This window comes from Mesoplodon bidens, assembly GCF_964165515.1.
Source record: "Mesoplodon bidens genome assembly, chromosome: 3".
Lineage (NCBI taxonomy): Eukaryota > Metazoa > Chordata > Mammalia > Artiodactyla > Ziphiidae > Mesoplodon > Mesoplodon bidens.
In genome coordinates this window covers 35,775,566-36,051,160 of record NC_138178.1, presented here as the reverse complement: position 1 = coordinate 36,051,160, position 275,595 = coordinate 35,775,566, and the positions used below count along the sequence as shown (strand labels likewise).

The 275,595-nt window shown below is 45.0% G+C and overlaps 6 protein-coding genes and 3 pseudogenes across 16 annotated transcripts; 5 read left to right on the top strand and 4 right to left on the bottom strand.

The window, feature by feature from the left end:
- The first annotated feature begins 32,278 nt into the window (after positions 1 to 32,278).
- Positions 32,279 to 58,597, top strand: LOC308613613 (uncharacterized protein). 5 transcript variants are annotated; one of them, XM_081227345.1, is made up of 6 exons: positions 32,279 to 32,451; positions 36,124 to 36,282; positions 39,246 to 39,281; positions 52,600 to 52,735; positions 56,861 to 56,968; positions 57,324 to 58,597. In XM_081227345.1, the coding sequence occupies exons 2-6, from the start codon at positions 36,184 to 36,186 to the stop codon at positions 57,326 to 57,328; spliced, it is 384 nt and encodes a 127-aa protein (XP_081083471.1). In that variant the 5' UTR covers positions 32,279 to 32,451; positions 36,124 to 36,183; the 3' UTR covers positions 57,329 to 58,597. The 5 variants fall into 5 exon arrangements, 1 of the variants encoding a protein (XP_081083471.1); XR_014015275.1 differs by lacking the exons at positions 52,600 to 52,735; positions 56,861 to 56,968 and adding an exon at positions 40,809 to 41,003 and having other exon boundaries at positions 32,281 to 32,451; XR_014015276.1 differs by lacking the exons at positions 56,861 to 56,968; positions 57,324 to 58,597 and adding an exon at positions 40,809 to 41,003 and having other exon boundaries at positions 32,281 to 32,451; positions 52,600 to 53,141.
- On the bottom strand, positions 40,997 to 64,961 carry FSD2 (fibronectin type III and SPRY domain containing 2). Its single transcript, XM_081227349.1, has 12 exons — positions 63,906 to 64,961; positions 63,662 to 63,757; positions 61,745 to 61,975; positions 60,368 to 60,390; positions 58,998 to 59,119; positions 56,630 to 56,785; positions 54,064 to 54,198; positions 53,172 to 53,322; positions 50,345 to 50,482; positions 47,601 to 47,729; positions 43,848 to 44,024; positions 40,997 to 41,840 (listed from the first exon to the last, which is right to left on the bottom strand). The coding sequence occupies exons 1-12, from the start codon at positions 64,548 to 64,550 to the stop codon at positions 41,588 to 41,590; spliced, it is 2,256 nt and encodes a 751-aa protein (XP_081083475.1). The 5' UTR covers positions 64,551 to 64,961; the 3' UTR covers positions 40,997 to 41,587.
- Positions 64,962 to 84,717: 19,756 nt separating this feature from the next.
- Positions 84,718 to 103,068, top strand: WHAMM (WASP homolog associated with actin, golgi membranes and microtubules). Its single transcript, XM_081227025.1, has 10 exons — positions 84,718 to 85,443; positions 86,707 to 86,880; positions 89,414 to 89,564; positions 92,215 to 92,384; positions 93,385 to 93,550; positions 95,930 to 96,117; positions 97,077 to 97,163; positions 97,399 to 97,494; positions 99,943 to 100,459; positions 102,291 to 103,068. The coding sequence occupies exons 1-10, from the start codon at positions 84,832 to 84,834 to the stop codon at positions 102,584 to 102,586; spliced, it is 2,457 nt and encodes an 818-aa protein (XP_081083151.1). The 5' UTR covers positions 84,718 to 84,831; the 3' UTR covers positions 102,587 to 103,068.
- An 11,713-nt stretch (positions 103,069 to 114,781) lies between these two features.
- HOMER2 (homer scaffold protein 2) lies at positions 114,782 to 221,937 on the bottom strand. Of its 2 annotated transcripts, none has more exons than XM_081227342.1 (9): positions 221,794 to 221,937; positions 171,825 to 171,981; positions 156,788 to 156,919; positions 131,813 to 131,905; positions 127,313 to 127,419; positions 123,936 to 124,092; positions 121,801 to 121,911; positions 120,540 to 120,620; positions 114,782 to 119,348 (listed from the first exon to the last, which is right to left on the bottom strand). In XM_081227342.1, the coding sequence occupies exons 1-9, from the start codon at positions 221,796 to 221,798 to the stop codon at positions 119,160 to 119,162; spliced, it is 1,032 nt and encodes a 343-aa protein (XP_081083468.1). In that variant the 5' UTR covers positions 221,799 to 221,937; the 3' UTR covers positions 114,782 to 119,159. The 2 variants fall into 2 exon arrangements, with proteins under 2 accessions (XP_081083468.1, XP_081083467.1); XM_081227341.1 differs by lacking the exon at positions 221,794 to 221,937 and adding an exon at positions 191,510 to 191,674.
- LOC308614645 (NADH dehydrogenase (ubiquinone) complex I, assembly factor 6-like) lies at positions 152,893 to 155,443 on the top strand (annotated as a pseudogene). Its single transcript has one exon. The product of its transcript is annotated as an NADH dehydrogenase (ubiquinone) complex I, assembly factor 6-like (transcript).
- LOC308614225 (adiponectin receptor protein 2-like) lies at positions 160,211 to 162,783 on the bottom strand (annotated as a pseudogene). Its single transcript has one exon. The product of its transcript is annotated as an adiponectin receptor protein 2-like (transcript).
- On the top strand, positions 200,669 to 201,267 carry LOC308614952 (small ribosomal subunit protein eS27-like; annotated as a pseudogene). Its single transcript has 2 exons — positions 200,669 to 200,680; positions 201,012 to 201,267. The product of its transcript is annotated as a small ribosomal subunit protein eS27-like (transcript).
- A 29,067-nt stretch (positions 221,938 to 251,004) lies between the features above and the next one.
- Positions 251,005 to 255,463, top strand: RAMAC (RNA guanine-7 methyltransferase activating subunit). 2 transcript variants are annotated; one of them, XM_081227347.1, is made up of 4 exons: positions 251,005 to 251,113; positions 251,880 to 251,931; positions 254,340 to 254,518; positions 255,234 to 255,463. In XM_081227347.1, the coding sequence occupies exons 3-4, from the start codon at positions 254,349 to 254,351 to the stop codon at positions 255,418 to 255,420; spliced, it is 357 nt and encodes a 118-aa protein (XP_081083473.1). In that variant the 5' UTR covers positions 251,005 to 251,113; positions 251,880 to 251,931; positions 254,340 to 254,348; the 3' UTR covers positions 255,421 to 255,463. The 2 variants fall into 2 exon arrangements, with proteins under 2 accessions (XP_081083473.1, XP_081083474.1); XM_081227348.1 differs by lacking the exons at positions 251,005 to 251,113; positions 251,880 to 251,931 and adding an exon at positions 252,134 to 252,268.
- A 9,690-nt stretch (positions 255,464 to 265,153) lies between these two features.
- On the bottom strand, positions 265,154 to 272,133 carry LOC308613612 (UPF0235 protein C15orf40 homolog). Of its 2 annotated transcripts, XM_081227344.1 has the most exons (5): positions 271,976 to 272,133; positions 270,707 to 270,833; positions 267,564 to 267,691; positions 266,929 to 266,980; positions 266,132 to 266,228 (listed from the first exon to the last, which is right to left on the bottom strand). In XM_081227344.1, the coding sequence occupies exons 1-4, from the start codon at positions 272,087 to 272,089 to the stop codon at positions 266,966 to 266,968; spliced, it is 384 nt and encodes a 127-aa protein (XP_081083470.1). In that variant the 5' UTR covers positions 272,090 to 272,133; the 3' UTR covers positions 266,132 to 266,228; positions 266,929 to 266,965. The 2 variants fall into 2 exon arrangements, with proteins under 2 accessions (XP_081083469.1, XP_081083470.1); XM_081227343.1 differs by lacking the exon at positions 266,929 to 266,980 and having other exon boundaries at positions 265,154 to 266,228.
- Positions 272,134 to 275,595: the final 3,462 nt, after the last annotated feature.

Sequence of the window (275,595 nt, the reverse complement as noted above, 5' to 3'; positions counted from 1 at the left end):
GCGTGTCCGCGGAGAGAGCAGGAGGGGAGGAGGGTCTGGCCCCGCCCCAATCCCTCGGAAATCCCTCCACCCCCCAGTAAAGAAGGTTCCTGCCCTTTAAAGGGACTGATGCAGCTCCAGGTTTGGGGGTGGGTGGAGGTTGCTGGACTGATTATTGGACAGCCTTCTGGGGATGCAGAACGTCTTTACCTACCACCGACCACCGGGTGTCGGTGGAACGGCCTCTAGGGGCTCCACTCATCCCAGATACTAGCGCGGATGCTCACTCACGCTGTGGAAGGAAAGGGCGGGGGTGGGGGAGGGGTAAGAGAAAGCTGTGCACAAGGGTTTCCTGGAGATGTTGGAATTTAAGGAAGGTTGGTCCAAGAGCGCCAAGGAGCCTACAGCATGCTGCTGTAGATGTAGATGCAGATGTAGAGAGATGGGGACCGAATAGAGGGGAATGCGAACCCCGAATTCAGCTTTGGAAAATAGTTTAATAACCATTTCTGAAGCCCTCATGCCCACCCAGGAGTGCCTGAGGTCATGGCTAGTCCATGGTCAAGTCCACATCCACCGAAACCTAGGAAAGAAGGGGAAGGGAAGAGGGTGGGTTAGGGTCTTGTGTGACTGCCAAGACTCTTGGATCATGTGAGGCCTTCAGCTCCTCCCCCAAGGCCCAAGGTACCCCAAGGAAAGATCTGGATCCAGAGGGAAAGTGGTGACTGGGTTGGGGGAAGGGGTGGGTTCTAGTTGACTTTGGGGCATCAGGTTGAATAGCTGGGGTCTTTTGGCTGGACTTCAGGGAGAAGCCCTGGATATGGAGTGTGGAAGAGTCCATAGGGCTGAGTCTTGATCTATAGACTAGGATACAGGTGTCTCCAGAACCAGAATTGGTAGGCCTGGGTGGAAATGGGCGGGGCCGGAAATGAAGAATTTGTCTCCGTAGGTGGGTTCCATTGGAAAATGGGAATAGGGACTGACCAGGACCACGGCAGCACCTGGCTGAAGTAGGCTGAAGTAAATAGATGTGCCCAGTATCTGTGAGCTGGGATCTTCCTGGAGTGGGCCCAAAAGGGTTTCAGAGGAGTAGAACCTTGATGAGTTAGCAGGCCTAGTTTGCTTCTGGGGGCTTTGGGTCTGCCAGAGGAAAGTGGATCTTGAGTTTGAAGAACGTGGCCTGGGTGGGGAGGGAGGGCCTGAATTTTCCAGGAACGCATTGGTTAGCTGCATTTGTTAACTGGCTCTGGAGGTGACGTGGGGTCCTGCGTGGGTAGCTGGGCTGTGCGCACTGAACTAATGGGACTCCGGGCTATTTGTAGGGGGTCCAGGTTGGGCTCTAGGCCGAGCAGTGCAGTGCAGAGTGCACGCAGTTGCTGCCCGTGGGGTGATAGGGAGGTGGGTCAGCGTCCATGGCTTTGCATATGCGGTGCTCCAGCCGCCCTGTCTACGCAGCACCCTCCAAAGCAAGCGGGAGCGCAGCAGCAGTCGCTGCTGTTGTTTGGACACAAATGCCTTCGCAGGAGCCGAGAAACATGAGCGGCCCGTGGCCACAAGGATTCTTGCATGCAAGGATCAACAGACAAGTGCAGATTAGAGCCAGGTCAGGTCCTGTGACTCCAGCCCCAAGATCCAGCCTGCACCCCTATCTCCCAGGATCCCACAGCCCTGAGCCCCATACCCTGGGTGCCCAAGTGCCTGTCTTCAGAGACTCACACCATGAGCTCGGGACCTGCAGTCTTCATCCCTGTGAGGCCCACCCACTGGTGGAGCTGGGCTTGATGGGCAGCGTCTGTTCGAAGACTAAGGTCTGTGTTCCAGATGAGATACTCACCCTCAAAGTGGATGCTCTCTCTGTGGCTGCAGTACACGCCCACGTGGGCCCCGCACCAGCATCCAGTGGGTGACATCAACCTGACCAGGGAGAGGTCTCCTGGCTCAGATGTTCCATGGCCTCTAAGTGTTGACCCAGGAAAGCCTCAGACAGGAAGAACTTAATGGTGCTGACTGCCCCAGTCAGGGCCTGGGAGGAGAAATGGACCAGACCACCGGGTGTTCGCAGGCTGGGATGAGGAGAAGCCACTGATCATTGGGTCAGATGGGCCACCCAGGGCTCAGGAGACTTGGCTTGGGGCTAAGCCTGAGGTGAATGTCTTCGCTACCCCACACATGCCTCCCTGTGCTGAGGAACTTCAGAGGCCTGGATATCATGGGTAAATTCTGCCATGAGCCACCCTTCAATTTCCAGCAGTTGAGACCTCCTCCTTATGCAACGTTTTCTTCTCATCTCAAATTCCAGCCTCACCATTCCCCTCCCCTCCTCCTCCTTTAGGACCCCCTTTCCCAGTCATCTCCCATCTTGCCATTCCCTGGAGGCAACACCAGGGGCATGTGAACCTGAGATGAGCAGAAGTCCTGAAGAAACAGAAACCTGGGGGACTTCCCTGGTGGTCCAGTGGTAAAGAATCTGCCTTCCAATGCAGGGGACACGGGTTCGATCCCTGGTTGGGGAACTAAGATCCCACATGCCATGGGGCAGCTAAGCTCACACGCCACAACTACTGAGCTCACACGCCTCAACTACAGAGTCCACGTGCTCTGGAGCCCGCATGCCACAACTAGAGAGAAGCCCGTGTGCCACAATGTGTGCCACAATGAAGAGCCCTTGCCACAATGAAAGATCCCACATGCTGCAACTAAGACCCGACGCAGCCAAAAAATAAATAAAAATAAAATAAATAAAATAAAATAAATATTTTTTTAAAAAGAAAGAAACAGAAACCTGGGTGAGATCTAGACCCAAGACAGGCATCTCCTGCCAAGTCTGAGAGGAGAAAGACCCTCCCACAATCTCAGCCACCAACATCTATTAAGCTGCTGCTCATTGATGCTTAATACAATTCCACAAGATGGGTACATATCTGCATTTTCAGGATAAAGAAACAGGTTTCCAAAAGCTACACGTTGCTGGAGTGCACACAGCTTAATGTATGTCTGCATGACTCTTTCGTGTGCCCTTTGACCTAAACATCAGTCACCTCCCTTACCTCTTCCTCTATAAGGAAGTGAGAAATACATTTAGTTCAGGTTTCTCCTATCTTTACTGGGAACAAAGGGCTTTTGGGACCTGGGAGGATGGCCTGCATGGTTGTGCCTGAGCTTTGGTCTCAGAGAGAGCCTGGGAAAGGGGGTGAAACTAGGTCCTGCCCCCCCGTCCCTGACCCTTCCCTTCCCTCCTGGCCCCAGTCCATAGTATCCTCTACATGTTCCAGAGTGAATCTCAATTTTCCCAAACTGGGTGCTGTGGAAGACTCAGGGGACCGACCACCTCATCCCAGTTTGCCTGGGGCTTTCCAGGTTTTAAAATAAAAAACCCTACATCCCAAGAACCCAGGAAAACTTGGACAGTTGGTTACCTTAGGCTCAGGTCTCCCCTCTCCCATCTCTCTTGACCTCAAGAGACCACAGGGAGGACCCAGTCATGTGAACAGCCCTTTGGACTTTGGTCACACTCTCCTGAAATCCACCAGCAGCATCTCTTGCTTTCCACTCCCCCCATACCCACTGGGCCAAGCAGAGGTCACAGCTGTGGAAGAGAGTGGACTGTCCTGGCCCCTACTGGGGCAGCAGGAACCCCACCTGGAGAAAAGATAAGCTGAGGATTTCTGCTCCAGTTACCTGGGATGTGAAGCTTATCTAGGGAGGGGAAAAAACCCAAACAGCTGTCACCACCTGGCTCCTGAGGAGTGAGGGTCCAAACCACTGCCCCTCTGGCCTCTCCCCACTCAGGCTATGCACGGTGCATGTGGGACTGTCTGTCTGTGCGTCAGTGTGTGGCTATGCATTTGGCATGCCCATGAGTCTGTTGCAATACTGGATACAGGACTGGGAGACCAAGTCCGGGCTGTGCCACTTCTCTGTATGGGACATCAAATAAGCCATTACTTCCCTCTGGGCCTCAACTTCCTCATCTGTGAATTGGGGATAATAAGCCTGGAAGGCTGGGCATCACAGGACCATTGGGAGGCACTGAGAGCTCTTTGTGAGCAAGACAAGGAGAGACGGGCAGCGTTTGTTTATCTTTGGCCTGCACCTGAGCATGCAGAGCTGGGCGTCAAGGGAGGAGGGGTGGGGAGAAAGTGTCTTTCTCATCTCACAGGAGAAAAACAATGGGCCCTCAGAAACTGGCTGCCTCTTTGTGAGCCCTGCCCCAGAGCTCTTAGGAAATCACACAGCTGGAAAGGCTCTGGAGAGCAGGGCCCCACCCCTGACTCTCCCTCTGAAAAGTTCCCCAGTGGTGAATACTTTGGCCACCATCAGCTGGGTCCCTGGACTTTGAGTCAGGGTCTGGATGAGGAGGTAACCCTTCAGATAGGGGATCTAGGCCTACGTGTGGGGCTCCATCCATAATGATAATATTTATTGCCAGAAACTGTACTAAAACCCCACTTAGCCCTAACAGTAATGTCATGAAATAGATACTGTTGTTATCCATCCAATTTAACAGAAAGGGAAACAGGCTTGGAGAGGTTGCCAAGGTTACAAACTAGTAAGTGGGGGAACCAGGATTCAAGCCCAGGCAGTCTGGTTCCAGTGCCCATGACCTTAACCACTGTATAGTACTGCCTCCCTCATGCTGCTGGCACACGAGCACCCCGTTCCCCAGACCCCACCACCAGGAATTACTGACCCCCTGTATGCTTCCTGACCTTCCCCTTGGCTTTCATTGAGCCAAGCTGCCATTTTCTTTGTAAGAAAGGAGAAGGAGCAAGGTCCTGGAGCTGTGAGCAGGAGCCCAGGGGACAGAGCATCCCATTCTCTGGGCACCTGGCCTGAAATGCTGCCCATCCCACTGGGGGTCCTCACTGGGGGCCTGATCTCTTTCTCCTTTCACTCTGATGGAGAATTTCAGAGGAACAGCGGTGAGGGTGGCCCTGCAACTGGGTGTGGGGTGACAGGCAGTCTCCTTGGGGCCCTGGGCCCTGCCCTTCCCCCAGAGATCCCTGAAGGACCTCACCCAGTAGGTTCCTACCACTGAGCACAGGGCTTGTGGGGTCACTGTGGTGGCCCTTGGTGGTGTGGCTATGGCCTAGCCCCTCCTGTCCCCCTTCAGTCTAGCCCTGGACAAAGGGTTCTTCTGTGGGAAGCAAGGTTTTGGGGTCACTGCCCTCAGCCAGCCATCTCCAGCCAGAACAAGGGTTGGGGCTCCCCACTGGGGCAGAGCAGACCCTTCCTTTGAGCCCCCAGCACACCCTGGGCTGGCCCTTCCCTTACAAAACCTTTGGTCCCCACCCCCCCCACCCTCGGCCCAGTGATCCCACCTGCATCCTAGCCCCGAGCCCAAGCAGCTCACCTTGCCGTCGTCACCTCCGTACCTTGCTAGGTGCTCTCCTCCTGTGGCCAGAGCAGGGAAGACTAGCTGTCTGCCCCTGAGGCAGACAAAGGAGCCAAGCAGGAAGCCCAGGGGCCCTGTTCCAAGCATCACCACCTGGGCCATTCTGATTGCAGCACTCCCTCCTCCTGGCAGCTCTGGGGACAGGTGGCAGCCAGAGACCGTAAGGCTGGGGCCTGGGGTAGGTAACTGGTGCCCTCACCCAGCTCTCTCCCCTCCTCCTGGTGTTCAGCCCCTACCCCATATCCACTTGTGCTTGCAGTGCCACTTGTGCCTGCAATCTGAAACTACCTTTCTCCCCTTACTGGCCTCCAGGGTACACCGATGCCCCATCTTCACCTTATTGTGGTCAGAGAGCAAACTTCGTATGATTTCAGTTCCTTTTAATTTGTTGAGACTTATTTTATTGACTAACCTATGGTCTATATTAGTGAATATACTATGTGCACTTGAAAATGTTCGTTTTGCACGTTTAGGGTGCAGTATTCTATAAATATTAGTTAGATCAAGGTGGTTGATAATGTTGCTCAGATCATCTATGTCTTTACTGATTTCTTGTGTAGTTTTTCAATGAATTAATAGAGGGATTAATTGTCCATTTCTCCCTTCAATTCTGTCAAATTTTGCCTTGTGGATTTTGAAATTCTATTATTAGATACATAAACATTTGATTATTGTTATGTCTTTCTGATGAATTGAACCTTTATGGTTATGGATGTCACTCCTCATCTCTGCTAATAATTTTTGCTTTGAAGTCTATTTTATCTGATATTATGCTATTTGTAGCTATATCTTTTACCATTCATTTACTTTTGATCTATCTGTGTCTTTATATTTAAAGTGCATCTCTTGTAGACAGATATAGTTGAGTCTTGCTTTTTTATTCATTTTGGCAATATCTGCCCTTAAATTGAACCATTTGTTGTTCCATAGATATTTAATGTAATAATTGATATGGTTGGATTTTGAGCTACTATTTTTTTCCCTTCTGACTTTTGTTCCTTTCTTCTCCTTTCCTGTCTTCTTTGGGCGTATTCAATTTTTTTTTTAAGAATTTCACCCAGTTAAAAAAAAAAAGAATTTCATTTTACATATTGACAGTTAGCTGTACCTCTTTGTATATATTTTAGTAGTTTCTCTAGTACTGCAATGTAACTATGTACTTAAGTTTTCACAATCTACTTAGTGATGATGTTGTACTATGTCACATAAAATGTAGAAGTCTCGTAACCAAATAGGTCCATTTACTACAATCCTTGCCCCATCCTTTATGCTTTGTTATACGTATCATATCTACACACATTAGAAACTCCACAAGATGATGTCATAATTTTTGCTTTAAACTGTCCTGCATTTTAAATAAAGTAGGAAGAAAAGAGTCTTTCATATTTACCCAGATATTTACCATTTCTGATCCCTTCATTCATTCATGCAGGTCTAAGATTTTCCCTGATATCATTCCCATTTAGCCTGAAGAATTTCTTTCAGCATTTCTTGTGGTGCAGATCTGCTGGTGGATGAATTCTTTTATCTGAAAATAACTTTATTTCAACTTCATTCATCCTATTGGATGTAGAATTCTGTATTAACAATCTTTTTCTTTCAGCAGTTTAAAGATTTTCCTCCACTGTCATCTGACCTTCATAGTTCCAGGTGAAAAATAAAAGATAACTCAAATTATCGTTCTCCAGTATGTCATGTATTGTTTATCTTCACTATTCAGATTTTATATTTGTTTTCAGCAGTTTGACTATGACATACCTAGGAGCAGTTATCTTCATGTATATCTTATTGTGGTGCCCTGAGAATTTTGAATATATACATTTTTGTCTACCAAATTCGGGGATTTTTGCCATTATTTCTTCACATTTTTCTGCCTTGGTTTCTCTCTCCTCTCATTCTCTAACTCCAGTTAATACCATCACCTTAATATTGTTTGATATGTCATTTTTTTTTCAGTCTTTATTCTCAGTCTTTGGACTGAGATATGTCCTGGTATTTCTTTACTTTCACTGACCCTTTCTTCTGACAACTTCTACTTGCTGTTAAAATCAGTCATTTTTTAAAATATTTATTTATTTATTTATTTTTGGCTGCGTTGGGTCTTCGTTGCTGTGCGCAGGCTTTCTCTAGTTGCGGTGAGCGGGGGCTACTCTTCGTTGTGGTGTGCGGGCTTCTCATTGCAGTGGCTTTTCTTGTTGCCGAGCACAGGCTCTAGGCGCACGGGCTTCAGTAGCTGTGGCACGCGGGCTCAGTAGTTGTGGCTTGCAGGCTCTAGAGTGCAGGCTTAGCTGTGGCGCACGGGCTCAGTTGCTCCGCAGCATGTGGGATCTTCCCGGACCAGGGCTCAAACCCATGTCCCCTGCATTGGCAGGTGGATTCTTAACCACTGTGCCACCAGGGAAGTCCCAAAATCAGTCATTTATTTGTTTACTTATTTTAAGTTTTAGAATTTCTATTTTTAAATATAATTTTCTTTTCTTAAGATTCTCCATCTATTTATTTGTTATGACTATCTTTTGCATAAAGTTTTTTGTAGATATTTATAATAAATGCTTAAAGGTTTTTTTCTCCCCCCAGCACTTGGGTGGTGTAGGTATCTACTGTCATTGTCTGACTTTTCTAATGATTTTGAGCTACATTTTCCTTTTTTGCATGTCTAGGATTTTAAAAATTTGTATAATGGACATTGGAGATGATACATTGTACAGATTATGGATTCTTTTATTTCTCCTGAAGAACATTGATTTTTGTATTAGCAAGCAGTCAAATTAATAGCTTGAACTTGACCTGAAGCTTGTGGAGTTATGGTTCAACCCTTTGTTACGGTGAGTCTGTTTAAGTTTCACCATTATTATTAGGGTGAATTCCTTAGTCCTGCCCCATAGTCTTCTAAGGCATAGCCCCTACGGAATTTCAGTGGGCAGTCTAAAGGCATTTACCAAGACCCTTTAAATTTGTGGAAATCAAACTACAAATTTTGTCTCCCTTGCAGTACACAGCAGCAGAAATATCTCCCCTTCAGCTGTTGTTTTCCACTAGGCTCCTTGGCGTCTCACCCAGTGGATGTGCAGTAAGGAGTTATCCAAGGATTTGTGGGATTTTTTAAAAATAAATTTATTTATTTTATTTATTTTTCGCTGTGTTGGGTCTTCGTTGCTGTGTGCAGGCTTTCTCTAGTTGTGGTGAGCGGGGGCTACTCTTTGTTGTGGTGCGCATGCTTCTCACTGCGGTGGCTTCTCTTGTTGCAGAACATGGGCTCTAGGCACACGGGCTTCAGTAGTTGTGGCACAAGGGCTCAGTAGTTGTGGCACACAGGCTTAGTTGCTCCGTGGCATGTGGGATTTTCCTGGATCAGGGATCAAACCCATGTCCCCTGCATTGGCTGGTGGATTCTTAACCACTGTGCCACCAGGGAAGTCCCTTGTCGGAATTTTATGTGCAGATTTAGGGGATCCCCTCTCTGTAGATACCTCCTTTCTGGGGTATTCCCCCCTCAGTTTCCAGCTGCTCCACCCTGAAATTTATCCACTGATGTCTTAAGCCAAGAAGTTCTGTGGCTTTCTGCATGAGGTTTAGCCACACCACACTGTACAGATGGGGGAGGGCCCTAAGGGGAAAGCTTTGGAAAGACAGAGCTCATTCAGTGTGGTTCTCTTCACTCCAGGGTCAAATCGCCAGGTTCTGTTGGCTCTAGATTGCTCCAAATAATTTTTTTGTTGTTGTTGTTTTTGTTTTTGGCGGTATGTGGGCCTCTCACTGTTGTGGCCTCTCCCATTGCGGAGCACAGGCTCTGGATGCACAGGCTAAGCAGCCATGGCTCACGGGCCCAGCCGCTCCGTGGCATGTGGGATCCTCCCGGACCGGGGCACGAACCTGTGTCCCCTGCATCGGCAGGCAGACTTCCAACCACTGCACCACCAGGGAAGCCCCCAAATAATTTTTAATTTTTTCTTTAAAATTAACATTTAGGGACTTCCCTGGTGGTGCAGTGGTTAAGAATCTGCCTGACAATGCAGGGGACATGAGTTTGATCCCTGGTCTGGGAAGATCCCACATGCCGCAGAGCAACCAAGCCCATGTGCCACAACTACTGAGCCTGCACTCTAGAGCCCGCGAGCCACAACTACTGAGCCCACGAGCCACAACTACTGAGCCCACGTGCCACAACTACTGAAGCCCGTGTACCTAGAGCCCATGCTGCACAACAAGAGAAGCCACCGCAGTGAGAAGCCTGCACACCGCAACAAAGAGTAGCCCCGCTCGCCACAACTAGAGAAAGCCCGTGTGCAGCAATGAAACCCAATGCAGCCAAAAATAAATAAATAAATAGATAAATTTTTTTTTTTTAATTAACATTTAGGGGCTTCCCTGGTGGCTCAGTGGTTGAGAGTCCGCCTGCAGATGCAGGGGACACGGGTTCATGCCCTGGTCCGGGAGGATCCCACATGCCGCGGAGCAGCTGGGCCCGTGAGCCATGGCCACTGAGCCTGCGCATCCGGAGCCTGTGCTCCGCAACGTGAGAGGCCACAACAGTGAGAGGCCCGCGTACCACAAAAACAAAAACAAAAAATTAACATTTAGTAGAATTGGCGGGCTTCCCTGGTGGCGCAGTGGTTAAGAATCCGCCTGCCAGGGCTTCCCTGGTGGCGCAGTGGTTGAGAGTCCACCTGCCGATGCAGGGGACACGGGTTTGTGCCCCGGTCCGGGAAGATCCCACATGCCACGGAGCTGCTAGGCCCGTGAGTCATGGCCGCTGAGCCTGCGCGTCCGGAGCCTGTGCTCTGCAATGGGAGAGGCCACAACAGTGAGAGGTCCGCGTACGGCAAAAAAAAAAAAAAGAATCTGCCTGCCAATGCAGGGGACACAGGTTTGATCCCTGGTCCGGGAAGATCCCATATGCCACGGAGCAACTAAGCCCATGGGCCACAACTACTAGAGCCCACACAACTAGAGCCCATGCTCCGCAACAAGAGAAGCCACCACAATGGGAAGCCTGCGTACCATAACGAAGAGTAGCCCCCGCTCTCTGCAACTAGAGAAAGACTGCAAGCAGCAACGAAGACCCAATGCAGCCATAAATAAATAAATAAATAAATAAATAAGAATTGGCTATTTTTGTTGTACATTTATATGAATTTTAACACACTAGTAGATTCATCACAATCAACATAGAACAGTTACACCATCCCAAAAAACTAACCCTTTTAACATCTCATATTAGTATGATCCACATGGAACAATTAATGAGCCAATATTGATACATTATTATTAACCAGAGTCCATCCTTTATTCAGATTTCCTTACTTTTTTTTGCTGAGGTCCTTTTTCTGTTCCAGGATTCCGTGCTAGATGCCATATTACATACATACATCCTAAATACCAAATTAACGTTACCAATTACATATACATATATATAATATCTCCATGGGCTTCTCTGGTCACAATAGTTTTAATTTGCATTTCCTTAATATGTTGAACATATTTTCATGTGCTTACTTGTTTTCTGTATAATCCCTCTGGTGAAGTGTTTGTTCAAGTCTTGTACCTTTTTTATTGAGATAGAATTCACATACAGTACAATTCACCATTTAAAAGTGTACAGTTCAATGGTTTTCAGTATGTTCATAAGTTTGTGCAACCATCACCACTATCTAATTCCAGAACATTTTCACCATCCCCCCAAAACATCCCATATCCACCGAGCAGTCACTCCTCATTCTCCTCTCTACCTTCCCCCAGCTCCTAGTAACCACTAATCTTTTTGTCTCTGGATTTGCCTAGCCTGGACATTTCATATAAATGGAATTATATATTCTGTGGCCTTTTGTGTCTGGCTTCTTTCACTTAGCATAATGTTTTCAAGATTCATCCATATTGTAGTATATATCAGTACTTCGTTTATTTTTATGGTCAAATAATATTCCATTGTTTGAATATACCATGTTTCGTTTATCCATTCATCAGTTGATGGACATTTGGGTTGTTTCCACTGTTTGAATATTATGAATAATGCTTCTATAAACATTCATGTACTGGTTTTTATTTGAACTTATGTTTTCACTACTATTGAGTATATACCTAGGAGTGTACTTGCTGGGTCATATGGTAAATCCATGTTTAACTTTTTGAAGAACTATCCAGCTGCTTTCCAAAGCAAATGCACCATTTTATATTGCTATCAGCACTGTTCCAGTTTCTCCACATTCTTCCCAACACTTGTTGTCTTTTTGATTAAAGTCATCCTAATAGGTGTAAAGTGGTATCTCATTGTGGTTTTGATCTGCATTTCTCTAATGACTAATGATGGTGGCATTTTTCATGTGCTTATTGGCCATTTGTATATCTTCTTTGGACAAATGTCTTCAATACCTTTGTGCATTTTTAATTAGGTTGTGTTTTTATTATTAAGTTGTAAGAATTCTTTGTATATTATGGACACTAGACCTTTATCAAATATATGGTTTACAAATATTTTCTCCCATTCTGTGGATTGTCTTTTCACTCTTTTGATAGTATCCATTGACACACACGTTTTTTGCTTTGATGTAGTTCATCTATTTTTTCTTTTGTTGCTTGTGTTTTTGGTGTCTTATCTAAGAAACTATTGCCTAATACAAGGTCACAAAGATTTATATCTATGTATTCTTCTAAGAGTTTTTAGTTTTAGCTTTTGCATTTAGGCCTCTTATTCACTTTGTGCTAATTCTTGTTTATGGTATGAGGTAGAGGTCCAAACGCATTCTTTTGCATGTGGATATCTAGTCATCCTAGCACCATTTGTGAAAATAGTCTTTTTCCCACTGAATGATCTTAGACTCCTATTGAAAATCAATTGACCATAGCTGTATGGTTTGATTTCTGGATTCTCAATTCTATTTCATTGATCTATATCTTATGCTAGTACCACATTGTCTTAAATGTTGTAGATTTATAGTAGGTTTGAAACTGGGAAATGTGAATCCTTCAATTTTATTCTTGTTATATAAGATTGTTTTGGCTATTTAAGGTCCTTTACAATTCCATATGAATATTAGGATCAGCTTTTCTGTTTCTTTTTTAAAAGGTAGTTGGGATTTTGATAGGGATTGTGTTGAACTTGTAGATCAGTTTAGGGAGAACTACCATCTTAATATTAAATTTTCCAATCCACGAACATTGGATATCTTTCCAGTTATTTAATTCTTAATTTCTTTCAACAATGTTTTGTGGTTTTCAGTATACAATTCTTGCACTTCCCTGTATAAAATGAATCCTATGTATTATTTTTGATACTACTGTAAATTGAATTGTTTCTTGAATTTCATTCTAAGATTGTTCATTGTTAACGTATAGAAATACAACTGATTTTTGTGTATTGATCTTGTATCCTGCAACTTTGCTGAACTTGTTTATTAGCTCTATTTAGTTTTTTGTGGATATTCTTTAGTATTTTCTAAATATAAGATCACATTACCTTTAAATGGGACAGTTTTACTTTTTCTTTTCCAATCTAGATGCTTTTTATTTATTTTTCTTTCCTAACTGCCCTGGCCTGAACCTCCAGTACTATGTTAAATATAGTTGGCAAGATCATACATCCTTGTCCTGTTCCTGATCTTAGAGAGATTTTAGTCTTTCATCATTAAGTATGATGTTAGCTGTGGGTTTGGTTTTGTGTGTATGTGTGTGGGGGGGTAAATTATACATAATGTAACATTTACCACTTTAACCATTTTTAAGTGTATAGTTCTGTGTCATTTAGTATATTCACACTGTTGTGCGACAATTATCACCATCCATCTCCAGAACTTTATCATCCCAAACTGAAACAACTAGTAATATCTGCCAGAGTCCCCACTTCATTTTATGAGGCTATTGTAACAATATATAAAGCAGACAAAGACAGTACCAAAAAACAAACAAAACCTTATGGGTCAATCTTTCCTATGAACATAGATGTGAAAAGCTATCTTCTAAAACATTAGCAAACTGAATCAAGAAATGGATTAAAAATTATGACCAAGTTGGGTTTATTCTCAAAATTCAGCCATGGGTTAATATTAGGAAATCTATCAGTATAAATCATTGCATTACTAGATTAAAGAATAAAAGCCATATATTAAATCTTGTTAATTATGTAAAAACATTGAACAAAATTTAACATCTGCTTACGATAAAAACCTTTAGCAAATTGGGAATGGAAGAGAACTTACTTAATAAAGGTTATCATGGCAAATATATTTAATGGTAAAATGTTAGAGCTTCTGTTATAGGTTGAATTGTGTCCCACAAAAATTCATATGATGAAGTCCTAACCAGTATTTCAGAATGTGACCTTATTTAAAGAGGGTCATTGCAGATGTAATTAGTTAAATTAATAATAGGTCATCAGTGCTCGCTTCAGCAGCACATATACTAAAATTGGAACTATACAGATTAGCATGGCCCCTGCGTAAGGATGACATGCAAATTCGTGAAGCGTTCCATATTTTAAAAAAATAAAAAAAAAATAGGTCATCAGGGTGAGTCCTAATCCAATATAACTGGTGTCCTTATAAAAAGAGGAAATTTGGACACAGAGGCAGATACAGACACAGAAAGAACACTCTCTGAACATGAAGGCAGAGACTAAGGTGATGTGTCTACAATGCTAGGAACACCAAGATTGCCAGTAAACCACCAGAAGCTAGGGAAGAGGCATGGGACAGATTTCCCCTCACAGTCTCAGAAAGAACCAACCCTGCTGATGCCTTGATCTGACTTCCAGCCTCCAAAACTGTGTGGCAATAAATTTCTATTGTTTAAGCCACCCAGTTTGTGGTACTTTGTTATAGCAGCCTTCAGAAATTAATACAGCTGGCTTTCAAAATTAGAACAAGACAAAGACGTCTGCTATTACTGTTTCTATTCAACATTGTACTGAAGGTATTAGCTAGTAGAAGGGAGGAAAAAATTCTCTACCCTTTTAGGGTCCCTGGCTGGGCCTAAGAATTAAACGGACATAGGACAGATTAACAGGAGAAAAGTGTGCACATTTTATTAAATCTTCACATGTACATGGGAGCCTTCACAAGAGAATGAAAACCCAAAGAAGTGACCAGAGCAGGAAGCTTTTATACCTTTTAGACAAAGAAACAATAAATTTGTGAAAAATTGATAAGACAAAGAGGTTTGAGCTCAGGATAGTAAATGGTGAAGAAGTCTGATATAATAGTAAATACATAAATTGATCTCCGCCCCTGGTTCCTGGCACAGAACTCCTAAAACCCTTGTAATTTCCTATGTGATAATAGCACTAGGAGCATCTTTTGTTCTAATATTTGGTCTTTGGCTCCAGTTCCTAAATGTCTTGGGATTTCTTGGGTGCTGGCAGTGTCTTTTGCTCTGAGGTGACTCTGGGTGGGCTCCTGGATGGAGGCTGGTTACCAGAAAGATCAAGCCATGGTTAGAAGCTTGAAATTTTCAGCCTCACTTCCCATTCTCCAGAGGGGGGAGAGGGGCTGGAAATGGAGTTAATGATACATCATACCTACATGATGAAGCCTACCTAAAAATCCTCAAAGTATACAGTTCAGAGAGCTTACAGGTTGGTGAACACATGGAGGTGTTGAGAGAGTGGCATGCCCAGAGATGGCATGGAAGCTCCGAACCCCTTCCCATATACCTTGCCCTATGCATCTTTTTCATCTGGATGTTCATCTGTATCTTTTATCATATCCTTTTATAACAAACGGTGTTGACTTGAAACAAATAGACTGACAGATATTTCTCAGGCAAAGATGGGTTTATTTAGGATCTGCAGAGAACTTCAATTCAAGGTCTGCAATCCTGGGAGAGCCACATGCATGTTCTCAAAAGGCAAGGGAAGGAGGATGCTTTTATTGGGAGGGAGGAAAAGGAAGTTGGGAAGGCTATAGTAAACAGAGTCCATGGCTTTTCATTGGCTGAGTCCTTGCCAGGAAAGAAGAGTCAGCTTTCTTCCTGTTGGGCTCAGCTACCATTACAGGGCATGAGAGCTCCCCCTTCTGTTTATTAACTTTTTACAGTAGTAAGTAAACTGTTTTCCTGAGTTTTATGAGCCATTCTAAAAATTAAATGAACCCAAGGTGGAGACAGGGGAGATCGTGGGAAGCTCCAATTTATAGCCAAGTCAGACAGAAGTTGTAGGTAACCTGGGGACCTAGTACTTGAGGTTGGCATCTAACATGGGGGCAGTCTTGTGGGACTAAGCCCTTAACCTGTGAGATCTGAAGCTATCTCCAGTTAGATAGTGTCAGAATTGAGTTAAATTGTAGGATACCCAGCTGGTTTCAAAGAATTGCTTGGTGTGGGCAAAATCCCACACAATCTGTTGTCAGAAGTTTTGTGACTGTGGTACTAGTGTGAGAGTAAAGGAGAATCACACAGGAGGAAAAGCAAATTTTTCCATTCAAGAAGTAACTAGGAAGATAAGGGTTAGTTTAACAAGGTTTGTTTGTATAGATTTCCCATCCCCAGATTCCGTATCTCTGGTGACAAGAATGTCTTCCTTCCTTCTGGTACAGGGAAAGTACTTTTCACATGGGAGTTTTAGCTCCTGCTTTCAGAAAGAAAAGGAGGGTCAGAGTGTCCTTCTTACACCTACTATTTCTTCTTGCCTTTAATTCAAAATCATCAATATACCAAAGTGGCATGTTTTGAGGTGACATAGTCTGGTTTCCTTCACTAGTACAGTAGGAGAAGAAAAAGAAGTAGAAGGCAAAACAAATAAAAGGCATGGTCCAACCTCCCTTGGAGGTTACAGTCTGGGACTGTATCAGCACTTCATGGAGAAAAGGAAAGGAAACAAAGTGAAAGATGTGTCTTGACTCCTGCTCCATTCACCAAGGCTGCCTTCAAGAGAGTGGTTTCTCAGGTTTATAAGAATGGTCTTTCTCTGTAGGTATTTTCTTTTAGATACTGAAACCTAAGGTCCTCAGTCTAGGAAATGTTTCAGTGAATTTTTAGCCTACAGCTACTGTTGTTGTTATTATTATTTCACTATACCAGATATATTGAATTCTATGTGTCAGACATTATATAAACTTAATGTTTAAAACAACCCTGAAGGGGCTTCCCTGGTGGCATAGTGGTTAAGAATCTGCCTGCCAATGCAGGGAACACGGGTTTGAGCCCTGGTCCGGGAAGATCCCATATGCCGCGGAGCAACTAAGCCCGTGCACCACAACTACTGAGCCTGTGCTCTAGAGCCAGTGCTCTGCAACAAGAGAAGCCACTGCCAATGAGAAGCCCGCGCACCACAATGAAGAGTAGCCCCCACTCGCCACAACTAGAGAAAGCCTGCACGCAGCAACAAAGACCCAACACAGCCAAAACAAACAAACAAACAAAAACCTGAAAAGTGGATTGCAAGAGACCTCATATACTGTGGAAAGAATCTGATCCATCCTGTAGTCCCCTGAGGAGCTACTGAAGGTTTCTAAGCCATAGGAATTTTGTAATTAGGTAAATTTTAGAGAATAACTAGTGGTCAGTGAGAAGGATAATGCAGACAGGGTAAGCAGGTTTTTTGGGGTGGCTGGGTGAGAGCACAAGAATAATTAAGAGATGAATGTGAGCTAAGGTGGTAGCAGGCAGAATAAAAAGTTGGGGACATAAAAAGAGATCGAGGTAACTGATACTTGAGAATCCTTTTAAGTGGGTTGTCCCCAGGCATCCTTTCAAATCTCCTTTCCTAACTGAAGTAGGTTGAGAGTTAAGATTTCTTCCACCCTAGTACTTTATTCGTGTTCACTTTATACTCTTTCGAAATGCTCTAACAATTTATTTGATGCTCTCAAAACAAGTACAGATAAGCATTATAGACAGAATGATTTTAAGTGGTCTTTTTCAAGGTTCAAAAGGCACACAATCAAGACCAGACCCCTGATGTTCTGACAGTTGAACCCCATGAGTAAAATATGGAGGAACTGCAGTTTGTTTGGCTGATAGGCTATTGAGAGAATGATTTATTACAGGTAAAGCTCCTTCTCTCATCTTTATTCAGGGTCATCCCGAGGGAATACATTTAGAGGTCTTCACATCAGGAAAATCATCACCAATGTCTTTCTTGTCTATCTTGTCTATCACCTATCTTCCCCAGTGGCCAGGTGGGACTTCTCTCATAGTATCCAGACAAGATGGTGGTGTTTCACCAACTGACCCTTCCCACAGCCTAAGAAAAGCATAGTGGACCTGTTTATCCCTTGCTCTTGATTATGTTACTCTCCCCACCCCACAGCTGGTTCCTGCCTGCAGTGGAATGCTAAATTGGTTGGTTGCCCAACCAATAGGCTGTAACAAATAAGAACCACTTTTCCTCTAAAATAGTGTTTTATCACAGATTATTGCCATAAATTGGTTTCTTCAAAAGATAATGAGTTTCTATCTGTATGTAACCATAAATGAAACATTCAATGTTTCAAACATACAATGAAGACACATATAGGTGAGAAACAACCAAACTGAAGTTTGGAAAGTAAGCAATAAAGCTATATGTGAGCCTGAAATGGAGAAGCCTATGAAAATCTCAAAAAAGACAAACCTAGGATCAATAAAGGAGCTTATAGTACATGTACACAATTTATTTGCTCCTAAGTGGTAGTTTAAACAGAATATTTTGCTTTTAATTCCAATACTTATACAATTCACAAATTCACCTTTATTTTTAAAACTTTTGGTGAACCAAAGTTTTAAATTTTGTATCTCAGAGTGAAGAGAGAATCTGTTCATTTCATAACCACAGAAACAAATGAGGTGAAACATTGAAAACAAATTAAGAAAACAATCTGCCTCCTACTGCTATGTACACTCCAGGTTAGTGAAGAAATGGATAATGACTAACAAACTGTTGGCTAAAGTCACAGAAATGACTTTCCAGATGTTTTTGCTCAGTCAAGGGAGTTATACCACAGGAGGGAATGATCCATATCTAATTCCAAGCAGAAACTGGAAAAACATAGTATCTTAACTCTTTCTTTGTTTCAGTTATGTAGTGTCATAAGAACAGGATAGCTCTTCCTAGGAACAGGTTGTTCTGTTTGAGAAAACATATACCCATCCATGTAATTATCATTGCTGATGTGCTTCATTTCTTTGAGTAGATCTAGGTTTCCATCTGGTGCTATTTTCCTCCTGCCTGAATGGTTTCCTTTAATATTTCTTGTAGGGAGGGTCTGCTGCTGCTGAATTCTTTTAGCTTTAATAGGTCTGAGAAAGTCTTTACTTCACTTTTGCTTTTGAAAGAGGGTATAGAATTGGTATACCATTTGTTTTGAAAGAAGGTATAGAATTGGTAAAGAATTCTAGCTTGACAGTTTTTTCTTTCAGTATTTAAGGCTAGAAGTCTGAGATCAGGGTGCCAACACAGTGGAGGCCTGCTGAGGGCTCTCTTCCTGGCTTTTAGACGACTGTTGTCTTGCTATTTCATAACATTAGGGGGGTGGGGGGAGAACTCTTTGGTCTCTCTTCTTATAAGGGCACTAATCCCATCATGAGGGCCCCACTTTCATGATCTCATCTAAACCTAATTATCTCCCAATGACCCCACCTCCAAATACCATCATATTGAGGGTTACGGCTTCATATATAAATTTGGTGGGGGGGCACAATTCAGTCCATAGCATTATACCTATCCAGGAGTATTCCTTCTTATAATTGTCGCAATGATAGTAATAAACATAACTTAAGAGCTTTTTATGTACCAGCACTGTGTCACATGCTTATATGGATAGTTTCACATAGTCCTTATTACACAGATGAGGGAAATGAGTCTAGTTCATTAACTAGACTAAGGTTACAGATGTTGTTGTAGAGCTAGGAGTTGAGCTCAGGCAGTCTGACTTGAAGTCCTGAACTCCTAATTCCCTCCCTATACTGACTCAACCAGAGGAAAAATCATTTTGGAATCTGATGAATTCAGGAATTTGTTTTAGTTGTAAGATTTTTATGGACTCAGTAGAGAAGGGATCCAAACATTTAAGTGGTTCTTTTGATAACTACTCATAAGAAAATAGACCAGACAGACCAAAAAAAAAAAAAAAAGTTGACATAGAAAGAGTTAAAAGCAAAGAAAAACTATGGAGAGTGTACAAATACCAGTTTGAAAAGGTTAACTCCTTGAGTGCTATTCATATGAGGTGTGCCTTGTAGAAAGCACCAGAAGTGATAACCTATTTAATTGGCTAACAAGGAAAAAATGAGTGATGACCTATCATTCCTTGGCTCCAATAGGGTCTAGGAAACTAGTACTGTCAAATACTGCTGGTAAATATATATTTGCATTCTTTCTGGAGAGGAAATTTGAAAATATGGATTTAAAACTTCAAATAATATATTCTCCTGAACAAATAATTTAAATATGGGCACTTGGCTTAGAGAAATCAAGACATACACAAAATTTTATGTATACAGATAGTCATTACTTCAAAAATAGATTTATATATATTCTGGTTATTGAAAAAACACTGGGGCTTCCCTGGTGGCGCAGTGGTTGAGAGTCCGCCTGCTGATGCAGGGGACACGGGTTCATGCCCCGGTCCGGGAAGATCCCACATGCCGCAGAGCGGCTGGGCCCGTGAGCCATGGCCGCTGAGCCTGCGCGTCCGGAGCCTGTTGCTCCGCAACGGGAGAGGCCACAACAGTGAGAGGCCCACGTACTGCAAAAAAAATAAATAAATAAAAACACACTAATTGTTAAAAAATTCAGAAAATACAGAGATGTCTAAAGAAATAAAAACATATAATTTTGGATATTACCTCTCAGATTTTACCATTGTTAATGGTAACAATGAAACATTATTCACTAAATAAATTTGATGGCTCCATAGAAAATACCCTGCCTTCTTCCATTCAGAATGTCAGCATTCCTGTCCCATCATCTTGGCCCAATGACACATCTCACCAAAGTACAGAGAGCTCATAACTAGCTCATTCTTAAATATGTACAGTCAAGATTCCCCCAGACAATGAAGAAGCTTCCAATATAAAGACTGAAAACAACAACTCAGGGAACAGGAGAGAACATGCATGCATATGCACACACACATGCACATATACACACACGGAGTGAGAAAATTGCACCCTTAAAACAGTAACAGGGGCTTCCCTGGTGGCGCAGTGGTTGAGAGTCCGCCTGCCGATGCAGGGGACACGAGTTCGTGCCCCGGTCCGGGAAGATCCCACATGCCGTGGAGCGGCTGGGCCCGTGAGCCGTGGCCGCTGAGCCTGTGCGTCTGGAGCCTGTGCTCCGCAAAGGGAGAGGCCACAACAGTGAGAGGCCTGCGTAACAAAAAAAAAAAAAAAAAAAAAACAGTAACAGGATGTTATGAAAGAGTAACAGAGGACAAAACCTCCTGAAAGTTAAAACTAGTGCTGAAATTAAATCAGTAGAATGGGAGAAGATATTTGCAAATGATATATCTGATAAGGGGTTAATATCCAAAATATACAAAGAACTCATACACATCAAATCAAAAAAACAAACAACCTGATTAAAAAATGGGCAGAGGACCTGAATAGACATTTTTCCAAAGACGACATACAGATGTCCAACAGACACATGAAAAGATGCTCAACATCGCGAATCTCCATGGAAATGCAAATCAAGACCACAGTGAGATACCACCTCACGCCTGCTAGAATGGCTGTTATCAAAAAGACAAGAGACAAGTGTTGGCGAGGATGTGGTGAAAAGGGAACGCTCATGCACTGTTGGTGGGAATGTAAATTAGTGCAGCCACTATGGAGAACATTATGGAGGTTCCTCAAAAAAACTAAAAATAGAACTACCATATGATCTAGCAGGGTATTTATCTGAAGAAAAAGAAAACTAATTAGAAAAGATATATGTTCCCCAATGTTCACTGCAGCATTATTACTGTCCAGGTGAGGTGAGGCAGGAGGAGGCACTTGCCGAGGATTGTACATCCCTTTCTTTAACATCACGCATTTAAGTGATTCACCCAAGAATGCTCTTCCAATGACAGCACCTGCTGTCAAAGTGGGTCTCCTTTCTCTTGTCTCCCTAACGCCCTTATGTTTACACAGGTGTCTTGAATTGATTTAAAAACCATCACACACCAAGCATCCAGGAGTTGTCCCCTGTATTCGTCACACGGGAAACCTGTTATCACCTCCTCTTCTCGTCAAGGTGTCACCCTTGCTCTCAGATTCAGTTTAGCATTGAGAGAAATCAGAGTCCAAACACTGACTAAAATGTACAGATAACGAATCATGGGAGTTTCCACGAAGCTGAGCCTGCGCGTCCGGAGCCTGTGCTCCGCAACGGGAGAGGCCACAACAGTGAGAGGCCCGCGTACCGCCAAAAAAAAAAAAAAAAGATGGCAGGATGAACTCATCTGGAAATGAAATCTCCCTTTTCTTACATACTGAAATGCTAGATACAATACTTTTTAAAAACTAGGGACTTCCCTGGTGGTCCAGGGGCTAAGACTCCACTCTCTCAATGCAGGGAGCGCGGGTTCGATCCCTGGTCAGGGAACTAGATCCCACATGCCACAACTAAGAGACCACATGCCGCAACTAAAGATCTTGCATGCCACAACTAAAGATCCCACGTGCCACAACTAAAAATATCCCACATGTGGCAACTAAGAGCCGGTGCAGCCAAATAAGTAAATAAATACATAAATATTAAAAAAAAAAACCAGGGCTTCCCTGGTGGCACAGTGGTTAAGAATCCACCTGCCAACGCAAGGTACACGGGTTCAAGCCCTGGTCTGGGAAGATCCCACATGCCGCGAACAACTAAGCCTGTGTGCCACAACTACTGAGCCTGTGCTCTAGAGCCCGCATGCCACAACTACTGAGCCCACGTGCCACAACTACTGAAGCCTGTGCACCTAGAGCCTGTGCTCTGCAACAAGAGAAGCCACTGCAATGAGAAGCCTGCACACTGCAAGGAAGAGTAGCCCCCCACTCACTGCAACTAGAGAAAGCCCGCGCGCAGCAACGAAGACCCAGCGAAGCCAAAAATAAATAAATAATTTTAAAAAAAAGTAATATAGTAAAAAAAAAAACCCCAAAACTAAACACATAGTTCAGCCTGAAAGCAGAAGGCTTTAAATATATATAGAGTTGGTTCTCTTTCTCTCCCTCTCTATCCTGATTGCTTCCAATATATACATATATATATATATATATCCCGACTGCTTCTCTTTTATATAAATATAAATAAATATATATTAAAACATGTGTGTATATGTATGTGTGTATGTATATATAATGTATATGTTACCAAACCAAACTTGGATCTGCTGGCCAGAACGCAGTAAAGCCAATCTATCACACCAGATTGCGATGAAGGAAAAATGTAGCATTTATTGCAGGGCACCAAGCAAGGTGTCCAGGTAGCTAATGCTCAAAAGACCCAAACTCCCCGATGGCTTTCAGGGAGGTTTTTAAAGACAGGGTGAGGGAGGGGGGTTGCAGGGTGTGTGATCAATTGTGGACATTCTTCTGATTGGTTGATGGTGAGGTAATTGGGAGTCAACATCATCAACCTTCTGGTTCCAACCAGTCTGGGGTCTATGTGCTTGTGTTCAGCATACAGTTAACTTCTTCCACCTGGTGGGGGTTTCAGTATTTGCAAAGCAGCTCAAAGGATTTGGCTCAGAATATTATCTATAGACCTTGAGGAAGAACTAAAGGTCCTTGACTTTGTTTAATGGCTAAACTATTATTATTTTGTCTTGCTTGACTGTTTTCTTTTGTTTCTGCATTTTCTCACTTCTCTGATTAAATTTATTTTTTGGAACTTGGGGAAGGTGTAGGACGCTAAAGTTTTTCTACAAACAAGAGGCAGCTGGAATACATGGGGGGTGTCTGTCCCCTCTTATGGGGGAAAGCCCCATAAGGTCCTGCTCAGAGAGAATATTCAGGTGCCCTAAATAAAGAGGCTACAACAATGAGAATTGAAGCCCTGGGATCCACAAAGTAACTGAACCAAATATATGCCTTAGGGATTGTGTTTTAACACCTGAGGCACAGGCTTGTGCCAGTGGGAAAGCTGAGACTGAGGGAGGAGCCAGGAACAGGCAGCCCCTTCCATGAACTAAAACAATAAAAGCTCCAGAAAAGGCAGATTTAGCAAATAAAAATACAAGACATCCAGTATGATTTGAACTTCAGATAACAAATATTCAAAACATACATACTAAGTTTATCTGAAATTCAAATGTAACTGAGCATCCTGTATTGTATCTGGTAACCCTACCTCAGAATGAAGTGAGGGGGCAAGTCACACATACATTTTAGGGGGTGGTAGTTCCAGGCAAAGAGAATAGCAAGTACAAAGGCACCGAGGTAGGAACACAGTTGGCATATTTGAGGAATAAGAAAGCTAGAATGGCTGAAGTGGTGAGAGCAAAGGGGACAGTAGTAGGAGATGAGTTGGAGAAGCAGACTGGGGCAGAGATCTCATTGGGCCTTGCAGCCCATGGTAGGGACATAGGATTTTATTTTAAAGTGTGATGAATAGTCACTGGGCAGTTTGGGACAGGAGAATGACTGGTGATTCAGTAGGATTATTCTGGTTTCTGTGTGGTAGAGAGAGATGAGGGTAGAAACAGAGTCCAGTTAGGATGTTCAGCTAGCAATCCAGGCAAAGAGGTTGGTAGCTAGGACTAGGTTAGTAATTACATTGGGGGAAAAAAGTGATCAGATTCAGTATATATATTTTAAAGTAGAACTCATTTGCTCATAGGTTTGATGTAGAATGTGTCTGAAAAAGAGGCATCAAAGATGACTCCAAAGTTTCTGGCCTGAGTGACTGGGTGAATGCTGGTATCATAAGAGGAGGAATACTATGGGAAGAGCAGGTTTGAGAGTGGTGGAAGTCAAGAGTTTAATTTTAGACCTGTTAAGTTTGAGATATGTATTAAACATCAATCAGAGGGACTTCCCTGGTGGTGCAGTGGTTAAGACTCCACACTCCCAATGCAGGGGGCCCAGGTTCAATCCCTGGTCAGGGAACTAGATCCCACATGCATGCCACAACTAAGGAGTCCATGTGCTGCAACTAAGGAGCCCTCAAGCCACAACTAAGAAGCCTGCCTGCCGCAACTAAGGAGGCCACGAGCCGCAACTAAGACCAAATAAAAAAATAAATATTTTTTTAAAAACCCATCAATCGGAGAAGTGAGGTTAATGTCTGGATGTATGAGTGTGGAGTTCTAGGGAACTGCCAAGACTAAAGAGTTAATTTGAGGTGCACTAAAATAGAGATGATTAAAGTCATTACATGGGAGGAAACCAACTGGAATGTCAGTGTAGAAAGGAAAAAGGACTGTACCCTGGGGTATTCTAAGATTAAGGGTTGGGAGGAAAAGGAGGAGGAGAATTAAGCAAAGGAAACTGAGAAAGGTCAGCCAGCAAGGTAGGAGAAAAACGAGGAGAGTGTGGTGCCCTGGGAACAACTGAAGAGAATGTCAGGAAGTGGGTGAGAGATTAGCTGTTTCAAATGCTGCTGGGAAAAGGAATAAGATGAAGACCATGAATTGTCTGACATTTTTCAATGTCAAGATTAAGAGATTATGGGAGCCGGACTTCCCTGGTGGCACAGTGGTTAAGAATCTGCCTGTCAATGCAGGGGACACAGGTTCAAGCTCTGGTCTGGGAAGATCCCATATGCCACGGAGCAACTAAGCTCGTGCACCACAACTACTGAGCCCGTGTGCTACAACTACTGAAGTCTGCGCGCCTAGAGCCCGTGCTCCGCAACAAGAGAAGCCACTGCAATAAGAAGCCCGTGCACCACAATGAAGAGTAGCCCCCGCTTGCCGCAACTAGAGAAAGCCCGTGCACAGCAACGAAGACCCAATGCAGCCAAAAATAAATAAATAATTTAAAAACAAACAAAAAAAGAGATTATGGGAGGCATAACAAGAATGGTTTGCTATGGTGGGGATGAAAATCAGATGGGAGGGGGTTAAGGACAATAGAAGATGAGAAAATAAATACAATGAACTATAATTTCAAGGAGTATTGCTGTAAATGAAAGCAGAGAAATGGAGTAGGGGCTGCAATACGATATTGGGTCAAGGGAGGGGTATCTTTGTAAATGAAAGCAGTTATTATAATCTATCTGTAAACTAACAGGAATCATCCAGTAGAGAGGGAAAAGTGGACAATTCAGAGAAGAGAGGAATAATGGCAGGATCACAGTCTCCTTAGAGTGGTTGAGAGGAGACGGAATCTAGTTCGCAGATGGAGGGACTGGGTGTAAATAAGAGCCCAGACTGATCCATACTAACGGGAGAGATTATATGGGACAGATTTGGGAAGGTAGGCAAATGGGGGCAGAGGGAGGACTGAGTGTGGAGTTATCTCCTGATTGCTTCTATATTATCAATAAGAAATCGAGGAGGTGGGGAGAGTTCTGAAGAGAGAGGGGAAAGTGTGAAATGTTCTCCTGGAAAATTGATATAAGCATAATGACAGTAATTAATAAAATGAGAGTAACTGATAGAAAAAATATTGCAGTATCTTCAGGAGAAATCACATCTTTATAGTATTGAATCCTCATGTTCAAGGCCTTGATGCACCTTTCCATCATTTAGGCCTTCCTTTTTGTTTTTGAGGACTTTCAACAAGTTTTCTTCATGTAACTCTGTTCTTTCAAATTCAGCAACAATGTCTGGGTGATGGCTTTTCAAAGCTAAGTGATATGGAGGGTACAGAGTTTTTTTTAAAAAGCCAGATTTTTGTCTTCAGGGGTCATAGCATCTGTGAGTGAGTCTAGGTGTGTCCATTTATGTGGACAATTGGAAAGGAATAGAATACAGGGGGCCGATTAGTTTACTATGAGAGTTCACAGTGGGCAACAGCCACTCAAGAAGAAGAAAAAGATGTCCAGTCACTTTATCAGGAGCATCTATGCTCCTGCAGTCCTGCTCATTTACCTAGCACTAGAGGACACACATGTGCAGCTGTTGGAGTCACAAGGAAGTTCTAACTGGTTAGCAATTCTGTTTGATTTGGCTGTTCTACTTGAGACTTTTCTTGATGTCCCCTTTCCCTTTCAGAAACATATCTAAAAGGAGTTAGCTGGGTGTTTTTTTTTAATAGCATCAAGCTACCAAATGTATTGAGATAAAGGGGAGGGGGTTGTGAGCATTGGTACACTGTTTCTAGCTAAGGAGATGACAGGCTTTTGGTCCTTGGTTAATTCCATATAGCATGTAAATAATCCTAACAATAGTTCATTTGTTTTTTATTACTGAGCAGCCTGAGAAGTCTGTTGTCAAGATTTTGATGGCTATATTTCTAGGCTATTTTTTGTACTTAATGATATTTTACAATAGTGATATCACAAGCTAAACTGTAAACTACTGTTTATCTTAATATAAATTTTTTTTTGCAACAGAAAAGTATCCCAGCTCTAAGCCACCATGGATCTGATGATCTGCTCATCACAATAGCTGGCTTCGGCATGGTACCTTAACTCTCTAGGTGAAAAAGAAAATTCAAATTGCTCATTTGTTATATCTATAAATTTTTTTACTAGAAATGAAATAAAGTAAAATGAAAGACTGAAAATAAAGAGGTAAGCCAAGAGAAATCAGACAGAGGTAAAGAGAACCAAGAAGGAACAGTAACATTAACATCAGATAAGGGTATATTGGTTATATATAAATTGCAAGCACTAAATAGGATAAAAATTAATTTATAAAAGGCACAATTTACAAAAAGGATAGAGCAGTCATAGTCCTGTACAAACCAAAGACATAGCAATTGAATACATAAACCTACCTTTTGGAAATGCAAGAAAAACTAGTTTAAAATACATTTAAGTTGGAATTTTCAATCACACCTCTTTTAGAATTAGACTGATTTAGGAAATATATCAGAGAATTGAATTCTGCAATCAATAAATTTGAATACTAAAACCAATACACTGATATAATAGAAACACAGAATTTTCCAAATATAAGTAGAAAATATGCATATTTTAAGTATCCATGGAATATGTAAACATTGACTATGTTCTTGACAAAGAAGAAAACCTTAATTTAAAAAGTACAGAACCGGGCTTCCCTGGTGGCGCAGTGGTTGAGAGTCCGCCTGCCGATGCAGGGGACACGGGTTCGTGCCCCGGTCCGGGAAGATCCCACATGCCGCGGAGCGGCTGCGCCCGTGAGCCATGGCCACTGAGCCTGCATGTCCGGAGTCTGTGCTCCGCAACGGGAGAGGCCACAACAGTGAGAGGCCTGCATACCGCAAAAAAAAAAAAAAAAAAAGTACAGAACCTAATTCTCTGATCATAATAAAACTAGAAAAAATAAAAAGATTTAAAAAATTTTTTAATGATACCAAGTCCTGGATAAACCTTGGATCAAAGAGAAAATTACAAGCAAAATTACAACATATGTAAAGAGGAATGAAAAAGAGAATACTTTAAAAGCTATAGAACACAACACAAGCTGTATTCAGATTTATGTATTCACATTTATGGCCTTAAGATGTCTTCATTAAAAACAAAAGATTAAAGGGACTTCCCTGGTGTTCCAATGGGTAAGACTCCACGCTCCCAATGCAGGGGGCCCGGGTTCGAGCCCTGGTCAGGGAACTAGATCCCACATGCGTGACACAACTAAGAGTCAGCATGTCACAACTAAGACCCAGAGCAGCCAAAATAAATAAATACATATAAAAAACAATACCAACAAAACCAAAAAACAAAAGATTAAAAATCTTAGATCCATATTTAGAAGTTAGAAAAGAACAACAAAAGAGAGTAGGAAGAAGAATTATCACAAAAACTAAAATTGAAAAATAGAATAGCAGAAAAACAAACTCCAAAGCTCGTTCTTTGACAAGTGCAACAAAATAGACAAATCCCTTGTGAGCCTGACTTAGAAAAAAAGAAAGCAAAATTATGTAAGGTTAGGAATGAGAAAAGTAAACAGCCACATGTGCAGAACAGATTTTTTAAATCATAAGAGAATTCTATGTCTAGCACAATGACAACTAATTTGAAAAACCTTCTGGAAATGGATGACTTCCAAGCAAATTATAATTGATCCAGAAAAAGTAGAAAAGATGAGTAATTCAATTATCATAGAAGAGAGTAGACACCTTGTTTAAAATTCACATATAATAATGCTTCATGTAACACAGTTTCACAACGAAGTTCTCTATTCAGTCTTAAAAGAGCAGATAATTCTAAAGTTGCTTAAATTATTTCAGACCATAGAAAAATGTGAAATGCTCCCTAATTTATTTTAAGGGATCTCATATAATTTTAAATACCAACATACAATTAACATAGTACCAAAAAAACCTACATACCAATCTCACTAATAAGAGATATATTCTAAATAAAATATCAATAAATGGCACTTGGGAGTGTATCAAAAGAATAATATACTTTGACCAAATAAAGTTATTTGAAGAGCCTATCAGTATTTTGATAGGCACTGTTTCAAAAATTTTTGTCATAAACTTTTATCTTTAATACACTGAATTTTCTCATCCTGGAACATGAAAATCTCCATTTACTTAAGTCTTTCATGTCTTTCAATAATATTTCATATTTCCCATAAAATTCTTGTACATCTTTTGCTCAGTGTATTCTGATAGGTTCCTTTTTTTTCTATTTTATTACTGGTATATAAGACAATTTTAAGTTTTTATATGTTGATTTAGCCACTTTGCTGAACCATTTAATTAGTTCTAATAGTTTGTCATTTCATTCTCTTGCATTTTCTAGAGAGAAAATCACATCATCTGAAAATAATATTTTTGCTTCTTCCTTTCCTAATCTTTTTTATCTTTTTCTTGTTTTGTTGCATTGGCTAGAAAATCTAACACCATGTTGAAATTAGCAGTGAAAGTGGGTATCTATTTTTCCCTGACTTTAATGGGAATTTCTCTAATGTTTCATCGTTCTGTACAATATTTACTATAGATTTATGGTGCCTTTTATCAACTGTTATTTATCCATTCCCATTTTGCTGAAAGTGTTTTAAGTAGATACTGAATTTTTTCAGAAAACATTTTATCAGTTGAGATGATCATACAATTTTTAAACCTCTAAACTATACAAATGATTTATAGCAACAGATTTTTTTTTCTTTCTTTCTTTTTCTTGTTTTTTTCAGGTTTTGGCCGCACCCTGCAGCATGTGGGATCTTAGTTCCCCGACCAGGGATCAAACCCGTGCCTCCTGCATTGGAAGGCAGAGTCTTAACCACTGGACCACCAGGGAAGTCCCAGATTTTCTAATATTAAATCATTTCATAAGTGCTTTCTTGTTCCAAATGAAGTGCAGGATTGAATTTGCTAATATTTTACTTTAGAGCTTTGTATCTATGTGAGTTTGGTCTCTAGCATTTTTTTTTTCTTCCCCTTGTGCTGTATTTATCAGGTTTTTCTATCAGGGGGATGCTAACAATACAAAATAAGTTGAACTACAATGAGGTATCACTTCACACAGGTCAGAATGGCCATCATCAAAAAGTCTACAAATCATAAATGCTGGAGAGGGTGTGGAGAAAAGGGAACCCTCCTATACTGTTAGAGGGAATGTAAATTGGTGAAGCCACTATGGAGAACAGTCTGGAGGTTCCTTAAAAAACTAAAAATAGAGTTACCATATGATCCAGCAATCCCACTCCTGGGCATATATCCAGAAAAGTCAAAAACTCTGATTCTAAAAGATACATGCACACCAATGTTCACAGCAGCACTATTTATAATAGCCAAGACATGGAAGCAACCTAAATGCCTGTTGACAGATGAATGGATAAAGAAGATGTGGCATATATATATATACATACATATATCTATGGAATATTACTCAGCCATAAAAAAGAAAGAAATAACGCCATGTGTGGCAGCAACATGGATAGACTTAGAGATTATCATACTAAGTGAAGTTAGTCAGACAGAGAAAGACAAATATCATATGATATCACTTATATGTAGAATCTAAAAAACTGATACAAATGAACTTATTTACAAAAGAGAAATAGACACAAACATAGAAAACAAATTTATGATTACCAAAGGGGAAAGGTGGGGGAAGGATACATTAGGAGGTTGGGATTAACATACACACTGCTACTATATATAAAATAGGTAAACAACAAGGACCTACTGTATAGCACAGAGAACTACATTCAATAACTTGTAATAACCTACAGTGGAAAAGAATCTGAAAAAGAATACATGAATATATATATTAATCACTTTGCTGTACACCTGAAACTAACAGAACATTGTAAATCAACTATACTTCAATTTAAAAAAATGTTTTAAAGTTGAACAACTCTCCTCTCCCACCTCATTTCACACCACAATTTCCATGACAAAAAAAATCAACAAGTAAAAATCATGCAGCTTGAAAGCAGCATTCCAGGAATAAAGGACAGCATGATCAGGGACACCAGGATGAAAAAGCACAGGGTATGCTCAGACGATAGGGTTTACGACTTCTTAAACTGGAATAAGTAACACAAAGTAAGTCTGGCCCAAGCTGCTAATTAATCTTCAAAGCACAACCCCCCTGCACTCAATTTATTCATTTTATATACAATACAGACTCCAAACTCCAGCCTGCATTCAAGATCCCTCCTGCTTTAACCTAACTTCTTTTTACATTCCAACCTGTGCTTGTCTGTGATGTCTGTTTGCCTAACATGCTGTCTATGATGGCACATCCAAATCATACCCACCTATCAAGGGGATAGCCCAAATGTCCATGAAAACTTCTCAGATCCAATGAAATTATATTTGAATTCACTTGTACTACAGCTATTTACTGTCAGCGTTTGGCTTGACTACTTCTTAAGCTCTTTGACAGCTATACTGGGTTGTACAGTGTCACATTCCCCCCACCCCCACCCCATTCATGTCCTTCCTGGACCTTAGAATGTGGCTTTATCTGGAAATAGTGTCACTGCAGATGTAGTTAGTTAAGATCAGGTCATACTAGAGTAGGATGGGCCCTTTATCTAACGGGACTAGTGTTCCTTTAAGAGATGAGACACAGAGCACCACATGAGAACAGAGTTAAGAGACTGGAGGAAGGCAGGTACAAGCCAAAGAACACCAAGGATTGCTGGACAGCACCAGAAACTAAGAAGGGGCAAGGAAGGGTTTTACCTAGTCTCAGAGGAAACATGATCCTGCTGACACCTTTATTTCGGACTTCCAGCCTCCAGAACTGTGAGAAAATACCTGTTGTTTTAAGGCACCCAATGTGTGTCACTCCGTTATGACAGCCCTAGGAAACTAAGACAACAGCAATTTTAATTTCTAATTTACCTTCCCAACCCAAAGACTGCCATATCCATAGACCAGCCCAGGACTACGTAGGCGCTCAATCCCGGCGGTGGTAAAGGAATGAGTGAGCTTCAACAGTCCTACTAATCAAGAATTACCAGGCGCTTATGAGCTACTGCTGTGAGATGCACAGCCAACGTTCAGCAAATGGTAGCCATTATTGCGGCAAGATATGGGGCTACAGAGATAAACGAAAGACAGTAATAAACTAAATACAGCAACGGGCAGGTGGAGCAATGCCAGAAACACGGGCAGCTGGGGTGGGTAGCGGGCCTTGATTCCCCGGAGGATCCCCGTGGGAGAAGTGGGTTGTTTTCCGAATAGATGGAGTCTCCAAGCCGCTCTCTCAAGCCCCACTGAACGACTCCCAGGCCTCTCCGGCCGTGGACCCAACAACAAACACACCCCTCCCCCAACCCGCGTCCCTAGCTCCTCTAGACCACCCTACCCGGCGTACAGCAGACCTCCCAGAAAGCGTCAAGCACTTAATTCTCCCCGCGCCTGTCCGCGGCGCCTCGACGCGACCCGCCACCTCACGCTACTGCGCGGGGCGGGACTTCCTCCCGGCGCCCCGGGAAGCGGAAAGAACTCTTTTCCGCCGGAAGGAGAAAGGAGTTGCCACCGAGATCGGACACCGGAGAGTAGGCATCTTCTGTCGCGTAAAGTAAGGCCGATCTCCGGCCACCCGGCGAGGTGGATGACAACAGCATCCTTGTAGGCAGGCTGGCTGGAGTGTCGGGCTTCAGGAGACGCGGAGGGGAACCGGAGTAGAGGTGAGGAGTCGGTGTATCTGTCGCCGTGTCAGCGCCACCGGCGACCTAGGTCTCATTACTAACTCATTGTCCTCCGCTTTCTGGACCTCGTCTGAAAAACGAGCTTGGTAGCTCACGGAGCTGTCGTGGGGATAGATGTGGAAGGGAGAAATCCACACTCAGAATGCAGTTTAAGAAAAAAACTCAGTAGGTGAAATTTCCCATGGGCGCTATCCTGTGTTGCGTAAGGTATGCAACGTGAAGGTCTATACAAACCCAGACTTTCATAATCGAGGATTCTTGCTTGAGGCAGCAGCGCCTGTTGCTTTAATTTGAAAAAGTACACTCACAGTTGGTAATTTTTAAGCTTCCTGAATCGGCCAAGCAGAGTCACTTGGTATTAGAGGTGGAACATAACCGTCTAGGTCATACCCCTCCTTTCATCTTTTTTTAAAATTTATTTTTTTGTTTTTGGCTGCATTAGGTCCTTCCTGCTGTGCACGGGCTCCCTCTAGTTGGGCGAGCGGGGGCCACTCCTCCCTGCGGTGCGTGGGCTACTCAGTGCGGCGGCCTCTCTTGCTGCGGAGCATCGGCTCCAGGCCCGCGGGCGTAAGTAGTTGTGTCTCACAGGCTCCGGAGAGCAGGCTCAGTAGCTGTGGCTCACGGACCCAGCTGCCCCGCAGCATGTGGGGTCTTCCCGGACCAGGGCTCGAACCCGCGTCCACCGCACCGATAGGCTGATTCCCAACCACTGCACCACCAGGGAAGTCCCCCCTCCTTTCATCTTAAATTGAAGCTCAGTCTTTGAGAGGAGACAGGCTGAAAGTAACACAGGTTGTTAGTGATAGAGATGGGACTAGAAGTGAGATTTCTTCATTTCCAACCCATAATTCTTTCCTCCACACCATACCATCTCTTTGGATTGCTGAACAAGTCTTTTTGGGGGGAAGTGAGCAGGAGTGAAGAGGGTGGTGGTGTACATTTAGGTGCAGTATGAATCCATCAAAGGCAAAGTCACTATGTGTCAGGAGTTAGAACTGTCATTTATTTACATTTTAGATACTCTATAGATGTAGATGCATCTATCATTTCCTATTCAGGAACGTATGTGTAGTAACAAAACGTGAAGATGAAACTTTGTGTACCTCTTACATACCTTTACACAGAAAGGCCTGGTGTTCATAGGTATATGCTCACCTTGGAAGACTTATCACTAACTATTTATTATTTGAGTTCTCACTATGAATATTTACTGTAACAATCTGTGGAAATGTTTACTCAAAACACTGTCTGAATCAGAAACTAGCTATAAAGAACCCCTAAGTTGCTGTAGAGGGCATTGCAGTCACACCTCAGCTGTCTGCGTAAGTAATACTGCACTTAGTGCTCATGCTGTTTAAAACTATTGTGCATTATCTATCTCATCTTTCCCATATTATTAGGTGGAAATGTCTTGTAGGAACGTGGGCAAGCCTAAGAGGTCTAGAAAACAACCTGAACATGAGCAAATATTGAAAACTGTTAGCATCACACAGGGGAAGTCTTTCCACTGAGGAACTCATTCAACTAGATGTTCATTGTGAGGGACCCACTGTTACTCTATATAAATTATTTTCCAACTTTTTGCTCTCAGGACTCCCTTAAAAATTACTGAGGATTCCAAAGAGCTCTCATTTATGTGTGTTATATATATCAATATTTATGGTATTAGAAATTAAAACTGAGAGGTGTCTTTAAACACAAGAATATACAAGCACACATTCTGTTGTTAAAGTGAAAGGATCTCAGGGGCCCTCACAGGGACCAGACTTTTAAGAATAACTGCTCTGTACAAATGTTTCAAAAAATTTTTAGATGATGTAGACAGATGATTGCTGTAGCAAGTGATTGTGACATGAACAGAAGTATCACCTTAAAAATGGAATAACAGGGCTTCCCTGGTGGCGCAGTGGTTGAGAATCTGCCTGCTAATGCAGGGGACACGGGTTTGAACCCTGGTCTGGGAAGATCCCACATGCCGCGGAGCAACTAGGCCCGTGAGCCACAACTACTGAGCCTGCACGTCTGGAGCCCGTGCTCTGCAACAAGAGAGGCCGCGATAGCGAGAGGCCCGCACACCGTGATGAAGAGTGGCCCCCGCTTGCCACAACTAGAGAAAGCCCTCGCACAGAAACAAAGACCCAACACAGAAAAAATAAATAAATTTTTTAAAAAATGGAATAACAGGGACAGTCTTATATTTCTATAATTTCTACTGGAATTATACTGAATTCATAGTTATCACATAAGTAGGTAATTGGTGTTTAACACGCCTTCTCTTTTGCAGAAATCTTTGACAGTTATATGTGGTTATTTTGGGGAAATTGGCTTGAAGTTCTTTGAAGAGCTGGGAACATATTTTTCTGCTTTAAAGTAGTGAAACATGGGGCTTCCCTGGTGGCGCAGTGGTTGAGAATCTGCCTGCCAATGCAGGGGACACGGGTTCAAGCCCTGGTCTGGGAAGATCCCACATGCCGCGGAGCAACTGGGCCCGTGAGCCACAACTACTGAGCCTGCGCATCTGGAGCCTGTGCTCCGCAGCAAGAGAGGCCGTGACAGTGAGAGGCCCGCGCACTGCGATGAAGAGTGGCCCCCGCTTGCCACAACTAGAGAAAGCCCTCGCACAGAAACGAAGACCCAACACAGCCAAAAATAAATAAATAAATAAATTTAAAAAAATAAAGTAGTGAAACATAGGATCCCACTCTCTGAAAATTCTAGCCAGCCATCAACTTTTTAGGAAAGGATGAGATTTCAGTAGTGAGGAGTGCCTCCTTCTGATTTTTCACCCTTGAGGGTATTACATAAATTTGGCCAAGGTTGTCTGGGGAGTGGAGCTGTTGTTTGGCATTGAGCTACTGTAATTGTTACTTTGTATCACTTGTAAGGACATCTTTCCCATAAAATGGTTTTTTAAAGACACTTGAAGGAATTTCCTGGCTGTCCAGTGGTTAGGGCTCCATGCTTCCACTGCAGGGGGCACGGGTTTGATCCCTGGTCGAGGAACTAAGATCTCACAGGCCGTGCTGCATAGCCAAAAAAAGTATTAAAAAAAAAAAAAAAAAGGACACAACATTTGAGAAGGAATCGCCTGTGATCTTTGTAAGTCCCTAAATTTTTCATTACCTCAACGGCATATAACTTCCTCGATCAAAGTCTTAGATTCTAAGACCAGCAGAGAGCCAGAGTCCTGTTGTGCTGTGATATCAGAACATCTGTCAAGCTCAGGGCCAAGGGGGTAACTTCCACTAACCAGTCTCCAGAGGATATGAACCAAATTTATGTTTCAGAGCATTTTAAGTAAACATATTGTAGACCTTTGGGCTCTCTTAATTAAGAGTAGTCAAAACTATAATATTAAATGTGTCAAAGACGTCTTGCAGTGATGGGGAGGAGCTTTCTAGGCCACACACATCTTCCCCACCCCCTAGATTCTTCTAAGCCCCTCCCACTCTGCCCATATTACAGGTCACCATGGCGCACTGCTAACTAATGGGATTATGTATTAGATCCCTCAGGTGTATTGGAACAGAAGAAAGGTTGAGAAGTACTCCCCCTGCTCCTACCAGTACACACAGATTTGAAAGCTACTTTCTAATAAAGAGGCTTTTCTTTTAATTTGGAAGACAATTTGATGTCTCCTTTTCTTTTCAGATATATGAGCTCTCTGAAAGCAGAACACTGTTGTTTCCATGTTTTGATCATTCAGAGATTATGAAGGCACAGTTCCTGCCTTTGATTTGCTTACAGTCAAGCGGAGTAGACACAGGTCATGGTGGCAGTATAGCCAGCCACTTAAGTATTCTGAAGGAGGTGAGTATGTGGAACCTAGCCTGGGAGAGGGAGGAATTAGGCAATGCTTCTAAGAAGTAACTTTTATACAGGCATTACTTGGGTGGGCAAGGAGCCAGGGGTGGGGGGTGGCGTCCAATGCAGGTTCCCAGGAATCTGTGGCTGGTTTATAAATTATAAATTGTACAAAAGACACTATCAAGTGTCTTTTCCAGAGCTCTATCCTTATTTTTGGATCATGCTTCTCTTGTTTTCCTTCTCTCTCACTGCCTCCTCCCCCTTAATTGGATAGGTATTTGGGATATGAAGGGAAGTCAGAGGGTAAAAACTTTCTGTATGGCCGAATAATAGGATGGCTTTACCAAGAAGTGATGTGTGTACTCAGTAAATCCATTTGTAAAAAGTAAGTTCCTGCTTTGTTTAGATGCGTAGCTGGGAAATCTCAATTTTGTTGGTTGGATTTTTTCCCAATGAATAGATTATATTCTTGTCTCCAGTCCAGTCTATTTGAATATAAGGACATGTCATAAGCTGCTTTCAAAGAAGAGACCCACATTTAGGCTTAGGAATGAGCACAGGGGAGACAGCAAGGTTAGAATCCAAGTTCATTCTATAAAAACATTTTTATCGGTTATATCTGAATGACTGCATGTTGTTTTAATCAGCTGCAAACTGTTTAGTTGAATTTGCATAACTCAAATAAATGATAGTTTAATTCTACCAGGATTTGAGTGAGGTGGAAATAGAGCAGAAAAACCTGAATCTATCAAAGTGTGGGAAAAATGAAGAAAAAGCAATTAATTAGTCAGGCTTAACTTTTTTCTGGGATTGGGGAATAGCAGAAAACAAGCCCTGAAGTAGAAAGACATGAACTAGCCCCTGTTCAGTAGCATTTCTAAAATATTTGGGACATTTTACTAACTTGGGGCATAGCTGTGCCCAACTCATGGTTACGCCCCTTCCGGGAGACTTCCTAACTGACAGAAAAGATGCTGACTGGGTGCAGTCTTTCCAAATCACAAACTGTTATCTTTTTTTTTTTTTTTGGCTGCGTTGGGTCTTCGCTGCATGCAGGCTTTCTCCAGCTGTGGCAAGCGGGGGCTACTCTTTGTTGCGGTGCACGGGCTTCTCATTGTAGTGGCTTCTCTTGTTGCGGAGCACGGACTCTAGGCACGCAGTCTTAGTAGTTGTGGCTCACAGACTCTAGAGCGCAGGCTCAGTAGCTGTGGCGCACGGGCTTAGTTGCTCCGTGGCATGTGGGATTTTCCTGGACCAGGGCTCGAACCCGTGTCCTTTCATTGGCAGATGGATTCTCAACCACTGTGCCACCAGGGAAGCCCACAAACTGTTATCTTGCATTTAGATTCATTAAGCGTTGGTTGCCATGAAGCAAGCATATGTAAGAGTTCAAATCTCTTAAAGCTTGAAGTTATAAAAGTAATAGATTACCATTCCCTCAATATCTTGACATGCTAGAGGACAGTGTTTTAAAAGGTGGACTTGTCATGTTCTTCTGGAGACTAAGAAAATGGAGTCCTTGAAGTCATGCTGACTCTGCTTTTAGCCTCCTAAATGAAAAGGTAGATAGAACAGGTCTTGTTTGCAAACTGAATTCAAGACCTACTTATCTACCAACAGCAATTATACACTTTCCATTGTCTTACTATAGAAAATAGGAGTAGTGAATTTATAGATGAGTCAGGGTGAAGAAAGACATAGTGAACCCATGAGAATCTTACTCTAATTGATAGGAAGGTGACCAGAAGTTGGAGAAGTTGGTTAGGGAAGTGGAGGAGAGGACCTTTCCTGTAGTACAGTCTTCATAGGGTCCAGGAAGTTTTTTTTTTTTTTTTTTTAATTAATTAATTTTTGGCTGCATTGGGTCTTCATTGCTGTGTGCAGGCTTTCTCTAGTTGCGGCGAGCGGGGGCTACTCTTTGTTGTGGTGCATGGGCTTCTCATTGCGGTGGGTTCTCTTGTTGAGGAGCACGGGCTCTAGGTGCACGAGCTTCAGTAATTGTGGCACGTGGGCTCAGTTGCGCACGGGCTCAGTTGCTCCGCGGCACGTGGGATCTTCCCAGACCAGGGCTCAAACCCGTGTCCCCTGCATTGGCAGGCAGATTCTTAACCACTGTGCCACCAGGGAAGCCCCAGGAAGTCTTCTGATAGCTAAACCTTGGATAGAGACCAACCTAGTCTCATTTACAGAATGCCACATCATGGTGAATTGTGCTGGGGGCAGCTGCCACTGTGTGAGCCACGTAAGATTTTAACACATTTTGGAGGATGAGAAGAGCAAATTGATGACCAAGCACATGCTTCAGAAATTACTTTATTGCATGTGTACAAGTGATTGCATATTGTTTGAATCAGCAGGAAGTCAATTATTAAACATACACTTTTCCAAATAAAAGGCAGTTTAATTTTACCAGAAACCAGTGTCATTTTGTATCCCAAGTCTCTAACCAGCTTTACAATCTCATCTAACAAAGGTGCCTTAAATTCTGAGTATTTTGAATTATTAAACCCGTGTTAGTTTACACCAGGATTCTGTGGTGGTTTTACATATTCTCTTTCCCCTTTGTTAAGGTGGGGAAGCCAAAGATTATGTTAATAATGTGCTCAAGAGTTATAAAGTGATATAGGTAAAGCTAAGAAAAGAACAGATTTTGGTATCTTTTGCCCAGTATGAGGGATTGTGGCTACAATGGTCTGATTTTTTTTTTTTTATCTTTTTCTGTTTTGTTTTGTTTTTTTTTTTTTTTTCTTTTTGTGGTATGCGGGCCTCTCACTGTTGTGGCCTCTCCCGTTGCGGAGCACAGGCTCCGGACGCGCAGGCCCAGCGGCCATGGCTCACGGGCCCAGCCGCTCCGCGGCATATGGGATCCTCCCAGACCGGGGCACGAACCCGTATCCCCTGCATCGGCAGGCGGACTCTCAACCACTGCGCCACCAGGGAGGCCCCTCTGTTTTGTTTTTTAACAGATTCATCAGCAGGTTGCAGGTGAACATGGCCTTGAGGTAAATCCTGCCCCTTATTGAAATTTAGTTCCAGCAGATTGTTCTTGGCATTTTAAGGAACTAGAATATTTTACAAAAAACAAAAGTTTTGTTTTGGTTTTTTTCTAGACTTTTTTTTTCTTGTGGAAGATGAGAAACATGTTTAAAGAAAGGTTCTTTATGCTGAATAATTGTGATGCTTGAAGTTGGTCATCTGCCTTATTTAGATTAAGTGGATTTTAAAAATCAAAGCTATTTCTACACCATTTTTTTCTTGATCAAATAAAATTTTATTAGAACCTTTTAGGTGCCTAGTTTTTATCCATGTTATATTACATGTGAAATAAAGCCTATTAGAATCCTGAATTCAAACTTACTTTATCTGTGATGTCCTACTTCCTACTCAGTAGTTTCTTTTTTAGTAGCTGATAACATTTTTGATAATACACACATATATATTTTAATTGTTTGTAACTTGAACCATCTCTGTGCTTGCTTTGGTTGTATCTTCCTTATATAAGGGTAGTGATCCAGGTTGGCAAGGCAGAGGGTGTGTGTGTGTGTGTGTGTAACGAGCTTTAAGATTTTCAAGTTGAGTTGTGAATTCAAGAATCTGAACTTCTGCTTATACCAATAGGCAGAGTTTTGAGATAGGAGATAAGAGGTGCTCCTTTGTGTCAGACTTTGAGTGTACTGGGAAACATGAAAGTGAAAATCTTTAAAGTGAAAGATTTTTCAGTTAACATAAAACTTTAAATGATGAGATCAGGGGCATGTATGTTTCGAGAAGCATCCACAGGGCACGATACTAAATTGTCCCTGAGAATTGCTTCACAGGTGGAGTCATTTACTCTGCATCTTGACTGGTAAGCATGAAAATGCTGTGTGTGCAGAGCTTTAAGTGGCAACTGGAAACTTGAACTGGAGAACCAGAAATGCAGCCAAGGGAGCTGGGCATCGAGGTCACAAAGGTGGCATGAGAACAGTGAGGCAGGATGCCCAAAGGTGCTGGCTGGAGACCACCTCTCCTACCAGGGCTCAGCTTTGCACTTGGTGGACTGATATTTTCTCTTAAAAGATTGTTGTGCATTTGCTATATGTCATACACTGTTATGCATTCTCATGTGTGTCATTAAATCTCCCATCCTATAAGACAAGTATTATTTTTCTCTTCGTTTAAAGAGAAACAGAAGCTCAGGGAGATAATGTGACTTTTCAGTGGTCATCAGGCAGAGTCGCTACAAAATAGCAATCAAACTCAGGTCTTCTGATTTCAAATCTGGTTCTCTTTACATTATAGGACAGTTCCTAGAATCAGTTGCAACTAATGTTGTCTATTTGTTACCAGACCTTAGCCCCCCTTACCCCAAACGTGCACATAGTGAAAGCAACACGTTTATTATTATTTATGTGTAGGCTGCTGTGTGACACCAGGAAGCACATAGTAGTAGGTAATGTTGCATTTTTACCAGTCTTGCCATCTAGCCACAGCTGCCCCTCTCTTCCTTCATACTGCCTCCCCTCAGGTTTGTCCCTCTCCTGCCATAGGTTTTCTGCTCTAGTTTGAACAAGTCCTGCCAGCCCTCACATGGAGAGCAGTGAGAGCCCGAAGAGCAGTGGCTGGATGAAACAAGTATTTGGTGTGCACGTGTTAGCCCTTGGGGATTGAGTGATGAACAAGACAGATACTGTCCTGCCTTCATGGAATTAGGTGTTACAAAGATCATTTCAAAATTAAAGAGGGTAAGTACCATGAAGGAGAGGAGCAGGTTTTTAGAAACAGTGTTCGGTGGGAGAAACCTCACCGGAGTGCCACTGACTACTGGGAAAACAGGAGAGGAGAAGGCTGCTGAGCATGGCACGTGGCTACCCTGGTTCTCTTTGTGGGTGGCCTCCTGCCTTCTTACGCCTGTTCTTGGCTGACTAATGAAATGTCACAAGTGCTGGGGCGCCTGGAGCCACTAACACTTATGTATCTCTTCCCTCCTTCTCCCCCAAGCTCTGTAGGCCTTGGGGACTCAGATACTTTGCATATACACAGATAGACCAATACAGTTTGACAACCTGAAAGACCTTTGAGTTCATTTAGTCTGAGCCTTCATTTTACAGCCAGAACTGACTAACCTAGCAGCACACAGGTGGCAGCACACAGGATCCAAGTCAGGTGAAATGAATGCCAGCACACCAGTCTGGCAGATAACAACATGAACCATAAATGATGAGCTGGGTGCATGGTGCTTGAACGCCAGGTTCAGGCAGCTGAGGCGTGAGTGGCTGGGAGAAGGGTAGGTACAGAAGAGAGACAGGAAGCTGGGCATCAGAATGGTCTAATAGAAAGTGACGTGCTTTGGCATTGAAATGCCATTGTGTATCTTTAGACATCCAGGCTTTTCCAAAGAAAAACAGGGATGCACAAATTGGTGAAGCTGACCACTGAACGTGTACAGATGCTGAGAAATGTCCACGTTGAAAAATGACAATTTTGAATTTTCATAGTCTAATAGAACGCCAATCTTCCTTGGGGAAACCGTTATCCTTATATCTGGAGTCATCTTGTTGTGTAGAAATTCATACTTATGCCTAAAGATTAAACGTTGATATAACAAAGCTTCAGAAATTCTATAGATGGGCTATTTACAGAACATTTTCAATTTTCAAATACTCCTATGATTATATCATTTTCTTTTATTAAATGACTATCAAAGTAACAGGCCATTTCTCAAACTATATATCTTTTCTAAAACGTGTCCTAAGAAACTTATATTTCAAAACTCTGTTTTTGAGTAGCCACTTAACCGCAGAAACTTAACATACAGTATCATAAACTCATATTGCATCAAAATTTGTATAGAAATACGTTTAAAAATGTGGATTTCAAGGTTCAGATGTGTAAATCCCTTGTAATAAAGACATTTGAAACAGGAAACCTCATGATCTTTCATGTAATAAGTGGGGCCTTTTGGTATAATCTGTGCACAAGTACTCTGAGGCATCCCTTTCCTAAACTTTCAAACTAAGCGGGGCACCTGGGGGCCTGTCACCACTCAGTATTGTATAGCACCAGCACCCTCTCATGAAGGGAGCGTACTTCTCCTTTGTGCTTTGAAAATGGCTGAAACCAAAGGCAGCCACAGGAATTTCCTAACTCTGCCCCCTATGGATGTTTGAAGTTCTGTGTGCCAGCATGCTGGTCCACATGGCTGGGATGAACGCTTAGAATACGATCCAGATGTGTCAGAACAAACCAGCCTCTTTCCATCCCAGTTCACCTTGTTTTTTTCTTAACTGAGCAGCCAACAGAAACTGAATGAGCCCTTCCCTCTACTTTCCCTCTCACCACCAATAGAGTCTAAGACTATGAACCAAAAAATACGAGTCCTCCACTGTTAAGAGACACATACACATACCACCACCCACCCCCCTTCCCCGGACATATTTCCAAGGTGGGACTACAAACTTCTGCTCTAGCACTGGGCTTTTTGCCCTTCCTTTTTCACTGTGTCTTGTGTTCCCACCCTTCTGTCTTTTAACCTCACCTCTCCCACTCCACACAGACTCCTCCTCGTCCTTTATGCGCCTTCAGTTCTCTGCCCCTTGTTCTTAACCGACTAGGAGAGGAGACTGGTTTTTTTAGTCTTACTTCAGGCAGAATATCCAAAAACAGTATGTGGCTCAGTGAACGGGATTTCTTTCGTTCCTCAAGCTGGGTCTGAGGTTTAGCAGAGCTGATTTTAGTCTTAATATCTTACATGAGGAAAGTTGCTCTTCTCACCTTTGCTTAGGCATGACAACATTTAACTAACCACGATGGAGGCTCCTGGGCACAAAACATTGGATGAAACATTAATAGGATTCAGCAAGTCGAGGATCAGAGGCCCCATAGTACCCACGGTACTGGGAAACTGGTGTGGTAAAAATTTTTGCAATTTTTGAGATGGAGAGTGGTTGCACCCATGGCCTTCTAAGTCTGAAATGTCTGAAAATGGCCTGGGCCTCATGGATTTTCCCAGCTTTATGGAACTACTCCAGTAGAGGACAGGATGCATAGCGACAAAAGCAAACCAGAATTAACCATAACCGTTAAGCCTCTGCCCACATCTACTAAAAAAGATGGAATTGGGGCTTCAAATCAAACTATTCATTTAGTAACAATGAAGTTGAACATAAATGCAAAACCAGTCACTTAGTGGTGAAGAATGCTGTCTTTGGAGCCAGACTGCCTGGGTTTGAATCCAAGCTCTGAATCCATGTTGGGTGGATTATTGAACTGCTGTGGGGCATAGCTTTCTTATATTTAAAATGGGATAATACAGTTGTGGGAAGTAAACGAGATAGTATGTGTAAGAGTGTAGAACAGTGCTTAGCGTAGAATAAGTACTCCATGAATTTTAGGTATTTTATTGGAAGTACCCAGAGCTGCTTTCTCTTTCCATCTGGACTTTAAGGAAGGGGGCTGGAAATGAGTCCTGAAATATCTTAGCATATTTTAGAAAACATAACGTGGGCCTTAGTTACTACTAGTGGAAACCTCTCACTCTGTTCTTATCAAAGCACCTTTTAATCTTGGGTATCCAGATTTCACCTTACCTTGATGATGCAAATGTGTGCCTCATGCACCAGGAGAGGCGGTTTGCTCCCAGGTCTTCCTGTTTAGGGACATCTTCAAAGGCCACACCCACCGTGTAATCCAAACACTCGTCCACCTCCACCTCCCAGTAATGGCGCCCTCGGACTGGAATTAGGTTTCCCATGACAGCAACACACCTGGTTTTAGAAAGTAGAAGCATCTGTGATTTGGGGTGACCCAAGCCCAGCTGTGCAGGTGAGTGACACCAACTGCTGGGGTCAGTCAGTAGGTGGTCTAGAAGTGTGGAGGCAGGTGTTTGAACACCCACTTGTAAAGCAGCACAGCCCTAACTCTCAAAGCTCACTTGACTGATGCTGAAAATTAGAAGAGGATTATTACACTGCTGGTCATAGGTGAGGAGGAAACAAGCCAATAGAAAAGGCTCTGTTTGCTTTTTCAGTGATTGGGCTTTTATAATAACAAAAAGGTTTAGTTCACTTGTTCATGAAGAAAGAAAGGGATTGAGGACTTCCCTGGTGGTCCAGAGGTTAAGACTCCGTGCTTCTACTGCAGGGGGTGTGGGTTCGATCCCTGATTGGAGAACTAACATTCCACATGCCACAAGGCATGGCCAAAAAAAAAAAAAGGGGACTGAAACCTAACAGAACACAGCACAGTCAATGGAACCATATGCTTGAGGTTCATGAGCTGGCCAGCACTTGCTTCTGGTCTCCTTGTTCCCCATCTGCCTCTCCCCCTCCCTCCCCAGTTCACACTTCTTTTTTTTTTTTTGTGGTACGCGGGCCTCTCACTGTTGTGGCCTCTCCCATTGCGGAGCACAGGCTCCAGACGCGCAGGCTCAGCGGCCATGGCTCACGGGCCCAGCCGCTTCGCGGCATGTGGGATCTTCCTGGACCAGGCCACAAACCCGTGTCCCCTGCATCGGCAGGCGGACTCTCAACCACTGCGCCACCAGGGAAGCCCCACACTTCTTTTCGAAATATAAATCTGATCATATCTTTCTACCAATAATTTCTACCACCTAAAGGGTAAAATCTAATTTTTTTTTTGCACTGGACCATATCCATGTTTCTTGCCTCATCTTTGACCTCTTCCCATTAGGGACCCCATATTGCAGACACACTAAACTGCTTGTAGTTCTCCACACATGATCTTTCTGGCTTCCATTGTTGGTACAGGTACAAGGCACTTTTCGCCTTGCTGTTCTGGAGAACTCCTCTTTATACTTAAAGAACTTGTGCCTCCCAGAAGCCCTTCTTGGGGCTCCTACAGTGCCTTGTCCATGCTTCTTTTTTTATATATATATAAATTTATTTATTTTATTTATTTTGGGCTGTGTCGGATCTTCATTGCTGTGTGCGGGCTTTCTCTAGTTGCAGCAAGCGGGGGCTACTCTTTGAGGTGCACGGGCTACTCATTGTGGTGGCTTCTCTTGTGGAGCACGGGCTCTAGGCACATGGGCTTCAGTAGTTGTGGCACATGGGCTCAGTAGTTGTAGCTCCTGGGCTCTAGAGCGCAGGCTCAGTAGTTGTGGCACACGGGCTTCATTGCTCTGCGGCATGTGGGATCTTCCCGGTCTAGGGCTCGAACTCGTGTCCCCTGCATTGGCAGGCAGATTCTTAACCACTGCGCCACCAGGGAAGCCCTATCTTATCTTTTATATGTGTGTTTTTACATATGTGTCTCCCCCACTTGCCTGAGTCTCAGATGGGCAGGGACTATATCTTTGTGTGGTTTTTTTGTTTTTATTTATTTTTGGCTGCATTGGGTCTTCGTTGCTGTGCGCGGGCTTTCTCTAGTTGAGGCGAGCAGGGGCTGCTTTTCCTTGTGGTATGCGGGCGCTAGGCATGTGGGCTTCAGTAATTGTGGCACGTGGGCTTAGTAGTTGTGGCTTGCAGGCTCTAGAGCACAGGCTTAGTAGTTGTGGTGTGTGGGCTTAGTTGCTCCGTGGCATGTGGGATCTTCCCGGACCAGGGCTCGAACCCGTGTCCCCTGCATTAGCAGGCGGATTCCTAACCACTGCGCCAGTAGGGAAACCCAGGGACTATCTTTGTCTCTTTACCCCCAGCACACAGCACATTGTTTCATGGGTCAACAGATGTACTGGTAACAGGATATTAAAATGGGACTCTAACTCAGCTTGGCTGGAACCACAAAAGCCAAGACCAGAACAGTAGGTGGTAAGTACTCCCATATTACAATATGAGATGCTGGACCACCTACACAGGACTTGCAAAAGACATGACCAAAAACTGGTTTTGCAACTTTTAGTGCAACACCAAAGGGTTGAAGCTGAAGATGCTTGAGGCTGTGTCTACCCAGAGAGCTGTCTTATAATCCACACAAAGAGTGAAGTAGCAGTGGCCTGGTCAAAGGTGTGCATTTTCAGAGGCCCACATATGAAGGAGACCCACCATAGAAATGCTGTAGATTAGAGGCTGCCCAACTCATGAATTATTGAAAAAAAGCCAATAAGATCTTTAAGATTTGATCAGTTGCATTCTGTTTTTTTAACGCAGGTAAGGACGTTATTGCTTCTTAATCCTCTCTGTGCCCCCCAACCCTGGGTTGAGTGGGCAGAGGCAGGAAAGGACAGAGTTGTGTTCCACTGTACTCTGTGCTGTTCTGTCACACGCTAACACTTACATATAGTAGGTATGTAACACACATGCAGTAAGAAGGCCAGCAGGGAGCGAGTGTCAGAGGAAGTGTCGGCTGCAGGACAGTCCAGGACCCAGGCAGGGAGGCTGGAGCAGTTTTCCATCGGTGGCCCCTCTGGCACCCCCCTAAGAGAGTCCTTTTCTTCCTTATAAGATCCTCCTGACTCTAAGACCAACCCACCGAGAATTCTTTTCATCCTGATTACCAGGAAGCTAAGAGCTGTGTTTAATGTTTAATTTTGGAAACAGAAATTAGCCCTTGAAGTTAAGCTGTGTTCTTTTTTTTTTTCATCTATCGCTGTGATTTTTCTATTTCAGTAGGGCATATTTGCCCCCTGTATTTTTTTTTTTTTTAGATTTTTTATATGGACCATTTTTAAAGTCTTTCTTGAATTTGTTACAATATTTTTTTTCTGTTTTCTTTATTTCTTTTGGGTTTTTTTTTTTTGGTCACGAGGCATGTGGGATCTTAGCTCTCCAATCAGGGATCAAACACGCACCCCCTGCATTGTAAGGTGAAGTCTTAACCACTGGACCGCCAGGAAAGTCCCTTGCCCCCTATTTTAAGTCTTCTTTAAGCATTCGGAAAGAAATGAGTTACAAATACATCATTTTGACCTTGAGTACTGAGCTCTGGAGATAGCGCAGATCCAGACAGACAAGGCGCATCTTTGACGGACAGCCCTCTCTCAGGTCGTGCACTAGCGCAACCACCATTCCCTCCACCAGCTTTGGGCTGGTTTTTCACCAGGGCTTTTGTTAGATAGTATCACAGTGTGGAAGAGAGAGCTCTGGGCCAAGCACTGGGGGACCTGGGTCCTTGCTGCTCTCCCACAGCCTGACGGTGTGACCTTCCAGCCCTGGGAGCCCAGGACTCCACAACACGTCTCCTCTGCCGGCACCAGCCAGACCCCTACTCCCCTCTCCTCAGCCTTCCCTCCCCACCATCCCCTCCCCCTCACTCATTTCTAGGAGTGAGAGCCTGAAGCCCCCTTCAAGGCTGCATCTGTCATAATCCAACTTTACCCGAATAACAGCGTGTATTAGGCTTGTTCACAGACTGTTCAGGTGGGTGAGGGGCTGATACAGTACCTGGTAAAGCGGGTGTCGCTGGGGAGTGGCTCCCTGGCGGGGGCTTTCCTCTCACTTCGTACCATCGTAAGCCCATCTTCAGAAACGGTCAGCCAGGGATGGCAGGTGTGCTCGTTCAGGCGAAAGTAGCTGCCTGCGAGGAGAGGAATCACACAGACACACACACCCCCAACAGCCAGTCACTCCTCTGCTTTCTCCACATTGTGCTCCATGCGGGCCGAGGCTTCACCACGCGTGGCCGGCTTAGCTTCCTGCACGATACACGTGAGCCTGGACTTTGCGTGGTAGTGACCCTCATGCTAATAATGGTGGCAGTTAACGTGCTGGGGGTTACCGTGAGTCTAGTACTGAGCTAAGCGGTAACTCTTATCTCATTCACTCCTTACAAGTACCCAGGGGTTAGTATTTCCATCTTGTAGAGAAGAAAACTGATGTACAGGGTGGTTGAGAAGTCAGCTGGCAGATGACAGAACTCATATTCGAACCCCAAGCCCCTCTGATTCCAGTGGCTGCGCCCTTAAATGGGAGACTGTAAATACCTGCTGGTGAACAGGAATTTCTAACCTACTTGCCAAGGGGAATAGCAATTGAGGAAATTCTTAAGGATCAATTTGACAAAGGTTAGCAAAATTCCACATTCAACTTTCAATTAGGGCAGCCGGGGAGAAGGAAGGAGATTGTAACCCTCTCCAAATCATGGTTAAAACAAAGCACACGAAAAAAAAAAAAAAAAAGTACCGGGCTGCCCGGGTGGCTCAGTGGTTGAGAATCCGCCTGCCGATGCAGGGGACATGGGTTCTGTGCCCCAGTCGGGGAAGATCCCACATGCCGCGGAGCGGCTGGGCCCGTGAGCCATGGCCGCTGGGCCTGTGCGTCCGGAGCCTGTGCTCCGCAACGGGAGAGGCCACAACAGTGAGAGGCCCGCGTACCGCAAAAAAAAAAAAAAGGTACCGAATGGGTTTAATAAATTAGTTTTTTTAAAAATCCTTTGTTTAGGGACATAGTAACTCATTCTCCATCATTGTCTCTTAGTCTAGCTCCTCGGTTCGCATTCTGTCATGTTCATTGCTTTAAATTCTACTTCAGGCCTCACCATCAAGCTGTTCACATTTTTTTTTCTTTTTTGGCTGCGTTGGGTCTTGGTTGCTGTGCGCAGGCTTTTTCTGGTTGCAACGAGCGGGGGCTACTCTTTGTTGCGGTGCGCGGGCTTCTCATCGCAGTGGCTTCTCTTGTTGCAGAGCACAGGGTCTAGGCGCGTGGTCTTCAGTAGTTGTGGCTCACGGGCTCTAGAGCGCAGGCTCAGTAGTTGTGGTGCACGGGCTTAGTTGCTCCGTGGCATGTGGGATCTTCCCGGATCAGGGATCGAACCTGTGTCCCCTGCATTGGCGGGCAGATTCTTAACCACTGCACCACCAGGGAAGCCCCAAGCTGTCCACATTTATTTCCACAATTCGATGCTGCTGGAAATTTCATTTGCTATCTGAGCGGACAGACCAGGGGGAGGCAGGTTCCCACCTTGCAGCTGACAGGCATGGCGCTTACTGGCTGCTCTCTAGGCCCAAACAAGGATCATTTTTTGAACGGATAGATATGTCTTTTGCCGATTCATGTTTATTTAAGTTTTTTGTAAATACACTCTTAACAAATTATTTGAACAAAGGAATTCAGAGAGAATAATAACCAAGGGCTGGCTGTACCTTTTGCTCTGTTCTCTTTTATCGAAACAGCCAGAATTTGACATTTCAAAACACCAAGTCAGCACAAGAAATTAGAAATGCCAGTCAACCAAAGGAAAGTTCCATCACAATATAAAAGAAAAACCTGAGTCCTAATCCCAGCCCTAACCCCTACCGCCTTTGGCAGCCATGTAACTTGTTTTTTGCATCTCTGTGGAAGGAGCATAAGTGGGGACTAATCGCATACCTTTCCTCCTGGTATTGGAAATGAGGACAAAATGACCCTACATCCCTCAGTGGAAGATCCCAGCCACAGGAACGGTGTCCCCTGAGCCCTGGGCCCAGGCTCCCTCCTTCTGCTTCTTACCTGCCTCTCACCCAATCTGCAGCTGGCCTGAGCTGGGCTTGCTCTGTGAGGTGTGGGAAGAGCCGCCTGGCTTTAGCGTACCTTAGCAAAGCTCAGAACCCAGAGCCGTGGCAGTGCTGGGATAGCAGGAGATGCATGGAATGTTTCTAGTGATATCTCTGCTGACTCAGGACTTGAACATGAGATGTGACAATTCTATGACGTGCTGATGGCAAGTGCGGGGGGGCGAGGGGGAGCTGGACGTGGATGTGGGCCCCCACTAAGGCATCCGGAGCTACGTTGGGCCTGTGGGTAAGGAGATGTTTGGGCTGATAGCAGGGAGATAATCCATGGCCCATGGCTCCTCCTGGGAATTTCATAAAGACCACGTCCCAGGGGTGGTGTTCAGCCTGTGTGAAACGTGGTTTCTGGGCCACCCAGGTTCAGTGTGACAAGCCTCTAGCCCACCTGAAGGTCATGGAGAAAAACCCTGAGTTCTAATGCTTGCTCAGCCACCCCATTGCTGTATGACTTGGGCCTTCGGTCTCCCCTTCTGTAAAATGGGACCCCAGGGCTTTGATCACCCCTGAGCCCCTTCCCAGCCTGATTTGCCATGTGTTCATATCAGAGAACATTTATCGATTTTACAATGAAGTCATAGCAGCCCTGGGTCTGCCACAAGGGGGTCACTTTGGGCCCAGAGAGTATGCGGCGGGGGTCACAGACCTGTGGTGTGGACTGTAACAGGCTCGCTCCTTGCGCTGGGGCCCCCCACGTTGAGGGCTCGCACGTAGATGGTGTAGCTCTGCCAGGGCTGTAGCTGCACCAGGCACTCGCAGGTGGGGATGCCTACAACAGACCTGGGCAAGGAGGCAGCTGAAGTCACCCTGGGGCCGGGGCAGCCAGGCCCAAGCACCAGGCCCTCCTTTCAAAGCAGGGATTTTTAACTCCCCCCGCCGCCACCCCTGTCCTCTGACCTCCAGCAGCGGTGCAGGCAGGAGTGTTGAGCCCCTCAGTGCTCCCTCCCACTCAGGTCCACTTTTCTCATTTCTTTGTATCCCTTCTGTCTGTGGCTCTCTCCCCTCCAAGCTCCCCACCCCATGTCCCAGGCACCTTGTCTAACGCATGGCGGGGGCATGCGTGCAGTTGAATCCAGTGTGTCTCAGTCTGTCTGGTAGGGACACACCCTCTCTGAGGGCAGGGGTCAAGTACCACTTACATAAGCACAACGCTGGGCCCCTAGCAGTCTCTCAGTCTGCGTTTATGAACAAATGATCTGGCTAGAGCTGAAAGGCCCACAGAAGCCCACTGCTATTAACCTCTTTGAGGGCAGCTACCTACTGGGAATAATTCAATTTATGTAAGTGGTACAGTACAGGATTACAAGCCCATGGTTGCCACTGTCTGTACTCCTGCAGCTGCCAACCCCATTTCAGTTCAGTAGGAAAGAGAAGCCTTCAGGGTGATGCCCATTTACAGATACAACACCCACACCTGGCGAGGCCGGGATGTCCAGGTCACTGAGGCTACAGCTCTGGCCAGAGGGGCACTTTTACATATTCATTCCATAAGTATTTTTTATTTTATTTATTTATTTGGTTATGCCGGGTCTTAGTTGCGACAGGTGGGCTCCTTAGTTGCAGCTCACTGGCTCCTTAGTTGCGGCTCAAGGGCTCCTTACTTGTGACATGCAAACTCTGAATTGCGGCATGCAAGTGGGATCTAGTTCCCTGACCAGGGGTCGAACTCTGGTCCCTGCATTGGGAGTGCAAAGTCTTAACCACTGCGCCACCAGGGAAGTCCCTTCATTCAATAAGTATTAACTAAACACCTTAGGTTTCAGAGACTGTGTGGGGAGGCCCTAGGGAAAATTAATGTAGTCCCTGCCCTCATAGAGCTTACAGTCTAGAAGAGAGGCATTTCCCAAGCCATCACTGGAAGAAACATAAGATGGTAACCATGACAAGTTGACAGTGTATACCTTCTATAGAAGGTATAATAGGGGAGAGGTGACTTTTGAGCTGAACTCTGAAGAATGAGGAGGTAATTGGATAAAAAGAGAGTAGAAGAGTCTCCTACATAGAAGAAGCATGCGCAAAGGCCCTGTGGCAGGAAGAAGCATGGAAAGTAGGAGGAACTAAAATATGACCAATGTGGTTGGGGCCAGAGAGGGAGGGAGAGCTGGTGTGGTTAACCTGGAGAGGCAGGAAGGGGCCAGAGCCTGTGAAGGAATTTTGTCTTTTCTCCAGAGCAACAGGATGCCATGATTAGGTTTATACTAGGAGAGTCAGCACCATCCCAGATCACCTAGGTCACTGACCAGCCTTCTGATGACCCCAATCATAATGGGCTGGTCCCAGGTATCAGGTGCCCTTAAAGTATCAGCACAAGTTGCAAAGGAAATCCAAACCATTCAGGTGGCCAGACCACTGGACTCACTGCCCTGCTTCTGAGGATCCCCAGAAGTAGATCAGCGGCCAAGGTCAGCAACCAAGGTCAGCAGCCCTGATGTTCCTGTGGACACATGGATTCTACCTGGGGCAAATGGGTGGGTGGGATAGATGGCCACGGCCCAAACCCTGAATTTAGCATGGAAGAATCTGTTGACACCAAACCCCTCTCTTCCATTTCTCCAGAGCTGGGTAGGTACACAGCAGAGCAGCCCCTGGGACTCGGTGGCTGGTACCAGGCTGCCTGGTTCATTCCCCTTCCACCAGTTTCTGCACTGCCTGGTTGTAACCCAGAGGTACATCTATGTTTCCTCCACTGTACACAGCTGTAGATTCATAGGATCTGCAAGCCCTTGTGGACACTGAGTCCAGCCCTCTTTTACCTGTGAACCCCTCCAGATCTCTGCCAACCAAAGGGGAGTGTGAGCCTCCAGACAGCCTTCTACCATGGACATGTTCTTTGTACATTGGAATCTAATCTCTTTCACTTCTGCCTCTCACAGTTCTCTCTACTTCTTAAATTCCAGCCAGGCGGGTCTCCTGGTTCCTCCAGTACAGGAAGCTCACGCCTGCCCAGGGGCCAGGTGCTGCCTCCATCCACTGTCTCAGGCCTCAGCCCTTCCCATGCATCAGGTCTCAGTTCAGACGTCTACTCTATCCAAAGTAAGCCCCCACCTCCACCGCATTCCCTATTTCATTGAGTTTCTTTTCCCTTCATAGCACTGTGTATTTTAAGCATTTGTTTTCTTGGTTTTGGTTTATTTCCCCCCACTCGACTGTCAGCTCTGGAAGGGTGGGGAATTTGTCTGTCTGGTTCACCAACGCCCAGGCACCACCTGTGCACTCAATACTTGTTGAATGAATGATGGTAAACCTTGGTTGGGCTAAGAAAGCAAACCTGAGGTTTACCATTTATTCACTCATCCATCATTCACCTTCAATGGTAGCATTCCAGCTATTTCTCACAAAACTAAGCAACCTAAAATTAAGGTTCCTGTGTGTCACAAATTCTGACCTTCTCTCCAGACTCCACACATTTCCTAAGCTCTGTCACTGTGTCAAGGCCTCTCGTGCCTAGCCAGTGCCCCTCATGACTCACTCAGTTACGCCCGAGGCTCCTGGCACTTCTGCCTGGGTCAACTCCACCGTGTATGAGTCCACAGGATTCAGGTTCCCAGACTCCCAGCAGATCAGCGCAGCCTCTTCACAGCTCCTTATCTCTTTGCTTTTCATAATGGGGGGACAAGGCGCTAAATGCAGGGGAAAGGGAGAGATGAACAAACCTGTTCACATCCAGCCCTGTGGTCCAGAGCATGGGCAGACATCGCAAGCACTCTCTTCCTACAAGAGATTCAGTGCAATAGAAAGCTATAGACTGAACATTTGTGTCCCCATCCAAATTCATATGTTGAAACCTATTCCCCAATGTGATGGTATCTGGAGTCTTTGAGAAGTGATTAGGTCATGAGGGTCAAAGGGGTTTATTATACAAGAAAACCCAATGAGCTCCCTTGCCCCTTTCTGCCATGTGAGGACACAGCAAAAAAGACAGTTGACTCTGAACCAGGAAGGGTCCTCACCAGACACTGAATCTGCTGGCACCTTGATCTTGGACTTCCCAGCCTCCAGAACCATGAGAAATAAATTTCTGTTGTTTATAAGCCACCCAATCTGTAGTATTCTGTTATAACAGCCCAAATGGACTGAGACACCAGGGAATCCCTTTCAGATGTTCCTGGAATGGAGGATGGTTGCAAGGTTCAAATGGTACTGTGTCCAAGAGCAGTACTTTTTGATATTTTGAGACCAACTGTGAGAAAATGTCCCTGCCATATCAGGCATATAGATTTGGTGTATTAAATGAAAGAAAAAAATGCAAAGCTATTCCTGCCCTTCTAAGTGAAATCAAGAGCCCTGCCACATCAAGAAAGCCGTGACTCTTGTGTCGCCTTCAGTGAAGGTCCTGCTACAGAAATAAATGGCCCCCTTACCTGTCATGTACACTGCACACTCACTGGCAGGGCTGAGGCCAGCCCTGTTCTGAGCTGTGACCAAAAATTCATACTGGGTATTTGGCACAAGGTTTGTCACTGAGCAATATGTTTCTTTGACCATCATCGTAAACTCTGGGGAAAAAATAAAGACAAGAATTCAACCCTAAAATAGGCCAACTGGCTCTAAGTTCATTGCGCTGTAATCTATTTCCCTGTAATGGATACAGAACTGGCCACCAATTCCTCCCATCTGTATATGCATGCCCTTCGGCAGCGTGACTTGGCTGATCCTTCCATTGAGAGGTCTGGTCTTTCCCACTGTGCCTTGAAGCTGGGCTTAACCATGTGACTTGCTTTGGCCAATGGGACTATAGCAAACATGGTACAGAGATTTGGGAGGTACTGGTGCACAGGGGCCTTGTCCTCTTCCTGCCAGGCCTTGTCCTCTTCCTGCCTCCCTTCCACTTTCATGGGAACAACCTTCAGCCAGCCTCCTGGAGGATGAGATCACATGGACAGAGGCCTCAGCTGTTGCAGCTGAGGCCCTAGACATATAAGCAAGGCCATCCTAGCCCATCCAGCCCTACCAAGCTGACCCAGACCAGAAGAACTGTCCAGCCAACTCATAGAATTATAATAAATCATAAATGCCATTTTATTTTATTTTTAAATTTTATTTATTTATTTTGGCTGCGCTGGGTCTTAGCTGCAGCACACAGGATCGTCGTGGTCGCACACGGGCTTCTTAGTTGTGGCATGCAAACTCTTGGATAAATGTCATTTTAAAAATTGAAGTACCTTTGATTTACAATGTTAGTTTCAGGTGTACAACATAATGATTCAATACTTTTATAGATCATACTCCAGTTAAAGTTATTATAAAATATTGGATATATTCCCTGTGCTGTACAATATAGCCTTGTAGCTTATTTATTTTATACGTAGTAGTTTGTACCTCTGAATTTCCTACCCCTGTTCTGCCCCTCCCAACAAATGAATGAATATAAATATTTGTCATTTTTAGCCAATATGTTGTGTACATGTGTGTGTTTGGGGGTGTTGTTACACAGCAAAAGCTAACTGATACACGTCCAAACATCCCCAGACTCTTGAAAGGCAGTAATAAGTCATTAATCCACTCTCTGATATCAGTTCCTTTATAACAAAGTGATCCATTAAAGATCTTTATTGATCCCCAGGACAAAGCCCCAACACAATGGCCTCTTCTGCAGAGGGTGCCAACAGGGTTGATTTGTGGCAAAAACTGACGGATCGATCAGATCTGACTTTTTGGTCCACAATCTCCCTTTTCAAATCTCCCCTTCCCGCGGCCCCCCCCCAATGCCCTCATTAGTCCTTATTCTGACCACCCTCACTCTCCCTCATCATTGCTTAAACTAACTTTTCTCAAGGATTCCCCTTCCTTCCAAATCCCTGGGCAGATAAACCATCCTCACCTTCGGCACATAGAACGCTCCACCTGCATGACCCGGTACAAGGAGAAGAGCTCTGGGCAGGGAGCCTGCAGACTTGATTCTCATCCTGGTTCTGCCATAAATCACGGTGTCCCCACAGACAGCTCATTTCTCTCTAGGTCCCAGATTCCTCATCCATAAAATGGAGATCTCTAAATCCCTTTCCAGCAGTCTCACTCTGACCCCATGCACACAGAACAGGCCCTGCCAGGCTGGCCCTAATCCCTGATTCCTTCGGATGCTCAATGTGGGCTCCTTTGCTCTCTCTCTCTCTTATTTTTTTTTTGGCTGCACCATGCAGTCTGTGGGATCTTAGTTCCCCGACCAGGGATCAAACCCATGCCCCCCTGCATTGGGAGCATGGAGTCTTAACCACTGGCCTGCCAGGGAAGTCCCCTCCTCTGCTCTCTGGACTCTCCCTTCTCAATAGGACACTGGCTTATCTATTATGGGAGGTAGGCAGGTATCTCAGCCCTAACCCCGGGCCTGCCAGCTCCGTTCCCCTGGGAAGAGAATGGGCCAAGAGCTGCCCACAGTGGAGGCTGGGGGCCATTCCCAGCAGCTGGCTCCATCTGGGAATGTGGATCAGATCAGGAGCAGCCCTCCCAGGCTGAAGAACCCCCCTCAGCCCCCATGGGGGTCTGCAGACTAACCTTCCAGATTCTCCCAACACAGGGTTGCTCTGAGGAGAGCCAGCCCGCGCTCACATGCCAGGACCTGCTAGAACCCAGCCAGTCCAGCTGGGCCTCTTCAAGGAGGGGTGTCCCCACCCCTCTTGCACACAGTGCAGCCAGAGACTTATCCCAAGGACAACTCTGACCCAACAGTGGTAGATACAGTCCATATACCTTAGCCTGGCCTTGTGATCCTCCCCAGTCAGGCCCCAACTTGCCTTCCTATTCCTTTCTGCCATGCTCACCTGCCTGCATCCCATCCTCTGTGTAGTTCCCAGATTGTGACAGCTCCAAGGAGCCAGGTGTGCAGGTTCATCCCATCTCTACCTTCCCAACCTCCAGGAAGGCAGGGCCCTGGCCTCTGAGGGGCCTTAGCTCTTCTGGAGCGTGGTTCTGTTCCTGGCAGAGCCTCACCTGCTCGGTCCTTCCCAGGCGAGCTGTCCTGCACTGGCCAGTAAGATAGATGATAGCTCTCCACGGTGTCATCGGAGTATAAGCTCCAGCACACTCGGACTGAGGAATCTGTGGCTGAGTTGGGGGCCTGTGGGTTTATCACTGGAGCAGAAGGAGCTAGAAAAGGAAAACAGAGAAAAACAAAAAGGAGGAGACTTTAGAGGTATGGATTGGGAATGGCCCCTTTTACAGGACAACCAATCCCTCAATGCATCCTTGGACTTTGGAGATGGAAGAGGCAGCCCAGAGTGGACAGGGATGGGAAGGCCAAACCCCCCAACTGTGAGCCTGAAGCAACCGGTATGTCCATTCCTGCTTTGACCAATCCACACAAGCTAGAGGAGGTGGGGTTGGTGACAGCAATTCAAGCTGGGGTATGGTTTGTAAGTCCTGACCTAGGGATGGGTCCTCTGACCCTTCCACGCCATCCAAAGAGGCAGGACAGCCAGGACCACAGCCCTGCTGACCTCAGCCCTGGAGTGAAGAGAGGAGTGAAAGAAGCCTTCAACAGGGATGCCTTGCTTTTTCTGGGGGACCCATCCAACAACCATCTCCTTCATTATGATGAGAGAAGATTGGGTTTGGCCAAATTGTGCTTTTCAGAACCAACTTCTTTAGAGTCCATCTACTGAGTTAATTCTTTTCTTCTTTGTAGGTTAATATTTCTGCCTCCCCCAGCCCCACACAGGCTCACCCACAACCAAGAAACACTCCTTGTTTTTCTTCCATAATTCTCCAACGGCAGCACCTCCCTCCATCCCAACAAGCTTTTAAGAACATCCTTATTTTCAAATTCTGAAATTGTTCAGTCCAGGTAAGACCTAAAAGAATGAACTCAGCCTTTCCTTGCTGGTTAGGGGCTGGAAGACCCTAACATGACAAAGATGAGAAGAGAAAGAACATGTATCCCCACGTGATGGAGTTCAGGATGCACAGAAGATGCCTTCTATACCCTGCAGAGAACAGCCCCATCAGGGGATGCAGTAAGAAGAAGGATGGCTCCAGATGGAAGCAGGAGGGTGATGGTCTGCATGGGACCTGGACACAGGAGGGTGAGGAAGAATCTCCATGTTTCTCAAGCGCTGACTTGGGCAATAGTGCCTTTCCTTCCAAAAGACTGGGCCTGATTACTTGGGCAACACCATCCCTAGACCATCCAAAGGACTTCATAGCTCAGTGAAATCTCCCCTTGACCCAGTAAGTCTAAGAATGGCCTCCAAGATTTATAATTAAGGACATTCATTTCAGTATGGTTTATAAAGGTGAAAAACCTAGAAACAGCATCCAACAGTTGAGGATTAAGTAAACAGATTAAGGTATATAGCCATCAGGGTGATGTTGTAGAAGAATTTATCAGTGCAAGAAAATATTCATCACAATTGTTTTGCTACAAAAAGCAGATTACAAAACAGTAATTCCATTTTTATTTTTTAAAAATCTGTATAAAGGAAAAACCAAAATGATATACAAAACATTGTTCAGAATGTTGCTGGGTGTTGGTGAGAAAGGAAAGGTGAGCAATCAATAAAAGCTAAATTGTAGTACCATTCTTAAAAATAAGTTATCACAATAAGATTTTTTTTTTTTTTTTTTTTGCGGTATGCGGGCCTCTCACTGTTGTGGCCTCTCCCGTTGCGGAGCACAGGCTCCGGACGCGCAGGCTCAGCGGCCATGGCTCACGGGCCCAGCTGCTCCACGGCATGTGGGATCTTCCCGGACCGGGGCACGAACCCGTGTCCCCTGCATCGGCAGGTGGACTCCCAACCACTGCGCCACCAGGGAAGCCCCACAATAAGATTTTTAAGAGCTACCTGGCACCATGTGACGTGCTGTACATACATTACTGTATTTATTTCCTACCATGTCCCCATGAGTCATGATTATGTCCATTTTACAGACAAGGAAACCAAGGCTCAGGTTAGGTGAGTTGTCCAGGGTCACACAGCTAGGAAGTAACAGGGCTGGGATTCTCACCAGCTCCATAGGATTCTAAAGCCCATCTCTTAACCCTATGCTAAAAACAGCCACCTGGGAGGAACATAAATACAACAGTCGAGGAAATAAAATTTGGGATACTTGCTTGGAGTAAATTAGGCTTTCTGGGGCCAGATGTTGGCACCCTGGAAAGTGAGGGTGGGTATTTACCCCGGGAAGGTCAGCTTCTGTTTTCACCCTTACAAGTCATAAAGACAAAACCATGAAGCTTATGCAGCTGGTGGGGGGAAAATGCCTGTTTCTAAATCTTTATGATTTTTTTTTAGCCATCAAAGTTTCTAACTCAAAGCTCAGGGAAACCGGTGTGAAGTATGCACACAAGTGAGATACGCACCTGGGATGGTGTTAATGGAGCCCATAAGCTCCTCCACCTCAGAGAAGTCCAAGGTCTGGTCTTCAAATTCAGGCTGCGCCGAGATTTCCACATCTGTTTTTGTTTTCAGGAATTTTCCGAGTCTGTGAGTATAAAAAGACACACTAACAAGAATGGAGGGGCATTCTCCTCGGGGGTCACTGGTGATAAGCAATGAGGGCCTCTTGGCTGAACTTTTATTTCCTTATTTTAACGTGCTGCGGGCTGCCTTCTGGCATCTGCTTCAGTGGCTGACCTACGAGGTCACCCACGGGGATGGGCAGGTTGGTTTCCGCCTTTGAGGAGAAGAGAAGGGGTGGGGTCATGTCAGAGGGTAGGGGGCAGGAGGATGTCCACCTATGAGCCCCAGATCCACACCTTCTGGAAGATCCTCTGATGCGGACCTGGGAGTTCCCACCCCACATCACCCCAGGCCCCAGAGACATACAGCCCCTCTGGGGCTCCCTCTCCACATGGTCAAGTGCCCTCAAGTCGATGACCATGGACCGGGGCTCTGGGTCTCCTGCACATGCTCCTGGCCATCACAGGGTTTGTAAGTAGCAGAGGCACAATTTGTAACCATGTCTGTCTTTTGCCAAAACTCACGCTCTTAACCCTTATATTATTAAGCTTCAGTGTTCGTGTTGCTTTACAGACATTGTCTGAATTTATTCCCATAAAGCTATCCCTGTTGGTAGGTAAGGAAGGTGGGTCCTAGACTGGTTGGACTTGCCCAAGGTCATGGGGGTAGCAGGATTTAAACTCCAGTCTGACTCTATAAGGTGCATGCTTTCCGCAGCACACGGTCTGGGCCCTGGCCCAGCTGGGGGATGCTGGGGATGATCTCTGTTCCTCCTGCTGAAAGGAGGGGCTCAGAGAGGAAATCTGACCCTGGGCTTGCAGGCTGGGCCTCATAATATGCTCCCTTCCAGCTCTGAGGTTCTAAGATTTGGTACTAGCGGGTCCTTGTGATCCCATACCGTCCTTCCAAAGCCAGTGCTATTTACTCGTAGGGGCAGACACAAAATCTGAAACTGGGAGCATATAACCAAGTGGAACTGATACCTAGTTGGATATGTAGAGGTAAAAGGAACAGAAGAAATACATGTCAGGGCTTCCCTGGTGGCGCGGTGGTTGAGAGTCCGCCTGCCGACGCAAGGGACACGGGTTCGTGCCCCGGTCCGGGAAGATCCCACGTGCCGTGGAGCGGCTGGGCCCGTGAGCCATGGCCGCTGAGCCTGCGCGTCCGGAGCCTGTGCTCCGCAACGGGAGAGGCCACAACAGTGAGAGGCCCGCGTACCGCAAAAAACAAAAAAAAAACAAGAAAATACATGTCACAACAAAAGTATTACCTCTCAGCCATAGCCACAGCATCCTAAAAAGGAGGAGAAAGAGAAAAAATATTGAATTGAATTTGGAAATAAATTTCTTTTTCAAACTATATAATAATATAAACATATGTTAAAACTTGGAAATGAGTAAAAGAGAAAAATCAGCCATGTCCCATGCCCTAACAAAAATGACTCTTATGACACCTGTATAGTTTCTTCCCATTAACATTATGTGAGCGCTTTCCAGGTTACGAATGGTCTTCTGGATCATCAATTTGAAAGACTGTGTAACAGTTCATTGAATAGAAACTCCATCGTTCACTCTACTGTTGGACATTTTGGTTGTTTCCAATTTGTCACCATCATAACGTCTTCATATATATCACTTTCTCCACAATCTGGATTATGTCACTAAGCTACAGTGATATTGAGGAACCATTGGTTCAAAAGGTCTGAGTAGTACTGAGGGCTCTGATGGTGCCTGCCCACCTACTGTCCAGCTTGGGTCACAGCTCCCTGGCCACCCCAAGCACGGCAGGAAGGAGGTGCTGTTGGGCTTGGAAGGACCACTGTGGCGTGGCCAATGTAAAGGCTGTATTTGGTAACTAGGAAGTTCTGGAGACTGAGGGCCCCTCCCTCACATACTGGGACCCCACTGCTGCCCCATATTCCTGTGGGACCTTGTAAAGAAAGGAGACCCCAGCTCTGAGCTTGAAATTCCCACAGTCTGGCTACATGGGGACTTGGGGTCAAATTGAAGTAGATTTCAAGGGTATCAAGAGATGGATTTTTTTTTTGTATGTCTGAGCTTATGAAGTGAGATGTATAATGGCTGCACTAGTAACTGGGAAACAGGAGGTGCCTTTTTAGCCTGGAGATCTTTCTCCCCAGACCTCCAGGAGGCTGTCTGAGATGGCTAGAAAAGTCTCAGAGCACTGTTTTTTGTTTGTTTTGTTTTTTGTTTTTGTTTGTTTTAATTTTTGGCTGCGGCATGTGGGATCATAGTTCCCCAAGCAGGGATGGAACCCGTGCCCCCTGCATTGGAAGGTGGAGTCTTAACCACTGGACCGCTGGGGAAGTCCCCTCAGAGCACTGTTTTTGCCCCACTTCATGATGAGGGCACAGATCTCTGGGTAACCAGGACAGAGGAACAAAGACTCTGGTGTTAGCTGAGCAATGGTGGAGGGAAGGGTCAGCTGTGTATGAGCCTGCTCAGCCACTCATGGCGAAGCTGTGCAGAGAGACGAAGGATGTATCATCATGGTGATACATCCAGTGGAATCGAATGCTGACCGTGAAAGTTGGTTCCAACATCTCCAGGTAGAGAGGGGACAATCTAACCTACTCTAATCATAATTGTCATTTCAGTTCCTTATTTCATTTCACTTCATTACTGACCTTAATGAAATCAACTTTCTCTTCATGACACATCTCCTCTATTGTTTCCATCAGTTCTTTGCAGGTTTCAAGATTTTCTCCACAGCTGACCAGCTGTCCATACAAGGCTTCCAGCTTCTCTTTCTTTTTCTCCTCTAGAGCTTGTATTTTTTCTTCATATTTTTGAGCAAGTGTTTCCAAGATCTCATTGTAATGTGACTCAAAGTTTTTTTCTTGTCTTCCAAAATTCTCCTGCAAGATATAGTTGATCTCAGCCATCATTTCACTGCATTTATGTTGACTACAGAGTTATTTGGGGCATGAAAATGTATCTATCCAGAGATGTTTTAGTCCCTCCCTGTTGTCTTAACATCGCTTGCCAGGGTGCTGAGGTGGACAAAAGGGTAGCTAGGACCAGGAGTCTCCAGCTAGAACCCCAGCAATAATCTTAACAAGAATTACTGCTTTCTCTGCTGGCCGCATTTTGCAATCCTCTTCCCCATACCCCACCCACTTCTGTTTTAGCCACCTCCCATCACCATGACAACCGACCAGGAAGACTTCCAGTGATGAGTCAGCCTGACACTGGAACTTTGGACCTTAACATGGAGATGTCTGCCCTGGGAGAATCCCACCTATCTTTCCCTCCTGAGCTCTCAACATCTGGTAACACTCACCTCCACTCCCTGATGCTTGGATTATAATACAAACATCAGGATCACACAGATTCTCATATCAACTAAGAAAAAGGTGCAGGGGAAGGGGAACAAGCCAGATGGTGCTGCCTAATAGATGAGAAAAGGCAGGAAGACAGAGAGAGGGTTGTGCCAGTACTTAATCCTGGAACGCAGTGGATGAGAAACATTAATTAAAGCATATCAAATCCTGGTCCCCCTAAATTAGATTGGAAGCCCAGGAGAGCTCTGTGGGTTCTGATTTATACCATCCTTATTAGATAACAGAGACATTTCCAAAGAAGAGGCTCTTATCAATCATTCAGGGAGTATTTACTGAGCACCTACTGTGTACACATTCTAAGACTTGCTCAGAATGGTGAAAGAGAGGGAAAAGCAGTAGGTGACCCCCACCAGTGTTGAGTGTAAAAGGAAGAGCTTAGAGTCCTCACTGAGGGTGAAGCTGCTCTGAACAGAGAGTGAGCTGGCAGTACAGAGGGTAGGGGGTTCTGTCCTGGCTGTTGTATACTTGCCCTCCTACCACCCACCACCCTATGCTTAGATGTGGAAGGGCTTCTTGTCCCTTCTCTGTGCCTTCTATAGGGAAAGAGTGGAATAGCCGCCCTCCCTTTTAAGATCGGGGGTGGGGAGGAAAGTCTAGCTTCACGGGAAGGGGGCCCAGGGCTTAGTTCATTCATATGAGTTGCTCCTGTTGATACAATCTGAGGCTGCCTTAATAGAAGAAGAGCATCCACATGAAGAGAGGGGACACAGGAAGTCCTCTGGTCCTTATTTCTGGGCTACCTCATTTGGATGGCTAGGCTGCATGCTGGCATCACAGCAGTGGACTTCACACCTACTAGGCACACCCAGGGGACCGTGACATGTTTGGTGACAGGCACAGAAACTTATTGATCTTGTGAGAAATAGGTAACAGCCGAGGAACACTTATCAATGACAGGATGGGTGTCTTGCAATGCCTTATCAGGCTGGCCCATGAAAGAGTCCTACCTTGTAGTAGGACCAGAGCTATAAAGACACCGAAGACTCAGCCCATGAGAGCTAATAGTTCAGTAGGGAGTGCTGCCAGGTAATCATTTCCACAGGTACATGCCCACTGTGCTATGGGAGGGCAGAAAGAGGGATGAGGGAAGAGGAGCACTACTGACACCATATGTTCCAAGAAAACAGGTTCCCTAACTCATACCAGACACAGCTGATGGAAGCAATGTGTATCTGACTGGGTCAGCAAGCGTGCTCTTACCTCCACAGTGATGAAAACCTCCTCCAAGTGACTTGCAAAATTTTCCATCTCAATAATCTGCTTTTCCAACTTGTACATGTTTTTGTGAATTTCATCCTATCAAACAAAGGATCCCAAGAAGGCATTAATGCTATGTTTTCTCTCTCTCTCTTTTGTAGAAGGCATTTTAGATTTATTCCCTGCCTACATACTTGAGATTCAAATGCAATATCCAGAGAAAGGAGGATGAGGGCGATCTATTTACCTTGGCACTTTCCAGTGCTTTACCGAGTGGGGTCACCTCATGCTCCTTGTGCTCATCAAAAACCTTCTCCGACACTCTTACTGGAGTTTTGCAAGTGACACAGAAGACATTGGCAGCTTCTTCCTCATCCTCCTCCTCTGGGATAACGTAGCACTCATACTCCTCACTGGCATGGCCGTGGGTGTACCTATAGGCTTCCCGCAAGTCCTGGCACTGGCCTGCTGAGCCCCATGCCCCGAAGCCCAGGTCCTCAGCCTTCGCAGCCTCGTCACTAAGTCTCCAGTCTCTCTGCTCCCTCAGTGGCTCTCTCCCCATCATCATATAAGGAGGATACTCTGAAACCTCTATTCTGGGCATGCTTTTGTCAATAAACTCATCCCCTAATTCGTGATCATCTTCAAGTCCATATAGATGGACAAGTTCATCCACTTCCTCTCCAAGGTCTCTCTGAGCCTTCCCTTTCATGGGCTGTCTTGGCTCATTGGTCATTTCGGCTTGAACTACTTCTCTTCTCATCTGAGTGTCTTCTTCTGGGAAGATCTGCAGTCTGTCGTCAGAGTCATACAGATCCATGTGATGAAAGTGGAAGTCCTTGGAAGCAGCGGGCCTGCCCAGCCCTGGTGCCTCCCCCGCCTCCCCCTCCATCGTAGCTCTGGGCAGCACTTCTGCACAAGCAGGATTCTTCCTGGACAGTTCCTAGTGGATACCCTGGATCCTAGAACACAAAACCCCATTTATGAGAAGGTCGTTGCAGTAGATAGTCATTAGATTGGGCTCAACTTATTCACAATTAAAAAAAACAAATCATCTGAACAGCTCAGTTGTAGTTTCACTTTAAACAATCTGTAAAGAAATGTTTGCTTTCTACAGGAGGATGGGCTTCCTAAGCTTAAAAGAGACAGGAGAAATTATGAAAAAAAAACCACATAAATTGATTTGACTAACAAATGACCACTATACTTTGAAAAAACCTAAAAATCTCAAAAGGCAAAATAATAGGAAGTGTTTCAGGCAATTATTATTAAACAAATTATATGAATTAATTGAAAAGAAAAATCTCAGGTTACTGAGCAATGAGAATTTACAAAATAATTTCTTTTACATATAATATTACCTGTACAAAAACATTTGGAAAATAGTTCATCCTTATGAGTAACAGAGAACAAATAAGTCGATGCCATTTTGCCTTTTGATACCCAAGGCTGGGTAAGGGTCCAGTGAAGTGAGTACTCTTACATGTTGTTGGTTAGAATATGCATGGCCCCACCTTTCTGGAAAACAAGTGTGACAGCATGGATCAAGAGCCTTAAAAATGTTCACACTCTTTAACCTAACAGTCCTCTTCCAGGACCCTAAGGAAAAAATCTCAAATACAGCGGAAAAAATTAGTTCTATATAAAAATGTCCACCAAAACCTTTGTTTATAATAGCCAAAATTGTAAAGCGCTAATGATTAGGAGAATGGTTAAGTAAAGTAGGATATGTTCACCCTGTAGAATATAATGTAGCCTTTAAAATATTAGGGAGAGCAAATGATAGCTTGGAAAAAGACTTACTATATGATACTAAGTAAAATAAACAGAGTACTCATTGTGTATAGACTATGAGGTCCACTATTTTAATGGAGGTACACAAAATCTAGAAAGAATAATAGTAACAGTAAATACAATATTAGTAGTAGCTACTACATATTGAGCACTTACTGTATGCTTTTTCTGTGATAGGCAGTTTATTTTACTTTATTTTATTTTTTAGGTTTTTTTTTTTTTTTGGCCACGCAGCATGTGGGATCTTAGTTCCCAGACCAGGGTTCGCACCTGCACCCCATGCATTTAACCCCTGGACCACCAGGGAAGTCCCTGTGCTAGGCAATTTATATACATTCTTCTATATGGTAGGCACTACTGTTATCCCCATTTTACAGATGAGGAAAGAGTGGCTCCGAGAGGGTATCTTATGCAAGGTCAATGGCTAGTTAGTTGTTGAACTGGGCTTTGAGCCTTAGTGTGTGTGGCAGCCATAAGACTGTGCTTCGCAGATATCCAACTATAGAGGCCATAGATATCCAACTGACCAGAGGCTTTGGCTACACTCTGAAAGCCATCGTCGCATTTGCACGGAGGACATGCTTCCCGTGGACGTCTTCCATCCAACGACAAAGTGTAGCAGAGACACTAAGGCAGATCCATTTCGGATAGACACAGAACTACTCTGGAGGCAAATCTTGGCTGGAGGACTGCTTGACAGTCTTGTCAAACCTTTCGTAGAGGACATGGCAGGTTAGGATGATTCATCAAAACCCTCCTTCCTTCTCTCCTTCACTCGGGGGTCAGACTTGCATCATGACCTGACAGCTCTCTCGGCCTTTCCCATCTTCCTCCCCTTTTTATCTCATGCAAGAGTTTCCCCTAATCAAATTATTGCATATCTAATCTCCTCTGGTACCTGCTTCTTGGAGGACCTTGATGAACACTATCCGTTGGACTATAAAGTCCTTGCTTGCTTCTCGGCACAGAACTGCCATTATGTTACATTATTTTTTTGGTAATAGTTCAACTGATACATAACTCACATACCATACAAATCACCTGTTTAAAGTGTATAAATCAAAGGTTTTTTAGTATAGTCACAAAAATGAGCAATGATCACCACAGTCAATTATAGACCATTTTCATCACCTCAAAAAGAAACTGCATCCGTTAGCTATCACCACCCACACTCTCTCATTTCCACTAGCCCTAAGCAACCACGAATCTATTTTCTGTCTCTACTGATTTTCCTATTTGGACATTTCATATAAATGGAATTGTATGATATGTGGTCTTTTGTGACCAGCTTCTTTCTTAGCGTAATGTTTTCAAGGTTCATCCAGGTTGTAGCGTATGTCAGTACTTCATTTCTTCTTAGGGCTGAATAATATTCTATTGTATGGATATATCATATTTTGTTTATTCATCAGGTGATTTGCACTGTTTCCCATTTCATTTAGGTTGATTTCACCTTTTGGCTATTATAAATAATGCTGCTAAAATATTTGTGTACAAGTTTTTGTGTGCATATATGTTTTCATCTCCCTTGGGTATATACCTAGGAGTGGGATTGCTGGGTCAAATGGTAACTCTGTTTAACATTCTGAGGAATTGCCAAACTGTTTTCCAATGTGGCTGTACCATTTTACATTCCTACCAGCATTGTATGAAGGCTGTGACTTCTCCACATCCCTGTCCACACTCATTATCGATTTTTTTTATTATATCATGAAGGCACAGGTGAGCCATGTTGGCGAGCAGGTTAGCAAAGAGAGTTGGAAGCATTATGCAGGCATAAGGAGGACCAACGGAACGTGGTCACCAGGCCTCATGAGAGACCCTCAGCCAGAATCATCCAGATGAGCTGCTCTCAGATTCTTGACCCTCAGAAACCATGCAAGACAATAAATGTTTATTGTTTTAAGCTACTAAATTTTGGAATAAATTGTTATGCAGCAATAGACAACCAATACACTGTCCCAGCCTAAAATAACCTTTTTTCCCTCTTGATACCATTCTCTCCCTCCTTTTTTTTTTTTTTTTTTTCCCACATTTGGGCTTCTCCAAAGGGTAGCAGTTAAACTATTGATCTTCAGACTATGGCATCTGTACATAAAAACTTTCCAAGGGTTACACGGACATGGATAGTTTTAAGAGTATCAGTTTCCAGATGTCCAGCATAATATTTAATCTTTCCCAGAGCTGCTCTGCCTGGAAATAAGCCAGCAGTCGAGGCTTCCTGCAGGTTATCTTTTCACAATAGTCCTTTTTTTTTAAATAAAATTTTTTATTTAGTTATTTTTGGCTGCGTTGGGTCTTCGTTGCTGCACACAGGCTTTCTCTAGTTGCAGCGAGCGGGGGCTACTCTTCGTTGCGGTGCGTGGGCTTCTCATTGCGGTGGCTTCTCTTGTTGCGGAGCACGGGCTTGAGGCACGCGGGCTTCAGTAGTTGTGGCTCATGGGCTCTAGAGCACAGGCTCAGTAGTTGTGGCGCACAGGCTCAGTTGCTCCGCGGCATGTGGGATCTTCCCGGACCAGGGCTGGAACCCGTGTCCCTTGCATTGACAGGCGGATTCTTAGCCACTGCGCCACCAGGGAAGCCCCGAACATATTCTTTTAATACCTGAATAGTATTCCATTGTAGGAATATACCATAGTTTGTTTATCCATTCATCAATTGATGGATACATGGGTTGTTTCCACTTTTCTGGCAATTATGAAAAATGCTGCTCTTAACATCCATGTACAAGTTTTTGTGTGGACATATGTTTTCATTTCTCTTGGGTATATTCTGAGGAGTGGAATTGCTGGGTAATATGGTAACTCTATGATTAACCTTTTGAGAAACTGCCAAAGTCTTGTCCAAAGTGGCTGCACCATTTTTGCATTCTTATCACCAGTGTATGAGGGTTTCAGTTTCTCCATGTCCTCATCAATACTTGTTTTGTCTATCTTTTGGATTACGCCATTCTAGTAGACATAAAGTAATATCTCATTGTGGTTTTGATCTGCATTTCCCAGATGCCTAATCATGTAGGGCATTTTTCGTGCATATACTGCCATTTGTATATCTTCTTTGGAGAAATGTCTATTTAAATCCATTGTCCATTGTGATGGGTGATTTTATGTGTCAGCTTGGCTGAGCCACCATGTCTAGATACTTGGTCAAACATTAATATTACTAAAATCTTCCAACATAACACATATGCAATAAGGTTTGAGGAAAAGAACAAAAGCAAAAACTTTTTTTTAAAAGGAATCTGATTCACTTTGTTATAAAGCAGAAACACACCATTGTAAAGCAATTATACTCCAATAAAGATGTTATAAAAAAACCATAATGGAAATGAATATGAAAAAGAATATATATGTATAACTGAATCATTCTGCTGTACAGTAGAAATTAACACATTGTAAATCAACTATACTTCAATAAAATAAAAATTTTAAATTACTTATTTATTTATTTTTGGCTGCATTGGGTCTTCGTTGCTGCTTGCGGTCTTTCTCTAGTTGCAGAGAGCGGGGGCTACTCTTCGTTGTGGTACGCAGGCTTCTCATTGCGGTGGCTTCTCGTTGTGGAGCATGGGCTCTAGTAGTTGTGGCCCACGGGCTTAGTTGCTCCGCGGCATGTGGGATCTTCCCGGACCAGGGATTGAACCTGTGTCCCCTGCATTGGCAGGGGGATTCTTAACCACTGCACCACCAGGGAAGCCCAGCAAAAACATTTTTAGAGTTACAGTTCAGCACTTTTTCTCCCTAGCCTTAACTTTTATGATCCAAACAGCTTCTCTTAATTTCCATTTCTGGGGTCAAAGCCAGCAGCCAGCTGTTTGTCTAACTACTCGCTCTGCAGTTGTGCACAGAAGTCAGGTTCAGTGGCTGCCCCTAGTGACTTTGCTTGTCTTTCTGCAGTGAGGGACTTTGTGACCTTCACTGACAGACTGTCCTTTCAATAACCATTCTAAAGCTATATAATTAAAAAATGCCATTCATTTTTCTTTCCACTATTTCCACTTTTGATTACCTTTTATTTATTTATTTATTTATTTCTACGTTCTGGGTTTTGATTATTTATTTATTTAGTCCGTGCCGTGCAGCATGTATCTTATTTCCCCGACCAGGGATCAAACCTGTGCCCCCAGCACTGGAAGCGTGGAGTCTTAACTACTGTACTGCCATGATAATCCTGATTGCCTTTTCAATATAACATTTTCTGACAGCCTAATTGTGAAATCCATGGACACTGCCCTGAGCTCTCTTGACTGCTCTGTGCCATTCAATCCTATCTGCCCTCCCTTCTCCCCTGGCTCAGCTGTGATCTCCTCCCAGGCCACTGCCTGCTGGAATCTTTGCTGACTCTCTCCCTCAGCTGCTCCTCATACACTGACGTTCCCCAGGCTTCCATCTAGTTCCTCCCCTCACTCTCCACCTGTTCCGGGTGATCTCCGCCATGCTCACAGCTTCCACGTCCCCTTCTCTGAAAATGGCTCCAAACCCTTGTCTCTGGCCCTCATCTCTCCCCAGGTGGAGGCAGAGCTCTAGAGGAGCAGCTGCCTTCCTTTTTTTGTTGGGGGGGGGGCGGCGTGCAGCATGTGGGATTTTAGTCCCCGACTCGGGATTGAGCCTGCACCCCCTGTATTGGAAGCGTGGAGTCTGAACCACTGGACCGCCAGGGAAGTCCTGAACAGCCCTTGTCACCTCAAACTCGACACCTCCAGGTATTGTTGCCTGTCACGTTCTCTTCTTTCTACTTTGACGTGTGGTGTGATATCCACCCTCTCAAGCCACACACCTGTGGCCATCTCTATAGACCACTCTAGAAGACGTCTGGAGGCCCCGTTGCCTTGGTAGACGTCCAGAGAGCCCACTTTCTTCAGCCTCTCTGCACACTGGCCTTTAGTGTCTGTGAGGTCCTGAACTGATTCTCTGGGTCCCAGTCCCCTCCTTAGACATTCCTGCTATAGGCCTTCAGTTTCATCCTTGTTTCTCAGCCTCTGTCTGCAGAGACTCAGCTTTTCTACCCACACCCTTAGGGAAATGAACTTGGCCGTGCATCCAAGGCTGGTCAGAAATGACACTTTGCCCTGTTGGCCCAGACCTCCGTCCTCACTCGTGGAGACGGCCAGCCAGGTTCCTCTTGCTGCCTGCCCCCCGGCACTCCGAGTTCTGTCCTGTGAGCCACAAGGAAAGGCTAAGGGTGGTGATGAGGAGAGCAGAGGACTGACCAGTCCCACACCTGGCTCCATTTTAGGAAGGCTTAACCCAAGAATAGGAGTTTCTGGATCCCAGTGGTGGAGACCTGCACAGCCCTTAACTTGGAGGAGTCCCCGGCCATATCTCTTCTTCTGGGGCTCTGCACCAAATATCACTCCCCCAGTTTAATCATGGCCATGACCCTCCTTGGAAGCCCCTCACACATCCCTCAGTGGGCTCATCCTGGCTCTTGCCAATGGCAAGACAAAAACGCAAGAACTGAATGGCTTTCTCTGACCATGGCAGGGACAGTGGGCAAGTGACTACACAGACCTGGCCCTGCTGAGCTCCCATGGATCTTATCTCTTCCCTCCTTCACTCTGAAGTTCCCACAGGATGCTGTTTTTCCATTTCCCCCATTACCACCACACAGAGAGGCAGACTTCCAGCAGCTATTAGGGGACAAAAACGATGCTACCCTAACCCCATCCTGCATGAAACTGGTTTCCTGCATGAAACTGGTTTCTGGGGTCTGGATCTCCATAAGGAAACTTTTGTCCTGAAACTCCAAGACGAGCACATCCCACTTGGAGTTCCAAAAAACTTCAGTCCCATTCTCTAATGCCCCCAAACTCTTCATATGGAAGAGAACGATAAACATCGCTTCAGCCATGTCTGCTGAGGCCGAGTATGATGATGATGCAGGACTGATGCACAAGATACTAGCTCCACTGTGTCCTGGACCACCACTACGTCCATGGACACCTGGCCACTTCCTGGGAGAGGGAAGGGATGAATGAAGCTTGCTCCCAGAGGCAGCATCACAAAGCAAGAGGCTCTGGGACTAGTGCTTTGTCCCCTACCCCCCCCCCGGCATCCAGGACTTATGACGAAGGCTAGAGCCTGGATGTTTTTTGGGGTAAGAACCCTGCTCACCACTAGACCCTGGCTGGGTGGTCCTGGAATGTCCTCACCAACATAGACTGTTTTAGGGATGCTTCAAGTGAAGTAGGACACATCTCCTTCCTATGAGTCTGTATCCAAATAAAACAAACTAGTACTGAGCTAGACCAAGAAGCCCCTCTATACACACACACACACACACACACACACAAATACACACAACAGACCCAAAGGATCCTTAATTCTTTGTGGGTAGCATGTACATTGCCCTTACTGTAGCCAAGGTCTCCCTTAAATGGTTCCCAAGGCCAAAGGGGCGGTACAACTATGGAAGCACCACTTTGCCTTCTCCCCGATTATGATCCATCCTAGGCCCTTACATCCTTTATTGGTCAATCAGAGCCTACTGTCCAAAAGTGCTCCGAATACTGCCTCTACTCTCCTGTGTGTCTGATTGTGTAACTAATCAGAATTACTCCATTGTGGGAAAGGATAGTCTCTTCAATAGATAGCGCTGGGAAAACTGGATAATCACATGCAAAAGAATGATCTTGGACCTCTATCTTATGCCACTCATCAAAATTAACTCAAAATGGATTAAAGACTTAAATGTAAGAACTGAAACCGTAAAAGTCCTAGAAGGAAACATAGGGAAAAACTCCATATAACACCAAAAGCACAGGCAACAAAAGCAAAAATAAACAAGTAGGACTACACCAAACTAAAAAGCTTTTGCACAGCAAAAGAAACAATCAATAAAATGAAAAGGTAACCTATTTGCAAACTATCTATATGATAAGATATTAATCTCCAAAATATATAAGGAACTCACACATCCCAATAGCAAAAACCCCCAATAATCTGATTTTAAAATGGGCAGAGGACCTGAATAGACTTCTTTTTTCTAAAGAAGAGATTGAGATGGCCAAGAGGTGCATGGAAAGATGCTCAACATCACTAATCATTTGGGAAATGCAAATCAAACCCACAATGAGCTATTATCTCACACCTGTTAGCATGGTTATTATAAAAAAGACAAGAGGGCCTCCCTGGTGGCGCAGTGGTTGAGAGTCCGCCTGCCGATGCAGGGGATACGGGTTCGTGCCCCGGTCTGGGAGGATCCCATATGCCGCGGAGCGGCTGGGCCCGTGAACCATGGCCGCTGGGCCTGCGCATCCGGAGCCTGTGCTCCGCAACGGGAGAGGCCACAACAGTGAGAGGCCCGCATACCGCAAAAAGAAAAAAAAAAAAAAAAGACAAGAGATAAGTGTGGATAAGGATGTGGAAAGGGAAACCCTTGTGCACTGTTGGTCTGAATGTACATTGGTGCAGCCACTATGGAAAAAATTATGGAGGTTCCTCAAAAAATTAAATATAGAACTATCATATGATCCAGCAATCCCACTTCTGGGTACATATCTGAAGGAAATGAAATCATTATCTTGAAGAGATATCTGTACTCCTATGTTCATTTCAGCTTTAGTCACAATAGTCAAGATATGTCCATCAATGGATGAACATGTAAAGAAATACACACACACGCAATGGAATATCATTCAGCCTTAAAAAGAAGGCAACCCTGCCATTTCCAAGAACATAGATGAACTTTGAGGGCATTATGCTAAGTGAGACGAATCAGACAGAGAAAGATAAATACTGTATGAACTCACTTATGTGTGAAACCTGAAAAAGCTGAACTCATAGAAACAGAAAGTAAACTGGTGGTTGCCAGGGTCTGGGAGATGGGAGGGAATGGGGACATATTGGCCAAAGGATACAAACTACCAGTTATACGATGAATAAGTTCTGGGGATCTAATATACAGCATGGTAACTATAGTTAACAATACTGTACTATACCCTCTAAAGTTGCTAAGAGAGTAGATCTTTTATTTTTTTTAACATCTTTATTGGAGTATAATTGCTTTACAATGGTGTATTAGTTTCTGCTTTATAACAAAGTGAATCAGCCATACATATACATATATCCCCATATTTCCTCCCTCTTGCATCTCCTTCCCACCCTCCCTATCCCACCCCTCTAGGTGGTCACAAAGCACTGAGCTGATCTCCCTGTGCTATGCGGCTGCTTCCCACTAGCTATCTGTTTTACATTTGGTAGTGTATGTATGTCCATGCCACTCTCTCACTTCGTCCCAGCTTACCCTTCCCCCTCCCCGTGTCCTCAAGTCCATTCTCTACGTCTGCATCTTTATTCTTGTCCTGCCCCTAGGTTCTTCAGATCCATTTTTTTTTCTTAGATTCCATATATATGTGTTAGCATACGGTATTTGTTTTTCTCTTTCTGACTTACTTCACTCTGTATGACAGACTCTAGGTCCATCCACCTCACTACAAATAACTCAATTTCATTTCGTTTTATGGCTGAGTAATATTCCATTGTATATATGTGCCACATCTTCTTTATCCATTCATTTGTCGATGGACACTTAGGTTGCTTCCATGTCCTGACTATTGTAAATAGAGCTGCAGTGAACATTGTGGTATATGACTCTTTTTTTTTTTAATTTTTTAATTAGTTTCTGCTTTATAACAAAGTGAATCAGTCATACATATACATCTGTTCCCACATCCCTTCCCTCATGCATCTCCCTCCCTCCCACCCTCCCCATCCCACCCCTCCAGGTGGTCACAAAGCACCGAGCTGATCTCCCTGTGCTCTGTGGCTGCTTCCCACTATCTATCTACCTTACGTTTGGTAGTGTATATATGTCCATGCCTCTCTTTCGCTTTGTCACAGCTTACCCTTCCCCCTCCCCATATCCTCAAGTCCATTCTCAAGTAGGTCTGTGTCTTTATTCCCGTTTTGCCCCTAGGTCCTTCATGACTTTTTTTTTTTTTTTAAATTCCGTATATATGTGTTAGCATACGGTATTTGTCTTTCTCTTTCTGACTTACTTCACTCTGTATGACAGACTCTAGGTCTATCCACCTCATTACAAATAGCTCAGTTTCGTTTCTTTTTATGGCTGAGTAATATTCCATTGTATATATGTGCCACATCTTCTTTATCCATTCATCCGACGATGGACACCTAGGTTGTTTCCAGCTCCGGGCTATTGTGAACAGAGCTGCAATGAACATTTTGGTACATGTCTCTTTTGGAATTATGGTTTTCTCAGGGTATATGCCTAGTAGTGGGATTGCTGGGTCGTATGGTAGTTCTATTTTTAGTTTTTTTAAGGAACCTCCATACTGTTCTCCATAGTAGCTGTATCAATTTACATACCCACCAACAGTGCAAGAGGGTTCCCTTTTTTCCACACCCTCTCCAACATTTATTATTTGTAGATTTTTTGATGATGGCCATTCTGACTGGTGTGAGGTGATACCTCATTGTAGTTTTGATTTGCATTTCTCTAATGATTAGTGATGTTGAGCATTCTTTCATGTGTTTGTTGGCAATCTGTATATCTTCTTTGGAGAAACGTCTATTTAGGTCTTCTGCCCTTTTTTTTTTTTTTTTTGTGGTATGCGGGCCTCTCACTGTTGTGGCCTCTCCCGTTGCGGAGCACAGGCTCCGGACGCGCAGGCTCAGCGGCCATGGCTCACAGGCCCAGCCGCTCCGCGGCATGTGGGATCTTCCCGGACCGGGGCACGAACTCGTGTCCCCTGCATCGGCAGGCGGACTCTCAACCACTGCGCCACCAGGGAAGCCCTTCTGCCCATTTTTGGATTGGGTTGTTTGTTTTTTTGATATTGAGCTGCATGAGCTGCTTGTAAATTTTGGAGATTAATCCTTTGTCAGTTGCTTCATTTGTAAATATTTTCTCCCATTCTGAGGGGTGTCTTTTCATCTTGTTTATGGTTTCCTTTGCTGTGCAAAAGCTTTTAAGTTTCATCAGGTCCCATTTGTTTATAAAGGGAGTAGATCTTAAACATTCTCGCCACACACATAAAAGAAAGGTAATTATGTGAGGTGATGGAGGCTGTAACTAACCTTATTGTGGTAATCATTTTGCAATAAATATGTGCATCACATCATCACATGTACACCTTAATCTTACTTAAAGTTATATGTCAACTGTATCTCAATAAAGCTGGGGGTAGGGGAAGAAGAACCCCATTGCACAGAAGTAGTGTCTCACCACAAACATTTGATTTGAGCTCTGGTACAGCATCATGGGGGCAGGGGAGGGGAATGAGGTGGAGGGCAATTAGATCTGTAAATAGAAGCTGAGAGGATGAGAGGGTCACGCTTCCAGGGGCTTCTTACAGGCCTGCAGCAGCAGCAGGTCTTCCGAGCTTAGGAGCACTTCTCCTGTATTCACTCCTGGCTCCTGGCTGCTCTCTCTGCTCCAGGGGTGTTACAGGTCCCACCTGGTCAGACCAGAGTCTCAGAAGTCCTGCCCCAGCATGCTGTGGGGCAACACGGAGTGACCTGGGAGTCTGCACTCACACAGAGATCACAGGTGACCCCACCATGTTTAGAGGCTGTGGCGCTGGGCATCATCCTTGACACCGGCCCTGACTCTTCATGGGCCTGGAGGGGTGTGGATTCAGGTGGATTCAAGAGAACAGGACTGGAACTTCCCTGGTGGTCCAATGGTAAAGAATCCACCTTCCAATGCAGGGGATGCGGGTTTGATCCCTGGTCAGGGAACTAAGATCCCACACACCGTGGAGCAACTAAGCCTACACTCCACAACTACTGAGCTTGCACGCCTCAATTAGAGAGCCCGCATGCAGCAAACTACAGAGCCCACATGCTCTGGAGCCCACGTGCCACAACTAGAGAGAGAAAAGATCCTGCATGCCTCAACAAAGATCCTGTGTGCCTCACCTAAGAGCTGATGCAGCCAAAAATAAATTAAATAAATAAATAAATAAATAATAAATAAAATAAATCTTTTTTTTTAAAAAAAGAGAGAACAGGACTGCTGGGTGCTGGGGGTCCAATGAACGAGACATGATTCCTGGTGGAAAGGAGGCCCTGGACAAGTGAATAAGTGATTGACCCATCTGGGCTGGTGCACAGCTTCTCAGAGACACCACTTCCCTCTGTCCTGGGACCCCAGGATACCTCCCCCTCTTAAAGCACAGGCTCTGGTCACATGGACCAAAATCACACAGTTTCCCTCTGTGGTTCCAGTATCACACCTGAGTGTCACCTTGTAGGCAGGAATCCTCCTTGAAACCATTTTTTCTCTATGGTCCACTGGCTGTGCACCCCATGGCTCTCCTCAGGAGAGTCCCTGCCTAGTGTAAGCACAGCATCATGTTGCTTTGCCCAGGAGGATGGGGAACGCCTACACGTCCTGCATTCTGAGGGCCCCACTGCTGGCAAGTCCCAGCTCCCCTGGGTATCAGGGAAGTTATCCCCCACCCCTCATATCCTAGCTCTACCTCCCCACACAGCCTGGCCTTCTCCAGCGGACATTGCTGTTCCTTCTGACCTCTCTCAGTATCCTTTCATGTAAGTCCCACACAAGGCCCTGGCTCAGGCTGTTCTTCCTGCTGAGAGCTCCCTGCCCATCCACCATGGCCCATGCCTGTCACAGCCTCACAAGGACCACTGCTTTCCTAATAGCCATTAGTAACCCACTCCCGTCAGCACCCAAATCAGAGACTGGGAGCTCATCCTTGACATCCCGAAATCTAACTAATGTCCAGTTAACTCTGATTCTGGTTCTGTCTCCTCAATCTCCAGGTAACATCCCTCTAACCCCTCCTCTTACCTCTCCTTGAGGTCACTTTGCTCTGGATTCAGAAAGTCCTGTGTTTGCATTGTCTCTGCTACTTCTAGCAGTGTAACCCTGGGAAAATCCTTTCTCTAGGCCTTGCTTTCATGAGTCCATGAAATGGGTTTATTAATAGCTTCTACCTCATAAAGTTGACATTCAGAGGAAATAACATGTGTGTACAGTGCTCAGCACAGTACATGGCTCAAAGTAAGTCTTCAATAAATGTTAGCTGCTGTTATTGTTGTTACTGTTACTATTATTGTTTTTATTACTAGGACCTCAGTGTCTCCCACCTGGGCTAGGTTAGAAGTCTCCCACCTGGCACTCATGGAGGGGGAGGGCTGGGGTCAGAAAGGGAAAACCCACAGCGACCAGAGCAGTGTAGAAACACCTGTGGCCACAGTGGGATCATTCTGCCCCTTGAAGACAGCTGAAAATGGGAGAAGGCACCAAAGCAGAGCAGCCTCACATCCAGACACGGGCACTAGCTATGAGATCACCCCTTCTTACAGCAAGAGCTTCCAAGGAACCTGGGCAGAGATGTGAATTCTAAGGATGGAGGGTCCCTTGGAAAGCATATAACTCAATTTCCTGACTTTACGATGGCAAAACTGAGTCCCTGTGAGGAAAAATGGCTTACTGTGGCCGATGTCATTTAACAAAGATTGATCTGGGGCTACTCAGTATCCAGCACCGTTCTGAGTGCTGGACTCAACCCAGGCAGGTAAAGAGTTGCATCTGGACCCATTTTCCCACAAAGCCATACCACCTGTGGGCTGAGGAGCAGCCCAGCTAAAAATAACACTTACATTTCCATGTGCTTCCAAAAGGGGAGAAAACCAGAATTCTGTGTTAGCAATAAATCATCCTGAGAAACTCTTTCAGCCTGTTGCTGCAATGTGAAACACTAAATCGAAGCGTTAAACAGGCAAGAAGACTGGAAACCACTGAGCACAGATGCTAATAAGAACAAATTCTTCCACGCCAGCATTTGCCCTGTGAATAAACCAACACAAACTGGTCTGGGACCTGGGTAGCAAAGGAGGAGTATTGCAGCATACTCCACAGTTGACACTCCATTTTCCCCTCAACATCCAGACTCTTTCCATGTCTTAACAAAATGGTCAAAATTGGGGGAGAAAGGAATATTAACAATAAATTGTCATTTTATAAATGTAAAACCAAGGCTTAGAGAAATACAGTAATAAATCACAGTCTATAATGAATATATTAGCTGGGTAGCTTCTACTCTATGCAATTGACCCACAGTTAAAAAAAAAAAGACCTTTGCCTAAGTCTTATATGGGAGGTGTGTTCCTGTGCTTTAATTAGAAAAGTCCCCCCCAAAAATGTTTTTTAACCTTTTATGGGTCATGGATATCCCTGAGAATCTACTGAAAGCTGTGAATTCTCTCCCCAAAAGTGAGCCCATAAGGGCACAAACATAATTTTGCTTACGATTTTAGAAGCTCACCAATGTAGCCCCTGGCAATTTTTGAGCCACAGCTAAAGAAGCTTGCTTTAAAGTGTTAGCTGTATAGTTTTGCAAGATGGTTCAAATCAGCACAGCCCACACCTGAAAACTTTCTATAGGAGGAGGGGGTATGCATAACAAATGAAAAATGATTACAAAGCTGTTTTTCAGTATTTGAATCAAAGCATAAAATTCATTTGTCAGCATGCACATGCAGATTAAAATAAAAGGTATTAATCAACCCAATACCATAGCCAAATGGTATCAACATTTAGGGTTCCAAACTGTTCTAACAAATGGACCCCTGCACTAAAAATACCCTAAAGACACACTGCAAGAATCACCAGCCTCTCTCTATGTGCATCTGAGGCTTTCACGTCCCGTACCAACACCACATTCTTGAATCCTTGCTCTAAGAAGCACAGGAAATGTTCGCACTGTTTATCGCAATGTACACATCTGTAATTTAAGATGATATCTCTTCCCACCTAAAGGAAAGATACTGCATTGACACTCTGGTACTAAGTTACTGAGCTTTTAATATACAATTTGCATTCAAAGAATGCCTATCCAAAAACTTGCCTGTTAATTTAAGGATCCATAAATTCTTCTTTTAACTCGGAGGCTCTGGATAACTGCTAGAAAACTGCATCCGCGTTCAGCAGGCTTTCCCTCCCTGTGACCTCTGCGTGCCCCATGGGCTACCCCTGCCTGTTTTAGCCCAGGGTTCTACAAGTGGGGCAGCAAAGGCAAGGGTAACACGAGCTGGCTCCGGCTGCAAATAGCAACAGGTCTTTCATGAGTGAAAGTCCAAATATAGACCTGCCCACTGCTGACTGCTCAAGTGTCACCAGGAGAGGTTACATGCTGTCCCCTGAGTTACTTCATTTACTGTGGGGATTGGAGTCCGGTGGCTCCACCGAGGGCCTGATGTATGGTCATGAATAGAGGGCTGGGGGCTGTCACAACAAGGGCAGGAGGGTGGCTGCAGGCCACGCAGAGAAGGAGGACTTCTGAGAGTCCCCAGGCTGTGCACCTTCCACCTGGCCTGAGGGGCTTTTCCCAGAGTCTTTTTTTTTTTTTTTTTTTTTTGCGGTAGGCGGGCCTCTCACTGTTGTGGCCTCTCCCCTTGCAGAGCACAGGCTCCGGACGCGCAGGCTCAGCAGCCATGGCTCACGGGCCTAGCCGCTCTGCGGCATGTGGGATCTTCCCAGACCGGGGCACGAACCCGTGTCCCCTGCATCGGCAGGCGGACTCTCAACCACTGCGCCACCAGGGAAGCCCCTACCAGAGTCTTTTGAAGAAGCACAACTCTTAAGGTAATCAAATGCAACTTAATTTTTTTTCTCCCACTATTCCTTAAACGTTTACTCATTTATTCCCCTCTCTGGATAAAAATCAAGCATACCCATGACTTTCTGCTCCCTCTTAGGTAACACAGAGTCCTGGGGTCACTTGAAGGCATAGTCTCCATTCAGTAAGGGAATGTACAGTCCAATACGTTAATTAAAAAGTCAAACGTAGAGGACTTCCCTGGTGGTGCAGCGGTTAAGTATCCACCTGCCAATGCAGGGGACACGGGTTCCAGCCCTGGTCCAGGATGATCCCACATGCCGCGGAGCAACTGGGCCCGTGCACCACAACTACTGAAACCTGTGCGCCTAGAGCCCATGCTCCGCAACAAGAGAAGCCACTGCATTGAGAAGCCCGTGCACCGCAACAAAGAGTAGCCCCCGCTCGCCGCAACTAGAGAAAGCGCACACGCACAGCAACAAAGACCCAACGCAGCCGAAAATATATAAATAAATAAATAAAAAAGTCAAACTTAGTTTATCCAGCATCAAAATCTTCTCCCCTCCCCAGCTGAGGCCTCTGTAGCTGGAAGTCTGCCCTGGGAAAGGAGGGGATGAGGTCGGCCTCTTGTTCCCACACCTCCTCCCTTAGCTGCTGGTTTGTTTGCCAGGGGCAGGAGGCGCTAAGGTGATAAGACAGCTCCTATCTGAGTTGATGCCACAGAGGGTGGGCGCTAGCTTCTGGCTCTTTGGGGCAGGCAGATGCTTAGAGCACTCGCTGTCTCTCTGAGCTTTTGTATATCTCTGGGGTTTACCATGATGAGCCCTTTCCCCTGGAGTTCCCATGACCAGGCTGAGAACCCCTCTATTCCAGGGGGTCCCTTGCACTCCTCCTCCAGGCCCTGGTGGGCCACCTCCAAGATTTCTCAAATGAGGTCTCCTCACCCATGCAGCTGGTTCTCTCAGGCAGGATCTAGGTGACTCCTTGCTGGCTCTGTCGTCCTGCTGGCCCACATCTGGATATTGGGATGTAGGCTCCATCCTTGGTCCTGGCAAACTCTGGGGTGCAGACAATTCCAATGCAACCACTCCCCCTGGCTCGGCCACCAAAGCAGCCAAATCTTTCTCCTCAGGTCACCATTGACCCACTTGCAGGAAATACAGCGAGCTACCTGAAGGGTCCCTTTGAAGACCCCACACTGGGCTTGGGGATAGAGGGTGGGGCTTCCAACTCTCCCCCACCCCAGTCCAACAACAGCTCTCTCCAGAAAAATCGCTCCACCGGTCTCCCTCTCAAACACCCTCTTTTCTTCACTCTGATCCCTTTTTATTTTCTTTCACTGGTGGAGGGTATGAATTGGGTTCTGGACCATTTCCTTTAAAAGTCTGCATGTGGTGATTTGATCTCAGAATTTTACAACTATTGCTTTTTGAAACCTTAATCAAAATTTCATTTTTAAAATACTGTTACTGGGGCTTCCCTGGTGGCGCAGTGTTTGAGAATCTGCCTGCTAATGCAGGGGACACAGGTTCGATCCCTGGTCTGGGAGGATCCCACATGCCGCAGAGCAACTAGGCCTGTGAGCCACAACTACTGAGCCTGCGCGTCTGGAGCTTGTGCTCTGCAACAAGAGAGGCCACGATAGTGAGAGGCCTGCGCACCGCGATGAAGAGTGGCCCCCGCTTGCCACAACTAGAGAAAGCCCTCGCACAGAAACGAAGACCCAACACAGCAAAAATAAATAAATTAATTAAACTCCTACCCCCAACATTTAAAAATAAATAAATAAATAAAATAAAATAAAATAAAATACTGTTACTGCCAGGTATCTATACAATAAAAATATTGAAAGCCAAATAAAATATCAAAAGCAAAAAATTTGAAAGCATAAATTATGCAAAGATATATGTACAAGAATGTTCACCACAGCATTATCTATATTGGCAGAAAATTGAAATTAATCTATTCCTACCAATATAGAATTCTTTAATTTTTTTAATTTTTTTTTTTTTTTTTTTTTTTTTTTTGCGGTACGCGGGCCTCTCACCGCTGTGGCCTCCCCTGTTGTGGAGCACAGGCTCCGGACGCGCAGGCTCAGCGGCCATGGCTCACAGGCCCAGCCGCTCCGCGGCATGTGGGATCTTCCCAGACCGGGGCACGAACCCGTGTCCCCTGCATCGGCAAGCGGACTCTCGACCACTGCGCCACCAGGGAAGCCCTAGGATTCTTTAAATAAATCACAATACTGTCAACTCAGTTTTGGCAAGTATTAAAAATAATGATGTAGATACCTTTATTTATTTATTTATTTATTTATTTTTGGCTGCGTTGGGTCTTTGTTGCTGTGCGTGGGCTTTCTCCAGTTGTGGTGAGCGGGGGCTATCCTTTGTTGTGGTGCGCGGGCTTCTTATTGGGGTGGCTTCTCTTGTTGCAGAGTGTAGGCTCTAGACGCGTGAGCTTCAGTAGTTGTGGCACGCAGGCTTCAGTAATTGTGGCTCGCGGGCTCTAGAGCACAGGCTCAGTAGTTGGGGCGCACGGGCTTAGTTGCTCCGCAGCATGTGGGATCTTCCCAGCCCAGGGCTGGAACCCGTGCCCCCTGTATTGGCAGGAGGATTCTCAACCACTGCGCCACCAGGGAGGCCCAATGCCTATTTTTATTTTATTTTTTTTTTTGCGGTACGCGGGCCTCTTACTGTTGTGGCCTCTCCCGTTGCGGAGCACAGGCTCCGGACGCGCAGGCTCACGAACCCAGCCGCTCCGCGGCATGTGGGATCCTCTCGGACCAGGGCACGAATCCGTGTCCCCTGCATCGGCAGGCGGACTCTCAACCACTGTGCCACCAGGGAAGCCCCAATGCCTATATTTTTAATGTGGAAAACGTCCACAATATATTTGTAAGTAGAAAGAGTATGCAAAATATTATTACAGTATAATTATATATATATATATACACATATATATACACACACACAAAATGAAAGCAGGGTTTATCTTTTTTGAGTTATTTTACTTATATATTTATATCTTTGATATGTCCATTTTATAATAATTATATATACCTTTATTACTTTTTAAAATTATTTTTTATTGTAAAATAGTGTATAATACTTGGCTGAGAAAAAACCAAATACTACAAAAGAACCACAAAGTGAATGTAAACCAGTCATGCATCCTGGTAACAACAATTATTAGGTTTGGTGTATACTTTTCCATATTTTTTTCTAAGAATATATACATTTATTCCCCTTTCACAAGAAATAAAAATTTCTTTTATAATTAGAAAGCCTGCTAGTTTCATTTTGAAAAAGCAAATAATTTAGAAAGAATAATAGAAATGATAAGATTATAAAACAAAACCAGTAAAGACATACTGTAAAGAATATTCAAAGATATTAAAATAGACTATTAAAGAATTATAAGAAATCATATTAGATAAAATGATATATTAAAAAATAGCTTGAGGAAAAATAAATCACTTCAGCTAGAAGGTTATCTCTCCAAGAGGACTGGGTGACAGCCAGAGTAGCTATTGGGAATCCAAGAACCCATAGCCCCACCTCTCCTCGACATTAAATGGAGGGACCTTCAGATAGAGGCACCTGTAGACCTTCAAGCTACATTCCACAGAGGCTGCTAGATGCCTTGGGATTATCTTCGGGGCGGAGTGGGGGGAGTGGAGATGCCCCTAACCAAAGCTTCAGCCTGGCCCTGTTTTTTTTCTTTTGGCGGGGGGCGAGGAGGGTTGTTGTTGTTTTACCTTGGGCATAATAGCAAGTACAAATCTGATTCCTGGCGTTCCCAGCTCAAAAACTTCAAAAGCCCTTTCACTAGTTCCTGAATCAAGCCCTCACAAACCGTGTTTTGATGAAGGGCTCCTTCCCCGCTCCTTGGGCTTCTCGCTCCTCCCCCTCGGTCCTCCAACCCCACTACCCTTCTAGCAGTGCTCTCACAGGACGGGAGCTGACATGTACTGTATTTCTCAGTCTACACTGTACATTTCCTGGGTAGAGGCCAGTGCTGTCTTATACCCTGTTGTATGAACAGGTTCAGCTCCAACCCACACTCCATCCCTACCTGCAAACTACATCTCCTGATCCCCGTAAACAGGTCTTCAATAGCCAGGTGGTCTGAATTGCCTAAGTGTCTGTGTATCTTAAGAAACGTTTCTTTTCTGGGTCTCAGTTTCCTTATCTCTAAAATGACGTGTTAGAACACAGATTTTATTTAACCATGTTGGTTGGGAGCTGGGATGCTTTGAAGACGGAGGGACTGTACGTTTTTTGTATGCCCCCTCCGCGCCTAGCCTCCCAAAACAGGCACACAGCATACCTTCCATAAAAGCTTGTTGAATTGATACCAATAAGCTTGTGGCTTCTACCCAGTAATAAAAGACCAAGTCAGCTAGCTGGGTTTGCGTTCTCAAGAGGTTCACAGTTTAGTGTAGGAGGCTAAAACAATAACTCGTTCATTTAACAAATATTTTTTTCAACGTCAGTATGTACACAGGTGGAAAAGGTGAGGCAAGAGTGATCATTCCGGGCTCCAGACGAGGTTGCGACATTGATTGATTCGGAGCGGCGACCTTCTGACCTTTTCATTGGTTGTCGCGAACCCTCCCTTCTATCACCCAACCAATCCCGGAAGCGTGCTGGAAGCCTCCCAGGCCGCTGTCAGCCAATCAAAAGTGCCGAGGGTGGCGGCAGTGGGGGTGCTGACGCCGATTTCAGTTCAGCGAAAAATGACGCGGTCCGGACTGTCCAGTGGCTGGGGGTGCAGGGAGAGCAGGCTCCGGTGAGCCGAGCCCTCCGGGCGCTGACCGCCTGCGGTCATGGAGGACGAGCAACCCGACAGCTTGGAGGGCTGGGTGCCGGTCCGCGAGGACCTCTTCGCCGAGCCCGAGCGGCACCAGCTGCGCTTCCTCGTGGCCTGGAACGACGTGGAGGGCAAGTTCGCTGTGACTTGTCACGACCGCACGGCGCAGCGGCGGCGGCGCGAGGGGAGCCAGCCCGGGCCCGAGCTGGTGTCCGAGCCCGTGTCCGAGGCCGCCGCGCCCCCGCCCAGCTGGGCAGGCCTGCTCTCGGCCGCCGGGCTCCGCGGCGCGCACCAGCAGCTGGCGGCGCTGTGGCCGCCGCTGGAGCGCTGCTTCCCGCTGCTGCCGCCGGAGCTGGACGCGGGCGGCGGCGGGGCCTGGGGCCTGGGGCTCGGGCTGTGGACGCTGGTATGGCCGGCGCGCACGGACCCCGGCGAGGCGGCGCTGCAGGAGCTGTGCGGGCAGCTGGAGCGCTACCTGGGCCAGGCGGCCGACGGCTGCGGCGGCGCCGCGGTGCGCGACGCGCTCTTCCCCGCCGAGGGATGCGCGGCCGACTGCGAGAGCCCGCGCGAGTTCCGGGAGCGGGTCCTGCGCGCTCGGCGGGACGAGGCGGGGGCGCGGCTGCGCCAGGTACGCGCCCGCCGGGCCGTCGCCCGGTCCTTTTGCCTCTCGGCTGAGCCTCGGGCCCTTTTCCAGGGTTGGACGAGTGCGAGAGGGGGGTTCTTCCGCAGACCAGTGCGGGGAAGGAGCAGGTTAACAGCGTGATGCGCGAAAGGGCCACGCAGCCTCGCAGGTGCTCTTCACCTGTCGGGGAGCAGCGAGGGGAATTCCGCGGAAGCTCCGTGGGGCCTATAGCGAGTGGACTAAGTTAAATCAAAGTTTAATCACAGTTGGGAGTCAGGGTAGGCCCTTAAACCTTTCCCCTGAAGATACTGGTGGAGCTGGCTGTTGTGACAGGAAGTGCCAGAGAATACTGAAAGCAAAACTAGAAATAGCCCATCCGTGTAGGAAATGACAACAGAGACTGAAGGTAAACAGTGACAGGTTCTGTGTATGAGGGAAGACCGATAATGAAGACAAAATGTTTTAGAGGATGAAGGTGCTTCTAGGACACAGGTTTTTTAGGTGATAAAGACTCGGTCAAGTGGACAGCTGACAGGATGTGAGCTGTCTTCATCTGTGTGGAACAGCAGCAACATGAGTGCAATTTTAAGCTTGAAAGAGGTAATGAGCGAGATGGAACAATTCAGTTTTTGAATGGTAAGCTTACAGAACTGAAGGGGATTCACAAATTCACAAAAGGGTTTAATAGAAAAATATGGCTCATATATCCACAACCAGCTGACTCTCCTGAGTCAAGATTTAGTGTTCTATCCCACACCCTGACATGCCTCTTGCTTGCCCTTTCTCATTATACGCCGTACTTAATCTGAATGATTTTTCTCCGCCTTCATTTGTGGAAGGGGGGGTGTAAGAGAACAATCCAGCCACATTTCAAAATCTTAATTATGTCCTCTCAAGCTAAATATAGAATGAGCTTTTTATACACCCACTTCTCATGGGTTAATTTCACTTTTTTTTTTTTTTTTTTTGCGGTACGCGGGCCTCTCACTGTTGTGGCCTCTCCCACTGTGGAGCGCAGGCTCAGAGGCCATGGCTCACGGGCCTAGCCGCTCCGCGGCATGTGGGATCTTCCCGGACCGGGGCACGAACCCGTGTACGCTGCATCAGCAGGCGGACTCTCAACCACTGCACCACCAGGGAAGCCCTTAATCAGTATTTTAAATTGACGCATTAAAGTTTAAAACATTCAGGTTTCTTTAGCTTTGTTGGTTTGGTATGATCTTATAAATACTGTCCATACGTGAGCTTTATTTACATTTTGCCTTCTAGGTGCTTCAAGGGCATGAAAACGCCAACACCATGGTAGCGTTAATGAAAGTGTATCGAGAGGAAGATGAAGCATACCAGGAATTAGCTACTGCGGCAACCGTGTTCTTCCAGTATTTACTGCAGCCATTCAGGGATATGCGAGAACTTGCAACTTCATGTAAGCTTGCTATTTTGGTACGTTTTCTTTATATTTTTACTTTATGAGATGTACTCTTTATCGTATACTATTTCTTCAGTTGCATTTAAGATTCAATCTGTGTTTCCACTTTGGGTTTACCCTATATTTAGATATATTGTAGATATATCGAATTTATTATTTTTTAAATTGATTTCAGATGAAGACATTTTACATCGGTCATCTTAATACATTAAGATTTCTGCAGATTTTCAAGGGTTACACACTTTCTTTGCTGATGACTTTTTTTTTAATTTAATTTTTTTTATTTTAATTTTTTTTTTTGCGTTACACGGGCCTCTCACTGTTGTGGCCTCTCCCGTTGTGGAGCACAGGCTCCGGACGCGCAGGCTCAGTGACCATGGCTCACGGGCCCAGCCGCTCTGCGGCATGTGGGATCTTCCCGGACCGGGGCACGAACCCGTGTCCCCTGCATTGGCAGGTGGACTCTCAACCACTGCGCCACCAGGGAAGCCCTTTAATTTTAATTTTAATTTTTTGGCTGCGTTGGGTCTTCATTGTTGCACGCAGGCTTTCTGTAGTTGCAGCGAGTGGGGGCTACTCTTCGTTGCGGTGTGCAGGCTTCTCAATGCGATGGCTTCTCTTGTTGCGGAGCACCGGCTCTAGGCACGCGGCCTTCAGTAGTTGTGGCACATGGGCTTATTTGCTCTGCGGCATGTGGGATCTTCCCGGACCAGGGATCAAACCTGTGTCTCCTGCACTTGGCAGGCGGATTCTTAACCACTGTGCCACCAGGGAAGTGATGACTTGTTTTTGATGTGTTGCTTATTTACTTTAGCTTATTTTCAGCCTCTAAGGACACATGCAGACTTCTGAGAAATAGGATGAAAATTTAATAGCAAGGCCCTGGATTGTAATTCAGTAAATTAAACTTTAGTAAATGCTGTCATTGCTCTTATTTCATTGAGTCATGGAGCACTAGTTAGAATAAGCATTATCATTCCAGTGTTATAAATGAATCTGGAACCAAAGTGGGTGGGGAGGTTCAGTAGCTTTCTCTGGTTCTAAACCAGCTGGAATCAGAAGACAACAGAGAGATCTCTTGATCTCTGCCCCCTGCACTGGACCATCCTTCCACACATGCACTCATGGCCACTGCCAGGCTACCGTAAAAATGGTATCATGTTCAGATGAAACTCATTCCAGCCTAACCTGTGGAGAAAGTTGTTCTGTTCATTATTTTGCAAATCTATTATTTGGATTGTCTTTACTTCCTATGTATATTTTTTCTTTCTCTAAATGACAGCTGTACTGAGATATAATTCATAGACCATATAATTCACCTATTTAAAGTGTACAATTCAGTGGTTTTTAGTATATTCAGAGTTTTGTAACCATCAGCACTAATTCCAGAACATTTTCATCTCCCTGAAAAGAAACCCCATATGCATTCCCCATTCCCCCACAACTCCAGGCAACCACCCATCTGCTTTCTGCCTCTAGATCTCCCTGTTCTTGACATTTCATATCGTATGGAATGATTTGTGTCTGGCTCCTTTCATGTAGCATCAGGTTTTCAAGTTCCATCCATGTTGTAGTGTATATTAGAACTTCATTTTTTTCATTGCCAAATAATGTTCATTATATGCACATAGCACATTTACATATCCATTTAGCAACTGATGGACATTTGTAACTTTCCACTTTTGGGCCATTATGAATGTTGCTATGAATATTTGTGTACAAGTTTCTATATGGACATACGTATTCATTTTTCTTGGATATATGGATATGCTGGACCCTACAGTAACTCTGTTTAACCTTTGAAGAAATGCCAGACTATTTTCCATAAATGCACCATTTTACACTCCTACCAGCAGTAAATGAGGGTTCCGATTTGACCACATCATCGTCAACACTTGTTATTGTCTGTCTTTTTGATTATAGCCATCCTAGTAGATGTGAAGTGGTATCTCACTGTGGTTTTAATTTACATTTCCCTGATGGCTAATCTGGGTATATTTCTTATGTCACTAAATCATGCTTGGTAGAAGAATTGGATACTAGATGACATAGTATATGTCACAATCATTCATGTTTTAGGTTATTGTATTACTTTTGCCCTTCAGAAAAGAATCTCACTATTGAAAAGCTTCCTGCCATGTCCCTAAAAGAAACCACAGCAACAGCTAACACTTGAGTGTCATGTACCAGGCTCTTTGCTGAGTGCTTAACAATACAGATCTCATTCAAACAATCGAGTATTATTATTAATAGAGAAACATAACTTGACAGCATTCCCTTCTAGAAAAAGTTATTCGAGTAATACAAGATAAAAGTAGGTTTTTTTTTCCTTTATACTCCAGAGTATCCCTTTGTCATCCAAAGGATGCACCACTTAGAGCCTTATTCATACTCAGTAAGGAACTGATGAATGAATGAAATTTAATTGACTATGTAGTAGTAATAAAAGTAGCTGAAATAATCCATGTGACCAATTTCTTTTCGATTTCCTAATGGCTCTACATTACTATTCTCTTTTACTAATACAACTTTCCCTTCTTTCTATAGAAGTCCTTGGATGAGGATGGTCTGGGTCCTAAAAGGATAGTTGCCCTGCAGAAGGAAGCCCAAGAATGGACCAGACAGGCTGAAGAAGCTATAGTCTCAATTCAAGATATTACAGTGAATTATTTTGAAAAAACAGTAGAAGCATTAGCAGGTAATAATTTAAAATGCTATACTAAGATACATGTAATTTTCATTTTATTCAGAAAACATTTGAGTGCCTCTTAAGCACCAGGGTCTGTATTTTTTAGGTACTGGGGATTCAATATAAGGATAAGCATAAACAGCCACTGTACAGTCAGGTGAAGGGAGAGAAATCTTAATTATATTAATTATATATTCATTCAAACACATGGAAAATGGCAGTGGCAACAAACCACATGAAGACGAGAAACATGGGGCTCTGAGAGCTTAGATTAGGCCCAATCAAAGTGGCCAATGAAGGCCTCTGAGAAGTGGCACTTGCCCTGATATCTGAAGGGTAAATGGAAGTGGAGAAAGCAAAAAAGTGAGGGAAGAGTGTTCCAGGCAGGAGTAGCATTTGCAAAGGCCCTCTGGTTTTTGGGAGCTTGACAAGTCTGAGGAACTTGGGAAGTATGCCAAGTATGGGGAAGCCATGGGCTGGAGCACAGTCCAGGCACACCTCATGTCATAGCTCATTTCACTGCACTGCACTTTACTGCACTTCACAGATATTATGTTTTGTACGGATTGAAGGTCTGTGACAGTCCTGCATTGAGCAAGTCTATTGTAAAATAGCAAGTACTGTTTTTCCAACAGCAGTTGCTCACTTCATGTCTCTGTCACGTTTTGGTAATTCTGATATTTCAAACTTTTTCATTATTGTTATATTTTTTATGGTGATCTGTGATTAGTGATATTTGATGTTATTATTCCAAAAAGATTACAACTCACTGAAGGCTTAGATGATGGTTAGTATTTTTTAGTAATAAAGTATTTTTAAATTAAGGTATGTATGTGATCTCGGATGGCCTCAGCCTGCAGCAGCTTGAAACAGGATTTCAGTTCCCCAGCCAGAGATTGAGATCAGGCCGTGGCAGTGAGGATGCTGAATCCTAGCCACAAGACCACCAGGGACCAGTGGCCAGTGACAAGGCCCTGGCCTGTCAGCTGTGTAGAAATGAATTTCCACATAGAGACAGAAAGTAGTGAAGCAAGTAAAAGTGTTTATTAGGAGGAAAAAGGGGACAGTGACTGTGGATAGACACACGGGTGGGCTCAGAGAGAGTCACACCCTCGTGGTAGTCTGAATCACTTTTACGGGGCATTTCTTCTGGGTTTCCTTTGACCAGTCATCTTGCTTTGCCTGGTTCTGAGTCCGTATTTGGTATATCTCAGGATCCTCCCATGTGTGTGCGCATCTCTTAGACAAGATGGATTCTAGAGGCCTAGGGTAGGTTGACATCACTTACTATGAGGTGGCGCCCCCTCCCTTTTTGACCTCCAAGGAGCCTTTCTGTGCATGTGTAGTCAGGAAGTTCTCCTTGACTTCGAGAATGAGGAATATGTGGTCTTTTATCTCTTATCTGGGCAGGGCCCAGCCTCCTCCATCATCCTGCTTTTTTTTTTAATTTAATTTTTTTATTTTTGGCTGTGTTGGGCCTTTGTTGCTATGCATGGGCTTTCTCTAGTTGCCCCAAATGGGGGCTACTCTTAGCTGTGGTGCACAGGCTTCTCATTGCAGTGGCTTCTCTTGTTGCGGAGCATGGGCTCTAGGCATGTGGGCTTCAGCAGTTGTGGCACACGGGCTTAGTAGTTGTAGCGCACGGGCTTAGTTGCTCCGTGGCATGTGGGATCTTCCTGGACTAGGGATCGAACCCATGTCCCCTGCATTGGCAGGTGGATTCTTAAGCACTGTGCCACCAGGGAAGTCACCATTATCCTGCTTTTATGGAGTTTCTGCTATTACAGAGTTTCTGTCCACAGGGGAGAAACTGTTTAGCCTGGGGCCCATCTATCTCCTGCCTCAAATATACATTGTTTTTTTAGACATAATGCTACTGTACACTTAATAAACCACAGTACAGTGTAAACATAACTTTTATATGCAATGGGAAATCAAAAAATTCATGTGATTCACTTTATTGTGATATTCGCTTTATTGTGGTGGTCTGGAACTGAACCTGCATTATCTCTGAGGTATGCCTGAATGGAGAATGTGGTGTGAGAGAATGCCAGCAAGACAGGCAGGAATGAGACCATATGATCTTGTGGGCTGGGTGAAGGACTTTTATCTTAAATCATTGTTGATAGTACCCCCAAATAGCAACAACTTATTGTCTGTCAGTTTGTTAAACTATAGTACATTTATAAAATGGAACGCCATGTAGCAGTAAGCATGATTCTCTATAACTATTTTTATGAATAGCAAGAGTTCCCTGATATATTAAGTGAAATAAAAAAGATATAAAGCAGAATGATGATCCTGTGGGGTGTTTTTTTGTTTGTTTGTTTTGGTCAAACTATACATCTTCCTGTCTGTCTAGCTAAACGTAGAAATAGTCTAGAAGTATATGCACCAAAATGTAAGAAGCAATTGCTTTAAGTAAGTAAGATTCATGATTATTTTCTTTTTTTAAATGAAGTTATCTAAAATTTTATACCAGTAACCATGCATTATTTTTGTGACAATAAAAAGTCACTAAAACACAAGAATTTTTCTTTTAAAAGGGATGTTTTGCAGGTATCATGGGAGGCAGTAAACAAAGAATTAGTTCAGGGTAAATTTTTCTGTTTTTAATGAGCTGTAATTTTATTTTATTTTATTAATTACAATACAACAGGAATGCAGAAACAAATGGCACAGGATGAGAAGAGATTTGGCCAGGCTGCCTGGGCCACAGCAACTCCCAGGTTAGAAAAACTCAAGCTGATGTTAGCTCGGGAGACTCTGCAACTCATGAGAGCCAAAGAGTTGTGTTTAAATCACAAAAGAGCTGAAATTCAGGGAAAGGTGAGACAAAGATAAGTGAAACTTTGTTTTAAAAATACACTTTTATTTTAGGTAGAATCTTTCTTTCCAGGCATTGTGAAAGAGCTTCCTTTCTTTGCTTATTCCAACACCATCTTCCAGTAGATAAGAATTTGCAGACTGTGGAAAGTTGGCTGTGAAGTTTCCCTTTGGTCAAAATGTTTGTGAAATATTATTTTTTTAAAATTGTTTATTTATTTATTTGTTTTTGGCTTTGTTGGGTCTTCGTTGGTACGTGCGGGCTTTTTCTAGCGGTGGCGAGCGGGGGCTACTCTTCCTTGAGGTGTGCGGGCTTCTCACTGCAGTGGCTTCTCTTGTTGCGGAGCACGGGCTCTAGGCACGTGGGCTCAGTAGTTGTGGCTCACCGGCTCTAGAGCGCAGGCTCAGTAGTTGTGGGGCACGGGCTTAGTTGCTCCGCGGCATGTGGGATCTTCCTGGACCAGGGATCGAACCTGTGTCCCCTGCACTGGCAGGCGTATTCTTAACCACTGCGCCACCAGGGAAGTCCCTGTTTGTGAAATATTATATTGTAGGATTCACTTGATGATAACATCAAGCTCAGTACTGATGTAGTACTTTAAAATCAATCAAGTAATCAGTATTTAAAATCAATCAAGCCGTGTTTTCAGCACAATTTTAGAATAATCAAAGAGGTGCTTCATCCTAGAAGCGTAGTCACCTAATTTTTTTCCTGTAACATTATGACTTTAAAGCAGAAAACATTTGTAAATACCTCATTGCCATTTATTTTTCTCAAAACCTAAATGTTTTCATATGTTTCAGGGATGAGATAAAGTATTTGTGACAAACATTGAAGAAGGCATTTTTATCCCATTAAATGAAATGGAAAAGTGTTTCTTCTCTGTTTGCTTTTTTATATTTGATATTGAGCAAGGAATAGAAAATAACTTGAATGCTTGTAAAGTTTGCCTTTAATGTACTAATTATTTTAACTTGCTCTTATTTTTTTCATGAAAACAAGATGGAAGATCTTCCAGAACAAGAAAAAAAAAAAAATGTTGTAGACGAATTAGAAATACAGTATTATGAAGTTCAGTTAGAACTATACGAGGTTAAATTTGAGATATTAAAATATGAAGAAATACTGCTTGTTACACAGTTGGACTCTATTAAAAGACTTATAAAAGGTAAAATATATATTTAAATGTATATATGTTTAAATTACACATTCAAGGAAATACAGATCATATTATCATTTCTTGTATATTGTCTAATATACCTGAAATTTTCTAACAAAGTTTCCCTTTAGTACTTTATTATTCAAATAATATATTCATTGGTAAACACACAGCAAAACAAAGGGAAACTATTATTACCCCAGTTAAATCATTTAGAGATACTTAGGCTCTATAGCTTTGTAGCTTTTTTTGTATGCTGATGTTTATAAATCTTTCAATTTCTTAAACCAGAACTATGTACCCTGTTCAGTAACCTCTTTTTCACTTCATACATAATAATCATTCTTCCATTTCAGTAAGTAATAAAACCATCAAAAATTTTAATGGCTGCATAGTATTCCATTGTATAGACATGCTGGGATTTCCAGTTTTTCACTGTTGTGAACAGCATTGTAGTGAAGAACCTTCCTTTACACGTCTTTGTGTATAAGACAGATTATTTCCTTGGAATAAATTTCTAAAGATGGAATCAGGTCAAGGACAATGCATATTGTACATTTTGACACATACTTGTTAAAAAAAACACTACAAGAATCATTTGATACGCATTTTTCTGCACCTCTATTACTTTCTAAATTTCTAAATTTCATTCTACATAATGGCCCTCTAGATAGGTTGTACAAAATGTTGCTCCCATCAGCTGATTATGAAAATAGCTGTTTCCCCATACTTATTCATTTAAATTCTCGCGTACTTAAGAGCAAAAAATGGCATCTTCTAATTTTCATGTATTTAATCACAAGTGATGTTGAACACAATTTTGTATGTTTACTGGCCATTTGTATTTCTTTTATTCACAGCCTATTCATGGCCTTTGTCCATTTTTCTTTGGAACATTCCCTTTCTATATTAGAGATGTTATTCTATTATCTGTCATATGTTGCAAATAATTTCTCTGTCATTTGCTTTTTCTTGCCTTGTAGGAATATTTAATGAAGTCACCTCTATCCGTCTTCTGCTTTGGTGTTATACCTCCTTATCCCAAAATAATATCAGTATTTACTTATGTTTTGTTTCAGTATTCTTATGATTTTGTTTTTAAAAACATTTGGCTCTTTAATCCAGGTGAAATTTATTTTGATGTGGGGTAGGAATCTAACTTTTTCCCCCAAATTGTTAGCAGTCCCAATCACTAGTTTTTAAAAACATTCTCCCCTGTTGCTTTGACTTTTACCTGTCTCATATCCAGAATTATCATATTTGTTTTGATCTATTTATGAATTATTTTCTTTCACTGATGTGTGAGTGGCTTCTGGTGCCAGTACCATGCTGTTTCTATTATTGTACCTTGGAGGTACATTTTAGTGTCAGGTAAAGCAAGTACTTCCCTCATTACTTTTCCAAAAATTTTCTGACTTTTCTCACTCCTTTATTCTTCCAGATGAACTTTAGAATAATTTTGGCAAGTTCAAAACAAAAAACCCCCAAAACTCGGAATTTTTATTGGGATTGCACTTAACATTAGAGATAATTTGGGGAGAATTGTCATCTTTTCAATTTTGTATCTTCCCATCCAAGAACATGGTATGTCTCTCCATTTACTTAAGTCTTTTTTTCCCTAAAGTTCCTCCAAGTTTAGTTATTTTCTTCATATGGATCCTGAACATTTAATTTAATCCTAGGTATTCAAAAAACTTTACAGTAGCTTCACGTTATAAGCATTTTACATATTTAGGAAAAACTTCTATTAGAAAAAAGTTAATCTGGAAGGATACAAGCCAAACTGTTCATGTTTTCCTCTGGGAATAAGATGCCAAAGAGTTGGTGAAGGAAGAGGAAAATTTCACTTTTTATTTTGTGTACTTCTGTAGGGTTTGAATTTGTTACAGTTAGCATGTATTTTAAAAAAATCAATATGTAATTAAGATTAAATATCATTAAGGCACCTTAATGATATACTGCTGGTAGAATATAAGTTGCCTTTCTGGAGGAGGGTGATTTGACAAGAGTCATCAAGAGCCTTAAATATTCATCTGCTAAGGAAGTAATAAAAAATGTACACAAAGATTTATATTCAAATGTTCATCACAGTGAAATTGATAATAATAGAACATTGGAACATTCTAAAAACAGAGTGCTTAAATTTGAGAATACTGTGTTGCCATTAAAATTATATTTCCATCACATGGAAAAGTTTCTCTAAGAATTCGGTTTATTGATATGTGTAGCTATATAAGTTGTGTGTGTGTATGTGTGTACACATAGACATATATATACATAAATGTTAATCATAATTACAAGGATATTTAACTTTCCTTACATTAAAAAAAGTATGCATTATTTTTAATAATAAGACATGTTTTTAAAAAATCATTAATATGTTTCTAGATAAACAGGATGAAGTTATCTATTACAATCCGTGTGAAAATCCAGAGGAACTTAAAGTCATGGATCATGTAATGGGGCTGCAGGATGATAAGAATTTGGAGGTGAAGGAACTCAGCCGGCAGTGCCAGCAGCTGGAATCTAAACGGGGCAGGATCTGTGCCAGAAGAGCCCGTCTCAGGAACAGAAAGGTAGGAGCGCCCAGGGCAGCTTTCTTTTCTTACCCCTTCTGGGGGTTTCTTCTTTTATGAAAGATAAAGAGGTATTGAAAATAAGGCTTTTATCAATGATTAATTTTGTGTGTGTTTATGTAGCTATCAGTGGCTACAACTAAAGTACATTTAAAATGTTTTTCTTAAAAAGATTCTTTTTCCTTTTGGACTTAAGCATTTGCCATCATCTTTAGATTTTAATTAAGTCTTTCAACAACTACTTATTGAATGCCTATTACTTACACAGGTATTTTAAAAACCACAATAGGTAGAAACTTCTAATCAGCTATAATAAATGCTAAAATGAATTTTATTGTGAATTGATTATAAAATATCAGTCAGATAATATTCAGCTCATTTCAATCCTTATATGCGGTGAGTGATTTTTTTTCTTAATTTTTAAACACTCCGTGATTACATAAAAAGGTAACATACTAAGAATGGCTAAGCATAATTGAGATGTAGTTTTAATATAATTTTTCAGGTATTGTAGGTTGGATGTGTTATGTAGGTATATTTGGAGATATTACTTAGAACATTATGGGGAAATGTGTTTAAAATAATTGCATTGAAGCAGATCCTTAGGACACATCCCACTTAGGAATGTGGGACTGCCCTGTATGTCCTCTCATTTCCACTTGGTTGGAGGATTTGCTTTTTCATCTCTCAAAGCACTAAATCCCAGCCGTGGCCCTCCTACCAGGAAGGAGGGATTCCCGTAAGCAGCCCATCGCCCCGTATCACGTGACCGAGGAGAAGGCAGAAGCACTGAGCCACACCATAACTCCTATTAATAAATGCCTTATACTGCAGCCCAAATGCAGTGCTTTTTTCTTTTAACCTTTTATGCTATAGCCCATGGTAATATTAAAAACCATGTGGCGTTCAATTTATAACCAGGTGAAAAACAGATCTATGAAATTATATTATTCCCCCAGGATCAATGCAAAGAAAATCATCGACTCAGATTGCAACAGGCTGAAGAAAGCATAAAATATTTTCATCAGCATCATAGCGTTCAGAGGGTGAGTGGTTGAAGAAAAATGTTTTATATTTGCATAACATGACACACAGGCTTAAGTTTGTGCAAAGTGGAGCTCCACTGCCCCATCAGCCTTGATCCTGAGGGGACAGCGCAGTCTGGCCCTGCAGCGTGGGGGGCAGACTTGGGGGCCGGAGGAGGCAATAATGTCAGGTGACAGTCCCTCTCTTTCTCAGGACTTCTGAGAAGTTTACAAATATGTGTTTGTTTAAATACAGAAAAGAGACCAGAAAAAAGAGGAGGCGCAAAAGAAAAAAGAATGGATAAACCAAGAACGCCAAAAAACACTCCAACGATTGAGAGCATTTAAAGAGGTGAGTTCTAGAAATAATCACTTCGCCTGCATTGTCTGGAGAAATAAACGAAGATCACCCATCCTAGGAGAAAAGTATAAAGTATTAGGAACAGATAACTTGGGACATAAAATGTTTCCCAAATGCCATTATTTGTAGTCTGTAAATAAAAATCAAAAATATTAGAAACATCAAGATGTTTTTGACCTTGCTGCACACTAGGGTTCCTGCTCTCCCCTCTGACCAGATGGTGTGACTCTGCTCACCATGGTGTCAGCTGGCAGGGAAAACTGAAAATAGTTAAATTGCCCTTAGATTTAGCTGGCTGTTTCCTCATTTGTAATAAAGAAGTCTTTAAAATTTGGTCAAGGAAACATTGTGATATAAGTATAATTTGGCACCCTATTGAAAGTGAATAGGTTTAAAAAAAAAAAAGTAAATACTTATTTTAAAGTAACATTAAACTTGTTGAATGTAGAACATAAACCTGTTCTCATCACACACCTGCAACACACACCTTCATAATGACCCAAAAGAGAAAACTACCCACTCCCAGACATAATTCTGGGATGAGGTACTGAAGGTGCACTGTGTGATACCAACAAGAAAAATAGGGGCCACCAGAGTGAATCAATCATGTCCTACAACTTCATCTTGTTTCCTGATATGCTTTCTACTCTGATCACTGCCATATACCAGGCTTGTGCTAGGCACTTACATTCATTCTCATTTAATTCTTAAAACAACCTTGTGTGATATCATCACCACTTTAAAGATGAGTAACTGATGCTCAGGGTGATTACACAACTTAGATCAGGGATATACAGAGTCAGAGCCACAGCAGAGATTCTCCAACCCGGGCAGCACATCAGAAGCACCTCTGGAGCTTATAAAGAATACTCATGCCCAGACCCCACCTCCAGAGAGTCTAATTGTTCTGGGTGAGAGCCTGGGCATGAATGCGGGGGGCTACATGAATACAGATGAGCCAGGTGGACAGTAACTTGCTGGTCAGCTGTCACCAGAGGGTATTGATCAGTGTGGAGGAAGGGATTCCAGGGATGCAAGTCCAGCTCTGTAGCCCTGAACTAGTCAGAGCAGTCATGAACTTTCAAATGTAGACAGTATGAAGATGGTATGAAGGTGACAGAAATCAGGCTGCCGAAGCTCTCAACTGGAACAAGTTGACCTCAAATTGGTAAAAGTTGCAGTTTTTTTGGTCCATGGAGGTATACATCCCTCAAGATTAGGTCTTTGTAAGGTTAGGTTTTTCTTTAGTAAACTATACCTGCGAGACCGGAATTTCTTTATTTTTTTTATTTTTTTTATTTTTTATTTTTTTGTGGTATGTGGGCCTCTCACTGTTGTGGCCCCTCCCGTTGTGGAGCACGGGATCCGGACGCACAGGCTCAACGGCCATGGCTCACGGGCCCAGCTGCTCCGCGGCATGTGGGATCTTCCCAGACCGGGGCACGAACCCGTGTCCCCTGCATTGGCAGGCGGACTCTCAACCACTGCGCCACCAGGGAAGCCCTCTTTATTTTTTTTATTAATTAATTTTTATTGGAGTATAGTTGCTTTACAATGTTGTGTTAGCTTCCCCTGCCCAGCAAAATGAATCAGCCATACATATACATATATCCCCTCCCTTTTGGATTTCCCTCCCATTTAGGTCACCACAGTGAATTAAAGAGTTCCCTGCGCTATACAGTATGTTCCCATCAGTTGTCTATTTTATACATAGCATCAATAGTGCATATGTGTCAGTCCCAATCTCCCAATTCCTCCCACCCCACCCCTTTCCCCTTTGGTATCCATACATTTGTTCTCTGTTTCTGCTTTGTCTGTGTCTCTATTTCTGCTTTGCAAATAAAGTCAACTATACCATTTGTCTAGATTTTACATATATGTGTTAATCAGAACTTCTTTAATTCACATTTTTAAATTATAAAATTTACTCTAAACATAAAAATTAGAGAAACGTCCATAATTCCTGTTTTAAGTGTTACTTTGAGGTCCACCCTGCTGGTATTTTTCATACCTCTGTTTTTTACCTGGTTATACATTTAACACCAGATCATCTGCATTTTTTAAGGATGTTTTGGACTTTGCACTACTTATGATTTTTCATGGCTGCCTAATACTTTAAATTCACCGTAATTTTTTCACCTATCTATTGTTGATACTAAGTTTCTGATTTTTCATACTAAATATATGATGAATGTTTTCATCTGTATATATCCTTTCATATCTTTATTACAGAGAAAGTATTCTATGAAAGGATATAAATGCTTATTCCTTAATAGATAGATTTAGTAGCAAGGGTGGCTGTACACAGTGAGAAGGAGCCACTTTGTGAATTAGAATAATCTACGCACAGAAATGCTTCAGTGTTCACTTATAGAAAGCTTCAGCATTTTGACAGTTTGCATTTGTAGCAAGTTTCTCACAACAGTTTTTCATTTTCAGAGATGTCCAGGTCGCTCTGTCCTAAAGAGCTCTCGCTCACAACCTGTGGCTCCACACCTGCTGAGTGGACTTCCCCAGCAGACATCCCCGCCGACTTCTCAGATGACGGCAGTGATCCATCCGTCCTCTAGGAAAACCAGAAGCACTCCCTTATCTGAAGTTAGTAACGTGATAACCCCTGAGCATGAAGACTATGCTAGAAACATCCCTGTTCAGACTTTTGTTCCAGTTGGTGCCCATACACACTGCAGATCAAGTGAGGAGTTGTCACTGCCACCACCTCCTCCACCACCACCACCACCCCCGTCACTGCCACCACCTCCTCCACCGCCGCCGCCACCGCCACCACCACCACCACCACCGCCGCCCCTCCCTGCTCTGCCCTTTTCTTCTCAATCTGCAAATCATCGGAATTTACACTTCAGGACTTCAGCAAAAGATGATCAGCCGCTTCCTCCAGTGTGTGAATCGCCCGCTGAGAGCCCGTGTGGTTCCTCAGACAGTTTTAGCTGCCCAGGTAATCTGAAGTGCCCCTGCTCACCAGGGGTGGTTAGGTGGTTGGAGCGTTCTAGCTTTAGAAGCCTTCATCTTCAAATCAAAATCTTTTTTAGAACTCTCTACAATCTTAAAATATTTCAGTATTTTTTTTGCCTTATCACTCTTTTATTGCAAAGTTAGCATAGCCTAAATCTGAGTTTGATAAATGCTGTGGGAAATCTTTCTAAAATGAAGTGGTCAAAAAAATAGTAGACCACTTTTTTGCATTTGCAAGTATAGCACGCTGAATACACTTGAATATTTCTCTGTCTAATGAGGGCTATAGTTCTACTCATTATTCTAATTATGATTTAGACATTGACTATGGAGGAGACGGGCTGAAATCTGCCCAGACTCGGAGCCCACTGCTCTGGAGTGTACTTGTGTCTGTGTTTAAATTCTATCGAAATGCTGTGTACACTTGTTTTAAAGATTATGCCTGAGTACCTATGCCTAGAACATACAAGGGAACTGTGATAGGTGATGTGAATTATACAAATAGAACAGTTCCAAACTGTGGTTCTGGTTAATGCGTATTCTGGTTATTCTGAGTTCAAGGTTTCTTTGCACCTGGAGCCAGGTACAAGTGAAAATGTGCACACTCTTAGGTAGAGACCAGAGGCCCATTTCCATGAGGTCTGTGGCAACATCGTGTAAGTGAAAGCGAGAGCTCACGTGCCTGGGTCTAGACGAGAGATGGGACGTGGTAGGGCTTTCGGGGGGGCGCCCTGTTCCCGGCCTGGTGTAGCCCACAGTGTGGGAAGCCCTGATCAGCTCACACACACTGCCTCAGTTCACTGGAAAGAATAATAAAATGCACTCGTTGGTGAAACTTTGTCTTCTTACTCCTAGAAAGGAAATGTAGTAACAAATTATAGGTTAAAATCCAAAGTGTTTTGTTAGCCACGGCATGGCCTTTCAATTCTGAACTAGAAATGACTATTCACCTTGAAGTCTCATATGGAAGATCCCTAGATGAGTGGCTACAGTCATGCCCCAGTCTCCAGCAGGTGGTAAAAGATTTTAGCCCCGCAGGGGTCTCAAGGTGCCAGAGTGAAAAATAGCTTCTCTTCACCAAGGCCTTGAAACTCTGATCTAATCTGTGTTTTGACAGCATTTCACACCCTCATAAGTAGAGCACGTAAGTTACGTCAGGGTAATGTAGGTGGAATTAAACACACTATATACAGAGAAATGTGCCAGTGCCACCCACTCTGGGTTCATTGAGCTACTGATTAAAGTTTTGCTTTAAGCCTTTTCATGTGTGGAAACCTACTCGCTTCATTATCACAGAACGAGTCATCACTGACTAATATCCAAGATGGAAGTTGGGGAAATACAGTGGGGTACATTAAAAAAAAATTTTAAGTGGGAAGGGAAATAGAGGAGATACAATTTTAGAGCTGTCAATGCACATTGGGTTGGATTACTTAACACCCCAGGAATTCATAACTATCTTCAGGGTTACACAAAAGGATAACACCTGTGTCTTGAGAAATAGCCACCCTAACAGAAGGTGTGTTGACTTTTGACTGCCTGGGAGTTGCTATGGATTTGAAGAAGTACTGGAAAATAAGTGGTCAAGGTAAAATATTAGCAATTAGACTATCCTGGATTCAGAAAGGGAGCTGATGGTCGACCTCTCTAGCAGATAATCAAAGCATTTGTTTAATGGAATGATGATTATTTGTTTACATCATCGCATTAACTGATGGGTGACGTAACCCTGTTAACGAGTACAAACATGTCTCGGCATCTCAGGGAGAAAGAGTATGATTTCGTGACTCCTTGCTCTGTTTACTCAATTTCAGGGTCGATGGACGAAGTGCTGGCCTCCTTAAGGCATGACAGGGCCCCTCTCCAGAAGGTGCAAGCGCCCACTTTGTCCCCTCCCCGTGCCTCAGTCAATGAGCACATTCTGGCCGCCATAAGGCAAGGAGTCAAACTGAAGAAAGTTCACCCTGACCTTGGCCCGAGCCCCAGCAATAAACTCACCAGCGACCTGGAGAGGAGCATCAAGGCGGCGCTTCAGAGAATTAAGAGAGTATCTGCTGACTCGGAGGAGGACGATCGTGATGAGCAGAACCCTGGCGAGTGGGACCATTAGCCTCTTCGCCAAGGCCCAAGGCTTGTTCTGGAAAAGCATGTGGATGGGGTGCTGGTAGACTGGCCACATAACACCCCGAAAGATCAGCAGGGCTGGGTGTGTGATGTCGCAGCTTTATTTAACGCTGCAACTCTTCAAGTCAGGGAAGGAAGGAGAGACGTGGTGCCTTTCACGCATCTAAGAACACACGGTGAGCGCTGCTGGCATAAGAAAATGGTAGTTATTGTTCACCACGGATAATCTAGAATCATTCCCTTATTCTGAAAAACGTTTACACTGCTATGGTAAACAGCACTACTGACCGTTCCTCCCGAGTGTGTGTAGTGGTTTCCTGGGATTGAAAGGTTTGAATGTGAACATTATTTCAACAATAATCTGAATAAGTTGCTTATAAGCAGGAATTATTTTAAATATTTTAAAGGAAATGTATTTCATGTATCAGGCAGTATATAAATTCATAATAAAGAACTATTTATAATGCATCAGTGTCACTCATGAGGAAATGAAACATAATATCTTAACACAGCCTTCCCTCCCTTGGCTGGGTTTAGCTGAAATCTTATTAAAAACATTAAATGGGACTTCCCTGGTGGCACAGCAGTTAAGAATCCACCTGCCAACGCAGGGGACACGGGTTCGAGCCCTGGTCCAGGAAGATCCCACATGCCACGGAGCAACTAAGCCCGTGCGTCACAACTACTGAGCCTGCGCTCTAGAGCCCACGAGCCACAACTACTGAAGCCCGCGCACTCTAGGGCCTGCGTGCCACAATTACTGAGCCCAGGAGCTGCAACTACTGAAGCCTGCGCGCCTAGAGCCCGTGCTCTGCAACAAGACAAGCCACTGCAGTGAGAAGCCCGTGCACTGCAACGAAGAGTAGCCCCTGCTCGCCTGAACTAGAGAAAGCCCGTGCGCAGCAACGAAGACCCAACTCAGCCAAAAACACCACCACCACCAACAAAATCCCCAAAACGTCAAACATTTATTTAAGCAAATACTAAGGGCGGGGGAAGAGTGTTGTTCCCCTCAGGCACTCATGCTGGAATCATTTCTCCTCCTTGCTTTGTGTTAAAATTAGGAAAGGGGAAGAGACCCATACAAGGCGGTCTCCTCATTTCTCAAATTGTCCAAAGCATCCCCTCACTCTTGCCATGGCAATCCTGGGTTTCCACAGAACAAGATGAATCGACCCTCCTTATCCAAAGTAAAGTTGTTAAAGACCAAAACCCTTCCTACGTAGAGTTTCTTCGTAGCTAACTCCGAGGGGCCTCAGCTGGCATAGCTGGGAGGGGTCTGGGTCCTTCTTCAGCAGCTGCAGCCTGGACCTCCGTGCATGGCTGGAGATCCTTCAGCGTGGCCACTGCCAGGTCACCCGTGGGTCCGTCAGGTGTCCTACTTTCCCTGACCTGAAGTGATGCAGACCCAGATCCAGCTCCTGTACACGAAGGTGCCTCACTCTGCTCCCGGGGCCCAGGCCTTGGTGCCGTGACCCGGCATTAGCCTCTGTTCCCACTGTTCCCTTTCCTTTTTGCAGGTTCCCAGTGTGTGTGTGTGGGGGGGGGTAGTGCTGCAGCACGGGGGACAGTCCCTGCTGTCTACTTGCCGGGCCTCAGTCGCAAATCCCAGCAGCAGGCCAAGTGGCAGCCTCCCAGGCCTCTTTCTCCACCATAGACAGGCCAAGCTCAGCACAAAAAGTTTCTCTAGAAAGAATCTGGTATTTTTAAAAATGGCAACATCAGAGCTTTGCTGGACTTTCTTATGCTTATTATGCAATTTGGTATTTTTATTTTAATTCTTGTAATTTCAGTATTTTGAGACACCAGTGAGCTTACTCAGACTTGGATAATTCTCAGAATTTGCTTTCTAAGGCCTGCCAAAGATGAGAAGACTCAAAAAAAAAAAAAGATCCTTTCCCAGAGAGTTCTCCAATTGAAACCCCTCGCCCAACTGTCTAATGTGCATCCAAGCTTCTCTGGAATCCTCTCTCCCTCATTTCTCCATTTCCCCCCTTCTTCCAGCCAAGGCTTAAGTCCAGACTCTGGCCTCGGGATCCAGAGCCACGGGGAGGGTCGAGTATTGTCTCCTATTGTCCAGCTTCAAACCTGTGCTGTCAATCCATCCCCCCCTCCCCCCTCGATGTCCCTCTCCACTCTCCAACCCACCCGGTAAAGGCCTGCCCCTCAGAAACCTGGCCGCTGCCTCTCCGCCCCTTCCCCACCACAGGTTTTACTCCAGCAATACCAAGCAGGCTGCCCTCAAATGGACCTGCTCTCCTAAGCCTCAGTGCCTGGGGCATCCCGGCCTTCTGCCACCTGTCCGGCAAATCCACACCCACCTCTCAGTCTCAACTCCATCGCGTCCTCCTCTCCAATGTCTTCCCGGGCCCTCCCCCACTCTAGGACCACTGCCCCTTGTCCTGGACACCAGTCACAACGCCTCCCCCAACCCACAGCCCTGGCTACAAGGGCAGCCCACTTTGGCCACGTTTTAGAGCCTGAGTTGGGCCCTCTGGCTAAAGCTGATGCTAGGACAGCCAATTCATAACTGGAAGCCTCCTATGGATTGTCCCGGAGTGAAAAACCATGAGCCGGGCTGATCAGACTGACTTATTCATTTGTTCATTCGTTTCCTCTCCCGCATTTGAATTGGTGAATCAAGCAGGTAGTAGCAGGAGCCAGAATCAAGAGGTTTTTGATTAATGACCACCCATCATGTGAAACCATGTAGCTGAGTGAATTTATACAGTAAGTCCCCTACATACGAACCTTCAAGTTGCAAACTTTCAAAGATGGGAACATGCGTTTGCAGGTCCAATCATGTAAGTTAGTTAGTTCACGCGTCTGGCGTACATTTTCATGTGCATGCATCTGCTACAAGTGGTTGTGCTTTTGTGTACTTTATCGTACAGTACTATTTTTTTGTGTGTGTGTTTGTTTTTTATGTATTATTTGTGTGAAAAGTATTATAAACCCATTACAGTACGGTACAATATAGCCGATTGTGTTAGTTGGGTACCTAGGCTAACTTTGCTGGACTTAACGAACAAATTGGTCTTATGAACGCACTCTCGGAATGGAACTCGTTTGCATGTCGGGGACTCACTGTACAGCAGAGTTTCTCAACTCTTAGATATGTAAACTCATGGGAGGAGCGTATCAGGTTTCTATTGCTGCCAGAACTAACTACCACAATTATAGGGGCTTAAAACAACACAGATTTATTATCTTACCGTTCCATAGGTCCGAAGTCCTACATGGGTCTCACTGGGCTAGTATCAAGGTGTCAGCAAGGCTGTGTTCCTTTTTGAAGCTCTAGGGGAGAAGCTAGAAGCTTTTCCAGTTTCTAGAGGCTGCCTGCATTCCTTGACTTGTGGCCCCTTCATTGATCTTCAAAGCCAGCAACATGGTATCTCTTTGACTCTTCTTCCATCACCATCTCTTTCTGACCCCAGCCAGGAAAGGTTCTCTGCTTTTAAGAACTCATGTGATTAGATTGCCTCCCCCACCAGATAATCCAGGATAATCTCCCCATCTGAAGGTCTATCTGCAAGGTCCCTTCTGGCATGTAAGGTAACACATTCATAGGTTCTGGGGATTAGGATGTGGACATCTTTGGGGAGCCATCACCTTGTTGTCTAGCACAAGGAACTTCTAGAATGCATACTGCAAGGCCTGGCCTGCAAAAATGCTAATCCAGGAGGTTTTTCTGGGAAACCCAAGATAGCTCTGAAGCAGCTGGTCTGCAGACCATCCTTAGAAAAACACGAATATATACAAGTCAGACAGGAAATGAGGGGGCTGTGACAGGGAAGAGTGAGGCAGGCATACTTAGAGTCATTGCAGGTTCCTTCCAAGATGAAGAGCCTTGGAGCTGGATGTCTCACAGTCTTCAGAGTGGCCCAGGGTCACCCCAGCTCTGGAGAAGCAGGATGTACGCTGACTCCTGTTCTTGAACCCCTGTGAGAACCCTGCTTGAGGGGGAGTCTCACATATCCTCCATCAGCTGAGTTCCATTTGCACCTGCAACATATCACCTCACGGCTCCACTGGAACGTAATAGATTTGCGGAAAATATCTGTGTCTTTTCACCTTTGTGTTCCCAGGGCCTGGGGCATAAAGGCGCTCAAGAAATATTTGTTAAACGAATACATGAATTAATGATTTAAGAGCTGTATGTGTGTAGGGAGGGTGGGAGGGAGATGCAAGAGGGAGGAGATATGGAGATGTATGTATATGTATAGCTGATTCACTTTGTTATAAAGCAGAAACACACCATTGTAAAGCAATTATACTCCAATAAAGATGCTAAAAAAAAAAAAAAAGCTGTAAGTGTGAAAAGAGCTCTCTAAGAAGCATGAGAGAAGTCCCCTAGAGTGGCTGATTTTAATCTGGAGGGCCTAGGCCTTTGAGCTGGGTCTAAGAAGAGAAATGGGGTTGGAAACGGGAAAGGATTCCGGGCAGGGGGAAGAGCAAGAACTAGAGCACAGAGAGGACGCACCAGCAAGGCCTGGGCAGGACCAGGGAAGGCGGCTAGTGTGACCTCATGGGGGGAGGGTGGAGAGAGGGGGCTAGAACCTGATGACTCAAGCTTTAGGAAGAGGCCTCTGGCAGCTTTACCTAAAAGGAACCAGACGATGGAGGAGATCCTAGAGTGAGGGGATCAGGAACAGGATAGGGACTGTCTGGTGAGAGAAGCAGTGATGGAGTGAAGAGACTGAGATAACCAGAGGAAGAAGCATAATATGGTGACTCATTGTGCAGGAAGCAAGGGCAAGGACATAGATGGTGCCAACACCTGGAGGGGGGAGGTGCCACGGTCGGGGATCAGGAGGTGGGTATGGGGCAGCACTGGACAAAAGGGAGCTGACTCCAGGAGGCTGGGACAAGGTGGAGTGGGGAAGCCTTGGAACTGCCAGGGGAGAGTGTCACAGGAAGGTGGCCCAGGCCGGATCCTTGGAGACCCCAACACTACAGGGCAGGAGGAGGAGGGTAAGGAAAAGGAGTAGTCAGGAGCAAGACAAGAATTGGGAAGGAAAGCTTCATTCATGGGACGATTATTGCAAAAGAGCGAGGTCAACTTTCCCAAGCGCCCCGGAGAAGTAAAGCCTAGGACCCGATTGGCGTAAGGAGGCCCCTCTGGGAGGTGGTTGATGTGGGGATCTGGGCCAGAGCCCCACCCCCGCAAGTGAGCTGCAGGGGCCTGCAAAGCAAGCGGGCATGGGTGGCCACAGAATCACTTCCGCTCACTAGCATGCTCTCTTGTGCAAACACGCAGTGGTTTATCTAGCAGTCCCTCTAAGTTAAATCACCCTCTACCCGAAACCTTTGCTGCCAAACATGGGATGGCTGTGTAGAGAGAGGGCCTAGGACAGCCTCACGGAGATTTCTGCAGCACAGGAACCTGTGAGGAATTCTTGTGACACAACGGTAGTGGAGTGAGACGGCAGGAACAGGGGACATCTCAACAGACATAGACCCCCTGACCCCCACCACCCTGGGAATATGCAAGCCCTCAGCCTTCGAAAACTCACATCTGGAGAAAAGGGAGTCCTGGGATTGACTGAGATCCAATTGCATGAGCCTGGTAGAACGAGGGCCCAAAACAGAAACTTACTTGAATGAAGGGAAAATAGAGAAGGTGGCATATCTTTCACTCCTGAGCTGTGGGTTGAGATTCACACCTCCTCCACGTGTTTTGGAAAAGTTGGTTCGCTGCCGGGCACAGACTTTGCCGTGTGAATAATCTGCTTGAATAGCTCTGGAAAAATCTTTTCTGGTAGAATGAGTCTCCGAGATTAGCTTTTCCCCCAACAGCCAGGAACATAAGCATATACCCTCTGCTGCCTTCTGCTCAGAAGGCCAGCCCTGCAGAAGAAAAGTGCCTCTTGGGTTAAGAAAAGCTTCAATATTGACCCCATCGAGGCAGAAGGTGACCAGCTGGAGGGCAGGTGACCCTTAACCATACCAAGCATGGGGCTGCCCTGAAGCAGGAACTGGAAATGTTGGCAAACCCCCCAAACCCTAATTCTGTTCCAAAGGCTTACGTGCCTTAACCCACACTGCCTTCCTTGCTTTGGCTCAGGAAGTCACCCTAGAGAACATCAACCTACCCTTGGGGAGATCCAGAGTTTCCAAAATATCTTAAGACACAAAGGGCTTCTGAAAGATTTTTGTTAACTTAAAAACAGACACAAACATTTTACTGAACTATGTATTTCTACATAAACAACTCTGTTACAACAAAATCAGGTAAAATCCACAAAGGTAGACAAGTCTTTAAAGGAAAATACTTTTTCCCTTAAGTATAAAAAGATAATTTGCCAAATAACGTCATACTGAAACACATAAAGCAAGAACTGTTAGAAACACAAGAGAAATAGACAGAAATACAATAGTAGTCTGAGACTAACACACTTTCCTTAGTCTTTAATGAATCAGGTAAGCAAAAATTAAAGGTCCATAAGATTATAATTAATAAGGTCAAATTAATACATATAGATTTAATTTTGTTCCCTTCCGAGAATATATCTTCTTTTCCAGTTTCCTGGGAATATTGATTAAAATTAACAATTTATTAGGTCCCAAGAAAACATCAATAAAGTCCAAAATGCAGAAATTGTACAGGCCATACCCTCTTTGACAACACTTGTAACAAATGTTAATAACAACAACAAAAAGTATCAAACTATCTAGAAATTTTAAAGTTAATTTCAAATAACTCTTAAGTAAAAAATAAAGTCAAATATGAAATTACAAGTTATTTATAACTTAGAACACCATAGCTAAAAATTTAACAGAAATGGATAAAGAAATATTCAGAAGAAAAGTCAGGTAGCCTTATGAGTGCGAGTAACTATATCTACTATTAAACAGGAAAAAGTTTAAATGGCATTCAACTTGAGAAGGTGGAAAAAAAACAAAATAAAGGAAGAAAATTAATAAGAACAAAAACAAACCAAAAAAATCATAAAATGGTAAAACAGTAAATTAAGATTTAAAGTCCCAGAATAAAAAGGGAAAGCACAGACACAGAACGTTATGAATGAGAAAAGAAAATACGACAGCTCCAGGCTAGCAAAGTTGAAAATATTAACAGAATCATTAATTAGGAAGTTTAAGTTGCCAGAAACTTACAGAATAGGAAGAAAGTTTAAAGAGACTAATGAGCATGGAAAAACATTGAAAAAATTGTCAAAGAATTATTTCCTAAAAAGGCACTAGACTTAGACAGCTTTATACATGTTATAAAAACTTCAAGGAGCAAAAAATTCTAAATATTATTTAAACTGTTCAAGGGCATAGAAAAAAAGAGATAGAGCTTCCCAAGTTCTTTTTTTTTTTTAAAGAAGTTAACACAAACCCAACATCAATACCTGACAAAGACAGCAGAAAAAAAAATTATACAACTATCCACCTAAAATTTTGAAAAATTCCAAAATAATAAGAGCAAACCAAATCCAGAGTAATTTTCTTATTTTAAAGCTCTTACTATTATTATACAAGTAATATGAGAGCCATGTAGAAAAATCAGAAAATACAGATAAGAACAAAAAATAAAAGTCTACCATAAACCAATCCATCATAAATAACCACTGTTAACATTGAGTGGGGACATATATTGAAAGAATAATATACCATGACTAAATCAGATTTTTCTAGAAATGCAGAGAGGGTCTGACATTAGCAAATCTATTTAAATGATTCATATTAAGTTATGATAAAGAAAAACCATTTGATCATCTTGACAGATGTGAAAAAAAGGCATTTAATAAAATTCCAACAACCATTACTGATAAAACTTTCAGCAAACTAGAAAGAGGAGGGCATAACTTTAATATATAAATTCAAATATTAAGAATATCTCATACTAAGAGTCAAATTTGTACTTTTGGAGAAACACTAGAGGTATTCTCGCCAAGTAAAAATATATATATAAAGAAGAATGTAAAATATCGGCACAATTTATATAGGTGTTATTTACCATTGTTCTAAAAGTGCTGGTCAGTGTGATAAGGATGTGAAATAAGATTATTAAAAATATGGAGGTAAAGTTATCATCACTACTCAGAACTATTAACTACATGAAAAAGGCAAAAGAATTAACAATAACAACAACAAAACTATTAAAATGAAAGGAAATTCAGTAATTGGCTAGCTACAAAATAAACAAATAACCAATTGCCAAGTTAAACAAACTAGTAAACAACCACAGAACTCTCTATGCAGAGTTAAGAAGAATGAGGTAGATTGATATGGTACTGACAGGAAGATGTCTAAGATCTATTGCCAAGTGAAAAATACAAGCAGCAGAAGAGTTCTATCATATGGTCAAAATGATAAAACATACTTTAGGAAAAGAAGATTTGAGGACTATGAGTCAACTGTTGACTGTTTATCTTGGGGGCAGAAGGATTTTAATTATGGGGGACTTTCAGTTTCCATATTATGTTTTTTCATAATGCTTCCATTTACACAGCTTTTGTTTAATATTTTAAATTAAAAAATCAGGGGCTTCCCTGGTGGCGCAGTGGTTGAAAGTCCGCCTGCCGATGCAGGGGACACGGGTTCGTGACCCGGTCCAGGAAGATCCCACATGCTGCAGAGTGGCTGGGCCCGTGAGCCATGGCCTCTGAGCCTGCGCGTCCGGAGCCTGTGCTCCGCAACGGGAGAGGCCACACAACAGTGAGAGGCCCACGTACCGCCAAAAAAAAAAAAAAAAAAAAAAATCAATGGATTTAATTTTCATTAGAAAAAAAGTAGTCATGTACCTTTATACTAACAATAAGCAGCTGGAAAATATAATGGACAAAAGAGCTCATTTACCATAGTAACCACAACTACAAAAAATTACCTGTACTAGAAAAAATATACTGAGGAACATAATACTTTATAAATTTACTGAAATGAAAGGTTAAATATTATGAAGATGTTAATTCTCTCTATAGTTACCTATAAATTTTACACAATCCAATTTCCAGTTCTTCTAAATGCTACAAAATGATCCTGAATTTCTTTTGGAACTGTCAATATACAAAAAGTACTAGGACATTTTTGAAGACGTTTAATTAATGGGGACATTTAGTCTAAATCTGAGATGATCAAACTATGTGGTACCAGTGCCAGAATGTACACAATAGAAAGTTCAGAAGTACGCTTAAAGAAATATAAGGATTGAGGGCTTCCCTGGTGGCGCAGTGGTTAAGAATCCTCCTGCCAATGCAGGGGACACGGGTTCAAGCCCTGGCCTGGGAAGATCTCACATGTCACAGAGCAACTAAGCCCGTGTGCCACAACTACTGAGCTTGTGCTCTAGAGCCCACGAGCCACAACTACTGAAGCCCGTGCGCCTAGAGCCCATGCTCCACAACAAGAGAAGCCACTGCAATGAGAAGCCCGTGCACCGCAAGGAAGAGTAGCCCCTGCTTGCCGCAACTAGAGAAAGCCTGCATGCAGCAATGCAGCCAAAAATAAATAAAATAAATAATTTTTTAAAAAAAGAAAATGCTTTCTAAAAAAAAAAAGAGGGGCTTCCCTGGTGGCGCAGTGGTTGAGAGTCCGCCTGCCGATGCAGGGGACACGGGTTCGTGCCCCAGTCTGGGAAGATCCCACATGCCGCGGAGCGGCTGGGCCCGTGAGCCATGGCCGCTGAGCCTGCGCGTCCGGAGCCTGTGCTCCGCAATGGGAAAGGCCACAACAGTGAGAGGCCTGAGTACCGAAAAAAAAAAAAGTATATATATATATATATACATATATGGATTGGGTATATAGTGAAAATGGGATTTTGTATCAGTAGAGAAAGGATAGATTTCCCAGTAAGTGATGTTGGGGTAATTTAAAAAATAAATTCCACATGGATCATAGATTTAATTGCTTAAACAAACAATAAAAGTACAAGAATAAAATACTGGTGAAAATTCATACAACCTTGGAATCAGAATTGCAAAGATCTTCAAAAGCATGACAGCAAAGGCAGCAACCATAAAGGAAAAGGTAGATTTGACTAAAAAAAATTTTTTAATCTAAGCCATATATTGAACTTTTAAAAAATAAATTTATTAATTTAATTTATTTATTTCTGGCTGTGTTGGGTCTTCGTTGCTGTGTGTGGGCTTTCTCTAGTTGAGGTGAGCAGGGGTTACTCTTCCTTGTGGTGTGTAGGCTTCTCATTGTGGTGGCTTCTCTTGTTGTGGAGCACGGGCTCTAGGTGTGCGGGCTTCAGTAGTTGTGGCACACAGGCTCAGTAGTTGTGGCACACAGGCTTAGCTGTTCCGCAGTATGTGTGATCTTCCCAGACCAGGGCTCGAACCTGTGTCCCCTGCATTGGCAAGTGGATTCTTAACCACTGCACTACAGGGAAGCCCCAAATACATGCAACTTTTAAAAAATAATATTTATAGGGAGAAAAAAAAACTTCTTAGAAATCAATGAGAAACACAAACACCTTGTGAGAAAATTGGCCAGAGAAGACGAATAGGTAAATGACAAAAGAATATAGTCTAATAAATATGTTGGCTAGGAGGGTCACACTATCATCAAAATATGCATATCAAAACTAGCCCCCCCAGTCCCCATGGGAACACCAGTGTGAAAGAGGGGAATCGGACATTCTCACACATTGCTGGTGGGAGCATAATTTGGTATCATCTTTCTGGAAGGCAATTAGAGGCAAGATATATTAAAAGTCCCCAACATGTGCATACCTTTTTGTTAGTCAGGATATGTTACACTGCAGTAACAAAATAACCCTGACATCCCAATAGTGTAACACTTAAAGTTTATTCTTTCTTCACAGTACACGTCCACACAGGTGGGGAGGGGGATGTCATGATGGGAGAAGGGGAGCTCTCCACACAGTCACTCAGGGACCCAGGCTGACAAAGGCTCCAGCTGACATAGGCTCCAGCCCTGGGACATCACCACCTGTGGGGCAAGGCAACAGAAAGACTGGAGACCTGCACGGGGGCATCTCACAGTCTCAGCCTGGACGTTGCACATGTCACTTCTGCTCACACCTTATTGGCCAGCATTAGCACCAGGACCCTGAGTGACTATAGGGGATGGTAAGTGGCATCTCCTGTGTGCCCAGGAGGGAGAGGAGGAGACGGAGCAGTGCTTGTAGCACCCATTACACTTTTGAGCCAGCAAGTCCAATTTTAGAAAGTTATCCTAAGTAAATATTCTAAAAAGTTCATGAAGGTGTTAGAAGAAAGGATTTCCATCGTATCCTTGAGTACAACAGTATAAAACTGGAAACAAGTACCCAAGGTACAACTTACACAGATGTTAAAAATGATGCTGTTACATATTTCTGACATAGAAATATATTCACTATAGTGTTAAAAGGGAAAAAAGCAAGTTATAAAACAGTATATGTATAATAATGTATAATATGATTGTATCTCATGAAAAAAGTAATAAAACAGCTATAGATGCATAGAAAAGAAGTCTGAAAAGATATATACCAAAATGTTAACAGTGGTTATAATCAGATGGTGTAATAACAGGTGATTTTTTTCATTTCTTCTTAGAAAAGTATATATTATTTATGTACCAAAAAGGCATTTGAAAAGGGAAAAGAAAAAAACAACAGTATTCTTGGGAGAGTCCACTTATCCACCTCATGCTAATCGTTAAATTCTTACATTTGATGCAAGAAATGCCTAATTGTCTGTCACACCATAAGCATTGCTACAACAATTTATTTAAAGTCAGGATTTTATATTAAAAGTGGTCCATAGGGTAAGAACAGTGACACATTCCCCACAGCTGCATATCATCGGACCTGTCAGTCATCCGCCAAAATGTCCCACAGTCTGGACTCCACCGTGGTTTCTCTGGGCTCCTGGCAGGTGCACCGGGGGTCTGTGTGGCCTGGGGAGGGCCACTCTTCACAAGGCTCTGCATTCGTCAAAGAGAGTAGGGCACTGTACAATTCCGCTCAAAACAAAAGACCCACAAGCTCTTCTTCTCAAAGATGGATTCCAGAACATATAACATCACCGCCAGGATTACTAAAGACTCCTCTTAGCTATACATATATTTTTAAATTGAAAACCCTTCCTTGTCGTTTCTCCTGCTTCCCCCTGCTGCTTCCTCCCCCAATACACACACACACACACACACACACACACACACACTCCAAAGTTCACTAGACCATATCATCTGGCTGCCAAATTCTTACCATAATCACCTTCTTCCTGGCTGGTGTTTAAAGAGGAACTGGAAAAACCCATATGCTTGAGATAGGTGTATGAAAAAGACACGTAAAACAACACACATTTTTATACAGCATTCCCTCTCCATGCCGTCACCCCCACCATCCCAAGAATATATATTTATTTTGGGGAAACTATGTATGCAGAAATTGGAATTCTTTTAAACCATGCATGTCATTTAAGAATATGTATGGATGTTGATTTGCAGGCTTCTAGTTTAAATCGCCAGCGCTTCAAAATCCAGTGATCTTTCGAGTGAATAAAAGAACCCATAGCTTTTAGATGGACACATGGCACAAGAGCCACTTTCAGCGATGAGCTGAATGCAGCGGCTGGCTCTGTCTTAAAGGGCAACCTCTGTCAAGCACCTCTGCTAAGTCCCATCCAGGCTGCCTGCCTTCTAAGGGAGCACCTGGCCACACCTGACGTCCCTGGCACACCCTGTGGTTGGCTTTGGCTCTCACCCAAAGTTGCCCCCGATTTCTATAGAAAAGCAGTCTTGCCTATAGAAAAGGAGTCCTTTTACAACAGGCCGATCGTGACGCCTCTGAGTAGCACTGTATCCCACCCTTTATTTGATGTTTTATGTCAAATGTAGTAAATACTGGCCAGGCGTTAGCTAACCACCGTCCAGGCTGTGCCCGCGGGCCGCCCAAGTCTAGAGGTGTCCATGAGGAGACTGCAGGATGGAGACCAACTGCCCGCTGTGGACAGTCCTCCCGGGGGCCGGTCAGGCACCACTCAACCTGCTCTAACCACTGGCTGGTCTACTCCCTCCCCAGTGCTGGCTCCTGTCTGGGAAGGGGCTGGGCAGTGATGGGCAATCCCCCCACACCCCACCTGCCCCACCATCACTCTGTTTACTGCTCTGCCATTTTGGGGCCTCCTGCTTGTTTTGAACAAACTGCTTTGCCTCCACGAAAGCCATCAACGAAGAACTCAAAATGTGTCTCATCGTTCTGGCCTCTCAAAGCACCAACATCATTTTAACCAACAATCTCTTGGAAAGATCCCTACAAAAGCAGAATCATTCAAAAGTGGAACTTATTGCTGTAATGAATGTAAATGTAATTCTGATTCATTCATTTATAAGTTATCATTTGCTGTGGACATATGTTAAAACAGTATAACTGCAATGTGCTCTTATCAGGACACGAGAGTGTTTTTTTCTTGGCACCCAAAGGTCACTAAAGGGAGAAGAGAGCATGACTCGTAGCAAGACACTGGACCAGGGTTCAGGAGACCCAGATGCAGCCCACGCTGCTGCTCACTAGCTGGGTGACTCAGGGTGAGTCACCTGTCTCTGCTTCCTCTGCAAAATGGGGAATGATCTCTGCCCCATTCTCTCACTCAGCTGAGGTCTAAAGTGACGGCATGCAGGGGAGTGTGGAAGGGAGGGAGTGTACAAGTTCTGGGTCTCATGTGGACGTTGGCTCTCTTTCAAGGCCTGACCACACTGTCCCAGCCTGTCACTCAGGTGGTTTTCCATTCCCGAGGCACTAGGAAGACTTTATCTCCCCTTGCCGCTCTCAGCTGTATCACGCATCCAGTGGGTCTTTACTTGGAATGAAAATTATTTTTAAGGATCATTATGGTTAAAGGATTCCAAATTTTCCATTGCTTTTTTTAGGCCCCAGGTTTCACAGATGCAAAGGAAAAAAAAAAAAAAGCTAATTGAGGTTCAGGCAGGCAGTCTTGGAGATGTCCAATCAGGAGACATCACTCGGAAACAAAGACGCAGTCCTAGCTCTAAATCCTCCAGCAGCATGACAGGGCTGGGGTGTTTGTGAGGCAAGGGTTATGCCCTGCCTGCACTTGGCTTCAGATCACGACAACCAAAGGGCATCAGTGCTGAGACTGGAGCTGGATGTCCTAACAAATGAGGGCTTGGCTCAAGGGAAACTGGGATGAATTCAGCGGGTCATTCTCCTTATATCCCGAGGCTGTTAGACAGGGCTAGCCTCTCGACAGACTGTCTAGGTTGTCCCCAGGCCTTTTTTTTTTTTTTTTTTTTTTAAAGAAAGTAAATGAAGAAACATTAAGACCTTTAGAGAAAAGCAGAAGGAACTGAAAGTCCAGGGCTTTTGTAAAGGTGTGCTTTCCCTGCTGAGCCCAACTTAGCTTCTCCTTTAGAGGAACCCCTGCTGCTCTTAGCTCCTGGGCTGCATGGTGTAAAGCTGGCTGGGGCCACATAGTGTGGGGCTCTCAGCTCCTCACCTACTGCCTACAAGGGCTCACCAAACTCTTCCACGGTCGGTGAGCAGGGGTCATGGGTCTCAACTGCACAGGGACACAGCAGCCCACCGTGGTAATGGCTCTACCGCTGCCACCGGTTTCTCCCGTCACTGCCCAGAATGTGCAAGTGGCTTTAGCAACTCTATCCTCCAATGAATACGTCATCTGAGCATGCTCCAGTCAGTCAAGATGGCTCCCTCTGGATGAATAAGCTGCCTCATAGACAGGGGTAGTGGGCATCAGAAGACCCAAGCTGAGGTTTCAGAATCCCGGTGTCTGCTGCTCCTGGGCAGGTGGACTGGCCTAGCCTGAGAAGAATCCTCTTTAGCCCACTGCTGGGCCACAAGGCCAACTCACGGTCAGCCCAGCTCTCTGATCTCCAGGTCAGTAGAGCGGCTACCACTGTCCTGAGAGCCATCTGGAGCTCCAGGGAAAGGGCAGGGCCAGCAGCGCCCAGTCACACACCAGCAGGAGGGCTGACCACGCTTTCCATTTCCATCTGCCACCAGCCCAGTGAACTCCACCAGAGCTGCCCCACTCAGCCTGCGGGTCTCCCCTACATGTCCTGGTGCTTTCCCCATCCCAAATAAGACCTCCCTGCTCAGGGAGATGGTCTCAGCTACATGAAAGAGAGCAGCAGGACTTGTAAAGTCACCCTGGGGCCTGGGTCACATCCTTGTGTACCCTACCCACCTCCTCAGGCTATTTTATTGTTTATCTAAACAATTCAGCAGGGAGCAATTCTAATGTGTGAGAAAATCCTTCTAGAGGGGGAAGTTCTCTTAGTGGTTCTCAAAGTAGGTAAGGGGGCAGCAAAGCCTCCCCCTCCCTCAAAGGGATTTAGAAATGCCGTCGGCCAGGGATTCAGACCATCTTGCCATGCATGGGGCAAATGAAATGGCCACTGGCCCCACTGAGAAACTCAGTAAGAGAGGAGAGGTCCATGGCTCTGGTCCCTTCCTTAGCAGGAACAGGGGGAGGCAGACCTGGGCAGAACTCCTCTAAGGCCAAGGCTCAGCCACTTTGAGCCCACTCTTTCCCTCATGGGCCTGTGTGATTTCTTTTTCAATTGTCTAAACCCAACAGAGGATCCCACCCTAGATCCCAAGCCCTGGGCAGCCCCTATACCAGGGACAGTCAGTGGTCCTAGAATCCCTAGGCCACAGGCCTCACCCCTGGAAAGGAAGGGTGGTCTCAGTGTCAGAGGCCCCCAGGGGCAGAGCATCATGGATGGGCTGCTGGGGGCGGGGGGGCCTCAGACCAGCTCCTGCTGCTTCCACCGCCACCCTCCCGGCCCCAGGGCCACCTGAGCCAACCCACGAGTCTGTCCACAAAGTCACATACATGCCTGATAATGACCCAGTGCACCAGGATGGTGGACTGTCCAACAGGGGCTTGATGGGGGATGTGATGAAAACACTAAATTCTGTTTATGCGTTTAATTGAACAAATATTTATTAAGCACCTACTCTGTGCCAGGCACTGTGCTAGGCACCCTCGCTGCGTGCTGTCCCCACAGCACAGTAACCTGCTCAGAAATTAAAACCAAGAAAAGGAACATTGTCGCAACCCTACAAACTGGGAAGTGGGCGGAGTGGATGCAGGCGATTCCCCTGCCAGAAAACGCCTCCACCAGAAGCGTGTTTTCTCTCTTGGGACAAGTCTCTACTAAGTGGTTGCTTTAAAGCACCTCTGTATATACTGAGAGGAAAGCTGCTATCACCACGCCCCACGCATTGGTGCCTGGTGGACATTCGAATACTCTGAACGCTACTCAAAAAAAAGGAGTTGGAAAGGGTATTCATATTTGAATTAGAAAATTTTTTTTTCCAGTTCATATGGTTGCAACAGCCCTTAAGAAAGATATAAACATCCCTGCCCTGACTGCGTAAATGTTTAAGGTAGACCTAGTTCTGGATTCCTGAGTCAGAATCGTCCAGTTGTCCATGACCCCGCAAGGCCAGAGGAGCAAGGGGAGGTTTCTATTCTGGAGAGGAGAGAGTGGACGGCACCCCTGGTTTGGAAACATGACGAACCGCGCCTGCATTTACAGAAGCCACGCGAACGGGAGGACGTCCTAGTGCTACTCCGTGTCACACACACCCTGGGGACTCACGCGCAGCCCTAGTTGTCGGTGCCCAGCTTGGAGAGGCCCCGGCGGAAGTTGTGCAGGTCATCGATCTTCCCGTCCAGCACCTCCAAGAAGCTCTTCAGCTCCACCTTCAGGTGGCGCTGGCGGTACTTGCTCTCCTCGATGTCCGTCTTCAGGGAGCGCACTTTGTCTTCCAGGTTCTGATTGTCTTTCTCTGCCGCCTGAAGCAAAGAGAGAGAGAAAGGAGGGTCTGGGGACAGAGCGGGAGGAGCCCCGCTGAGACCTGCGACAGCCAGACTGTCCGTCCCCCTCGGGCGGGCCTGCCTTCCTGGAGGTGTTAAGTGTCCTGCCCCCACCCCCCTAGCATCAGGTGTGTGCCCCTCCTTCCTGCTGTTCTCTGGCAGAGGTGCCAACGGCCAGCATCTCGCCTTAAAATGATGCCCCCACAGAGAACACAGAACTCAGCCTCCTGCCCAAGGGAGCCTGGTGCTAAGTGATCCTTTCACAAAGTGCCCAGCAGAGGAAGCCTGAAATCCCAGCACATGGAGTTTTCAGCCCCAAGCCCAGGGTGGTCAGCAGAGGCCCCCTTCGGGTTCCATTCTGGGAGAGAGTGAGAAATAGCACAAATGGAAGAGTGACTTGTTTCTCCCAGTTCCACTGAGAAGGCGAGGCCTCCTCGGCCCCAGGCCAGCCTCTGGCCGTCAGCGAGGGAGGACTGGCCATGCCAGACACAGGGACAGTGGGTCTGTGCTCTGTCCATCCCGTGGTGTTGCCATGGAGACGCTGAAGCTCCCAATGGCGGGACCACTGTGAGTCCAAATAAGAGCTTTCATCTTACAGGCATAAAATGAGAATTTTTGAATGGGTGTACAAGAACCAGTTACTAATACCAAGGTTGTGTATCTGAACAAAGTGCTCTCGAAGTGAGGAGAACCTCGGAGGTGAAGGAGGACCTGAAAATGCTCCTTCAGAAATGGAGCAGGTGGATCAGAAATCCGAAGCCAGCAGGGTGGGGGGGCGGAGGGGGGGGAGCCTTCCAAGGTCATGTTCAAGGTCACTGGCTGGGGAGGTACAATAGCCCCTGGGTCTTAGGCTCTCAGCCCTCCTTTCCATCCCCTGCCCCGCACCCTTCTGTGGTTCTGTAGGGACTTCTGTGGGCAGGAAACAGTCACCTACACTATGGTTATGCACAGGACACCTTCATATAAGTGGAAAAAACAGAAGACAAACACTGCTGAGTCTGCACCCGGGAGCAAAGCTGGCATCTGGCATGTAGTTACGCTGGCTTTTTAGGAATACAAAGTCTCTCTTCTTTACCAAGCCAGGCGTGAAAGGGAGAGGCCTCGGAGAAATGGGTAACACAGTGGATGCCTTCTCATCTGAGCCCAGGTGGACATGCTCCCCGTCCTTACCTCTAACTTCTCAGAGACGTATTCACACTCTGACATGAGCTGAGGTATGATTTCACTTTGTTTTCGGAGGTCTATCAACTCCTACAGGAGACAGAAATTGGAAAAAGAATGTGAAAGCAAGTCAGATAAAATGTATCCTTGAAAATCCCCAACTGCTGCATAAAATAATGGAAGCAGCTTTTGGAACCTGTGTTGTCTGCGTAAAAAATAAAGGCGATGATGTTATACTTAACACACATGAGGTAATTCTAAAGGCTGAGTATGTTCCATGAATTAATGCATGAAGGCTGAACACCACCATGAAAAGAGAAGTATGATTCCTGTTTTGTAGATGGGGAAACCGAGGCTGAGAGAGGATTGGTAACTTGCCCATGGTCTCCACCCTCTGTATACAGTAAGTCCCCTACATATGAACATTCAAGTTGCGAACTTTCAAAGATGCAAATGTGTGTTCACATGTCCAATCACGTAAGTCAGTTAACGTGTCTGGCGTACATTGTCACGTGCATGCATCCTCTACAAGTGATTGTGCGTTTGTGTACTTTACTGTACAGTACTGTATAGAGTACAGTACTACAGTATCTTTATTTCATGCCCAGGATGTCTGGAAGCAAGCGTAAAAGCAGCAGTGATGTAGCTGGTACTACAGTACTTTTCAAAGTACTGTGCTGCAAGGTTAAAAATGTTTTCTTTGGTTTTTGTGTCTGTTTTTACGTATTATTTGTGTGAAAAGTATGATAAACCTATTACAGTACAGTAGGATACAGCCGATTGTGTTAGTTGCATACCTAGGATAACTTTGTTGGACTTACGAACAAATTGGACTTACAAGTGCACTCTTGGAATGGAACTCGTTCGTGGGTAGGGGACTTGCTGTACTTAGCTGTCCTGTCCCCCAGAAAATAAATGACTGTGTGACAGGGGGTTCTCGCTGCATTAATTTGACAGCAGAACACAACTTCTGATAAAAGACCACCTATGAAAGTTTCCGGTGCTTTTGTGAATGTTCAGCTCCCTCTTGCATCTGAGTGACTAACTACAGAATAAGTACAACAAGGAGGCTGCAGAGGGTAATGGTCAGGCCTTTGCTCTGGACTATCTGTGCCTTGGTGTAGCTTTTGGCTCTGTCTCTGTGCTGAGGTCCAGGCAGCTGCCAGGGCTGGTCACATGCCCCACAGCTGCCTGCCGTGTCCCTGGGTGGAGATCACCCGCCAAGGCCTAGGGGACGCCGAGCAGCACTGCTCAGAGCCCCACTACCCACCGTCTCCTTTTCTCGGAGTTCCAACTCCAGCTCCTCAATTCTTCTCTTCAACTGGGTATTCTTCTCCTTCTCTCTGTTTATCTCGCTGCACTGCTCTTCCAGCTCGTCAATCTTTAATTAATATCACATGTTAAAGCAGGGATGACAGTTTACTTTAGTCATTAAACAAAAGATCACCACAGCTCTTTTAAAGTAAACCATAAATTAACCCACTTATACATTTTTCCTTGTGGCTACAAACAAACTCCATGGGGCTCCCCCTGGGGTGTTTGCTCCTGCTAGCACAGGATGCCCTCATTTAATACCAACAAAGCCACAGAAGTCACAAAACCTGGCTTCAGTATGCTCTGGGCCTCTGGTTTTCTCTCACAGTCACAGGACGGTAGCTTTAGGCTTGCTTTAAGGATCTGTCACAAGTCGGGGCCAGACGTCCCATGAATCCATCTGCTGCTTCGCAGAATGATTGTCACATCAGCTTAATCATGCCCTGAATGATTCTGTTGCATTTCAAGGGGTTAAGCGAGCAGGGTAGAGAACCGAGCAACTCTGTGGGACAGTGGCTACCAACTGGGACTCGATGACATTTCAAACGTTTTAAATCAAGATGACCGTTCCCCACTGATGCACGCAGAAGGGGCCTGGCCCGTGGGCCTCTTCCTGGAGAGATGACAAGTGCAGGCTGAGGTACATCCCCAGAGTGCATCTTTCTCTCCTTCCCAAGCCTGACACCTCTGACACCGGGCATTTCCCAGGGGCCAAAGCATGGGTGCAGAGTGGACGGCAGGGGTGTAACCAGCAAGTAACACAAGAGCACCATGTTGATGGGGTTCCCCACGAGCAGGCAGCGGCAGTCCTCAGGGTGCAGGGCACTAAGGGGTCAACATGAGGACAATTCTCAGAGATGACCTGCACCAGCCCTCAGGATCTGAACCTCCAGCCACAGGAGCTGCCGGAGATCCCACCAACGTCCACATCCCGCCCTGGGAATCAAGTTCCCAGTGCTTCCCACCCAGGGAAGCTGACGCTCCGCGCGGGGAGTAGGTTCCACTGCACGCACTTCCTCCACGCCCCGCCCGCCCGCACGGCTCTTTGGTTCTTACACTCAGACGCGAAGCGAGAAACTCAGCTCTTCGCTTGGAAAAAGAAAGAAAGGGCGATCAATCCCTCGGGCAGGCAGATCAGCCCAGCCTCAGAAGGGAAGGTGGAGAGTCAGAACTTGGCCCGCACCCCTCACCATCAGCACTTCATGAAAAAATGACACGAGGCAGTGTCACGTGCCACCTGCTCCGAAGTAAGATGTGAAATAGGGGAGTGGTTTCCAGGGGCTCCACTCAGAACGGATGGGCGGGTTATAAACGGGGGCAAGGGGAGCCAGTACCAATCTCAATGCGACCCGTGCCCTGAAATCCTGCATTTACGGATCAGACTGTGTTCACCGACTGTGGATAAAAGTGCTGACCAGCAAAACAGCACAGCAACCCAGGACCTCACCTGGGAACCCTAAAACAACCGCATCAACTCAGCCCAACTCCAGAGCATGAGCGACTAATTACAGGGAAGGGCGTGGGTGAATTCTGAAAAAAATCGAAAAGCTCCGATGTCAGGGTAGGAGGGTAGAGGGCACACGAGGGCCGTCCGCATCCGCCCACCTCACACGTCAAGGGCCGTATTCCTTTCCTTGCTGCCTATCTCACATTTTTAGAAAGAGCGGTTTGCAGGGAAGCAGGGTTTCTGAGCAATCACGCCTCACCATCTCCTGAATCTATTTTCTTCACTCACCCTCTGGATCCCTTTTCTCTACCGAAGATCACGGAACCACAGAAAATGCCAGAGGGAGGCCACCCATGAAAGGCCAACCCACAGCTCGCATCAGAGGGTGATCTTTGTGAGAGACAAAGCTGCAATCTCCCATTGATTTCTCTTCTCCTTTGCGATTGCAATTTTAAAACTCGGTTCAGGAAAGGTAATCAGTCAGTTCTGTACGTAGTAGCATTCCCACTAAGGCAGGCAGGGAGGCGGAGGGGAGGACAAAGGGAGAAGCAGCGGGTCTTCCTCCTGCCCCTGGGACATGGGACCGAGGGCCAAGTGGGAGGCAGTGGGGAGAGGAAGGTCACGGCCGCCCCGGCCCTCCCCACCTTGTTCCGGAGCCGGTCATTCTCGTCACGACAGAGGGAGAACTGCCTCCTCCACTGATCCACGCTGGCCGCCGAGTCCTGCAGTGCCGTGGTCAGCCGGGCGTTGCTCTCCCGCAGGGTCTGCAGCTCGATCTCCCATTTCTTCACGTTGGCGGCGCTGCAGGGCGGGGGCCAGGCGGTGACCGCGAGGGTGGGCGCCGTCCACCCAGCTGTCCTGGGGAGGGGGCACCCGGCCACCCCCTCAGCCCATGCCTCGGGGCCACACCCTCTCCCGCCGGTGGCCTGGCGGCAAGAACCACGTGCTGAGCGGGTCTGGCACCTCCCTTTAGTGGGAACATGCTGCCTTGATGGGTGATTTTCTCAAGGCATCACTTTAGAAGAGAACAGAATTCTCAGAGAAGGAAGAGATGAAACTTAGAATGAACTCAGCCATAAACAAGAATGAAATCATGCCATTTGCAGCAACATGGATGCAACGAGAGATTATCATACTAAGTGAAGTAAATCAGAGACAAATGCCATATGATATCACTCTTATGTGGAGTCTAAAATATGACACAAATGAACTTATCTATGAAGCAGAAACAGGCTCACAAACATAAGAGAACCGGCTTGTGGCTGCCAAGGGGAAAGGGGCTGAGGGAGAGATGGATTGGGAGTTTGGGGTTAGTAGATGCAACCTATTATATACAGAATGGATAAACAACAAGGTCCTACTGTATAGCACGTGGAACTATATTCAACGTCCTGGGATAAACCATAATGGAAAAGAATATAAAAAAGAATTATATGTATATATGTATAACTGAGTCACTTTGCTGTACAGCAGAAATTAACGCAACACTGTGAATCAACTCTACTTCAATTAAAAAAAAAAAAGAAACTAAGAATGAAGCCACAGACTGTGGTAGAGACCCCTCCCCCGTCTGCTCCCTACTGACCCCTGGCCACAGGACTGTTCTCTCCTGCCCCATGTCCATTCCTTCCTGAAATGAGCCTCAGGGATGTAGGTTCTGAAGTGCTGGGGTGGACCCCGGGCCCTCTGACACTCTCATGAAAGCTGCGGACCCTTTCAACAAGCTCCTGACACCCCGTCTCTGGAGCCCAACAACCCCAGGTTTAAACAAACAGCCTGGGTCCAGATTTGAGAGCTGAGGACTTGAGGACATAGGAGACAGGGGCTGGGAGTCCCCTGAGGGCAGAACTGGGGTTCCAACCGCAGCATGTGTGAGGGAGCCCTGGCCGACCCTAGGTCACCTCAGGTCCGAGGGACGCCTCCACGTTATCACCAAACCACATGATAATCCTCTGTGATCAGTGAAGTTTGAAAAAACAAACTGGAATCAGGTTGCCCTCAGTTGCCGCTCCCATTCAACGCTTCTTTTGTTTCCTTGTTTTAGAGACCAGTGTTCACTGCAGCACTATTTACAATAGCCAGGACATGGAAGCAACCTACATGTCCGTCAACAGAGGAATGGATAAAGAAGATGTGGTACATACAGACAATGGAATATTAGCCATTAAAAGGAACAAAACTGGATCATTTGTAGAGACGAGGATGGACCTTGAGACTGTCATACAGAGTGAAATAAGTCAGAACGAGAAAAACAAATATCACATAATATCGCTTATATGTGGAATCTAGAAAAATGGTAGAGATGAACTTATTTGCAAAGCAGAAATAGAGACACAGACGTAGAGAACAAAGGTATGGTTATCAGGGGGTGAGGGTAGCCGGGTGGGATGAATTGGGAGATTGGGACTGACACATATACACTACTACGTATAAAATAGATAACTAATAAAAACCTGCTGTATAGCACAGGGAACACTACTTAATGCTGTATGGTGACCTAAATGGGAAGGAAATCTAAAAAAGAGGAGATATATGTATAGTTGATTCACTGTGCTATACAGCAGAAACTAACACAACATTGTAAAGCAACTAAACTCCAATAAAAATTAATTAACAAAAAAAAAACCACCTCAGACTTAGCCACTCTGAAAAAAAAAAAAAAAGAAAGTTTTTGGCTTCTAATCAATACTGCCTGGCTGAGGAGAGTTCTGTCTCTAAAGGCTTTTTTTTTTTAAATTTTTTAAAAAGTAAATACAACTGTATTTTAATAATCTGCATTATCTTTCATCCACCTCAAGGTCCTAGAACTGTGATTGGAAAATATATACTTTTGGTTTCAAACACCACAGACTGAAAACATAGCAAAATATTATTATATGATTAATTTCAGAGTTAATGATTGAGCTGATTTCGGGAAATGGCTTCACACCCATTCCTGTAATTCACTCGTCCATTCAACTGGGATTTAAAGACATTTATTTTTAGGGGTGGAATGTTTTCATCCAGGCAGCCCACTGTGACTCAACCAAAAAGAGGCTGGTCACAATTTTGTCCTTTGAAGTATCTGACAAAACCCAGGGTCCAAAGAAGGTGGCTGAATCTAAGGGTCCTATGTTCTTTCTGGAATTCCTAGGTCAGATCACAGGAATTAAGCTCCACGCACTGGTCAGGCTGGCTGGGTTGCAGAGGTGGGTGCCTCTGGGAAGAGTTACCAGCCATGTGACTTTGGGCAAGGACTCACTGTACCACCTGGGACTCAGTTTCCTTACCTGTAAAATGGGGGAATTAATATGATAGAGTTCTTAAACGGGGCAGGTCTGAGGAAAGCAGCTTCTCAGCCACAGAGAGGCTGGGGGGAGCCAGCCGAGTCCCCTGCCAGGTGAGCAGAATGACCCCCAAAGACAGCAGTTCTGAAGGTGCTCATGGGGCCAAGATAGTTTCTTAGGTTTTAATATGTTTTTCAGTGTTATCATATATGAATAAATGATAAATTTGGCTTCTCAAAAACCAAAACAGGGACTTCCCTGGTTGTCCAGTGGTTAGGACTCCATACTCCCAATGCAGGGGGGCAGGGGTTTGACCCCTGGTTGGAGAACTAAGATCCCATATGCCGCATGGCACGGGCCACACCCCCCAAAAAAAATGAAACGTAAGCACTGGGACAGGGACTTCCCTGGAGGTCCAGTGGTTAGGACTCCACGCTTCCACTGCAGGGGACCCGGGTTCCATCCTTGGCTGGGGAATTAAGATCTCACAAGTCTTGCAGCACAGCAAAAAAAAAAAAAAAAAAAAAAAAGAGCACAGGGACACCTCTCTCTTTCTTACACACACACATAGATGCTGATGTGCACAGAGAACAGCCATGAAGGCAGCTGGTCTTCCTTTGGCCAGGAGATAAGACCGGACGCTCTGAGCAGGACCCAGTCTCCTTTCCCAACTTCCTGAAACCCTGCCCAGTGGGAAAGGCTGCAGGGAAGTGCTGACCTGGGAGACAACAGCACCTGGATTTGAACATGCTCACCTCTGTGTCAGAGCGATCTTCAGCTTGTCGTTCTCAGACTTGAGGTGTGTGCTGGCAGGACCCGCACAAGACGCCTTTTCATCGTCCGTTCCGTTGATGCTGGATGCCTGAGTGGAGGATGGGGTTTCACATCCAGATTCCTGGCCAGAGTGAATCACCTGCACACCTTATCGCTTGTCCTCACAGTGGAAGCAAATCAGGCATGATGAGGAACTGTGTGGTTATGAGTGTGGGAGAACCAACGCATCCAACCAGAATGCAGCAAAGACTGACAAGTCCACAGACTAATAACAAGACTATCTGTGGAGACTCCACTTGAAGTCCAGACAGTCTGTGCATTTTACCCACAAGACAGCATACAGGGCCGTTATGCAGAACCTTTTCACTCAAACTTTACAGGTAAACCTAACAAGCCCGGATACCTGATCTCCTTAAATAACACAGGACAGAAGCCACAGATTAAAAGAGGGGGACAGTTTTAGGGACTTCCCTGGCGGTCCAGTGGTTAAGACACCGTGCTTCCAATTCAGGGGGCGCGGGTTCAATCCCTTCTTGGGGAACTAAGATTCCACATGCTGCAGGGCATGGCCAAAAGAAAAAAAAAAAAAGAAAAAGAAAGGGGGGAGGAGGGTTTTATAATAAGAAACAGTGAATGAGTTAAGAGAAAAAGTATAAGAAGCTGAGATGACTTAAAAATCCCGGGGCTACAGAGAGATGAACACACTCATTTGAAAAAAAAAAACAGGAGTCAGATATGGGTGTCTGCAACTATTTAGCAATGTTATGAATATTCTGAAATGTTTTCTGTAATAAGCCATACTACATGGAGGTGAAACCTCATCTGGTCTTGGAGATCTTAGAACGATTTTATTTGGCCTCCAAGAAGAATAAAGGCGAAGGGAATGACATATGACTAAATTTCTACATCGCAAAAAAGTGCCAAAAACTATATCAGAATGTAAGCAACAATGTGGGGGAAATATTTGCAATGCATACTAAAAACAAAAATGCTAATACCTTTCCTATACTAAAAAACTCTTAAGAGTCCTCAACTTTTAGAGTGACGCTCTGAAATATTTATGGATGAAATGATGTCTGGGACTGGCTTTAAAATAAAGACGGAGGGAGAGAGGGGTGTAGATCAAACCATTGGTCATAGAGTCCTAATTGTTAAAGCTGACCTATGGGTCCATGGGGGTTCATTTACCCAGTTCTGCCTAGTTTTGTATATATTCAGAACTAGCCATGTTAAAAATAAAGTTCTTGGAAATGAACACAAAAAAGCAGAAAGGATATGCAATTGACATTTACAGAAGAAGAAATACATAGAATTAATAAACAAAAAAATTTAATCTCACTAGTGAAGAAATACAAAATGAAAAAAGCCAATAAAACACATTTTTCTTCTGTCAAATCAACAAAGCTTTGTTGGGGAGGGAAAAATGCTCTCATTCACTGCTGGTGGGAGTCACAATTGTACATTTCTGTAGGGATGTTTTTGCAGTGTGTGTCAAAAGCTCTCAAAACATCCTACCCCTTGCTGGGAAAACTGGACATCCACATGTAAAAGAATGAAATTAGAACACTCGCTAACACCATACACAAAAATAAACTCAAAATGGATAAAAGACCTAACTGTAAGACCAGACACTATAAAACTCTTAGAGGAAAACATAGGAAGAACACTCTGTGACATAAATCACAGCAAGATCTTTTTTGATCCACCTCCTAGAATAATGGAAATAAAAACAAAAATAAACAAATCGGACCTAATGAAACTTAAAAGCTTTTGCAAAGCAAAGGAAACTACAAAACAAGACAAAAAGACAACCCTCAGAATGGAAGAAAATATTTGCAAACGAAATCAATGGACAAAGGATTAATCTCCAAAATATATAAACAGCTCATGCAGCTCAATATCAGAAACAAACAAACAACCCAATCAAACAATGGGCAGAAGACCTAAATAGACATTTCTCCAAAGAAGACATACAGATGGCCAAGAAGCACATGAAAAGCTGCTCAACATCTCTAATCATTAGAGAAATGCAAATCAAAACAACAATGAGGTATCACCTCACACCAGTTAGAATGCGCATCATCAGAAAAGCTACAAACAACAAATGCCGGGGAGGGTGTGGAGAAAATGGAACCCTCTTGCACTGTTGGTGGGAATGTAAATTGATACAACCACTATGGAGAACAGTATGGAGGTTCCTTAAAAAACTAAAAATAGAACTACCATACGACCCAGCAATCCCGCTACTGGGCATATACCCAGAGAAAACCATAATTCAAAAAGACACATGCACCCCAATGTTCACTGCAGCACTATTTACAGTAGCCAGGTCATGGAAGCAACCTAAATGCCCATCGACAGACGAATGGATAAAGAAGATGTGGTACATATATACAATGGAATATTACTCAGCCATAAAAAGGAACGCAATTGGGTCATTTGTAGAGACGTGGATGGATCTAGAGACTGTCATACAGAGTGAAGTAAGTCAGAAAGAGAAAAACAAGTATCGTATATTAACGCATATATGTGGAACCTAGAAAAATGGTACAGATGAACCAGTTTGCAGGGCAGAAATAGAGACACAGATGTGGAGAACAAACGTATGGACACCAAGGGGGGAAAGTGGCAGGGGTGGTGGTGGTGGGATGAACTGGGAGATTGGGATTGACATGTATACACTTATATGTATAGAATGGATAACTAATAAGAACCTGCTGTATAAAAAATAAATAAAATAAAATCCCCCCAAAAAACTTGTTGACCAGAAAAAAAAAAAAGTCCTACCCTTAACCCAATACTTCAAGAATTTATCCTGCAGAAACCATCAAATGCACAAAAGGTGTGCAAGAATGCTTAGCATGGTGTTATTTATATTAATGAAAAATTAGAAACAACACAGATGTCCCAAATTATAGGAGGTTAATGGAATAAGTTGTGATACAAACAAACACTGGAATACTATCTAGCCATTAAAATAGTTTTGAAAAGGGATATTTGAAAACACAAGGAAAGGATCATAACAAATAAGTTTTTTTAAAAAAGTTTACAAAGAATAACACAAAAATATACTGGAAAGCTATATTAGGAAGAAACACACAAAAACATTAACAAAATATCTTTGGTAACTCTTATTGTATAATAATCTTAGCATTCCAAAAAAAAAAAAAAGACACAGAGAAAGTCCTTAGACTATGGACCATTTCAAGTGCCCAATTTTACAGATCCTCAGCGATTACTCAGTACAATAATTAGTATACTAAATTAACAGTATCATTTAGATGTTATTAAAGATTATTTACAAAGATTCAGGAAAGTTCCTGTCCACTTGAAGTCTAATACACATTCATTTCCATATATCCATAGGGGCATCTTTTATAGGATTCAGCTTCAGCTATTGCTGACGGCCAAGTCTAGGGTGTTGATCTTGACCGCTCAGGATGCCCATGCCTCCTGTTCTCTTTCCACAAGCTGCCCCGACATCCATCCAAGGCTGTCCTGGCCTGGCCATTCTCCACCCCACAGCCTCCTCTCCGATCTTCCTGCCCTCAGCTCCTCCCTGACTTCCTCACCACCCTCATGCAACCTTCATGTCAATTCCTGATCAGTAGCCATAAAACATCTCCAATGTCTTCCCATTATGCAACAATAAATAATTAAGTAAGAATGATCCACTAATGAAGAATTCCAGGTCCTCCACAGTACCTCCAAGTGCATCTCTGTTCCTCCCACTGTGCACCTCACGCCCAGGCAGGCAGACCCCTGGCTGCCTTGCATTTACATCATGCTTATCCCTAATCCCAGACCCCAGCTCCTACGTCTCGTCAGATCTCCCTTTCCCCGTCTCTCTACACATAACTCTGTCACTAGGTCAAGGTTTCCACCTACCACTACACACCCCAATCTAGACGTCAAGAAGGCAGGTATTTTTATTTCAGGTTAAAATAGGTCCCTTTTAGTCAATTATCACACTTTTAAGTAGACAGATAACTCAGTTCCTGGCAAAGCCACATTTACGTTGGCTAAACCAGAGCTGTTGGAATACCACCTCCCACCTGACTTTGTTATAATAGGGAGACAGACGAGGACTCTCTGGCATCGATCAAGTTTTCTCTGTTATGGGCACAGGTACCTGCATTTGTCCATGAGCATCCTTCATGCAGACCTCACCTCCCAACACAGAAAGAAAACACTTCACCTTGGCATTGGTTTTTAAACCGTGACCAGAGGACATCCCAGACCAGGGACATGCATTAACTCTAATCTCATCAAACGTTTTCCATCCAAAATATATCACCACATCCTGAAAAATTCAAGAGTCTCTTACATGTCACATTCATCTCACTGTGAGCAGGCTAATAGCTGAAAAAGTTTTCAAAATGCCCTACTGCGAAAATTTCCTATTTCTTGTCAAAAGTGACAAGGAACAAAGAGTCTCAATCCCTGATCACACTCATTCATTTTACAGACAAATTACTTACTTGGGAATGATTGCTCGAGGTCTCAATTTTCTCCTGGGATTTGTCTCTGGCTAGTCTGGCAGCTTCTTTCACCTCCTGGAATTTCTCTGCAAACTGAACGTGAAGAAGAATTGTTAGGGATTTCCTTAACCTTACACATGGCTGATATTCAGAACCTACCTTTATTATTTTGCATTCATTTTAAGCCAATAAATTCTGTATAAATCCAGAAGAAGGATTTTATTTGAGATTAAAAAGAAATGAATATAATGAATGTTTTTTCCAAAAAAACCCACTATTGGCCAAGGTCAGATCTGAACGAATTTCTAAGATACTGAAGCTAGATTTGATGGCAGAATATTAAAAACACATACCTCTGACTAACAGCACCTAATACAAATGCAACAAAAGAAATTTAGCTATAGTGCAAAAGGAATCCATGAAAAACTTCATAATCCCTATTGAAAGATCCAAGAACTCTTACAAGTCAATGTCATGAAAAACAAAAACATCCAAAAAGTTGAGAAGGAACAGTCCTAGATTTTTTTTTTTCTTTTTTTTTTTGCAGTACGCGGGTCTCTCACTGTTGTGGCCTCTCCCGTTGCAGAGCACAGGCTCCGGACGCGCAGGCTCAGCGGCCATGGCTCACAGGCCCAGCCACTCCGCAGCATGTGGGATCTTCCCAGACTGGGGCACGAACCCGTGTCCCCTGCATTGGCAGGCGGACTCTCAACCACTGCGCCACCAGGGAATCCCAGTCCTAGATTTTAAAAGCCTAAGATATAAAATAGCAAAATGCAACGTGTAGCCTAGGACTGAGTCCTCTTTTGAACAGACCAAGTAGAAGACTTCTGGGCAACAAGGAGGGAAATGTGAGCATGGACTGGAAAAGATGACACCAAGGAGTTACTTTATATATATATATATATATATATATAAATATATATAATATATATATATATATATATTTTTTTTTAATTTATTTATTTATTTATTTATTTATTTATGGCTGCTTTGGGTTTTCGTTGCTGCGCACGGGCTTTCTCTAGCTGCAGCGAGCGGGGGCTACTCTTCGTTGTGGTGCGCCGGCTTCTCAATGCAGTGGCTTCTCTTGCTGTGAGCACGGGCTCTAGGCGCATGGGCTCAGTAGTTGTGGCGCATGGGCTCAGTAGTTGTGGCTTGCGGGCCCTAGGGCACGCAGGCTTCAGTAATTACAGCGCTCAGGCTCAGTAGTTGTGGCTCGCGGGCTCTAGAGCACAGGCTCAGTAGTTGTGGCACACGGGCTTCATTGCTCCGCGGCATGTGGGAGCTTCCCGGACCAGGACTCCAACCCGTGTCCCCCACATTGGCAGGTGGATTCTTTTTTTTTTTTTTTTTTTTTTTTTTTTTTTTTTTTTTTTACTTTTTATTTTATATTGGAGTATAGCCGATTAACAATGTTGTGATAGTTTCAGATGCACAGCAAAGGGACTCGGCTATACATATGCATGTACCCATTCTCCCCCAAACTCCCCTCCCATCCAGGCTGCCACATAACATTGAGCAGAGTCCCCTGTGCTATATAGTAGGTCCACTGGTTATCCATTTTTTTTTAAGTTTATTTATTTATTTTTTTAATTAGTTTCTGCTTTATAACAAAGTGAATCAGTCATACATATACATCTGTTCCCACATCCCTTCCCTCATGCATCTCCCTCCCTCCCACCCTCCCCATCCCACCCCTCCAGGCGGTCACAAAGCACCGAGCTGATCTCCCTGTGCTCTGCGGCTGCTTCCCACTATCTATCTACCTGACGTTTGGTAGTGTATACACGTCCATGCCTCTCTTTCGCCTTGTCACAGCCCACCCTTCCCCCTCCCCATATCCTCAAGTCCATTCTCAAGTAGGTCTGCGTCTTCATTCCCGTTTTGCCCCTAGGTTCTTCATGACATTTTTTTTTTAAATTCCGTATATATGTGTTAGCATACGGTATTTGTCTTTCTCTTTCTGACTAACTTCACTCTGTATGACAGACTCTAGGTCTATCCACCTCATTACAAATAGCTCAGTTTCGTTTCTTTTTATGGCTGAGTAATATTCCATTGTATATATGTGCCACATCTTCTTTATCCATTCATCCGATGATGGACACTTAGGTTGTTTCCAGCTCCGGGCTATTGTGAATAGAGCTGCAATGAACATTTTGGTACATGTCTCTTTTGGAATTATGGTTTTCTCAGGGTATATGCCCAGTAGTGGGATTGCTGGGTCATATGGTAGTTCTATTTGTAGTTTTTTAAGGAACCTCCATACCGTTCTCCATAGTGGCTGTACCAATTCACATTCCCACCAGCAGTGCAAGAGTGTTCCCTTTTCTCCACACCCTCTCCAGCATTTATTGTTTCTAGATTTCTCTTTTTTTTTTTTTTAATTAGTTTCTGCTTTATAACAAAGTGAATCAGTCATACATATACATCTGTTCCCACATCCCTTCCCTCATGCATCTCCCTCCCTCCCACCCTTCCCATCCCACCCCTCCAGGCGGTCACAAAGCACCGAGCTGATCTCCCTGTGCTCTGCGGCTGCTTCCCACTATCTATCTACCTTACGTTTGGTAGTGTATATATGTCCATGCCTCTCTTTCGCTTTGTCACAGCTTACCCTTCCCCCTCCCCATATCCTCAAGTCCATTCTCAAGTAGGTCTGTGTCTTTATTCTCGTTTTGCCCCTAGGTTCTTCATGACATTTTTTTTTTAAATTCCGTATATATGTGTTAGCATACGGTATTTGTCTTTCTCTTTCTGACTAACTTCACTCTGTATGACAGACTCTAGGTCTATCCACCTCATTACAAATAGCTCAGTTTCGTTTCTTTTTATGGCTGAGTAATATTCCATTGTATATATGTGCCACATCTTCTTTATCCATTCATCCGATGATGGACACTTAGGTTGTTTCCAGCTCCGGGCTATTGTGAATAGAGCTGCAATGAACATTTTGGTACATGTCTCTTTTGGAATTATGGTTTTCTCAGGGTATATGCCCAGTAGTGGGATTGCTGGGTCATATGGTAGTTCTATTTGTAGTTTTTTAAGGAACCTCCATACCGTTCTCCATAGTGGCTGTACCAATTCACATTCCCACCAGCAGTGCAAGAGTGTTCCCTTTTCTCCACACCCTCTCCAGCATTTATTGTTTCTAGATTCCTTGATGATGGCCATTCTGACTGGTGTGAGATGATATCTCATTGTAGTTTTGATTTGCATTTCTCTAATGATTAATGATGTTGAGCATTCTTTCATGTGTTTGTTGGCAGTCTGTATATCTTCTTTGGAGAAATGCCTATTTAAGTCTTCTGCCCATTTTTGGATTGGGTTGTCTGTTTTTTTGCTATTGAGCTGCATGAGCTGTTTATAAATTTTGGAGATTAATCCTTTGTCAGTTGCTTCATTTGCAAATATTTTCTCCCATTCTGAGGGTTGTCTTTTGGTCTTCTTTATGGTTTCCTTTGCTGTGCAAAAGCTTTGAAGTTTCATTAGGTCCCATTTGTTTATCTTTGTTTTTATTTCCATTTCTCTAGGAGGTGGGTCCAAAAGGATCTTGCTGTGATTTATGTCATAGAGTGTTCTACCTATGTTTTCCTCTAAGAGTTTGATAGTTTCTGGCCTTACATTTAAGTCTTTAATCCATTTTGAGCTTATTTTTGTGTATGGTGCTAGGGAATGATCTAATCTCAAACTTTTACATGTCCCTGTCCAGTTTTCCCAGCACCACTTATTGAAGAGGCTGTCCTTTCTCCACTGTACATTCCTGCCTCCTTTATCAAAGATAAGTTGGCCATATGTGCGTGGGTTTATCTCTGGGCTTTCTATCCTGATCCACTGATCTATCTTTCTGTTTTTATGCCAGTACCAGACTGTCTTAATTACTGTAGCTTTGTAGTATAGTCTGAAGTCAGGGAGCCTGATTCCTCCAGCTCCGTTTTTCGTTCTCAAGATTGCTTTAGCTATTCGGGGCCTTTTGTTTTTCCAAACAAATTTTGAAATTTTTTGTTCTAGTTCTGTGAAAAATGCCATTGGTAGTTTGATAGGGATTGCATTGAATCTGTAGATTGCTTTCGGTAGTAGAGTCATTTTCACAATATTGATTCTTCCAATCCAGGAGCATGGTATATCTCTCCATCTATTTGTATCATCTTTAATTTCTTTCATCAGTGTCTTATAGTTTTCTGCATACAGGTCTTTTGTCTCCTTAGGTAGGTTTATTCCTAGATATTTTATTCTTTTTGTTGCAATGGTAAATGGGAGTGTTTTCTTGATTTCATTTTCAGATTTTTCATCATTAGTGTATAGGAATGCCAGAGATTTCTGTACATTAATTTTATATCCTGCTACTTTACCAAATTCATTGATTAGCTCTAGTAGTTTTTCGGTAGCATCTTTAGGATTCTCTATGTATAGTATCATGTCATCTGCAAACAGTGACAGCTTTACTTCTTCTTTTCCAATTTGGATTCCTTTTATTTCCTTTTCTTCTCTGATTGCTGTGGCTAAAACTTCCAAAACTATGTTGAATAAGAGTGGTGAGAGTGGGCAGCCTTGTCTTGTTCCTGATCTTAGTGGAAATGGTTTCAGTTTTTCACCATTGAGGACAATGTTGGCTGTGGGTTTGTCATATATGGCCTTTATTATGTTGAGGAAAGATCCCTCTATACCTACTTTCTGCAGGGTTTTTATCATAAATGGGTGTTGAATTTTGTCGAAAGCTTTCTCTGCATCTATTGAGATGATCATATGGTTTTTCTCCTTCAACTTGTTAATATGGTGTATTACATTGATTGATTTGCGTATATTGAAGAATCCTTGCATTCCTGGGATAAACCCCACTTGATCATGGTGTATGATCCTTTTAATGTGCTGTTGGATTCTGTTTGCTAGTATTTTGTTGAGGATTTTTGCATCTATGTTCATCAGTGATATTGGCCTGTAGTTTTCTTTCTTTGTGACATCCTTGCCTGGTTTTGGTATCAAGGTGATGTCGGCCTCGTAGAATGAGTTTGGGAGTGTTCCTCCCTCTGCTATATTTTGGAAGAGTTTGAGAAGGATAGGTGTTAGCTCTTCTCTAAATGTTTGATAGAATTCACCTGTGAAGCCATCTGGTCCTGGGCTTTTGTTTGATGGAAGATTTTTAATCACAGTTTCAATTTCAGTGCTTGTGATTGGTCTATTCATATTTTCTATTTCTTCCTGAGTCAGTCTTGGCAGGTTGTGCATTTCTAAGAATGTGTCCATTTCTTCCAGGTTGTCCATTTTATTGGAATAGAGTTGCTTATAGTAATCTCTCATAATCTTTTGTATTTCTGCAGTGTCAGTTGTTACTTCTCCTTTTTCATTTCTAATTCTATTGATTTGAGTCTTCTCCCTTTTTTTCTTGATGAGTCTGGCTAATGGTTTGTCAATTTTGTTTATCTTCTCAAAGAACCAGCTTTTAGTTTGGTTGATCTTTGCTATCGTTTCCTTCATTTCTTTTTCATTTATTTCTGATCTGATCTTTATGATTTCTTTCCTTCTGCTAGCTTTGGGGTATTTTTGTTCTTCTTTCTCTAATTGCTTTAGGTGCAGGGTCAGGTTGTTTACTCGAAATGCTTCCTGTTTCTTAAGGTGGGATTGTATTGCTATAAACTTCCCCCTTAGAACTGCTTTTGCTGCGTCCCATAGGTTTTGGGTCGTCGTGTCTCCATTGTCATTTGTTTCTAGGTATTTTTTAATTTCCTCTTTGATTTCTTCAGTGATCACTTCGTTATTGAGTAGTGTATTGTTTAGCCTCCATGTGTTTGTATTTTTTACACATCTTTTCCTGTAATTGATGTCTAGTCTCATAGCATTGTGGTCGGAGAAGATACTTGATACAATTTCAATTTTCTTAAAATTACCGAGGCTTGATTTGTGACCCAAGATATGATCTATCCTGGAGAATGTTCCATGAGCACTTGAGAAAAATGTGTATTCTGTTGTTTTTGGATGGAATGTCCTATAAATATCAACTAAGTCCATCTCGTTTAATGTATCATTTAAAGCTTGTGTTTCCTTATTTATTTTCATTTTGGATGATCTGTCCATTGGTGAAAGTGGAGTGTTAAAGTCCCCTACTATGAGTGTGTTACTGTTGATTTCCCCTTTTATGGCTGTTAGTATTTGCCTTATGTATTGAGGTGCTCCTATGTTGGGTGCATAAATATTTACAATTGTTATATCTTCTTCTTGGATCGATCCCTTTATCGTTATGTAGTGTCCTTCCTTGTCTCTTCTAATAGTCTTTATTTTAAAGTCTATTTTGTCTGATATAAGAATTGCTACTCCAGCTTTCTTTTGATTTCCATTTGCATGGAATATCTTTTTCCATCCCTTTACTTTCAATCTGTATGTGTCTCTAGGTCTGAAGTGGGTCTCTTGTAGACAGCATATATATGGGTCTTGTTTTTGTATCCATTCAGCCACTCTGTGTCTTTTGGTGGGAGCATTTAGTCCATTTACATTTAAGGTAATTATTGATATGTATGTTCCTATTCCCATTTCCTTAATTGCTTTGGGTTCGTTATTGTAGGTATATTCCTTCTGTTGTGTTTCTTGCCTAGAGAAGTTCCTTTAGCATTTGTTGTAAAGCTGGTTTGGTGGTGCTGAACTCTCTCAGCTTTTGCTTGTCTGTAAAGGTTTTAATTTCTCCATCAAATCTGAATGAGATCCTTGCTGGGTAGAGTAATCTAGGTTGCAGGTTTCTCTCCTTCATCACTTTAATTATGTCCTGCCACTCCCTTCTGGCTTGTAGGGTTTCTGCTGAGAGATCAGCTGTTAACCTTATGGGGATTCCCTTGTGTGTTATTTGTTGTTTTTGCCTTGCTGCTTTTAATATGATTTCTTTGTGTTTAATTTTTGACAGTTTGATTAATATGTGTCTTGGTGTATTTCTCCTTGGATTTATTCTGTATGGGACTCTCTGTGCCTCCTGGACTTGATTAACTATTTCCTTTCCCAAATTAGGGAAGTTTTCAACTATAATCTCTTCAAATATTTTCTCAGTCCCTTTCTTTTTCTCTTCTTCTTCTGGAACCCCTATAATTCGAATGTTGGTGCGTTTAATGTTGTCCCAGAGATCTCTGAGACTCTCCTCTGTTCTTTTCATTCTTTTTTCTTTATTTTGCTCTGCATCAGTTATTTCCACTATTTTATCTTCCACCTCACTTATCCGTTCTTCTGCCTCAGTTATTCTGCTATTGATCCCATCTAGAGTATTTTTCATTTCATTTATTGTGTTTTTAATCGATGCTTGATTCATCTTTAGTTCTTCTAGGTCCTTGTTAACTGTTTCTTGCATGTTGTCTATTCTATTTCCAAGATTATGGATCATGGAAATAGAATCTTGGATCAGCTTTACTATCATTATTCTGAATTCTTTTTCAGGTAGACTGCCTATTACCTCTTCATTTGTTAGGTCTGGTAGGTGTTTATCTTGCTCCTTCACCTGCTGTGTGTTTTTCTGCCTTCTCATTTTGCTTATGTTACTGTGTTTGGGGTCTCCTTTTTGCCGGCTGCAGATTCGTAGTTCCCGTTGTTTTTGGTGTCTGACCCCAGTGGCTAAGGTTGTTTCAGTAGGTTGGGTAGGCTTCCTGGTGGGGGGGACTAATTCCTGTGCTCTGGTGGTTGAGGCTCGATCTTGTCTTTCTGGTGGACAGGTCCACGTCTGGTGGTGTGTTTTGGGGTGCCTATGGCCTTATTATGTTTTTAGGTAGCCTCTCTGCTAATGGGTGGGGTTGTGTTCCTGCCTTGCTAGTTGCTTGGCATAGGGTGACCTGCACTGTAGCTTGCTGGTCGTTGACTGAAGCTGGGTGCTGGTGTTGGGATGGAGATCTCTGGGAGATTTTCGCTGCTTGATATTATGTGGAGCTGGGAGGTCTGTTGTGGACCCGTGTCCTGAAGTTGGCTCTCCCACTTCAGAGGCACAGCACTGGCTCCTGGCTGCAGCACCAAGAGCCTTTCATCCACCCGGCTCAGAGTAACAGGGAGAAAAAGTAGAAAGAAAGAATTAGTAGAAGAAAGAAAGAGAGAGGGAAAGAAAGGAAGAAGGGAAGAAAGGAAGGAAGGAAGGAAGGAAGAAAGAAAGGAGGGAGGGAGGGAGGGAGGAAGGATGGAAAGAAAGGAGGGAGGGAGGGAGAAAGGAAAGGAAGAAAGACAGGAGGGAGGGAGGAAGGAAAGAAAAAGAAAGTGGAAAGAAGAAGGGTGGGAGGGAGGAAAGAAAAAGAAAGAAGGAAAGGAGGAGCGGAGGGAGGGAGGGAGGAAGGGAGAGTAGGAAAAAAAGAAAGAGCAGGTAAAGTAAAATAGAATAAAGTATGAAATATAGTAGCGTTATTAAAATTAGAAAGTAATTATTGAAAAAAAAAAAAAAACCGGACCGATAGAACCCTGAGACATATGGTGGAAGCAAAGCTATACAGAGAGAATCTTACACAGAAGATTACACATACACATTCACAAAAAGAGAGCAGGGGGAAAAATCAAAAATCTTGCTCTCCAAGTCCACCTCCTCAATTTGGGATAATTCGTTGTAAAAAGAGGAAAAGGGCGAGAAGTCTGAAATCTTGCTCTCTAAGTCCACCTCCTTAATTTGGAATAATTCGTTGTAAAAAGAGGAAAAGGGGGGAAAGTCTTAAATCTTGTCCTCAAAGTCCACTTCCTCAATTTGGGATGATTCGCTGTCCATTCATGCACTCCACAGACGCAGGGCACATCAAATGGACCGTGGAGCTTTAATCCGCTGCCTCCGAGGCTGCACAGAGAGATTTCCCTGCCTCTGCTCTCACAGCTCCCGGGTCTCAGCCTTGGACCTGGCCCCGCCTCTGCGCGTAGGTCGCCGGAGGGCGTCCGTTCTTCGCTCAGACAGGACGGGTTTAAAGGAGCCGCTGATTCGGGGGCTCTGGCTCACTCAGGCAGAGGGGAGGGAGGGGCGCGCAGTGTGGGGCGGGCCTGCGGCGGCAGAGGCCGGCGTGACGTTGCAGCAGCCCGTGGCGCTCCGTGCGCTTTCCCGGGAAAGCCGTCCCCGGGTCTCGGGGACCCCAGCAGTGGCGGGGTGCACAGGCCCCCCGGAAGGCGGGGCGGACAGTGACCCGCGCTCGCACACAGGCCCCGCGGCGGCGGCGGCGGCGGCGGCGGCGGCGGGCCGCGGCGGGCGGGCGGCGGCGGCGGCGGCGGCCCACGCCCGTCTCCGAGGTCCGTGCCTTACCCGCGGCTCGTGCCTGTCACCGGCGCTTCCCCAAGCAGCCCTCTTAATGCCCTCTCCTCGCGCACCAGGAAACAAAAGGGAAAAAAGTCTCTTGCCTCTTCAGCAGCTCCAGACCCTTTCCCCGGACTCCCTCCGGGCTAGCCGTGGTGCACTAACTCCTTCAGGCTCTCTTCCTGCCGCCAGCCCCAGTCCTCTCCCTGCGCTCCGACTGAAAGCCGATACCCGAACCTCAGCTCCCAGCCCCGCCCGCCACGGCGGCCGAGCAGACAAGCCTCTCGGGCTGGTGTGTGCCTGAGGGCACCGGTCCTCTGTGCCAGAATCTCTCCGCTTTGCCCTCCGCACCCCTGTTGCTGTGCTCTCCTCCGCTACTCCGAAGCTTTCCCCCTCCGCCACCTGCAGTCTCCGCCCGCGAAGGGGCTTGTAGTGTGTAGAAACCTTCCCCCCTTCACGGCTCCCTCCCACTGGTGCAGGTCCCGTCCCTATCCTATTGTCTCTGTTTATTCTTTTTTTCTTTTGCCCTACCCAGGTATGTGGGGAGCTTCTTGCCTTTTGGGGGGTCTGAGGTCTTCTGTCAGCGTTCAGTAGGTGTTCTGTAGGAGTTGTTCCACGTGTAGATGAATTTCTGATGTATCTGTGGGGAGGAAGGTGATCTCCGCGTCTTACTCTTCCGCCATCTTCCTCCGGGGTCCTGAAGCATGTCCTTGCCTCCTATCACACTGGAATCCCATCAAGCCTTCAGGCTTCCTACCAGCTTACAGGATGGAATCTGCTGGCGTCTCCCCGCTTTTCCCCTCCATTAATGGCAGGGTCCCAATGTGTACTTGCGACCCATGCTTTTCTCAAACCAGTGCTTCTCCCGTTTAGCGCGCGCCAACCCCCCTCGCGGGCTCCTTGCAAAAGACTCGGCAGGTGGATTCTTAACCACTGCACCACCAGGGAAGTCCAGGAGTTATTATTAATTTTGTTAGAAGTGCTGATGACGTTGTGGTTGTTGGGGAATGTGATTCTTTAGAGATCAACACTGAAGTATTTAGGCGTGAAATGTCTCGATGTCTGTAATTTACTTTAAAGTACTTCAGCAGCAATAAAAACAGATGAAGCAATGTGGCACAGTGTTCACTGTTAAATCTACGTGATGCGCATATGGGTGCCCATTATACTATGCTGTCTACTTTCAAAAATGTTTTAATATTTTCTTAAAAGAAAAATTCTTAAAATCCCAGGGCAATCATATCAATCACTGCTTTATAGTCACTGACAAGGCAACTGATTTTAATCAGCCAATACGTTGTTTGAACAGAGAACATTCTGTGATAGCTAATGCTGACATCACACAGCAAGAGAGAGCCAAATGTTGCTGAGAAATGAAAAACAGCTGGCCAAGTGGCAAGGCCACCAACAATTCTGTGGCTTTTGCTGAGAACTCTATTTCTGAGCACAGGCCGCCCTCTGAGTGCTTCACAAAGCCAACAGCGGTCTGCTTTGGGAAACCTTGCCGGGTGATAGCCGTTGGTCAACCAAGCACCCAGTGGAGGCAGAGAAGGTCAGTGTGGCAACGCTGGCCTGTGTTGCTCCCACAGGCCTGTAAATAAAGCCATAGCTACAGGGCTTCATTTAACCAACCCAGAGCTGTCAGAGAAAAATCACATTACCTGTTGCTTAAAAGACGTGAGGTCTAGCAAGGATGGACAAAGCACCCGCCTTCCTTTTAGGGGCCCCGTAAGTAAAAACATCATGTCATGAACTCCTTGATGGCAGGGTCCACGCTTTTCCTCTTTGCACCCTCCCCTGACACCTGGCAGAGAGCAGGCACAAATAAGTTTGTTCAGTGAATGAATGAGCTCTGGGTTCCAGATTTGCACCCCTCCGCCCACTTGAAAAAAAAAATCATGTCAAAGTACAGGCCAAACCTAAGGACCTAGGAAGGTACTGTGGTAGGTGTCTTGGGAGTATTCTGCCTCATCTTTCTGCTTCCTAAGCTTAACTGATTGGATCAACCTAGGAACTAGATAGAGCATCACTTGGAATATGAACATTATCCCAGAAGAGATTTTGTGCAGGCACTATAAAGGCCTTTCAATCTTATTAAGACATTAAAAGATGCAACTTTTAAAAGGTATGATCTTAAATGTTTTTATGCCCCACTATCAACTAAAAGTCAAACGTGATTTGAAGAAAACGGTAATGCATGTGGTTCTCAGTAGACACACCTGCTAATGGAGTCTCCCCATGCTGTGCGTAGGAAGGTGGGGCTGGCTGTCTCCCACAAGCATCTCAATTCACCAGGCTCCCAAACCAAAAGCATTCTTCTTTACAGACTGCCCTTGTGCCTGTCAGGGTCTCCTTCTCTCAGGGTCTTATTCGAAGTTGCTTGTAAACTAGATTGGACATGTCATCAGCCAGGGTCATGATTATTCAGTCAACAAACATGGTCTGAGCACCACTCACACCTTCAGCAAACAAAAATTTTCACCGTGAGCTGGGCCATGCCCTAAGTTAGGTGCTGCGGTGTGAACACTGTGTAAGTATCAGAGAGAGGGTGAGACTTGGGTAGCAGGAGATAGTGGCAAAGAAGTCAGTAAATAAAGCCCTGCCGGGCTTTGATAGAACAAGCTGCCTCTGGATGGAGCTTGGGGGCCTCCATTCTGTATGTCTCCTCCTACCTGACCCTGAACATCTGGGATGACCCTCAGCTCAACTCTTGGAGACTCAGCCCAGAGCACAAACCTTCAGTTCCAATGGGCCCTTCTCTCTTTGTCCCCTGACACCCATCATGGTGGCCCCTCCAGGTGTCCCACAGTTTTGTCTTGGGTGGGCCTACTTAGTACCCTCTTCCCCTAGACCCTCAGCATAGGCATATCTACAAGGTAAGGAGTTTAATGGCTTCTTAACACACATTCTCTTGTTTGCCTCTCTCCATCCTCTGTAGGACAGGAATTCTTTTTTTTTCTTAATATTTATTTCATTTATTTATTTGGTTGTGCCGGGTCTTAGTTGTGGCAGCCGGGCTCCTTAGTTGCGGCAGGCAGGCTCCTTAGTTGTGGCATGCTCACTCTTAGTTGCGGCACGCATGTGGGATCTAGTTCCCTGACCAGGGATCGAACACTGCATTGGGAGTGCGGAGTCTTAACCACTGCACCACCAGGGAAGTCCCTAGGATGGGAATTCTTTTTTTTTTTTTGCTGTATGCGGGCCTCTCACCGCTGCGGCCTCTCCCGCTGCGGAGCACAGGCTCCGGACGCGCAGGCCCAGCAGCCATGGCCCACGGGCCCAGCCGCTCCGTGGCACGTGGGATCCTCCCGGACCGGGGCACGAACCCGTGTCCCCCGCATCGGCAGGCGGACCCTCAACCACTGCGCCACCAGGGAAGCCCCGGGAATTCTTATGTATAGTTTCCTGAAAAGAAAATGGAGTCTTAGAGAGGTTAAAATTTGCCCATGGTCACGTGGCTAGTAAATAATAAACCTGAACTTGAGCCCAGATCTGATTTCCACACAATCATCCACACATCCAGTTACTTTCGTGTGCTTATAAGAATGCCAAGAGTCTTATCCACAGCAGTTGCTAAACATTTATTGATTGGATTTTCCATTTGCAAAGAGATGCCCTTACCTTAAAATAGAATTGTACTCACTTCCCCTTTAAAAGAAAATTCTAAAAGCTTTAACTCCAAAACAGGCCATGGGAACCTTTAAGGCAAAGACAAGGCCTGAGGATTAGAATAGCAGATACAGAATGAGGGGCCCGGGCGACAAGTTCTGATTTTACAGCTCTCCTCAGCTTCACTATTTAGCTGTTCTCTTTCTCAGTTACAAAAGAGGGGCAAGGAACAACTGTCACACATACGTCAAAACACACATCCTTATAGGACCTCAAGGTGACAGTGCTACTACACAGGCAGACCTCACTTTATCACATTTCACAGATACTGTGTTTTTTACAAATTGAAGGCTGGTGGCAACCCTGCATCAAGCAAGTCTATCGGCACCATTTTTCCAACAGTATTTGCTCACTTTGTGTCTCTGTGTCACTAATTCTCACAATGTTTCAAACTTTCATGGTGATCTGCCATCAGTGATCTTTGCTGTTACTAAAATTCAGTGAAGGCTTAGATAATGGTTAGCAATTATTAGCCACAACGTATTTTTTTAATTTAGGTATGCACATTGTTATTTTAGACATAATGCTAGTGCACATTTAATGGACTACAGTATAATGTAAACATAACTTTTACATGTACTGCAAAGCCAAAAAATGTGTGTGACTTGCTTTATTGCAAGATTTGCTTTATTGCGGTGGTCTGGAACCAAAGTCACAATATCTCCAAGGCACGCCTGTGAACAGTAACAGCCTAGAACATCTCAAAAAAGGGGAAAAAAGGACATGTATTCTCGACTCCTAGGGATGAGATAAGACACTCGGTTAGAATGTACAGTCTTACTATGCGCTCACAGCTACCCTGAGGTCCTCTTACTACTGTCAGTATACAAATGGGGCACAGATGGGTTTTGAAACTGGCCAAGGTCACACTGGGACTGAACACAGGCCATCTGAAGCCAGTGCTGGACACTCCGGGGTCCTATGATTTACCTGCTTAACTGCTACCTTAGCTAAGATGCCCAACTCTGACACTTATCAGCCTCTCAAATGCAGGCAAATGAACTGTTCTGCACCTTGGTTTCTTTATCTATGAAATGTGGATACTAATACAACCTCCATGGATCACTGGAGGATGAGAGATGGGGCTTTGCTGGGTGTATGATAGGGGTTCAACAGAGAGAAGCACAGCTTCTCTGGCCTTGATTGGACTTAAAACCACGAACTTTAGTAAAAGAATGCCACAAAAGGGTGAATTCATTCATTCAAAAGTATTAACTAGTTATTTCTATGTGCTAGGGACTGTGCTGGGTACACTGAAATACCCAAGAAAGACTTAGTTCCTGTCCTCAAAGGAATTCTGAGTCTGTAGGGGATTTCGTTTTATATTCAAATGGGTGAGAATCAAAAGAATTTTTATCAGAAAATAAGCTTAAAATGTAATGAAGTAGGATAAGCCCTATCAGATACATTTTAGGTAAATAAATAATCATTTAAAAAGAGGTGGCATTATGGGAATAGGCCCTACCATTTATATAAAAATTAGCTATGACAAAGGAGGAATCATAAACTAATGGAGAAAATTATTCAAAAATATGATTGAGATAATTTTGGTAAACTGAGGGGAAATTAATTTAAATCCTTACGCATGGAGAAAATTATTCAAAAATATGATTGAGATAATTTTGGTAAACTGAGGGGAAATTAATTTAAATCCTTACGCGAACCAGTAGCATGATAAATCAATGATGGGTTAAAGGGGTAAGTATTTTTTTTTAAATCTGGATGCAAGCAGAGTTGAACATTCATCAGACTTCTGCTTGAGGGGTGAGAGGGTAATTTTCTAAACTTGTAAGAAACAAAAGAAAATCACAAAAGTGACAGACTTGACTGCTTAACAATTCAAAGCTTTTGAATATAAAAAGAAAGAAAAAAAAACTAAATCAGAAGGGAAACAACAGCCTGGGGGAAATATCTATAGATAGGTCAGTACAACAGAAAAAGGGCCATTATCTTTAGTCTAGAAAGAGTTTGTACAAATTGAAAAGGAAAATGTGAAAACCCCAATAGATAAATGGCAAAATTCAGGAATAAAAAATACAACAAGTAAACAATTTATAGAGAAGATCGTTCAGCCTTGCTGGAAATGCAAAGCAAAATAATGAGGCACCATTCTTTGCCTGCTGAATTAGCAAACGCTAAAAACAATTATAATATCCTGTGCTGGCAAAGGTATTCCTGGCAGCATTGTGACTGGTACAGCCCCACTGAGAAGCAATTTGGAAATATGTATCGTTAAGTGAGAAAAAAATGTTCCTACCCACTGACCTAGTGAAATCACTTTTGGGAAACTATTCTTCAAAAATAATTGGGAATATGGAAAATAAAAGGCCTTCAATATAAAGATGTTAATCCTAGCATTATCTATAATCATGAAAAACTGGAAGCAATCCAGGGCGCCCTGGGAGAAGGATGGGAGGTTTCCACTCACAGCCTCCAACGGTTGGAATGAAAGCAGTCCTCACTGAGCGAGGTGCCAAGATGACTGTCCTTTGGTGAAAAAGCCCCTCTCTCCAAGTCTTAAGCTTTCTCATATTTCCCCCCTTATTATAAAAAAAGCACACATGCTTGTACATTTAGTAAGTATAATTTAGGAAAAAATATCTTTTTAAAACCTATAGTCCCATCACCCAGAGATAAGCACTAACCACATAAGCTTTTGATTTTTTCCTATCTGTATACATGCATCCACTATACATATTCGTTAAAAAATAGAATATTGTAGGGCTTCCCTGGTGGTGCAGTGGTTGAGAGTCTGCCTGCCGATGAAGGGGACACGGGTTCACGCCCCGGTCGGGGAAGATCCCACATGCCGCAGAGAGGCTGGGCCCATGAGCCATGGCCGCTGAGCCTGCGCATCCGGAGCCTGTGCTCCGCAACGGGAGAGGCCACAACAGTGAGAGGCCCGTGTACCACACACACACACAAAAAAAGAAAGACTATTGTACATCTGCTTTTATAGCTACTTTTGATATTAACGATATAACAATATTTTCATGCACTTATATGATCTTCTATTACATTACCTGAATTGCTGCATAACATCACCCTGAAGGATATACTGGAGTTTATTTAATTAATTTCCTATGGCTGGACATTTAGGCTGGTGTTTTTGTCTTTTTGTTTTTGCTATTATAAATGATGCTGCAAGGAAAATTCTTGTAGCTAATTCTCTGGACGCAGTTACAATTATTTCCTTAGAATAGATTCCTATAAATAAAACTCATGGATCAAAGGACATTCAAACCACAAATGTTTCTTAATATATGCCAAATTCTCATGTCTTTACTTATTAGGATCATTTTCTATAGTTGTTAAATGTGTGGTAATAATTTTATAATCAAAATCAAAATCATCATCATCATCATATTATGATAGAAAATGAAAGACTATTGCTTTATTTCATTTGTGGCTTTTTTTGGCCTTGGTCTTTGAAGACCCTAGGGCAGACACTACCTATTTGCTTATTCAAAATCCATTTCTTCTTTTCCCTTAGCTTAACAGAATCTCAATTTGTCTAGAGCAGGACATTTCCCAGGTGGTAGAGAATGAGAACTGATCTAAGCTGACCATGGTAAGACATTTGTCTGCCTCTTTTTTTTTTTCCTGAAGTTGGGTGTGGGAGGGTGGCCTAGGGACCCAAGACTGATAACAGTATCCCAAAAAGAAATCTGCCAAGGGAGTTTACAGGGAGGGTTGTGGTACCACCCTCCTGCCACAAATGCCGATGTGATGGATAGAGCTTAAGAAGCCATTTTATCTTCATGAGGAAAAGGACAAGTCAAAGAAACAAAACACACAGAGCCCTACACCCAGTATCATGGAGCCACATGCTGGCAACTGCCTGCCTTAGGACTTCTCTTTTGTATGAAAAGCATAAGCCCTCTTTGTTACTTGCAGCCAAAAACATTCTAACTAAAACATATCAAAAGAATGATCAATATCCCCCACTGAAAGAAAAATTAGTCTTTTAAATCACAGAGGTAAGAGATAGAGCAATGCTCTCACAACTACACTGAGTTAATGAAGTGAGCATAAGAACACAAATTTGAATTTGAAATGACATAACTGAAAAGGGTCAAAAGCAAATGCCACGTATGGGTCAGGGTTTAGATGGATCAATCACAGAGCACTAGCAACTCCACCCTGGATCACTCCCCTTTGTGGCAGAATGTGTTTCCTTCTGCCTGCAATGAATGAGATGGAGACAAACATCCCAAGGTCATATGCCAGAAATCATCTAAACTTTAACAACTGCTTCATTCTTACACTTGGTTCTGCTTCCTTTGGTCTCTTCAGAAGCCCTTCCTTTTGTCAGAACACGTAAGTCCCTTTTCAACATTCTTCAGTAGGCTGAGGCGTTATGCCCTCTTCAGCGGGTGGACAGAGTCCCAGCTTACCTCTGGGAAAATGCAGCTCCTGTTATTTTGGAAAGCCTATATAAAGAGCAGAAAGTGTCCCTGTAATACTTTCTGGATTTTGGTGTGAAGTGGTCCTCATAAAGGGAGCCGTAAAGACAAAGGTATCTATCTATTTTCCTCCTGGGGGGGTAAAAAGAGAAGTGTGTATAAAGTGTTCTTAAATGAAAACATCCACACTGGTGTCCCTTTTTCTAGCCTAGTTATAGTGTTTGATTACCAATTCCCCTTTCAGGTCTGTGGGTGGCTGCTCTGTGAAGTCGAGAATATTCAGCCACAGCTGTCCTCTCAGCAACACACCTCGGGAACCCGTTAGGCCCAAGTTCCTCTGTGCTAACTAATTGCCACTTGTCGAGACTGCCAGCCTCACATCATGGTAATTTACCAGTGTGTGGTTAATCATTCCCTTCAAAGGGAAGGGGAGAAGTTGATTTGAAACATTCTGAACAAAGGAGACATCTGAGGGCTTCTTTGATACGGCTTTGTGACCACGGCAGGTCACAGTCACAAAGCGGGACTCCAGTGCCGCTGGAGGAGATGGGGTAACTCGGGAAGACAGGGCACTCCCCTTTAATGATAGGACATCTTCTTCCGTCTGGAAAAAATTAGAAGTGGCCACACCTGGAAGCAGGCGCGGCCCAAGGTCTCTTCAGTTCTCAGGGGCACAAAGAATGGAACTTTAACAGCTTGTTCTCATTTTTGTTCTGAGTTCTCCCTCTTTTCAATTCTTTTCATTGATACGTTACCCCTTTATCCTTCCTACCTACTTTGAGTCCTCCAAAGATTGAAGAAATTGTTCCAGGCAGCTGAGAGTAACCCTCAAACCATCCTAGGCTTCCGTGAAGAACTCCAGCCCTGGATGGGATCAGGGGCAGTTGAGCCAAGGTGGGCCCAGCCAGGACCCCGCCACTGACAGAAGCCCCCCATCTGACCCTGCCCAGCAGTCTGAGGCTTCCAGGCCTATCAGTCTGGATAGGAGACACTTGGCAGGGGAGGCATTGCTCCCACCACCCCTCTTCTCCCCACCAGGCACTTCAGAGGGAAAAGGCATGCAATCCCCAAGAGCCACTTCAGACAGAGGTTCTGGTTAATTCTTCTTTCAACAAATCACCATCATACTTGCTTCCACTTTATAGAAATTCACTCTGATCCTCACAGCACCTATTCCTCTTCCTCATTTCAGACAATGGCATCACATCATCCATCCACCACCACCCCAGTCTTTGCCTCCCACATCGACTCACTGAGTGCCACCAGTTTAGCTCCTCAGTATTTCTTAAATCTCTCCAACTCTTACACAAGCCCTCATCATCTCTGATCTGGACTAACACAAGCTAATCTGTCTTGATGCCAGAAAAAAAATCCACCTAAAATGAAAATCTGATCATTTTCTTTCTTGGCTTAAAATCTTTCACAGGCCATAGGATAAAGTCCAGAAACTCTGGCATGACACAGAAGGCGTTCTGACAGCTGGCCTCTATCAGCCTTACCCACCCCCAACACCTGGGCACCCTGTTAACAGTGAACCGTTTGCAGCTTCCCTCACACAGTGTCAGGATTTTGCTCGTGCTCCTCCCGTTGTCCGGAGGATGATGGAAAAGGGAAATCCTCCCTGTGGCACGACGTGGAACATCTCATTGTCCGGTGTGCACAGGAGAGGTGACCTGGAGCTGGAGTCTACACTGAACCCTGGGGAAATGGCTAAGGGCCTAGCTGCACGGGAGGGACTGGGAAGAAATCAAGCTGGAGGGGTAGTGATAAAGAGTTCTGGGAAATGGCTACAACAATGGGCCCAAATCAAACCAGAGCCTGGAGATGTTCACGTTCCCCATGAATGCTTGCAATGGACTGAAAGTCTGTGTCTCCCTCAAATTCATATGAGGCAATCCTAACCCTCAGTGGGAGGGACTAGGAGGTGGAGCCTTTGGGAGGTGACTGGGTCATAAGGATGGAGCCCTCATGGCTGGGAACAAGGCCCTTATAAAAGAGACCGCAGGGCTTCCCTGGTGGCGCAGTGGTTGAGAGTCCACCTGCCGATGCAGGGGACACGGGTTCGTGCCCCGGTCCGGGAAGATCCCACATGCCACGGAGTGGCTGGGCCCGTGAGCCATGGCTGCTGAGTCTGCGCGTCCGGAGACTGTGCTCCGCAACGGGAGAGGCCACAACAGTGAGAGGCCCGTGTACCGCAAAAAAAAAAAAAAAAAGAGAGACCGCAGAGAGCATTCTTGCCCTCTTTTCATCATGTGAGAACACAGTGAAAAGCTGACAGTCTGCAATTTGGAAGAGCGCCTTCACCTGACTTCACCATGCTGGCTCCCTGATCTCAGACTCCAGCCTCCAGAACTATGAGAGGCTGTCCACAGCAAAGGAATCCATAAACAAGACAAAAAGACAACCCTGAGAATGGGAGAAAATATTTGCAAACAAAGCAACTGACAAAGGATTAATCTCCAAAATATATAAACAGCTCATGCAGCTCAATATCAAAAAAAAAAATGGGCAGAAGATGAAAATAGACGTTTCTCCAAAGAAGACATACAGATGGCAAAGAGGCACATGAAAAGATGCTCAACATCACTAATTATCAGAGAAATGCAAATCAAAACTACAGTGACGTATCACCTCACACCGGTCAGAATGGCCATCATCAAAAAATCTACAAACAATAAATGCTGGAAAGTGTATGGAGAAAAGGGAACCCTCTTGCACTGTTGGTGGGAATGTAAATTGATACAGCCACTATGGAGAACAGTATGGAGGTTCCTTAAAAAACTAAAAATAGAATTACCATATGACCCAGCAATCCCACTACTGGGCATATACCCTGAGAAAACCATAATTCAAAAAGACCCATGCACCCTAATGTTCATTGCAGCACTATTTACAATAGCCAGGACATGGAAGCAACCTAAATGTCCATCAACAGAGGAATGGATAAAGAAGATGTGGTACATATATACAATGCAACATTACTCAGTCATAAAAAGGAATGAAATTGGGTCATTTGTAGAGACGTGGATGGACCTAGAGACTGTCATACAGAGTGAAGTAAGAAAGAGAAAGACAAATATCATATATTAACGCATATATGTGGAATCTGGAAAAATGGTATAGATGATCTTATACCATTTTTATGCAAAGCAGAAACCGAGGCACAGACGTAGAGAACAAATGTATGGATACCAAGGGGGAAAGTGGGGGTGAGAGGAACTGAGAGATTGGGATTGACATATATACACTATTGATACTATGTATAAAATAGATAACTAATGAGAACCTACTGTATAGCACAGGGAACTCTATTCAGTGCTCTGTGGTGACCTAAATGGGAAGGAAATCCAAAAAAGAGGGGATATATGTATACGTATAGCTGATTCACTTTGCTGTACAGTAGAAACTAACACAACATTGTAAAGCAACTATACTCCAATAAAAATTAATTATAAAATAAAAAGAACTGTGAGAGGCTGTTGTTTAAATACCCAGTCTATGGTATTTTGTTATAATAGCCTGAACAGACCAAGACAATGCTCTTCTGAAGCCTCCACCCTCCAGCAAAAAGAGGGCAGGAAGGCTGCTCTATGGATACCCAGTTATTCTCTTCCCCAGGCAGCCTGGCACTTGCTCAAAAGGCTTATGGACACACTGGCCTTGGTGCCGGGGAGAGAATGTAGTGTGGCCTTGACAATACTTACTCCTGTCATGGCCACCCTGACTTCTGGCCCCGTTGAGTATCAACTGCCAACAGCGGTGACCCACCCTGAGGCCCTGATTCTGCATCACACTTCTAAGTGACCAGCCAGCTCCCTGGTGGAAAGCTGATTACGCTGGGCCCTTCCTCCAGAGCACACAGTAATTTACCCTCACCGGGACAGACGTATACTACGAACTGTCAGGCCTCCCGGCCCCCCGACCCACAAACTTACTTAATGCCTTCTGTACCACACAGCACCACCTCCAACCAACCAACCAACTTCTCTGCAAATGAAATGAAGCAAGGTCTACTTGCCGCAGGATTCTTGATCCTCCCACAAACCTTATCAGCAGAAGCAGCAGGCCTTCCAGAACTCTGCTGTGCTGCCTGCTAGAACACCACATCTTGCAGAGTTGTGGGACGTGATGCTTCTCCTCAGAGCTGCAGTCCAGGGACTGAGGGATCAGGGATGGAGATGACATCTCCCATGTTTATACCCCGCGAGCTACCCTTAAGATTTTTGCTTCCTGCCCCATGTTGCTGAGCCCTGGCGATCTGGAGATTTCAGTACCCAGGAAAGGATGCTTCTATGAGTGGGTGGCATAGGAGGATGTGTGGCGCGCCAGCAGGTCATTTTGGGTTTCTTGGGCTTCTAGGGAACAGCATCCTCATAGGTGGGGATGCAGAGGAGGACAGGCTGTGGGGTACCCTTCCTTAGGGGCCTTGTTTGTGGCTGGGTCTGTGGGCTGGAGGCCTCTTAGAAATGTGCATGTGTCCCGGCCTGTGCTGCTGCCGGCAGCCCAGGGGCCTGTGGGCGCACGCACGGCGGCTCCCGGAGCCCGCAGCGTCCGGGCGGAGCGTGGCCGTGGTCAGCGGACCTGGCGCCTCGGGCACTGACTACTGCGGAAACGAGATTATGAAGGCTAGTCATGCTCCCTGCTACTCCCTGCAGAATCCAGAAGCTCTGCCTCTGCACTGAGAGCTTCCCATGTGGAACTGGCTCAGGCTGGTTAAGGACTCTGTCTCTGAGAAAACAACTGGACTGACGAGAATGCAGTTTTGGAAAAAAACTGTGGATGATATATCTTGTGACAGTCCACCACATCAGCCTGCGGCCATTGAACTATGGAAGGCTGTCAAAAGACATAATCTGACTAAAAGATGGCTTATGAAAATCATTGATGAAAGAGAAAAAAATTTGGATGACAAAGCATATCATAATATCCAGGAACTGGAAAATTATGCTGAAAACACACAGAGCTCTCTTCTTTATCTAACACTAGAAATATTGGGTATAAAGGACCTTCATGCAGATCATGCCACAAGTCACATTGGAAAAGCACAAGGCATTGTAACTTGCTTGAGAGCAACGCCGTATCATGGTAGTAGAAGAAGAGTATTCCTTCCCATGGACATTTGTATGCTGCACGGTGTTTCACAAGAGGATTTTCTATGGAAGAGCCAAGATAAAAATGTGAGAGATGTGGTATATGACATGGCCAGCCAGGCACACTTGCACCTAAAGCATGCTAGGTCCTTCCACAAAAGTGTTCCTGTGAAACCATTTCCTGCTTTCCTTCAGACAGTTGCTCTGGAGGACTATTTAAAGAAAATTCAACAAGTGGATTTTGATATATTCCACCCATCTTTACAGCAGAAGAATACTTTACTTCCATTATCTTTGTATATTCAGTCATGGAGAAAAAGATATTAAAATAATTTCATGGCAAAAAAAAAAAAAAGAAATGTGCATGTGTGTGTATGTGGTGTACAAACACACATGCACACACACTGGACAAATAAAAGGTGCATTTAGCAAGTTCCTGCCAGGGTGGCTTCCTGATTCAGCTTAATCCCCCTGTGAAAATAGTCCTTAGTGTACACAGGGAACCCAAGCAACCAAGTCTGTACTAAGCAGCTCTGTCAATTCCCCAGGCGTCTGGAATTCTGTAAGGCCCTCTGGGGACGGGACCACAGCTCTGCATCCTTGGTGCCCAGCACGGTGTCGGCACAGCAGGAGCTCAATAAACACCTGCCCAGCAGTCAGTGGGACGGTCAAGGCTGGACCGTCTAGAACTCCTTTAGCCAAGATTCCCAAAGCCAGCCTGGCTCCAGCCCTTCCTGGATTTTCAACTCTCTCTTGGATTCCTTGAGATACTCTGATAGGCTTCCAATAAGTTCTTGTGTCACATAAACTAGGCAGTCTTGCTTTTTGTTTTTGTTTTGTTGTTTTGGCTGCGTCGAGACACGAGGGATCTTAGTTCCCCGACCAGGGATTGAACCCGGGTCCCCTGCAGTGGAAGCATGGAGTCCTAACCACTGGACTGCCAGGCAAGTCCCTAGTCAGTCTTGCTTTTAACCAGTACATTTTCAATACCTACACAGGACTCTCCACCATCCTAAAAGGAAGCCTATTCTCCTAAAATAAGCTTCTGGCCCCTTCAGTCGGCTAGGCGAGGCCTCTCAGAGGTGGTCAGTTCGTTTCCTCGGTCCTTGGGCTTCTCCAAGTCTGTGGTCAGTCATGCCCTGCTCCTCAACACCTTTTTAACTATCCACAGAGTGTGTCCCAGACCCCCTGGAAATCAAAGCAAAGCTATAAACGCTCTCCCTAGAAAAAGAGCAACACACACACAAAACACTGTGTGACATTTTAAGGGTTGTGGGGACTCCAAGTTAAGAACTTATGATCCTATGACATATAAGAAATATATATCTTGTCTTCCTCCATGGTTCCTGGCTCACAGTTCCTGAGCGCTAAGAGCAATGCGAGCATCTTTTGTCACAATATTTGGTCTCTTGTCCTCAGTTCTGAGTTCGGAGCCATAAAGGAGAAATGGGTATCTTATCATTCATAACAAGCCCCTTTCCGTCAAAACTGGGTTTATGTCAATGAGGTGACTTTTGCAAAGGACCTAAGGATGGGGGCTGGTTGCCAGGGGAACCAATCATGAATAGAGGGGTGAAACTTTCAGTCCCTCTGGGGAGGGGAGAGGGCTGGAGGCTGAATCAGTCACCAGTGGTCAGTGATGGCATCAATCATGCCTAATTAATAAAGCCCCCATAAAACCCTAAAAGGATGGGTTTGGAGAGCTTCCGTGTGGGTGAACATGTAGAGATTTGGGGAGAGTGGCAGACTTCAGAAGGGGCGTGGAAGCTCCGTCCTTTCCACATACCTTGCCCTATGTCTCTTCCATCCAGCTGTTCCTGAGTTACACCCCTTTACAATAAACTGGTAACCTAGTAAGTAAAATGTTTCTCTGAGTTCTATAAGCAGCTCTAGCAAATTAACTGAACCTTAGGAGGGGGTCATTGGAACCTCTGATCTATAGCCGGTCAGTCAGAAGCACAGGTGACACCCTGGGCTTACAACTGAAGTCTGAAGTTGGGGGGGGTCCTGCAGGACTGAGCCCTTCACCTGAGGGATTGGATGCTTCCTCCAGGTAGGCAGTGTCAGAATCGAGTTGCATTGCAGGACACCCATCTGGGGTCTGAGAAGTGCTTGGTGCTTCGGGGAACCCCTCCACCCTCCACCCACATGCATGTTGGAAATTGGGAGCAGAAACCTTTTAAAACTCTTACTGAGCATCACCTTACTCCCCCTCTCTGAGGGCTCCAACCACAGTCAGTGACACTGATGGCTGTCAGACACACCCTGGGTGCAGGGGCCCGGTGGACACCTGGGGAAGGAACAGCTGGCAAAGCTGCGTCCTGAGGCTACACCTCAGGCTGTGAGGCAGCATTGTTAGAGATGTTTTCCTTCTCTAAACAACATTTCCATTTTCAAGGAAACTGATGTTTCTAAAAGGTCATCTGGTTTGGCAGCCCTGCAGCGCCAGAGGGGAGAAAACTGAAGGCCAGAGAGGAATCTGCTCAACCAGTAGTAGCAGCACTGGATCCCTCAGCAGGCAATTACCTACTGAATGAGAAGAGCATTGGACATGGCACCCACGGCGTTGCAGGAAGGACCACATTACCTTTGTCAGCTGCTGCTCCGAGGAAAACCCCAAACCAAACACCGTGTTGGCTCTGCTGTCGGCCCACTGCCCAAATTTCTGCGATGTTTTGGTGAAAGTCATATTGGGTGTGATTGTGCTGTTTATGATCACCTGCAGCGAAACAGCCCAAAGAGTCGACATTTAAACACTGAATTAGACACCAAAGTAACTCCTTAAAAACTCCTCTGTTGGCAAAGCTAGTAGGTAAAGCCTGCATCCCCACTGTTATATCTGGTCCTGAGTTCTTCCTCTCCTGGCACATCCCACGCTGAGTCATATACACACAGCCATGATAACAGGCAATTTCAGAGATTTAAAAACAGAGAGTCAGCCTAAAATAAGATTTCACAGGTTATCAGTGGGAGAAAGTCTCTCCTAAGTAGAGAACAGTTTCCAAAACTGCTACTTATTTCCCCAAAGCTGTCGCACATCCGATTGCCCTTAACGGCCAGCCATGTCACACATCCTCTGAAGAACCACGCTGCCTACCTTTTTAAGTGCCTAGAGCCCCCGGGGTCCAGCTCAAACCATTTAAAATTTCCACGAGCAATGGGGGCTTGCTGCTTCCCCACGGGAAAGAAAAGGTACAGTCTAATTGGGATAATTTGTGGAGGGTTAATTTACTGACTAATTAGACAGGTGTGAGCTGGGTGTACGGACAGTGCAGCGACCTGGTGCTAGCTGCTGCTGCCTCTCCTTGGCTTTAAAGGATGAGGGGGTGAAGAGGCTATGGGACGTGGAAGGAGAGAGTCATGGAGCACAGGCTGCCTTAACGAGAGAGAAGACCTTCTGTTGAGGGACACACCAGCACATGGGGACCTCACAAGAGGGGGAGCCAGTGGGACAAATGCCCTCGCCTGGGCCATTCTGATTTCCCGCCACTGGCCAAACCCAACCAGAAGCCAGAGGCCCCGCAAGCCCACTGATGTCATGTGCGGGTCGGCCCCTCAGGGACCAGAGCAGGGTGAAGAAGAGTAGAGGATGAATGTGGAGGTAAAAGGATGATATCCAGCACACAGTACATTCATTCATTCAACGAACATTCACTGAACATTCATTATATGCCTGATAGTCTACTAACCAAAGGCACAAAGGGGAAGGAGTCAAGAGTCCTGGTCTTCAAGTTGCAGGTAGTCAGGAAGAGGGTAGAGACATGTAAGTAATCACTAAACAACTGATCAGTGTTATAAAGTATCAATAACAGGCTCACTTGGCAGAAATCCTTGGCAGCCTGAATACTAAATTACTGAAGACTAAAAAACTACTTATATCAGCTCTTAAGCCTTACAACAAGCCTATGAGGTATGACTACCACCTTCATTTCACAGGAGAAACTGAGTTGGCAAGTAGCAAAGCCTAGAGGTAAAACCCAGATGGTCTGACTCAAAGTCCTGTATTCTGAACTTCTGCATGACGTGCTTCTCATGTTATACATGATGGCTCCTGTTCTTGCCCCAGCTATGAAGTACTGATGCCTTCACCGCACTCCAGGTTGCTTTTCCTTCCTGTGCTAGTTCCTCTAATTCCCAAGACTGTGTGAGCTAAGACACTTTTATCACATGTTCTTCAGATAACTGAACGCAACAGTTAGTAAAGAGCTCTGCCTGCTGTCACCAGACACTATCAAGAAATGGGGGCAGGGCTTCCCTGGTGGCGCAGTGGTTGAGAGTCTGCCTGCCAATGCAGGGGACACAGGTTCGTGGCCCGGTCTGAGAAGATCCCACATGCCGCGGAGCGGCTGGGCCCGTGAGTCATGGCCGCTGAGCCTGAGCGTCCAGAGCCTGTGCTCCACAACGGGAGAGGCCACAACAGTGAGAGGCCCGCGTACCGCAAAAAAAAAAAAAAAGAAAAAAAAAGAAATGGGGGCAGCGGAGGGAGGTGTGGAAAATGCAGATCTAAACCAGAGGCAAGTACAAAGTAAGGCGTCTGGGACCTCGAAGGCTGGCTGGGTTCTGGCTCAGCCCCAGGCAGGACCGATGGAGTGGAACCAAGGCAGGCCAAGGGAAGGCATGTGGCTGGGAGCTGGATCAGAGTGGATCATGTGATCCCAGGAAGCCAACCCTGATCACCTCTCAATTACCAGAATCCTGGGAGGGCAAAGCAATGACCACACCCATTCTAAATCTTTCTGCTCCTCACAACAGACCTCTGCCCCTAGGTCAGCTTCCACACCCTCTCCCTGAAGCCCCCTTGAAAGGCAGAGGACAGAGGCTGATACTCCTCTGAAGCCTGTCCCAAACAGGCTGTCCCACTGTCAGTCAAGCTGGAATAAGAATGGTGATGCCCACTGGTCATCTTTAGATTGCTTTAGAACTTAACAGTTCCTAAGGTAGTTTTTCAGTCTTTCATCTGATCCCCATTTTTACAGATGGGGAAACTGATGCTCAACAAGCTCCAATGACTTGTTCAAGGTCATAAAACTAGTAACTGGTTAAAAAGAATATAATGTATGTATTGCTTACATAAGGCAATGATTAACTAAATCTATATTTATGCTTCTTGGGGGTTCATTCAACTTACTTACTTACTTACTTATTTAGGCTGTGTTGGGTCTTCGTTGCTGCTTGCGGGCTTTTCTCTGGTTATGGCAAGCGGGGGCTACTCTTTGCTGCGGCATGCGGGTTTCTCACCAAGGTGGCTTCTCTTTGTTGCGGAGCACGGGCTCCAGGCACTTGGGCTTCAGTAGTTGTGGCCTGCGGGCTTCAGTAGTTGTGGTTCGTGGGCTCTAGAGCGCAGGCTCAGTAGTTGTGGCGCACAGGCTTAGTCGTTCCGCGGCATGTGGGATCTTCCTGGACTAGGGATCTAACCCATGTCCCCTGTATTGGCAGGCGGATTCTATCTATCTATCTATCTATCTATCTATCTATCTATCTATCTATCTATCTATTTATGGCTGCGTTGGGTCTTTGTTGTTGCGCATGGGCTTTCTCCAGTTGCGGTGGGGTGGGCTACTCTTCGTTGCAGTGCATGGGCTTCTCATTGCAGTGGCTTCTCTTGTTGCAGAGCATGGGCTCTAGGCACGTGGGCTTCAGTAGTTGTGGCTCGTGGGCTCTAGAACACAGGCTCAGCAGTTGTGGCACACGGGCTTAGTCGCTCTGCAGCATGTGGGATCTTCCAGGACCAGGGTTTGAACCTGTGTCCCCTACATTGGCAGGTGGGCTCTTAACCACTGTGCCACCAGGGAAGTCCTGGCAGGTGGATTCTTAACCACTGTGCCACCAGGGAAGTCCCATTCAACTTCTTAAATCTGTAGACTCATCAATTTTGGAAAATTCATCAGTTTTTGGAAAATTCTCAACCATTCTCTCTATGAATATTACTTCTGCTCCATTCTCCCTCCTCTCCTTCTGGGATTCCCATTACATGTGTGCCAGATCTTTTGAGCGTGTCCAACATGGTTTATATTCTTTTTTTAAAAAACATTTATATAAATTTTTATTTAAACAGTAAGTCAGAAATCTTATTTACATTAATTTCTTTGTTCTCCCAAAAGCACACCCCCACCCCTTATAGGATATAAATGTTCATCGAAACTGGTTTGCGTATTGTTTTAAGGAGAGAAGAGGGAAAAGAATGAGCCTCCAGCTAAACTGTCCCGGCATCTACAAAGAAGCAGGACTGGGATCAGAAGCCAGTTTGCCAGGGTCTTGCAGTGCCCTCACTCAGCAGACTGAAGAACAAGGCAGGGTTTGGGCCACCTCTCCTCTTCTCCACCTCTGAGGTGGGATTTATTTTTGTTTTCTCTTCCCAGTCGCGGACCACCTGGAGCCCTGGGGCGTCACAAAGCCCACGAGGCTGCCAGGGTTTGGGGTTCCTCTGCTACTGGTGTCACCGGCCAGTGAGGGAGGCCTGCAGGCACCGCAGGCCCTGGTTAAAGGTCACAGTCCCCGGCCACCAGCAGGTATCACAGTGCATCTTCTTCACTGCAGCCTCCGCCGATCATGAAGCGGAACTCCTGGAGGTTCGAGACACGGTGGAAGTGAACGAAAGCGCCAGCCACCATGAAGAGGTGGAAGAGCTGATGGGAGTGAAACCAGATGTCATCCTTGCCGGGAAAGAAGTGCTCGGGGATGCGGGCAGCGTACAGGGCTGCTCCTGTGACATACAGGCTGGCCATCAGCATCAACCAGCCGATCTGCCTTAGGGTGGCGGCCTTCAGGAAGCCCTCTGAGATGATATAATGCAAGGTGGGAATGATGCCACTCAGGCCAAGGTCCAAGAACACTCCTGCTCCCACCCCCCGATACTGCGGGGTAGCAAACATGTCCCACTGGGAGACGATAATGGCTGTGATGTCCAGCACACAGATGACAATCAAGTAGATGAAGCATGGTGTGGGTTACAGTAGAAAGAATAATAAAACCAAGGGACAAAGCTTCCCATAATCAGAAGAGCAATACCAGAGTAATCCAGTTTAGAGAAGAGACAGGAGACCCCTTCTGAGTGGCAGTAGACTGTGTGGAACAGCCATGAAAAAGAAAGGCAGAGAATGGCCCCCAAGAAGAATAATCCAAAGACCACCTTCTCTTGCAGGGGGGCCACCAAGGAGATGTCTGGACGAAACATATAAAAGATCCCCAGGCACAGGAAGAATACACAACCTAAGAGATGTGGCCAGATGTTGCCTGTCTCAGTGTGTATTCTGAAAATGCTCTTAAAACAGGCCTGGAAAGAAGGCACAGGGGGCCAGTGTCCATGCAAGAGGAAGTCGTTATCCTTGAGCCAGTCGGTAGCACATCATGAGGCATTACTTGCCACCGACCTCCCCAGACCTTACACACAAACTCTTCCAGTCTCTCCATGGCGTGGTGGGCTTGTAAGAGGAGGGACGTGCCCATAAGCCCCTCTTCCTCCTGAGATGTTCCATCATTGCAGTGACCTTTCTCCAAGCTTTTTTTATGATAGGAAGAAAGGACAGATGCCTCTACAAGAGGCTCCAAATCTCCTTGGTGGATGCCATTGTCACCTCTCCTTGTACCATCAAGTTGGTGCCCTTTTCTGAGCCTTATATCTGGCTCTGGAGTCCTGCTGTACTCGCCGGTTTTCTGCTGTCTTGTTCATGGGATACCTGCACCTTTCTTACAAAGAGGTCTTTCTGTTCCTTCTTCTTGGGAGGATAGACTTTTAGGATAGTGAGTGGACCCAGAGCTCGCCGCCGCCTTGCCACGCGTCTCAGGCTCCTCGGAACCACGGCTGCCAGGACCCCAAACGAGCAGAGGGGCTGCACGCCGCTACCGCCGCGACCCAGCGTCACAGCGTATATTCTTATCAGTTTTCATCCCCTGATTCTTGGGTCTCTCCATTTCAATTTGGGTATTTTCTATTGATCTGTCTTCTAGTTTACGCATCTTGGCTATTGATATATCCAAACTGCTGTTAAACCTATCCACTGAGTTCTAAATTTCAGACTTTGTATTATTTTAGTTCTAGAATGTCCTTGTGATTCTTTTAAAAAATATATAAATCTCTGGGAATATCCTCCTTCCTTTCAACTATTTTGTTCATTTTTTCCTACATGTCCTTGAATATATTACTCATAGTTATTTTATTAATTTTATTTTTTTTCATAGTTATTTTTAAATCCTCAAACGTCTGGATTATCTTTGAATCTGTTTCTATTATCTGATTTTTGCCCTCTTGATTCTAGGCATGCAGGAATTTTTTCACTGTATGGTAGAAAATGGGTATAAAAGAACTGTTAGGGCTTCACACGATGTTACCATCTACAGATAGAGTTTTCTCTCTCCTCTGCTAGGCAAGTAGGCTAGATCGGTAATCCCTAACTCAGTGACTAAGGGTCAGGGCTCGGTTTCAGTTCTGGTAATGCTCAGTTTGCCACCGGTTTGCCCCTGTTTTTAGGGCAGGCCCTCTAAAGCTTTCAGCTGAGAACCTGGCAGGTCTTTATCTGCTCTTCCGTGAAAGAGAGCAGGAGATTCACTTCTGTCTATCACAGGTTTTCAGCTTCTGTAGCCTTCCAAAACCATGCATCTTCAAAATCTGGCAAACCTTGAAGGAGAAACTAGCCATGTATTTGGGCCACTCAAGTCTCCAATTTTGTCACTCAAGTTCCAAAATCTCTGCTGGTTTCTCTGTTCCCTAGGTGTCACCTTTCCCAGGAGCCAAACCTGGCTTTTCAGCACCTAGCTACTTCTAGAATCAGTGAGTGCCCCAGGTGAAAAGGGTATGCAGATGCCCAGTGTCCATTCCCTATCCCTCTGGGGCTTTCATGTCTTTACTGTTCTCTTCTCAGACCCCTTGGCAGGTCTTTGCTTTCTAAGCACTGTAAATCTGAGGAAAATTTTACTCTGCCTTTCAGAAATGTCCAGTTTAACTCATTATGCTGGCACAGACTTGGAATTCAGCAAATGTCCTGTGGGGAAAACTAGCCATGGGTTTGAAGCCCCTCAAATCTCCACCTTTGTCACTCTAGCCCTGTGCACTGCTAAATGTTTCCTTAGTGTCTCTTTGTCCCAGCGGCATCCCTATACATGGGCCAAGCCCCAGTCTTCAGGCCGCACCCAGGATTGACAAATGCTCCCAAGAGAGAAAAGACCTTCTGATTGTCATCCCTGAGTGGTCCTCACCTCTCTGGAATTTTAGTCCCTCTAGTCCTCATTGTTTCTACAGTTCTCTGTTGTCTTTAAACTGTGTTTATCCAGCTTTTTCTAGTTGCCATCAGAAGAAACACTGGCCTGCTGCATCTATATACCTTACTCAAAAGCAGAAGTGCTGAATTATGGAGATGCAATTTACTATGTGTCTCAAGTGACATTTTTCTATAATGTTTATGGGAAGCATGCAACCTCTCATAAGGTTGCTGTTTACAACAAGAAGCAAAATTGAACTTCAACATGCCAATACAGTTGATTAGTATGACTTCAAATGGGTAGCTAAGATTAGCTGCAGATATTCCTCAAGTGCTCAGATCCCACAGTGCTCACTCTAAGCAGTGATTCCAGACCTCTCACTAACTGCCCATCTCTTTCCTCCCCTCCTGTATCATGTGTGTGTTGGCAGGGAGTGGAGGGTACAGAGGTGTATTAGAACTCCCAGCCTATAATTTAGTCCATCAAACCCACCCTACTTCATTTTCTCCAGTCTCACAAGAGCAGGGTCCATTCACCTGCCCAGAACTAAGCCTCAGTCCCCTAGGTCCCACCTCCTCACTTCCACCCCCAAGATGTCCCTCCTACCCATACAAATGCACTAGGTGCTCACCACCACAGACCCAGTGTAGACGAAAGGTCTGCTCACTCCTGGAACACAAACTCCCAGTCTTGCAGGACGTCTTCATCAAAACTTTGCAGTGGGAGTGCCTCTGTCCTCTTCATTCCCTACTGACATGTCTGCTCTACTGGGGGATTGCTTTGATCCCAGTTCAGCACGGCTACCTTTCATTCTGTCACTGGCATCAAGGTACCCAGGCATTTACCAAACACAACCTATAAGATCCCACAAACTGGAGGTCAGCCAGGAGGGCGAAAAAGGAAAGCCTCCTCCCTTCACCGTGCTGCTCTTGCAATCCGTCAGGCTGCTTCTCTGCGGACTTTGCAATGACCTGGCTGTCTCCTAATGATTCACCAAAGGCTCTGGGACTTCTGGAACTTCCAAGATCCAGAAGGGAGGAAGTAAGGGGACGAGAGAGAAGAAGGGAAGGAAAGCCATCATTTACTTCTACAATATCCTTTACACTGCCATGACTCACCAGAGGTAGCTGGTCTGAACAATCTCAAGGTCATAACAGTAAACTCATCTCTACAATTAGTGAGGCAACTGGCTGGCCATTCTCCCAGGAAATCCAGTGAACTGACCTCAAAAGCAGCAAGATGGACAGCTGGGGCAATCAAGCCATTAAAAAGTGGTCAATCCCAGGACCCTCTTCTTTCATTTCCCACTAACATGGAAACTCCATCCTGTGCTACCCCTGGCTCAGCCCACCAACACCAAGTCCTCCTGAGAAGTTGGGCAGATCGAAGCTTCTAAGGACACATTCCTTCTGTGCATGTTCCTCTTGGGTTCCCAAATCATTGCTGGCTAACTGCACTTGCACCTGAAATCCACCTTATTGCCTGTTTCTCTTTGAGGCTCTGACTCATTTCTGACTTTCACCCTCCTCAAGCATGCATGAAGAAGTGAAAGGAAGTGGACACATATGACCTTTTGTCTATTCTGGGTCTGCTACAGTTGAGTGCCCAGTGCAGCTGTGTGAATGTGAGGGATATTCTGGGGGTGGGGGTGAGGAGATGGGACCTGAGGGAGGCTTAGTTCTGGGCAGGTGAATGGACCCCTCTCTTGTGAGACTGGAGAGAATGAGGTAGGTTGAGTTTGACGGACATAAGCTACAAGCTCAATGTCACTAGGAATGTGGAAACTGCATTACCATTACTACTATATACTCACCAAATTCAAAATATGTCTGATGATACCAAGGGTGGGGGTGAGGATGTGGGGCAATGGGTGCTCTCATAGATTGGCAAAATCACTTTGAAAACTAATGTGGCTTTCTCTGATAAAGTTTAAAATGCACATTCCCTACCACCCAGCAATTCCACTCCTAAGTATATATCTGAGAGAAACCTTTGCATAGGTACACCAGGAGAAACGCACAAGGATGTTCACAGTAGCAGTGTTTGCAAACATAAATGTCCACCATCAGCAGAATGGATAAATTATGGTATATTCATACAACGAAATACTACCTAGCAGTGAAAATTAATCAAAGCTATAGGTATCAGCATGGATGATAACAAAAACTTAAGTAAAAAAAAAAAAGTCACAAAAGAAGACATACAGTATAGGTCTCCGGTATGATTCTATTTATGTAAAAATCAAAAACAGGCATAACTAAATAATATATTTAGGGCAAGGGTCAACAATTATAGCCCTCAGGCCAAATCCAGCCTGTTTTTGTAAATAAAGTTTTATTGGTACGCAGCTTCACCCATTCATGTACATATTGGCCTCTGGCCATTTCCTTGCTATTGATACAAAAGAAAAGTTGAAGAGCTGGGAAAGAGATTGTACAGCTTATAAGAAAATTACTATCAGGCCCTTTAGAGAAAAAGTTTGCCAACCTCTGGCTTAGGGATGTACACACTGGTGGCAAAACTATAAAGAAAGGCAAGGGAATGTTTAATACGAATTTCAAGAAAGTAGTAACCTCTTGCAGGGTGGACGGCAGGTGCCTATATTAGGGAGAGGTCCAGAAAGAGACTTCTGAAGGACTAGTAAAAGACAGACTTCCTCAATTGGGTGTTGGGTACATGAGTATTTGCTTTGTTATCAGACATTAAATGGCACAGATAAACAGTTAAAAATAAAGCACATGCAAAGCTATAACAAAGCTGTCAGGGAGACGAATTCCCCGTGTGAGCAGAAGCTTGTGAAAAGGGAAGGCGGTGCCCTGTGCATGGGGACACCGGAAAACTGTGTTGGGGGCAGAGGAAGTGGCTGGACCTGTGGGTTCTGGCCTCAGGTAAGCGGGGGGAGGCTCAGCAGACTCTGGGGTCACAGGAGTGGAGGATGTCACCCAGCAAGAGGGGACAGAGTTTCAAGGGAAGAGGCCTGGGTAGAAAATGACTTTAGAAGCACCAAGGCAGGGCCTGAGGAGTGAAGGCATGCAGAAGGCAGCCAGGACAGTCAGGAGGCAACAAGGAAGAATAAGGCCTTGGGTGTGGAGAGAAAGGGCACGCATGGGTGTTCGATGAAGCAGATGGACTCAGCAGGACCAGAACTGGGGCCTCCCTGGGGACTTGGGAAGGCCAGTGGGGGGTGGGGGTGGGGGTGGGCGGGGCAGGGGAGCACCCTTAGAAAGTGAAGCCCAGAAGGATGAAGGGGCTGCTTTAAAGCACAACCTTTAATATGGGCTCCCGACCCCTATGCCCACCCCCTTCCTCTTTTTTGTGAATTCTCTCTGAAACGTTCATGGAGAAAAAAAAAAAAAGAGACTCCCCAGTAAAAGACTCAGTTCCTGCAGATCACTGGAACCCACTTCTCAGACAATGCACAGAGCACATGCAACCAAGAGGTACCTGGAAGAAGCAAAAAGCTAAGCTCCTCCAGTCCCTAGTGCAGCTCCGGCTTCAGAGGAAGCTGGAGGCAGGCCTCCTGGTTCCTATTCAGGGCGAGTCCCCAAATCCACGGAGACGGAAGTCAGAACACAGAAGAGGCTGGGGATGAGTTACAGCAATTAAAAGACTTGTTGCCTGCTTCCAGAAAAGGTATTAATCGATGCTTTTATTCTTTTTTTTTTTAAACCATAGTCAGGGAAAAAGAGAAACCAACATTCATTGAAAATCCTACTGTGTGCTGAGAACCTTCCATATGTCTGCTCCCTTAACAGAAGGTGCTCTGTATTTATCCAAAAGGGGAAACTAAGGACTTCGCTGGAGGTCCAGTGGTTAGGACATCGCCTTCCAATGCAGGGTTTTATCCCTGGTTGGGGAGCTAAGATCCCACATGCCTCATGGCCAAGAAACCAAAACATAAAAGAGAAGCGATATTGTAACAAATTCAATAAAGACTTTAAAAATGGTCCACATCAATGAAGTGAGAGAGTGGCATGACATTTACACACCACCAAACCAATGTAAAATAGATAGCTAGTGGGAAGCAGCCACATAACACCGGGAGACCAGCTCAGTGCTTTGTGACCACCCAGAGGGGTGGGATAGGGAGGGTGGGAGGGAGAGGCAAGAGGGAGGATATATGTGGATATATGTATGCATATAGCTGATTCACTTTGTTATACAGCAGAGACTAACACAACATTGTAAAGCAATTATACTCCAATAAAGATGTTTAAAAAAAGGTCCACATCAAAAAACAAAAACAAAAAACAGAAACAAAACAATGACCAAAAAAAAAAAAAAAAAAAAGAGGAAACTATACTGATGGGTGGAGGAGGGGACCCTGACTGTGTTCTTGAAAGCAATTCACATTCCCAGACAAAACACCAAACAAGTCAGAGTTTCAGAGGCTTATATCCTCCAAACCGTTGTGATTAGGCAGAACACAGCGGGTGCTGCTAAATATTTGTAGAAGGGATGACCTCTAAGGTCTCTTCCAATATAGGCTTCTGTGATCCTATAAATAACTGAGAACCCAGGGCGGGGAGCCATCCAGAGCACCCGGGAGAAACACCTGCTCCAGGCAGGTCTTGTCCACAGGTGCAGGCAATTCCTCATAAGGATGGCAATGATTAACTCAGTCTGTAAAGAGTGCCAACAGCACAATGAAATCAACTGCTGCGACGGCTCAATTAACAAATCCTCTGGAAATGGAGTCCCTTTATAACGGAGTTGGCTGTTCCACACAAAAACTCCCCATCAGTCACACGGCTGTTGGTTGCGGCTGTCGGTGATGTGGTGGCTCACAGCAGCGCTCTGGGGAGCTGGGAGACGGGATGTGCCCTCATGTGGCTCCCATCTGTCCATGCACAGGGCTGACCCTGGGTGACATTCTGAGGTTTTGGTCCTGGTTCCCTCTTGGCGGTGATCCTACTCTTGCCCACTGTCCTGCTGTGGACACGGCACACCTCCTGCAGGCCTGGAGAGGATGTGGCCAGGCCTGACCTCGTCACCGACCCATGTCTATGGCGTGGCCCACTCTAGCTTGATGCTGAGACTCCAGAGATGAGCCAGGCCTGTTCCTCAAAGAGCACAGTCTCCTGGTAGCCCCCCACGCCCAGACATGGATCCACAGAACCCCCAGGCAATGCTGGAGCTACGCACCACGGTACTCCCACCCACGTATGTCTTCAGCAGCAGCTGCGACTGACACATGAAATACCTTCCTTGGAAGAAGGAAGAAAAGGTCTGCGCACAGATTTTTCCTGCGATGAACAGCACCAAAGGCTCTCAGGGGAAGGAGAGGGCTTCCCCACATCGTTCCCCAAGTAGAGCACGACCAATGCTCGGACAGGGCAGAGGAGCTTGCTATGCCTGGTGCGGAACGACAGCTGCTAAAGCAGCTGGCTGCCCCTCCTCACTTCACGGGGGGCCCATGCTCTGTGGGCTGCCCGCGGTTGACTCAGCGGCTGAGTCCACCGTGGTCTTTGCTCACAACCACCTCCAAGTCCCTTCCACACCAGCAACCTGTTCCTGAAGCACATCGACTCCTTCATTTGGGAGGGCAGAGCAGGCTTCCCCTTCCAGGCTGCAGCAGCCTCCTGCCTTGGGAGGGACAGCTGGCCCAGAAGCACCAAGCAGAAGACGTGACATGGCCAGGCCAGGAGAGAGTGGCAGGACCGGGGGCCCTAGAACTGCCCAAGGTCAGAGGTGTAGCCCATGGGCCAAGACACCACCCCAAAGGCTAAAAGCATCTGACCATCTGTCATCTTAGTTCTGATAACATTTGGAATCAAAGGCCTAAAACAGAGTGGGGTTGTCCCAACGTGGTGGAACACAAGGATGAGGAGCCAGGGGCAGGGGTGGGATGCAGAGGGGCAGCGGACAAGAGCCCTGGAACAGCGCGGCACTGGCATCAGGTCAGCATACTGCGCCCTACTCCAGCCCCTAGGGAGGAAGGAGACCCATCTGGATTATTGGGGCAGGGCAGGAGCTGGGGCTGGGGGGATCAGGAACTCAGCCATGGGTGGGGAGGAGGAAGGTACAGAAGACCGGGCAGTGTCAAGAGCTGCTACCACTCTGGGGAAATCACCAGCCGGAGGTCCTCCTCCATGTCTCACCTGACCTGTGGAGCAGCTGGAGGAACGGGATCTGACCTAGACCTGGCCTGCTGGTTTTGCACATTGTTGCTGAGCAGCTCCAGGCAAGGTCCAGCTGAGCTGAGGAGGCCTGGGGACCACTGTCTGGTATTCTGTGCTCCAGTTCTCAGAGCAGGACAGTTCCCGCCCACCCGCGGCCCCAAGTGCCAGGCACAGGTACTAAACAACTAAGGATGGTCCCTACCCACTCCCCTGGGCCTTATGCTCTGTCACAGGACACTCCCTTTCGCAGAACAAGGCCCCATCACAGAGCCTGTGCCCCACTAGTAAGGCAGGAACTCTGGGTGGGCTCCTGGAATGCCAGGTGGTGTGGCGCTTAGGAGGCGTGGCCAGAGGGCCGTGGGCTCCATTGCTGGATTCCAGTGGCACCCCACAGCCTGGGTTCCCAATTCCCACTTTTTAAGTGACTCCATAACTTGATGGACCCCCCGCACTGAGCCGGAACTAGCTCTATTCTTCAGCCGGGGGATAGCCCACCCTCCTCCACCCACCTGATTTCTCAGAGCCGGCTCGTTTGGCTCGGACCCCACCACTGTCACAGCCTTCAGGAGCTGCAGACCGGTACAACGCAGTGGCTGACACACTGACAAATTACTCAAAGCCCAGCTAATAGGACTAAAGCGCTTTCTCTAAGAAAGTGCATTTTATCTGTATTTAAATACAGATAAAATGCACTTTATCTGTATTTAAGCCCACTCTGTCCTGGGATAACTCAACTGACAAAAGTGCAAACCCATCTCAAAGGATGGCGGATGGACTGACAGAATCTACAGATAAAAGAAAGCAAGTCAGCTTGATTCACCACTGCTAGCAGAACATCCTGGCAAGAGTTGAGAAGATTCCAGCTCAAAAGCACAGAGAAGGAAAGTGGTAATACAACCGCTGTATCACCATGTCTCCCAGAAGAAAAGAAATAACAAAGGCATCTTTCAGATAGTCAATCTTCAAACACAAGGTGCCTACCTACTATGCGCCAGGCACTTCTACACTTCCTGAGCGCTCATCAGAACCCTGGTCAGTGGAGGCTTCCCGTGCCTCCTGCTCTGTGGTTGTGGGGTTGTGGAGGGAGAAGCCCACAGCCAGGCCCTATTCTACTACCCAGCCCTGACCCAACTCCCCAGGAACGCTGACCTAGAGGCAGATTGCAGGCGAGAGGAGGCCAGTCAGAAGGCTACTGCAATAGTCTGAGCAAGACTGAACCAGGACAAGAGTTATGGCCTTGAAACAAAGCATTCGGTATAAACGTGAGACACTTGAAAGGCAGGTTCATTTTACCGACTAAAAAGGGAATGACTGTGCTTTTCCATTTCCTTCCTTCCTTCCTTCCTTCCTCCTTCCCTCCCTCCCTCCGTTCCTTCTTTCCTTCCAGCAACAAGTGACTGGGAAGTGAAAATGGAGAGGTGGTTTAGAGGGCAAATAGGGGAATTCAGCTTCAGATACACTGAATTTCAGGTGATAGCAGATTATCCATGTAAAAAGGTCCATCAGGATGAACACAGATTAAACACAGAAAAGAAACTATAAAGCGTCAAGTCTACTTTTTTTTTCTTTTGTAAACTTGGTGATACGTCTACTGATAATCCTTCTTTATTCTGCTCCCATCATAATGTGGCAAAAATATTGAGGAAGACAGCAGAATAATGAAAACAACAGGAAAAGAATTATCTCAAGAAATACTCCAAAACCATTTAATAAAATTCAACTCCCATGCCGAATAACACCAAAACCAGACTAGTGACAATACCCAATGCTGTCGGGGGTGCAATAAACTGGCATTCTCATACATGCTGGAAGACAGAACTCTTCGGAAAGCCATTTGGTAATAACCATCAAGAGCCATACATCATTAATATCTTGACCTATAACATTTCTTCCATGAATCTATCCTAAGGAAATATCCAAAAAGAAATAGGCATGATGACCAAATGAGGTTATCTGTTTCATGAAGATGCTCATTATCTATAATAGTAAAAAGCTGGAAGCCACTTCAGTATCTAACCGTAAGGGGAGAGATTAAGGACATTATAGGCCCTTGGTGGAATTATTAAAACAGCATTAAAATGCTAGTTATGAAGACAGCATGCTAACAGGGAAATTTTTTTTTAATTGGCCATAATTTTAAGTGAAAAAAGAAAAAAAGCGGGATCTGTGATTATAAAGACAGGATAACAATAACATCTCTGTTAAGGTGGCAGGTTTTGGGGTGCACCATTTTCCCTCCACTTTTCAAATGTATCCTATGGCTTTTGATGAAAATAAGTGACTTCAAGTGAGCCGGCGAGATGGTACCTTGGCTCCATCCACACTGATGATCCGATAGCTGTTCCTTGTGACATCGTAGAAGTAGGAGACTGTGACGGCCTGCTTGCTCGCGGGCACCCAGTTCTTCTTGGTGCTGGGGTCGATCTGGAAAACGTGGGCTCGGGTGGTGAAGATGGGCTGTTCTCTGCAAGAGGAAAGATGGGCGAATGAGTTGATGGGACTTCATGTATCATTTATGATTTCTAAGCCACCTAAGATTTTAATCATTTATGGAGAAAGATACATACGCATGAGAACAATTAAAATAAGAAAAGGGAAGAGAGGAGAAGAAAAGACACCAGCGGAGTAGTTACTGAAACGCAACACCCTGAGGCTGTGGGGCAATTGGCCTAATGAGAAATGTGCTTAAAAGGCAGCTCCCAATCCAAGAACATGGTATACCTCTCCATCTATTTGTATCATCTTTAATTTATTTCTTTCATCAGTGCCTTATAATTTTCTGCATACAGGTCTTTTGTCTCCTTAGGTAGGTTTATTCCTAGATATTTTATTCTTTTTGTTGCAAGGGTAAATGGGAGTGTTTTCTTAATTTCACTTTCAGATTTTTCATCATTAGTGTATAGGAATGCCAGAGATTTCTGTGCATTAATTTTGTATCCTGCTACTTTACCAAATCCATTGATTAGCTCTAGTAGTTTTCTGGTAGCATCTTTAGGATTCTCTATGTATAGTATCATGTCATCTGCAAACAGTGACAGCTTTACTTCTTCTTTTCCGATTTGGATTCCTTTTACCATAATTCAAAAAGAGTCATGTACCAAAATGTTCATTGCAGCTCTATTTACAATAGCCAGGACATGGAAGCAACCTAAGTGTCTACTGACGGATGAATGGATAAAGAAGATGTGGCACATATACACAATGGAATATTACTCAGCCATAAAAAGAAATGAAATTGAGTTATTTGTAGTCAGGTGGATGTACCTAGAGTCTGTCATATAGAGTGAAGTAAGTCAGAAAGAGAAAGACAAATACCGTATGCTAACACATATATATGGAATCTAAGAAAAAAAAAAAAGGTCATGAAGAACCTAGGGGTAAGACGGGAATAAAGACACAGACCTACTAGAGAATGGACTTGAGGATATGGGGAGGGGGAAGGGTAAGCTGTGACAAAGTGAGAGAGTGGCATGGACATATACACACTACCAAATGTAAAATAGATAGCTATTGGGAAGCAGCTGCATAGCACAGGGAGATCAGCTTGGTGGTTTGTGACCACCTAGAGGGGTGGGATAGGGAGGGTGGGAGGGAGGGAGACGCAAGAGGGAAGAGATATGGGAACATATGTATATGTATAACTGATTCACTTTGTTATAAAGCAGAAACTAACACACCATTGTAAAGCAATTATACTCCAATAAAGATGTTAAAAAAAAAAAAAAGGCAACTCCCAGTGCGGTGTTTTTGCATCTCCGTCAAGTGTCCTATTCTTTTTCTGACATCCTGTTGGCATTTTTAGGATTTTGCAACAAATTCACTGGGGAGCGGGGATGATTACGCAACAGTTTTAGGATTTTGCAAACCATTTGTGACTTCATATTATATTTCTACTAAATACTTCTCAGATTTGCAGCATTTTATGAATGATGCATTCATTTATAACTGACCAAGCCTTAAAGTTTTATGTTTCCAACTTATAAATCTTTGGGTTTTATGTAATGTTCATCAAATCTATCTCTGTTGTTATTCTTGCCTCTGTATTATTGTTGCTTTTTCACTCACATGCCTGTAAATTCTTCATGTGATTATTAACCGAATTAGCACAGTACCTATGTTTCTTTCTGTTGAGTGAGGAATTAATTAGATCTTGACAATAAGCATTAATAAGGTAGATGGATAAAAATTGTAATGGATTTCACTGTATTTCATATTTTAAGGTATCTACTTCACAGAGTAACACAAAATAAATCATAGACTCATTACAAAATATAATTTGTTTAAATATAATTATTTTTGAAGAAAAGGTCTTCAGGCAAACTGGCTCGAAAATCCTTTTAAGTGGTCCAAAATAAGACAAAATGGCGGTGGGGGGGAAGCCAGCAGGATGTAAAAATAATCCCATCATTCATAAAATACTATAGATTTAATAAGCAGTTATTAGAGGTATAAAATTAAATCAAAATCAGAAAAATTAAATTTTTTTAATCCTCACAATGTCAAAGAGATGACATAAAAGGACACCCAAGCGGAAACAAAAAATAAAATCAAAAGGAAAAGTGAATTTTAAGTGTTCCAGTCTCTCGATGGAGTGGTTTTAGGTAAAGCTGTCTTTGAACCCATCCTGGCTATAGAAGGCTCATTATTGGAAAGGAAGCTCTTTCTTAAGAGAGAACCTTTTTCCTAGAAAAGCAAATTCCTATGTATTTGAGCCTCATGCAAGGAATACTGAATAACACCATGAATACTGGCATTAACCATCAATTGTGGATGTAGATAAATGCAGAAACGTTTTCATGACTATTTCTCTGAATCAATAAAAGCCAAGGGCACGCTCTTCCTGCTACCTCAATGCAGCTGTTTCTAGAATCCAGCCTTCCAGAACGGACACAGCCCAGCATTCCTAGCCCCCTGAAGCTTCCCTTCTAGGTCCCAGGAGCTGGGCAAGAGCCTCTGGGGTGTGGATCACTAGGCCGTTTGTCTTCCCTCAACAGTGACCAAGTTCACCCACCCACTCAATCCTAAATCAACACCCTTCCAGCCGCAGGGTGACAGCTGTAGAAACAAAAGGAATATTCTCACTGTAATTTCCTGCATCTGTTGTCGAGAGGGGCCAGCCTGTGGAGGAACGTGTGTGCCTGTGAATACCAGCCCTCCTAATCAATCCACGTGGGGAAGCCTGACATCTGCATCCCCCAGCTGTGCTACTGCAGCCCCGGCACCACGTCTTGCTAATCATCCAAGTACAACACCATAAAAGAAAATACTTGCTCACGTGGAATTCTTCTGCATATTTAAGAGGAAGGAGCAATTGAAAGGGCAGGAATACAGAAGAGGTTTTTAAAAGAACCGTATTATGCAATGTGTACAAATATTGAATCATTACGTAGTGCACTTGAAACTAAAATAATGTTAATATGTCAATTATACCTCAATTAAAAAAAAGAACTGAATTATGCTAAAATCTCTGCCTCTCCTTTACAGAGCACTACGAGCTGGGCAGGGACCCAGGGCCACGCAGGAGCCCTCCCAGGGGAAGGGGCCAGACTTTCGGTTCTTCCCTTGTGTCCTCCACACCAGGGAAGAGGGACTGGGTCTAGGTTTTAGGACCTTTAGACCAGTGTTTCCTAAACCTCTGATAGGAATTAGCTGGGGCATTTAGTAAAAATACAAATTCCTGGGCCCCAGTCTATCCCCACAGGAACCTGGCTGTCCAGGGATGGGGCCTGGGTAGCTCTATTTTTAACAAGAGCTACAGGTGATTTTTACCCTCTAGGAAGCTGGGGAGATATTCACATTAGACATTATCAGATAATCTAGAAATAATGGAAGAAGTCACCCCTACAGCTGTCATCTCTCCTCCAGAATGACAGAAACGACTCCAAGACATCCTTCCACAGCGTGAAGGGGACAACAGAGGGACAGAGAACAGGATCTTTGGGTGCAAAGGCTGGGGGAGGGTCATGGAGAGGCAGAGGTGCTCTGGTCAGGACAGACAGCAGCCTGTGGTGGTCGAGCAGCGACCTTCTGAAAGTGCTCTGTGTGCCTGAGGCCTACAGGAGCGAGGGAGTGAGGAAAGCAAGGTGGAGAGGGATGGTGGGGGAGGGACAGGGAGACAAGAGAAGCTGGTAGAGATTTCTGACCACGGATAAGCCAAAGCCACAAGTCATCTGCTTGGCATGATTCAGGTCAAGGGGAGCATGCAGACAAGAAGGACCCCGTCTCCAAATCTGTCCGCTCAGCTCTGGGGATGCAGTGACGCCGTGGCAGGACCCCAACCAGAAACGCAAGGACGTTGGGAGACACGTTTGGCTCAGCTGGCCATACCCTCAGTGGCTGCAGCCCTGGTCCCGTGGTCAGGCCTCTTCAGGGGAAGTGGCTGCTCCAGCGTGGAGAGAGCACAGTGACCCAGGAAGGGAGCTGCAGGGAGACCCACAGACCCCATGCTGAGTGTGGGCACCATGGGAGGAGCCACAGCCCTTCTGAGGTCAAAGACCTGCGATCCTCAGGCCTGGGGACCTGGAGGTCAGCTTGGCACAGCTTTGAGTCCAGAAAACTACCCACAGTACTGGGATTTCCATGTGAATAACCAAGTCCTTGGCCACTGGAGAGTTCTATTTTATTCTTCTAAAATTCAAAAATCGAATTTTTAAAGAATTTTTAAAGAAAAAGAAAAGAAAAAGGGGGATGGAAAGAAAAGCCAGTTAATATTTAGCTGATATTTAGTTTAAAGCCAACTAATATTTACTGAGTATTTACCATCTGCCAGGCTTCACATATGAGCTCTCATTTAAGATCCCAATGATCCTGTGGGGATCCAGGTAGGGAAACGGGGCTCAGAGAGGCCAAGGACCTGCCTTGGGTTACACAGTTAGTAAGTGGCAGATCTGAGCTTTGAAGTCAGTTCTAAGTGACATGGACAACCCCCTCCCCTTAGCCATTATACTCTCTTCCTAAAATAATACCTGTCTGTAGTAGGCAGTTCTGATGTGACTCCTGTGATCCCCTGTGTAATCCCCTCCCTGTAAGCATGGGTGGGACCTGTGACTTGCTTTTAACCAACAGAATATGGTGAAGGTGACAGGAGGTCACTTTGAGCAAGTGACAGAGGACTGTGACTTCTGTCTTGCTAGCAGACTCCCTTGATTGACTCTCTTGCTGGCTTTGCTGAAGCAAGTTGCCATGTTGGGGAGGACCATCCCGCAGCAACTCCAGCCAGAGAGAGTGACCTTCAGCCAGAGAAGAACGGAGGCCCTTAGTCCAATATCCTTGAGGAACTGAAATTCTGCCAACAACTGCTTAGAAGCTTATCTGTCCACACTCGAGCCTTCAGATGAGACCCCACTCCTGGCTGACACCTTGATGACACCTCCTAAGAGACCCTGAAGCAGAGGCCCAAGCTAAGCCATTCCCAGACTCCTGACTCACAGAAATGTGTGTGTGTTTTTTTGTTTGTTTTTGTTTTTCTGTGAATAGGAATCAGGTCTCCTATTTTTTTATTAACAGTTTTTCAATAGATAATATGTGAACATGGTACAAAATTTCGATGACACCAAAGGGCATACAGTGAAAGGCACAACTCTCTCCTGTCTCTAGGCCTTCAGTTCTCTCCAGAGGAAACACTTATGTAGTTTTTGAATATATCTTTCTAGATGTACTCTATAAATATCTACTGGCACTTATGAGAAGTGCTTGAAGTAACCTACCTTTGTCTCTGAAATCTTGGCCTTCAGCCTGCTTTCAAACCCACTGCCTATAAATTCCCTTTCAGGTCATAACCACTCTGCTTTCAAAACCAGGTAAAGGCAATGCAGATATATTTTATCCTTTTTCTTTTATTGCCAAAAGGGGTTATAATGATGAGAGCAGACCCACACATTTTGATTTAGCCTCCAGCCATCTAACCCGTTAATTCTTTGTTTCAACAACTGTCAAGCATATACACAGAAATGTGTTTTGTTTTAAGCTACTAAATTTGTAGCACTTGATTACACAGTGATAGGTAACTAACATATTGACCTTCACAGAAAGTTTATTGCGCCCCAAGCAGACTGTATATGTTCTCAGAGGGTCAAAACCCTCTGGACAGAGCTGTGAGTGGGCAGCATTCTCCACGTAGAAAACTGAAGGTCACAGGGTGATTTCAGGCAATGTGGACAGCAAATCTTTACATCTTTATGAGCAAAATCAGAGAACAAACCTCACCACAAAATCCAGAAAAGCAGACCCCAACTCTGAAAGAGCACCTTGCCCTACCTGAGAAACTAAAAGAGCTGGAACTAGGACACAGAAGTCAGTTCTTGGAAGTGTGCAAATCAGTATAAATAGAAAAATTCAAGAGAAGCAGAACTTTCCAAGCCAGGAGGCCACCCTTCCTTTCCAGCAGGGAAAAGCTGAAGAGAGTGTGTATCAGAGAACAGAAATTACCTTCATACCCAATTTTATTCTCCTTTCTTTGGTGTTTGATGCTTAGGGAGTATATTTCAAATATACTCCCATTCCTTCTTCAGTGCTTTAAATAGAAAGCAGATGTTTCCGGATGGCAGAACGCTTCTTTAGGCAGACAATAACAACCTACTGTTCCCTTGCATAGTCTTTTTAGAGCTGAATAAACACCAATTGTTGCTCATTGAACACATTTTGGAACCTGACAGTAATGGTCCCCAAGAATAATTAGACACTGTGAAATATACGTATGCCTGGAATATGAAAACCACTCGGCAGAGAGACCACTCCCGCTTTGAACGATTTCTGGCTCCATGTGAAATGATTCTGCAAAGAACTGGCATGACTACTTTTTGCAGAAAAAAAAAAAAGAAAGATGATATTTTAATTTATTATAATCCCTCACTTGCCATGTTCACCAGGCTTTTCCTGATAGGAACCTGTAAAACCTCATGATTCTTATTATTCCTGCTTCTATCTGCTTTGAATTAAAACAAACCATTCAGACATTACCCTACAGCCATTTAAACATGTTTCAAAGTCTCAAAGGATGCCCTGATGAGTTTACCTGGCTTGACTCTTGAATCCTTCCACACATCATTCATACAGCAGCAAGAGAAAGGTGCAGCCCCAAGCTCGATGGGCATGGCACTGCCCACCCAGCTTCAAAGACCTTCCCTGGCTCTATGCCCCATAGGACCAGCTCCAAGTGCATCAGAATGATTCACAGACCCCTGAGCACCTGTCCCTGTCCCCTCACCAGACAGGCTCTGCCGCTTTTCTGCTAACACTTCCAAAGCACCTGCATTTTCACATGACCATGCACATGCCCTTCACTGGGGCTAAAATATCTTTCCCCCTTGACTGGCCAGAAAGGCTCCCACTAGTCCTTTGAGTTCTACCATAGCATCTTTTTTTCTTTTTTTTAAAAACTTGGGCAAGGTAGTTATCTTTCTCTCTCTCTCTCTCTCTCTCTCTCTCTCTCTCTTTTTAAATATTTATTTATGTTTTTATTTGGCTGTGCTAGTTCTTAGCTGCAGCACATGGGATCTTCACTGCCTCACGTGGGATCTTTAGTTGCAGGGGGGTGCTTGATCTTTTAGTTGCGGCATATGGGATCTAGTTCCCTGACCAGGGATCAAACCCAGGCCCCCTGCATTGGGACGACGGAGTCTTAGCCACTGGACCACCAGGGAAGTCCCCTACCATAGCATCTTGAGACGTCTAATTTGTGCTCTCATGATACAGGCCCTAGACTGAGCGCCTGTCATGAGGGAACAGAAGCATGGGCTCATCAGGCTCTCAGCCCTCGTTCTAGATGGTCAACAGGCCCCTAGCTGGCAGGGTCAAATCCCTGAGCCTAGGAAAAAGATCTGGGGGAAAAAGGAGATAATGGACAAAAGGTTCTAGCACAATTCTTCCATGCAAAGAATTCTTTCATGCAAACTCACAAGTATATTGTAGTTCTACTTTCACACAAAATCCCCATAATAAAGTTACCATTATTTGCAGATAATAGGATCACACATCTAGAACACCCAAGAAAATCAATTGAAAAAGTGAATATGAATAATGAAATCCAGTAAGGTGATTAGGTGTAAAATTACTAATAAAAAATAACATCAGTAGCCTTTCTATATATACAAACAACCAGATAGACAATATAATAGATTTTAAAAGATCCCATCTAGAGTAGCAGCCAAAAAGATACAATTTCTAGGAATATATTTAAGAAGTAAGCAAGATCTGCACGAAAAAAGCAAAGATAACTTCTCAGGCATACAAAAGAAAACTTTAATAAATAAGACATCCTGTTCTTAAATGAGAAAAGTCAATACGAAGATGTCAATTACCCCTAAATTAATACATACATTTAACAAAATACAAATATCAACAGAATTATTTTTAGAACTAGACAGGGTTATTCATGTGGAAAACTTAACATGAGAGGACAGTCAAGAAAATTCTGAAGATGAAGAGCAATGAGGAGGTTTAGCCATAATGTAGCCAGATATTGAAATGTATTATTATAAAGTTACAGCAAATGAAATGAAGAGCCATGAGCAAAGAAATAGACAGACTAATGGAACAGAACAGAATCTAGAAACAGGAGTCCAAGGAATTAAGAATTTGATGTAGGCAGTATTACACATCAGTGGGGACACAGAAACCATTCCATAAACCCTGTTAGAACAATGGACCAGCAACTCCCTGGGGAAAACCTGCACCTGCTGGACCTTAGCCAGAAGTCCATCTCCTTGTCTGGTCTGAGCCCCTTGAAGGGGGTCACAGCAGACCCATTCTACTGAAGTGATTTCCATCTGCCCCAAAACTGCCCAGATTAACAAAGCTGATAAATGAGAGATATCACATAAGTCACATTTGTCACAAATCTTCCTACTCCACTGACTAGGGATTCTCTTTTTGGGTCACATTTACATCACGGAACAGAATGAGGAAAGTACCCCTGATGAACACTGACAGGCTTTCTTGATGACACTACCTTTATCGTAGAGGGCTTGACAGTTTTTCAGGAGCTCTCAGCCCACGTTCTCCTGCGGGTCTCCTGTGATGTGGGTTTGACGAAGTTCTGGGACTGGTTCACAGGCTGAGGGCTGCCCCAGAGGGCCCATGAGGTCCATTGCCATGTGCTTTGGAAAAGGGTCCGTACTCTCCAAAAGGGGTGGTGGGTCCAGAGCAGTGGGTGAGGATCCCAGTGGTTGGGATGGGGAGAGGCAGAATTTCAGAAAAGCAAATCTGTGATGGAAGGCAAGTATTTGCATGGGGTGGGTGAGGGGCTTCTCTGAGGATGCAGGATAGGGAAACATATGATGGGAAGATGAGACCAAGGACGGGATCAAGGAAGAAAATAAAACTCACCAGCAACACTGCAAGACCATCTCGTGTTCAAACAGCACCCTTCTACTCTTGCACAGAAATTCCTCCCCCTCCTCCAAACGTCCCCCTCTACTCCCGGCCCAGAGTCCAGCAAATCTTCTGGGTTTAGCAGGTGAGGGGGAAATGACTGCAGACATGAGAGGTGTGCTCAGAGACTATAGCAAGTGCTATTTGTGGCTACAGGAGGGGGTGGCAAGAGATGAGGCCTGGGGACTTGCCTGCTGGTCCAGTGGCTAAGACTCCATGCTCCCAATGCAGGGGTCCCAGGTTTGGTCCCTGGTCGGGGAACCAGATCCCACGTGCACGACGCAACTAAGAGTCTGCATGTCGCAACTGAAAGATCCTGCGTGCCACAACAAAGATCCCATGTGCCGCAACAAAGACCCAGTGCAGCCTAAATAAATAAATAAATAAATAGTTTTAAAAAAAGAGATGAGGCTTGAGGGTGGGCTGAAGCCAGATAGTCATGGATTCTGAATGACACGCTAAGAAAATTGGTCTTTATCTTGGGGGCCACCATCTCCAACTGTGCTCAGTGGAAAATTTATGTCAAAGCTATTTTCTCTTCCAAATACAGTCCAAGAAATATATATGTAGGAAAAATGTTAAATGCACTTGGATAGCTGTTCTCATAATTATGGGATATCATCATTAAGAGATTGTGTTCTCTATCCAAGACTGCTGGGTCATGGGTGATGCACCAATGCCCGTCTTTTGAGTTGCACATGGGCGTGTCACCTGCATTTACAAACCAGCCACCGAATCAACAGGCACCTTCTATGCATGATAGTTCATCTATGGAAGGTATCCTAGGATTTCAACATACATTTGTGATTTTACTCTATATGTGGTATATTGAACATTTATACTAAAAAAAGTTATTCCACCTGAGTCTGTGGTGATAAATGGGAGTTTTAAAACAAAAAGCAGAGTTTTATGATTCACGTGCTATGAACACCAAAAGCCAAGAACCAGAAAACATCCAAGTGATGATTTCTAAAAAGTCAGGTGGCAAGCAGCCAAGTCATAACGATTAATGATTCCTGGGACAGCTAATTCAAGAGAGTGCAAAATATTGCCGAAGGAGCAGTTTGAATTCTTCCTTTTGCTGTAACACATCTGTGCACATAGATTTTCCTGCTACACTGCAATGCAAACAAAATATAGAAGACTTTATTCTGTGTCTGCTATGAGGGTATGACTTGGCAACATCATTCCTAATTAAGCAGATATGATTTTCTTTTAAGACTGGAAAAATAATGTTCTCAGTTTTAAATGTTGAGGGCTTTTGTATTCATCTATAGTATACATAAAATGGGGGGAATGGGGAGTGACTGGTAACAGGTTCTGGGTTTCCTTGAGGAGGGAAAAATGTTCTAAAATTAGACTGTGTTGATGATTGTACAAGCTCTGAATACAGTAAAAAGAAATCAATGAATTGTATATTTTATATAAGTAAATTGTATGGTACATGAGTTTTATCTCAGTAAAGCTGTTTTTTTTTAAAGATCAAGTGTAGAAAAGGATAAGAGGGGAAAAGACCCAAGTTTTCTGGCTTGGGCAGTTGAGAGGAAATGTGAGTCATGATGAGTGGACCTTGCCTGTGGACCATCTGGAAGAGATGTTAGAAAGTAAATGGGGGACTTCCCCGGTGGTCCAGCGGTTAAGATTCCATGCTCCCAATGCAGGGGGCCCGGGTTCGATCCCTGGTCAGGGAACTAGATCCCACATGCCGCAACTAAAGATCCTGAGTGCTGCAACTAAGACCCGGCGCAGACAAATAAATAAATAAATATTAAAAAAAAAAAAGAAGGCAAATGAGACCCCTTTTCAGGGTGACTCTTCAAGGTTAGAAGACTAGACTGGGGAACCCACTGCAGCAGCTGAGCAGAAATCACAGGTGGATGAAACCATGCAGGGTGAGTACACAGGGAGAGAGAAGGAGAGGGACAACCCAGCTGGGGGACACCCAGGACAGGGGCAGGAAGAGGACCCACCCTTAGAGATGAAGGACAGGGGTCAGGAAAGCAGCAGGGGAGCCAAGAAAGAGCAGCGGAGCTCAAGAGTCCTCAGGGTCATTCAGGCTGACAGAGCTTTCCAAAAATCCAGTTAGCTTCGTATCATATTGGAAGCCACCATGTAGCCCAACCTTTATCGGGAAAGGAAAACAAAGTGATGGACATATGAAATATATACCAAAATGACTTAACAGTCCTTATTTCGCGTCAGGAACATAACAGGGTTTGGTTTTAATTCTAGTTCCTTTCTTGGCTCTTTTTACCTGTCAGAGACAAAGCTGAAGAAGAGGAGGGCGGCTCCACAAAATCGTGCTGCTTCTCTTTGTTGAGAGTAAGCGGAGGGCCGGGGCGGTGGGGGGACGGCGGGGACTTCCCTGGTGGCACAGTGGTTAAGAATCCGCCTGCCAGTGCGGGGGACATGGGTTCGAGCCCTGATCCGGGAAGATCCCACAGGCCGCAGAGCAACTAAGCCCGTGCGCCACTACTGAGCCTGCGCTCTAGAGCCCGCGAGCCACAACTAATGAAGCCCACACGCCCAGAGCCCATGCTCTGCAACAAGAGAAGCCACCGCAGTGAGAAGCCCGAGCACTGTAACGAAGAGTAGCCCCCGCTCACCGCAACTAGGGAAAGCCCGTGCACAGCAACGAAGACCCAACACAGCCAAAAAATAAATAATAAATAAACTTGTGAATAAATTTATTTAAAAAAAAAAAGAGTAACGGGGAGACTAGTTCAGGCTGTGGAACAGTACATGCTCCCTAGAAGGACCTGATCATCTGTGTGACCTTGGCCAAGTCACTTCCCTAAACATTAACACAACCACCTCAAGGGACTGTTTAGATTAAATGTGATAACATATGCAAAGTGCTTGCTTTCTTTCTTTCCTTTTTTTTTTTTTTTTTTAACTTTTTGGCCACACTGCACAGCATGTGGGATCTTAGTTCCCTGACCAGGGATTGAACCCGCGCAGCCTGCATTGGAAGCGCTGAGTCTTAACCACTGGACCGCCAGGGAGGTCCTGCAAAGTGCTTTTTTGTTAGTAATAGCAGCCAGTTAAAGGAATATTATGATAATATATTAATTACACGCGTGAGACATCACTGCAGGGAAGACAATCCCCTTTTCCACCTTAGACAGCTCAACATGCCCAAAGAGACCTAGCTCTTTCTCCCTATTATCATCAGCAAATTAAACAAAAGAGAATCTTCAAAAAGAATAACTGTGCACTTTCACAATTAAAAATTTTTTTTCATAGCTTAAAAAATTTAGAAGCCTGGGATTTATTTTTTCCTTTACTGGCAAATTAGTACTAACTATGGCAAACTGGTTTTGAGGTTCATTTTTGTCTTTTGGGTTCCTGGGTAGCAGCAAGGGGGATCCTAGTACCAGTTCTAGAAACCAACCATGGTTAAGTATGTAGCTTACCACTCTGAATTTGGGTTCGGGGGGAAAAAGCTCTTTTTGTTTTCCTAGGAACCACTGGTGTAAAATTAGAATTGCATGGTGTGAGGAGGCTGGTAACTTGCCAAGTCAATTGCAAAAGGTGTAAAATACAAAACCAAAGGTGCAGACATACCTCAAAAGAGCATTTGTGATGTATTCATTTACACTATCTATCAGTTGGTCTCTCAGGCTAATAGATATTTTATGTGTGTATTATAATACAAAATTTTCTACAAAAATAGGTGGCAAGTATAGAGTCGCCAGATTTGGTGCGTGCGCGCACACACACACAGACACACACATACATATACGCAAATACAGAACTGGCGAAATTTAAATTTCATGGATAATTTAAAAATTATTTTCATTGTGCTATAATTCAGATATCATAAAACTCACCCTTTTAAAGTGTACAGTTCAGTGGTTTTCAGTTTACTTACAGCATTGTGCAGCCAACACCACTATTTAATTTCAGAGCATTTTCATCACCCCCAAAACCCCATTCATACTCATTATCAGTCACTCCCATTCTCCCCACCTCCAGCCCCAGGCAACCCCTGATCTACTTTCTGTCTCTATGGATTTGCCTGTTCTGGACATTTCATATACATGGAATCACAGTATGTGGCTTTCTGTGTCTGGCTTTTTTCACCGAGCACAATGTTTTCAAGGTTTATCCCTCATGTAGCATATATCAGTACTTCATTCCTTTTTATGGCTGAATATTAATCCATTGTATGGATATACTACATTTTGTCTCTCCATTCATTAGTTGATGGACACTTGTACTGTTTCCACCTTTTGGCTATTATCAATAATGCTGCTACAAATATCTGTGTACTAGATTTATGTGGCCTTGTGTTTTCTTGGCTCTTGGGTTTATACCTAGGAGTGGAATAGTCATATGGTAACTCTATGTTTAAGTTTCTGAGGAACTGCCAGGCTTATTTCCAAAGAGGCTGCACCATTTTGCATACCCACCAGCACTGTCTGAGAATTCCAACGTGCCTGCATCCTTTCCAGAACTTGTTACTGTCTGTCTTTTTTATTACAGCCCTCCCAGTGGGCATGAAGTAGAGGCTAACAGATACCTAACACACCTCTAGTGGGACAATGGTGTACTTGATGAAGGTGACCTACACCCTAGGTAGACACACAGAATGTGTGCCCACTCTGGGCCTCCACTGTCGTTACTTGGGTCGTTGCTGTCCCAGGGAGGAACCCACCTCACACTAGGCTGCCTATTTCAGGGTCTCTTATGAACAGGAGAATTTTTTTAATGCTTTTAGAAATACTGAAAACACAGAAAACGGAGGTTTTGAGAGAGGCAAGGAAGGAGTTCAGTAAATACCGAAGCAAAGGGTTTTTAGGTAAGGAACCTTGGGAGATACAAGCAAAGCTGTAGATTGTGGGCAGGTCATATCTCAAAGACTAGGAAGATGTTCTCCTGGGCTCTGCCATTCTCCCCTTGTCTGGAGTGGCCCGGACAGAGTTGAAACTCAGCATCCCTGCGGGCTGGGGAGAGGTGGTTATGGAAGACCCCAGTGCCTCAGGAACACGTCTACTGTTCTTGCTTTGCTTCCAAGCTATTCTGACCATCTCACAGAGGCTTGAGCTACAAGAAGAGAGCTCCGGATCCTTCCAGAACTTCTCTTGTGCAGCTGGAAGCCCCTTGGCTGCTTCCACACAATGGTGCCTGCTGGTAGAGACTGAGAGTCTGACTGAGAGTCTACCTACAGCCCAGAGCACCCCGCCTTCCTGCCCCCTTGTCTTGGCCACTGTCCTTGCTTCTGTGCCCAACAGCAGCTCTCTCTCAGGTTACCTTCTTTAAAAAGCTACAGAAGCCACTGCTTAGAAGACTAAACTACGACAGGCAGACAGTAGGTTACACAGTCAAGCTCTACATACCTTAGGGAACGGTTCTTGTCCTAGTCCCCCTGCCTGAATCGTTTTCTCTAGACTCCCAGGTCCAGGTTCCCTGCATGGCAGAGTCCCTCAGCCTGGGGAGCCTCAGGTGCCATCTCTTCTGGTCATTTATTCAAAAAGTATGCTGAGACTGTGGAAAACAGTTTGGCAGTTCCTCAAAAAGTTCAACACAGAATTACCGTATGATCCAGCTATTCCATTTCTAGGTATATACCCCAAAAGAACTGAAATCCAGGGCTCAAACAAATACTCGTACACTAATCTTCACAGCTGCGTTATTCACAATGGCCGAAAGGTAGAAACAACCCAAATGTCCACCAACAGATGAATGGATAAACAAAATGGGTTATATACATATAATGGAATATACTATTCAGACATAAAAAGGAATGAAATTTTGACATATACCACAACACAGATGAACCCTGAAAATATGCTGCTAAATGAAATAAGCCAGACACAAAAGGACAAATACTATATGATCCCACTTATATAACTCAAACAGCCAAATGCCTAGAGACCGAGAGTAGAATGATGATTACCAGGGGCTGGGGGCAGCAGAGAATGGGGCGTTACTGCTTAACAAGTACAGAGCCTCTGTTTGGGACGATGAAGAAGGTCTGGAGGGGAGCAGCAGTAACAGGCACACGACACTGTGAACATTCTACATGCCGCTGAATTGCGAACACACTTAGAAGTGGTTAAAAGGCTAAGCTTTGGGATTTCTCTGGTAGCCCAGTGGTTAAGACTCCAAGCTTCCACCACAGAGGGAGAGGGTCGGGGAGCTAAGATCCCACAAGCTGCATGGCGCAGCCAAAAATAAATAAATAATTTTTTAATGTTAAACTTTACGTTATGTATTATTTTCCAACAACAGCAGCAGAGTGTGCTGGGACAGGGCAGGGAAGAGCAGCCCTGAAGAACAGCTCAAAGGCAGCAGAGGGAAAACTGCCAACAGTGCGCGCTGAAAGGGCAGGTGGAGCAGGGGTGGGCACGTTGGGCAAGCGGGAGGGAAGCCAGGGAAAACGGCCAACACCAAGCCCGGGAGCTCAAAGCTTCAAGGAGGGAGCTGTCCAGAGCCTCTAGCGGCTCCGAGGATGCTGAAGACTGCAGAGAGCACAGAGACACCAAAGTGTCCACAGCACTTGACAGCAAGTTGCACCTTCTCAGTAAAAAAGAACTGTGAACTAAAACCATGAGAGGTTTTTCAGCATCAAACCGCAAAGACTAAAAAAACAAAAACAAAAGCCACTTGCCTGCTGAAAAAGTTCTGGAGATGGATGGCAGTGATGATTGTACAACAATGTGAAAACACTTAATGCCAGTGAAGTGCACACTTAAAAATGGTCAAGATGGTACATCAGGGACTTTCCTGGTGGTCCAGTGGTTAAGACTTTGCCTTCTAATGCAGGGGGTGTAGGTTCAGTCCCTGGTCGGGGAGCTAAGATCCCACATGCCTCGTGGCCAAAAAACCAAAAAAAAAAAAAAAAAAGATGGTACATCATATGTTGTGTACATTTTACCGCAATAAAAAAAAAGATTAAAAAAAAAATCCAGCCTGCTAGAGTGGAACGCATCTGTCTCTTTTACACTACTAATGGGGTATGACCGGGAGAGCTCTCTGGGAGGCAATTTATTGAATCACTAATAAATTGATTAAAACTGCATTCTCCTGGGACTTCCCTGGCGGTCCAGTGGTTAAGACTCCGCACTTTCACTGCAGGCAGCATGGATTCGATCCCTGGTGGGAGAACTAAGATCCCACATGCTGCATGCAGCCAAAAAAAACTGCGTTCTCCTGAAGCCAACAACTCCACTTTTTTTTTTTAAACTTCTTTATTGGAGTATAATTGCTTTACAATGGTATATTAGTTTCTGCTTTATAACAAAGTGAATCAGCTATACATATACATACATCCCCATATCCCCTCCCTCTTGCGTCTCCCTCCCACCCTCCCTGTCCCACCCCTCTAGGTAGTCACAAAGCACCGAGCTGATCTCCCTGTGCTATGTGGCTGCTTCCCACTAGCTATCTGTTTTACATTTGGTAGTGTATATATGTCCATGCCACTCTCTCACTTCATCCCAGCTTACCCTCCCCCTCCCCAGGTCCTCAAGTCCATTCTCTACGTCTGCATCTTTATTCCTGTCCTGTCCCTAGGTTCTTCAGAACCATTTTTTTTAGATTCCATATATATGTGTTAGCACACGGTATGTGTTCTTCTCCTTCTGACTTACTTCACTCTGTATGACAGACTCTAGGTCCATCCACCTCACTACAAATAACTCAATTTCGAACAACTCCACTTCTAGGAACCTATTCAAGGGCAATAAATGAGGACGTGCAAAGGTATGAGGGCAAAAGGACAGTCACTGAAGAGCTGTTTATTATACACACCTCCCCCGACACACACACAATCCTTGTAAATAACCTAAATGCTCCAAAGTGAGGGATTGTTTAAATCAAGCATAATATACCCATGCAAGACATATCACTCAGCCTTTAAAAATTGTAGTACTTACTAACATGGAAAGATGTTCTTTTTTCCTTTACCCATCATGATTTATTCTTTACTTCGTTAAATTATCATTCAATGATTTACATCCAGAAGTTACTGAATAAGGAGGCCAACAGGTGTTGCTGAGTACAGTCTGTGTCCCCTTTCCTTCTGAACAGAAACAGCTAGGACTTGAAGGGCTTCAGTGTCACTCAAAATCTCTTCTTCAAAGAAAACAAAACAAACAAACAAAAAAGAACTCATAGGTTCCAGAGTTCCAACAAAAGCTCGCCAACACTAGGACTATAGATGTTACTAAGGACATATAGTATTAAAATGAAAAGAGAAGGTTACAAAAAAGCATCCTACTATGATCTCATTCTTATAAATATGCATACTAATATAAATATATATTAACTTAGCAAATATCTACTCCACAGCTCCATAGTAGAGCTATGCTGGCCATTGGGAATACCCCAGAACAAGACCACCATGGCCTCTGCCTCAGAATCCAGGGAGCTCTGGAGCTACCTGTGTGTGCATGAGAAAGACCAGGGAATGGTGACCACAGAGCTGGGGTTTTCTCTGGCAAGGGAGAAATGAGGGTTATTGAATGCATGCGAGGTGAAGACAGTGAGACTTGCTACAACCTGAAATTGTGTGTGGGCAAGAGAGAGGCCAGTGTCGCTCGCTTCCCAACCTAGAGGTCAAGTGTAGAATCACCTGGACCAAATAAGACAGGTGTGAGAGGACCCCAAACACCACGGTTGACAGAGGGAGAGGGGTAGGTGCTCTCAAGAACTTTATACAGGGACTTCCCTGGCGGTCCAGTGGTTAAGACTCCATGCTTCCACCATGGGGGTTATGGGTTCAATCCCTGGTCAGGAAACTAAGGTCCCCCATGCAGCGCAGCCAAGGAAAAAAAAAAAAAAAGGAACTTTATACAGCACGGTGCCAAGAGTTAACATTATATTGTATACTTACCATTTTGCAAAGATCTTCTGTTAAGTGTTCTTATCTCACACACACATATAATAAGCAAGAAGTGCAGGAGGAAGCTATTGGAGGGAATGGATTTGTTTATGGCATAGATTGTGGTGATAGTTGCACAGGTGTGTTCTTATCTCCAAACTCATTAGGTTGTGTACATCAAATATGTACAGCTTTTTGTATGCCATTTATACCTCAATAAACTGTTTTTTCTTAAAAAGTTTAGCTAGCAAGGGAACAGAAATGACAGAAGCTGAATAGGGATTTGGCACCAACAGAACTGAGACCCAAGGTGCCCTCTAAGTGCGCAGGAGCTTGGCTGGATATCTCCAAACCACGGATTGCCCTAGAAAGAGCCAGAACCCTCATTTTTAGTGGTTGTTTGGGCTTGTTTCTAACTCACAGTTAATCCACTGGTTTCCAACCTACTGACCAAGAAGTGGCCATTTATTATTCATATCTTCCCTGTGGACCCCACTTATTGAAAGATTTTGACCTTCCAGGCAGTATTTATGAAAGAATAATTTGTTTTCTCATTTCTTTATTGACTGAAGTCATTTATAACTTCCAAATAGCTTTCTAATCAGCAGGATTTCACCAAGGTGGCCTCAAGAATTGATAGGATTCCAGCCAAAAAGAAAGGTACATTAGTTACCTGCCCAAGCAGCCTAAAGCAGAACAACTGCCCTTTGTCTTGGGGAAATAATGAAATAGCTTAGACACTGGTTCCTACCCTCCCAGGCCCCTGGGTGGGAACTGCTGGACAGCCATTTCCTTTGCACCCAAGGACATTGCACATGACGCCAAAGACACACACGGGAAGGCACAAGCAGAGAGGACCTGCCCCCGTGGGGACAGCAACAAGTCCCAGCACCACGTAAGGCAGAAGTGACATGTTTAGCAGTTAACATTATGAGGCTGAAACACTGTATGTCTTAAGGGAAGGAAGCCTAGTAAATAAAAATAAATCCCTTGTTCTAGAGCCACCGTGAGTTTACTCTGACATGCAGAAACAATGCACATCTCTCCAGCCTTTTATTTGCTGCAGTCCCACGCACACGGTAGGTCCAAAATATTTGCTGAACTAAATGATTTGTCTTCGATGTAATGTGGAAATTATATCGGATGTGCCCAACAAAGCAAAAATTCCTTTCTATTATTACCCACAATGTCAAGGGCAAATGTGTAACCAGCTCATCTGGTCCAAGAGCTCAGGTGTGGGGGCCCCAGAGCAGGCCTCCTTCAGTTCCGGAGAGCATCCCTGGGACAGCTGGCGAGGCCAGAGCTCTACAGGACTGGACCCTACACTCCATGGAGCAGCTCAGAGTCAAGAGTCGTGGAGAACACCCGGGCAGTGGATTCCCAAGGACACCCGGGGCCAAGAGCAGGCAGGGCTGCTGGAGCACTGCACCCTCCAAGCATCCAGGCCCAGACCTCTATCTACACTCCTAAAAGCCCCTCAAAAATCTAACACTTGGCCCTAGGGACAGAGAGATGAATGAGATGCTGTCCCAGACAGCACACACTGGCAGTGACACCGAGTGTGTACTGGGTGAAGAAAGCCAGCACCTAAGGGTGCAGACCTGAGGGCTCAGGTATGGCAGTCAGAGGCCTTTGCCAGGGATCCTCGATCTGGTTGGGACAGTGCCCAAAAGCCATGGGACAGGACATCACAGTGCTCAGATTCCCCTCCCACTGGGGGCTCATTTCCACGTTCTACTTGAATATCAGGCCCCACCTTAGCAGGGGTGCTGGGTGATCCACAGGGGCTTACTTGCTTGTTCCCAAGTTCTTCTCCATGGAGCTTTTCCACATGCTCACTTCCACAGCTTCAAGAACCATCTCCTCGTGATGATGCCGAGATGTCTGCCTACAGCCCAGGTGTCTCTCCTGAACGTGGCGCCCACACCTCACCTCCCTGCGGCCCTATTTCAGGTGCTCCCACCTTCGGCTCCGTCAGCACGGCAGAATCCCGAGGAGTCTCATGCCAGCACACAGCAGGAACATCTCTGGCCTCTGTCCGCTCCCCTGCAGCTCAGGCCCTTAACCTTCTTCCTAGCAGCGTCCTCAAATGGGCCACAGGTGTACTGAGTCATGAGTCTGCACGGCACAGAACTCAGAGGGCATCCATCCATGGCGGTGTGGCTCATAAAAGCTCTGCACACTGACTCTGTCAACTGCCTGGCAGAAAGCAGGCGTCTGGAAGGTGTCTTAAGAAAGAAGTGGCTTTTTTCTCATTTGTACAAAGATGTCATGGGGTTGGGAGGAAGGAGCTTGTTGACAAGGGAATCTCATCAACCCTCGGGTGCACAGCAGAGCCGGGGACGACTGGAGTGCCTGGGCTGGTCACTTCTGACCATGAGCAGTCTCGTCTGTTTACCCATGAGCTGTACAAATATTTTCCGTGTGTCCATGACGTTAAGAAGATTGGGCAACTCTGGCCTCGCTTACAACCACAGCCTCTCTCTGTTTCTGGATCCTTTCTGTTGGCATCAAAACAAGCTCAGGTTTCTCCCGTTTGCACCACCTGTAAGGCCGCGTGCCTGCCCCACCCAACATCCCCTTCTGCCCACAGGCCACTGCTCCGGGAAGCAGCACCAGGTTGCTCACCAGGGAAGGATCCAGGAGGACCAAGGCCCAGTAATGGGGACAGTCTAGGTGGGCCACGAAACCACCTCCATCCAGAATCCCACCTCACTCTTCCACCTGGGGCGCCTCAGGTGCATGATTACACATTACTAGTCTAACAATTCAGTTCTTCAACTCTCCCCACAAAGAGGTTTCATGGGTCAAACCGACCTCAGACTCCAGCATTAGTTACACACAGAAAAAAAGTCAAAGAGTCAACCAGGAATTAAATGGAATGTCCAGGAAGAGTTCAGTTAATACATTACCACAGTACAGCACTATGTCACCATTTAAAAAGAGAACATTATTATGACTATATAAATATTATTCCCTGCAGAGCCAAGAAATGTGCCAGGAATTCTATTTCCTTCTGTACAGTTCCACTGTCAAGAGCCAAGTGCTCCTCAAAGGGAAAAATTCCCAGCATCCAGGTCAAAGAGAAGCTTCTCCTCTCCAGCACTCTCCCCACTGTTCAAAGCAGGTGGTGGTGGTATCTTAGTGTGCTTCACATTTGGATCACAACATGTCTGTGGTCATTTTTCTTTTTTGTGGCATTTTTCTATTGCCTTCTTTTTCCTATTGAGAAAAGAGACACAGCCCATCTTCCTATAACCCTTGTGGTCTTCCAGCTTCTTGTTCATTCTGAACATTTCCTGGAATCCATTCCAGTCTCTGTCCTGGAGATATTATTCTTGGAGCTGACGACTTCCAGTTCTAATTTGGACTGGGTGCTTCTGAGGCCCACTCACAGCCGTCTGTCTGGAAGTTCTTTTCTTTAGGCTCCCAGAAGCTACCAATTCTCTTTCTGCCCCCAACTGCCTCCTTCATAGGCTTCACCCTTGTTTGGCTGGTGTAGACCCTCAGAATGAGTGGGAAGTAAACTTTTAAGTCCTTGCATACCTGTAACTGCCTTCACTCTCCCCCCTGACACTTGATGAATTTGGCGAGGTGTATTTGCTTCCTAGGGCTACAAATGACCACCAACTGGGTGGCTTAAAACAACAGGATTATTCTCTCACAGTGTGGAGGCCAGAAGTCCGAAATCAGTTTCACTGGGCTAAAACCAAAGTGTCAGGAAGGTCAAGCTCCCTCCAAAGGCTTGAGGGGAGAATCCGACTCCTGGCCTTTTCTAGCTTCTAGGGTTGCATTCCTTGGCCTCTCCCTCCATCTTCAATTCTCTCTCTGCTGAGGTCTTCATGTCCCCATCTCTCTTCTGTATCTGTGTATAGTAAAATCTCCTTAGGCCTTTCCCTCATAAGGACACGTGTGATTGCACCAGGGCCCAACAGGATAATCCACCATAATCTCCTCATCTCAAGATCCTCCCCTTAATCATACCTAGAGACCCTTTTATTACCTTATAAGGTAACACTTACAGGTTCAGGAGATAAGGGCCTGATATTTATAGGGGACATTTTTCAGTCTACTCTGCAGGATATAAAAATTTTTTCCAATGGTTAAAAAATTACTTTCCCTCGGTGTCTTGAAGGCCTGGCTTTACTATTGATTGTCTTTCATCCATGTTATCTGATTAGACGTTTATCTTGCCGGCTCTTCCTCTTCCTGATTCCTCAGCGTGAGAGCACTCCTCGTTCCCTCCTTAGCTAATCTGAGTAGGTACCATGGCTTCAAACACCATCCATGGACCCCAGATCCACGCCGGACGAAGGCAGGCTTTGTTCTAGAAGGCCACACCCACACCCCCAGCCTTGCCTCTGCCAACGAAGTTCACCTGTCCTCATTTTCCCCTGAGACCTTCCACTGAAGTCCCAGCTTTCAGCACCACGTCTCATTCCTGCCCTGGGATGGACCTGCAGGCTTAGTTGAGAGGCTCTCTGGGGTTCTTGGGCAGGGCAGACTGGCCCGCTCCACTCGGGCCCACTGGGCTCTGGGCTTCTCTGCTACATTTCTGATGTGGCCGTACCTCCACCTGCTTTCTATCGTCCAGAAATTTGTTGCAATCTCTCAGCTGATGCTAATCCCCTCCCATTCACTTTGCTGTCATAGGATTATACTTTTAATACTCTTTTTATTATCACTTTAATGGGTTCTGGGGAGGAAGGGTAGACAGAGGCACATGCGCTGAATCCTTCATCTTGAACTCTACGTTAATCGCATTAACTTTTCAGCTATAACTTGCACATGCCGCAAAGATAACAGACGTTCTGTTCTAAGCCCCTTGTCCGTGGGCTCCCATTGGTGGGAAGTGGGAGTGGGGACGGCAGGTTTCAGGTTCACATCCCAGCTTGTCACCTCCCGCCCACCTCCGACACACACAGAGCCTCCTTGTCTGAGCACTGCTGCTCCTGACACAGATCTGCCCGTGCGAATTATGGGACTGGCAAACTGCATGCGGGTTTCCTCTTTCCAGGATTTTTTTTTAAAAGCAAATTACTTCTGTGGCCTTCCCTATAAGGCCGGAATACAGGCACTGGGACATGAAATGAAGAGAAGGGACAATGTTAAATGGGGAACAGCTTTTGCAGGTTCCATCAGCCCAAGAGAACCTTTTCACTCAAAAGCAAAGCCTGCATGACACATCCCTGCCTTACCAAGCCTCAAGTTTAAAAATAAACACGGGCATTTGAAGGAGCACAAAAATAATTTGTGCCCGAGGCTCCACAGAGCCCCATGGCACCAGGTGTATGCTCACCCCGCAGGAGCTGAGACAGGCCACGTTCAATAGAAAGTCAGCCCTTGTGGACCTCAAACAAGAGATACACGAGTAAAGGGAGCCTTTTTGTGCTGGATTCCCTTGTACTACAGAGCGTCAACTGCACCCCATTCAGACCAACCACGGGCGTCTGCTCTGTCTAGTTATTCATACACGGGCTGTGAAGGCAGCCCCCATCCCCAGCCCCGGAGCCCAAATCCAAGACCTCACCCAGCCTTTGTCTCCTCTTCCCTATCAATCCCTGTACCAACGTGTAGGATTAACAAAACAGAAGTTCCTGCTCATCCATACCTGTGCCTTCAGACGAGCTGTGCCTTCCCCCTGGAATGCCCCCTTGTTCACGGCCACCCCCCACTTAGCCCACCCCCACTGGTCAGAATCCTACCATCTTTTAAGACAAAGTGCTATTCGGTCACCTCTTCCATCAGAGGCACCTGGGTCCACCACCAGACCTGATTCCTTCTCTGGAGCCCAGCTTTCTGTGTCTCCTCTGTGGCCCTCATGTTATTCTGCCTTGTCTTTGGGTAGCTATAGGTGTGCTGTACCCCCTAAATTGGACTGTAAGCCCCCTTGGGCAGGAATCAGGTCTTCATTTCCAGAGCCCCTGCAGCACCTTGATAGAGGAAGTGCTTGAAGCTGTGGCCAGAGCTTTGAGTGAACCCAAGTCACAGAGGGCCCAGAGGGACTAGCCCCTGGCTGGTGTGACCCTGTGAAATTCCACAGGGCAAACAAGCAGACCTCTGTTTGACAGCAGTGGGAACCTCTCTCTACAGCAGAACTGCTAGGTAATGTTTTCCTTCCAGGCACACATACACACGTGCATGCACACATACACACACAGAGGCATGCAGAGAGATATATTGACCCTCTCAGCTCCAGGCTGCAACAGGACAGCTGGAGGCCCAGCTTATGGCTTCCACCAGCAACTCCTCCCTTTACCCCAGGTGCTGCACAAATGACCTTTCCCAATGCACTCTGCCTGGCCTGAAAGCACAGCTCTACTGGGGTGAGCTTAAGGGCCAGGACTACATTTTATGTGCCATGTCACAGCCAGAGCCTGGCACCCAGAAAACATGTCTTAACAAAGTGGTGAGGGAATTCTCTGGCAGTCCAGGGGTTAAGATTCGGCACTTTTACTGCCGTGGCCCAGGGTCCATCCCTGGTCGGGGAACTAAGATCCTGCAAGCCGCATGGCGCAGCCAAAAAACAAAACAAAACAAAACAAAAAAAACAAAGGGGTGAGAGAGAAGGGTGCACAGAGAGAACAGAAGTGTCCAAGTAAACAGTCAGTCAAGTTCCATTTATACTTCGTTAGGTTTGGAAGGAAATGTATAGAGCATTGGTAGGTCTTCATTAGACAGAAATAAGTGACTATTAGAAGAATGACATGTTTTCCTATCACACTGTGCTCTGGTTATGATGAATCAGATGGGGGCTATTTATCATACTGGATCTTCTACAGGTTCTTCTCCCTTTTGGAAAAGGTCTGACACTCGACTTTTAGCAGACCCAGGCAGCTAGCAGGTGTCCAGACAGTTGGGGCCTACGTGTGCCCAGAACAGCCCGAGCTCCTTCCCATATACCAAGGACACACTGCCCGTCCCCTCCAAAGGCCCAGATGGCCTGTGTGTAGACTTCTCCCCACTTCCTTTTTATCTCCTCCAAGTGCTCTGCGTCAAGCTTCCATCCTCAGATTCACGGGTTTCCACGCACATTCACATCTGCAGTTCAATTCGTGTGCCTCTCCTAAGGCATCTGGTTTTTAAACAGGAAATGCCTTTCCATGTCCTATAGCAATGCTGAGATCCACTCACCAGATCTCGGCAGTACCTCGGAAAAGGTATTTCCTAGAGGTCCTGGCATGTATTGATCATCTGTCGGTGTTTGGCATCGTGCTGGGCACTGACATACATAGCTCACCTCATTTTCCCAACAACCTTGAGAATGAGTGTCTGTGTCTTCATTATACAGAGGAAAACAGGGGGAAAAGATTAAGTAACGCACCCAAAGGCACACAGAGTTATCAGGCGGGAGTCACCTGGGTCACCTAAACCCAACACGCCCCTCAGGCTCCCTTTCCACTTGTTCCATGAGGCCCCACACCGGTGTTCCCTGACCCTCCTCCCCAGGCCACCTCCCCTGCCACCATGTTCAGACAGAAGCCCTCCTGAGGACCTCAGCGGGTCTCTGGGCAAACAGGTTCATCCTTATCCATCTCTTACCAAGGCTGTCATCCCAGGCCTTACGGAATGATCCAGAAATCCAAATCCTGCTCACCAGGAGCAACCCCACAGTCCTTCCCAAAGTCTCCACAGTCAGGAGAAAACCCAGAAAATACCTCCTGAGTTCCCCAAACCTTCAGGTTCCTGCCCAAAGGCTCACGACTCCTAAAGGTGCCCCTGGGGCTTGTCTGGACCATGTTGATGAACCACCCACCAGGCAGTAAGATAGGGCAGCAGGCAGCAGCTGGCCCACCTGGTGCTTCAACAGCTGGCCTCCTGGGTGGCCACAGAGAATGTCCATCTGGCCCACCTGGGTCTCTATGCAGCCACCAGTCACCCAAACAGGTCTCTTCCCACTGCAGCACTAAACAGCTAACTCAGGAAGCCCCCTTTTCTCTCCAGCTCCTGTCCACACTCACCCCTGATCTGTGAGGCAGGCCTCCTCCCGACCATTACAGAGTTCGTGCTCCCTAGTTACCTTTTCTGGACCACATCTACCCACCCACCACCCTCTCAAACAGCACTTCCTCTGGGAAGCTAAGATTCTGCACCCAATTTCTTTCTTCCTTTTTTTAAAAAAATTTTTTTTTTTTTTTTTTTTTTTTTTTTTTTTGCGGTACGCGGGCCTCTCACTGTTGTGGCCTCTCCCGTTGCGGAGCACAGGCTCCGGACGCGCAGGCTCAGCGGCCATGGCTCACGGGCCCAGCTGCTCCGCGGCATGTGGGATCTTCCCGGACCGGGGCACGAACCCATGTCCCCTGCATCGGCAGGCGGACTCTCAACCACTGCACCACCAGGGAAGCCCCTAAAAAAAAATTTTTTTAATGTGGACCATTTTTAAAGTCTTTGTTGAATTTGTTACAACATTGCTTCTTTTTTTGTGTGTTTTGGTTTTTTGGCCACGCGGCATGTGGGATCTTAGCTCCCCAACCAGGGATGGAACCCGCACTCTCGGCACTGCAAGGCGAAGTCTTAACCACTGGACCACCAGGGAAGTCCCTACACCCAATTTCAATGTGTGGGTTTTCCCCCACACCACCAAGCAACTCTGAGACACCAGCTGGGTGTCCTCCAACCCAACTCAATTCTGACACCATCCACCTGAAGAGAGGGTCAGATCCCACAGGTTACAGGTTCAGTCCCACAAGACCCCCTCCCGCCCCCACTTTGTATGTCAATCACAAGTCCAGTTACCACCTGTGCTTCTCACCAGCTGGCGACAGATTCAAGGTCTCAACAGTTTGTTTCATTTGCCAGAGCAGTTCACAGAATTCAGAGAAACATTTTACTCACTAGATCACTGGTTTATTATGAAAGGATATAACTCAGGAACAGCCAGATGGAAGAGACACATAGAGCAAGGTATAGAAAAAGGACTCAGAATGTCCCTGCTCTCTCTGAGCGCCACTCGCCCCAAATGCCCATGTGTTCACCAACCTGGAAGCTCTCCGAACCCTGCCCTTTTGGGTTTTTATGGAGGTTTCGTTACAGAGGCATGACTGGTGACATCATTGGCGATTGATTCAACCTCCAGTCCCTCTCCCTCCCCAGGGGTGGGGGAGGGTGGCTGAAAGTTCCAACCCTCTAATCATGTGGTTGGGTCCCCCATCCTCAGGTGCTTTCCAAGTCACCTCATTAACATAACAAGACACCTTTAAGGCTCTCTTCACAGGAAATTCCAAGGGTTTGAGGAGCTCTGTGCCAGGAACAAGACGAAGATCAAATATATATTTATTATAAATTATCACAGAAGCCTTCCCCAGCCTCTCCCTTCCAGGCCAGACACCCCTACCATCTGCCCTCGCGACACCCTGTACCTCTCCTGCAGAGCACAGCTGGATGCCAGGCTCCTCTCCACCTCTTCCCTCCTCCCTCAAAGTCCCCGGGCTTCAATCTCTTGTCATCGGACTCTGTCATCCTCTACCCCTCACTGCTGCTGTCAACCACCAACCCCGTGTCACTCCCCCTCGTTTCTTGATGATTTCAGGATCACAGGCCCTCTCTCCTACATGACTCCTGTCCTGATTCTCAGTCATTTCGACCCACACATACATGATCCTTCCAACTGGCCCCCTAACTGCTTGAACCTCCCTCAGCCTCTCCAACTCCCTGTCAAAACCTGTCATTTATCAATAACTCCAAACCTGTCTATAATCTTCATTCCATGCGCCCCACTCTCTGCAACTGGCACCCATTCACCCACCTTGCCCGGTTCCTACTCCCAATCACCTTTACCTGCTCTATTGCTCATGGCATTTATCACCTCTAACATGCCATAAAATTTACTTATTTGTTATAGTTTGATTTATCGTGTGTCTCATTCAAACGTAAGTGTCACAAAGGCAGGGATTCTTGTCTGGTTCACCACGTGCAGCACCCGGTATACGAGACACTCAACAAACACTTGTTGAATGAATGACTTTTACTTTTGTAATTATTCAATATCCATCTCCCCTGCTATACTGTAAGCTCTACAAGGACAGAGGTCAAATCCATCTTAGTCACCCCTGGAAGTACTCAGTAAATACTACTTAACTGAGGGAATGGAGGAGCAAAGTTCATATTTAAGAACTGCATTGTTGGGCTAAATCTGCTGCTTGCAAGGGTAACTTCCACCCAGGCTGCTTGGATGCAGCTCTGTTCCCACTGGCTGCCACCTGAATACAGGTGACCTAAATAAAGCTGTTGATTCTGATAAACCCAAGCATGAAGCATCAGAAGCCCATAGACACGATCTGAGCATAAACAGTGCTTTCTGCTGCTGCCATGCAAATATTTGATCCCATGGATGTGGGGGAAATTCATTTTACCTGTTACCAAGAATAGTTTCAGAGGCTACCTGAAAAAGTTCATTCTAAAAACAGATTACCTAGAAGACCCTCAACCATGAACTTCCTCCCAGCAAAAGACACTTAACGAGATCCTATCTAGGTTTCAGATCATAATTTCAGTCTGTGACTTCCTCTTCAAGCTGCACTCATGACTCACTAGGCTAGTTTAGCCATTAGTGGGTAAGGGATTTGCTCTAGGAAAAAAAACATACAAATAAACCAAACAATTTTGGTAAGATGCACAAACAGAACCAAATTTTATTACTTCAGACTTAGTCTGACCTCTCACCTAGGATGGAGGGGCTTGAAAAGCACTCCCTTTTGTGGAGATAAAGTGCTGACAGGGAAACCAGTCCTGAAAATCACATCACTCAAGCACCTTCCAGCTCCGGTTCCTGACAGGCAGCTCCTTCTATTACAGCCAGGAGAGGCCCAGCTACAGCAAAGCTGCCAGGACACTTGGGGGAAAATAGTTCTTGCGCATCTTTCAGACAAACAATGCAGGCAATCAGCTAAAGCTTGAACCCTGGCAAGTGTGGGCAAGATCCTGATTCACAACCAAAAAGCAGGTGAGAGCAATGTGGGCTTTGGTGAGCTTACCACCCTGCCCTGTGTCAAGATTAATATCGATATAACTCATCCGACATAGACCCAGCCTAACAGGTTTACTTACTGGGGACTCAGATGCCTACTACGTGATCTGAACATTGTCTTAACAGAGGTGATTGCAACATACAACTCAAGAAGACTGAAGAGTTAAGTCATTCTGAGAACCTCTACTGAAATCTGAGAAAAAGGACCAGAGAGAAACTGGAAGAGAGAAGGATGAGAAAAGGAAGACGAAGGAATGGGTTCGGTAGATTCAGGGCAAAATCTGTAGAAAACTCAGCTGCGTTGCGGTGGTGATGACTTCGCCACGAGAATACACCTCTTGCAAAGGATCTCCTTCATCCCTCTCCAGAGGAGGAGAAGAGGAAACACAAGAAGAAGCGCCTGGTGCAGAGCCCCAATTCCTATCTCATGGATGTGAAATGCCCAGGATGTTATAAAAATCACCACCGTCTTTAGCCACGCACAAACAGTTTTGTGCATTGGCTGATCTACTGTCCTCTGCCAGCCTACAGGAGGAAAAGCAAGGCTTACAGGAGGATGCTCCTTCAGACAGAGGCAGCACTAAAAGCACCCTGAATCAAGATGAACGGGAAACCATCCCAATAAACACATTTTGGATTTTTAAAAAAAAGGAAGGAAAGAAAAAGAAAACTCAGCTGCATGAACAGCCATGGGTTCACATCAGACTAAATACCTGTTTATAACCCCTGCCCTTTGGAAGGTGTGCTAACAGAGCTTCCTTAAACACACCTCTTTTCTTTTAAACCTCAAGTTGTACTTTTGAAACAAAGATTGTTTTTGTCATGGAACTGTAAAAGTCTCAGAGTCATACAACGTATATAACCACCAGCCCACTCAGGGTCCTGGCTGTGTGACGTTAAACAAGTAACTTAACCTCTCTGAACTCATTTCCTTATCCATAAAACATGAAGCTTAAATGAAATAATGCCTATAGATAATCAACAAATATTACTTCCCTTCCTCCTGGCAGAACTCAATCTTCTACAGAATCCAAGTAAGACACCACAATGACCGTCTGGCATGACCTATGTCTGTCTAGCACACCATTCTGTGGCCTCACAGATAAAGAACCTGTGTAATTACAGACAGGAAGAAAGCTGGGAAATAATCGGCCAGTTCTGAGATACCACCATGGTTCCTGAGGGGAGGGTCATCTGCCAGAAGATAAAGTAGACTTCTCTTCCCTGCAGAGTCTCCAGAAATCTCCACCAAGTACATATAGAAACCAGTGCCAATACTACAGTGGTTGGGAGGACGCAGATGTGGCCCGAGGCCACGGTCATCTCACGTGCGCAGTCACGTGGCAGTGAAGGGACAAATAAGACCAACTAAGAATTCATAGGGCTGATACAAACAGCTGATGGATGCAGCCTCTCAGGGGAAAACTTGCATTATATCACATGACACCTTCATCCGCTTTCGTGACATTTCCAGGGCTGTGCTAATTTCGCCGGCTGCTTGCAAGGCAGCTGTTTGAAGATGCATCCCTTTCTCTATGAGGAGAACCTCCTCGGGCACCCAGCCAAGCTCGCCCCCTAAGAGGCTCCCAGAGGTACAGTATGACCAGGTCTGGGCCACACTGCCATGCTGGGTGTACTCTACTTAATTATTTAAGGAATGAGGCATTGTTTCCTTTGTGGGCAAAGCTTTCAGAATATTTAAAATTCACGGGAGAAGCCAAGGAGTGGTTTTCTTTTAGCTCCCTCCCTTGAAGTAAGGGATATGGCTTTCAATCAGGTTGTGGGATTCCAATTCCAATTTTCCAGAATATTCCATCCTGATGAAACATGCCTGCTTTATAAAAAAAAAAAAAAAAAAAAAAAAACAGAGAAGAAAAGAAAGGGAGGAAGCCCTGACAAAGGCCAAACTCGATTAATCATCAGCTTTGTCCCATGGGAGTCACTTTCAAATTTAGCGGATCAGATTCTGTTGGTGCCAAAGTCAGGTAGGAGCCCAGCTATTGCTTGGGAACACGCTGGTTGCAGGGAGGTACGGGGCCCCCCTAAGACAGGAAGCTCTGCTCAACCCCAGGTCCAATTCAGTGCTCGTCTCACCCAACGCCACATCCTGGAAGAGAGGCCACAGGCCATCGAGGTGGGCACCTGAGGGCCCACAAAGGTGGGCTCACAGCCCCAGATGAGACATGGGGAGGGGCTAGGCACACCCCAAGGCAATGCCCAAGGAACACATCCCCACACCTCAGAGGGGTCACCTGAGGCCCCAGGATGGGTGGAGGGCCCACTCCCTAAAAGGACAGTTCATGCACGGTCTCCAAAAAGGCAGGCACGTTTCCAGGGGGCCTCTGCAACCCAGAGCCGCATAGCTGAGCATCTGCAGGGGGTTCATATCTCCCAGCAAAGCTCAGCCCACAACACGGTCTTCATGAGGATGAGGAAAACCTGGCAATGCCCAGAGTTGTGTGCTCCTCAGGACAAGAAGGTTTGGACAAAGCTTTTGCAGCCATCACAGGCCACCTCTTTCTGTCCCTGCCCTGTGTATATACCCAACCTGTAACAGGTGCCCTCAGGCCCCCTCAGACACCCGCCCGGCTGCCTGGGCCTCCCTCCCACTGGTCGGAGTTCCCCCAGACGTGTCCACAAGAGCAAATCCCCCTCCTCCAAATGGCAGTGCTCACCTACATGGAAACAGCTCTCTCCTCCCCCTACCTCTTGGCCCATGTTCTCCCCTCTCTAAGCTGAACATGCCCAAATCCTTTAAACAAGTGGTTCTAATCTCTTTTTGAGTCAAGGACCCCTTTGAAAATCTGATTTAAAAACTATGGCAGAAAACCACAAAAAACTATGGCCATCCTCCCTAGAAAAGCACATGCACATACACAATGCTCATACAGTTTGTGGGGAGGGGTGTTCACAGACCCCTGAACTGCATATAGGGACTTCATTTTAAGAAAACTTCCTTCAAATCATCCTCAGGAAACATGTGGCCAGACCCCTCCTGCTCTGCTCTCCCTCCTAAATTGGATGAACTCTGACACCCAGAACCAAATACAACATTCTAGATGCAGAGTGAAGCAGACCCGTCACCTCTATTATAGCTATTTTCATACTTCGACTGAGGTCTTCAAAGTTTGAGCAGCCTTCGAGACAACCACACCACCTGGGCGGACTCACATGGAACTCACCATCAACTCAAAATCCCCAAGTCTTTCACAGGCTCGGGAAGATCTGCCCCACTTCCCACCCCTTTACCTCGGGGAGAGCCAGGAGGCCACACCCTCTGAGTCACCCAGCATCATCCAGGCTCTCGGTCCTCCCTGCTCTGTTCATCCCCAAATCGGAGCCAGTCCTTCGCTCCTCCCTACACTCTCAAATCCTCTGTGGCCTCACTGAAGTCCTTGAAATCAGCGGGCAGCAGCTGTCCAGCCAGAATATTCCCTTCACCTTCATGCCTTACCTGACACTAGGCTGGTCCCTGAGGATAGCACTCCCCACACCACGCACAGCCGGTCTGCTCCTCTCGCCTCCCACAAAAGCAGAACACAAGGGGAGACGGGCGATTGGTGTCCTTGTGGCCCCCCCAGCACGTGGCTCTCTCTGAGCGCTTGAAGGCGAGGCCGTTCCAGCCACCTGCCTCCCCTCCCCACCCTCACCAGCCTCCAGGTGTTTCTGGTCATTGATCGGGGGCTTCAGCTCCTAGCCCAGCTGCTTCTTCCAGCCACGTCCTGTCACCACCACCACCCACACGGATAGCCCCCAGCACCCTGGACTCAGCCCCGTGACCTCCGCCAGTCCAATGCCTTCTTCCCCATGCCCTTCAGTGACTTTCCTTCCTTCCTTGAACGGCCCATACCCTTCCCACAGGCTATCACTGTTCCCAACCCCGTGGGAATACCCTGCCTCTCAGCCTGATGCGTCCTGCCATCTGCCTCCCGTGCCCACACCCAAGCAACCGGGCAACATCACAAAATTGGGTGGACATATTTCACTTTAAAGGCATGTTCTCGGACCTCAAACTGTCGCTCTGCAATGGCCCACAAAGCCTGGGTTTCTCTGGGAGGCTTACCACCTACTCCCAATTTCACACCTTTTTCTTCTTCTCAAACTTCCCACACCTGGACCTCCACTTCTCAAACTTCCCACACCGGGTCCTCCACCCTTCTTTTTTAATTTTTTTATTATTTTTTATTTGTTTGTTTGTTTATTTGTTTGTTTGTGGCTGCATTGGGTCTTCATTGCTGCGCGCGGGCTTTCTCTAGTTGTGGCGAGCGGGGGCTACTCATTGCAGTGGCTTCTCTTGTTGCAGAGCACGGGCTCTAGGCGCGCGGGCTTCAGTAGTTGTGGCGTGGGCTCTAGAGTACAGGCTCAGTAGTTGTGGCGCACGGGCTTAGCTGTTCCGCGGCAGGTTGGATCTTCCCAGACCAGGGCTCGAACCCACATCCCCTACATTGGCAGGTGGATTCTTAACCACTGCGCCACCAGGGAAGCCCCTCCACCCTTTCTGTGAGCTAATGATCTTGTCTCAAACATCAAGGAGAAAACAGGAGGCTTGGACTGGAACTCATGCATCTTCCACCCCACCCAGACCTGCCTCTATCTGCTCCTACTGTGGCCTCCTTCCCTCCTTTCCAGGAGAGGGTGCCTCCCTCTCCCCGCTCCAAGGGACAATTCTTCCCCTGATGCCCTGAGCCCCATGCCTGTCATCTTCTCAAGGCCTGGGCTCCCCTGTCACCCCGCTTCTCTTGGGCAGCATTCCTGCCAGCATCCGTGCATGCTGGAATTCTCCTGTCTTAAATACCTTCCCCCTTTACCCACAGCCTCCCTTGTTGTCTCATTCCTCTGCTCCCTAAACAGTCAACTTCTTGAAAAAGTGGTCCACGCATCCCCCACGCAACCCCTGTTCCAGCCTCCCATTCAACTTCCAGCCCACCTGGTGTCTGGCCCCACCTCGTCACTGACTGGTTTGAGGTCAGGGCCACCAGCGGCCACCATGCCACCCAGTCCCAGGCCACTTCTCAGCAGCACTTGACACTGATGCCCAAGCCCTCCTCCTGGAGACACGGCCCCAGTTCCTCCTCCCTCCCCGGGCGTTCCTCCTCTGTCTTCCTTGCTGGCTCCACCTCTTCTACCGGCCCCTCGACAGTGGGTGCTCCTGAGCCCTCTCCCCCTCTGCCTACCCTCCCGATCCATCGTGACCTCACGCAATCTACCTCCAGTCTGACCTCCGCTGAGCCCAAGCTGCATACAATCCACTGCCTTCTGCCCAGCTCCACTCAGCACCTCTGGCTCAACATGATGCAGTTACTTGACCTTGACTCACCCACTCCACACCTAACCTGCTCCTCCTGTAGGCCTCCCTACACCTACTATTTGCTTAACCCCCAAACCATTTCCTCCCTCTCCCTTATCCAATCCCTCTGAAAGGTCTCCAAACCATCTGTGGAATCCGCCCACTTCGCTCCCTCCCCTCTGCAACCTTAGGCTCAGCCAGCATCCTCTTTGAACGGGAACCCAGGAGCCCTGTCACTTCTTCTTGCCCAGGGCTCATCCTCTTCATTCCATTCTCCACAGAGCACCAGAGAAGTCTTCTTAAAAATTAGGAAGGGCCGTGTCGCAGGCCTATTAAAACCCTTCAGTCTGGGCTTCCCTGGTGGCGCAGTGGTTGAGAGTCCGCCTGCCAATGCAGGGGACACGGGTTCGTGCCCCGGTCCGGGAAGATGCCACGTGCCGCGGAGCGACTGGGCCCGTGGGCCATGGCCGCTGAGCCTGCACATCCGGAGCCTGTGCTCTGCAAGGGGAGAGGCCACAACAGTGAGAGGCCCACGTACCGCAAAAAAAAAAACAAAAAAACCCCCAAAAACCTTCAGTCTTGGACTTCCCTGGCGGTCCAGTGGTTGAGATTCCGTGCTTCCAATACAGGGGGTGCAGATTCGATCCCTGGTCGGGGAACTAAGATCCCACACACCACGCAGTGTGGCCAAAAAATAAATTTTTAAAAAAACCTTCAGGGGCTTCCCTGGTGGCGCAGTGGTTGAGAGTCTGCCTGCCGATGCAGGGGACGCGGGTTCGTGCCCCGGTCTGGGAAGATCCCACATGCTGTGGAGCGGCTGGGCCCGTGAGCCATGGCCGCTGAGCCTGCGCGTCCGGAGCCTGTGCTGCGCAACGGGAGAGGCCACAACAGTGAGAGGCCCGCGTACCGCAAAAAAAAAAAAAAAAAAAAAACCTTCAGTCTTATCCAATCTCACGGCATCTCAAATAAAAACCATAGACCAGGGCTTCCCTGGTGGCGCAGTGGTTGAGAGTCTGCCTGCCGATGCAGGGGACGCGGGTTCGTGCCCCGGTCTGGGAAGATCCCACATGCTGTGGACCGGCTGCGCCCGTGAGCCATGGCCGCTGAGCCTGCGCATCCGGAGCCTATGCTCCGCCACGGGAGAGGCCACAGCAGGGAGAGGCCCGCGTACCGCAAACAAACAAACAAACAAAAAACCATAGTCCATGCCACAGCCTATGAGGTCCCGTCCACATTCATCCCTTCCTACTTCTCTCCAACCTCAGACTGGGCGCCCTCCCCTCACTTGCTGCCAGCCAGCCCCACAGGTCTGATTTCAATTTCTCAAACATTCTGGGCAGCTCCTTCCCACACTGGGTCTTTACACCTGCTCCTCCACCTAGAATGGTCTGCTCCTGTTCTTCACGTGATGTAGCAGCTTAAATGTCACCTCTTCAGAGGCAGCTCATAAACATACATTCTAAAGTCAGTCTCAGCCCTTGCTTCTCTCTCTCATGGCTCTGAGCATGACTTGCAGTTACTTTATTTGCGGATGCTTTTAAGAGGTTTTTTTGTTGTTGTTGGGGGGAGGCGAGGGCTGGGAGTGGGCAGAGACAGGCGGAATCTGTCTCCCTCACTAGAATGTAAATTCCATGGGAATAAGAGGAACCATGTCTGATTTAAATCATTAAATGTTAAAATGATAAATATTTTGGATATATTTGTTTAAAATACATTAAAATTTATTTCACCTGTTTCCTTTGCTTTTTTTTAAATGGACAATAGAACATGTAAAATTACATATGTGGCTTTCATGTTTCTATTGGACTGTGCTGGTCTGGTTGGCAAGGGTTGGGGGGAAGCAGATTATGATATTATGTTGAGATAACATTGTATCATAGGGACTTCCCTGGTGGTCCAGTAGTTAAGACTCTGTGCTTCCAATGCAGGGGGCGCAGGTGCAATCCCTGGTCAGGGAACTAAGGTCCTGCATACCACATGGCGCAGCCAAAAACAAACAAACAAAAAAAAAAACCCATTGTCTTATAATCAAATGTTTTATGTGATAAACAATATAGAGGGACATGGGCCAAGTATTCAGGTACACAGAAGACAGGTAGGTCAGGCTAGGTTAGAGCAGGCTTGAAACGCCAAACTAAAGAAGATGAAGTCATGAATCACTGCTACTTAGCTGGGTGCCCTGTGAATTGACCCATAGTCTAGATATTCTTGTCTGCATAAGACTCAGTGTTCCCATGCCCTCACTTCCCCTTCTCATATTTAGAGAATCAGACTCACCAAAAGAAATGAGGTTTTGTTATGGTCTGGTTTTTCTTACCATCTCAGCTTTGGGCCACTGCAAGACTCAGAGTGAGGTCAAGGAGACAGCGCTGTGCAGAAGCACTCAGTCCATCTTCCATGGGACACACCCTACATCAGATGGTGGGGGAGAGGGCACAGATAAGCCATCCCCACCCTGCCTCTGCCCTCAGGTGTCAAGCTGATCCTCCGGGTCACCACATTAATGTTCATTCCCTCCAAGAGATTATCTGCTCCCATGGAGCAAGGAAATCCACTTCTCACAGAGGTTAATAAACTTACAGATCTCATTACTCAAAGAGGTCATGCTGGCAAGAACTTTAATGCATTTTTTAGAAAAGGTCTGGAAGAATGATTAACAACAGAACAGTGACTGGCTACTCAGAGAAGCGAAAGCAAAAAGGGGACTGATGGGGATGAAGCAGGCTCTCCCCTCCTCCCACGCAGCATCCCCGACAGCTGCGGACAGCAAAGCACCTGGAATCCAACCAGAGTGGCCGTCTCTGACTGCCCATCATCTGGGTCTGGGACTGCTTGCCTCTGCTCCTGCCCCCAGGTCGCTTGGATGTTGGCAACTAGTCTAGCTGTGGCGACTGGCACCTTTGCAAACTCACATTCCTGAATCTCCAACTAGTCCCTCAGGTTGCTCACAAATCTGTATTTGCCCCAGCTAACTCCCTGCCCCACCCCCAACAACCAGCTGTACCAACCCATTTCCTCTCTTCCCGATCTGCCGCCTGGTTCTCAGATCAATTCCTTAGCTCACACTGAGAAGGAAAAGCCAGTTGGGACTTCCCTGGTGGCGCAGTGGTTAAGAATCCGCCTGCCAAGGCAGGGGACATGGCTTCGAGCCCTGGTCCGGGAAGATCCCACATGCCGCGGAGCAACTAAGCCCGTGCGCCACAGCTACTGAGCCCATGTGCCGCAGCTACTGAAGCCCGCACACTCTAGGGCCTGTGTTCTGCAACTACTGAGCCCACGTGCCACAACTACTGAAGCCCGCGCACCTAGAGCCCGTGCTCCGCAACAAGAGAAGTCACCGCAATGAGAAGCCTGCGCACCGCAACAAAGAGTAGCCCCTACTCGCCGCAACTGGAGAAAGCCAACGCGCAGCAAAGAAGACCCAACACAGCCAAAAATAAATAAAATTTAAAAAAAAAAGAAAGCTAGTTGACCCAGCTCCCTCATTCCCCTTTCCACCACAGCCTCAAAATGCCTCCATACCTGCACCTTGCCTGGTCTCTAAGGATGACCCTCCCAGCCGAAAGCTCTTGTTCTAGTTCCCGCCTGCCTCCAACCTCACTGTGCCAACCTCACGGCCTCTCATCTTTCTCTAATGCCTTCAACCTCCTCCTTTCCTTTCCCCCTCAGACTTCCAACATGCTCAATTATGAAATAAAAATCAGCCTTCCTTCTACCCTGACTCATCCTCAAACTCACCTTCATCTTCAGCCAGACTTCTCTATTCCCCTACCACATGCTCACTCCTTAAATCACTGCACATGGATTTATGCCTTCACACTTGGCTGAAGCTGCTCTTAAAATCCATCAGTGCCCTAACACTCCCATCCTCACAGTGCTATTTAGCAGCATGCACCTTGGATCCCCACCCAGCTTTCTGAGATCTTCACTCCTGTTGAGTACACCTCCCTTTTCAGCCTCCTCTTCCCTGGCTTCCACGACACCTCTCTCTCCTCCAGCCTTCCTCCAATGTCATCACCTCTAAGACTCACCCACTGGCTTCTTTTCCTTCTCTTCAACTGTCATCCTTTCCCAGAGTTCCATCTTCACCTTCTTGACCCACTCTCTCCTTGGCTGATCAAATCCATCTCAGAGGTGATGGCTCTCAAATCTGTACCTCTGATTCTATCCTAATTGCTAAGTGCTAGGGCTGAATTTCTACTGACAGAGGCCACTCCATATGACCCACCACAAGTGGAAATTTACCATAATCACCCCCAGACTAAACCCTCATCAATTCCCTCCCCAAAACTGCACCTCCTCATGTGTTCCCAATCTTGGTTAATGGCACCACCATCCACTCAGCCATACAGTCTAGAAATATCCGAATTGCTGGCAACTCTGCCTCTCCCCTTCTCTCATTCCAACAATCAAGAGCCGTGTGTCCACCTCCCACGTGACTCTCAGGGCGTCTCTGGCCTCCAGAAAGTGCATCTTAAGAACATGGATTCTGCTCTCAAACAGGCTTGAACTTGGTTTCCAACTCTGCCACTTCCTGGCTAGGAGCTTGAACAGATTACTGATTTCTCAAGTCCAGTGTCTCCAACTATGAAAGTGAGGGTTGTTGTGAGAATTAAATGAGATATTATATAGACACACTCTGCATGGTAACTCCAACCCACTAAGTTCTCATTAAGTAATAGTTTAATTTGTGTCCTAACTTAGCGACTCTATAGGAAAGACGTTCAAGCTTTCTACTTCTCACCTCCAGCAAGGTGTCTTACATATATTTTTCTATTTTATTGTATTATGTACATTCCTAGAAGCCGCCTCAGATCTAGAACAGAACAGGGCAAGGTTAATGTTACATAAGTCTGTGCCATATCTGCTTTCTGCTCTCAACATTTCTTGCCTGACTGTGGCTAGTTCCTATGAAGTCTCTTTCCTCTAATCTCTTAACTTTCTATGCAACCCTTCATTACCATCTCTGGAATAATTTTCCTAACGCAAGTAACATTCTTCTCTTCAAAATTGAAAGTGTTCCCTCATTATGTATAGACTGAAGTCCAATTCCATGGGATACAGCATGTTTCTGCCTCCTACCCCAAGTCACCTCTTCCTCTCTGAGCCCACTGCCTGCCACTGCCCTGGGGGTCAGGCCTCATTCTCTGGTACCAAGACTAACTGCTCCCCCCACCTCCAGCATCACCCATGGCTGGCTCCCTGCCACCCACAGGATGAAGTCCCAACCACTTGGCACAAAGGCCTTTCCTTCATGTCTATACCTTCCTGACCCCTTCTCCACACTCACCATGTACTTCACATTCTTTCTCCCTCCCTGCCCGCTACTAACAGCTAACGCACATCACAATGTGTATTTCATTTAATCCTCACAACCACACTATGTCGTTGGTACTATTATCATTCCCTTTTCACAGATGAGGAAACTGAAGGTCAAAGAAGGTCAGTATCTTGCTCTAAGTCATACAGCCAGCGAATGGCCAAGCCAGGCCTGAGTACAAGGTTTCTGTTCTTGACCTCCATACTCCACTGCCTCCTATGGGAAGCTCTCTCCATCTAAATGCTTCGCCTTGACCTGCCTTTCTGCCTGCCTGGGAAACTCCTACTCGTCCTTCAAGACTCAGTTCCAAGGTCATCTCCTTCAAGAAGCCTTCTCTAACTTCTTGCAGAGTTAAGCATTTCATCCTTGTTCATATTTCAATACAAGGGCTAATCTCACTGCCCTAATTAGCTGCCCACCATCCATCTGCCTCAGGAGGGCAGGGACCCTGTTCTAACAACCTCTGTCCTCCTGGAGCCTGGCCCAGAGAAGGTGCTCAAGAGCTAGGGGATGGCCACTGGTCAAAGAGTCAAGAAAGCTACAGGATGGGCTTCTCTGGTGGCACAGTGGTTAAGAATCCGTCTGCAAATGCAGGGGACACAGGTTCGAGCCCTGGTCGGGAAGATCCCACATGCTGCAGAGCAACTAAGCCTGTGTGCCACAACTACTGAGCCTGTGCTCTAGAGCCCGCAAGCCACAACTACTGAAGCCTGCGTGCCTAGAGCCCGTGCTTGGCAACAAGAGAAGCCACTGCAGTGAGAAGCTCATGCACTGCAACGAAGAGTAGCCCCCACTCGCTGCAACTAGAGAAAGCCCGCGCACAGCTACAAAGACCCAATGCAGCCAAAAATAAAATTAATTAATTAGTTTAAAAAATTTTTGTTATAAAAAAGAAAGCTACAGGAGCTGATGAACAGATGAAGGGTGATGAGAAAGGAGTTCAGATCCATATAAGTGGGTGGGAATCAGAGATATGAGCCTCTGAAACCAACTACTGTCTAGTCCACATGGCCCCTGGTCCCCTATCCCTTCCATGTTAGTCCACTAGGTAATGTTTGGTTGATGTCCACCTCCCCACTAGACTGCAAGCATCACGGGACCATGAATGTTCATCATTGTGTTTGTTCCCAGCACCTACAACAGTGCCTGACACAAGGTAGACAGCCACGATTCCTTGAAAGAATAAGAGAATGAATATACAATGAAGGGTTCCCTAACCAGCAACACAAATCCCTAGTCTGATGCCCACAACGGGGAGAACCCCTTAGGGTTTTTGTTCACACTTGCACCTCCCCATGAAAGCAACTGGTTGGTAGACTGGCTTTCTTTTGCGGTACGCGGGCCTCTCACCCTGCGGCCTCTCCCGTTGCAGAGCACAGGCTCCAGACGCACAGGCCCAGCAGCCATGGCTCACGGGCCCAGCCGCTCCGCGGCATGTGGGATCTTCCCGGACCGGGGCACAAACCCGGCGGACTCTCAACCACTGCGCCACCAGGGAAGCCCAGACTGACTTTCTTGTTGGGATGGGTGGGTCACCTTCCTAACCTTCCTTGTCCACTGGCTGGTAACATTCCTCCACCCACACGACTGGAGAGGCTTAGTGATATGAACGAGAGCTTCAGAAGGCAAACCGCATATTCTCCAGGTCACCCAGTGACAGGGAACCAACCTTGGCAGTACTCAGGACTGGCCAGCAGCTGAGGACTCAGGGGAGCACCCAAGAGGATTAAAGATGAAGAATGGACCATTCCCAACCATGTACTCCAAAAGGTACCTCGGGAGTACCTTGAGGAGTACACCTGCCAACCTCCTACCCAAAACAGAAATGATCATGATGATCACGGTGAAGTTGGCCACCACTGATGAAGTATTTATGTGTGAGACATTGTGCTAAGTGCTTTACACACATTTTTCTCATTAATCGTCTCAGTTCTTTAACAGCTGAAGACAGTGAAGCTTAGAGAGGTAAAATGACTTGTCCAAGCTCACACAGCCCACCAGGGGGGGCTGGGATCTGTACTGAGTCCCCCTGAGCCCCCCTGACAGGTGGCCTTCCGTGACAATGGACTCATCTTGCTGAGACAGCCAGTTTTATCTTCAGTCCACTCGGAGGGGTTAGAGAGCTCATCCTCAGGCCCATGACCTGAAATCAGCCTCGATGCCGCCTCCACCAGGAGCTCCTTTTCCTGCGCTTTGGAGCCTCCCGAAACAGGCTCCATTCCTCTTCCCCAGGAGGACCTTTTCTCCATCACCCCACGCCCCCCCAGGACAAACAACTCTCCTGTTCTCCATTTATCTCAACAACCCCAATTAAAAGCTTTCCCAAGTAAAAATCCCAAAAGGGATCCAATGCCTGGGCAGCAGGGTCTACAATATTCCTCATTAATTGGATCCCTGTGGACAACCCCTACCCCATAACCCACAGACAAGATTTCCCCCAGAGCACAAAGGGAGGAAGGAGGACAAAGGGCTGGCTGGGCAGTTCTGCCCCTCACTGGTGATCTGGACCAAGATCTCCCCAGGACAAGGGACGTCAGAGCCCCTCTGGTAGCTGGGACTCAGCCTCAACTCGGCTGGGAGGCACCTGGGTACTAAAGGGTCTCTTACTGCACAGCTCTCAAGCTAACTGCTTTGGCTGGTGGCAATGCCTTATCCTAAGCATTTCTGCATGGGGTGAGGGGGCGCCATGGTCCCCAATTCCTCAGAAGAAGAAGACAATCAACCAGGCTTGTGAATAAAAATGTTTAAAAAGAAAAAAAAATCTCTAGTTGTTGACAAATGTCTAAATGTGTTCCCCACACGCGTATTTTTATTCTAACAAGCTAATTTGAAATATAATTTAAATAAATTCTACCAGAATGATACCATATGACTAACAGCACCTGGCGGCAGAACTCCTGGAGGCTTCATCGTACATTCAGCAGAGGTTTCCAACCTGACACTGTTCCCACACAACGCACACCCGCTAGGACACCGGCTCCTGCTGCCAGCACGTGCCTCCAAGCCTAAAAATACGACTCGGGGGCAGCCTGTGTGAGCAATACCTGGAAGTGCAGACACAGAACACACGGGGCTTGGGGACCAGCGTCTCCAAACCCATGCAAATTTAGAAAGAAGCTCTTTGCCCCAATTCCTCTCAAGGCTGCTTTTTGCTTAATTTATTTTCATGCTAGAAAAAAAACAAAGTCTAACCCTCAAGATCCACAAGGTCAGGACCTGTTACACCTGAGAGTTCTAATATTCTGAAAAATGCTTTTTCTCTATTGTAAATCTGTTTGGGGGCTGCTGTTCGCTTTCGTCTGACAACGGTGAAGGAAGTTTTTCTTTTCAAAGGGAAAAGGAGCTCCCATCCCCACTCCATATGCCAAAAGGAAGTCTTTCTCCAAAGGTTTTAGACGCCAATGCTGGCTGAATAACGTCACAGGATTTACCCAGGTGTTTTTTTTTAATTGCCTGACAACTGAAGCAGGGACTGTACCGTCCCTCTTGTATGTATGTCCCTGCCAATCCCCTCGCCAAGGGAAGCCTCTCTGCAGGAGGGGCCTGATGCCCACCAGACAAAGGGCTTTGCAGCAGAAGGGGCGCTCAGGGGTGGGCACGAGTGCTTTCTGCTTGTAGAGCACCTTCTCCTCCAGGTCTTAAAGCAGAATTACTCTGCCCTGATATTTCCAAACAAGCAGAAACAGTTTGAGCAGCTGGGTTCTGGTCCACCAACACCCTTAGCAACAACGACGAATCCTTGGTGTTCTTACCAAGATTCACTAAGGAGCAGTGACTCACTCAAAATTACACAGTCACCGCAAATTACCCAACGTTAATCGTGATCCTGGTTTCCTCTACCATTTCTTTCCTTCAGTAATTCATTTAAAGCAAACAACTGCTTTAAAAGATTATCAAAATGTCGTTTTTATTTTTTAAATTATACCCTGCCTTGTTCTAGAAAGGACTTAAGCAGGTTTGCAAGGATGTATAAAATTCAGCAAAATGACAAATCAGAAGTAGGTTTGGATTTAAATGATGATGTATATTTACAGTGATTGGCATGGAAAGATGTCCATTCAAGGTATTTTAAGTTGAAAAACTTATGTTACAAAACAGATGTATGATATGATTCCATTTGGATAAAAATATACTTGTTTTATGTAGACATAGATCTAGACACGGAGACATATATATTCCAATACATGGAAAAGTCTGCAAAGACAGACATACAATTGCTGATGGAGGTTATCCCTGCAATGTGGGATGACAAGTAGTTTTCACTTCCTCCTTTATGCTGTTATTTTTTAGTATGAACATGTAACATTTTTATAATTAGAAGAAAGCAAAGCTATTTACATTTTGTTTAAAAAAAAAAGTGGTAGATGAAAAAGGGTGAAGGTAAAACAAGGGCAGGGCCATACAACTGAATGAGGAATAAAGGTAAAGGATGAGGTCTGATACATTTGCTAAGGGGGACTGCACACCTGTCTCTTAAGTTCCCCAGGAGCCATTACAGAAAAGAAACCTAGTAATTTACACAAATCATTGAGTCCAGCGGACAAAAACAAACCACCTGCTCTGCTCTGGGTCCTCCTTCAGGGGACTGTGCACAAGCAGCAAACGTGCCCTCAATTCCATTCTAAAACCTTCAAGGCCAGTTGTTTCAGGACTGTTTCCAACAAGAATGATGGCATCTTCCCAAAGCGAAAGTCAACCCAAAGCGAGGGTTCATTTATTCCTATTCGCTCATTCATTCAGTACATATCTACTTAGTGTCTACCCCATGCCAAGTACTGTGTATTTTTCCATCTCTGACACTCAGGGTGACACTAAGGGCTTCTAAATAATGAGGGTGATCCTATATGCTAAATGGTCTCCCTAAGCATCTCCCCATAGTGTACTGGGGCATCTTTCCTAATTCCCCAGATAGTTCCTCTGACACCCTATGGATTACAATAGTTTGTTGAAACTCACACATGAAGCTGGTACTTGTATATGTGGCTTATCTCCTCTTCCTCAAAACTCCACAAGGGCAGGAACTAACTAGTAGGTTTGCTCATCCCGGATCCCCAGTTGACTCTCCAATTGCCTTACAGATGAAGAGACTGAGTGAACCTCAGAAAGCTTAAAAAAAACCACAACAGGGAACTTCCCTGGTGGTCCAGGGGTTAGGACTCTGCATTCCACTGCCATGGGCCTGGTCGGGGAACTAAGATCCCAAAGCCGCGCTGCGCAGCCAAAAATCAATTAAAAAACAAAACAAAACAAAAAACCCCCAAACAGGACCAAGAGAAGACAAATTTCCTCAATATATCTGAGAGACTGTTATCTATTTTAGTCAACACAAACCCCAAAGAAAAGTCTGTAATTTTTAGGAACTATGTAATTAGGTGTGATTCAGAGGGAGTGGAAAATGAAAGGAGAAGGAATGGTCATCAGAAGAAAGCTAATCGGTATAGATTACCAAAAGAAGACCCACGGTGTTAGATAACCAAGATTGTTACATTGCAATGTAATCTTGGCTGAACAAAACAAATGAGCGTAAATTGAAGCCAAACAGAAATACAATAGATCTTGTTTGTAAACACTGACAAAATCATCCACAAGTCACAAGAGCAGACAAGCTGGCTTTTCTGTCAGCCTTCTGCAGGCGGGTAAAAAGGTAATTTACAACCCCAATGATCGGGTGAGAGCCGACAGCCTGAAAATTAACCCAAGTCACAATAAAAGCTAAATGGCTTGCTTTAGCAAAAGAAAACTGCATCCAAATGTGATTTCTTTCTCTCTTGGCCCTTGCAACTCTCAATTTAGTGTGCTATATAAAAGGTAATCCACAACTTCCAGGCCAGCATCCAAGCAAGGCTGCCCACCACATTCAAGCATTAACTCAATCAAAAAATTTATTGGGGACCTATTAGGTGCTAGACACTGCGCTAGCTGTTGGGATTCACTGGTGAAAAACAGAAGACCCTGTCCTCTCGGGATGCTACTGGGGAAGGCGGATGATAAACAAGTAGGTAGAACCCAAACGACAGCAGGTGTGCTGTGGTGAGCAATTGTGGGAACAAAGTGTGGCTACTGTCAGCATGTAACAGGGGTGGTCAGGAAAGTTCCCTGAGCAGCAGATCCTGATGTCAAAATGCCAAGGATGAGAAGGAGGAAGGTATTTGCAGAGTCAGGGCAAGAACGTTCCAGGCAGAGGGAAGAGCAAGTTCAAAGACCCCCAGGCAGAGCAAGAAAAGAAAAGAGGCCAGTGTTAGCAGAACCCAGTGAAGGACGGCCAGAGTGGCTGGGAAGGCGGGGCACAAGCCAGCTGCCTGTCAGCTGGAGGGCATTTAAGGAAAAGAGTGATGTGATCTGATTGAAAAGCTGATCACTCGGGCTCCCATGAGGAGAATGGACTGGAGACACCCCAGAGTGGAAGCTGGGGGGACTGTTAGGAAGTTAGTCCAGGAAGGAGGCTACAGTGGCCAGGACTAGAGTAGGAGCTATGATTCTAGGGAGAGGAGACTGCACCCCAGATAATATCCCAGAAGTAGAACCCCTGGGACCCATTGACAGCCTGGATGTCAGGGGTAAGGGAGAGAAGAATCAAGGACTACTCTTACAAGTAGGTGGATGGTGGGGCCATGGACTGGGATGGGGAAGAAAGAGGGAAGGAGAGATCTGGAAGGAATATCAAGAGCTCCATGCGTGGACAAGAGCAGGAAGCCCTGAGAAAGGGCTGTGTTAGAAATACAAACATGCCCCGTGTACCGCAAAACAAAAAACAAACAAAACAAAACAAAACAAACAAACAAACAAACAAACAAAACCCCTCAGAAATACAAACATGGGAATCACCAGCATATAGACAGTATTTAAAGCCATGACGGGACTTCTCTGGTGGCACAGTGGTTAAGAATCCACCTGCCACGGCAGGGGACACTGGTTCGATCCCTGGTCTGGGAAAATCCCACATGCTGCAGAGCAACTAAGCCCGTGCACCACAACTACTGAGCCTGCACTCTAAAGCCCGCAAGCCACAACTACTGAGCCCGCGTGCCACAACTACTGAAACCAGAGCGCCTAGAGCCCACGCTCCGCAACAAGAGAAGCCACCGCAATGAGAAGCCAGTGCACTGCAACGAAGAGTAGCCCCTGCTCGCCACAACTAGAGAAAGCCTGCACGCAGCAATGAAGACCCAATGCAGCCAAAAATAAATAAATTTATAAAAAATAAAAATAAAAAACAGCCATGGGGCGATGGGGTTGGGATGGGATAATATTACCTAGGAAGAGTGTTGACAGCGAAAAGGAACCAGGACAAGTTCCTAAACAACCCACCCCATCACACTGAGGTCAGAAAGAGGAGCAACCAGCAGCGAGACTGAAGAGGAGCCGTCAGGAAGGGAAGAGGAAACCCAGGAGAGTGTGGTGGGAAGGAGGAGGGAGTGGCCATGGGGGAGGAACGCTGCTGAGAAGGGGAGGAAGACAAGGACAAGGTCATCAGTGACCCAACAGTTCTGGTGAAGAGGTGGGGACAGAAGCCAGACTGTAGACTCTGAAGGGCTAACAAATGGCAGGTGGAGGAAATGAATGGAGACAGTGGGCTTGGACATCTCTTTTGAGATGTTTTCAGGTGAAGGGGAGCAAAGAAGTGGAACAGAAGAAGGACAGGGATGTAAAACGAGAGACACGAAAGCTGTGCTGTCCGATATGGCGGCCACTAGCCGCTTGTGGTTATTTAAACTTGAATTAAAAATTCAGGTTCTCAGTCGCACTAGCCACATTTCAAGTGCCCCAGAGCCACATGTGGCAGGTGGCGGCGGCGGTACTGTACCACGCAGATACAGAATGTTTCCATCAGTGTGGAAAGTTCTACTGGACAGCACTGAACTAAAGCATGTTTGTGCACTGATGGGAAAGACCCTGGAGAGAGAGGAAGGTGAGAGAACAAGAAATGTTCCCTGACAAGGTGAAAGGGGATGATGGGATGAATGGTCCGCCAGGAGGGGTGAGCCTCTGGTAGGACAACAGGTGGGAAGGAAAACACAGGAGCAGCTGCACACGGGACTGTAGGTGTGGCAGGAAGATGAGGCTTTTCCTTGGACTGTGGCTCTATTTTGTTAACGAAAAGGAGGCAAGGTGTGCACGGGGAGGAGAGAGAGGTCTGAGAAGAGGAGAAGGTATAAAGCAGCTTCCTTGGGGAGTGAGAACACAAACTTACAGGGGAAACCACACACTTAATGCAAAATACTTCTCAGAAGAGAAGTGGGAAATAGCAGTGAACATCTGAATGAGGAAAAGCATCTTAAGTGGGGAAGAGATAAACTCAGGGTTTTTTTGTTTTTTTCCCTTAAATCTTGGTCATGTCTAGACAGTAGAGCCATGACAAAGCTGTAGGATCACAGCAAGACTTTCTACTGGCTGCCCTTTCTTGGTTCATCCCCCTCCATCCTACTCAACTCTCGGAAAGGATGACATTGGTTCTATTTTCGGTTAAAATGGCTCCCTCCACCCTCCTCTGTCTGAACTGCTTACCCAGCCCTTAGCTCCATCTCAACTTACAGCCATGGTTTGTACGTTCAAATAAATTATAGAAGAGGTGGATATATTAAAATGGCAGAAGTAGGTAGGAGTTACAAACCAACCGTTACCTACAAGAAGTGAGTAATAGACATTTATCAGATGATGTTAAAATTACATGAAAGGCATATTCAATGTTTAAACAAAATCTCCAAGCTACTCCTCCCTGCTTCTCTACAAACAAAAATTATTTTCTGACATTTTCTTTAAGCTTTTATGAGTAAACATTTTCATTTCCACAGAACTATTTGATCTCAACCACAGAACTTAAATATTTGTTTTTGATCATGCCAGTGTGTTGGGTTGGTTTTGTGTTGGCTGGGGGGAGGGGGGAGAGAGAGTGTTAAAATTACCCAGATCCCTTTTATCTTCCATCTTGAGACCTACATTTGAGAACTCCTTCTTCCCATGCTTTTTTTTTTTTAAAGTATGAAATCTGAGAGCCTCAAAGCTTCCCACTGCACAAAGAGCAGCCCTTTCATCGCTGACCAAGAGGTCACTGGAAATGTTACAGAAAAACTGTTTCCCAGCCAGGGTGCCTCTGGTAGAATCACTCACACCTTCTGTATGTGTGAAATCTGGATCTGCACCAATGTCTTAAGCAAATCTCCTGGCCCCTCTCTGTCCCCCCCCGACCTGCTCATGTTGGTCTGGAGTTCTCACACTTCCCTTCTCAAAATTCCTCTTGACCTCCCTCTGTTTCCTCCAAACACTTTACAGACCACATAGATTAAATTCACTCGGTAAAATGACTCCAGAAACTTACCTGGAGTAAAGTAAGGAGTAAGGTGCAACAAAGCCACTGACCCATGAGAGCTGGGTCAGGCCACCAAGACAATCCTTCCCCTTTCCACTCGTCACCAATCCCATATAGGAAAGCAAGCTCTCTAGACCCACCCAGCAAAAGTCTTTGGGTCTTGAGAAGCGCTGTTTGAAGGCCGCTAAGCTTAGCAGCAGGGGACACAGAGACGCAGGAACTCTGGCTCACTTACCCACCCCCCACTCCCAAGCCCACAGTCAGGCTGTGGCTTCCCCTCTGCCGATGCGCTCAGCGTCCTTCTACAAACACTCATCAGCTGCCTGCCCAACCTGGGAGAAATCACCCCACCACTTCAGGCCTCAGTTTCCTTATCTGTACAACGGGAATAGCAACCGTTCCCTGAGTGTGCACAGCATATCATCATCAATATGGGCTCACATCGGGTGAGCAGATGTAAGGAGTTAATTTTGTTATTAGCACAGCGGCTGCCTGACTCACAGCGCCTACTGCTCAGAGAGACGCCAAGGAGAAATCAATTCTGCTTTTTAAATTACTTTATATACTCAGAAGCATTAGTCACTTCGACAGAGTACTTCAACTTCTCTCCTGAGCATCAACTCAGTTGTTTCAAAGACTGAAGCCTTACCTACACATCCTCAGTCATCTCAAAGCAGACTCAAAAGTCCACTATTACTACACTGGGGATTATTATTATTTGGTGTGTTCCCTTTCCAGGAAAACTTCGATTTTCATTTTGTTTGTAATAAACCCAATCGTGCAGAAAGACTAACTGCTTCTTAGACTCCAAAACACAGGCCCTGGAGTTGATCGCGCCCGGAGCGAGGGGACCACGGAATTGCCGAAGCACGGAGGCCAGCCAGGGTGCCTTTCCCCGCCCGGTGCCCCCGCGCCCGCGCCCGGGCTGCCTGGGAGGGGAAAGGCCACGGGCGCGGAGCTGAAAGTCCGCGCCCAGGCCGGGGTGCCCCTGGCCGGTGTCCGCGCGCCGGGGCGGAGGGCGCGGAGTCAGGCGGCCTCAGGCTCTCAGGAGCCGACTGCTCGCTGGCTCCAGGGTCCCGGCGCGGGGTGTTAGGGGCGGGCTCGCTCTCGGGGCTCCGAGCCCGTGGGACGCGAGCCGCGGCCCCGCAGCCCCTCTGGGGTTGCGCGCGGGGCGCGCGCGGCGCGGTCTCACTCACCCCATCTCCGGCGCTGCTCCGGCTGCCGCTCCGACGGGGCCTCTCGTGTTCGCTCTCCGCCCGCTCTGCAGCCGCTCCCCGCGCGGCACATGCGGCAGCCCGTGCGCGCCCGGCTCAGCCCCGGCGCCGCTCCATTCCGCGGGGCTGCGCGCCTGCCGCCTGCCGCCGCCGCCGCCGCCGCCGACACCAGGCGCGGGCGGGCGGGCGGGCGGGGTCTTGGTCGCCGGGGGCTGGGCTGCCGCGCTTGGGCGGTATCCGCCCCGCCCCGCTCCCGCCGCCTGGCTCCTTACGTAACCTCTTGGCCCCCGGGGCCCGGCGCCCAGCCGAGGGGCGGGGGGCGCGGCTGTGTGTGCAGCGTCCCCCCGGCGCCGCCCTGCGGTCGCCACCCGCCTCCTGAGCACCCCCTCTTACCTTTGAGGTTCGGCATTGGCTCGCCCTCGCCCCACGCCCACCCGGGGGCTTGGCGCAGTGCCGCGAGCAAGCATCCAGCCTGCGGGATTTAGAGGCCGGCTCGCAGCTGGAGGGGACTTGGGGCGACCCTTAGTTTGCAGATGCTGGAACGAGGACCCAGGAGAGGAAGTGATTTGCCCAAGGTCACACATTCAGATCTGAGCTCAAGGTCTTCATAATCTGTGTTGGGCACGGCTATGTCCCCCCTTATAGCCCCCTTTCATCTTGCCGTCTGCCGCCAGGTGGGTGGCTCAGGGTACTCCCCACCATGAAATTCTGGAAGCCAGCGGGGCAGGGAGGATCCTACACCCGCAGCAGGTGTTCTGGGCTCTTCCCTGGGTAAAGATGGGATGGGGGCTTAATCAACTTGGCTTAGAGCAAGGGAAATGGAGATGACAAAAGTGGAGCTTAAAGAAGGGCAGTCTCTTAATCTCCTTCCCACGTATCAGGTCCGGATCCCCTACTAAAGGCCGGCACTGGGACTAACCTAATCTTCATCCCCCCTCTGGGCCTTTCGCAGGATCATTTTCTGCTGAGAACATACTGCCCACATGAGCCTGGGCAGGATTTTTTTTACTCAGGACAGTAAAAAAGTCAAGGAACAAGCATATGGAGCAGGGCCAACACCCCAACCCTACCCTCATGTCTTCTGGGACCACAACTTTACCTGCTAACCCTCAGGGTCTCCTCATGTGGCTAGCGACTCCCTGTGAATAATTTACTCAATTACAGATCAGATCATACCACTCTTCTTAAAATGCTCCAGTGGTTTCCTTCCCACTGTCCTTGGGGTGAAGATACTGAACATGGCTATAAGGCCCTGCCGCATTGTAACCCCATTGCCCTCTCCAGCCTTTTCTCCTCTTATCCTCTCCCCTTGCTTTCTGCGCTCCAGCCAACTGGCCATCCTCCCTTCATCCAATGCCATTCTGTCAGTCTGGGAAGATTTTGTCCTCTCTTGTCTCTGACACCCCAGCCCCTTTGCCTCGTCCATTCCTACTCATTTTCAGATCTCAGTTAAACTTCCTGTCACTTCCTTGTGGAACCTTTACCTAATGCCCCAGACAAAACTGTGAACTCCTGTACTTTTTCTTCATTGAAATTATTGTTTGTAATTTATATCTGTGAAATTATTTAGTATGTCTCCCAGGCACATCTGCACACTCTATGAAGCCATATCTTTTTGCCCATCATTGTCTCTCCAGTCCTAGAACTGTACCTGAAAGTCCTCCATGAATATATATATATATATATATATATATTTTTTTTTTTTTTTTTTTTTGCGTTACGCGGGCCTCTCACTGCTGTGGCCTCTCCCGTTGCGGAGCACAGGCTCCGGACGCGCAGGCTCAGCGGCCATGGCTCACGGGCCCAGCCGCTCCGCGGCATATGGGATCCCCCCGGACCGGGGCACGAACCCGTGTCCCCCGCATCGGCAGGCGGACTCTCAACCACTGCGCCACCGGGGAAGCCCCTCCATGAATATTTGTTGAATGAATGAAGTAGCAAATAGGCCGGGCCACAGATACACAGAATTGGCCAGGGTCTGTAAGCACAGGTAAGTCTGTTTAGAGCCAGGACTGGATAAGCATTTGGTCCTGAAGGAAACTTATCACAAGCTGAATTCCAAAGGCCAGGTGAAGCTGGTTAGGGGTGCGGGTTTCCGGCAGTGTCAAAGGGAGAAGTCAGCAGAAGGGGGATGAATGGCAGAAACAGGCTCGGCTGGAATAGAAGTACCAGAAGATAGATTCACAGTGCATTGGGCCAAGTAGTATCCCAAACCCTGAATGGGAGTTTCCTTTCTCTCCACTGATGGAAAGGGCACACCCAAGTTACCTTGGGAAGAAGTAGTGAGGCCGAACAGGTGGGGCTGGTGAATCACTTGGGCTGCTTCACACAGTCAGCGGAAAAGCAGGGCAATGCTAGAGGTGTGAGCCCAGGTGAGGTTAAATGCTCCATGATTAAAGTGGCTGTCACTCTGGGCAAAGGCTTCCCTACGGGCAGAGGTAAGGGTGGATCAGACAAGATTTGGAAATGGATGCCCCTCTTTTCCTCCAATCTCGGGCTGCTGTCCCCGTGGGGAGTGGCCTCCTCTCCTTCAACCCCAACTCCAGGCCTAGGTTGGGACCTGCCTCTCAGGAGCTTTCCCAGACACCCAGAGCCTTGTCTAAGCTTCTGGTCCTTGTCAGCAGTATTCCACTATCTTGGAATCTTCCCTAGAGAGAGGCCACTTAATTTCCCTATTAGTACCTCCTCCCTCCATTAAAGCCAATACAGTCACCCTTTTTCTGTGGAAAATCTCCCATCAATGTGGTCTTCGTGGCCCCAGTTGTCAAGGGAAATGATTGGTGAAGTCTCTCCTATCGAGAGGCCCGCACTCAAGGAGAGAGATTCCATGCTGGCTGGAGGCTGAGGCGAGGCCGAGGAGACTCTTTTTAGGGCAAGAGATTTGAGGATTCTTTTAGGTTGAGCAAAGAGGAGCCAGTGAGCGGGGATAAGACTGAAGATGTGAGAAGGAAGGGGAGGTCCTGGGGAAACCAGAAGAGGATGGGGTCCAGGCCCAGGCAGAGGCGTTGGCCTTGGAGTGGGGAGAAGGGTCCACAGGGGAAGGTGAGAGAGGTGGAGGGAACACTTGCCTGGTAGGCTCCTTTTTCTAATGGAAGCAAGGACACCTACTGAACGTGCATGAGAGAGAGGAGGTGGGGTAGAAGCCAACTTTGAAACAACAGCCTTGGGAAAATAAAAACGCATTTGGATAGACCCAGAGTTGGGAATGAGCAGGGCAGAGATGTCCCCAGAAGTCTGAGAGGCCAGACCTTGACCAGCACAACCTCAGGGGCCTGGAATTCCTGCCACTCTGTGTGGGCAGCAGAGGCTCCAGAATCGGATCGCCTGGCATGAATAGCCGGTCTGAGGGACATTCTGCGCTCTAACGGAGGCAAATGGAATAACCGTGGATGGCTCACCAGAGAGCTATACAAACCTGTGAAACTACGGAAAGAGGGAGCGGCTCCACCTGTACCCTTCCTCTGTATTGCCAGCAAATCTCTCAAGCACCCCAGGCAGATAAGCACTGTGCACCCTCTGTGCCTAGGAGGGTAACATTCCACATCTCTGCTTCTTGTATCTCAAAAGCTAGCTCCTGGAGAAACGGCTGAGTGTAGTCTGGGGCAGGGAAAATACAAGACCAATATAAAACATCTTGCAGTACCAGAAAGGAGGTACCCAAAAAAACGAAGGGATGGAGGTATGTTTTTGGTTTTTTTTTAACATCTTTAGTGGGGTATAGTTGCTTTACAATGGTGCGTTAGTTTCTGCTTTATAACAAAGTGAATCAGCTATACATATACATATATCCCCACATCTCTTCCCTCTTGCGTCTCCCTCCCTCCCACCCTCCCTATCCCACCCCTCTAGGTGGTCACAAAGCACCGAGCTGATCTCCCTGTGCTATGCGGCTGCTTCCCACTAGCTAAGGGATGGCGGTATGTGGAAGGGATACAGGAGCTAACTGACAGAGCTCCCAATGGCCAAAGCTGGAACAATCTGAGCAACACAATCAATAACGTTGTACAGGATTATAATGCAAAATATAAAATAAATACATGAGTCCATACTAATGTAAATCATTAAATAAGTGGGGAAGAGACACATCTTCCCTACAGAAGAATCTCAAGTAATATGTGTAGGTATTCGCCCCTCCAGGAGGTAACGTTTAACACTCCCCTCCTCCACCTCCTTGAGAGTAGGCTGGTCTTAGTGTCCTAATGTTTTGCTTCTAAAGAATAGAGAATGGAAAGGGAAAAACAGTAACTTTACAGTGGAGAAACCTGGCAGGCACTACCTTAACCAAGTGATCGAGATTAAGATCAGCAGTCAGAAACCATGTTGGTATCACGTACCCTCCGATAGGATGTGATGAGAAGTATACTTCACCTGTATGTTATTTTTTCCCTAAGCCCATAACCCAGTCTAATCATGATAAACACACCAGACAAATCCACATCAAGGGACATTCTACAAAATACCTGATCAGTACTCCTCCAAACTGTCAAGGTCATGATAAGCAAGGAAAGACTGAGAAACTGTCACAGACCAGAGGAGACTAAGGTGACATGACGATTTACTAAATACTGTATTAAATCCTGGAAGAGAAAGAAGAAAAATCTGTGAAATCCAAATAAAGTCTAGAGTTTAGTTAATAGTAATGTACCAGTGTTGGTTCCTTCCTTACGACACATGTTCCCTGGTAATGTAAGATGTTAACAGTGACGGTCGGGGGGGACTTCCCTGGTGGTCCAGTGGTTAAGACTCCGTGCTTCCACTGCAGGGAGTGCGGGTTTGATCCCTGATCGGGGAAGTCCTGTATGCTGCTTGGTGCGGCCAAACAGAAAAGAAAAACAAAAAAGACTGAAAATTAATAAACTAAATTTGTTTGAGGATTCTGAAACTGTATGGAAACAGCTCATGCACATCCTGCCTGGTAACATTTTGCCAACCTGTGTCCAAAGCTCTTCATAGCTTCAGGATTTCTCTGAAGGGCACCTGAAGGCCAGAGAAGACTATGGACCATCTCTTTAAGATGCCAGCCCCAGCCCCTCTGTTTCCAATCTGGCTGAGGGCCTGTTCTTGGAGAGATGAGCTCTAAATGGCTTCCAACATCCCAACTGTCCTCTACTATTTTCATCCAGGGCTCTCCTAAATCTATCTGTCCTAGATGCCTCTGAGGATTCTGAAAGCATTCATTCATTCATTCATTCATTCATTCAACCTTAGCACCAATTCTGACATAGATTGGGGACCAATCTATGTCCTCAAACAACCTAATAAGCAAAATATAATGTAACCAAGGTATGAATAAAGTCCCATGAGATATTGACTTCATCTGGGGAAGGCTTCAGAAAGGGGACATCTCAGCGGGATCTTAAAGGATGTATGGGAGAGAAGGCCAATAAGCTAAGGCATGGGGGCAATAAAGGGTATGATTCATACAGGGAATGATAGGGAATGTCCATGTGTTTAGCTCAATACTGTGTGGTAGGAAGTGACCAGGCATGAGAGGTAAGTTGGTACCACATTGTGAAAGACCTCAGGGGCATGTTAAGGAGTTTGGAGTTGATTCTGAGGGCCACAGGGAGTGAGTGAAAATGCTGAAGTAGAAGGCTGGTATGATCAGATTAGCATCTTATATTCTCTAGCAGCAGTAGGGAGAATGGTCCAGAGAGGCAAAGGCTGGAGGCGAGAGAAATTTGTTAGGAGGATCTAAGTGAGGTTTCAGCCAAGGCCAGAAAAGGAGAGGAAGTGTCTTTTTTATTTATAATTAATTTTTACTGTAGTATAATCACTTTACAATGTTGTGTTAGTTTCTACTGTACAGCAAAGTGAATCAGCTACACATATACATACATCCCCTCTTTTTTGGATTTCCTTCCAATTTAGGTCACCACAGAAGAAGAGGAAGTGTCTTGATCAGCCTCCCATAAGGGATGGGAGCCTGAATGAGGAGGGAGGAACCAGCGATCTCCTGCGACACAGGGCCCTGGGAAGCTGCAGCCCCTGGGCAGAGGGGTCAACCATCAAACAACCCAACAGCCTTGAGGAGAGGCTGGGCCTCACTGGCTGCCTCCCCAAAGAATTTAACTACAAGAGACAAAAATATAAATGACCATATGGGCAGTCTATTGCTCCCCAGGGACATCCAGGTCATGCTGCTCTACTGCCCTGAGGTAGCTCACTGATTATCCCTTTACTGCTCCTTTGGGATGTGTCAACAGGTGAGTCTCCTCCACTAGACAGTGATCTTCGAGGGCAGGGTCCCTCCCTGGGTTTTTCTTGCTCTGTTCGGGCTCATCCTCAGACAAGCTCTCTTCTTGGCTCCGGGCTCACATTCATATGTAGCAAGAAATGAGCAACTCCCCAAACAGTTCAAACCAAAGTGCAAGAATTGAGCTGCACTATTGCCTGACTGGCCTGACTTGGGACACGGGCCCATCCCTGAGCCAATCGCTGTGGCCAGAGGATGAAACACCCTTATTGGCTTAGTCTGGGCCACATGCAGCCCTGGAGTGAGCTTCTCACAGAAGGCCATGGACTGTGAGTGGGACTGAAACAGACACCCAGAGGAAAATCAAGGGTTGGGAAAATCAAAGTAAATGGATACAGGATGGTGCCCCCAAATAATAGATGCCCACTCTAAGCATGTAGTTATATTTGTTTCCCAGTGCCAGGTACAGAATAGATGGATGAATTGTTGGATGAAAAATAGTCAAGGACGTAGTAGAGTCATTCCAAGTTAAGCTGCTATTCGTGGAGAAAAACTTGAAAGAGCCAGGCTGGAAAGCTGGAGAGGGGGCATAATTCTGAGACCCCAAGGCAGAGAGAGTGGAAATAGATGTTTTAAACCAGTCATTCACAACCTTGGCTGAGGATTAAAATCACCTAGAGAGCTGTGACAAAATGCCAGTGCCAGGGCCCCACCTCCAGAGAGAATGATTTAATTGGTTTGGTGGGTACCCATGCATCAGTAATCCTGCCCAGGTGATTCCAATGTGCAGCCAAGGTTGCCAGACACTGCTCTAAGCCTCATAGTGCCCCCAAAAGAAGTGGATGTGAGACCCAGAGCCCCAGGAGCTCAGGAACTGGTAGGAACAAAAAGGAACACACTCTCCCTAGCTTGTTGGCTAGGCTTTCTTGAGACTTAGGGCTCCGGAGGGGAACTAAGAAACCCAAGAAATCTGTGGAGCCAAGGAAGTTCTGTACCTCCTTTGAGCACAGGGCAGAAGGAATCAATTCTAAAGCTTGCTAGATCTCTCTGAGAGGGGCTGGAGCTATATGGATGAATTGCCTCTGATTGACACCAGCAGCAGAACAGAGAGGTACCTGTTTGTATCTGGAATAGCTGGGATGGGGCAGGCTTGGACAGGTGAGGCGAGATTCCAGAGTCATGTCTGAGGTAGACACAAGACTGAGGATGAATTAAGAAAATGGTGGAGTCATGTGTGGCACTGAGGTTTCCAACTCGAGATGTTTTCCACATAATGACATGTCTCAAGGATACATGGAATCCTGGAGGGAGAGGGGCAGCAGCGAATCAGAGAGGAGAGATGACGAGTGCAATTTGGAACATGCTGAGATGCAGAATACTGAGGGAGGTGTCCAGTAGGCAGTTAGATACGGCAGGCATAGAGCTGGGATGGGAGACTTGGGAGCCATTAGCAAGACAATATCTGAACACAGGGAGAGTGAGTCATGGGAGCAGAGGTGGGATGCAGGAAGGCACAGGGGAGGAAAGGGAGCCTGTGAGGGTGAAAGAGTGGCCATTAGCAGCGCCCCCGGCGGGGGCGGGGGGTGCCATTCTGTTCTAGATGTGGATCCACCCCCTTTTAGCTGGATTTAGCTGAATCAAATATCTTCTCTTTTAAAAAATGTCATAACTCTTCACCAGAAAACTAAGGGCAAAACGAAGACAAACAAAAAGCAAATACGGGGCTTCCCTGGTGGCGCAGTGGTTGAGAGTCCGCCTGCCGATGCAGGGGACACGGGTTCGTGCCCCGGTCTGGGAAGATCCCACATGCCGCGGAGCGGCTGGGCCCGTGAGCCATGGCCACTGAGCCTGCGCGTCCGGAGCCTGTGCTCCGCAGCGGGAGAGGCCACAACAGTGAGAGGCCCGCGTACCGCAAAAAAAAAAGAAAAAAGAAAAGCAAATACGGAATAGAAACAAGTGGGTTTTCAATTCATTTCAATGTCGCAAATATTTACTGAACGCCTACTATGTGCCAGACCTGCCCCAGATACCTCGAATGGCATGCTGAGCTTATCAGACACAGCCCCACTCCCACCCTCTTGCCCAGCCCCATCTGGGAGGCCACAGTGGCTTGGGTTCCTAGCATCTGTGCCTCCAATAAAGCTCAGCTCATCCGCCAGTTGTTCTAAGTGAGGCCCCCCTACAAATCTGGGGTCCTCCTCATAAATAACACCTTTTCAGAAAGCCACCTGTTTCATATCAGCTGCCCAGCAGGTTTTTGGCTCTGTCTGTTCCACAAATCCCTTGACCATGCTGGGCTCCCCAGTAAGAGCCGGCTTCTGCTCTCAAACCCACCTCCAGCTCTTTCCCAGCTCCTGCACAGGGCAGAGATAGATACATGGTCGGGCAGTGGGCCCAGAAATGAGTACACCTTTTCTGGCCTTTTCTAACCGTCTCTCCAACAGCTCACCCCTCAGGGGTCTCCAGGAGTTTCCTTTCAGTAACTTCACAGTAATAATACCAGAATACTTAGCAGAAAATCACTTTGAATCAAGACAATACCTCTCTACTCACTCAAAGCAAGGGGCTGGTTGATCCCTCATAGTCACCAGCCACCTGCAGAGACTTCTCCTTTCACCATTTTCCCTGCGATTCCTCATCACCTCATTCCTCCAGCAAACACTTCCCAAGCCCAGGTTGGTCAGTAGTGTGAGGGCTGCCTCTCTGACAGACCCTTCCCTTTAGAAACTTGCTTTGTATTGGATCTGATCTATTGTTCTCCTTGCACATGCCATCTCTTTCATTGTTATAATTCTCCAATCTACCAGTTCTTTACCTCCTTCAAAACTAGCACAAAGGCTGTTTCAGTGTTTGGTCTACTTTACTCAAGTACCCCTTTAAATTCATGCGCTCTACTACATTTGCTGGTTTATCACTTTGTAAATGTCTTCCTCGGTTGGTTTTAGGGTGTATTGTTGCCTGAAAAGTTTTTTCCCCAATTGTGGTAAAACATACATAACATAAAATTAACCATTTTCATAATTTTTTATTGAAGTATAGTTGATTTACAATATTCTGTTAGTTTCAGGTGTACAGCAAAGTGATTCGGTGATACACACACACACACACACACACACACACACATATACATATATATTCTTTTTTTAATTGTTTTCCATTATAGGTTATTACAAGATATTGAATATAGTTCCCTGTGCTATACAGTAAATCCTTGTTGTTTATCTATTTTACATATGGTAATATGTATCTCTTAATCCCATACTCCTAATTTATCCCCCCCTTCCCCTTTGGTAACCATAAGTTTGTTTTCTATGTCTATGAGTCTGTTTGTTTTGTAAATAAGTTCATTTGTACTATTTTTTAGATTCCACATATATGCAATATCATATAATATTTGTCTTTGTCTGACTTACTTCACTTAGTATGATAATCCCTAGGTTCATCCATTCTGCTGCAAATGGCATTATTTCACTCTTTTTATGGCTGAGTAATATTCTATTTTATTGTGTGTATATATATATATACCACGTCTTCTTTATCCATTCATCTGTCAATGGACACTTAGGTTGCTTCCATGTCTTGGCTATTGTAAATAGTGCTGCTATGAACACTGGGGAGCATGTATCTTTTCAAATTAGAGTTTTCATCTTCTCTGGATATATGCCCAGAAGTGGGATTGCTGGATCATATGGTAACTCTATTTTTATAGTTTTTTAAGGAATGTGCATACTGTTTTCCATAGTGGCTACACCAATTTACATTCCCACCAGCAGTGTAGGAGGGTCCCCTTTTCTCCACACCCTTTCCAGAATTTATTACTTGTAGACTTTTTGATGATAGCCATTCTGACCAGTGTTAGGTGATACCTCGTTGTAGCACTTTCATAATTTTTAAGTGTACAGTTCAGTGGAATTATGTACATTCACATTGTTGTACAAATATCACCACCATCCATCTCCAGCACGTTTTCTTTATCCCAAATCCAAACATGTTCCAGAAAGTAGAGACATGTTTAATTTACTTTTTATTCCTAGTTCTGCACATAGTATGTGTTCTAAAAATACTCTTGGCTAATTAGAGATAATATAAAAGAGGAGGTTTAATATAAAAGGCACCAAATGCGCACCAATAGCCCACCAAACCACCTCTTCTAAAATTAATTCTTATTAAAACAAGAGGGGGAATGATAACCCAAGAAAAGGGAGAAAACATATAAACTTATTCTAGCTGGGGCCCAACAACAGGCTATGACCTGGCCTCAGCCAGAGGGGCTAGAAGTCCAAAGTCCCTGAAGAAGATGAGAATGAGAAGGATAAGATCCTTGTCATCTCTTCTCAGAGAACACAAGACCCTTGTGGAATCCCAAGTCAGGCCAAAAATTAATTAAGTGTAGGGGCAGAAAGCTTTTCCCTTCTTCCCTTCTAGGTTCTTTGGCTGGTGTAATATTTAAATTGACATAAAACAGATGAACAGGAGAAAAACAATTTTCATATGTATGGGAGCCCCAAAGATATGAGACCCAAAGACAGTCAGGCAGTTGAGGCTTCCATGCCATCCTGAGCTAAGGAGAAGCGGGTGGGGGTCAGGGGCTTCAAAGGGAAGACAAATCACAGGAAGATGAGAGGGGCAGATGTTCAGTAAACAAATGTTTGCTGTGCCATGCAGATAAGTCTTCCTGATATAAAAAGTTATCTTTGGTATTGACTATCTTCCTGGTACATGCCCTCTATTTAAATTCTTTTAGTCAGGTAAGGGAAGGTAAACAGCTTTTTCTGAGTCTGTTGGGTCTTGATTGTCTTCAGTACAAAATAAGGGGCTTCCCTGGTGGTGCAGTGGTTGAGAATCTGCCTGCCAATGCAGGGGACACGGGTTCGAGCCCTGGTCTGGGAAGATCCCACATGCCACAGAACAACTGGGCCTGTGAGCCACAACTACTGAGCCTGTGCGTCTGGAGCCTGTGCTCCGCAACAAGAGAGGCCACGACAGTGAGAGGCCCGCGCACCGCGATGAAGAGTGGCCCCCGCTTGCCACAACTAGAGAAAGCCCTCGCACAGAAACGAAGACCCAACACAGCCAAAAAATAAATAAATAAATTTATTTAAAAAAAAAATAATAATAATTCTCATGCCAAAGTGGCATATTTTGGGGTGGCATATTCTGTTCCTCCTCAACAGGAAAAAAAAAGCACTTTGAGGAGTCCATTACTACTGAGCAAGATTCCTTGAATAACTACAGCAGTGTTTCCCAAACTTATCATATAGATCACTCAGAGCATTTATTAAACAGACCAATTTAGTATTTCTGAGGTGGGGTATGGAAATCTGCATATTAAGTGCCTGGAGTGATTTTTTAAAAAATAATTTTATTTATTAATTTATTTATTTTGGGCTGTGTTGGGTCTTTGTTGCTGTCTGCAGGCTTTCTCTAGTTGCGGCGAGCGGGGGCTACTCTTTCGTTGCAGTGCATGGGCTTCTCTTGCAGTGGCTCCTCTTGTTGCGGAGCACAGGCTCTAGGCGCACGGGCTTCAGTAGTTGCAGCACACGGGCTCAGTAGTTGTGGTGCACGGGCTTAGTTGATCTGCGGCATGTAGGATCTTCCAGGACCAGGGCTCGAACCCGTGACTCCTGCATTGGCAGGCGGATTCTTTTTTTTTTTTTTTAATTATACATTTTATCATTACACTCTCTTTTTATTTTATTTTATTTATTTTTTATTCTTTTTTTTAATTTATTTTTTTTTATTATTATTTTTTGCTGTGTTGGGTCTTCGTTTCTGTGGGAGGGCTCTCTCTAATTGTGGCAAGTGGGGGCCACTCTTCATCGCGATGCACGGGCCTCTCACTATCACGGCCTCTCTTGTTGCGGAGCACAGGCTCCAGACGCGCAGGCTCAGTAGTTGTGGCCCACGGGCCCAGCCGCTCCGCGGCATGCGGGATCCTCCCAGACCAGGGCTCGAACCCGTGTCCCCTGCATTAGCAGGAAGACTCTCAACCACTGCGCCACCAGGGAAGCCCCGGCAGGCGGATTCTTAATCACTGCGCCACCAGGGAAGCCCTGGAGTGATTCTTATGAAAGGCAAATTTGGGAAAGAATAAACTAGAGTGTTCCATCAGCAAAGGGGGTCCAACCTAGCTGCCTGGGGCTGTGTAGGTAAAGGCTCCCAGCCAGACTTACTTCATGCTTCCGGAAGCTACTCAGACTACTTTCCCAAACTCTTGCAGGTCCAGTGGGCCCCAAGACTCCTGTGGGCCTGCTGCCCTTGCAGACTTGGCCCTTCCTCCCCCGACATCCTCCAAGCAAGGTCCACGTGCTGCCTCTTACTTCTATCACTACTGCTGAAGACCTCGGCTGATCCCAAGTTCTGGCAGCCCTGTCCCTGTCCCCTGGCTTGGTTCCCCACAGTTGAGGGATAACAATTGAGATGAGATGTAGTCCCAATTTAGAACAAAGAGTCAGGTATTCATTGGGCACGTATTAAGTAGGGAGTGACTATAGATAGCTGGTGACATCATAACCTACCTTTAGACCCAGCTGGGTCATTGTATGGAAATAAGTCCGGGAAGCTTATATCTACCAAATCCAAGGTCAGTTTTTACAGACAGAGACACTGGATACCAGCTACACTGTCTGAGCTGTAATTTCACCTTGAGGCTCTTCTGATACAAGCCTGGGAGGCTCACTCACGTTCTGGTTGCTCCAGTGGGCCCCCCTACGTATAGTGCAACTGTAATATGACATCCTCCCCACTCTCAACAACTACCCCACCGTACAGTGAGTTAGAGAGGGTTACGGCAAAACAGGCTAGAAACTCAGAAGTGTCTTCCTATTACGAAAGCTGGTAAGGCTTGAACTGAAACGCAATTTCTGAAATAGCTCTTTGTTATCGTCACTCCAGAAAGTTACATAAAGCAGTGTTTCCATGGACTATCAACAGGTGTTATGCAGCAGGGAAAGGTTCCATATTTCACAGGTTTGGGAAATACTGGGCTAAACAAATTGAAATAGGTTTCTTCACTGTTTTGGGGTGTTTTTTTAATATTTATTTATTCATTTATTTATTTATTTGGCTGCGCCGGGTCTTAGTTGCAGCATGCGGGATTTTGAGTTGCAGTATGCGGACTCCTTAGTTGTGGAGTGTGGGTTTTTTTTTTTTTTTAAGAACTTTTAATATGTCAATGTAGATTCAGGAAACTCTAATAAGTGAATACAGTGCACTGTATTTCCTAAATTAAATGAATTTAACAATGAAACCTCAAGTAGTTTTCCAAAGGACACATTTTTCAGAAATGCTAAAGTAAAGGATAGCATTAGAAATAGACCCACAGATATAGAAATGGTTACTAAAGGGGAAAAGAGGTGGGGAGGGATAAATTAGGAGTTCGGGAGTAACATATACACACTACTATATATAAAATAGATAAGCGACAAGGACCTACTGTATAGCAGAGGGAACTACACTCAATATTTTGTAATAAGCTGTAGGGAAAATAATCTGAAAAAATATATATGTATATGTATAACTGAATCACTGTGCTATACACCTGAAATTAACACAACTATACTTCAATAAAAAAAGTTTAGAAAAAACATTTTTTAAGAAAAAATAATAAAGGATACTGTTACCCAGAGCCAACTTGACCTATAAGAAATAAGCAGTTGGGACTTCCCTGGTGGTGCAGTGGTTAAGAATCCTCCTGCCAATGTAGGGAACATGGGTTTGAGCCCTGGTCTGGAAAGATCCCACATGCCGTGGAGCAATTGATCCTGTGCGCCACAACTACTGAGTTTGTGCTCTAGAGTCCTCGAGCCACAAACTACTGAAGCCCGCACGCCTACAGCCCATGCTCCGCAACAAGAGAAGCCACCGCAATGAGAAGCCCACGCACTGCAACGAAGAGTAGCCCCCCACTCGCCGCAACTAAAGCCCGCGCACAGCAGTGAAGACCCAACACAGCCAAAGAATAAATTAATTAATTAAAAAAAAAGGAAATAAGCAGTTGCTACTTTGCTTGATCTCAGGTGAATCTCTCCTCCCTCTGAGGTACTGGTCTGTGTAACCACAAAAATCACTTCTTAGTGTTAAGCGGTAGAGCATAGCGGTTAAGTAAGCAGGCTGTCTGGAGTTTTACCTGGGCTCCCCCACTTATTAACCTGGGGCATGTTATCTAACTTCCCTGTGCCTCAAGTTTCCCCAACTGTAAAATGGGTGATATCGGTACCTCCTTTTGAAGGTACTGGTGAGGATTAGATAAAGGCACACATTGAGCTGCTTTGTTAAACAATAGAGGCATTGTCTCCTAAAGGAGGGTGGGTCCTCCGACCCACTTCTGGGCTCCATTTTCCAGCAGGTAAACTAGTGGTCACTTTAGAGGGTACGGCACACATGGCATTAGGAGTACAGGAGAATTGAGGGGAGAATGAACGGATAAGAATAAACTGAAGAGAGATGTTATGTTAAAACTCAGAGCAACTGGGAGGCAATATGGAGGAACAGGCCTGGGTGATGGGCCCAGGATGAATGGGAGTGTTCACTAAAATGTAGGGGGAAGGGAAAATTAAAAAATTAAAATTATTAAATTAAATTTAATTTAATTTAAATTAAAATTTAAAAAATCAAATCACTTATCACTTATCTACAAAACAGAAATAGAGTTACAGACGTAGAAAACAAACTTATGGTTACCAAGTGGTAAGGGGAGGGAAGGATAAATTTGGAGATTGCGATTGACATATACACAGCACTATATATAAAATAGATAACTAATAAGGACCACTGTATAGCACAGGGAACTCTACTCAATACCCTGTAGTGGCCTATATCGGAAAAAATTCTAAAAAAGAGTAGATATATGTATAACTAATTCACTTTGCTGTACATCTGAAACTAACACAACATTGTAAATCAACCATACTCCAACAAAAATTTTTTAAAAAATCAAATCAACCTTGAAACAGGTTATATAGAAATATGTACTTATGTGGGTCAATCACTGCATTATAAACACAAAAAAAGAGAAGAAAGTGGAGGAGGAGAAAGAAAAGAGTCAAACCTCACAATTTCTTTTAAGACAGTGTTAGCTGTCACCTATGATACCCTAGAGTACCCCATCAGTCCCTGACTCTCTGATCTTAGTTTGGACAATGTAGAAAAGTTAAATTTACTAAGGAGTCTCCAGAGGGAGGAGGGTCATACAGAACTCTAGTAAATAAAGATAGGAATTGTTAAGATACCAATAACCAAGAGGGAGAATGAAAAGGTTCTTGCCAGTGAGTTCCAGTGCTAAACTGGGGCCTCTCAAATTAGGATTTCAGTCATCTCACTGGCATTTCATGACTGACATCTACTGCCACACAGCACTGTGGGCCACAGCAGGCAAAGGACTTTGTCAGAAACTCTTTAGAAAATGTTTGATTATGAATGGAACTTTAATAGCATCTAGTCCAACTTCAGTCATCTTCAGATAAGAAACTAACTTCTTCCAGATCTCATTATGGCTAAGAATGAACTTACCAGGTCAGCTCTGGGAAAAGGAGATTGGTCTCTTTAAAACAACAAAGCAAAAAGTCAGCTCTAAAGAGGACATTTGTGAGACAATCTGGGAAATGTGAACACTGCTCTTTGATGATATTAAGGAATAACTTAATTTTTTAGGTTGATAATGCATTGTAAATAAGTTAAAAAAATCATTAGCATTTAGAGATGCATACTGAAATATCTACAAATTGCTTCAAAATAATCCAGTAGGTATAGAGGGCAAGTGCTCAGGTATAAATGGAGTTAGATTTGCCATGAGTTGCTAATTGTTGTCGCTGAGTGGTAGGTAAGTGGGGTTCATTACACTGTTCTACTTTTGTATAAGTTTGGAATTTTCCATTAAAAACATCACAAAGCAGAGATATCTCATTGCACAGAGGGGCCATCTAATATAAATCTGTAAATATAATAGGTATTTTATTCATTCATTCACTCATTAAAAAATATATATATATAATTATGGTAAAATTCCTGTAACATAAAATTCACCATTTTAACCATTTCAAGTGTACAGTTCAGGGGCATTTTGTACATTCATAATGTTGTGCAACCAGGGCCACTATTCACTTCCAGAGTATTTTTTATTATTCCAAAAGGAAAGCCCATACCCAACTAAGCAGTCACTCCCCATTCCTTCTTCCTCCTAGCCCCTGGCTGCCACTAATCTGCTTTCAGTCTCTGCAGATTTGTCTATTCTGGATATTTCAAATAAATTCAACATATTTTTTCATTTAAATTTTATTTATTTATTTTTATCACTAAAACATTCAACAGGGTTAAAATTCAAAAGGTACAAAAGGGTTTGCAGCAAAAAGTTTCCCTCCCACCTTTCTTCCCTCAGCACACAGTTGCCTTTTCAGAGGCATTCAGTTTCTTATACAACCTTCTAGAGAGTAAAACATCCTTTCCCCCTTCTCTACCCAAATGACGGTATTCTATACACGCTGATGTGCAGTTGGCCTTTTTTTTGGTCCTATAACACAATAAAAAGATGTCCCTCCTTCTTTCTACAGCTGTATAGTATTCCACTATTTCAAACTGCTTCATACACTGTGGTAAGTGCTTTACGGTTACAGATATGAATAAAATATGGTCCTTTTCTCAGGCAGCTCAGTCTAAAAAGTACTTTGTTTTCAGAAGTGGGGAAAGGCAAACTAAGGGTTGAGGTTCAAGGCTGATGATCATCTCAGCTATTTTCACAGCCAGGCACTTGGAAGGGAAAGGAGAGACCCAAACTGAAGGGTTCTGAGAAATCTTTGGGGATTAGCTAGGTGTGGCTGCAAGGTGACAGCAAATTGCTGTCGCTCTTCCACCTTCCCCTGTAAGACATAATTGATCATCTCACTTGTTTCCTCTCTTACTTCTTTCCTGTAGGAAAAGAAAGGGATTCTCATTGGGGGAATTTAGAAAGTACATAGAGAAGCAGAAATTATCCATAGTTATTTGCAAGCATTTTTAATAGCTGCTTAAAGCTGCATTGCATTGATACACCATAACGTAATAAATTATCTCTCCATTCACTTCTGCATTTTAGATATCAGGAACCAAAGCCACAACAGGTGTTTATTATAAGGAAACAAAAGGACATCTAAGTGCATGCACTAAATGAGACAGGTAAGATATTTGGAATCAGATATGCATACTTGAAAATTATCTCTGTGAAACTGAAACTGTACTAATGAATAATCTTAGGGAGGATGCAGGGAGAGAAAGAGAAGAACAGTAGCTGATAGTTCAGACTTCAGGGATTCCTACAATTACTGGATAGTAAAAATAAAAATAAAGAACACTGCAGGACTTCCCTCATGGTGCAGTGGTTAAGAATCCGCCTGCCAATGCAGGGGACATGGGTTCAATCCCTGGTCCGGGAAGATCCCACATGCTGCAGAGCAACTAAGCCCATGCGCCACAACTACTGAGCCTGTGCTCTGGAGCCTGCGAGCCACAGCTATTGAAGCCCGCGTGCCTAGAGCCCGTGCTCTGCAACAAGAGAAGCCACCGCAATGAGAAGCATGTACTCTGCAACAAAGAGTAGCCCCACTTGCTGCAACTAGAGAAAGCCCGTGCTCAGCAGTGAGGACCCAACACAGCTAAAAAATAAATGAAATTTAAAAAATAATAAAAAAAGAACACTGCAAATTAAATAGAGGAACTTTTCACTTAAATAGAATGGAACCTCAGTATCCTCGACAACTACAGAAGATCCCTGCCAAACATATGCAATGAATATTTGTTGAATTGAACTGAATAGGCAGCCTGATGAAAAGGAATCTGGGAAGTCCCATGAGGGATGCAAGAGGACTCATGCACAGAATACACTGATGCCTAAACACAGTCAGGGCCATACACCATAACTGAGGGTCAAAGGCTCCAGCACATAAGTGGCAGCGGACGTCATAGGAATAAATACAATTTACATGAAAAGCATGGAGAACGAGAAGAGGTCAAGGGTTGAGTCCTGGGCACACTGACCTCAGAGAGAGTAATGTCGTGGCAGCTAAGAGTTTTGAGCAAGACCTCCTCAATTTCAAACCAGAAACTGTTCCTGCCTGAGGCAAGGGGAAAACAGGGCTGTCAGGAGGGTCTGGGAACCTTTAGGAGAATCTTCATCAGCAGAGGATTTGAGAGGGCCCAAGAGAAGGGGAAGCCTGTTTGGGGGCCTGAGAAGAGGTCCCTCTCCCCAAAGACCATAGTACCAGGGCTCTAACAAATGGACAGGACTCTTTTTTCCCTAACAACATAATTTTCCCTGAAAATGGACCTAATAATGTGCCTCACACTACCATCAAGGCTAAATTGGACTCCACCGACTCATAAGTCTTTTTATGGCTTCAGCTCTGATGCTTGCTTCCCATAGAACTTGGTAAATGACAGCACTGTTGTTCTTTCTACTGAAGAATCTATTTCAGGGACACACAGTGGACAGTCTATAGTTGTGTGTGCTATTATTACCAGTGGCACAGTGGGATCTTTTATAGCATTCATTTCAAATGTAAAGGAAAAGAGAAAACAGAAAATGAAATAGAGTGATATCTTGCTAGGTAAATCCCCTGAGATGAATTTTCTTTATGATGAAGTCATTTCTGTGGGGGAAAAAAAATCGAACAAATGGCTACTTCATACATCTTGCCATGCAGTGTTTGCATGGATCCTTGTGGCTCAGAAACAGCATTTGACTAAGCTAATATGTGGGGTAAAAATATCTTTAGGTTTTGTTTGACTAAAAATGGCTGAAGATACACAAATCTTATCCCTGGCAAAATTCAATTCCGTTTGGCAAATATTTATCAAGCACCAACTGTGTTCCAGGGATGCAGGGGCGGAAAGCCAAAGTCCATGGCCCCAAGTAGCACCCGGATACCCAGACACCAGGAAAGGGGCACCCTGAATCACTGATGGGAAGGAAGTAGCCCATTCAAAGGGAAGGTGTATTTCTTATTGTAAATGAATAAACTGGTATCTGATTCAATGAGAAACCAGTATGGTAGCTTAGTTAAATAAGCTTGGTTAGCATAGCCAGTCCTTGATAATGAGCAACTCTGATTTCTGGATTTTTCAGCTGAGGCCTGGGTGCCGGATCATGCCGCAGCTGCAGGTAATTAAAATCATTCTGGGAGGGTAGAGGAAGCTTACGTGCTCCTTCCTACTGTTCCAACTCCCCACAGGGCACTAGGGCACGGTTCTTGTTTCTAAAGCTGGTGACTCCTGTTCCTCCTCTCTTAAGAATTCTGAACCAGGTGAGGGAAGAAGTGGTGGTCAAAGGCAGGAGGGAAAGGGAGGGGGTTGTGGTGGAGAGAAAGTGGCAACCAGACACACACACACACACACACACACAGAGAAATGGATAGAGGCTGTTGGGAAGGCAGAGCCACTAAGCGTACCATTTCTTACTCTGACACCATTTTCAAACAAATTTTACTAATTCTGGCACTGAGAGCCCCTAGCCAGTGGCTGGGCGGCTAGCCAGCCTTAACCTGACATTTTATTTAATTTATTTATTTATTTATTTATTTTTGCGGTATGCGGGCCTCTCACTGTTGTGGCCTCTCCCGTTGCGGAGAACAGGCTCCGGACGCGCAGGCTCAGCGGCCATGGCTCACGGGCCCAGCCGCTCCGTGGCATGTGGGATCTTCCCGCACCGGGGCACGAACCCGTGTCCCCTGCATCGGCAGGCGGACTCTCAACCACTGCACCACCAGGGAAACCTTAACGTGACATTTTAAATGCAACAACTTACTGTGGGGAATTTATTTTAAAATTCAAATAGATTTTAAAGAATTCCTGGAAGCAAAAAAATGATGGCTCTTGCTATTAAACTTTGACTCTGCTAAAGTCAGTCCCACTCTGGACCAGTGCCTCAAAATCCTCTCTCTACTGTGGAAGAAAAAGAGAACAGATATGAGGGTGAGAGAGAACCAGATGTTTCTGCACAGCCATTATTAATATTACGATGGTCACCTTTCCAAGGGGGTACATCAGGAAGGCAGATACTCAAAGTCATGTTTGGACACAGCGATTTTAATTATTAACTACTGCCTTTAACATTTTCTAGGCCAAAATCTTCTCATCTGTGCTCCATGGCCAGTTACCCTGGGGCTTCATGGAAATTCTAGCCATATATTCAAGCAGGTTCAGAGCTGCTTTTTTTTTTTCCGTCTCTCACATAATTTACATACCATAAAATTCACCTATTGTGAGTGTGCAACTCATGATTTTTAGCAAATTTATCGAGAAACCATCACCACAATCCAATTTTACAGTATTTCCATAACCCCCAAATGATCCTTCACGCTCATTTGTTGTCAATCCCTTTCCCACTCCAAACCTCAGGCAATCACTTATCTGTTTTCTGTCTCTATTTCAGCTTCTTTTCCGAACAAAATTTTGGCCATAACCATCCATGAACTCTTACACCTCTACTTGAAAGCAGGGTGGCCCTCTGGGTAAGGATACAAATTGCATTCTTCAATTTTTACAATAGAATATAATTTTGTGCTGTGTGTCTGTAGTAGGCCATAGCCAGGCCTGCCTATGGAAAGTACCCAAGTGGACATAAATGGAAAATTCTTAGGCCTTGCAGCATAGGTGTAGGGACAGGGAGACTGCTCCAAATTCTGGCACACACCACAGGAATTTCAAGGCCTACGGTGCTGTCGCCTTCTCTTGAGTAGCAGACTGATGGCTTTAGATGGAGGCACAGCTGTTTCTGGGTGCTAAGCACTACACCCGTAGTTTTTTATGCTTTGGGCCTGTGGACATCTCACTTTGCGTGGGCTCTCGAGATGCACCGGACTTTGGGTGCGCCTCCACTGGGTACGAAAGCGGGGGCCATCAGGGAGCCTGCCGTCTCGTTCACATTGCTCGCACTGTGTCTCTGCTTCAGGAATGAGCCAAAGCAGAAGGAACTGTGAGCTGAGTCTCAGCTGTCACTTCAACCCTGACAGACTCCAAGTTCTGGGTCCAGCAGTGTCTAATATGAAAGCAAATGGATCTTGCTTCAATCAATGCCACAGAACATTTGCATTCTACTCTCTCACCACAGAGGGTAATCTTGACTAGCCTGTCAGACAGGTTTTTCTCAAAACTCCAGCTCAAATATGTTGTTCTTCAGGTTCTTTGGTGTCCCTTCTATAGAAAGGAGAGAGTCAGTTCAAATCTTATTTCTTGGGCTTCCCTGGTGGCGCAGTGGTTGAGAGTCCGCCTGCCGATGCAGGGGACACGGGTTCGTGCCCCAGTCCGGGAGGATCCCACATGCCGCGGAGCGGCTAGGCCCGTGAGCCATGGCCGCTGAGCCTGCGCGTCCGGAGCCTGTGCTCCGCAACGGGAGAGGCCACAACAGTGAGAGGCCCGCGTACCGCAAAAAAAAAAAACCAAAAAAAACCAAATCTCATTTCTCCTGCTTGCTTGTGTAACCTTGGATAAATTACCTGTCATCTCTAAGGTTTGTTTTAAAAAGAGATAATACCTACGTAGGTGTGTTATTGTGAGGAAGAAATGAGGTAATATAAAGCATTGCCCAGTGCCTGGCATGTAGTAATGCTCAATAAATAGTAATAGTAGTAATGTCCACATTTTGACATGGCTGTTTTCACAGGACTATTGTGAAATGTTTGCTTTAGAACCTCTCCCTACTATTCAAAACAGCCAAATCAAGAGTGTTTTACTTTGGTCTGGAAAACACTGGAGGGGGAACTAACATTTGTTAATTCTTATATTGTGGTGGTAGAAATAATCATTATAATCTCATTTTAGAAATTAGGTAACTGAACCTCTGTGTTGGCTAAAATCACTTGGGTTGGCCTGCAGCTAAAGCCAATACCCTTTGCACCTGAAAATGCTGAAGATTTCTGTAGAGATCTCAACAACCTGTGGGAGGGGGTCTGAGTCCTACCTGCCATGGGGAAAAGAGAGTCAATCCTCAACACTGTCTAACTGGAATATGCAGAAACCCGAAGAGAGACATGCATTTCCCCAAGTGAGCTGGGATCTCAACTCATAGTCCAAATATGACAGGGAAGATATTACACAGGGGGTCCCTGAGGGGACTTGGGAGAGAGGAGTAGTAAAGAGCCCTGCGAGGTGGCCTGAAGGGAAATGCAGCATCTTCCGAGTCTTTCTCTCAAGAGCAGTCAACAGAAGAATGGCCAGTCTCCATCCTCTATACCCCCAAATCCAGATTACGCACAGGTCCTACTGCTGGCAATCCATATATTTTGTGTGTGGATATGTGTTATTAGAGATTCACCTCCTTCAGTAAATTTCTCCTGGTTAATTTCACTTTGCGCTGATATTTTCCTCACACTGAAGCCTCTCTGTACTTAGGTATCCAGTCTGAATTACTTTTTCCTGCACTCCAGTAGGTTACCATGCACAATTGTATATTATGCATATGCTACATCATAACCATCTTCTGCTTGACTCTTCAATTAGATCTTAAGATTCGTGTTCCACATTTTTTGAAATCTCTCCACTCCCCCCAACATTGAGCCTAGAAATATATTGGATATTGATAAATGCTTGTGGAGTGAAAAAATAAGTCACAAATCCTAAGAGTCTTTAGATTAGGGTTTTTTTCCTAGAACTCTATCTGAACAGAAACAAAACAGTAAATAAATGACTAAACTTGGTGCTCAGCGTACCAAAATGAGCAAATTAAAATGACATGCTGAGGAAAAACAATACTTTTTGCTGCAGAGAGATAATGTGCTTTCAGCTCCTTTCTAGTCGTGGGGGTTTAGTCACAGGCAGGTTGTCAACCACCCTCTTGAGAAGCTCTCAAGGCATATGTGTCATATTCCTTGAGGGGACCATATGGAACCCACCATCAGATGCAAAGAGGGTGTCTGTGACTACATGGATGCACTGTTTGGCCAATGTTCCTGCTCCTTTTGGAGGATTCACCTTCATTCTGGCTCACTTTCTTAAATGTTTACCTTTATATTTGCCAACTGTTTGAATTGGTGTTGCAACTGTGCTGACCATCTGCTGGGAGAAAGCTCTGAGATTATGTCACAGTTTTTGGAACCTCAAATCATATAGGTTTGGAGTTGAAGGAGAACTTAAAAATCAGCAAGTCTAACTCCTTCATTCATATGTTCACAATGCTTCTCCACTGCCTTGTGTGTGACAGTCCCAGTGCTAGGTGTTGGCGAGGCAGACTCCTGGCACTTATACTCTAGTAGGGAAGATGGACATGAAAACAGATAGACTCAATAAAGTGATGCAGGTGCCACGATAAAGGGGTGTCCGGGGAACACGTGCTATGCACAGGAGGTAAGCTGAGTCTTTATCTAGGTAGAGTGTGTACTGAGAGGGGAGGAAGTGGGAAAAGATTCGTCAAATATAGAACTGGAGAGGAAGGTAGGGGCCATATCAATACACATTTACTAAACACCAATTATGTATAGACTCTAGACTCTATGCTAATTGCTAAAGATGTGAAAGATACAGCCTTACTCTCAAGGAGTTTATAACTGAAGTGCATGTAAACCAATTACAATACATTGTGATAAATGCATTGACTACATATGTTAAAGATATAAAGGAAGAAATAATGAGTTCCACTTAGGGGGGGGGGTGTATATGGACGACCACCTGAAGATGATGTAATAGGCTTAGGTTTACCACGTAGTCCAGAGTGGGGAGGGCACTTCAAACAGAAAGAACAACATGTGTACAACACAGCATGAAGTATTCCAGAAACTTTAAGTCAACAGTTCGATATGGCTGTGCATTTAGTTCACTTAGGGGGAGTGGCAGGAGATGCGGTTGAACAGATAGTACAGAACTAAATCTTAACAGGTTGTATTCCATGCCAAGGAGCTTAGAGTGCATCCTAGGAACCACTGAACACTGGACAGATCAAGGGATAAATGGAATCAGTTTGTGTTTTAGAAAGAGCCTTCTCTGGGCTGGTTGGTAGATACACAAGAATCGGCTACATTATGATCATCAGTTCTTTTCTGTACATTTCAGGATAGTAATGGAGCGCTCTACTAACGGGGTGGAGAAGAGTCTGGAGGGGGGCACAGCTGCATACAGGGACCAGTTAGAGGCTATGACCATGGTCTGTACGAGAAGTGATGAGGGCCAAAACTAAGAGAGTGGTGGAAGAAAGGAAGAGTGAACAAACAGAAGAGACGGTCAGGAGCTAAAGTCCACAGGACATTGGGAGGGACTGGGTGGGTAGGATGAGAGAGAGGGAGGAGTCCAGCATGACTGCCAGGTTTCCGACGTGGGTAACTGGGAGGAATCATTCTCCAAAAATAGAGATAGAGGCAGATGGACAGGTTCAGGAAGAAAGATGAACTCACATTTAGATATGTGCTAGAGATGCCTCTTGGACATCCAGATACAAATATCTAGCATGCAGGAGCTCAGATATGATGGATGGCTAGAGGTATCCATTGTTGAGTCATCAGCACAGAGCAGGAAGCTGAAGCCATAAAAAGACTGCGTCTGCATAGGCAACACAAGGAGAGTAGGGACAGGGCCATGAGCAGGGGAATGAGAAGTCAGCCAAGGAGACAGAGAACAAACAGCAATCCAGGGCAGAAAAGAATCATGAGAAATTTGGAAACAAAGTGAGAAGAAGGCTTAAGGGAGGGAGGAGATAAAAGTGTCAAATGCTGCACAGATACTAAATAAACTGAAGATTTTAGACGGTCAGTAGTTGAATTTTGCCCTAGGTCAACTCTGTCCTAGGGAACTTTGTCAGAGTGGTTTCAGTGGTGTGTCTGCGGGCAGAAACCTGACTGCGGTGAATAGAAAAAGAGGGGGAGGTAGAATAGTGCAGCTGTGGGCACTCTTTGTAAGACACTCCCCATGAGGGGAAAGGAGATCTGAGATATTCAGAGGTGGACACAGGATTGAAGGCAGGGTATCAGTTTTGTTTTGAGACTGGAGAAACTTGAGCAAGTTTACACAGTGTGGTGGGGGTGGGGGTGGGAGAAGCCATTAAAGAGGGAGAGTTGAAAACAGAGAAAAGAGAAGGAATAACTGCAGGGGTGATGTCCAGAAGAGCAGAGGGTGCACTGACCAGAGACAACAGACTGGAAGACAAGAGGTCAAGGGGGCAGAAAGAGGTCACACTGTAGGTGTGAGATTGGGAAATCAAGGGAACCAATGCTGAAGCTCCAATTTCATCTGCAAAATAAGAAAGTGAGAAACTAAGGTCCAGAGAGGTGGTGACCTGCATGATAACCCACAGGGAGTAAGATTTTAATTCAAGTTTCTTGACTCCTTGCCTGGTGTTCTTTCTACTCCCTAGATTTTACTCATTTGTTTTGAAGATACCTGCATCACTTGAACATCTGTTTTAAAATGGGGCTTTTTGTACCTTGCTTTTGAAAGATTACTAGGCAAGGCCAGCTTCCAAAAGGGCAGAATAAGCTACCTGTCACCAAGGACAGTAAGCCTGCCAAAACCCAGGATTGGGGCCTGGGAGAAGACTCACCCTCTTAAAATGGGTAAGAGAGCAGAAGTTCACCCTCAGACAGGGATCCTGACTTATTCATGCCACTTTCCAGTGCTTAGGAAATGCGTCTAACACTCAAACTGTGGTTATCACTTCACTGAAAAGTGTTCTGGAAAAGCCCCTGGAGGAGACAGTATGGTGTTATGGGGGAAGGAGTGGTTGGGTGTAATCTCTGGACAAGTCTCTTGGCCTCTCCACACATTTCCAAGGTCCCTTCTGCAGGTAACACACATATTTGAGGAAGAGGTGGATAGGACCAAGACACTAAAGTAGATGACTAGAGGGAGTCAACGGAGCAAACAGAGAAAACAGTCATCAAAAAAGCAAAGGAAGGATAATAAAGATTAGAGCCATCATTTAGCCCTTGATGGGCCTGTCAAATGGAATAGAAATAGGCAGATATTTTGTAACTCGAGTCCAAATTAAGTCCACTTAGAAAACATAGTTTGTGCTCTTATTTATATAACATTAGGAAAAAGGTGAGAAAACACCTTCATATCACAATCACACATTTTAGAATTGGAAAAGACTTTAGTCCAACCTATTAAGACCAATTCATAGTTTTTTCATCCCCAAGATTGCTTATCTTTCCTTCTTCTGTGATTTCTTTAACAATATCAACTGGCTTCTACGGTAAATAGAAATACTCAGGTAGTAAACAAACTTGCAATGAGCACTGGCTTGCTTTCTGTGGTCTCTTGAAAAAAGGCCCCTACACAGAGACCCCTTATGTGGGAGGATGACACTGAGGTGGAGGACTAGATTAAGGTTTTGTAATCTCTGTTCAAAACAATTTCATGTAATTAAAGCCACAAGAGTACAGATGTGAATCTAAACCAATGCCTCATATAACTTGAAGTTTTTTTCTTCTTGGAGATTAAACATTTATGTAACATATAACAACTCTAATTATTGTTAGAATTTACATAGCATCTTTCTTCACTTGAGCCTAAAGTGTTTTATATATGCAATAATTAATTCTTACAATAACCTTATGAAGCAGAGAAGTAGCACGGATTATCATTCCCATTTTGCAGAAGATAAAATCAGGGCAGGGAAACGTGCTGAGATTTGCCCGGATCAGAAAAAGTGAGTGGACGGTTGTCACTTTTCAATTCTCGTTTAGGAACTTACTTATTGAGTTCATGTGCTTTGCTTGTGAAAGATGGTGTGTTTGTGAATGGAGTGGGATGGGTGGGGTGAAAAGGGGGAGATGGTTTGAATAATACAATATAAAGACGAAAGAACATTTGGGAGTCTGCAATTCCAACTCAAGCTATAGGCACAGAAGTTCAATTGTGCCACTGGGCACAGTCTAGGAAACTATAAGCTCAGCAAACCTGCCTTGTCCCAGAAATGAGAGAGATATTCTTTTTTTTTTTTTTTTTTTTGCGGTACACAGGCCTCTCACTGTTGTGGCCTCTCCCGCTGCGGAGCACAGGCTCCGGACGCGCAGGCTCAGCGGCCATGGCTCACGGGCCCAGCCGCTCCGCGGCATGTGGGATCTTCCCGGACCGGGGCACAAACCCGTGTCCCCTGCATCGGCAGGTGGACTCTCAACCACTGTGCCACCAGGGACGCCCCAAGTTCACATTTCTTATTCCTCCTTCCTCCTAAATATGGGTATTTCCTGAGGCACAGGCCTTGGCCTTCTGCTCTTCTCTATAAATACTTTGTCCTTTGGAAAGATCACATACACTGATGATTTCAACTGTTGTTTCTTCATGGATGACTCACACATTTCTCTTTCATCAGCTTTAGTCCTGTATTTCTAACAACCACCTAAAATTTTTCTTTTGAATATTTCCCTACTACCTCAAATTCTACAAATCTTTTTTGAGCTCTGAGCTCATTTTTGCTTTAAAACCAACTCATGCTATAGATATCCCTTCTCAGTTGCAATTTTCCAGACTTAAAGAACAGGAGTCTTTCCTGATTCCTCCTGATCCTTGTCTCCCATCATCCACTTGGTTACGATACCACTCAATTATTGTAACCTTGGTCTTTCTGCTCTCACCTTTACTACCCAACACCAAGACTATCATATCTTCCCATCCATACTATCCTATACACTTTAGCTAGGTTAATGTCTCTAAAACGTGGCTTGGAACATTCATAGTTCATCATCCACTCCACAAACGTTTACTGAGTGCTTACTTTATACAAATTACAATGTTACACACTCCAGGATGTAGAAATGCATGTAGAATGAATGTAGTCTAGTAGAGGGAAAAGACTTCCACATAAATAATTTAGTTCTAACTTAGAAAGTGCTAATAACTGAATGAATAGATGAAAAACGGCTCAGAAAGCATAATGGACATTCAGTGGAAGGAAAACTTATTTCTAGATGGAGATGTTACTTCATTCAGCTTTCATGGATAGAATTTCAACATCCCGAGATGATGGGGAGGGAAGAGTATTCCAAGCAGAAAGAGACAAGAGCCTCTACAGAAAGGTAATGGGTAGTTCATCAATGAGGCGCTTCACATGGTCTGGTTTGTTATGGACAAACGGAGAATGAAAGAGGGACAGCAGAAAATAGTTTTGAATCCAAAGTTAATAAATTTGGCCTTTAATCTACAAGCAACAGGGAGCCGATGAAGATTTTCTATCATCTTAAAGATGAGTAAGCCTACAGCAGCGATGTGTAAGATGGCCAGGTAGGACAGTGATGCTAGAGGAAGGGCATCAACGAGAAAGGTATCACATTCCCACTGTCCAGGGGGTGATAATGACAACCTTGACTAGGCGGAGGCAGTGGGTACAGAGAGTGGATCGATCCCAGAATTAAATGCAGGGTAGGATCGACAGAACTTAGCAACTGACGGGAGCAAGGGAAAGAAAGAAATGGCATCAAATGTAGACATCTATGTTTCCAAGCTGGAAACTCATGAGAGTATTAACCAAAAGGAGTACCCAGTCTGGAAAGCAATTTGGGAGGGAGGAGGCCAAGACATATTTGGGAATATGCAGCGTTTATAACACCTACTGAACATCCCAGAAGGAATGACCAAGACTCCTGGAGGTAGCTAGATACTGACGACTTAGGCTGGAGCAAAGCGGGGCTGTGTTTTGGCAAAAACACGTACAAAACAGACTACAGAAATCTTACTACCGAAGCTTGCCTGAACAGGAGTGAAAGGTGTAGCGCCACTGAAGGAATCCACTCGTGTCTACTTTCCACCGCCTGCCCTCGCCTCGCATTCCTCACAAAAGACTCCCGGCGCAGGCGGCCGGAAGTAGCCTTTCCGTCCCTACCCGTCACCGGCTCCCAGTCAAGGGGGGGTCAATATACAGCGATGCGTCTCTTCCTGCACAGCCACCAGGCAGACTGAAAGCGCACGGTGGGCACCATCACCTTTAGCCTGCCAACGCACCACCATCGTGGAGCTCCAGGCCAGCCACCAGCGTTGGATGAATTGGGAAAAATCCACACGGTGCGCCGAAGATACCGCGAGACTTCACAGGCCTGCCTCGGCCTTAGCGCGCCGGAAGCGGAAGTCAGGCGGTGGTCGGAGTCTGGCCGAAGTGGGCCTGTTACCTTGGAGAGCTGAAGGGGTCCGGACGTCCTGTGACGGTCTTCTGGGTCGGAGGTAGGTTTCCGTGAGCGTCCGGCTGGCGGAGTCCGGCCCGAGCGGGATAGATACAGCCCTGGGCGTGGGGCGGGGCGGGGGGGGTCGCTCATTCGGGGCCTCGTGGGGGAGGGAGCCGGGCGGGCCGAGCTGAGTGGCCGGCGAGGTGTCCTCCGCCTCTGCCGTTCCGAGACTAGACTCTTTGGCGAGACCGGAAGCCGCTTACTCCTCGGGGCCTCCAGTTTCCCTCGCACCTGGGGCCGAGGTGCTTCTGAAGAAGCGCATCAGTCAAAGCCTTGATAGACAGGCGCTGGTGTGCTGTGAGAGAGGACTGAAAAAAGCAGTGGTTCTCAGTCCGTGTCTTCGTCGGTTAGTTCTCTGGGTTCATCTCCCAGGGCAGCGAAACCCCATTCTGGGTAGTCGTTTACAAGGTTAGTGGCCCGCAGCGAAAGTTCTCTGTGGTTTTATTTAGGGTCAAGAAACTAGTAGTCTTCGAGTACGTATCTGAAAGGCTGTACCCTGTGTTTTCCGACAGAAAAGAACATACTTTGTGAAGTTGTTATTCATGCCCGAACTAGCTCATTGGTTTTGAGTAGCATCTTCTAGCTCTTCGGTGGCACTTTAAGCTCCAATTCCCTCTTTGGGATTAACGTTGCAAGTCTTTAGAGCACTTTTAATCCTACCACTTCGTTAACCTTTATGGTTCCTTGTCCCCACGACACACACCTGTTGAGGGTTTCCTTCAAGGGAGTCAAGTTTTGTTTTTGTTTTGTTTTTCTTCCCATAGATCTAAACAATCTAAACATTAAACGGTACAGTAGCTGCCTCAAATCCCTGGGGTAAGTAAAGCTTGGATCAGTTAAAATTCTATTTAAATTTCATTCTCACCAGTAATGATAAAGATGATACACATTTGTTTATTTGTGGGAGGGGGATCTTGGAAGAACGTTAGAATAGCACATTTGCCTTGGCTTATGATTTTTTACCGCCCCTCTGGTTAGTTACGGGTCATCTTTCTGGTGATTTCTGTGATTCCTATAGAAATCAAGGCACGCCTTTAATTTGCTGAATTTATTTTAAACCGTACCCTGGATTTGAGAATTTGACATCTGTTTGCCAATACCAGACACATTGGTATTTAATAAGACATACTGTAAGAGAGCAGAGGCCTGGAAGGTAAGACATGGAGATATTGTTTCTTGCATCCAAATAATAATCTTTAATTTTCTTGGGACAAGGGTAGTATTATAAATATTTGCATATGTTTTGAGGGATTTGGAGGAAAGAAAAACTAATGGAAAAGCTGTCTTCCAGTATCACATCTCTTTGACAGAAACTTTTTATTATAAACTGAAGTAATACAGGAAAAAAATAATTTTAGGACTTCAGATAAGGGAGATTTGGTTTTAAAGTTTTAGCATGATGTCACATATGCCCCAAATCATAGAACAGATTTTAGTGGTCGTGAGGCAAAGAACAGAAAGATGGGGTTTAGGTGAGGAAAGGTAGGGGATGGGACTACATCAAGGAAGGACTGGAAATTGGGGGCTACCTTCAAAATACTGCTAGGGATGGCTTCCGGGTCTTGGGTGAAGGTGAAAAGAAGTGAACTCTTTCTCCCCTGGTTTCTCGAGGATTAGGCTGCTGCAGCCTAAGTCAAATCTTTTCTCAGAGGTAGAGGGCTCTCTGAAAATTTGGGTGAAGAAATACTGCTTCAAAAGTGAATCCATAATTGCCCTGGAAAACCCAGCTGATACAGATATCAGTTTTCATAGCCATTAGATAATATTTATAGTAGTTTTTTCATATGTCACAGAACCTGGAATAAGAATATATTGAATACCGTTATAAAGTAGTTACCCTAGACCTTAGTAGCTGTGTGTTTAAAGGCCTTTTTATTTGCCTTTCTGTTTTCATGTCTTTACTGTATTTACAGTCTTTCTCTTTACTGGCTCTTTTATTTTCCTACAAACAACTTCAGGTGTTGTAGCCTGGGGAAAAAAAGAGGTAACCTTCCAGTAACCCCTTAGCTACTGCCTTTTGTGTTTTGTCTCTGTTTCCAGCCAAGCCTCTTGAAAGCTTGGTCTTTAATCAGTGTAGATTTCTACTTCTTTACCTTCCAGTTATTTCTTAATTAATTGTAGTCCTGTTTTAATCCCCAATACTCTAATCACCTCCTAATGGCTAAATCCAATTAATTTTCTCTTCTTGGTTCTTCCTATTACTTTACGATTCAACACTGATGACCTTTCACTCTTTATTCTCTTGCTTTCTATGGTAATCTCTTTTGGTTCTTCTCTCATCTGTGTGTGTTCTCCTCTTATCCCTTCTTTAACTTCTTTATATGTTGATGTTCTCCAGAATTCTGTTTCTTGATACTCTTTTCTTATCCCATTGCCTTCCTGAGGAGTCTCATTCATTCTCACTGCATTATCCACCAACAAAACCAATGTCTCCCATATTCATCTTCCACCCAGTTCTCAATCCCAGACCCTCCACGTGGATGTACATACCATAGCTAAGTTCAGCTCAGTGTGGATCTTCGCCCACCCTTCTGTAGTTCCCGTGACACTGTAACCTGTCCAATTATTTGGCCAGAAACCTAGGAGTTATCCTTTATTCCCTTCTCTCCTCACAGCCTCTACTCATTGACTGATTTCTCCTGGAATTCTTTTAAAACTATTCCCACAGTCAGTGCCTCAGATTAAACCCTCAGCATGTCACCTATATTATTGCAGTAATCTGCCTTTAAACTCACTAATCTGTTCTCTACCTGTTAGCAAAGTGATCCTTCTAAATAGTAAATTTGCTCTTGAGACTTTCCTGCTTAAACCACCTATGACTCCCCACTGCCTCCCAGAAAAAGGGCAAAGTTGTTTGCGTTGAATACAAAGTTTTTCACAGTTTGACCCCTGTCCACTTTTACAGCTTCATTTCTTGACATTTGCTGCTCCTCCCTTTATATTTACACCATATCTGTCTTTTCTACTAGGCTGAGAGCTCTTTGTGGGCAGGGTTCATGATATATTGTTCACCTTTGTATCCCAGGCTCCTAGTTAGCACAATGTCTGTACTATAGTAATCAAGAAGTACTGAATTGAATCTAGTCTGTCTTAGGTTTAAAAGTACACAAGGACTTTTATGAATACGCTGCCTAAGAGTATTTACTTCTTGTTTTTCCACTATCTGGTGAAGATAGTGTTACTTAAAAAAAAATTCTAATAGAAACATATTAAAAACTGTACAGAATTTCAGAATGACTGACACTTCTGAAGCTGTTCCAAATTTTGAAGAGATGTTTGCCAGTAGATTCACAGAAGATGACAAAGAGTACCAGGAATACCTGAAACGCCCTCCTGAGTCCCCTCCAATTGTTGAGGAATGGAATAGCAGAGCTGGTGGGAACCAAAGAAATAGAGGCAATCGGTATGTATTACTTCAGAACAGTAAATACCTGTGGCTGATCTGGGAGAGGATATCTTGAATCTGCTAGCCCACAAGGCCAGTGAGGGCAGGAATCAGTGTTTTTGTGCAGTGTGGTATACCGAGTGCCTAGTAACTGCTTGGCACACAGTACGTGCCTGGTAAATATTTGGTTTTAATATTTTGCCAGCACCATATTTTTTCCCCTTGCTATGCAGTTGTGTGTGAGTGTGTTATAATGGTTTTTTAAAAAATATTCTTTCTCTGGACTAATATTTTATTTTCTCTGCAAATATGCTTTAAAAACCTAGAGTCTTTTACAAAACTTTTGCATTAGATTCCATAAAGAAGATATTGTTTTTGGTTTTACAAAGTTTATACAATGTAAATTACTTCTGTTTGATACCTCAAAGTAGATCAAAGGAATATTACCATACTGCTTTGAACAATTGAATAGGTTTCGGTACCATCCTATTGTTTGGGGCTTGGTGTTGTAGTCTCCCTCTTCTCTGCAAAGTATTGAATATATCCAGTATAATACTGGATATGAATCTTAGGAAAGTTTGAATAACTAGTGCTATAACATTCTGTAGAGAAAAATGTTTTTTACTCTTTTGTATACTATTAGATTGAGAAATGAAATGCACCAGGATAGATTTGTCATGTGTTTTTTTTTTTTTAAGGGAAGTATAAAAATTTTTTTGTTTTGTTGTTGTAGGTTGCAAGATAACAGACAGTTTAGAGGTAGGGATAGCAGACGGGGGTGGCCAAGTGACAATCGATCCAATCAGTGGCATGGGCGATCCTGGGGTAACAATTACCCGCAGCACAGACAAGAACCTTACTACCCCCATCAATATGGACACTATGGTTACAACCAACGGCCTCCCTATGGCTACTACTGATAGAAATGTCAGCAGCTTTTAATAAAACCATTTACTCTGTTAACATGACAAAAGTTTATGTTGTATTTTCTGTTGGTCTGATAGTAGAGAGTGGATTGATGTTTTGGAACCTGAGACTTTTTTTAAATTAGATCTTACTGGAGAGATATGATGGCTGCTGGAAATATCAATAAATACTCCCCTAAAAAGGTTGTGGACTATATTGCTTGACTTCTACCTCAGATTCTTCTTTATTTCATGACTTAATAGTGCTTTGAATGTTGTGAATTTTTTCCTTGTTTGGCTTTCAGGAGCTCTTTGTTTTACACAGAAATAAAAATTTTACATAGAAAATGCTTGCTTTTACGTTGTAAGGTAAGGAAGTATCCCTGTACTCGGATGTGCTCATTCCTAATATGTCACAGAAGTAGTACAATCAGCTCCTAAATGCACAACTACGCTTACTTGTGATACATTGTACATAGTAGTAGTTGAAAGGAAAACAGTTATAGTATATTTCGTTTGGCTTTTGTTATTATGTGACTGTGGTACTTTGTAATTACTCTATAGGTATGAATCATCTTCACAATCATTTTGGTCTCTTTTTAGAGGGATATCAAGAATAAAGCTGTAAAATCAGGAAGGAATCATTCTCAGTTTCAATGTCTTGATCTAGTGGTAGGTGGGATTAAGGCACACAGTAATTTTATACAAACTCTAAGGTTTTTTGCTAACTTAAACATACCAGGTCAGAATTCACGCATTATACAAAAGTTTAACTCTGCAATGTTCCCTTCCTTTTCGGTCATATGTAAATAATGCTGCATTTTGTATTTACTTTTATGGCATTTAATGTGGGTTGATTTTACAATGTTATGTTCACCTCCCAATGTGCACCTTTGCTGCTTCCCCTTTGTAAATCCAGTGATGCTGTAACTTCCTTTCAGAGTGATCATTGTATTTCACATCATTTTAATGGCCATTATAATGGTTTTACTCAAATAAAATACTTGTAAGTAAGTATTCTCTCTCAAATTTTGGCAGTTAGCCCATTCCTTAGAGATGAGCTTTTTGATTTTTTATTACTCTGTTCTCCTATCTGTTGAAAAAGGTTTATTTAGTGTAAGAATAATATTAAGAAAGAGTACAAGTTTCATCATAGGTCAAAGGTATTAAAAGGCAACATCCTGAATCTGCCTTCTGCTGCCTTCTCTCTTAGCACTCCACTCTAGGCCCTTGAGGTTGACATCTCCAGGTACTACTTCTACATGCTCTGGATCCAACTCTCCCCTCCACCCCCACTTCCTGAAGAGCCATTCTTTCAGGTAACTATTTTATTAGAAAGGATTTGATAAACCAAGTACTCACACTCAGATGTAAATAAAATGTTAACAATAAGATAATGGTTTTCCATGTACCCTTGTAATTACATCAATAGGCAACAAGCCAGTGCTGGTACATTAAGATAGGTCTTGATACTACAGAATATTTAGCCCAGAGAGTTAAGAATGGCTTGACTATACCCCAAGATCTTCTCTGAAAGCAGATGGGTTATTAAAAATATCTGTCAACTGATAAAGCACAGCCACTGACCAGTTGGGACAATAGCTGACCACAACTTTAGAGCAGGAGCCTAGAGGTCCTCTGCTGTGCCAGCTGTTGACACTAATTAGAGAGATATCTGGATCCAAGGGACAGGGTTGGAGTGAGGGATGCCTCTCAGGAAGCTCAGAAGAAGAGTATTTTCTAACAGTATTTAAATATTTTAACACTGAAACAGTAGGGTACATATGGTCTGAGTATCAACTCTACTTGAAAATATGAGAAGAGTCCTCCTTTTAACATGAGTTATTTCTGCATTCTGCATGAGTAATCTATGTGGTGGTGGTTTTTCTTTTTTTTAAGCAATAGTCATTATCAGACTGCTCCCTGTGTGCTTAAAACCAGGAAGAAATAAAGGCATGGTTTCTGCTTCGTGTGGGAGAGACAGAAAAGAACATCAAACCAACTTAAGGATCATTTAAAAGTGGAGAAGAAAGAATTAGAAGTGTCAAATGGAATTAATCTCAAATAGGTAGTCTCTTGTAATAGCATATAGATTGAGCATAAGGAATCCTGGCTCCAAGATATCTGACCTTGAGAAAATCACTTAAACTTTGAGCTTATTTGCTCACCTGCAAAAATGGGGGCAACTCCTTCCCTTGTCACTCTCAGGGTTATCATAAAAATAAGTGACCAAACATACGAGAGCTTGAGAATAGGAACTAAAGCTCGTGACCATTAAAACCCCGGTGGTACATAATTGGTGCTGCATAAACATTTGTTTAATCAATGGGAGGGAAGGATTTGATAAATTGTAAAGCATAGTGTTGATATAAAGTATGTAGAATAACTGATAGAAAATGAGGTAGGCAGCTTGAGAATTAAAGATTTGCGATTGTTTTCTTATGTGAATTATTATATGAATTAGCAAAAGAATAAGACATTATATCCTTCAGAAAATAACAAACACTTCAACTATGGAAGAAAGAGGGGAATTCCCTGGCGTTCCAAGTGATTGGGACTCGGCATTTTCACTGCTATGGCCTGGGTTCAATCCCTGACTGGGAGGCTAAGATCCTGTGGTGTGCCCCCCCCCCCAAAAAAAAGAAAAAAACAAATATGGAAGAAAGAAAGTTTATATAAAAGTTGAGCCAGAATTACTGGCATTTGCTGTTTGGAAATTGGCACTGACTTGAGAATGTTGAATGTTCATTATGGAACACATCAAATTAATATCCATTTGAGACAGATGTTAGAGACTTAGATAGAGAACTGTTGTTTTTTTTTTCCTTGAGTGCTAGAAGGATTTGAGGTTATCCAGAGTGTAGTAACCTTGTGTCACTGCTCTAAGAATAGTTTTTAGGTTCTTGAAACCATATAGGAAAAAGACAGCCAGTGAGATCTCCAGCATGGTTTTGGTTTCCAAAGCTGCATTCCTTATAACATAATGCTCAACAGACAAGGATGTAATTATACAGCAGGTTCTTATTAGTTTTCTATTTTATACATATTAGTGTATATATGTCGATCCCAACCTCCCCAATTCATTCCCCCCCGCCCCGCCCTGATTTCCCCCCTTGGTGTCCATACGTTTGTTCTCTACATCTGTGTCTCTATTTCTGCCTTGCAAACCGGTTCATCTGTACCATTTTTCTAGATTCCTGTTTCACAGGTTTTTAACACCTTAAAAATTTTCCTAGACTTTGTATTCTGTTTGGTTCACTCAACCTAAACAGAGATTTGGCTGTGTATGGAAATCTGTGCTCTGGGCCTTTGACTTCTTTTAATTAGCACTATTATTTATAGTGAAAGGGAATTTTTATTCTTTTTTTTTTAAAGGCTATAATTCTTTTTTTTTAATTTATTTATTTTTTTGGCTGCATTGGGTCTTCATTGCTGCGCACGGGCTTTCCCTAGTTGTGGTGAGTGGAGGCTACTCTTCCTTTTGGTGCGCGGGCTTCTCGTTGCAGTGGCTTATCTTGTTGCAGAGCACGGACTCTAGGCGCGCGGGCTTCAGTCGTTGTGGCGTGCAGGCTCAGTATTTGTGGCTTGCAGTTTCTAGAGCGCAGGCTCAGTAGTTGTGGCGCACGGGCTTAGTTGTTCTGCGGCACGTGGGATATTCCCAGACCGGGGCTTGAACCTGTGTTCCCTGCACTGGCAGGCGGATTCCTAACCACTGCGCCACCAGGGAAGCCTGGGAATTTTTATTCTTGTTAAGAAATGTAGGACATAAATATTCCCAGCTTGTTGGAGGTGGCTTGTTGGATAACTTCAATTAGCTGGAAGTGTTACTTGTGAAAGCGTTTACTCTGGTAATGTTAGACAAATTGAGGTATTATATATAAACTATTCACTGAAAAGCTTGTTTGGGCTTTGTCTTTCAATGTCTTGTGTTTTAACCAAAGAAGCATATTTGATATATATATATGTATATAAATGGGAACTTTGAAATACATTAGGCTTTGGCTAATTCTGTGTGAAAAACCTAATTATATAGGTCACTCAGAGAATGTTTCCTCTATTTATAAGCTTAGGTATGCTTTTAAAATTCTCTAGTTTTTAATTTAGAATGAATTAAGACCAACAGCAGTAAATATTCTTGACATTTGTAGAAATTAATGATGTTAATTTTTAGATTAATACTTAAGAATTCAGATATATTCAGATGTGACATTCTGTTATATCTAAATGGATATTTTCCTGGGTCCTGCTACATCAAATTATTTTGGAGCCAAATCAACAACTAGATTCAAGTAGTAGATTGTACTGTTGGACTCTAAAGTAGCCTTGAGAGCAAAAGTTTCCTCCTTTCTAGAGGTCTGACTGACCTCTACTGGGACCAGCTTTTGGGAGAAATAGGGATGGGAGCAGAGATCCCATGACCTGTGGAGATGGGGGGAGAGAGGGCCAGGCCGGCTCCATGGGCCTCAGTCAGTAGGGCTGCTGTATTAGGATATGCCAGGGCTTAAGAGGAAGTGACTGAAGCTGGTGTGACACAGCTGAGGCCCGCATGTGCCAGAGATACGTTTGTATCTGAGTAGCTTGTTATCAGTGCTGTCAGACTGGAAAACGGGATGAGCTGTGGATAATACCCCTCAGATTTTAAGGCTTACAGGATGGCATGGGAGGAGGTTAAGGAGGACAAGTCATCCTCATCAAAATTGCTAATATGTGATTTGACTGCCCCCTTGAAGGATTAAGTGAAAGCATTTGCATAAAGTACGCATCACTGGGCTGGGCACATACTCAGTGCCCATTCAGTGTCAGGTTTGTGCCTCCCGAAGTAGAGTGGGGTACCTCTGGGCTGACTTGCGTGCAAAAAGTGCAGCTCAGCTCTTTCACCAGTCTCCATGTGCTGATGGGCTAATTCAGTTGTTTTCATTCCTGTCCCTAAGGGATACAGAGAGCCCCACGTATTAATTACCGGTTAGATTTTCTCCGGGTTTCAGTGACTTCTCCTGAGACAGCTTCAGGGGACGATGTGATGATGATCTCATGGTTTTTTTCCACTGCCGGTGCCTTCAACTCCCTAAAGGATCACCAGCCTCTTTGTCTGAATCAGGTAAATAAAGCTGCTGTAATTGCTAAAGGCCAGAGCTTTCTCCTGTGTGTGTGTGTGTTTGTGTTTCTCATTTTAAAGTTTCCTTCACTATATGTTTTGTGTGTATACAAAATAATACTGTAAAAAGTAAAACCAGACAAATATGAATAATCTGCATCCAACCAGTGACTTTGGCCTGTTGTGAATGCTTCTCTTTCACCATGCCCACACAAATACATATATAAATTTGGTATATGCATGTTTTTCCTTTCTTACTAAAGTGAGGTTATATATATAAACCCACACACATGTGTATATTATTCTTCGTTCACACAACATATTACAATAGACATCACTCCAGGTCACTAGCTATAGATTAAAAATTAATGACTTAATTTTAATAACATGATATTGTATAGTATGGATATACCATTGATTATATGATCATTCTCCTATAGGTAGACACTTAGGTTGTTTCCTTTTTTGCCCCTACTTAACAATGCCATATTACTTTTGTCCATATATCTTTTGAATGCTTTTATTTTATGTCTTCTGTGGAGTAGTCTCAAAAGTAGAATTGTTGGGTTAAAAAAACCTGTATTATTTCATTTTAATAAATGCTGCCACATTTTCTAAAGCATTGTAGCAATTTACATTCCCATCAGCAACATACGAGTATTCATGTATGTGTCTCCTCTCTCCCTGTGACTTCAACGTTTTGTCTAGATGGCCACAGGCTATTTTACTTTAGGAGAACTTTACTAGGTTGTGTTCCATTGTTGATCACTGTCAGTATTTCACCTAGGACACTGCACCTTTCATTATGTAAGTTTATCTTCTATTTCTCCAATGTTTTCTTTCTTTTTTGGTGGGGGGCCACAATGCGCTGCATGTGGAACTTCCCTGACCAGGGATTGGACCCATGCCCCCTGCAGTGGAAGTGTGGCATCTTAACCACTGGACCACCAGGGAAGTCCTCCAATATTTTCTTGATTATATCTTTAAATCTTTGTTCTTCTGTTCCATTTCTTTGGTTCTCTTCTCCCGTTATGCATGTGTTGGTTTTCCTTTGTCTGACTTCTCTATCTGTCATTTTCCTGTCTTTGCTCACCTTTCTCTAGCCTGCCCTCTAAACTCCATGTCATATATTCAGCCTCTTCTCTGTTGTGTTGTTTCCAGCAGGGCCTTTATTTCTGCGATGCTTCTATTTTTTTATTTTAAAATTTGATTAGCCACATTTCAGGTGCTCAGGAGCCACATGTGGCCAGCAGCAAGTGTATTGGCAGCACAGTTCTAGGAGCAGACTAAAGGCTTGGAGTTCTGTTGACTTGACTTGCTCCCTTATTCTGAACAGCACTCCAATCCCCCAGGTATCTCTGGGGAAACCTAAGACTCTAAACAATTCCAAAGACACTGTGATAGTAAAACCACATCATGGATGAGATGAGTTGCATGTAGAAATGCCCACAGACTCTGTACCTTGTGCTGCAGAGTTTGGGGATTCACCCCTGCAAAACTCTAATAAGGGGACTAGATGGACCCTGTGGCACACAGCTAGAATAGGATTCTAAAATGCTGAAAACTTTTATCAGTTGAATTATAAGGATTATCTGAAAAAAGCCTATATGAGCAGAGTTAGGTGTTCTTCTGGAGCCTGGAAAAAGGGAGCTCCTCTGCCATGAAGCATCAGTGTTCAGTGTTGTCCCAAGAGAGGGGCTGGTAAGATAAATATGTCTATCCCTGCAGCAGAAATGGGAGCTCAAGACAGTCATAGCTCCCTGCTCCTGGCCCCTAAGTTCCCTGGCTCTGACCCCAAGCTCTCCAAGCTTCAAATGATGACTGGCTTCTTGACAAGATTTCCCAAAGGGACAGAAGGTGCTGAGGATCCCACTACACAGTCTATTTGGCAGGTACGTTCTTCACTCAAATTAATAAATTGGCATCCTTTTAGAAATTAATTCCTTGTTAATTTTTCAGCCCAATTCCATTTTCAAAAACACTGACTAAATGGGATTTATGAAAGCTGCAAAATTAAGGCACTCAGGACCTCGCTGGCTCCACCAAAGTACTGACCCGAGACTCCTGAGTACTCAGCCGGCCCTGGTTAATGCCACACTCTGGCCCATGCTAAACTCAAGGTATGAGGGGACTAAGTCTAAGGAATGTCTCTGAGAAGACTAGACAAGAAGGATAAGAGATTGTGACATTGGTAGGCACTACAGAAGGGATTTCCTAATAGTACTGCTCACTTCAAAAGGAATTAAAGAGTCCGTTCCCTTCTTTAAACTATGTGTGGTTTTCTGCTACTGCATTATGGTGCCACCTCTTGGATATAAATTGAAAATCTAGCTTTAAAAATTTTTAGTCTCCAGTCACATGCATTAAAAAAATCTGAAGTGGGAGGCCATGATGGGTTCTAAAATTTATATTCTGCTTTACGGTTAAGGAACTACTTAACCAAATCCCTAGAATCTGTAAGAGGGGGGATGCTGGTAGCCTGCAGCCCAGAAAAGAACTGCCTCCTCAAGTGAGTTTTTAGCTGTTTGGAATTTTAAACAGTGCAAAGGTGCCACCTGCATGCTCTGGTTCTCTCTCCATACCTAGCTGGCAAACAAGTGAGGAATGGCTCACAGGAATCAGGAGTTCAAGTTCCCTGTTTCTGCCTCCAATTGTCAACATATAGTGTAGGCAAAGCAGTGTCTGGTAAGTAGTAGGCACCCAAGTTATTAAATTATTCTTAACTCATTTTTGCAGGAGTAATTATGTATTAAGGTGGGGAATGATAGATTACAGATGCAGTGCTAGAACACCACCGTGACACTAGTCATCAGAGTTGGAAAAGTATCATTCAAACCTTGTTCATGGGCTTCCCGAAAGGCTGGACCCTAAGGACAGCACAGGATGAGAAAGGCAGTAATCAGGTCACTTTGTAGACCGTTTAAGTATTCACTTAAAGTTAACGGGGGTAGGCAGGGCTATAGTCATGTTATTAGACAACTGTTATAGGGGTTGGGGATTTTGTGGCCTTGTCCTAGGTCACTGGGCCTGTCTTAATATCCTTGGGGGAAGAACAGGGCCCAGCTGAAGAAAGCTGCATTAACTAAACTTCCACAGCAGCTCAAGGTGCCCAGGCCTTAGCCGTGATCGTTATTAACGGGGAACAGCCCTGTGTGGGTCAAGAGAGCATCAGGGCTTCCCTGGTGGCACAGTGGTTGAGAGTCCGCCTGCCGATGCAGGGGATGCAGGTTCGTGCCCCAGTCTGGGAGGATCCCGCATGCTGTGGAGCGGCTGGGCCCGTGAGCCATGGCCGCTGAGCCTGCGTGTCCGGAGCCTGTGCTCCGCGACGCGGGAGGCCCGCGTACAGGAAAAAAAAAAAAAAAAAAAGCATCAGACTGCTAAAGGCAACCTCATTTGCTAAGGGAGAAAGGGAAACATGTCCTGACACAGCTGCTGAACTAGTTCCTACCTCTGCCAACAGTTTTTTGGTGACAAAGTAAGGATGTTCTTTTTTAAAAGATACTGTTTCTCAAAAAAAGTGATTAGGCAAAAAAGTCCGTTAAAATAATGGCCATTTTAAATGAAGTAAATAGATGATTGTGACGGGTATTTGTTGACTCCTATCCAGCATCCATTCCTCTAACTTTTCCCAATTTGTATTCAAGTATCTACCTCTCTCTGCTCACTCCTTTGCTTCCAAGTAGGCTGAGCCCATCCCCAGCTCTAGGATGGGCCTTGATTAGTCTAAGACAATTAGAGTAACTCTTCTCTTTTCTCTAGTCACTGGTTTAGGTAACCTGTGTTATAACACGGCATTCCCTGACAGTAGGGGCTGGTTTAGAAACTTTGTGTGACCTAATCTGGGCTGAGATACAAGGAGGAGCTGATTGAGAGCTTTTGGAAAAGAAACACCACAGCTCTTCTTAGAGGCCTTTTTTTCTACTGGAGGGGGTGACAGGTGGACAAGAAGCCTGGAACTGCTGCCTTTTTGCCTCCATGGGGGAAACAGTCCTGAGGATGAAGGTGGCACTGCTGAAGTAAGTCAGGGGAAGGAAAGAAAGTGGGTCCTTTATGACATCACTGAGCTGCTGAGTCAATAACCTCTAAGTAAACCCTGCCTCTGGACTTCCCAGGTATGTGAGCTAATAAATCCCTTTATTGTTTGAGCCAGATGAGTTAGGTTTCTGTTACTTATCAAGGAAAGCATCCTAACAAACGATTCATGTAAAAACCACAAGTAAAATGCCTGTAGAGCACACACCAGAACAATACTGAAAAAGAACAGAAAAGGTTCCGAAGCCAAGACCACATAAAACAGAAGCACGTTTGGAGGCAATGTGGCATAATGGCTTAGAAGAGAAGGCAGATGGGCGTAACGCATGCTCTGCCCTTAATGTTTACTCTGATCTTGGATGAGCCACCTAACTTTGGTTGTCCTTGGTTCCTCTCAACAGAGTAAGCTAAACTAGAGGAGTGGCTCCCAGTTCTTTTACCGTCTGTAATTTTTATTATTGGTCCTTTTTGTGGATTTTATATTTTTAAAGATTTTTGTCTGTCAATAGATTTTTCTCATGTACTTAGACAAAGTACACAACTGCAGATTGGCTCTTCTATCAGCAAAGGTAATCAGGTTAAGTTATTCACCTTAACAAATTACTGTAATTTGATTGAACATTTAAAAACAAGACATTTATTATTAGCTTTTGAAGTTCAATATAGATATGACTTCTGATAGGTTTTTACAAATACTGAAAATAGCTTCCAGATCTTCTGTCTTCTTTTGAGGATCTTAGGAGATTCATAAGAACTACTAGATTTGATGACTGCAGTTACCATCCAAGGAGGAAGAAAATTCAGTGACTTCTCAAAAATGAAAATTAACATTAAATTACAAGTCTTTTTTTTTTTTTTTTTGGCTACGTCTTGCATGGCTTGTGGAAATCTTAGTTCCCCAACCAGGGATTGAACCGGGGCCCTGGCAGTGAAAGTGCCGAGTCCTAACCACTGGACTGCCAGGGAATTCCCTAAGTTACAAGTCTTGATTATTATTATTTACTTTTTAACAAAATGGTCAACAGAATTTTTAAAAAACACAGAAAAAAAATTTTGCATTTTACATAATAAAATACATAATCATTTTAAAATACAAAGCGACACTATGAAGCAGTGACAGGTCTTCCTCTGTCACTTGTAAACTGGATTAGAAGGCCATCCCCAGAATTCCAGTAGTGCTGTGGAAATATTTTAATTTACAATTGGGATAAACTGCATTCAGCTGGGAGCCAAGGGATCTAGGTTCTAGTTGTGATCTTGCACCATGAGATCCTGAATATACTCAAATTCTGGATGTCAGAAGCCCCATGACAAAATGAAAGGGGCTAAATCAGGTCATCTTAAATATCCTTTCCAGCTCTGTTATTTTGTAACGCCATGAAATCAGAGTAACATGTCCCAAGCTGTTTGGGATCAGGGATTTTAGAACCTAAATTCAACATAACAGTATTTTTAATCTTCATACTTTTTTTGTGTGTCCTGTTCTTATTAAATATATGTGTATTTCCACATTCTGTGTCTTTATATTTTCCTTTTTAACAGTCTTTTCACCATTAGCAATAAAAAAGTTTCTCAAGGGTGTACTTTTCATTTCTTGCCTTTATTTTTTTTCAACTTGCTTTTTCAGTTTCTCCAAGATCTCTTCCGGAGTTGTGGAGGCCAAAAGCTTTACCACTTTTTCACGAGATTTACCACCCTGGACCAAAAGGAAAAAACGGTGTCAGGATAACACACTAAACTTTCTAATGCTATTAGAGACAGCAGACCTCAGTTGCTGAGGGGTTGTTACAGGTGGGCTGGTGTTTTCTTGACAGCTTAGTGCCCACTTTCTCCTAGCCATTTCTGGTCTAACCAAAGGCTGTCTCTTAGATTCCACCTTACTACAATATTTTTACAACTCTCCAGAGTTTTTAACCTTCATACATCAATTTCTGTAATAATAAAAGCTAGGCATTAAATTTTCAAAATGAATGTGGAATCCAGGTGTTCAATATTCTGGTTTCAAGTAATACTTTTAAGTTATTTTTTAAATTACCAAAACAAATATTGCAATTTTATATAAACTTTGTATAAAAATAATACCAAATGTAAAACAAATTGGTATTCTCTATACTGTTACACATTTCTGAAAATTCCGAACAAAAAGCAACCACATATCCAAGTGCTATGATTCCACAGCTGCTTAAGACAACTATAAAAAGGTAAACACCCTTTAAAGAAGGTAAATTTTGAGCAGGTATTTATCTAAATGGGTAGAAGCTGCACAGGTGGAAGAGTGGGGAGTCTCAGGCAAATGCCAGAGCACGTGTGCTGGAGAAAATGCAAAACGACCTGCCACAGGGGCGACGGTGAGGGAGTGGCCTGATCAGATGGATGTTTAGGTACAGCCTACTAACCAATGACTCCGAGTGCCCGCTGGATCCTGGGTAGGAGCTACAGAGTATAGCACTGAAAAACAAGTAGAGCTTTAAGAAATATAAACACGAGTGGGTCTTACTCCTGCAGATTCTATTTCAGTTAAGTCTGGGGTGATGCCCAGGAACCTGTGTTCTAGAAATCATTTCCAGGTGATACTGATATCCACCCCTAGTGCAAACCCATGGTATTAATGACTTCACATGAGTCGTCTCTCTTCCTAATAAGCTTCTCCTGGTGAGCAAGGACAACACGGGGGACCAGGTGTGCTTGATGAACTCACTAATGGAGATGATAACAGGAACCATTTTAGATTCTTCTAGTATGGTGATGACTTGAGGGAAAAGACAAGATTAATCTGACAGAGCAGGTATAGGAATGAACTTAGAAAGGAGAAAATGCTGGAAATGATGGCAATTAAGGAAGAGCGTGTGCACAGTCTGAAGGAGTGAGGCATTAGGAGTGAAGGAGATTAGGAAGAATTCACAGATTTTAGTGATTAAAGGATTATGAGCATTAAAAACAACTGGTTTTTCAATTATTTGGAAAAGAAAAAAATTGGTATTTTAAAAGTAGTGACTGATGTACTCAAAGATGTTGAGAGAGAGAGACCTACCTTATCCAAAACCACATCACTCTTCCTGAGCTCTAAGACTTTGGAAAGATAGCAACAAAGCTCAGCGTTAGCCTCTCCTTCTGTCGGAGGTGCTGCAATAGCTACACTCACAGCCTCGGCTGTCACATCTGGAATGAAAACAGTGTGGACTTGATACTCATGGAGTTTTTTCTTCACGCAGTGAGCATATGTTGTAAAAGTGTTTGCATTTGTCTGGCATGTTATAGGTTTTCAATTAATAACTGCTGAATGAACAATGATTAATCACAGTTAAGGGAACATAAACATAAATAGGCCTCTACCATTACAGAAATCCAAAGAAAATTGATATTTACCCCACCCCACCCTGCTGACCAAAGTGGGCCTACAGAGTCCTGGGCAATAACCTGGATTTAGGAGCTGGAAACTGCACTTGGTCTAACAGGAAGAGCCCAGGCAGGGGAGTCAGCGGAGCTGGGCTTTAGCCCCGCAATGTCACCGAGGAAGTGGATGAACCAGACAGCTCACGAAACTGTAGAGGGTTGTTTGGGGTCTCCTCATCAGGAAAACGGGAGCACCGGATTAGATTCCCCTCTTATGTGAAATGTCTCTGATGTTTTTAAAATGTAGTATTTAGTTAGCATCTACACAGCGCTTACATACACTAATTTTAAGGGCACACAAACATGTTTTAAGGGCTTTACAGATATTAACTTGTTTATTCCTATAATTTTATGAAGATATTAATACCTTTATTATCTCCATTTTACAAACGAGGAAATTGGAACTGAGAAGTAATGTGTCCAAGATCACATGGCTAGAAAGTGGCATCGTGACTGACAAATCTCAATTCATGCTTTGAAATCCAGGGACAATGAACACTGCTTTTTGAAGAGTGGTCCAGACTCCCTCATCAATACAGCCTTTATAAAGAGCAACCTGCCTGCAATCCTCCACTGTTATTTCTGAGAGAGAAGTATACACTCAAAGCAGTTTGCAAATGAGCTTGAGCTGGTCCTGCATCTGGGGTTACTTGGGCATTTCCACATGCTTACATCTTGCCTGTGTAAACACGACTACAGAATCCACAGGAATGAGATGGCAGAACAACCCTCCTCCTATCCTGTCACTGATTCTATGATGCACAGTTTTTCACATTTTAATATCTTTGAAATCCTGATATAATAAATGGAAAAGAAAGTGTTTAGTTGATGTGGATTTTGTCTTACTGGTACATAAAGTACTTCTGCACCTTATAGATGATGGCCAGTTAGATCTGATGAAACATGGTATTCAAACAGCAGTGTCCACAGTGACTACTTAGAAAATGCTGGCCAAGGAGGGTACAGCCAACAAAGAGCCAAGCTAACATGGCCATCAACACAAACCAGGCCTAGCACCCCAATTCTGAGGTCTTGTTTTCAAAATATTTTAAAATTGGAATACAGAGCTTTAGCTTTAGTGGGTGAAAAAGACCGTCAGGATAACTCAGATCAAACTTTTTTCCCAATCAGAAGCCTCCCCACCCCACCCAATCTCCCCTGAAGCCCCAGCATTTAAAACAAATGTAAACAGCTACTCAGGAGTCCTGTCTGCCAACCTCCCCCTTGCCCACCGCAGATTCCTGAGGCACCTTTTGGACTCCAGGGAATAGCTTAAAAGCTTCTAACTATCTCATTTGACAGATGAAAGAACTGGGCCCAGGAATATCTTGTAGAGTTTTGATTAGAAATAAGCTCACACAGGTGTTGATGATCAGGTTCTCAGATCTGAGGTTTTCTCTCCCTCCTTGGACCAAGGGTCATTAAAAAAATCAACCAAAACATCTTTCTTTCTCTGGCCAATGTTTCCACTTTTGGAATAGGACAAACTAAGAATCATCTAGGCTACACGTTTCTATATATGTTCTTTCTAAAATACCTTTTTAAATTTTGAGGTATACTTGACACATAACAGGTGTACAACATAACGATTTGCAGTTTGTATTTTGAATTGATCACCACAGTAAATCCTGGTTCATAAAATACCATATTAAAAAGGGCAATACGGGGCTGTTTCTACATTTTCCCCTGGCTGTGCATGTGGTGGAGGGAGCGGAGGCGAAGGGCTTGGGATACCGCGCACCCGCCCAGGGCATGGACGAGGCTCAGTCCGGGAGAACCGGTCGCGGGGAAGCCGGGAGCCCCCGCCCCGCCTCATGCCTGTGTCGGGTCCCCACACAGCTCAGCGCACCCTCGGGAGCAGAAGCTGGAGCTTCTGCGGGGCCTGATGAGCTGTTTGTCAAGCGGACTGGGCACTGCTCTCCAGGGCTCCGGTCGCAACATCCCCCACCGCACCCCTGCTGCCGCTGCCTAGCCAGCTGGTGAGTTAAAGATTTAAACCGAAGCCACCGTCCTGCCCTCCTGATTCTGCCGCCGCTGCTGCCATTCGGGCTGGGAGCCATTCTCCATGCCGGCTGTTTCCATATCGACAGGGCCTCTCTCCCTGATAAGGGGTCCATCCGTGTCCAGGCTCCCATTATTCCTAAGGGCCCCTCATCAGAGTCAGGCCTCCCCTTACGACCAGTGATTGCCTTCCACCACCTAAGCCCCCCGCCCCACCACACACACACTCGTCTCTGTGAGTGGCCTGTATGGAGGGAGCTAAATAATCCTGGCTTTATCTTCCTCCCAGCCTTGTCCCCACATCCATAAATCCTCACAATCCCAGCACTCTGCTGCCACCTTCCTCCTAGACAGGACTTTGCCTGGTGCCTGAAGCATCTTCTCCTCCTGGGAGTGGATCGAAACTATTTCAAGCCCATAGTTGTAGGAAGTAGGCTGTGAGAGGAGGGAAAGATTCCTAGAAGCTGCCACCCTTGGCCTGCCATAGGGGAATGACTGAGAACTGTTGGAGGTAAAAAAAAAAAAAAAAAAAAAAAAGGGCAATACACAATGTTTTTTTCATCTAACTTGGTATGCTTTAAATATGGTATATTTGCTTTTAAACACTAGATAACACCTTTACATTAGAATCCAGAATTTAAAAATGGAGAAGCCTCTAACTGCAGGTGTGAAAAATATACTTGACCACACAGAATGAACTTCTAGCAAGCCAAGGCAAAGGGAGGATGGAGAGGAGACAAGTGGTTCATACAAGATTCCCACCCCAGTGGCCAGGTATACCTGTCACAGCATTTTGTTTGGAACCAGGTTTGGCATGGATGGCTACGGTGACACAACCTTTGGGATCAACTGCCACAGGACCTGAGGGAGGATCTGGTCTCTCTGCTTCCTTGCTCTGGCTTTTACCCTAAAATGAAAACAACAATCACACTACAACTTTACGGTTACAAAATACTTTCCCACACATTTGATCTTTCCATGATTCCTTTTCACCCTTAACCAAGACAAACTAGGCTAATGGGTCACGTCCAGGGAGTTCTGGCCACCCAGAATGGTCTTCCATCAGCCTTCATAGGTCAAATCAATTCTCCCATGAAGCCTTCCCATCAACCCCACAAAGTGCTTTTTTCCTGCCTTGGAAGACCTGACTTAGAACTGGTTCCTACTGTCGGCTTTGTATTTCCCATTCCTCAGGGAGCAGCGGTTATTCATTATTCACCTTTGTATCTCAAGCAGCACAAGTTATCAAAGGTTTCTGAACAACTATGGTTGGAGGGTGTATATCCGTGTGTTCTGGGGGGAAGGGGAGGAGGAAGGAACAACAGTGGTATTTAAAGGACTATTGTGTGCCAGAAGCTGTACTAGGAACTTTCCATTGAACAAACATGAACTGCGCACCAAGGCAGTTATGTAGGCAAAGGAGATGTAAAGATGAATAAGGACACATAGAGCTCAAGGAGCTTGGACTGCAGCGAGAAAAAGAACAAATAATCACTCTAATACACTGTGCTAGGAGCGCCGACCACACACGCACGGGGCATCACGGCGCAAAGGGGAAGGCAGTCCCGCCTCAGGACACTGGGGAAGCTCCCGGCAGGAGGCAGTCTTAGAGCGGGGTCTTAGGAACCGATTGGAGTCAGCCCTGCAGAGACGATGGAAAGGAAGTGTGGGAGTGGTGCGTTCTTGACGGAGGGGGGCGAAGACCAGCCAAGGGAAGGAGACAGAACGCTAACTAGAGCCTCCCAGGGAAGCACAGGCCGCACGGCGCTGCCGGAACACGAAGCGCGAGCCTGGGAGTGTGGGAGCGAGGCCGGCGGGGTCGGCAGCCACAGCTCAGGGACAGCCTCGCGTGCCGCCGGCCCGGGCCCTCCGACTTCCCCGGTGGGCGGCGGCGCAGCCGAGAAAGACGGGGAGCGGGAGGCCCGGAACTCAGAGACAACAAGCAGTTGGCGGAGCTTCTACCCACCCGCGGGTCCCACTTCTCTACGGCGCTCCTCAACCAGCATTCCTGCGGCCCACCCTCCCACTGACAAGGGACTTGCCACTGGCCTTGTTCACTGCACCAGCTTTCTTAGGCATCTCGGTGCCCACAGGGAGCCAGGCAGCAGCCCGAGCACCAGGTCCTGTCCCCAGCTGCCTCAGCCCGCAGCCGAGCCGCAGCATCCACGCCAAGGAGGCGGAAGGGAAGGCGGCCCGACGCCGGAAGAGCCCTCTGCACCTGCGCACGCAGCGGGCGGGAGCGGCTTCTCTGGCCTGCGTCTCTGCTCTGGCACGAGGGCGACACCTTCCGGCTGGCGGGAACAAGACCCCTCGTTCTTCCAGGACCTGCGCGGGACCCTCGCCACCTAGAAAAGCGGCTCAGGAGACTGAGAGATGGGGAGCTGGGCTCTGGTCGAGTCGTGACCACCCCCCAACCCCCTCTGGTCTTGTTTCCTCATGGGAAGAAAGGATTGGAGTGAGCGGCAAAGAGCGCACAGGGCCAGGTGTCTTCTCGCTGCTGCAGCCAGCTAGCAGGTGCAGAGCCCCACGCTGCTTCTTATGGTCCTTAAGTGGATGTAGAGTATCCTGCTGCTTTAGCCTTTGGGTACCTTCCGTGTACTGATGGAGCATCTACCTTGTGCCAGGCGCTGAGGATGCCACAATGTAAAAGGAGAGGAAATATATTCTGATGTGCGAAGTGGCAAAAGATGAAACTGAAGAAGGCGGAGGCAAGATCAGAGTCATTGAAGGGTTTGAAGCAAAGGATTGGTAGAGTCACATTTGTTGTGATTAGAAAGATCACTGGCTGCAATGTGGCCAATAGAGGAATAGAGGTAGGGAGATCTCCCTCTTAAATGGAAGATGGTGGCCTGAACCAGAGTAGTAGCAGTGGGAATGGAGAACTGAGAGCTGATCATTTCAAGGATACTCAAGAACTAGAATGATCGGAGCTTGGGGAATGACTGGCTGTGGGAATGAGAGTGAAGAGTCAGGGAAGATGCCCAGATTTGGGGCCCGAGGAGCAGGTTTGGGAGTCTGAGGTGAGTTGTTCGGTCCGGGACATAATGAGTTTGAGATAGCTGTGGGACACTAAGTAGAAATATTAAGGGGTAACTGAATGTCTGTAACTGAAGCTTGAGAGATCTGGACTGATGATGGATTCTGGAGCCCTCTGAAAATAGATGGTAATTGAAGCAATGCACGTAGATGAGATAAAGACTCAGAGAGTGCAGAGCATGAGGGCCCAGGACAGAACCCTAAGAAAATGTAAAGAAGAGAAGGCACCAAATGACATTGGCCAGAAGTAGGAGTACGTAGCAGCCAAGAAAGGGTACTTCAAGAGGGAGTAGTCAACAGGGAGTAGTGCCACAGAGAAGGCATGTAAAACAGAAATGAGCGGTGTTAGTGACCTAGATGCTAGCAGTTTCAGTGCAGAAGATGAAAGAGATAATGCGTGTAGAAAATAATTCGATTTCACTATGAAGGAGTAACTGGTATTGGAGGCGCACATGATGTTAAGATGTTTTTTCTTTTTTAAACTGGATGAGAATTAACCACATTTGAATAGTCATAGGAATAAGCCAAGAGAGGAGACGTTACAACAGAGGGAGGTGTGGGGGGGTTCTGAGCACAGGTGGAGACTGACCTGTCTACAAGAAGCCTTACTCAGACACCCCTTCCTTCACAAGAGAAGGAAAAGTTTAGGTGCACATGTAGCTGTGTGTATAGGTTTGATGCGAGGAGCTGGAGTTCTTTCATTAGCTGAAGGAGAGGAGGTGTTGAAGATGTGAAGAGAGTGGAACAGATTTAAATACTCTGGAGAATGTCAAAGAGCTAACTGTTGAAACTCTCACTCTGCAACACTGATGGTCTAGCTGAACTTGGAGACCATGAAATCATCATGACCCCAGTCTTGTACAGTTATATCATTTTTAAATGCCTGGACCCAGCAGCCAGGAAGTTGAAGATAAGGCAGACAACTGGTTTCATCCAGGTGGGTATGAGGGGGTTGAGGGTTACTGAAATGGTTAATGGTGATCAAACATCAAAAGTGGAGAAGGAAAAAAAACAAAAGATCGAAGGTGGAGTCTACTAGGGTAGGGAAGGAAGAGGGTTGACAGAAAGGACGGAGAGGTCGAGGGAATGGCAGTCTTGAGGTTCAAGGACACATGTATGGGAGTATGTGTGAGAGCTGAAGAGGCATCGAAGGTTGTGGTCAGAGTGTAATGTTTGAATTTACCATTTCAGAAGTAGTGCGAGTCCATATGACAAGGTACATGGTGTGGTCATGAGCAGGAGTGATTGACATGAAATGGTGAAGGTTACTGGAGGTTAGGAAGAAAATGGAAAGCTAGGTTTGGCTGGGTTGTCCATCCACTTGGATACTAAGGCCACTCAGTGTGAAGGCTTTGATAGAAGAAAGTGAACCAGGTGTTAAACCAAAGCCATATTTTCTTTGAGATCAGTTAAGAATTGGGGCACAAAAGCTGAATCACCATTATATAGTTTGGGGTGAAGTCATGACAGCCTCAGTTAAAGCTTTGACAGCTTAGATGGAAATAAAAGGGGCACTTGCAATCGTGGATTATTGTTATCTGGCAGTTGACTAGATGAGCGAAGGCAGAGAGAGGGAAGAGGTGCCCTGCAAGGACCATTCAGACTTTCCCAAGGGTCACTCAGGAGTGGGGGGTGGAGAAGGGGGAGGGGAAAAGCCATCAGCTCCATTTGCCACCCAAACTGTACATCTGTTGTTGCTTCTGCCCCGAATCTTTGCCTCTGGAAAGAGTTGGAAAAAATACTGCCCAATGGTAAAAAAAAAAAAAAAAAAAAAAAAAAAAAAGGCTATGATCCAAATGGCAGAAAACCCATTATAAATGTTTATACTGGTTCCTATTTTCTTTTACATTTCTTTCAGGTTTTAGTAAAGTTCAATTTAAAAACTCAATCTTATCTTAGCCTTTGCCAATGGAGAAGATGGATTTTTTGAGTGTGCAAAAGACTAAATGAGCCGTATAGCTCTTGGGGCTGGGATTACTATAGCACCGTCCTCTCTTATGAATGATGCATTGTCTAATTCAAGGGACAATTTTCAGGTTTTGAATCTGGATAACTAGAACAGGGAAGCAAAAAGGAGACTGTTTGAAGGAGACAGGACTTGAAAGGGAACAATGTTTTGTCTAAAACGTATTGCATTTAACATACTGCATTTGAAGACCTGGCGCTCTCTAATGTCCTATAAGGTTGTCTGTTCCCCGGTAAATTTTTTTTCTTGCAAATTAAAAGTACTACTTATGTGGGCCTTAAAGAAAGAACACTTTGATAATGCAAACAAATAATCACAATTTGTTGGGTAGATACTGGAGTAATCACTCTTTTAAAAAATAGAAATTGCTTATATTCTACAGTAAATACAGATTAGCCAAGTATGTTTTTGGGTCTCATTATAAAGTTTGAGAACGGTGGCATTTTGGGACCCAGCAAAATAATATTTTCCCATTTTGTAGCTTGGGAGATAGATCTGGGTTTAAATTCTGCTTCCCACCACTTACTGACCTTTTAAAACATGAATTTCTTGGCCTATGAAATGGGTATTATAATAGTACTTCCTGATATAGTAGTACTTACTGATGTTGTGAGAAGCAAATGAGAACGTGTGTAAAGTACTCAGTGCAGAGCCTGGTACCCAGGAG

What these genes read in the sequence shown, in the direction of transcription:
- WHAMM (XM_081227025.1), top strand. Translation starts at nt 84,832, where the DNA reads ATGGAGGACGAGCAACCCGACAGCTTGGAGGGCTGGGTGCCGGTCCGC. An exon ending in CGGGGGCGCGGCTGCGCCAG is followed by an intron (nt 85,444 to 86,706) that starts GTACGCGCCCGC and finishes TTTGCCTTCTAG; the next exon opens with GTGCTTCAAGGGCATGAAAA. An exon ending in GATTGAGAGCATTTAAAGAG is followed by an intron (nt 97,495 to 99,942) that starts GTGAGTTCTAGA and finishes TTTCATTTTCAG; the next exon opens with AGATGTCCAGGTCGCTCTGT.
- LOC308613612 (XM_081227343.1), bottom strand. Translation starts at nt 272,089, where the DNA reads ATGCTGCGGCTCGGCTGCGGGCTGAGGCAGCTGGGGACAGGACCTGGT. An exon ending in AAGCTGGTGCAGTGAACAAG is followed by an intron (nt 270,834 to 271,975) that starts GCCAGTGGCAAG and finishes TTTTCATTTTAG; the next exon opens with GGTAAAAGCCAGAGCAAGGA. An exon ending in CAAACAAAATGCTGTGACAG is followed by an intron (nt 267,692 to 270,706) that starts GTATACCTGGCC and finishes TTTTCATTCCAG; the next exon opens with ATGTGACAGCCGAGGCTGTG.
- RAMAC (XM_081227347.1), top strand. Translation starts at nt 254,349, where the DNA reads ATGACTGACACTTCTGAAGCTGTTCCAAATTTTGAAGAGATGTTTGCC. An exon ending in CAAAGAAATAGAGGCAATCG is followed by an intron (nt 254,519 to 255,233) that starts GTATGTATTACT and finishes TTGTTGTTGTAG; the next exon opens with GTTGCAAGATAACAGACAGT.
- HOMER2 (XM_081227341.1), bottom strand. Translation starts at nt 191,577, where the DNA reads ATGGTTCTTGAAGCTGTGGAAGTGAGCATGTGGAAAAGCTCCATGGAG. An exon ending in ATGACCGGCTCCGGAACAAG is followed by an intron (nt 121,912 to 123,935) that starts GTGGGGAGGGCC and finishes TATTAATTAAAG; the next exon opens with ATTGACGAGCTGGAAGAGCA. An exon ending in AACTCCGAGAAAAGGAGACG is followed by an intron (nt 120,621 to 121,800) that starts GTGGGTAGTGGG and finishes TGTCTCCTGTAG; the next exon opens with GAGTTGATAGACCTCCGAAA.
- LOC308613613 (XM_081227345.1), top strand. Translation starts at nt 36,184, where the DNA reads ATGAAGGCACAGTTCCTGCCTTTGATTTGCTTACAGTCAAGCGGAGTA. An exon ending in ACTTAAGTATTCTGAAGGAG is followed by an intron (nt 36,283 to 39,245) that starts GTGAGTATGTGG and finishes GTTTTTTAACAG; the next exon opens with ATTCATCAGCAGGTTGCAGG. An exon ending in CAGGTGAACATGGCCTTGAG is followed by an intron (nt 39,282 to 52,599) that starts GTAAATCCTGCC and finishes CTTAAATTCCAG; the next exon opens with CCAGGCGGGTCTCCTGGTTC.
- FSD2 (XM_081227349.1), bottom strand. Translation starts at nt 64,550, where the DNA reads ATGGAGGGGGAGGCGGGGGAGGCACCAGGGCTGGGCAGGCCCGCTGCT. An exon ending in GCTGTGGCTATGGCTGAGAG is followed by an intron (nt 59,120 to 60,367) that starts GTAATACTTTTG and finishes TTATACTCACAG; the next exon opens with ACTCGGAAAATTCCTGAAAA. An exon ending in ACAGTCCACACCACAGGTCT is followed by an intron (nt 47,730 to 50,344) that starts GTGACCCCCGCC and finishes CCTCGCAGGCAG; the next exon opens with CTACTTTCGCCTGAACGAGC.